At 43.8% G+C, this 267,215-nt stretch overlaps 3 protein-coding genes and 1 long non-coding RNA gene across 7 annotated transcripts; 2 read left to right on the plus strand and 2 right to left on the minus strand.

Moving 5' to 3' along the window:
* The first annotated feature begins 17,529 nt into the window (after positions 1-17,529).
* LOC311529375 (opsin-5-like) lies at positions 17,530-63,907 on the plus strand. 2 transcript variants are annotated; one of them, XM_084645333.1, is made up of 7 exons: positions 17,530-17,614; positions 23,476-23,642; positions 38,511-38,598; positions 43,228-43,390; positions 45,504-45,631; positions 55,088-55,416; positions 58,739-63,907. In XM_084645333.1, exons 3-7 carry the CDS (start codon positions 38,511-38,513, stop codon positions 59,315-59,317), a joined length of 1,287 nt encoding a protein of 428 aa, XP_084501459.1. In that variant the 5' UTR covers positions 17,530-17,614; positions 23,476-23,642; the 3' UTR covers positions 59,318-63,907. The 2 variants fall into 2 exon arrangements, with proteins under 2 accessions (XP_084501459.1, XP_084501460.1); XM_084645334.1 differs by lacking the exons at positions 17,530-17,614; positions 23,476-23,642; positions 38,511-38,598 and adding an exon at positions 40,377-40,443.
* A 28,531-nt stretch (positions 63,908-92,438) lies between these two features.
* SLC9A8 (solute carrier family 9 member A8) lies at positions 92,439-137,735 on the minus strand. The gene is made up of 16 exons (XM_084645545.1): positions 137,564-137,735; positions 136,138-136,316; positions 132,801-132,881; positions 119,805-119,863; positions 112,763-112,846; positions 110,498-110,599; positions 109,749-109,783; positions 107,556-107,699; positions 105,964-106,102; positions 103,190-103,295; positions 101,079-101,195; positions 99,615-99,697; positions 97,232-97,343; positions 96,533-96,753; positions 94,610-94,756; positions 92,439-93,242 (listed from the first exon to the last, which is right to left on the minus strand). Exons 1-16 carry the CDS (start codon positions 137,575-137,577, stop codon positions 93,135-93,137), a joined length of 1,731 nt encoding a protein of 576 aa, XP_084501671.1. The 5' UTR covers positions 137,578-137,735; the 3' UTR covers positions 92,439-93,134.
* Positions 137,736-141,769: 4,034 nt separating this feature from the next.
* LOC311529547 lies at positions 141,770-158,252 on the minus strand. Its single transcript, XR_014713837.1, has 3 exons — positions 158,105-158,252; positions 146,554-146,692; positions 141,770-141,837 (listed from the first exon to the last, which is right to left on the minus strand). It is a non-coding gene; the product is annotated as an uncharacterized lncRNA (long non-coding RNA).
* Positions 158,253-170,688: 12,436 nt separating this feature from the next.
* On the plus strand, positions 170,689-236,004 carry B4GALT5 (beta-1,4-galactosyltransferase 5). 3 transcript variants are annotated; one of them, XM_084645547.1, is made up of 10 exons: positions 191,609-191,829; positions 192,010-192,093; positions 214,791-214,925; positions 223,726-223,839; positions 225,098-225,222; positions 226,214-226,330; positions 226,917-227,104; positions 227,518-227,640; positions 228,553-228,654; positions 232,879-236,004. In XM_084645547.1, exons 2-10 carry the CDS (start codon positions 192,087-192,089, stop codon positions 233,024-233,026), a joined length of 1,059 nt encoding a protein of 352 aa, XP_084501673.1. In that variant the 5' UTR covers positions 191,609-191,829; positions 192,010-192,086; the 3' UTR covers positions 233,027-236,004. The 3 variants fall into 3 exon arrangements, with proteins under 3 accessions (XP_084501672.1, XP_084501673.1, XP_084501674.1); XM_084645548.1 differs by having other exon boundaries at positions 192,013-192,093; XM_084645546.1 differs by lacking the exons at positions 191,609-191,829; positions 192,010-192,093 and adding an exon at positions 170,689-170,991.
* The last annotated feature ends 31,211 nt before the right edge of the window (positions 236,005-267,215 follow it).

Below are 267,215 nucleotides of genomic sequence, written 5' to 3' on the forward strand. Positions count from 1 at the left end.
GATGGGTAGTTTTGCCCACCTGGCCGATCCTCTGCAGACTTCTGTGCTTGGAAAACTAAGAAGCTGTTTGCTGTTCTTGGAGGCAGCTTGTTTTAATGAAGTAGTGTTGTCTAGAAGTTAGAGAAGGCGACTGAGAGCCAGGAATTGTTGTGAACTAAACTCACCTCTGCCACTGTTTCACAGTATGACTTTGGGTAAATCATTAACCCATCTGCCAGCCAGATTTTCAGTGTGTGTGCATACAACTGCATGTTTAATGTGTACAGGCATTTTTTGCACACACTATCCCATTAAACAGCCAGTTGGATATGTAAGTGACTATTTGCATGTGCAGTTGCAATAGTTATGCATGAAAATGTATGGACATTTTTGCATATGTAAAACATTGGCAAAGTGTGTGTGCATCTCTTTCTAATGACTAGTCCACTATAAGTTAACAGGTTACTACTACCACCCCCCAAAGGCTTTAATGCATTAGCTCATATAATAGAGATTTATGCTGCAATACTGAAGCCTAAATTCAAGCTGTGCTGATGACCCACATAGGCAATACTGAAAGTCCTTATAATGGTGAAAATAGCCCTTAGCTACCTACGTTACAGTGGGGTTCCATTTATTAATGCCTTTATGGTGTGGTGACATGCTATATATGTGCTAAGTGTCGTTACTACTGGCCCTGCAAGTAGGTGCGATTATCTTTTATCACTACTGGGCCTGAACCCCCCCACAACATTATATTATCCCAACAGGTAGTCTAAACATAGGCTTTCTCCAGTACCCCAGCATCTGCCTGCAGGGAAGAGATAGTCGGCTGCATGTGGTACCCAGCCTTTTGCTGCCTAGAGATATTGTCAGTATCAGGGACAGCTGTTTGGCCCACACTCCACATCATTAATCCTGGTTACCCTGGAAATAGTTCCCTCCTGATTGTCTCTGTGCTTCCTTGTATGCCGAATACACCACTGGCTAATTTTTCATTTGCCTGCAGGACAACCCTCCTTTCAGCTCAGACAATACAGACTCAGTCGTGTAGCTCTGGGCACGCAGCGCTGCTGCCGCCTTGTATTGCTCATGACTCCCCCCTTCCCGCACAGCTGTCTGTCTGAGCCTGTCAGGATGCAGTGCTATTTCTAGTCACTTGCACATTCATGACACAACCTTCCCGTTTGTGTAACAGGTCTTGAGTTTCCATCTCCTGCCAAAGGCCCCCCTGGATCTTGTGTTCCCACAAGCATTTGCACCACCTCACCCCACTTCCCAGAGCCTCTAGCATCACAGGAACTGTGGGGACTGAGGCCTTGTCTACACTACTGGGAGCTCTAATTCCTCCTCTCCCGCCTCCTCCACACCTGTCGGGAAGCTGCAGGGGGAAATCATATCTCACACATTGTGAAGGGCAAGACCTACCCCCCCACCCAGAGTCTCCATCTTCTCCCACTGACACAGACAGATGACTCAGACCCATCTTTAGAGCGAATAGCTTTGCTCTCATGTTCTTTTCAATAAAAAATCCCCAGAGCTCTTTCACTAGAGGAGTCTCGGGTCCCTGTACTTTGTCACATTGTTTTGCTGCTCTCATCTTGATTATTGATGAGAACAGTTTGTAGTACATGATGCTTTATTCAGCAGGAATAAGCTAGGTTTACATGACAGCGTGAGCGGGGAGTAAGCGTCCCTGTCCCCTTAGCATGGGATTCGCAGTATGCTCCCCCTGCTTCGTCCACGCAGCCTGGCACCGATTCATGGTTCTGCAGACAATTCTCTCATTTGCATATAAACAAATTTTGTTCTTTCAGGCTTCACTACCTCATAGGCTTGCAATTTGCTTTTACGCTTATGCCATGGAACATGTTCCCACTCTGTGGCTGTCAATTACTCTCTGTGTAAGCTAAACCTTGTTTCTCCTGCAGGGTCCCCTAATGACCCGTTTTAAACCTCTATCGCTGAGTGAGTTGTGTGCTCTGATAAATAAACTGATGATGATAATAGCTTTCTATCCGGGGTCTTAAAACACATTGCAAGCAATGCATTAAGCCTCCAACACCCACTGTGATGCAGGTTGTCATCAACCCATTTTACTGATGAGGAAATCAAGAGTCTGAGAAAATCATAACTAGAGATGGCAAATCCTAGCCCGTCTCCTGCTGCTGCAGAGTTATTTTCTGCAGGACATTTAGCTGTGCTTTGGGCAGTTGAGTTTTGAGTGGCTATGCCATCTCTTTACAATCCTTGTTATTTCCTTTTTGTCCCATGCCGGGGGCTGCTCTAAGTTACTGCAACCTGTCTGGGCTGCTTATGGACCATGTTGCGGCTCAGAATCTGTTGCATCAAGCATTATGAATATTCCCTTTCCCATCCCTGGCTCTGCATCAGCCTCAGGAATGCTCCTTACAGTGGGGCTTGCGAGAGGGAGCAATGTAAAGAGACATTATTGGCCCTATGCTGCTCCTCCTCCAGGGAAGTTCTTCACCCACCTCTTGTGACTCATTTGTTATCCCCCATAAGCCACTAGAGCAGGAGCCAGCATCAGCCCCTTAGTCCCTTTAATCTTTCTTCATAACTTCGCTCCTCCAGACCCATAAGCATGTTCGGCTTACCTTGCTCAATGTCACTTGCCCAATGGAATCAGAAGCAAAGACAGGACTAGAACCCAGGAGTTCAGGCTCCCAGACTAACCATTAAATATCACTTCCTCTAAACATAAAATTACAGCACGCTTGCTTAAAAAAAATCACCCCTCACATTAGTCCTTGTTATATTTTACAGCCAGTTTTATGTATGTACATAAAAAGACAATGAGTGATTTACTGATCCTTCAATATTTGAACAGGGTATTGTTGTAAATTACTACAAGTTTATCCCAATTATACATTTTATATGAGAGAGCATTCTCACAATCTTTGCAGCAAAGCCAAGTTCTTGTAGCCACAGGAGAGATTTTTATTTGTGGATAAGTTCATAATGAGACCAAAAATGTGCCCTGTCTTTGTAAGACATCAAACTGGGATTTTTTTTCTATTGTTTTCACTGGAGTTAAGATTCTTGATCAGCATTCCTGGTCTAGAAGTGTTCTGTGCTGTATGGGGCTAGTACTTGAAGGGAATTATTGTGTAGACTTTTTCCTCTACTCAGGCTTTATAGTATACTGTACCTTCCCTTCCTCACTATTTTCACAGGCAAACGGTTCCCCTTTTCCACTTCTCATTCTCTGGTGTCTGAGAAGTGAGATGGGAAAGAACCCTCAGCACATTTGATTGAAGCTCAATGATTTAAGGGGTAGCCATATTTCCAAATGTGGGAAATTTAAGTTGCAGCTACAAAATGTGCACACCCCTTCAGCAAAAGCACATGTGACTCTGGAGATGCATATTTGTTTTAAAGACTCTTCTGAAAAATTATCCATAAGAGATGTTAAAGTACTAATTTGTGCAATCACAGTCATTGTGGGTACAAATGATGCACATGTGCAGTTACAAAATCTGGACCTCAGTATTCAGGGTATTTAAAAGATGAAGCCTTTGTTTAGAGGTTAAGGGTAGAATGAAGAATTTTCAGCCCTGAGTTTTATTCTGGGGTTAAGTATTTTACCAGTGGCCATGAGTCAGTGGTATAGACAGGATTAGAACTCAGCAGTACCTAGTTCCCAGCTCTCTATTTAAGCTGCTGCTTTCCTTGGAGAACTAAGGTGTTCCTTAATGTTTCCTTCTGAGCATTTTACTGATTAGACGTTTGAAGACCGTGTCCTAATCTTTCACTTGTCCATTAGTCTAGAAGGCACCAGGAATGGCAAGAGTTAATTTCAAGCCCTCCCACTCAAAAAATGTGCTGGTATTTTGACAGTTTTCTAATGGAAATAAATGAGTTTCCTTTTTTAAAGTCAAACATCTGATCAGCTGAGTCTCTAGTCATGTGAAGTACTAAGCTGTGTAGACTCAAATTTATTCTTCATGTGGAGGGTTGTACAAGTATCCCTGACTCTCTGAAAAAATCCAGCTGTACTTGCAGAATGTAAGACTGAGGGGTGGGTGGTTTTTTTGATTTTTTTTTTTTTCCACAAGGAAATCATGTCAGACACACATGGTTTTACTTAAGTTGCAAGTTTGGGGCCTAGAACATGCCTTTCATTCATCCACAGAGTACTGAGAAAATGTATTGTGCTGTATAATAATTGTCTGAAAGGACTATTGTCTTGGAACAAGACAGGGTTTGATATTCTCGAGCTAATTTTTGCTTTGGGTATTGAGAATTTCAATTGACATTCAAAGATCACAAAGTATGTATACACCTGTGCAAAGTATGTCCATGATTCTAAACCCAGGCCAAGGAAAGCTATTGTCTAATGTTTAGGGCAGGAAATTGCAATTCAAGGCCCTGTTCTGTTCTCTATTCTTCACTGACCTTTTGTTCATTAATTTCGCCATCTGTAGAATGGTAATACTAACTTACTGAGAAAGCTGAAAATTAGTTAATGCTTGTACAGCTCTGTGTAAGCACTCGGTAATACTCATCTTTAAATATATTAGTGGTATAAGTAGGTCAAGCACCCCTATAACATACTTCAGCTACTCTCATATGTAGTATCCTCAGGATGTAGACAGGGAAATGGAGCTTGAGCAAGATTAACTTGCTCAAGGTCACAGATTCAGAATTCAGGAGTTTCTGGCTCTGAGTTTTGTGATAAGGCCACTATGCCACATGACCCTTTATCTGGGGAGAATGTCACAGACAGCTATACATTAAGGCAACAAAAGACCTTATGTCCTGCACACATTTGTCCATTACTGCATGAAAAAGCCCATTCAGATAAATAAATGCACAGGCCTATTTACAGAATAAAGTAATAGGAGGCTGCAGTTTTTCCACATTGTTTCCCTAAGGTTAACAAAAAAGAAGCTACCATAAAACTTAAAACTGGTAAAATTTAGGAGAAAAACTGTTCTTGAAGGAGACTGAAGACTCAAGACTTTTCATGAACAAAGATGCACTCTGCATTTTCACACTGCAACCAAATACATTCCCACCAGCCAAAAGTACATAAAACTACAGAGACGTGATTACAATGTGTATCCATCCTAGTAGGCCGGGTGCAGGCTACAATAATTCTGCAGGCTATTTGTGTTATGCTGGGAAAGACCAGTTACACTCAAAATTAAAGCCCGGTAGGGGTGAACAAGCCTGTAGCAACCAAAGAGATCATTAGTGATTAATCAAATACTGTTACTCATCACTAATAAACCATTACGTAAATTCCCCACAGACATGGGAAATCTATAGATATCAAGCTAATCTCAGCCAACCTGATCAGCCACAATGTACAACCTTTTCTGACTTGTAGTGAATCAATGCTTTTAACAGTGACTAAAGTGCTTGCAAAGGAGTACCAGATAGCCTCATCTAATTTAAAAATAAAACATGTGTACAACCAAACCCCTGAAATCCAATAAATTCACAAATTACCTCCCAGCCATAACACTATAAAACCCCTTAATGCAATTCTGGGATCCTCACCTCCTCCTGTCTTACACTAAAAATAAAATAAAAAGAACAAATCCAATAATAAACTGGGAAGAGGGGTCAGTAACACATGGAAGTCGAATAGCATTTTTATACAGCTAAAATGGCTTGCAGATGTGTGCAATCCATGCACAGATCTCTCAGTTCAGGAGCTAGAAGCAGGGAACTCTGCCTTGCTCATTTAAGCAGCCCAGGTGGATTGAAGTGACTAATTAATTCACTCTCTGAATGACAAAACCCATAAAGGTATGAGTTAGGGCTACAGTTTATTATAAAATCCTCTGCCAGAAGGCTGCTAACGTGATTTTATAATGAAACTTAGTTTGAGAGAAAGGATCAGCTCCAGAAATGGACTCTGCCCATAAGGATTTTTTTCATCTAGGGGACTGGATGGGTCCAAGGAATTGGTAACAGCCAGTGGAGTATCTGATCTTAAGACCACCAAGACACCTGTAGCCCAGGTCAGTATGGCACCAAAGTGTTACCATCTGGCAACTGTTTGGTGACCTTTATCCACACATCACCAAAAATACCATCATAAGTGATAGTAGGTGGCAGTTTCCAGTTGCAGCAGACAGGCTGAAAATTAAAGTTATAGACAGTTAGCTACCTTCTCCCTAGGAAACCCAGACAGGGAACCTTGCACATCTGCTGTACCTGTTCTGGGAAATGACTAGAGGCCTTTAATCTCTAGGGCTGCATAGTACTCTATTCACTGCCAACCCGAACCCGCACCACTTGCAGCAAAGCAGAGCATAATATAGCCTGAGCTCCCCCTACAGCTGTTCTGGCCCTGCAGTCATTTGCACCTTCTCATCACTCAACTCTCTAGCCAGCTTACCCTGGAAAGCTAGGATTAAAAGTAACAAAGTCCATCAAACAGTACTCCCATCGCCTCAAGCCAAGTCTTTTGCCCAGGTCTGGACTCAGTAGTCCTTTTACCTCTGCTCTCTGGAGTCCTCACTGGAAAAGGTGGTGTGACCGGTGGGGGAACCCCTTCTCCCTCTCTTCTACATTGCATCCCAGAAAGCCTCTATTAAGCTGGTAAGGTCTGTCTATTCAGCCCCCCTGTATCCTTCTGGAGCTTTTTCCTACCTCAGCCATCTATAGGTCTCCCAAACAGCTCCTTTCTGGGCTCACCACATAGCAACATTCCTCACCCCCCACCCCAAGGAGTCAAGCTTCACCCTTCCTTCAGGGCTGTAGTTTGCAGAATTCCCCCTGAAGTGCGCCAAAGAATCCAGAACTAAAGATATAGACTTAAACCACTTCTGCCCTCACTGGATTTGAGCTTTAATACTTCCTGGATTCCCAATAGGACCCTGCTTCTGAACTGAACACCAGCTCCCCAGGGCTGCCTCCCTGGAGTCATACTCCTCTTTCAACACCCCTGCCCCAGAACTAACTAACTAACTCCCTCCCTTTCCATCCCATCACTCTTCTTAATTATCCTCTTTCCTGATTTCTACTATTCAGAGTAGCTAGGGGAGAAAGGCCAATAACAGCTTCTCCTCTATCTCCTTTCTCTTGTATCTTTTCACTAACTGAACTTTCTCATGCCTTTAAGGAAAACCTGACACCTTGCCAGGTGGATCTACTTACCACCACTCCTGATGCCCTCAGGTGGGTATTATGAGGCTCCTGTTAACCCTTTCAGTATCAGTGGGGGGTTTGCAGCCCAGCATGGGCTGTCAAAACAGCTTTTTTCAAAGGTGGCTGATTTTGATCTCCAGCACCTTTCTCCAGTATTAAATTCCCTGGGCCAAAGTCAGACCAGGCTTAAGGTGCAACTTCACTTTTGTAATCAAAGAAGATACACCCTCTTATCTCAGGTCTCAATTTGGCCCTAGGAATTTACTGGAAGACTGTAGAGAATTATTTATGGAAATGAATTAATCAAGTAACCAACCTCAACCAGAACACAGGGTGACCAGATCCTCAGCAGGTGTAAATCAGTGTAGCTCCATTGTATTCAGTGGAGTGGTGCCAATTTACACCAGCTAAGGATCTGACCCAGGGTGTCCATGTTCTGACAAGAGAGGAGTGTGACTGGTAAGAATCAGTCTCCCACTTTACCATTGTTATTGCTGGATGCTGAGGGTAAAGCATTTGAACCTTTGTTTGATGCTGGACACAAGCTCCCCACACAGGAACTTTCACTCACTGCTTCACTAAAGTATCCAGCAGGGCACCTCTCCCCAACACATTTAGTGGGCACTGCAGTGCACTACACTGCAAATTTCTTGTTTTGCATTCTGTTCAGTGGAAATGTTCCATAACTCTAGTTACAGCTGATCTAGATGCAGATCAGATGTTCACACCTGTGACAATTTGACTGCAAAATTGTGAGGAACCAGTTCTACAGCTGTGTCCTAAAGAAAACAACATGAGGTCATATTCTGATTTCCTTATTCATGTTGGGTCACACACTACTCTAGTGATTCCACTGACTTCAAGGGGAGAATTTGTGAAATAAGATTAGAATCTGACCTGTAGGAGCAAGGAAGACAACTGTTCATATCCTTCTCTTAGAGATCATTGCACAAATAGGAGTGTATGGGGATCGCTGAGGACAGAGTTTATCCTTCATGTTATTTCTTACTAAGGAATTCTAACTATTTACATTTTTTTAAAACAAAACAAGCTTAGATTCATTCATAGATTCATAGGCCAGAAGGGACCATTGTGGTCATCTAGTTTGATTTCTTGTATAACACAAGCCAGAGAACTTCCCCAAAATAATTCCTAGAGTAGATCTTTTAGAAATATATTCAATCTGGATTTTAAAATGGTCAGTGATGGAGACTCACCATGACCCTTGGTCAATTGTTCCAATGGTTAAGCACTGTTAAAAATGTATGCCTTATTTCCAGGCTGAACTCATCTAGCTTCAACTTCCAGCCATTGGATTATGGTATACCTTTCTCTGATAGATTGAAGAGCCCATTATTTAATATTTGTCCCCCATTTAGGTTCTTGTATACAGTAATCGAATCACCCCTTGACCTTTTCTTTTTTAAGTTAAATAGATTGAGCTCCTGGAATCTATCACTATAAGGCATGTTTTCCAATCCTTTAATCAGTCTCATGGCTTTTCAATGAACTCTCTCCAATTTATCAACTTCCTTCTTGAAATGTGGGCACCATAACTGGACACAGTATTCCAGCAGTGGTCACACCAGTGCCAAATACAGAGGTAAAATAACCTCTCTAAACCTACTGGAGCTTCCCTTGTTTATTTATGCCAGGATTGCATTAGCTGTTTTGGCAACAGCATCACATTGGGAACTCATGTTTAGCTGATTACCCACCCTGATTCCAAAATCTTTTCCCAGGATAGAGTCCCCTAACTTGTGAGCATGGCTGACATTCTTTGTTCCCAGATATATATATTTACATTTTACCATATTAAACCAGATATTGTTCGCTTGTGCCCAGTTTACCAAGCACTCTACATCACTCTGAATCTGTCTTCATTATTTGCCACTCCTGCAATTTGTGTGTCATCTGTAAACTTTATCAGTGATGATTTTATGTTTTCTACCAGTTCATTGATAAAAATGTTAAAATGTGTAGTACCAAGATCTGATCCGTGTGGGACCCTACTGAAGCAGACCTGCTAGATGATGATTCCCTGTTACAGTTACATTTTGAGACCTATCAGTTAGCCAGTTTGTAATCCATTTAATGTGTGACATGTTAATTTTATATTATTCTAGTTTTTTAATCAAAACATCATGCAGTACAAGTGAAATGCCTTTCAGAAGTCTAAGTATGCTGCATTAACACTATTACCTTTATTGACCAAACTTGCAATTGCATCAAAAAAAGAACCTCTGTTCCTGTTTCAGTATTTCTATTACTGTGAATGATCTCTTGCTGTCTCAGTGGACCCTGCCTCTGGAAACTTCCCAGAAGATGATCCAGTGTGATAATGCAGAATAGGACTCCAAGTTTGTAGCTGACATTTAAATACCTGGGGCAGGCAAGGAATTTTCAACATTATTGGAAAGTTAATTCTATTTTTAAAACAAACAAGTCCATATGCATTTTTGCTTAAAGGGACACTGTTAATTTAAAAACCATGGTCCAGATCTTCAGCTAGTGTAAATCAGCGTATCTCCAATTAACTTAGTGGAGTGATGCCAATTTATACCAGGGTTTGGTCTCATGTGTTGTACACAAACATATTTCTTGATATATTACTAATAACACTTTACATTGTTTAAACATTCAAGAAGTTTAAAAGTCCAGGGTACCAGTTGCTAACCTGTGCTCTTTGTTTTGTTTTTACATCTCCCTCAGCTTGGACAATGAAAAGCAAAAAAGTCACTTTCACTTTTTTTGTAATCAATTTAACCTTCAGGTCTCAGTGCTGCAGTGTTTGGGTCTCAATTCTCTATGGGCAAGCTTATTCTTAAAAAACCCTGATTTCACTGGAAATTTTTAAAAATGTGAAAATGTTCCTTTTGGTTTTCAGTTTAATAAAATATCATTTTAATTCAAATTTTAATTTTGGATTGAAATTAAGTTGGCACTGTCCCTTTAAATTAATGTTTACCAAATTAATAGGACTTTACAGCAACTTTGAAAGCCCCTCTTTATACACACACACACACACAAATAGTCTCTCCTTTGTTGTACACAGCATCACTAATCTATGAAGGTGGATGGTAGCTCTCAGTATGATTGTCAATCATGTGTTTACATTATATTTGACACAATTATTTTCATTGTGATTTACTCATCTTCATAATTAGACGTAAGGATTAGAAGATCTTGTATATTGCATTGGAGTCTTCTTTTAATGAGTCTTTGCAGTTGAATTGTCTCTCAGACACCTGCTTCGCAGTAGGGCTAAAAACTGAATTAACTCTCCGTCACACCAATCAGGTATTTGCTTCTGTCATTTCCACCTGAATCCTCTTAGGCTCCTGCCATTGGGGAGCTCTCTGTGTTTGACAGAGGGCATCCTTCAACTAATCAACGTTCAACAGTCTCTTAACTGTCAGCCCTATGTAGTTACTTCTTTAAGAATCCATGAGACTCAGCAGCAGCCTGCTTCCCACCTCTCAGTGAGTGGGCAGCTGTAGATAGACACCTCCAAGCATCTCAGTGACCATTCCATGTCCTTATAATAACCTGAGCTGTGGTGATCTAATAAATAACACTTCACACTGGCAGGATTTTCTAATGGTTAGAAAAGGGGACTAGGAATACAGAGAACTGGGTTTATTTATGACTCTGCTGCTAACTCACTGAGCGACCTTGGGCAAGTCACGTCACTACGCCGTGCCTCAGTTTGCCTATTTCTAGAACAGGGATAATGATACTGGGACTGGGTGTATAAACCCCATACTGAAAGAGAAGGGGCTTGGGAGGCTCTGTGTGCTAAAGTATCCATGCCCCTCTGGCCCTGCCTATCATGCATGGTAGGGAGGAGGCTCTAAAAGGAGTAAGCTGCAGAACACATTGGGGGAAGCCCTGAAAAGAGAATGGCTAGAGTAGAACTCCCGGAACATCAACCCTCATGCCAGAAACCTTCCAACTCTGCAAGGTGTCCAGCAAACCCAAGGGTAAGCCTGGCTCAGCTACCCACCCACCTGAAGTAAGGTGGTGCCTCAGACATTTTTGTTATTGGCCCCAGGAGGGGCTTTGTTTGTGTTGACCTGAATTTTTGCTTCCCCCCACCCCACACATCTAGAAGTAAAGTAAGCTAGCTCATGAGAGTGGGGCCAGTACCAGCACTAAGAGACCTGGAGGATTCTGGGATGTCTGTAGAACTCAGCCCTGGCAGCCTCCCCAGTAGCTCTCTGCTAGCATAGCTCCATCAGAACTGTGCTGCCAGGGTCACCTGATGGCCATAGCTTCCCCTAGAATCCTGGGGGTAGGAAAGGATAGTTGGAATAATACATTCTTGGGCTGTATTAATTTTTTTCAAATATCTTCCATTGTGATGGAGTCGGGGAGACTATGTGCATTCTCCCAATCCTGCCTTCAGCCAGCTCCCTTCTGCCCCTTCCCACCCTAGCTCCTCTGCCTTTCCCCATGTGGACAATGGACCACATGGAAATCCCTCTGTAGGGTCTGAGGAGAGGGCAGTGAATGGTGCCTAAGGGGCACCTGAACCACCCTGTCATGTGGAAGGGTTGACATCTCCATGTGGAGGAGCCTTCCACACATGAATATTAGGGGATGATGTGGTCCTAGATCACATGCCTTCCTCATATTAAAGCACGTGCTACTAAGCCCATAGTTCTAAACCTTTTTTTGCCTGCCACATCAAAATGCAATTAATGGGACCCAGGAAGCAAACCTAATTCTCCCATGTAGACCCCTTGCTACAAGTTTACTGGGCCAGCCCTTGATTGGTGTCCTTTAAGGGTCTTCTATAAGTCCAAGGTATTGTCCTCTTATCTGGGATGTTCAGAGCCCATTTGTTCAGGAACTGACTTCCCCACTGCCCTGCCATTCTATTAAAAGGTTAAGCAAAAAGCTGTTATTTCAGCTGGGAGATTTACAAGGTGAGAATAAACAATACACAGTTGTTCTGGGGCTGTGAAAGGTGACAGCATTCAGAATTCTCCTTTTTCTAACCGAACACTTGAAAGAAACATCTGGTAGATGTAAAGATAAGGACAAGGTGAGACAATCTCTCTCCATGCCACTTCTCTTTGTCAGTGTTCTATAGGCCTACAGCCAAGTGTCCCCTTGCCATAATGCCAAGATGGGGCACTGAGATATTATTATCCCATGTGGCATTGGCTCTCAGAAGTGAGAGGAGGGTGACAGGAAGAAGTCATCTTCATCAATGACATCTTTGTGCTGGGGGAAACTGGTTTCTTTGCTATCATGGACAAGATGGTTTCTGGGACCAACTATTTTTTCTGGATCAAGTACACAGACATCTGAGCCCAGAGCAAGAGGAATTCTGACTCTGCAGTCATGATGGGTGAGTCTGCAAAGATTTCGTGTATGGGCTCAATTTGAGTAAACAACCTAAAGTTGCTCTGCCCACTGGGGCTCCCCAACGACCCTGTAAATCTCTCTTCCACCATAAATCTTTTCTGTATCTAGGGATGCTGACATGGCCCTCTTTACCATGTAATGACCTCAGTGATGAATGGATTTTATCTTCACAACACCCATGAGGTAGGGATGTATTAGCCCTATGAGGAAGTGAGGCACAGGTGTGTGGCAAACCAAGCTGGCACAGGGAAGCAATGAGAGCCAGGAATTGATATCTGATCTCCCAAGTATCAGGCCACTTTCCTACCTGTCCATGCATAAGCGCTGGCTCCACGGGACTTGCTTTTTCTGGTTAAACCTGTTTCCAAATGAGTAGTGTTGGCATTAGCTCCCGGGGTTGGTAGTTGTAGTGAAAGAAATGGAGAGTCCTGCCCAGAAATGTCTCCCAACATCTACATAAGTGCCAAGAGGCTGATTAATTCCTGTCAGCCTCATCTTTTTCATTCAGTAACCTCCACCACCCTACCCTGGATTTTGCTGGCCAGAGGCAATCAGCTGTAGCGAAAACTTGTGTTATTTCATAGAAAGTGCCTTTTTTACAATCAGCTTTTGTACTCAATTCAAGCTAAATCAGTTTAGTACACTTCAACCACAGGAGACTTGGAAAACATATAGATAGGCCCAGTATTGTCTGTTGTTGCCACTTGCTGCCTCTGTGAGTGTGACTTACTTGATAATAGCTTCATTATCAAATTTGCCACCCACAGTATCAACCCTGTACAGGCATGAACAGCTATTAATGTTGACAAGGCTGATATCTGTGCAGCTCCTTTCTCTGTGGCTTGCCCAAGTTCCAGCTCTCCAGATTCCAGCACACGCATCTCATACTTCTTATACATGTGACCACAGCATCCCCCTCATGAAACAGTTCTGTTGGCTCACCATTCATTTCAGGATCCAGTTCAAAATTGTCCCCCCCTCCCCATATTTTTGTTTTCAAACTGAGACACAGACTAGTTCATGTCTCAGAGAAATTCAGCAGAAGAATCAAGAATGGATTCCAGGAATCCTCACTTCCAGGCTCTGCTCGAACCTTTTAACTACTTTTTAAAAACATGTAACTAGTCAAGAGCAAAAATACCCTCTCATAAGTAGCTGCTGGACAACTAATTTAGAGCCTGATTTTAAAGCAATATGGAGGCACAAAATGTATGTGCAAAGCCACTTAGCCCATAGTAAAATTGAGCATCTGGCCAAAGTGGGGTATAAAACCATTGGCTTTGCCTGCAAGTGTCTGTAGCATATGAGGAGATATAAAACTTCAGCTACAGAAAGACAGTGAGGAAACAAGCCTAACCTTTTCTCAAAGATCTGAAATCTGATCCCACCTCATATATGTGTTGCCGTTGACTTGAAAGGGAGCAACTTACAACTTTGTCACTAAGTGGCTTAACAATAAGGTTAATGTCTGGATTTGATATGGGAGTAGAGTTCTCCAAATTGTATGTTCCCAGTCTCAAACTGTAACCTGCTTGGTGAGTGCTTTCTTGTTTACACTGTCCCAGTTGGCACCCAAAGATGCTCATACTGGGACAGTTTGCACTGTGGATGTGTGACATGCTGCTGCATCTTAGAATAAATATGGCCTCATCTAGTGTTAGCTTTGTAACATTTCCAACATCCCAGGATACTTTTCCATCAATGGAGGATTGTTCCTCCTGGGACTTGTAGTTAATTGCTCAGCTCATCTTTTGTTTACTTAGAAGCTTAAAAAAGCCTTTGGCACACAAGCCAACAAAGGCTATAGCTGTGTCTCTGATGTACACAGTACTGTATTAATGAGGATGGCTCAAGTCTATTTGGGAGGGTTTGCCTACTTAGGAACTACACAGTTAGTACAATCGCATTTGCTCCAATCCCTCAGACAGAGACAAACACCTACAAGATCTCTATCAAGCATTCTTTAAACTACAATACCCAGCTGCTGAAGTGAAAAAAACAGATTGACAGAGCCAGAAGAGTACCCAGAAGTCACCTACTACAGGACAGGCCCAACAAAGAAAATAACAGAACGCCACTAGCTGTCACCTTCAGCCCCCAACTAAAACCTCTCCAGCACATCATCAAAGATCTACAACCTATTCTGAAAAATGGTTCCTCACTCTCACAGATCTTGGGAAACAGACCAATCCTCACTTACAGACAGCCCCCCAACCTGAAGCAAATACTCTCCAGCAACCACATACCACACAACAAAAACACTAACCCAGGAACCTATCCTTGCAACAAAGCCTGATGCCAACTCTGTCCTCATATTTATTCAAGTGACACATCAGAAGAACTAATCACATTACCCACGCCGTCAGGGGCTCATTCACCTGCACATCTACCGATGTGATATATGCCATCATGTGCCAGCAATGCCCCTCTGCCATGTACATTGGCCAAACCAGACAGTCTCTATGCAAAAGAATAAATGGACACAAATCTGACATCAGGAATCATAACATTCAAAAACCGGTAGGAGAAAACTTCAACCTCTCTGGCCACTCAGTAAAAGACTTAAGGGTGGCAATTTTGCAACAGAAAAGCTTCAAAAACAGACTCCAAAGAGAAACTGCTGAGCTTGAATTAATATGCAAACTAGATACCATTAACTTGGGTTTGAATAGAGACTGGGAATGGCTGGGTCATTACACATATTGAATCTATTTCCCCATGTTAAGTATCCTCACACCTTCTTGTCAACTGTCTAAATGGACCATCTTGATTATCACTGCAAAAGTGTTTTTTCTCCTGCTGATAATAGCTCATCTTAATTAATTAGCCTCTTACAGTTTTTATAGAAACTTCCACTTCTCTGTATATATCTATCTATCGTCTTACTATATGTTCCATTCTATGCATCTGATGAAGTGGGCTGTAGCCCATGAAAGCTTATGCTCAAATAAATTTGTTAGTCTCTAAGGTGCCACAAGTACTCCTGTTTTTTTTTTCCAGTTAGCTGAATTCCTTAAAAAAAAGGTCCTAATTAAAAGTTCAGTTATTTGCTTTTATGTGGTGGGAAACAGAATGTAAAAAGAATGTAATAGTCTATAATTTAAACACAAAAAGCTAGAAAATACTCAGATAAAGTTGCCTATAACTATTGGCCTAAATCTTCAGGAAAAAATATACATGCAATTACCCACGGGCACACACACAGAGACACACACACAAAGATACCTTAGCAGGTTGTTAACAGATAATTTCTGTAATTCAGACTCCGCATTTTAAGATAGTCTTGTGGGTCAGGCATTGGACTGGGACTCAGATGATCTGTATTCAGTTTCCAGCTCTGCCACAGATTTCCTGAGTGACCTTGGGCAAGTCACTTTATCACTCTGTGCCTCAGTTCCCCATCTGTAAAATAGGGATAATATTTCCTTTCTCACACCTTTTGTCACATTAAATCATAGGCTCTTTGGGTATACAATGGGTATGAAGAAATGCCTAGCACAATGGGGTCCCAAACTTGGCCATGGCCTGTAAGGGTATCATCGCGCTGCAATAAAATACCTGCGGTTGGCCTGGGTCAGCTGACTTAGGCTGGGCTACAGGGCTATAAAATTGCATCATAGACATTCGGACTCCCGGGCCCTCCCACATGGTGGGGTCTCAGAGCCTGGGCTGCAGCCTGGCTGAAGGTATAAACTGCTATTTTATAGCTTTAACCCCACAAGCCAAAGTCTGGTGACCCTGGCCAGCTGCAGATGTTTTACCTAGGGAGGTGGTGGAATCTCCTTCCTTAGATATTTTTAAGGTCAGGCTTGACAAAGCCCTGGCTGGGATGATTTAGTTGGGGATTGGTCCTGCTTTGAGCAGGGGGTTGGACTAGATGACCTCCTGAGGTCCCTTCCAACCCTGATATTCTATGATTCTATGATACTGCATTGTGTTTCTGGAGTACAACTAATAAAATCTATGAGATTATAATAGCCTGTGTTTCTATTTATCATGTTGTTTAGGGCATAAAAATATCTTCTCATAAGAGGACTGTTTCTGAGCTATGTCTAGCATGCTGTGCAGTTAACTGGATTTTGAGTACCTTTGGAAGTGCGTTTAAGAACCCAAATCTCACTTAGCTGGCAACACTGACATTGTCTGGAGCTTTGAAAATGAACAGCAGGATTTTTGAAATGGCTCCCATATCTGATTGGCAAGCAAAGAAAAGATCTTCATGTAGAGAGGAGGCCCAGTAGCTGCGGGTAAGTGATAGTCGTGCCTAGGGATGTGCCAAGCAGGGATGGGCCAACTGCTTTGAACGAAAACCAGAAACTGGCCCTAATCTCAGCCCGCAGCAGCGAGGGACACTTCATTCACCCTGTTGAAGAGTTTCCCCATTAGGATTCTTTGAAAGTCCCGTGGGAGGCAGAACGGTGGGTTGGAGCGCCCGAGGGCGGGGGGATCCAGTTCCCAATTTGCATCCTTGACTAATGCAGAATCCCAAATAACCTGGAGGGCAGGGGGCTGGCATGGTTAGAGCGGGGGAGGGGGGGGGCTGGGCGTCAAGACTCCAGGGGTCTATTGCCAGCTCTGCCAAGGCTCACGTCAGCGCTCCGTGCCTCAGTTTCCCCCTCTCCAATAGCACGTTTGCGGTGGGGGCGGGGGGTGGTAAAGTGCTGCGGGAGCCTGGGCGGGAAGGTGCTAGCCGAGGCACCACCCCTTCTTCCTGGCTCCGTGCCTGGGGTGCTCAGGCAGAGAGCTGCCTTTCCCGGCGAGAGGAGGGGCCACCCACAAAGCCCCGCTGCCTGCAGAGGGACAGAGTCCAGCCCCTCAGCCCCACGCTGCCCAGCTCCGGGGCCGCTCCGCGCTGCGCCCCCTTCCCCAGCCCCTGCCTGCGGCTCCCCGGGCGGGCGGCGGAGCTCGCACACCGGCGGCGGCTGCGGGCGCTGTCCGCGGGCTGCGGGTGCTGATGGCCCTGGCCGCGGGGAAGGGGCTCAGCGGGGCCCCGTGAGCCCGCGCGGACCCCGCGCCCCAATTCAGCCGCTGCCATGGGCGCCGCCGGAGCGGGCAAAAGTTTGGCGCTGGGGAGGACGGGGCTGCCCGGCGGAGGGGCAGGGCGAGGCGCGGAGTAGCCCACGCGGGAAAGGTAAAGGGGGGCCCCAGGCTGGCGCGGCGGCTGTGGGATACACCTTCCCCCCAGCCGGGCTGCGGGGGGGGGGGCGCGTCTGAGACTCCCCCAAGTCGGGGCTGTGCGCATGAGATTCCCCTCCCCCAGCTGGGGCTGTGTGTGTGTGTGAGGGAGAGACCCCCCAACTGGGGCTGGGCGGTGTGTGTGTGTGTCAGAGGAAACCCCCGCCAAGGAGAGACTGTGTGTGTGTGTCATAGACCCCCCCCTCCCCCGACTGGGGCTGTGCGAGAGACCCCTTTCCCCCCTGATGGGGCTGTGTGTGTGAGAGAGAGAGACCCCCCAACTGGGGCTGGGTGGTGTGTGTGTGTGTCACAGGAAACCCCCGCCAAGGAGAGACTGTGTGTGTGTGTCATAGACCCCCCCTCCCCCGACTGGGGCTGTGCGAGAGACCCCTTTCCCCCGTATGGGGCTGTGTGTGAGAGAGAGAGAGAGAGAGACCCCCAACTGGGGCTGGGCGGTGTGAGTGTGTCAGAGGAAACCCCCGCCAAGGAGAGACTGTGTGTGTGTGTCATAGACCCCCCCCTCCCCCGACTGGGGCTGTGCGAGAGACCCCTTTCCCCCGGATGGGGCTGTGTGTGTGTGTGTGAGAGAGAGACCCCCCAACTGGGGCTGGGCGGTGTGAGTGTGTCACAGGAAACCCCCGCCAAGGAGAGACTGTGTGTGTGTGTCATAGACCCCCCCTCCCCCGACTGGGGCTGTGCGAGAGACCCCTTTCCCCCGTATGGGGCTGTGTGTGAGAGAGAGAGAGAGAGACCCCCAACTGGGGCTGGGTGTGGTGTGTCAGAGACCCCCCCCCCCGTAGAGGCTCTGTGCGTGTGTCATAGATTCCCCCGTCTGGGACTGTGCGTAAGACCCCTTTCCCCCAGCTGCGGCTGGGTGTGTTTGGGTGTGTCAGGGACACCTCCCCACCCCAAACTGGGGCTGCGTGTGTGAGAGAAAGAAAGCGAGCACCCAACCCCCCCTTCCCGCCAACCTGGGGCTTCCCCTGTGGCCTCATGTTCCCCAGAGCATCTTTTGTTGTGGGAGTGAGCGCGAGCGGGTGCCCGAGCAGGGACATGGGTGGGTGCGTCCCCCCGAGGGCAGGAGCTGCAGGGGTCTTAGAGCTCTGACTGCACCAGATGGAGACAAGACTTGACTTATCCCTAGGGGGTGGGGAAGAGGGGTAACCCCACTTTAGGAGATGTTAAGCTATGTAACAATTGATTTGTTGGTGGGGGTGTGTGTGAAATCCCTTCTCTCCACCACCCCGGTTCCCTGCTCTAAATGTCCAATAACCTTCCAGCCAGGGGGCTATTTTTCCCCATCTGGGTGCAGTTCTGTGGTTTGTTAAGCATGTCGGCGGACTTCCTAGCTGTACAGCCCGGTGCTGTGGCTTGGCTTCCCCCGTTTACTAGGAACCTCGCAAATCAATCCTTCCTATTCACTACTGAAAGATAAACTGGAGCTCAGTAGGGTCTCACCTGCAGCAGGTCCCCTTACCCCTGCAGGAAAGACTCTGGACTTGTGGCAGATTGGAAGGGCGGGGGAAAGCAGCTGTGAAAGGCTAAGACTAGTGAGGAAGAGATCAGACCCTACAGTATACAACGAAACATAGGGTCTTTCGAAACAGACCAAGGGGTGCAGCAGATCAGCTGTGAATTCCAACTCACGGTCTGTTTCCTACCGGACACCCTGACGCTGGATCTGGGCACGGGGTGCTGCCCTCTCTCTTTTATCCCATGTGCCAGCATTTTGTTCCCTCTGTGAGCGCAAGAAAAGGGTCTGGAGCGCGGAACCTCTGGGCTTCCTACAAATGCACCTGCAGCAAGGGCTGCTTGGAAAACTCTATCTCTGAAATCTGATTAACTTGAGGGAAAGGAGCTTTCACAGACCTTCTCTTCCCAGAACTGGGCTGAGCAATGGAGCGTAAATCGAATTCAACAGCTGCTTTGCAAGTCCAAAGAGTAGGTGGCTAAGCAGTTTTATTCTAAAAGGAGCAGTTCTGTGGTCAGGTAGGAAGGGGTAAGGGACTCTACTCCCCACTCCCCAAAGGAGGTAAAGAATATTTAGGGTTACTCAACTATAGTTCTGTTCTGTTCAATATCTTCATTAATGATTTGGATAATGGCATAGACTTTGCAGATGATACCAAACTGGGAGGGGGTTGCAAGTGCTTTGGAGGATAGGATTAAAAATTTAAAATGATCTGGACAAACTGGAGAAATGGTCTGAAGTAAACAGGATCAAATTCAATAAGGACAAATGCAGAGTATGCCACTTAGGAAGGAACAATCAGTTGCACGCATACAAAACAGGAAATGGCTGCCTAGGAAGGAGTACTGCTGAAAGGAATCTGGGCGGGGGGGGGGTCCTAGTGGATCACAAGCTAAATATGAGTCAACAGTGTGAAACTATTGCAAAAAAATCAAACATCATTCTGGGATGTATTAGCAGGAGTGTTGTAAGCAAGACACAAGAAATAATTTTTCTGCTCTACTCTGCACTGATTAGGCCTCAGCTGGAGTATTGTGTCCAGTTCTGGGCACCACATTTCAGGAAAGATGTGGAGAAATTAGAGAAAGTCCAGAGAAGAGCAACAAAAATGATTAAAGGTCTAGAAAACATTACCTATGTGGAAAGATTGGAAAAAATTGGGTTTGTTTAGTCTGGAGAAAAGAAGACTGAGGGGGGACATGATCACAGTTTTCAAGTACATAAAAGGTTGTTACAAGGAGGAGGGAGAAAAATTGTTCTCTTTAACATCTGAGGATAGGACAAGAAGCAATGGGCTTAAATTGCAGCAAGGGTGGTTTAGGTGGACATTAGGGAAAAATTCCTGTCAGAATAGTTAAACACTGGAATAAATTGCCTAGAGAGGTTGTGGGATCTCTATCCTTGGAGATTTTTAAGAGCAGGTTAGACAAATACCTGTCAGGGATGGTCTAAATAGTCCTGCAGCCTGGCTCGAGTGCATGGGACTGGACTAGAAGACCTCTCTAGATCCCTTCCAATCCTGTGATTCTATGAAATGATTTGCCTAGCACTAAATAAAAAGATGTTTCCAATTATATTAACGAAGCTACAGAAGGGCTGCATTCTGTGAGCCAGATTCACTGGAGCTGGCTCAGGGAAGTATAAATGCACCTCCCTATTCCAGTGAAGGTTCTTGCTCTTACTCTAAGGGAGGCCAGGTGATGTTTCCTACTGTGGGAAGGAGCTTTACATTCCCCTGAGAGCTGCATAGGAGTGCTGCCTGTTGACCCCTTGAATCAGTGCACTCCCTGAATATCCTACCCACTCCCCTTTCTACACCGATGCATACCTTCATCCCCATCATAGAAGAAGGGAGAGTGCAGGCATCTGGCACATCTGCAACCTCCTCCCCTACTGGATTCTCTTTCACCTACATCAGATTTCACTGAGGGTGAATTTGGCCCATGTTCCCACAGCATGACCCATGGCTGCACCATTCTGCAGTCTCCTAAGGCAGTGCCTTGGAAATACATTAACAGCACCCCAGTTCTTCTCATGGAACTTCACCGTTAGTCCCCTTATAGCACAATACCAGTCCAATTTGCTTTCCTATAGCAATACACAGCCCAGATCTTATTATTTCCATGGGATTCACCACCAGAAGTTCTTCAAGCAGTTTGGCCTCTCTGCTAGCTGCTGTAAGGTCCATAAAGTTGCTAGGTCCTCAAAGGCTGCTTTTGGCAGGAAGTAACTAGATTGAGCTGTGCTAGTTGAAGGCCACAGACAGGCCCAAATGTTCAGAACTGTGCATGCTTAATTGCACAAACAAAACTGAATGTATATTTGCATACACAAGGGCTGTAACTTAACAAGCAGCCAATTAGACATCTAACTTTCCCATTGTGTGTGCATTTACTTCAGTGCATACACAGGCAAGTCACATATGCAAATACATACATCTAAATATATGACTTTGGGAGGTTCCTTGCATTTTCTATCTGTTATGCTTTTGAGAAAATAGAAGAGTCACTTTCTAATGAAATTCCAAAGAGGAATTTAAAGTTGATTAATAAAACATAGTAGGGGGGAAAATAAACCATTACCTTACGTTTCCAGCATTAGCACAGTCAGACTGTGGATCTTATAACTTGGGGGTCTAATAAGTTTAGCCTTAGCATCAATTAAAATGCTTAGATGCAAAAGGAAGTGAGGGGTGAACTCCTAAGGACATTCATCATACAAAGTACAGTGAGATTGGGTTGTCATTAGCTGTGAAATTAAATACTGTGAAGTAGCTTTTTCATTCTGACAATTCTGAAAACACCTTAAAAAGCAGTGTTTTCATTTCAGTTCTCATGCTCCTTTCTGTGCATTCAAGTCAGAAGGAGAGCCCAGCTGGGTGCCATTGTGCTGTAAGAGAGCTCCTGCAATTTGGAAATTCATTAAAGGTGATGTGAAGAGGTGGGAAAACTTAGCCTTATGCCCTTCTCTGCTTCTTTGTGATAGAAAAAGTTAATCCCAGAGGTTTTTCCATTTTTTTTTCTGCTTGCTTTTTACATTAAAAAGCACCTGTCTAGGCTGACAGACTATAATGACTCAAGCACTAGTGAACTGGTGACATCACAAGATCCAAGAGAGTAATAGCTGTACTATTAAGTGTCTTTTGAAGAGGCTGCTTAAAGCGGTTTTTTTTAATAACATTTTTAATACTACTTATCATTAATTGATAATTAACATTTTTGGCTAAAGGAAGCCTTTGTTTAAGATCCAGAATCCTCACCCCTTCAATTAAGGTACTAGAGCAATAAACCACTGAGATCTCCCAGTGGTTCTCCAGCAAAACGAAGGAACACCAGACCTGCTAATTTTTTTAAAGGCAAGAAAACAAATAGTATTTTAAAAGCCTCTCTTTCTCCGTCATAAAGAAATACAAACCCAATTTGTTTCAGTTTTTTGCAGTCATGGCACAGGAGGGAAGGGATTTGAGGGCAGCATATGAAGGCTGCATGGGGCAGATGGAAGAGGCTTGGGAAACATTTCCCTTCCTCATTGGAGAGGATTTTGTGTGTTCATTGCCACAATTCCATTGCAACAAGACTGGCTTCTTCAGTGGAAATTCAGATAAATGAGCCAACTGCACACACTCAATAAAAGGATAAAATTCAGGTGGAGTTGAATCTCTGAGTGAAGAAAACTTGGTGCAAAAACAATTGCTGCATTCGCAGGTAGCTCAGATCTCAAAGTCAATACCTTGTCTATGTCAAAAATGAAATTTCATTTTTAAAAGAGACCCAGAAACCCTGGTTAAATACAATGAGCCAGATTCTCTCCTGTTATGCTGGTGCAGCCCCAATCACCTCCCTGGGGGTTTCATTGGCATAACTCAGATTATTTGTCTCTGTCATCCAACAAGCTTCATTTACTAACACATTTACACGCTCCAGCAAAAGGGGTGGGGGGAAAGCTATGAAGGTTTTTTTGTTTACTCTCCTTAAACAAAACAAAAAACAGACACAGCAAGCCAGGTCCTTGAACGCACTAGGATGTAACTGGCCAAAAGAGCAGCAACTACACAGGAGGGTTGTGGCCAGGAAAGGGGTGTGGCTGAGGTTTATGTGGGACCCTTGGGGCAATTGGCAGCCAGAAAAAAAAATCCTACAGCAGTTTTCAGGCTGCTTTTTAGTTATGCGGGAAGCCTGGTACAGCACAGAACAACCCAGGATTGTGGGTGCATAAATGTGATTTAAAGCCACCTTTGCACTCAATTTCTTGATCTATCCTGGGTGCTCCTTGGCTGGAACTCATGCTGTGGACGTGGATTAAATAGCCCCATCTATTCAAATCTCACTATCACTCACAATTTACAGGAGGAAAAAAGTCTCTCAAGCTGTAAATCTGCAGATCACACCCATCTGACCTGGAAATTAACAAGAGGAAGCTTGCTGGATTTCTAGTTTCCATCAGTCTTACAGAGGACACAGCGAGGGGACTGTCATTCTCACTATAAATCAATGCAGAAAAACCTGTGAGAAAGGTAAGGGGCACTTAGCATGATATACATGTGGAAGGAGTGAGGAGTGGATTGATTCTCTTGGTTATTTAGCACATGCTAAGAACAAGTAGGCAGTTTCATGGAGTTAACATTGGTTGCGTTAATTTCCTGTGCAGATCTCATTTGTCTTTTAATCCGAAAACACAGCACATAGTGACTTTTTGCATTCTGTTTCTTAGGATGTACTCAGTGTATATAGGTAATTATGCTAAGTGAACAATTACCTAAGGAGGGTCAGGGAGTTTCCACTCTGCCCAGAACAACTCTGAAACCTGGTTGGAGGCCTCACAGACTTATAATAACCCTCTCCTGGATGTATTCTGCTGTTGAGGAAACACCTGTGACAGATACATTTCCCACTGCATTACAAGTAGTTAGGAAAGCTTCAGAAGAACAGGGAGGGGGAACAGAATAAATCTAACACTTGCGAATTACAAATGCTTTAAAAACCAACAGTCATGCAAATGAGTATATTCAAACAAAGATGCACTGGATTATCAGTAGGAACTATTATATTCCCAAAATAATAACTGCAGAACAAACAGTAACACTCATTAAACACGACAATACAAGAGAAGCAGGATGATATTAGCTATTAGTCCATGTAAGGGTAAAGCACATACTAATAAGGCAGTATTTTTCTTTAAGTAGAACTTATGGTATTTGGCGTTGCTTCTTTGACACTAGCTCTATGTTCTTCACAACAGAAGACCTCCAGGATGCAAATTTTAATTGATTTTCTTCTTTCATATTTTTACTACCAGTTTATTAACACAGAATGAAATTTTAAGCCTCAGTGTCAAAAGTGCACTCTTCTAAGTGCACATCAGAAACCCTTTGTGGTTGCATACCTAATTTGTACATGCAATTGTCCTCACAAATTGGGGTATTTTTTTATGTGCAGAGAGGCAATTATGTGCATGACTGAGCAAATTAACATGACTATACATGCACATGTCTTTTTCCACGCATAACTGTAGTATACATGCACGTGTAAAAGAGAGACTCACCAGCCAGCACACCACCTTGTTGCTGGGCATGGTGTAACATGTTCTCCTTTGGCACACCCCTCTGATAGCCACTCCAGCCCTGCAGTAGTTGGACTTTTCCCCTGACTCAGCCCTCCAAGCAGGTCACTTATAATCCCCCCATTCTGGGATAACACTGTCCAAACTAAAAGGAACAAATAAATTCTTCCATGCTTTCTTTGCCCCATCCTTGGCAAACTCTCCACCATCATCAGGCTCTACAGTTCCCCCTCCTCCTTCAGGATGTTGCCTCCCTAGGCTGTCTCCCTGGAGGCCTGGCACTTCCTGAGCTGCTGGCCATAAGGACTTCTTCCCTGGAGACTCTTCCCCTAATCGGGATCAACTCCAGTTTGCAGCCCAAAGCATCTGCTTGTAGGTTAGCCTTCTCTCTGTCTTACTTCAGGCATCTCCTACAACTCTCTCCCAAACCCCAGGAGGATTAGCTTTGTCAATCTTTTGTGCAAATACTCTCACCTTCTCAGCAGGGTCCAACATTACCCAAGGCTACCTGATCAGGATCAGCTGGGAGAATAGTTGATCTTCACAGGTAAGGCTGAACCTGACTCCCCTTAAAAGATCAGTCTGCCTGTGACAATATGGTTTTGAAAATCAACAGCTAAAGTGTAGAAGCTGCATTGGAGGATTTTAGCAGAGGCTTAAATTTTCCCTGTGAAATGCAGAAGATCTTACTATAATTCAGATGACCTGGCCTGGCCTCTTAATTTTTCACACTTTCTTCTGTAAACACAGTTGATTTCACCTACAGAAGTGAGCATGAACCTCTTCTGTGCACACAGGAAGCCATGTGTGACTTCAAACTGGCCAACCAGCTAAGAGTTTTACTTGATTCACAAACTAATTATTATTTTTATTAGTAGTAGTACAGTAGTGTCTAGGAGCCCCAGTCATGGACCAGAACCTCATTGTGCTAGGTGCCGGATAAACACAGAACAAAAAGATGTAGGGTTTGGGTGCATGAAATCAGAACCCAGCTTGACGCTGGACAAAAATTTGTTCCAATGCGTGACCAGAATGTGTGCACTAGCCACAACATCTCTTTGACTCTTAAGTTAGCCATCATCATTGTACTTAATAGATTTGCTATTCTGTAGGGAGGTGGCTCAGTCCAGCAGATACAGCACAGAGCTGGGAAGCAGAAGGCTAGTGTCTATATTGGGGTCTAGCCTTTTCTTTCCATTACTGCATAAAAACAGCCCCAATCACCTGTAAATATTTCTTTTTCTTTCACAACGAAAGCCTTGTTTCACAGAAGTTTGACATCATTGTCTGAGATGATCAGCTGTAGCTGGAGTTTGGCTGGAATAGAACAATTTGACTGGATAGCTTTTTTGTAGTGCAAAACCTGAACAAATATGCTCAGGTCATCATCCTGCTGTTCACACATGCCCTCACTGTGTCTCATAATTGGACACATTATACTGTACAACCTCATTCATGAGGCTGGGACATTTCTAAATAGGATGTTCAGTTCTTATTTCTCATTATCAAACAAAGAGCAGGGAAGAAGACTAAAGGTGAATGAATGTGACAGGTTTTAAGAGGCTCTTCAGACTCAATAGGATGACTAGCAGGGGGTTGTGCTTAATTTAAGATCATATTCACACTTGTGCGGCCTAACCACTAATCAGGACTAAAGGGCTCCTGAGGATCTGAGAGTTTGCCAGCAGCACAACAGTTTGGCTATGGCTGTTGTCAAAGGAGCTAATAACTGGCTTGTTGTTCCCTGTGATGAAGATGCCATGTGTTTGTCCTGCAGAACAAGGTGTTATACATAACAAGTGCAGTGGCCAAGTTTGCATGTCTCAGCTGCTGTATTGGTCTCTCTCCTGCTTTGTTCATTAACAGTCATTAGAACCTAAAGCAGTATTCTGTGCAGATACAGCAGCTCAGTAGGGAATTTCAGTGGGAAATGCTTTTACTGAAATATGTGTTAACATTTTTTTTGCTTCTTTTATTGAGCTTTACAGTAGAGACCCAAATATCTATATTCAGCAGAGCTGTGCTCAGCACCTGACCTGGTGTGGGGTAGAAAGGCAGCTCCCCTATTCCAGCCTGGTGGGGATGAGGTGAGGGGGAAGGGGACCGGTTGCAGCCTAACTTACAGCAAAATAAAATCGTGCCCTTGTTGTGCCTCTGGGTCACACAGATCCTCTGAACTTGGGGCAGGGAAACAACTGGAAGGAGCTGGTTTTATTAATGTCACCCAGGGGTTCCTGCTGCATCCCTTATCTTTCTAGTTAGGGGAGCTCTTTGTTCCCTTGGCACTGTTGAAGGTGTTTCCAAGGGACAAATCCTGCCCCTTCCTCTCCCTGGATGCAGAGGTTCTCCCAGACACAGTGGAGCTGGTGTGGATCTGCTGCATGAAAGGGAGGAGGATGGAACCTGGAGTGCCCACATAGGGGCAAGGTGGGCTGGAGGAAGGCTAGAGGATTTGTCAGCTCCGTGTGCTCTGGTCTTCCACAGGGGCCCAGGAGCTGCTATCCTGAAGCGTGGGTCAATGATTGCTTCCTTGGCATCGGAAAAGGGTTTGACCTGAAGCAAGGAGTAGATAAACACCCATTGCAATGGAGCAGTTTTCAGGTGGAAAGAAAGGTACCTTTCCCTATCCTGGCCCTGAGAGCCCTGCTTTCAGTGGGCACTGGGCAGACCTCCCTGTGTTATGGGATATTAGGCAAGCAACCATCCTTTCCCCAAATATATCCCAATGGCACACTCCTCCTTCCACATCTCCTTTTGCCAAATCCTAGCCATCCTTTGGGAGTCAAAGATCCTTCCCAAGATCTCCCCTGCACCTGCTTGCCTTTAATGTTCTTTTCTCGATTTATGTCTGCTAAAGCTTTAATCCAGGGATTAAACATCTGCATCAGCCCCAGGGTGCTGAGAGCTCCCAGGCAGACACAGACTATGCAGGTTTATTTGCATTTCCCAATAACGGACAAAGGCACCTTTCTCCATTGCTGACTGAACTGGGGCCCCTATTCCTTAGGTGTCTGTGTGTGTCTTGCCAGACAGCGAGATTCCAGTCTCCTGTGGCAATCTTAGCAGCATTCAAAACAATCTGATGAATATTTAGTGAAAAAAAACACAAAGAAAAGGAGATGAAACCTCCCTTTACCCAGATTTGCTGGTGACCTACCCTCATGTGAAATTTAATCTGTGTTCAAATCCAAATTGTCATCTGGATTGGCTACATTTAATCCTGCCTGAGAGTGGGGGAAGGAGGAGAGGACCTCTTGAAGTCCTTTCCTGTTCTATATTTGTATGGTTCTTTCTCAGTGCAAAATCAGCAAACTGCGGCCACTAGGAGCTGTGAGCAGCCGGAGCTATAGATGCTCAGGTAAACAAAGTGTCTTGCGGCCTGCCAGGGCTTTACCCTGAACAAGCCACTAACCAAGTTTGAGAACCCCATGTATACAGAGACCTCAGCCTGCTTAGCACCATGGCAGATACACCATTAAAACTCCTTTTAACCTTTTATTAAAGATACAGAAAAGAAGGAAAAATAGTCAAAGCATTTGAAATGTAAAATATTAAATAAAGTTTTCATTCTAACAACGTTCCTTGTTCCCTTTCCTTCAGTGGGAGAGAGTCCTTAGAAGGGAAACCCCGCTGTGTTTAATAGTCTCTTAGACAGTATCCACGATGGTAATAACTATCCTTCTGGGGAAAAGAGAAGAAGTTAGTTGAGGTGGGCTGGAGATGTTACTGCTGTTGTCATTAAAGCCCAATCTTAGAAGGAAAAGCCCCCTTGTGTGACAGTCTCTTAGATGGTATCAGAGATAGCAATAACTGTCATCCCACATGGTGTTTGGGATTCAGCGGTAGCTGGTAGGGATGGTGATGTCATTTGGGTCTCGCTATCTCTGGCCCATTCTGGTCAGAACACCTCTCAGGATCAGGATGAAGACAACCCGTGGTGCTAGGAAATGGTGCGGGTGGCAGCCATGGTTGGTGAAGCCTGCTCCAGTTGCCTCCAGCTCTTCTTCTTTTTGTCCTTTCCCTACAAAACCTCTTTCTTTTTTGGAACCAAAAAGGGAGCGATGGGTGGAATAGCCCATCCCTTCATTATTTTGTTCACCAATTAGGCCTAATATCCAAGACACCAATTTTGGTTGATTAACTTCTGGCTCCACAGCTCCTGTTTTTAACGAGCATAATGTCAATATAGTCCTTGAATCAAGTCAGCTTGGCCTTTTTGTTTAGACTAATTCAATTATTCTGTCTTCTTTTCATACCTTTTCCCATCACCATTTGTTTTTCTCAGATTGAGACTCATGAGCCACAAGTGTCTCTTTAATATGTCTCCTGCAGCTCTTTCCAAAACATGATATTAAAACACTCTGTGTGATTTAATTATTAACCAATCTAAGTTATTAACCAATCTGGATGCTTTTACTATGTTAACCAATTGTAGTTGATAAAATAATACTTGGTCAGTCATTTTGCTGTGAGCATATATACACATATACACTAAATATTTCCTGTCATACTGATTAAATATGACTATATCATACTATAGTAAATGAAACAATGACTTCACACGACTGTGGCTCTTTTGAATAATGTTGATCACTAATTTGGCCCCTGAACCACTGAGGTCTGGTTATTGCTATTCTAGGTTATTGTAATGTTATAAACTTTTACATAATTTTGACAGTTGAGCTTACAATTTGGGTAAATTCGTAGGCCCAGTTGTCACAGCATAACTCACCCTAACTAACGTGGCCAGCATTCGATCTAATTTCTCCAGGCAGCTTCCCCATTTTCATAGTACTTGAACATTAATCCAATGGGAGTAATTTGATCATGAAAGCATTTTTATTGGCTGGCTAAAGCATAACCTCCACCCTAATCTCCAGTCCAACCTAAAAAGCCTTTGAAATGTTCCCAGTTGACTCCCCTTTGTGATGACTGGTGGAGAAAGCTACCCGAATTATAAAAACCCTGTGACTTGTGTGCAAAACCAACCCAATGTCTTGAGAAAGTCATGAACAAGGCCAAACTGATTACAGTCCACAGTGAAGTGGTGTACAGGGACCAGTAAATCAGGGAATGACGATCTATTGGCAGGATCTATTGGCAGCTTAACACCAAATTAGTGCCTTAAAATAGATTTACACTCAAAGCCAATTTAGTTGCTACTTGAAGTAGTTAGGTTCATCTGTCTGAGTGCAGTTTTGGATGGGAGTCTGGCTTTTTTACCCATGTATAAATAACAATTTGTGGTTGCTCCATTTGTGCGATCTAATGTCATCAGTAATCCATGAAAAGAAATACTGTACCCCACAGAGCTATTAGCCCAACAGTTATCCTCTAGGTAGTCTTGTGTCTTAAATGAAATGCTGCAGATAAAAGCCTGTTAGCAATTTCATGGCATCCCAGTTAGCAGTGTAGTCTAGTGGACTAAGCACAGGACTGGCAGTCAGGAATTTGTAACCGTGAATTCCAGTCTGATATTGACTGCTTTTGTAGTCTTGGGCAAGTCACGCCACTGCTCTGTGCCTCAGTTTCCCCATCTGTAAAATGGAGGTAATACTACTTATCTTGCTTGCAGAATCGCAGAAGTTGAAGGCGGAATAGATCCAACCCATATCCCTGAGAGCAATGCATGATTGTTCCCTACAGTACATTTATATTTCTTTGTCTAGTCCAGCTTTAAAATTCTAAGCACTGGGGTTTCCACTCCTTCCCCTTGGAGACAATACCATGCTTGACACAACTCACTGTCAAGAAGTTTTTCCTGATATTCAGTTCACATTTCTCCTTTCTCAGTTCCAGCCCATTAGTCCAGGTTATACCCCCATGGGGCCTCCTAAATAATTCAAGATCCAAAAAGAGACAGGGAGCCAAATTTTTATCATTTTCACACCTGCTGTCACCTTACTGAGACATTTAAATCCTGCACGTGGAAACTCAGTTCAGCATTTAAATGTCCTTTCAACCAGAGCATTCAAACCCAGTGTCTGGATATTCTATTGCATCCCACATCTCTGAAAATAGGGCCCAGCTAATCAATGCAATGAAGAGACACAGAAAAGCTGTTGCCAGGTTGAATGAGCTGCAAGGATGAAGCTCTCCAGCACACTCTCACTTTCTCTCTCTTTGGAGATAGCTATTACTGTGTATTCAATATTCTCTCACATCACTGGGGGATGGACTAGTCATGCATCTAGGATAGCACTATCTGTCAAATGGATCTCATAAGTGATTCCTCAGTACACTGCTTAGGACCCGCTCTTCTGAGCTGCTCTGCCGGGGGGGGGGGGACGGGGACACAACAACAACAGAGGGGGGGGGGTGTACATACACACACTGCTGGCTGTCCAGTTACCTCCAGTATGCACTAGTTCTGGGACAGCCTTTATAGGAGAACTCACCTAACACACCTTCAGCACATATCACCTCTGGCTTCATACTTCATCGCAGGGTGGGAGCTCCTCATTCCACCGACAGTTTGTGCTGGTGTCATTTGGCCTGCCCAGCACATGGGGAGCCCTCTCTTCACGTTGTCTTCAGCTGAATTCCTTTTAGAACACCTGTGGTTCTATTATTCATTGGCATGGCTCCTATTTATTAGGGGCTCATATGGTACACATGTGGAGGGCAGAGAGCAAGGAACAGAAATAATGCAGGTATTAAATATCCCAGAAGCAGGCTAGCAGCCATTAAAACATAATTATCTCATTATTTTCTCCCCTTCCTCCCCTGTTTTTTTTTAAATGAGTAAAATATTTTTCCATTTATTTGTTATCAGCAGAGGGAGTGAATATTCTGAAAAGCATCAAACGTTCCACTTTACTACCCTCTATTAACTTTCTAAGCACCTTGGAACCTTTGGTTCAGCTGCATGAAATAACATAATAATTAAATAAATAATTAGACCAATAAAACATGATGACTTAGGCATCCTAAGAAAGTGAACATAACTTTTTTTTAAAAATACACCCATATCAGCAAGCTTACTGTCTATCCTGCCAGGATTTTAAATGAGGAAGTACTTGGAATAAACAAACAAACAAACAAACAAATTACCAACCAGAAACAGCCATGAAATGTGGGGACAGAAGGTGATTCAACAGTTCCTCAAAAACAGATGTGTCTGCCTCATCTTCTTTCTAGTGCCATTTCAGATATCACATGGCAATGGAAAATTAGAAAAGGTCCCGCTGGTGTGTGAATGGTTTTGGAAGTTTCACACCACATCATCAAATGAAGAACTGCGGCCAGATCCTCAGCAGGTATAAAATTGGTGTCACTCTATTGACTTCAGTAGCGCAATGCTGATTTACACCTGCTAAGGATCAGGCCCCTGGTGTATAGTGCAAGAAACAAGAAGACTTTTTTTAAAAAAAGTGTGGGCTCCAAGGATATAAAATAGACAATTCCTTTAATTTAACCCCTTTTGACTGTAAAATCAAAGTCCTGTTATGGAGCAGGAATCTCCATGAAGCAGTTTGTGCAATCATTTGGGTACAGAAATGGTTTAAAATAAACCCCACAACTAGTATTTGGGTTGTCAGGAGCAAATCCTGTAGCCTTTCATGGCCTGGGAATTTGCTGTTACCCACAGGATAGCAGTTAGTTGAATTGCATGAGAAAGAATAATCATTAAAAAACACCTTAAGCCTGATGTATCAATACTGGCACTTGGTGCACCTTCAAGATGCAGCCATACATCCTTGGCTGCAGAAGATTTTTTAAATGTATGAAGCATCATCTCTTTCCAAAAAGCATTTATTGGAATCCAGCCTCTTTGCACTTGAGGTGCTGCAACTCATGGAAGGGGTAGCAAATGGCAGAGTGTCCACATACGGTGACCCAACCCTCGGTGGACTGTAAGATAGGAGGCCATATGGAAAATGCCTTTAGCAGCTAGAATCAAGCAGCATGGCTGTGTGTGCGATTATCCTGATGAGGACATATTTTACTGAATGCTCACTGGTTACTTCTTTACAAATCATTACAGGATCTCAGGATTTGAAGGCGTATCACTGTAGTGGGGGTGAGGTGGAGTCGCACCAGCAGAGGGTGGGCACTAAAAAGCACAACACCCCATAAAACTTCTTTGTGAGCATTAGGAATGCACCTACAAGCTACATCTCTTTGTGGTATGCTCAATTATGCCCTCTCCCTCATGCCAGTCATACTTTATGGTCTGGTAAGATGGAGGAAGATGGGACCATGGCCCCTTTGAGGCACCACAGGGTGCTCTCCATGGGAGCAGGGAGGGAGCAGTCCCTGAGCTCCTCAAAGCAACAGAACTTCAATTGTGCCTACTTCTGAGATGCACTCTGTAAGGTGGGACAGACTCCTTGTATCCTTCTCCTGCACCACTGTGCATCTGTGTGAAGGGACAAGCACAATTTAGCCCTGTATATATTAGATATATAGTCTCAGATTTTCTACACTGATGCATGCATGTGTGCTGACGTTTGCAGGTGTAAATCGGGGTACACAAGTATATGCTCCACATATTGTGTGCCTGAAAATCTGGCCCACAGTGATGAGAGCTTCTTGGTGTCTGGGTTTCAGAGGTGATGAGCAATCTCTGCTCCTATTGAAATCCACTGGAACTGTTGGTGCAAAACACTTGTGAAAATCAGGCCCTGATGCTGTTTTCCCAGCTCTGTCATTCCCTCTCTGGGTGGCCTCAGCCAAGTAGGTCTCTTTTTTTCAAAGGTAAAGACTGGAGTGAATCATTTCAGAATAAAATGGCATCATTTGTTTGTTACTGCAGCATGTAATCTGGTGATAGAGATGGGTGAAAGCAAGACAGGTCAGTGCTGGAGGGTACCTTCACCAAGTGAACCTTTAAGAGGGACTTGAAGGAGGCAGCGAGGTTGCAGGCTACGTGGGGTCATGGCAGATGCTGCAGGCACAGGCCAGAAGCGAATAAAGATGGGGACGTATTGTGTTCTTTATTGGCATCCCATTGTCCTAAATGAAAAATAAAAATTAAGGCCCATTTGTTGCAAGAGAAGAATTATGATAATTTGTTTCCTGTGGGAAAAGTCTTGCTTTTCTAAAACTTGTGGCCACACCCTCAACTGGGTAAATTGGCCTAGCTGTGGATAGCTGTAGAGCTAGACTGATTCACGTCACATTGAGATCTGGCCTTGGATTTCTAGGTAAACTGAGTTAATGAACAAACAGCAGCTTTGATGGGGCAGAACATTCTGTTCTACTTTGTACAGGTTCTTGTACTACACCCATCACAAAAGTGCTTGAAGAGAGTTGTCAAGGTTCCTTCCCCACTCTGAACTCTAGGGTGGAGATGTGGGGACCTGCATGAAAACCCCATAAGCTTATTTTTACCAGCTTAGGTTAAAAACTTCCCCAAGGTACAAACTATTTTCCTTTTTCCCTTGGACTTTATTGCTGCCACCACCAAGCGTCTAACAGATATATAACCAGGAAAGAGCCTGCTTGGAAACGTCTTTCCCCCCAAAATCCTCCCCAAACCCTACACCCCCTTTCCTGGGGAAGGCTTGATAAAAATCCTCACCAATTTGCATAGGTGAACACAGACCCAAACCCTTGGATCTTAAGAACAATGAAAAAGCAATCAGGTTCTTAAAAGAAGAATTTTAATTGAAGAAAAAAAAAGTAAAAGAATCACCTCTGTAAAATCAGGATGGTAAATACCTTACAGGGTAATCAGATTCAAAACAGAGAATCCCTCTAGGCAAAACCTTAAGTTACAAAAAGACACAAAAACAGGAATATCCATTCCATTCAGCACAGCTATTTTATCAGCCATTTAAACAAAACAGAATCTAACGCATATCTAGCTAGATTACTTACTAAGTTCTAAGACTCCATTCCTGTTCTGTTCCCGGCAAAAGCATCACACACACAGAGAGAGCCTTTGTTTCTCCCCCCTCCAGCTCTGAAAATATCTTGTCTCCTCATTGGTCATTTTGGTCAGGTGCCAGCGAGGTTATCCTAGCTTCTTACAGGTGAAAGGGTTTTTCCTTTGGCCAGGAGGGATTTTAAAGGTGTTTACCCTTCCCTTTATATTTATGACAAGAGTAATCAAGCAACATCAACAAAATAAGTTTTATACAATGCTTATGGAGACTTAACCAGAGACCACATTATTAAATTGCCTTCAGCGCTTTAGCTGTTTGCCTTTCAATCCAGGACACACTCTTTAACTGAATACAAAGTTGATTGTTTGGCTGGAGGGAGGACGTGGGTGAAACCGGAGGACAAACGTTGTGTAATCCTTGTTGTTCGGGGGAAGTATCTACAGACCCACATAGTCCATGAGGCTAACAACCTTTAATATGCCATCAGCTTAATAGAAACAAACCCCAAACCCCACAGTAAGACAACTGCTCACAGGTAAGGGCCTGATCCAAAGCCCAGTGCAATCAATGGAACGACTCCTACTGGTTTCAGTGGGGTTTGGATCAAACCTTAAACCTACCTCTTCCTCTGGGTCTTCCTGAGCATCTTGGGTGAAATCTTGACTCCTTTGACTTAAATGGAGCAGGAGTTAACCCCTTCTTTTATGCTTAGAGTGTAAACTGCTGAAGGCAGGGCCTGTCTTTGGTTTTGTCCTGCACAGGGCTGAGTACATTATCAGTCCTTAGCAAATAACGTTTACCCAGGGGAGCTCAGACCAGATCAGCAGCTGGCCTTCAACAAGGACCTTCCTCATGCTAACTCCAAGGGTGGCCCACCATCTTTGACAGAACTGGCTAGTATGTACTAGCTGTAAGTGAATCTGAAAAAGGTTTGGTGGTTCAGCTCAGAGGAGCATCCAATAGTCCTGAATGTCTTTGCAGTGGGAATCTCCCAGGAACAGGCTTTCTTGCATGTTTCACAGTGCACCTGGGTTTGTCTGGGTTGTATATAATGAAAACTGTATTTCTGCTCGGTTCTTGGATGAAACCAGGAAGCTCAGGAACAGGAAAGTTTAAAAGAAGGGAATTGGATGATTCTGGGCCTAGGCAATGGGTTGGGGAGCCTTTCGAAACAGAGGAATCAGTTTGAGTCCAGCTCAAGTCAATAGTGACAGAAAGTGGTTACTGCCAGATTAGAACGTTAGAATGGCCATACTGGGTCGGACCAATGATCCACCTAGCCCAGCATCCCGTCTTCCAACAGTAGCCAATGCCAGGTGCTTCAGAAAGCATGAACAAAACCGGGCAATTATCACGTTATCCATCCCTTGTCGTCCACTCCCAGCTTCTGGCAATTAGAGGCTCAGGGACACCCAGAGCATGGGATTGTGTCCCTGACCATCTTGGCTAATAGCCATTGATGGATCTATCCTCCACGAACTTACCTAATTCTTTTTTTGAACCTGTTAAAGTCTTGGCCTTCACAACGTCTCCTGGCAACAAGTTCCACAGGTTGACTGTGTGTTGTGTGAAGTAGTACTTCCTTTTGTTTGTTTTAAACCAGCAGCCTATTAATTTCATTGGATGAACCCTGGTTCTTGTGTTATGTGAAGGGGGTAAATAACACTTCCTTATTAACTTTCTCTACACCATTCATAGTTTTATAGACCTTTATCATATCCCCCCTTAGTGGTTTCTTTTCTGAGCTGAAAAGTCCCAGTCTTATTAAGCACTCCTCATATGGAAGCAGTTCCATACCCCTAATTATTTTGTTTCCCTTCTGTGTACTTTTTCCAATTCTAATATATCTTTTTTGAGATGGGGCAACCAGATCTGCACACAGTATTCAAGGTGTGGCTGTATCCATGGATTTATATAGTGGCATTATATTTTCTGTCTTATTATCTATCCCTTTCCTAATGGTTCCTAACGTTTGTTAGCTGTTTTGACTGCCACTGCAAAGTGAGCCTATGTTTTCAGACAACTAACAATGTTGCTCAGTGGCATGTGTGGTTGCAGTCCAGTCTCCAGCGTTGTCCACACGACAAATACCACAACATTGCAGTGGGCACTGATTACCCTGGTATCCCCTAAGTCCCCTGGGAGGCAGCAATCTGGTATGAAGTGGAGTAGGAGGCAGGATAGGGTGATGTGACCAGGGGGTCATACATTCCTACATTTCCATAGGGGCCTTCATACCAAAATACCCCACATTTTATAGAAACAGCTCCAGTGAAATGCAGCCACTTATAGGCCAGGTTATCACAGTGCACAACCGTGAGGGCAGGAAAATTTTGGACAAGGATACGAGAGCAAACCTTTGTTGGTAAGTGTAATAGAATCTGGGGAGTACAGTTCCAGCTGGCTGGCCTCACTTTTGCAGATACGATTTGTGCCAGCAAAAAGTATGGGCTCAAAATTTGCACCCACAATGTTTGAGTCTGCTATTTTGCACCAGCAATTCATAAGTATTGGTGTGTGGGTAACTAATTACCTGCTCCATGCCCACAAGAGCTAATATTTGCACTTGCACCTAACTGTAGATGCACAATTACATTTGCGTGGGCGCAAATATGCCTCCTGGAATTACACTCCCACCCTTTTTTGCAGGTGGTTGTTGTATTCACAGATAAGGCAGGTAGCTCTTAGCCCTTTAGTGGCCATGCACAATAGACAGAACCTTGGGCTTGACATTCTCCCTGAAAGAGTTGTGTATAATAAATTTATTGGCTTCTCATTTCATAGAGATAAGATGGGTGAGGTAATATCTTTTATTGGACCAACTTCTGCTGGTGCAAGAGACAAGCTTTAGAGTTTACACAAAGCTCCTTTTCAGGTCTGGCATCTCAGTTTATCTCAGATGGACGAACCGCTGAAAAGTGGTACTGAAAACTGCACAATGGGCCCCCAATATTATAACTCCTCTGCTTATGGAATTTCAGGAAATAAACAGGGAAGGGAGAGTGAGAAGCAGAAGGTGCCAAAGGAAACAGCAGTTTTCTCTTTCCCAGGGTTTAGGTGCTATATTTCTCCAACTGTGGCAGATAAATCTATCCATCAGAAAGACATTGATTTGTATTTTATGTATACCATAACCAACCTCTTGCCTGTGTGGGCAGAAAGTCATAACCAGCCACTCAGGGCCATGTTTTCAGCACAACCACTTTTGTATGAGCAACTGATTGGCCTAACAAAAGTGATTCTGGGGGTGTTTTGCATGTGCAAATGGCTATCAGTGTGCAGAGACCAGGCAGATAGGTGGAAATTAGGGTTTTGCACATGCAAAGAAGTGGCCATGCATATTTGGAGGCTGCCTTGGGCTTGGCTGAAAACCTAGCCCTTCAATTTTATTTCTACTCGTCACCTTGCATGTATAGTCTATTGCGATCTTCATGAGTTTAACACATGCAACAAATGGATGTCAGGCCCTATCCCACTGGCAGATGAGAAAGATGCTTGATATAAAACCACTTCGCTAAAATAGGGCAAAACTCCCATTGACTTAAATGGGGCCAGGTTTCACCCAGGGGGAGGAACATGGCAACTGAATCAGCGAGTGGCCTTTTTGTCATGTGAAATATCCAAGTCAGATGCTTTTAAAAAGTATTAACTTGCAGCTAGTCAGTGTAATTTGTAATTAACTATACCATGCTCTGAGTGAGATGACCAGCAGCTATGCAGTCCAGCCTGATCTTATCATCCGCCCACTGCACAGCCAGTTAGCTGAGCACCACACTCTGTATTAACTGCACCACTCCCTTTATTCACAGCATCCATGCAATGTGCATGCAGTTTCCAGCCACTGACTTTTGTCTATCCACAGCCTGAGGAAGACCTCATGCCAAAAATGTGTCTTTCCAACAGCCATGCTCCCCTAGGAAGAGGGAAAACTGAACATTCCTTAATTAACCAAAATTCACCTCCCCTTACATTTGCATTCTGTTTTGCAGATGGGAAATGCCTCTGATTCCTCAGCGTTCACGTCCACCTTATCAGAGAGAGAAGACCTGATTTTCGGCACACTCTATTTGCTCTTTGGTAAGGAAAGACTTCTTCTTATGCAGGTGATCTCACACCCATCTCCATCAAGGATGGCATGGCACAAGCTACTGACATGTCTGTCACAGGGAGATTCAGGCACCTTGCATTCACGTCCACTAATAGTTTATTACTTCCAGAAAAGTGTTCCATATCCCTTGGGTCCATCTGCGCTCACTCCACTCACACTCTCCTCCATCACAGACGAGTGGCATGAGCACAGGACTTTCTGGGTTCTACTCCTGAAACCAATTTCCTCTGGGTCCTTGGGCAAACCACATCAGTGCTCCGGGCCTCAGTTTCTCCACGTGCAAAATGTGGCTAATAATACATATCTCCTTCACAAAGGCTTGTGAGGATGTATTCAAGTTTTAAAATGCTTTGAAGTTGAAGAGTGATATATAACGCCCTGATACAACTCTTACTGCAGCCAGCCATTGGGAATAGGATCAGGCCTCAGATACTTAGCATTATTATTAGCTTCAAGCATGCAAAATGCATTAAGCTCAAGGAGTGTGCACACCTCTGAGCTGCTCTTCACTATCAGCAGGAGGCACTGGTGACATCTGAAAGCCAATAAGCGAAACTGAGGTGTAAAGACATGCTTTGACAAGGCCTAATCTTGGCTAAAGTGAGCAATGCCATAGATTCCCATGGGGCTGCTGCTGCTCACATGAGTAAGACAAGCAGTGTTTTGTCTGTAAAAATAACAGTGAGGAAAGTAAGGAGAAAAGCTGGCCAGCAAAATTCCAGTAAAACAATGTTTTGGCAGAATTTGTCAATTCCGCAAAATCAAAATGTTCTGTGGAGATGGTTCGATTTGGCCAAAGTGCCAATGGGATTCAGCTGGGGTTTCTGTAAGAAGCCTGCCTGGTTCCCTGCCAGCTTGTCCTCCTGGTTGTTGGGCAGCTATGTGGTGCACCATTGGAGAGCCTGAATTTCCAGGGCGTGTGGCTCTGGGGCAGGCCGCCCCTGCAGACTGCCTTGGGGATGGGAACTCCAGGGCTTGCAGGGTCTGTGACTGCAGGGCAGCTCACCAGGTGGACCACCCTGAGGCTGGGGCTCCACTCGCTTTTGAAGAGAATGTTGGAATTTTTTATTTAGTTCCTCACTGAAACAAAACCAGATGTCAAAATACTGAAATCCTCTGGGAAAGAAATTAGCTCTCTTCGCCCAGCTCTAGGAATGAGTGTGAGCTGTGAGTGAAGCCCTGTGGTACACACTGTGGTGTGGGGAGAGGTGAATAAATCCTGAAAGAAAATGAAGGATAATCTGCAAACGAATGCTGGGCTTCCCCAGCACTCATAGAGCCAGATCCTGTTCTCAGGGAGGGATAGTTCACTGGTTTGAGCATTGGTCTGCTAAACCCAGGGTTGTGAGTTCAATCCTTGAGGGGACCATTTGGGATCTGGGGCAAAAATTGGGGATTGGTCCTACTTTGAGCAGGGGGTTGGACTTGATGACCTCCTGAGGTCCCTGCCAACCCTGATATTCTATGAAAAAGTGGAATAACTCCATTGCAGCCAGTAGAATTACCAGTTTAACTGAAAGCAGGATTTGACACACTGTCCCACACAGCTGCCTTCTCAATGACTTGACCATTTCAGGTTTCAATAGCTAGCAAGGTAAATTAATCAGCGTGTCTTCTGTCTATGGCTAGGAGATGCTTAATGATGCACCGAACAAAGGATCTCTGCTGTCAGGGAGAGAAGGATTAATGGCTTGGATGCCTCTGGAAAAAAGAGTTTGTGACATAAAGTGATCACCCAGGGTGTCCGATCGGGCACGGGCTCCCGACCTAGACATGGATCACCCAGGCCCTACATCTCAAAGACCACTTGCTAGGTCAGAATTTTGTCCCCTGACCAACAAGCCTGCCTTGTGCCATTCCTCTGTACCCTTCCCACAGCTTAAACCCAGGCTGGTCAAGTCCTTGTATTTTCATTCTTGTGTGTTTAGATGGCAGTTTATTCTAAAGCCAAAAGATTCCCAACAGCAGCGTTGCCAGCGCTCAAGATTTAATCACAAGTCTTGTGACATCTGGTGTTTCTCACAGAGCCCAGCCATGTGCAGTCATGTGATTACATGCAAATCGCCCCTTTCAACAAAGTCTCTGGCTCTTGTGGTGGACGAAAAGCTTGAAAATGTGTCCCAACTGCCCCCGGAAGGCTCAACAGCCATAAGGCAAAAGAAAAACAACCTAGCTTGTTCGGGTTGTTTAAACCTCCTGATTTTTAGGGGCCCAACTCATGAGCGTTGAATGCTTGAGGTTAGCAACACTGCAGTAGCTGATTCCCAGTCAAAGCGAGGGAGGGAAGGACCAGTCTGCCCACACCCCTGCCTGGGATGCTGCATTTCACATCCTAATTTTCCTCCATCCCACTCCACCCAAATGTGGTGATCTTCCACTTTTACTATCAGAGAAAATTCACTTCAGAAACCAGGAACCAATCGCAAAGTAAAGTCATAGGAAATCTTACCTGAACGTATGCTGAAGAAATGGATCCCATGTCATTTTAAACAGCCTGAGCTCATACATTCATGGGGGCCTTTGGCCCACTCTGTGTCCCATGTGTCGACCTCTGTAAGATGAGAGGTGTGCAAGCAATGCACAGTAATGCACCCAAAAGAGTGCACGTACAACACACAGGTACACATGCAACCGCACCAGGAGTACACAGAAACACAAACACACGACTACAAAAATGACCATACACACACACAAGGAGACGTGTGCACCCCAGAGCACTCAAACACACACACACGCATATGGAAACAGACACACAAACAAACACACCCGCTTACATAATGAAGTGGCAGACATGGAAAAAACCAGCCTGCTTCATGTCATTCTGAGCTAGCTGGAGGAGGTAAGACTGAGAAAGTTAGCAGCTCTTGCATGCAGCTAAGAAAGATCCTAGAAGATAATAAAGCTAGTAGAATACAGCTAATGAAGAGGCGAGGGAAGGAGTCAAAATAGCTTTGTGGAGGAGTCCTTTAGCAGTGCTGGAAACAAGGATATGCATTTGCAAACTATTTCCCCTTAAGTGACCCATAAAAAGCATTCAAAAACTATGTATCTGAGAGCAAGTCTCCCCTGCAGGAGTCCTACTTATTGAGGAGAACATGTTTATATTAGCCATTATACAGCTTTGGCATGTAATTGTAAGCATAATATTTAATTTACAAGCTAATCCACTGGGAATTAATTCCAGTCCCACATAACCTGCTCCTTGAGTAGCTAGGTTCCCCTTTGCACATACACAGGAAAATTATTTTAGTGTTACTTAACAGACGAAGAAAACCCTGGCTATGAACATTTATTTACCACTGTTGTTTTAAATACATCCCAAGAAAACAAATGGCTTTTTCCTGTTGGTTAGGCTGGATTTACCCTAATCTTCATAATGTCCTTCTTGTTTATGTTGCAAACACAATATTGTACAGCACAGACTCACTAGAGATATTGCCAGGAAGAAATTAAAAGCGGAACATACTCAGCTTCTTGGCATCACCATCATAACAACACTGTCACAAAGCTCACACTCTATCCAACTAGAAGGGGTTGGAGGCACCCTGTCTTCAGCCACAGGAATTCAGCTCTGCCTGGACTCTGTTCCCAGAGTCTGTTTCACTGACATTCTGCCTGCTGCCCCATCCCCAAAAGCATCTAACAATTACAGTCCCATTTAAAGTTGCTCTAAAAGTGCTCAGGCAGCCTCCTGCCTTTGGGTGTCTAATGGTTGTTATTCACTGTGCCAGCTGAAGACACTCTTTTTGCCAAGTACAGCAAGTCCTGGAAGCAGATCATATACCAGGAGGTGACCAGCTTTGAAAAGCCTGAAGACACTTCCGCCTTTTGTATAGAGGGACAATGATATTTCCAGGAGAGCTTGGAGAGTTGCCTGGCTCTTGCCCTATATCTGGTTACCTAGAGCTCCTTAAAGCAAACTGAAAGGGCAGTTACCAAGTTATTAGAATGGCCATGACTATGCAGAGGAGACAAGGTAATGTTAGTGTGGAAGGAGCATGCCCAGTGTGAACTATATCATTCCAAGAGCCAGAACAAACAGATTGGACCGAGTGCTTGAGCAGTCCATATAAAACCCTGCTTCTTGTCTCCAGCCAGCCTACCTGCCAAACGCTTACTACCATTGCACAAGGTGCTGATGTAGCAGAGGTACAAAGCCAGGTACTTTATTGATCATGTCTGTCCTGGCTGAGTATTCCCCACATACTCACTACACTCCATATTCCTGCACCAGCACGCAGTGGACTCTGGGTAAAAGCTGAGAAGCAGTTTTCTCCTTGGATGTTTCAAAGTCCTGGTTGGCAATTAAGAAGGGATGTGACCCACAGCATTATAGGGCCCCACAGATTCTAAAGTGGGAAATGTGTGTGAGAGATCCTTGTCTGTTCTTCCCTTTACACATTCATACATGCAGTGAGTGGCATCTCTGCACATACACGACTGCCAAATAAACACAACCCATCAGTGTTTGAGGATAGTAGGTGACTAGCAAGTGAGACCTGCACACGTGCCCTCCTTGTCCCTATGTCATGCACTGCACTGCTGCTAGTGAGCTTGGGTATCCTATACTGGGTATGTCTCTCTCTGCCTTTTCTCAGGCATAGTCTCTCTCTGTGGAAATTCCCTGCTCTTGCTGGTGGCCTATCGGAAGAGATCCATGTTGAAACCTGCTGAATTCTTCATTGTGAACCTGGCTATCAGTGACCTGGGCATGACGGTGACCCTCTTCCCTTTGGCCACGCCATCCTTCTTTGCACACAGGTAGCTCATTTGCATAGCATTGCATTTAACGGGCACTTCTGCGGGTGTCAGTTTGCAAATCCTGCCTTGACCTGGAGAAGGAATGAAGACTAGGGGCCAAAGTCTGAGCTCAATCACACCGATGTAAATTTGAAATAACCCCATTGAAAGCAAGGGACTTACACCAGTGTAATTGGGAGCAGAGTTGGGCCCCAGATCTCTCCTAATAGAAATTCATACCCTGCACTGGGAACAGGGATCATTCCCAAGGGAGTGAGCCAAATATAATCAGATATGAGCCACCTCAGCAGGAAGAGCCATCCCTCGCCTCCCCTCAGCAACTCCTCCCCACCCAAGACATAGGCTAGTGCTGCTGGCCCTTCTATGGCTACTACATATGCTCCTCTCAGAGATAGTGGCTCCAATTAGTCCCCTGCACTGGCTCATGCTGCTCCCTTGTTCAGCCTCCTCTGGTTTGCCGTACAGTGCACCTCCCTTCCCCACAGCTCAGCAAGAGGTACGAGCCCAGCCATGAATCTGACCAATGCCTGGTGTTGCAGGTTGGAGTCTATCTGAATCCATGTGGTGTTGTGGGAATGTATCCCCATGGGGCAGTAGGGAGAGTCACAAACGTGGTCCAAAGAAACCACATGTGGCTCATCAGCTGTAGGTCCCCTGCTCTAGAGCCTTGCAACCCTGCAGGACCTGACCATAAGTGTCAGGTTCGGTTGAGGTATGAAAACAACCTGACCCTCTCAGCCTCGGGTTGGGTCATCTCTGCTCACCGTTCTGCTGGCCGGGGGGTAGGCGAGGTGGCTGCATGCCCCACTCCTGCTGGGTGTCACCACCTCGCTGCTCTCTGTGTGTGCTGCAGAGCGAGCATGCTGACAAGTGGCAGCCCATCTCTCTGCGGCGCACACAGCACAATGTGGTACCAGCAGCACACACAGCCGCCAGCCCGACCCCACAGCCAGCAGGCAGCCAGAGACAGATCGTGGCCATGGGGCGTAGAGCGCAGGGAGCCCCCACCTGGCCCAGGCCACCCCTCAAGGACCAGGTGGCGGATGCCAACACAGGTTCAGGGCAAAGTGTTGGATTCAGGCGGAATCATTTCCAGAACTGACCTGACATCCTCCCGTTGGGTTGGGGTCGGCTGTGCTCAGGTCAGATTTGGGGCCAGGTCGGGATTTAAAATTAGCCCCCAGCAGACCTCTACTCTGGCTCCACCCCTTGGCCGGGGGCTGGTGGGACTTGTACAGTATGTACCAGCAGGTGCTGCAGCATATTAAAAATGAGCTTTGCTAAGATGAAAGCTTTTAGCCACGTGCAGCGTCCTTTCAAAACTGACTTATCACCTTTCTGTTCTGAGGGAGGTAGCATGGACCAGTGGTTAGGACATGGGACTGGGAGTCAAGAGACCTGAGACTATTCCCAGCTCTGCCACTGACCTGCTGTGTGAACTGGGGCAAGTCACTTTGCCTCTCTGGGCATCAATTTCCCCAATCTGTAAAATGGGGCTATTGATATTAACCATCCTCTGTAAAGATCTTTGAGGTCTGTGGCTGAAAAGTGCTATGTCAGTGCTAAACATTATTACTACTTCCTTAAAACTGACACTCAGGCAGTAATGTGCAAAGAGTGAAACTGTTTCAGTTAAATATACAGAAGGCTCTGGAGCCAGATTTTTAAAAAAGCAATACATGCAGCTTGTGTGTCAACTGCATGCGGGACTAGCTAATCATGGTTATTTGCATTCCCAATGACTCAATTTGTGCTCACAGCCACGGTAATTACGTGTACCGTAGGGGCACACCCACATGCACAACTCCTTTGACAATCAGGCCCTAGGTATTTATTTCCCCATTCCGTTGCATCCACCAGCACAGCCTCCTAGAGCCCAGCTCTACCGCTTAGGTAGTTTTGCTTTCTGTGTCAAACCATGAGCTGGAGTGGTACCAAACTTCTGTAAGAGGGCGTCTGGTTTGACTGGTGTCTGGTCATACCCATGTGACTTCATGAACTGCATAAAGCAACTCAGACAAGTTCCCTCTCAACAGAATCACAAACCTTGTGAGCTCCGCACTTGGTGTAAACGTGAAGGTTTCAATTTTACCTGATGACTTTTCCCTTCCAGATGGCTGTTTAACCATGCGATGTGCACATTCTATGCATTCTCTGGCATGTTCTTTGGCCTGTGCAGTCTTACCAGCCTGACAGTGCTAAGCACGGTTTGCTGCCTGAAGGTCTGTTATCCAGCATATGGTAGGTGCTGGGATGTGTAACCCATGTTACTCTCTCCACTTCTGCCCTCCTGGCTATTACTTCCAGTAACCCCACTCCATCTTCCCCATTCTTTCACAACTTAGGTTAGTCATAAATCTCTTGGCAACAGCCCCTGATAAGCTCTCCATTACGGAACATATTCATAAACATTTTAAATTACTCTCATTAACCCAAACAATAATACCATAACTACTTGTTTTTCCTCTTCTAATTTGCATATGTAAATTAATCACCATCCCATTTACTGTTTGGCGCCATACAATCAATACAGCAGGTCCTTGGAAGTGTGGGTGGGCGCAAGTTAAATGTATTATTTCACAGCCCCTAATCAAATAGGGTGATGTATTAAAGCTCCAGTGTCCTTGCCATGTACCAACTGTACCCACGACGGGGTGTCAGTTGAGTGATCACTGCTTCCAGAGATCTATGGACCAGCAGTTACTTTCCAAAAGCCATTTCCTAGGGGTGCCAGTGTGGTTGTTGCCCCTTTACCCATACTGTTCTGTGTGGCTTTTGGTTTTAAGGATTTCATGGATCGTCTCAGGGGCTGGCAATTTCACACCAGTCTGAGTGCTGGGCTGCAGATAAAGACAGTTATGCTGCACGTGTGAGCTCCTACCTCAGTGTTAAATACATTTGGCATGACGGACTCTGTTCTTGCACAGTGGAAATGCTGCACATCTGATTTAGGAAGTTCCCTGTTTTATGGCTCTTGGTCTAAGGGTTATTCAGATATAATCACCATCTTTTAGTTGAATGTTAGCCATATGGCTGGTGTTGTGCAAGACAGAAATAAAAAGAAAACCATAGTCCGGCCCCCATAATTGTTCGCAGTCAAGGCAGGGTTTATCCAAACTGATCCTAATGACTAGGGCCCTACCAAATTGACGGCCATGAAAAATGCGTCATGGACCATGAAACCTGGTCTTTTATGTGCTTTTACCCTGTACTCTACAGATGTCACAGGGGAGACCAGCATTTCTGAAACTGGGGGTCCTGACCCAAAAGGGGGTTGCAAGGTTATTTTAGGGGGGTCGTGGTATTGCCACCCCTACTTCTGAGCTGCCTTCAGAGCTGGGTGACCGGAGAGCAGAGGCTTTTGGCCGGGCACTTAGCTTTGAAGGCAGCGCCCTGCCAGCAGCAGTGCAGAAGTAAGGGTGGCGATACCGTACCATGGCACCTTTACTTCTGCGCTGCTGCTTCGGAGCTGGATGGTCAGAGAGCGACGGCCCAGCAGCCGCCGCTCTCCAGCCACCCAGCTCTGAAGGCAGCACCGCTGCCAGCAGCAGCACAGAAGGAAAGGTGGCAGTACTGAACCCCTCCCCCCCCCGCCCACAACACTCCTTTTTGGGTCAGGACTCCTACAATTACAACACCCTGACATTTCAGATTTAAATAGCTGAAATCATGACATTTAAGATTTTAAAAGTCCTGTGGCCGTGAAATTGACCAAAATGGACCATGAATTTGGTAGGGCCCTACTTCCGACAGATTACACTGCAGAGATAGCAAAACAAAAATGTATTCTAGGCCCAGATTTTTAGGACTGTACCTGCACAAGTTTGCATGCATTTGCACACCTAATCTGTGCACACAATTATTGTGACTGGACATGTAAATGCTTATTGCCATTTTGGAGGATGATTATTAGCTGTGGACCCAAATTAGGTGCCCAGATGAGCACTCATAATTCTGAACGTCTGGGCCTTCCTTTCTCCCTCCCCGCCCCAATAGAGTGAACTCATAGACCTTTTGTCTCATGTATTCCAATGTGAAACATGGAGGTTAGCTTTCTTGGGCCTTTCCTACTTTGGAGAGTGCCTCCACTTAAAAAAGAGGGAGTTAGCAACAGAACATTTTCCATGAAGGGCCCTCAGTCTGAAACGGCTCGGGTCAATTGACCTTCAGGGCACAATACAGGGCATATGCATTTATCGAGAGCCCAGTTCCAATGCGTTATTTACATGGAGTAGTACCTGACTCCAAGTGGTCTCTCAGAAATCAGTGGAAGCACATGCAGTGTCAGAGACTAGCCCATGTGAGTAAGGCTGGCAGAATCAGGCCTCAAAACATGTTAGAAGATAGGGACTTGTTAGGGGCTAAGATGGGTGAGAGGGTGGGAAGTTTGGGGGGCTGCTGGGATCATTAACTGTTCATTTGCAGTTGATTGTTAGGCTATTTTCCACAGAGGGAAAGACTCATGCTACAGCATCTGCCCAGGAACCAGCACTGCTCCTACATACAGCCAGGGCAACGAGCCCTGGGGCACCAATAAAAAGACAGCCGAATGCTGCAAAACTACTTGAATCTTTTCTGGCAAAGTGGTGTGCTTTAGCTAATGCCAAGGAAACAGCTTCCATGTCAGGGCCAGGAAACACTAGGGAGTCAGAGCTGTTTTCATAATCACATGAGTGAGAAGCCTGGGAGACTTCCCACCCACAAATTAAGGTTGGATGGGAGATGGAGTCATTGTGGGTAACATCCACCCTCCGCACTACTTAAACCCCACAGTGGGGTCACTTATGGGGGCCTCAGGAAGACCAGCTGCCTATGGGAGCCTTTGAATCCTCTGTGTGCTATGGAGAGGGGCTCCCTGCCTGCTCCAGACAGGCCAGTGCAGTGGGCAGTTGAGGAAGGCTGAAGGATGAGCCACTGGATCCACAACTGCACAAATGCAGGGGCCAGGAACATCCCACCCCCAACGGGAGGGTTTGAGACGGGCTCTAGAATAGCCAACGAGAGTTAGCGGCTGCACAGAGGCTGCAGGTTGGGCTGACTTCCATTCAGCCTTTGGGCAGGGACGGGTGAGTTTCACAGTGTAGGACAATAACCTGCCCAGGCTTCATCCCAGTGGGAACATTACTCCCCGAGGGTTGTATTTTAAGTACATTGCATCATGAAGCATAATCTGAGAAAACTAGAGCCTATATCTTTATACATAGGCATACAGTAGTGAGCGTATGCCAGACTCATGCAGGTGTGGCATGTAACTCTGTCTCTAATCGGTTCTGGAGACAATTAAGACAGGCTGATTAGAACACCTGCAGCCAATCAAGAAGCTGCTAGAATCAATTGAGGCAGGCTAATCAGGGCACCTGGGTTTAAAAAGGACCTCACTTCAGTTTGTGGTGCATGTGAGGAGCTAGGAGCTGAGAGTGAGAATGTGTAGTGTTGGAGGACTGAGGAGTACAAGCATTATCAGACACCAGGAGGAAGGTCCTGTGGTGAGGATAAAGAAGGTGTTGGGAGGAGGCCAGGGGGAAGTAGCCCTGGGAGCTGTAGCTGTCGCACAGCTGTTCCAGGAGGCACTCTAGACAGCTGCATTCCACAGGGCCCTGGGCTGGAACCCGGAGCCGAGGGCGGGCCCGGGTTCCCCCCAAACCTCCCAACTCCTGGTCAGACACAGGAGGAGTTGACCTGGACTGTGGGTTCACAAAAACGGCCAAACTGAGGGCTGCCATGAAGCTCCGAGGCGAGCAAATCCACCAATAAGTGCAAGACCCACCAAGGTAGAGGAGGAACTTTATCACAATATATAACACTGGGAAATAATTAACACTGTGGGGCCAAATTTGCCATGGGGCAACTCCCTTTTGCAGCACAATTTTCACCTGCATTATTTTTGCCTGGACATTAGTTGTAGATGCTAATCTGAGTGCTTGCAACACACCAAATTTGGGTGTGAATCAGGCAGTTAAAGAGACATGTACTTAGACTTGCACCTGCTGTTCATTGTCTGGGTACAAACTGCACCCACAAAAGAAGAGCTGAGGGCCAGACACCTCTCTGTAAATGTACCCCATGTTTTTATATTGTCCTGGAGGGATTACTTGCATTTTCTCATTTAGACTGCTGAACTTGCCAACCAACGTATCTTCAAAGAATTTGGATTACAAACAAATATAATAGAAACCAACAACATTAACTTGATTTGCAGACAAATTCTCCAAGACAAGTTCTCCAATAAATTCCCCCTGCAGCAGCCCAGGATGGATACTGAGTGGGAAGGACCCAAGTAGCTGGATTTCAGTCACTCGTTGCAGTGGCATCCATCTTCTGGCTGAGTTTGGTAGATTGGTGATTTATACACACACTAACGTTTTTCTGAAGTGGTGTGCCTGGGGAAGGGAAGTCCAGGTCAGCCTACAACGCAGCATCTCAAAGCAGGCCATGATGCTGGGTAATTAGGGCCTGTTCTTGCACCATTGTAGTCAATGGGAGTTCTGACATTGACTCCAGTAAGCAGGCTAGAGCCCTTTGGGGAGCTGTATGCTTAGCAGAACGTGCCATGTACCTTGTAGGAATCCAGATACAGCTAAGTGACTAAACTGACGTCCTGCTTGGTAACAACTAAGTACCTGAAGAACAGACGGGGGTAGTAAGCTTCTGCAGCCCCTGAGCCTTAAACCACCAGTGGCAGCTGCCTTTGCCCCACTCGGGAGCACATACCTCCAGACAGGTTGGAAATGTGCCTTCTGTTCTAGCAGACATGTTTGGCATTTCACCTCTCAATCTTTTTCTTTTCTACACTCGCTCATCCCAGCCACACAGTGGGAGGAAGCAGCACCAAAAGAAGAGAAGCAAATTTTAAATTCTGCAGGAAAAAAACAAAACAAACAAAAAACCCACAAAACCTCCTATAGAACTTTGCTTGGCAAATGCCACTAGCGGCCACATTCTCTGACTTGAGCGGCACAAGGCACCTGCCAAATTCACACTTTTGCAGACCCCAGTGGTGTGATTGCACATACACAAATACTGACAGGAGGAGTTACCCAATTTCCATGTGCAAAATGCCCATTCACATGCAAGGAAGGTACATCTCATGTTTCTGAAGTCTCACCTTCTGCGATCTCTTTGGAGAACCTAGCCCTTAGTGGTAAGGAAAGTGGTAGCTAGAGCAGGGACGCCTGGGTTCTAGTCCCATTTCTGCCAATGACTCCCTGTGTTACAATGGCAGAAGTTGTTAGAGCTTCTGCCAGCTGTATAATGCAGATAATAAATAGTGACCTACCATTTAGGGATTTGCAATAATTAATTGCTTGTATGTAAAGTACTTTGAAAGAAATGAAGGACACAAGAGAAATGCCACTGTTACTTAGCATATTACTAGATGAAAGTCAGAGCCAAGCTTTCAGCTGATTTCTCATTAATACTTCTGTCAAATTTGTGGTGCCTCCATTCTTCACAATGCAAACTCCTGCTTTGCCGCAGCTGTGCGGGGACACATTGACTTGCTTGCACGCTTTTGCAGATGCATGACTGGCAGCCACAAAGCAGATTGTCCCTACAGGCTAACAGTCCAATTCATAGAGATAGCATTGGAAGGAAGTCACATCAGTTAAAGCAGCCAACTCAAAGCTTATGGGATCACTTTGTATAACTGCAGAAATTATCACAAAAAGTGAGGAAAAAAGATAAAGATTAAATTTGGGCATTAAAAGGCAGCCAGGTACCAGCATCTTTTCCCTCTGTAATTTCTGTTTCTGCACTTGGTTGTGTGGCTTCTCAAGCTTATCTTCCTGTAATGCACTTGTGCATTTTCCCCTAGGAAATGTCTAATCTCAGCATATTTTTAATTGCTTAGTTTCAAAGAAAAGTTATTCTAACATATGTCTGAAGATTTAGCTTTTTAAATTAAGCCCTTAGAAGATAAGAGAGTTTAGGATTTAAGGGAGGGGGAGGAAACTCAGAGAAAAACCCAACTCATGTTTCATCAACTGGCTTTTCTGAAGTAAACTCTGATAACACTGATTTAAACTTAAAATAAAAGCTCTGATCTTTCTTCATTTCCAGATGCAAATCCCACCAGGCGCTTCCCCCGAGCTCTTATTTTCATCAAGGTTTAGGACATCTGTAGCTTACTTAGCATTTCACCTCCAGAATTTTAGGGAATCATAGAAACTGGAGCTGAAAAATTTCCATCAAAGCCATCTTCCCTGGAACTAGTACAGGACAGAACTTGCAGGACTGCCCCTCAGCTTATTCTTCAGCACTCTGGCCCCTATTACTAGCCTTTATATTGTAGGGCACTTGTCATACAGAGATATAGATATATCTAGTGGGCACTATACAGATGGTTAGGTAGTCACAGTTCCTGCGCTAAAGAGCGTACACACTCAATATGCAGTGAACTTACTACACTTTCAAAGCGTAGCATAGAGTATGCTTTAACTGCAGAGCTACTACACTTGAAGGGTTTGTGTGGTGTGTATGCAGGTCATTTCAATTAACTCAACCCCAAATTAGTGCATAGTAAACCCCACTTCCTTCCCCTGTGTAGACAATCCTTAGAAGGCAAGGAGTGAGGGAAAGGGAATATTACAAAGTAGAATTGCCTGGTCCAGTTTTAGCTATCCAAATGCTGATGCTCCCTGTATCTTGCATGTGAGACTATTGCCAGTGAAGTAGATCTCACTCTTGCATATTTCTCCTGTTATTCAGGTGAAACAGGCTTTACCTCAATTTCCCCTGGTTACGTGAATCATTTCACCATGAATTCCATGAGCACCTGCATGGAAGAGGAGGGCCAGGATTTCTAGCTATTACAGTCAGTCAGGGTTTTACCACTCACTGGGGCAAGTCATTCCACCTCCTTCTGGGCCTCGTTTTCCCTGCCTGTCTGATGGGGATAAGAGTACATGTACACTGCTGTGCTTAATTTGTGCCAGGGGTGAGCCATGGCACCTCTGGGCTTGGCTCATCACTTATGAAAGTAAAAAAAAAAAAATTGTTTGAGCCCCAGCACCTTTTCCATTACAAAGTAAGCCCTGGTGTACTGCCCTGCCCAGTGGCTTGGTGAGGCTTCATTAGTTACTGTTTGTTAAGTTCTCCAAGGTCCTCAGCTCCATGCAGATTGTTGTTCTCCATTCCAGTGTTTCTCTGCTAAGCCAAGGCTGATTGCTTCAGCTCAGGGTTGCCATTCTGTGCAGTGTTCACAGTGACATCCTCCTGGTTGGACACAGGTCAGACTGGTGAATGGCAGGCTGCATGCCCAGAGTTTGCTACACTGGCAGAGCTCCCTGTAAAAATCATCTCCTCTCACTGAAAGGAACTACAGTGAAGTGGAAAAGGTTCGTTTCCCAGCAACCAACTAATTGACAGCTTATTGTTCTATCGGATATGGAGTTACACCAGGGGTTTCTTTAACCCACTGGATATAGGATAATGTGCCTTCATACTGAGAGGACGTCAAGCCTACATTTCCAAAAAGCCACCTGATTTGTACCAGAAGTTGATAGGACTGCTCTGGGATAGCTCTTGTCCTACCTTACAGGATATTCAGAGAGAATGGTGATAGGCAAATCCTCCTCTCCTTCAGACCAAGGACCTGTGGAGTCCCATAAAGCTCAGTCCTCCTTCTCCAACTCTTTCGAGACTTATGGGGAACTATGAAATGCCATGGCCTCAAATGCCAACAGCACAGAGGACAGCATCTATATATCATCACAAATAGCCTCATCTCCCTCTGCCTGGCTGAAGAAGAAACCAAGCACAACACAGTTGATGCTGGGAGAAGACGGAAACACTTTGGAGACCTACCAATTATCACCTTGCCCTGCATCAAAGGTCTCTGCTGAAGATGGTGACATCAGGCCTCCTGGACTCCTTGCTGCTGATGAGCACATGCCACACTGTGACCACAGACATTGTTCTCTTTCGTTTGCGACGAGCCAGAAAATGGCACCTCAGCTTAGCAAAGAGGCTTGCCTGCAGAGATCAAGGCCCTCTTACCCTCCCGGCTGGGCTCCTGCCACTCACTGGATCTAGATATGAAGATTCCAACATCAGGAAAGCATCAGTAACTCCAGAATGCGGCAACCTTCTCCTCAGCAACTCCAACCACCAGGAGCACTTCATTCTCCCCAACTCCTGATGCGCTGCTCACTACCCTGGCTCCCTGTGGAACACGGCATCAAATTCGAGGTCTCAGAGTTAAGCTTTTCAAGGCCTTTGAGGGGATTGTCCTGAGACGTCATAGGGAGAGGCACCCTCTGAATAACACCTCCCTCACAGCTGCTTTTCCTCAGGAAGAAAGAAGCTGCCAGCCTCCAGTGGAGCTTGTGGAAGCAGGGCTTTCCCGGCAACAGGGCCAGGGCTCTGGCACGCCTTACTGGGGAAGACCGTAGGTCTCATGCTTTGAGCCCAGAGAGACAGAATGATGCAATTGTGCATGCAGTGACCATAACTGGGCGCATGTTCATGGTAACTTTATGCCTGTTGAGGCATGTGATTACGGAAAATGCAGGCCTAAGCAACATGAGCCCCAAAGCTCCATATTTTTAGTGTCTACCTTTAACAACTAACTCCGATAGCTAGGACACCCGTCACCTGAGACTCAGACCCAAATTAAAGTCAAGTCAAATGTTAAATACTGTCCTGCGTGCAGTACTGTATGAAAATACCTGATCCATCCTGTTCTAGGTGTATAGACACATGCAAAATCAGCCTTCAGTGCACATGTGTATTGGATTCCCATTCTGATCATTGCCCATGGCAGATACAAGGAAAACACTGCCTTTTGGATTACAGCCAACATTGCTAGACTATTACTTTGGAAGGTGGGGGACATCATCTGCTGCTGATGCATCCATACAGTGACTACTATCAAAACAAATGGAAGTGACTGGTATATACCAAAAGAAGTATATACCCCTTGAAACTGGAGCTGTCCATCAGCACTGACATTAAGGGACACATTCAATTGGCTTCTGAAAGTATTTGCAGGTGCAGCCATGCATGTGTGTAAATACAAAGTTTCATGCGCAGAGATGCAGACTATTTACTGTCCATCAAATAGTGCATTTCCAGAAGCCCTTTGAAAATGCAGTCCTGAGCCCATGTAATGTAAATTGTAAAGCTTTGTCAAAAACCTTGAAGGAGCTGCCAACACTTTCTTACACAATTCCTCTGAAAGTAAAAACTGAGGACAATAGTTATTCAAGTAACACTACTAACTGAAGCTGAGAAGAGTAGTGGGGTGGGGGAGGGGGAAGATCTCTGCTAAGGGCAGTTGGGTTTGTAAAAAAATCTCATCAGTCCAAAAGAGCATTTGCTACCTGCAGGGAAAGCAGCATGCATCAGGGGACAAGCCCAGAGCTGGGGAGCAGGAGACATGTTCTCTTCTTAGCTCTGCTTCTTGTCTGTGACCTTGGGCAGGTCACTTAGCCTGTCTGTGGTGCCTCAGTTTCACTATCTTTAAATTGGGGGATGAGAACACTGATCTGCCTTTCTAAGTTTGCTCTGCAAAACCAGAACTAAGGAGCGGGGTTTATATGTGGGTCCTATTTCATCTCAATGCCCTACATTTGGGGTTGGCTCAGATAAATAGCTCCAGATTATGGCCCTTTTCTGAAAGTCAACCCCTCAGAACTGAGGGAACTCAGCCCTTTTCTTTGGAAACCTACCAACAGCTGTCATTTCTCTCTTTTGCAGGCAATAAGTTCTCTCCCACACACGCTGGTGTCCTGTTACTGTGTGTCTGGGCATATGCCCTTGTCTTTGCCGTAGCTCCTCTAGCCAACTGGGGCAGTTACGGACCAGAGCCCTACGGGACAGCCTGCTGCCTTAAGTGGAAAGCTTCAACCAGGGAGGCAATGATCTATATTGTGGCCCTCTTCATCTTCTGTTACCTCTTCCCCTGCCTTCTGATCCTCATCTCCTACTCGCTCATCCTTTGGACAGTAAAAGTGTCCCGAAGAGCCGTGAAGCAGCACATGTCACTACAGAGCAAAGCCAACAGCGTACACAGCTTGATTGTAAAGGTAGGGCAATGGGGCTTGTGTGCAGCAATGAAAGCAAAGGGGCTTTGCTGGGAGATCTCCCACCACACACGGGGAAAGTCTTACTAAGAGGATACAGCATGGACTGGAATGCAGGACCCCTGGGCTCTGCTCCCAGCTCAGCCAGAGATTTCCTCCGTGACCTCAGGCAGGCCAACTCCCCTCTCTGTGCCTCAATTTCCCTGTCTGTAAAATGGGCATAATGATACTCATCCACCTTTGTGGAGCTCCTTAAGATCCTTGCATGCAAAGTGCTAAGTATGATCAATTATTGAAAACAAAAAATAACTGGAAAAAATAATCTGATTTGAGCCCACTAAGCTATTAGGAAAGTTCAGGCTCTGAGCCAGTTTGCTGCAGAATTCAGTAGCTTGAGCCTAGCTTCTAAGACAAGCTAAAACATCATACACTTTGTTTGTATCTCTTCTCAATTCTCCACTTACCAGGGTAGTGCCTGATACATGTCTTGTGGTAGCTGGATGATCTTGCAGGGGAAAGGACTCAATGATCTCTCACTCTTATAGTCTTCTAGTGCAGCTGGAACTCCTGCCCAGCTCATTGGCTGAAGACAGTGTGGCATTACACAGGATTTTCTTTACTGCATCAGGTCACTAGTACTTCAAGTCCAGCATTCTGCCTCTGCCAGTGGCCAATACCTCATGCTTTAGAGCCGTGGTTCTCAACCTGGCTTATGGCACACAGCTGCAACCCATGTGACATTCACAGGGCCACACAGGTAGTATGCATATTGTGTGGAAGTGGCTCACAATGGTAAATAGGTTGAGCACCACTGCCCTCCTCTCCTCCATGCTGCTGGCCAATTGATCACATGTGCCTTTCTTTCCTAACACCAGCAGGGATCAGCTGATGCCAGAAGTATGAGGGTTCATTACCCTTTCCTGAGGAATTAATTGCTCTGTCAGCTGAGATGCCCTGAACACTGCCGAGGATTTGAAGGCCAGATTCTCAAACAAGCTAGGCATGCACATATATGCCTAATATGCCTGCACATGGCTAATTAGTTACATTAGGTCCACAGTTATCCAGTTTGATTGCACAGCTACAGTAAATGCCCACACATTTGAGGCTTGCAGTTGCTGAGTCACTGGAAGATCTGGCCCAAGCATATCTAGGCAAACTCAGTAGAAGACTAAGACTTCTGAAGCTACTTGCTCCTCCCTAGAAATAGGCCCAAACCAAAAGCCAGATGCTATGTCCTCAAATTTTGGGTAAAATTTGGATCTGAACCCTGGCTCCAAATTTTGAAGCTGTGTCCTATTTCTATTCCTCTCCAAAAGGAAAAAAATATGTACACTATTATCCAAATACCCCTTAACACTTTGGCAGTCAAGACACATAATGGAGGGGTGGGAAAGCGTAGCTAATAAACAACTAACTGAGAACATGAAAATAGGAAGGGACAAGATGGCTGTTGCCATTTCCCTGAATAGTGACACATGAAAGAAACACACAGGATCATGACTGAAGAAAAAATTCTTATCAGATCAGCAACAAATAATCTTGTCTGAAACTATTCCATCCCTCCCCCACATTCCCCAGGCACAAACCATTAAAACAAAGGGAAGTGCAGGCTGAAAATATGACCCCGCCTCCCTTCCGTATCTCAAAATCTGAGCGTCTCCTGACTATCTAGCAGCAGAATGGACTGTTCCCAGAGCTGCCTTGATTTGTTGGCAAACACATTCTCCTTTTATTACAGAGGAGCTTGGAGCCAGGATGGCAAAGCAACCTTCACCAGTGACAGATGAAGGCAGCTTCCTGGAGGCAATATACAAACATGTTAGGGTCTTGCTCACTCAATTCAACACTGGTTTGTTTGGAATTCTGAGTCAAGCATTTGAGCGAGTCCACATGAGTCCATATTTCTTTGCACCTAAAATAATGAGACTCCTTGAAGGCTTCTGAAAAGTAGAAGTATTTACCAAGCCAGATTAATTCTCCAGGTGTTTATATTTGTGCTGCTAGCAATACACCCCTCCTCCACCTCCTTATTTAAAGCCATCAGATGGATTTGGTTTCATATTAAATTACATTGAAAATAATAAAAAATGCTGCCTTCATGACTCACTGTCCCCCCAGCCTACAAGCTAATGCTGTAATTTACCAGGGGGGGGGGGGGAGAAGTCTGTCAAAAGAATTGATGCCTTTTTTTAAAAGGAAGCAAATTTGATTCTCTAACAGACTCAGATGTGCATGTGGTATTGGAGGAAGCATGGACTTGTGGTAAAACCAGCACACTCAGCTCCTAGCCCTGCCGCTAACTTTTGTTTCTTTATGCCCCTTGTTTCTCATCTGTAAAATGCAGGAAATAATGCCCCTTCCTCCTCCTCAGTGGTTTGCGGTCTCTCGATAATACATTCTTTGGGATAGGGACCGTCTCTCTGCACAACAGGGCCCTGTCCCAGTTAAGGCTTTTTGATGCGACTGCAATACAATAATGCTTCTCGACCCCAAAGAGCTTATGATGTTCAGCCTACTTGTGCTTTTTGCTTTCACATCTCGTCATGATAAGGAAAGCCTCAGGATTCTTAGCCTTCCCCCACCAAGCATCCTATGCAATGATCAGAATGATATGGTTGAAGCAACTAACGTATCTGAGCTGTAACATGCTGACTTGCAATTTAATCGTTTACATATGAACCTTCCTGCACGCCCAACCATATCACAGCGTTTTAGATCATGGCTATTTAAATAAACAGAGGAGTAGGGCTCTCAAACTGTGTCCAAAATACCACTCCAACTGACATCCATCCCAACATACAGCTAGGGTTAAGACTTCACAGCAGGAGAAGGCAGACAGGGGATCTCTCACACACACCACCTGGTTTCTTTTCAGCACCACAGTCTCTCTCAGGAGCTATTTCCTGCAGTTAGGTCTCCTGACCACACAAACATATCTAGTGCAGATGGTCTGTTGGCAACTGGGAGGGAATATTGAAAAACAGAGACCCATCTAACTATTGTGCCAGGGGTCCGTGGCATCACTTCTCCCCTGAGACATATTGCTGCAGATGGGATAGCAGCCAAAATGCTCACTGCAAAGCTAGGAGCTGTCTTTATTACTATTCTTCGTACACATGTGTATGCTACAGAGGAGCTGTTGAGGAAAAGTTTAATCTGGAAGGATTGAGCCAGATGGCTGACTCTGGCCATTAGGAGCCATGGCTGAATGGTTTGGGGTTAGGTTGCCTTGGGATTTTGGCATAGGCCTGTGTGCACTTCAGGAGGGTTGTGGGGGGGGGCACTATGCTTCATACCATAGTCATTTCCTTTTCTCTTCCAGCTAAGCATTGCTGTGTGCATTGGATTTCTAGCTGCCTGGACCCCCTATGCAATTGTTGCCATGTGGGCAGCCTTTGGAGATGCCAACCAGGTGCCAGTTCTGGCCTTTGCACTCTCTGCTGTTTTTGCCAAATCCTCGACGACCTACAACCCTCTGGTCTATCTGCTCTTCAAACCAAACTTCCAGAAGTTCCTCTCCAAAGACCTGTCCCTGCTGCAGGCTATCTGTGCTGTCATCTGCTGCAGCCACCAAAGTGTTGTCACACTCCAGTCTTTCCAGACCAGAGAGGGCAGAACCTCTGCGAGGCTCTCCACAGCCTTCCCTGAGTCCCCTGGGGCTTGCAGGAACTGCAATGACACTTTTGAGTGTTTCAGTAACTATCCCAGGTGCTATAAGCTCACCCAGCAGCCTGACCCTACAGCCAGGCCCAATCCACTGGCAGACAGGCCTGCTTGCCAGCCGGCTCTAAAAAGGACCGTGCAGGTCATGGTGCTTGTTACAAGGAAGAAGTCGGGAATGGGGACTACAAGTGTGGCAGGAAACGTTCTGCCTTCAGATCTTGTGAAAGATCTTATCTGAGCATCCAGAGAGGCCAGGAGCTCCTGAGCAGGGCTAGGTCTCCCCCATCCTAGACAGCAGGGAATATTTTAGCCTCATATTAAAAAAAAATCTGTTTATATGTCTGGTGGGTCCTAACCTGCAAGACACCCTTTATGCGATACAGAACACTGTACACGAGCCTTCCATTTTTGCTGTTGCAATTTTGGGCCCACAATTTGTCCCTGCAAAAATGGACACTGGTGTCTGAAAATCTGACTATATATTACAGTTATGGATGTTTCCCCTGAAACATGCGCCTCAGGGCCCTTTATCTTTGGTTTTCCATATTCTGGTGCTTCGATGGCCAAGCATGAACTTTATTCTCTTGAGAAGTATTGTCTAGCATGCAGGGCTGGGAGCTAGAAAATCCTGTGTTCTGATCCCAGCTCGGATACAGATTCCTGTAGCCTTTTACAACCAAGTCACTTAATCATGTCAGTATTCCCACTGATCTACCCCACATGGGGGATTGTGAAGATTAAGTAGTTAATGTTTGCAAAGTGCTTTGACTCTAAAGAGACCTCTATAAGCACTAAGTATTATATTAAATCTTGAGACATCACTCTGTGCTTATGTCATATTACCCAATTCTCTCACATTAATGCAAACCACCACCATTAATATAAAATAAAGTCCTGTCCTACAGATAAGGATTTGGGTTGACGATGACCCTATTCAACTAATACAGATTTCGTATGCTGCTCCCCACAATGTGAACAGCGAGACTGCAACTGCATGACATCCGTTTAGGTGGATTTGCAGTGACGCAAGACTGGGCTTTATTGTCCATTTAGCTTTTTAAACAACATGTAGGCAAAACATTCCTAGGGGAGGGGACTGGGGTAGAGGAGAGCAGAGTAGTTATCCAATGGTCTGATCCAAAGCCCATTGAAGTTGATGGAAAAAAATCATGATTACGTGCTGAACTCTGTCACAGGGTAGCTTACAAGGCAGAAAACGATGGAAGCGAGAAGCCCGTGCACCAATCTGGTCAGCTCGCATCATTTCCAGAGCTCCACCCTCTAATGGCAAAACAGAGAGTGGGCACAAATATGACACATTTATATATGAACTCCTGCATAAGCACTGCAAGGAATGCAGTTTACTAGAACATTTGGATAAATAAGGGAATCCCAAAACAAGAATATCCTTCTGTGATAGAAAAAAAGACTGCTATGTCCTGGATATATACAAAAGGATCGAACGCCAGAAATGCCATGTCCAAGAGAACCCAGACTGGAGAAAGAGTGGATACATGGAAGACACAAAGAGATGCCCAATATCTTTACTATAGAGTTGGCTATTGGAATTACATATCCCAAACCATAAAACAAACTGGGGAAATGAAAGAAATACAACACCCTCAGGAAAAACATCTTCAGCACATGGAACACTAGCTACCATGTTGTACAATATGCAAAATATATTTCTAAGATCCTGTAGAAACTCTGTGGGTTACCAGGAACACTAATCAAATGAGGAGTGACAGAAAACACACACTGGAAATGGAGCAGACAGCCAGGTAACTCATACACATTCTGGATGCACTGAAACCAATGCATCTTAGAAGAAGTTACTGGCTAAGAAAAATGTCCACCCTAAATACAGGGGGGGGGGGGAGAATGCCTGCCCACAGTTGCTCCAGCCTTGCAGTGGTCTGAGTCATCTTGTGACTCAGCCCTCCAGCCAGACCACTTTTCATCCTGCCCCTTCGAGGATAACAAAATCCAACAAAAAATAATTTCATGGCCTCAAGATGAGTCTTTGACCCAAGTCTGGACTCATTAGTATTACCATCACCCCCAGTCTCTGGGGCCTTCAACCAGTTTTTCCAGTGGCTGATAGGGAAACCCAGGCTTTCCTTCTCTTCTAGGTTCCAAGCCAGGGACCTTGTATTAAGCAGGCAAGGTCTGTCTACTCAGGCCCTCTGCTTCTTTCTACCTCAGCTATCTGCAGGCCCCCCTAATAGCCCCTTCTTAGGCTCATCATGTAGCAACATTGCTCACACCCTACCCCAAGGGCTCAGGCTTCACCTGTCCTTCAGGGCTGTGGTTTGCAGGATTCCCCTTAGAGTTCTCTAAAGGATCCCAAGCCAACCATATAAACTTAAACCACCTCTGCCCCCACTGGACTTGAGCTTCAGTCCTTTAGAAATCCTCCCTGATACTCTGCTCTTCAGCTGAACACCAGCTCCTCAGGGCTGCCTCCCTGGAGTCATATCCCCCTTTTGAAATCCACCATGGGTGCTAACTCCCTCCTATTCCTTCTCCCTTATTTTCTACCAGAGCAATCTCAGAGAGCAAGAGCACACAGGATCCTCTGTGACTGAGCTTTCTATGTCCTTTTAAGGAACACCTGACTCTTCTTCAGGTGGATCTGCTAATTGATCTACTTACCACCCCTACAGGTGCCAGCAGACAGGCTAATTGAGTTCACAGGCTCCTGTTAACCCTCTCAGGACCAGTGTGGGATTTACACTCCATCACAAGGGAAGGTGGGGGAGGGGGAAGATAATACACGTTTTTTAGCAGCAAAGGATCAGATTTTGATGACCCGTAACCCACACTCACATTGAATTGTACCTTACTAACACAATTGGCTATATTGATTTCAGTGGGGCTACATGCAGGGTAAGGATCTACTGAGTGTGAGTATGGGTGGCAAAATTTGGCCCTAAATAAACAGATTCTCCCAGCCACTGGAAAGACAGAGCAGCTCAGACACTAAGAAAATGGCTCACAGTATCTGCACTAATATTCAGCTGGCCAGATGCCGAAAGAACACCCCACTCCCACCCCCAGCCAAAAAAAGTACAGAAACTGCTTCTAGACTAAATTTAACAAACACAATTAAAACAAGACTGCAAAATTCTCCCCCCTCGTTTGACTCTTATTACTTTAATATAGCATTCAGGGCTGGGAGGCATCATTCACAGCATCTATTCCCAAGGTTGCCATTCAGTTCTTGCATCACCTTAGGTAACTCACATCACCGCTCAATGCCTCAGTTTCCCCATTTGTAAGATAGTTTAGCCTCTGTGAAAGCCTGATTATCGCTAAGGTTTCTAAAGTGATTTTAGATCCTCAGATGAAAGGGGCTATTGAAATGCAAAAACATTGTTGATAGGATTCTTATTTTCCAGGATCTTTAAGTATCTACTTCTGTTTCATATTAAGAAATGTAGGATTGTCATAGATCAGAGTAACTCTCAGAGCCAGTAACTGGGTAACAGCTGCTCCAGTCAATTTCACATGGAGGTAGATGGGACACTAACTACTAATAAGAAAATGCAGGAGCAGAATTGCCAGTGCTAACTGTTCAAAAATCCTGAGTCAGGTCCCAGAAATCCAGGAGATTGGCTTAAACATTCTGAGATTTAAATAAAATTTGGGGTACTTTATACTTCCCTCCATGAGGTTTTCAAGCTTTTCTCTGTAACCATAAGTATGAAATAAATAAATAAAATGAAAAGTGAAATGCTGATCTAATCACATGAATCTAGGAGCTGGAGCTTTAAGGAAAACACCAAATATTGTGAAATTGTTGGAAACACTGTGAAGAGTCACCTGGCAGAACAAGGAAAACATTTTGAAAACCCTGAACACCCATTAGACCGCATCATGACAATTGGCCCATGGACAGAACAGAATTCAAAATGGAAAGAGGTTGTTTTCACAATCTACTTTGAAACCCTCAAGTGAAGGGCATGGTCTCTCTGGGTCTAAGCTGCATTAAGGCCTCTTCACACCTCTCTGGTAGTGCAAATGGGGTTGGAAAGCAACCAGATCTTCTTAGCTGGGGACTCTGCTGGGAGAATCTCTAGCTGGCATAGAACAGATACAGCCAGCTTATACCACCCCATGCCGCCTCCCAGTGTAGGGAGTATGATGGAGGCAGATGGGGGTCTGCTCAGAATGCACTGGGCTCCAGTAATCCCTAGCAGACAGATATGGGCTCCTGGAACCCAGAATAATTTTGAGCAGCTCTGAAATAGTTTGAGGCCAGCATGGAACCGGCCCAAGGTCAGGGAGCTGTGCTGCTCAGAATCCAGCCCTCTATGTTCTCACATAGTTTTGTTTATCACTGAAATCATGATGCTCCTCACATAGCTCCTTTCACCACAGGAGCTCACATTACTTTGCAGTCAGCAAGAAATTTAGCCTTCCCACAGTCCTGTGACGTAGGTAAGAATTGTTATGCCTATCTGCAGAAGGGTCAGCCAAGAAGTAGAGATGTCAAGAGACACTGTTAAGGTCATAAAGAGTCAGTAGCGGAGGTGGGAACAAACCCAAGTTCCCTCATGTAGTGATTAGAGCAAGCTGCCTTCCTGGTCACATTTATGAGCTCATCCTAACGGTGATTTTCTACATCAATTTTTCACTAACATTAGTTAATTAACAAAACTACCCTGCTCCACAATCCATTCAGCAGCACTTCAGGGGAGTGGCATTAGACCATTGATGCATTTAACTGGAATGGTAAATTATTTTCTCTCTAGTGAACTATTGGCAAATACCACCTCACATATACAGTGCTACTGTGATAACATGTTGCTCTGTATTCTTTCCACAGCACACAATAAATTACTTGTCTTCTATACTCTGTAATCTGATTCTTACCTTTTTCTCATGGATTATTCTCTGCAGATACAGATATTGCTATTCTCTCTGAGCAGTGGAATATTGCTCTCTTTTCTTAGCACTAGGTGGACTTCTCAGTAATGCTAATACTTTATGCTTGTGTAGCCGCATCTGTTATTCAGAGAGCACAAACCACTTTACAAAATATTAATTAATTTGAGCATCTTACAAAAGAGAAAAGTATTATCCCCATTTTACATATAGGGAAATTGAGGCATGGGAAGGTTAAGAGACTTGCCCAAGGTCACCCAGTCAATCAATGGCAGAGCAGGGAATACAAGTCAGGCATGTGGTCCAAGTACTGTGCCTTCACCAGGACTATAATTCTGGTGCATACTTCTCCTCCCCCAGTTCACAGAGTTTATCCAATAGTGCCTAAAACATCTAGGGCTGAGAATAGCCATAGGATAGAAGAGGAAAGCAAAGCTCAAAATTCCCGGGGAGAGGGAGTTACACTCTGTGCAGGAAACAGGAAGGAGGAAAATCATCCATCAGCTGATAAGATGACACACAGTCCAAAAGGTTCTTCTGTAATTTGATATTGGCTATGGATTGGGGCTTCATGTGATATAAATTTGTGAGTGTATCATTTCCACTGAGGAAGCTCATCTGCCTCAAGAAAGTGTCTCTCTCCACTGGGCCGATACTGTCCGAACACATGACTTATGAGGAGAGGCTGAGGGAACTGGGATTATTTAGTCTGCAGAAGAGAAGAATGAGGGGGGATTTGATAGCTGCTTTCAACTACCTGAAAGGGGGTTCCAAAGAGGATGGATCTAGACTGTTCTCAATGGTAGCAGATGACGGAACAAGGAGTAATGGTCTCAGGTTGCAGTGGGGGAGATTTAGGTTGGATATTAGGAAAAACTTTTTCACTAGGAGGGTGGTGAAGTACTGGAATGCGTTCACTAGGAGGGTGGTGGAATCTCCTTCCTTTGAGGTTTTTAAGGTCAGGCTTGACAAAACCCTGGCTGGGATGATTTAGTTGGGGATTGGTCCTGCTTTGAGCAGGGGGTCAGACTAGATGACCTCCTGAGGTCCCTTCCAACCCTGATATTCTATGATTCTATGATCAAATTCCAAATTTGGATCATTATATTCTTCCTACTTACATTTTTCCAGCAGTTTCTATTGCACATAGTATCCTCCATGTCCTGTCCTTAGACTATTGTGTAGTGTTGCTATGGATTGTTGAACGGTTGCTGCACTTTAACCCAGAAGTGGCTTCACCCCTATGGTGGAGAAAGTGATTGCTGTACATTGACAGTAAATCAGTCAGCAAGGCTTGTAACGGTACTCTGGGATCCTGCTAAATGAAAGGTGCTTTCTACATGTATGATTATTATCAGCTTCTGCTACATAAATGTAACTAGCATGTGACAGCATGCCAGTCATGTGAATGGTGGCATATGCCTTTGTCCTTCAGTGGTCTCTGCTTAGCCTCTTCTAACTAGTGATTCCCAATGATGTGAGTGGGTTTGTGAACAAGAATGGGTCTCAGCTTTTCAGAACTTAGTGCACATATACTCCTCCCCCTGGTACTGTGATTTCATGTACATGTGCAAGTGACTGGTTAGACATTAAACTGGCTTTGTACAAATGGAACAGGTCAAGTTCTGAAAATCTGGGCTTTGGTTTCTATTCATGCTCTGCAAAACTTACAATATTTGCAAAAGTTGGGAAAAAAATCAAGGCAGCAAACAAAGACAACAGCCAAAGGGAAACCAAGTTTCAAATGTTTGCTGCTATCTGTGTGTCACAGCCACCTTGGCCAGTCCAGACAGCGAATCCCACCTGAGCCAGGTCAAGATCAGTCAGTAGTTGCTACCAATGTTCCCTCTAATTTTTGACAGGCCGTGTGCGCAAAAAATTTCTTCTGTGCAAATTTGTGTGCGCACAGTGTTCTGCCATGTGCGCGGGGTTTAGGATCTGTGTGCGCGCACGCACAGCTTACAGGGAATAGTGGTTGCTACAGAAATATGTAGGGCTACTGCTGGGAATGCCTCCCCCACAGTGACACCCCTGCCCATGAGGAAATACCTAACGCTCTCTTTCTCTGTTTAATATTCATTGTCTTGCAAAAATTGTATGTTTTTAAAATAAATTTACTCCTGCAAAACTTGTATTGAAGTCAGTTCAGTTAGCCTGGTATTCACTCTCCTGTATAAAAGACAGCTCTCAACCTTCTGCTGAACTAATGTAACTGCTAATGCAAGTCCTCCCGGGCATGAGAATACGGAAATCTCATGGATTACGAGCACTATCTCAAGAAGATGGTTGGGATGGCTCATTCGTTAGTAGTGCTAGCACTGCTGGGAGAGAAATTCTTCTCCGAAATTTCAGCCCTTATCGAAGGGACATATCCTCAGCCAGTTAATTAGCCATTCACCCTGCGCTATTCCCCATAGACACTGAGCCCAGTTCTGACTCACTCACATCCATGTAACTGCAGTGAGACAGTGGGGTGACATCAGAAGAGAATCAAGCCAATTAACATACCATTGAGTATCAAAGGCTCAGACGCTCCAGACAAGGGATCGACGCAATCGGGTCCAAACCACTGGGCAGATCAGTTCAGGATTGTTCCTTCCCATTTATTCTTCTGAGCTTTGTCTAATGCAGTATATGTAATTCCTCAAAAAAGCTGGGAGGCCACCACTTCCCTTGGGAGACCACTCCACAGTCCACTTGATCTCCCCATAAGGAAATATTTCCTCAGGTTCAGGCTAAAATAGTAACATGGAAAGCAAGTCTGGGCCCCTTTCTGGCTGGATGTGAGGAGCTAGCTTGCCTGCGCTAAACGGCCTCACTTAGGCTGCAGCACTATCAGCAAGAGAAGGCCTCTAAAATTGGAGGGGAAGGGCCAATAGGTGGGCAGCACACAATATTATTTATAATTTTTATGAGCTCAGGGCCCCATTGTGTTAGGAGCTGTGCATACACATAGCGAGAGGCAGTCCCTGCCCCCCAGAGTTTACAGTCTAAATGGCAAGACACACAAGAGGTAGGAGGGGAAACAGAGGCACAAAGTGGTGAAGTCCAAGGTTACAGAGCCAGTTAGTGCAGAGCCGGGAACAGAATCCTGCCCTCCCAACTCCCAGTCCAGTGTCCCATGTGCCAGCCTGTGCCACTGGGCTTTAGCATGGTTACATTTTACTGCCAGGTACAGAGCTCCTTTCTCCAGCCTGTCTCTGTTTTAATCAGCTCTCCTAGCAGCCACAAGTCTGGCTCTACAGGACCTTCTGGAGCTGTCAGTGCAATTGCCCTTGCTCAGTGATGCGTGGCCAGTGAAGGGCACCCACTTGGATTTCAGGCAGGGGAACAAACTCCTGAGCTGACAACTTGTTTTTGCTTTTGGGCAAGGCACAAGCATTTCCTGCCGTCTCCAGAACCAACGAGCAGAACAGGCCATCTGGCCTGACAGACCACAACAGGGGATCAGCTGCTCCTGCCAACCCCAGGCCCGCTGCGGTGCCTGGTCAGCTGTGGTTTGCGAGTACTCCCGTGGGCGCCCTGAATCAGGGAACGTTCTGGTTCCCAAACTTTTGGGAGAGAGGAGCACGAATCAGCCGCTACTCCTGCACCTCTGGGCTGTGGGCCCAACCCTGCCAGCCTTACTCACAAAAGCAGTCCCAGTCATGCAATGCCATTCACATACCCACTCAAGCACCTGCCAACATTACCCTCTCAGAAAGGTCACCCGGGGTTATCTAAAAACCAGAGGCTCCTGAAAGCAGCCCCAGAAGGAAGATCTCACTAGGTACCTCTCAGAAGATGCTCTGGCAAACCACACTGAGGAGGGAGAAGGGAGCTGGATTCCTGAGCCTGCATGGACCTTAACAGCTTTGAGTTCCCACAGGCAGGTTCTGATTTACTGTTACCTCTTCTCTTTGAGCAGAAAATTAACTAAACTCTCCATTTGACCTCAAGGTGCAGCTGCTGCCGAGGGCCTGTGACCTGGCCTCAGCTTGCTGCTCTTTCCCTAGGGGATGGTGATGAAAGCTACCTGCGAAGACCAAGCTCTGGGAATTGACCTTGAATTGCGTGTCCTGAACAGACTCCCTTTTCCTTCCGAGCACCATGCTGCAGCCTGGGCCCTGGCGTGAGGTCCTCTGCTCCGTGTCCCTCCCAGCTGTGAACTTCACTCTTGCCCCATGCTTAATTTGTAATGAAAGAGGTGCTGGGACTCAACCAATGAGGTGCTAGGGGTCAAGCAACTTTTTTTACTTTCATAGCTGACGGTTCATAGCCCTGGCACAAAGTAAGCACTGCCCTTGCCCCTATTTTCTCAGTCATTCTTCCCAGTGCTAGTTGAATTCAGAGCTCTGTAGCCCCTCCCTCATCTGGTGGGGCAGGCCTTTTGTTCTGGTGAGCTTAGGTTTTATAGGCCCTGGTTCCCAGGGAACGAGGGGTTAACCTCAGCTGAGCTTCCCCCATCTTAGTGCAGAAACACTGTACATATGGTTGCCCAGGCAGGCTGTCCTTGGAGTGGGGTGGGCATTTTGTCCGGCGTTGTAGGACTGGGCTGAAATTCTGGCTGGAATTGCTCTTGGGCTCCTCTGTTTGTTTCTGCACCCTTATTTTCACATTATTCGTTGAGGAACAGACTTTGCTGCCTCTCTCTGAATTCCACCCTGCAGCACTGCCCACTAACTCATTCCATCAGCCTTCGCAAGCCAAGCTTCCTTGGAGCTGTCGGCAATGCTATTTCAGACACCCCCACTTGTTTCTGCAGCACCCCCAGCCCAGGGGGTGAGAGCTGGCTTCAGCACAGGCTCATGGCTGCAGAAGGCTCTGAATGAAGCACCTCAAGGAGAGGGCTCTGAAATGGGGCATGCATGCGATCATGGCCCGCTGCCCCTTGCTGGGTGCAAAGCATCAGCTCACTTGCTTAGCCCTTCCCTTTATCATTATTAGCGTGTGGCAAGATGCAGAATATTCCTCTCTCTGTGACATGGTCCCTGCTCCGAGGCGTTTACAGTCTGTGCCGACATGGGCCGTGTTCCCCCACGTGCTGGGGTCTGCGTGGTCAGAGTGTGCTCCCAGCTCATTACAGTGGTAAGATTCCCTTACAAGAATGCTACACAGGTCCAGGGTGTTCTTTCTCTTCTGGTGCTTTCCCCCTGCTGCCTGATTCCCATCCTGTGCAATCTCCGCTGGCCAGACGGCACACAGCTGCCCTGTCCGTTTGCACTGCATTCATCTACAGAGCAAGCTTTGCACTCCAAAGGAAACAACTGGTCCCAGCTGTCTCGGACCCACACAGACTAGAAGATGGGAAGTCCTATTTTCCAGCCTGGGGATAGAAAGGGAATAAACAGCCTGAATACGCTAAAGAGACTCATTTTGTGGCAGACAAGGCAATCAGTTAGAACTCCTCAGCAGTGCAGCAGCACGTTCACCCTTCAAGTCAGAAGCACATGAGGGACCATCCGCATCTCATCTCAGGTTTATAGGTCTAGGTTTAGCTCTCCTTTGAAAAGAGACGTGGCCTTGAGTTACTTCTGAAGAACTGGTTTCAGAGTAACAGCCGTGTTAGTCTGTATTCGCAAAAAGAAAAGGAGTACTTGTGGCACCTTAGAGACTAACCAATTTATTAGCTCACGAAAGCTTATGCTCTAATAAATTGGTTAGTCTCTAAGGTGCCACAAGTACTCCTTTTCTTTTTCTGAAGAACTGCTACTTCTGTTTGTGTGAATAGGACTTTGTCTCACTGGATAGCTATTAGCTGCCCATCGCTGACCTGCAGGGAGGTACCTCAGAGCTTAGCATGTCCAGGGCAGACCAACAGGGGTTTTGTAATAACCCCAAAGAACAAGGCTGTTGAAATAACTGATCAACACAGGCACTGGCTTGTTGTTAGATCCAGCAGGCTGCAACCCTCCCAAACCTGGAGACATAAGTAGCCGCACATGTTGTTTCTCAATAAAAATTATTAAACTTTTCCTCTCAGCCCAGTGAGCCTCCCCATGAAACCTGCTCAGCCTAGAAATAGAGTCACCGCGATGGTGTTTTTCTGAATTACAACTGCACTCATTCATTGCTCGTTGGGCTTGGGGCCCATTGCAGCTGGTTATGTTTTCTTGCCATGGCTACTACCAGACAGTGTTGCAAAAATCAAGGCAAAATATCTCTGCAGAGGGAGGTCTGAATCCTCTATTGACACCCCCCACAAACATTCCTGCCCCCTATCTTCTGCCATGCTGAAGGATCCCAAAGCACACACAGTGACAAGCCGATCTGCCAGACCCTCATTTCCTCCTCTAGGTGAGATTAGCTCTTGGTTATTTGCTTAGTGCATTTAACCCAGCTGCTGTGCATGCCCAATGTAGGAACGACACTCAGCGCACGCAGCTATGTTCAACTTCTCAACGATATTGACAATCTTAATCCATCTGCTGCTGTCTCAGGGGACACGGTGTCATTTATCTTCTGCCACTCAGTGCTAAAAACAGACTGCGATTTCAGAAGGTTGGAATCCCAGAGTGTAGCAGGAGAGAAATCTCATCTTGAAACAAAACTATCCCTTCAACAGTGGCCCATATTTGTCTTTACTGTCTCATATCAACAGTTGCATAAAGGCACAAGAGTGACCTTTATGTCCCAAGAACATTCATTGGGCACATGGACACAGTTACAGAAGAGCACTGGAAGGGGAGGGATTGGCACCACATGGCCATTTGAGGGGCGTGACAGGGTGTTCACCCCCCACACAAGGCAAAGTAGTTTAATTTAGATAAATTAACTTTATATGCTGCACCTGCAGGAGGCCAGCACTCAATAAAGCCTAATGGAAGATGAAGTTCAGCTGGGAAGGAGAAGGCTGGGCCTGTATAAAGAGAGGAAGCTGTGACCAGAAGGGGGTTGCTGGGGAAATAGCCTGTTGTCATTTCCTGAGAGAAGAGAGGTTTGTTTAGGGCTATAGAACCTAGAGAGATGCAAAAGAGAAGAAATAATTTGTAGTTATTGTCTGGGAGGAGGAAGTTTGGGCTGAGAACCCTAAAGGAGATGGGGGGGGGGGTGGGTAGAAGGGAAGGAAGAGAGAGTCCAGGGTCTGAGAGCAAGCAAACTGTAGTAGTTAAATGTAGAGCCCCTGTCTGGAATTGAGTAGTGGGTAGGCCTGGGTTCCCCTACCAGCTGCTGGACCTGTGGCCCAGGACCTGGCCTTGGAGCGGAAGACTTTGTCTGGAATGGTATGTGGACAGCTGATCTAGTGGGACTCTGATACTCAGGAAGGAGAGGTGACTTGGTTGGAGAGCTGAATCATGGAAAAAGGAGCATTGTGAGTCCTGGAGAGTGAGAAGAGACACCTTGTGGGCAGCCATTGCAAGGAGGGCATCAGACCTGAATGGCACTAATCCCCAGGTGCAGCCACAAGGAAGCACTCCAACAGTGAATGAACCCTGTTAAGGGGGATCCACAGACTTTACTGCTGTTTCTGATTCCAGATGCTAATTTTACATTAGTGTTGTAACCTGAAAGGTTACGGATCTAGCCTTGGAGCATTCTCAGCTTTGGGGATTCCCATCCCTCGCTAATCTAAATCTCTGGGTGAAGGATTAGACTCTGGATCAATGTTCAGTGACTCATTTATAATGTGACATTTACATTCCCTTGTCTGGCTGAAAAGATTCAATGTGATGCATTTACTGGCATATGCTAGATCTGTCAGCAGCTGATCAAGCTATGGTACTGTGTGTACACGTGTGATGATGAGTCACAGAAACTGGAGACTAGTCCATCCACCTGTCAGTGTAGCTCTGTTTCCCTAGAGCACATCTTGCAGGGTTCTGTCCTATTCAATTAAAACGTCCCATGTGATGGCACTTCTGCTGGAAGAGACCATTCATTTAGCTGGCAGATGTTGCTGTCAGGAAGGTTTTCCTTTGCTTATTTTCATCCCCCCCTTAGCCCCAAGTTATTGCTCCTTCCTCTGCTGCATGTAATTCCTCTTCCTTATTGTTTCCAGCCTTCACATATTTATTATGTGTCCTGCTAGTCTTGCCTTAGACTAGCCTGGCTAAGCTCTTGGGAGCGGGACTGTCTCACTATGTTTGTACAGCACCTAGCACAATTGGGTCTCTATCCTGACTGGGATCTCTAAGTGCTACCGTAAACTAACATAACTGCCCATGTGCTGCCTGCCTAGGGCTCAGCACTGCTGTGGTGCTGATTAACACTGGCTTCTGCACATCTTCCCAAAAATCTGCAGGGTGGAAAAGTCCGAGGGAGACTCAGTTCACCGGTTCCCTATTTTACAGCTTCTACCTGCTTATTAAATATCTGCTGACGAGAACAGAAATCCCTTTTGGCTGACAGACTGGCTTTCCTTCTCTTTGCACTGCAAGTAAGCTGCAGCCACCAGCCTGGTCCTCCGATCTGCCTTGCAGATGACGACCCTGGGTCCAGCTCACACACTCACTGACGGGGGAGGGGGAATGTTGCAGCTAATGATTCCTGATCTGGCTTGAAAGGTGTTTAGGGTGATCTGAGATGAGACTTGACACACAGCCGCAGGAGATGCTTCTGCAGCCAGGCATGGGTGTGGATTACAGGCTCTGTGGTATCTCCTGACTGGGACTCTAGTAACAATGCTAATGCAGGAGACCTGGGGTGGGTAAGCGGTGCCCTTGGAAAGCTGGGCCAGTTGGGCTGCAGGCAATGGAGTCTCGCCCACTTACTTCCCTGGCATTGTGCCAGGAAGGAACTTGACGACCCCCTCCCCCCGTGTGTTGGGCCACAATCCCCACATTAATACATTTTTAAAGAGCTGTAGCCTTAAATAAATGACAGTGAAGGTCAAGGGGGATGTTTCCAGCAGGAGCTGGGGGGAGTGAGAGATGGAGACTTTTTAACCCTGTGGAGCAGACAAGGGGGAGAGAGATGATCCGGCCAACCAGAAGATGCTGCAGCTTCACGTCGAAGCCTGTCTGCAGCCATGTGCAAGACAGCAGGGGGACAGGAAAATGACCATCAGAGACGAGCATCACAACCCAGTGGGCTCCCTTTGACATGGGCTTCAGAGCCAACATCCTCGCTGTGCCCAGCTCACTCCCTGCATGCCACTTCCTGGGGCAGCAGGAATGGACACGCCCAGGTATTACCAGGTATGGGCAGGCAGGCTCAGCCCAGCAGAATCCAAGTATGGAGGGGCTTAGTGTGGGGGGGGATCCAGGTATGGGTTGAGAGTTCTGTGTGGAGCAATCTGGGTGCAGGTTGCTGGGGGGGGGGGGATCAGCGTGTAGGGAGGAGTATGGATGCCCGGGGCTTCTTGGGGGTTATGGGTGCAGTGGTAATGGGACTTCAGGGGTGGGTGGCTCATTGGGGTGGTCCAGGTGCAGGGGGGGTTCTGGGTGTGGGCGGGTGAGGCTCAGTGGGAGGGTCTGGGTATGAGGGGGTCTGGATGCACAGGGGTTGGGCAGATGGGGGAACAGCTTCCTGTTAGTGTTGCCTTCCCCGGCAGCTGAGGAGCAATGGGCGCAGTAAGCGGCAGGGGCAGTGGGGGAGAAGAGACTGTGCAGAGCTTCCTGCAACCTGGGGAGAAATCTGAGGGTGTATCTGACCAGACCCCAGTTGTCATGCATGGGAAGAGGAAGTCCCATCCTTCCTAGCCCAGACATAACTAGCAGCTGAGCCCGGTACAGGGTAGGAGTCTCCAGTCCTGTCCTCTGCCCCACAGTGATTTACCTGTCTGACAGCTGCCCTGGACACCCAAAACATACTGCTGGGGAGGGTTGCATGATTGCTCTTGTGGTTTCCCTTTGCTTCCCTGTAAGAAAGTCATTTTTGTGCGGGAAAGCAAAGAAATCTATGGGGAACATGAATTCTGCACACGTGCAGTGATGCAGAATTCCCCCAGGCATAATAGGCAATGGGTGGTGCTTTGAATCTGAGAGGTCCTCATTTTGCTTGTGACCTGCCCAACCCAACCACCCACAAGGATCAAGCTGGAACAGCCTCAGGCCCTGCAGGGACTGAAAGAGGAGAAACAATAGGGTCTTTTCAAGCCCCTTTCACTGTACTTTCCTCTGATTTTCCAGCAGAAGCAATTAGGGACCTATTGTTACTGCCCTGCAGTTAGTTTAATTATTTTCTTATCACAATTCTTTGATCTACCCTGCATCTTAATTTAAACCTTAATTTTATGTTGTGCAGCAAAATGATCATTATTAATTTTTACTTCCCTGTGCTGAAGTGCTCACTGATTGTGTCAAACCACTGATTTGGACTTCATACATAATAATTGAGGGAGGGGCATTGCTCAGGCCCCAAAGCTGTTTCCAGCTGCATCACTTCTGGATTTTACTGCAATAAAGATGTGAACAATGCAGGCTCTAAACATTCCCCAGCCTTGGTGTGCTCTGCTCTGGTCAAGGCAGAAGACAGGAGGGAATCTGGCCCTACCCATATTAGCCTGGTTGCATTAGCACAGTGCCTACCTGCCACATCCTGGCTGTGCAGTACCAGTGACAGCCCAGGCCTCAGCATGTATACTGTGCTTTCCACCTTCAAAGCAACATGTTCTCCACGCTTCTTCCTAGAGCTCAAAGGTTAATTAGCTCAGTCCACTTACAAGCTAAAGACTAGATGAGCTCTGTGTTACCAGGTTCTGCTAGCTAATAAAAGATCTTTTTTTCATGTTCTAGCCTTCACGTGCTTCCTTTGAAGATAGCTTGCAGAAGAGCAGGTAAAGTTCAGATTGCTCGCTCTTCAGAGGCTTTACTGTACAATGCAGGTTATGCCTTGTTTTTAAGGAAACAATGGGGGCTTTGTATTCCTCAGAATAAAACAGCTTCAGCTCAACTTTTGCCTGAAGAAAGGTGGCAATGGCTGCCTTCTTGTGGGATACTCTATTGGACCAGTGACTGGGTCTATTAAATTGTGCAGACTATGAACTGGGGCATTCTGAAAGGAGAAACTCCCAGAGCCAAGTTTACTCAGAAGCCCATTTACACTAAGCTAAACTGCTTCCCATGCGGTGGAACAGTTATCTCTTAGAGGTCACATCTTGTCCTAGAAGCCATTTTACAGCTACTCCTGGACCAAGAGGCTCAGAATAAAAGACCCAGTTTAGGATGTCAGTTTTATTCCTCTTGAATTCTGTGAAAACTGCTCTGTGCTGCTGCAAGGAATTCTGTGAGCACAAGCCAGTGATACTGTTTCCATCAAGTGCTGTTAACTGGTACAATTAACACCCCACTTTAAAAGTTTAGCATTGCATGGAACGCTATCCGTGGCTTTTAATTTGTTTAAAATTGTTTAAAAAGCCACCTCCTGAAAATATGCCACTGCAGCAGAGCTGCTGGAATGTTAATTTCTTTGGACTGCCGGAGAACTTCCATCCATGCTGAGATTAAACATCAAAATATTTATTAACCTGCCTCCCCATTTCTATGCTATTTCAGGTTCTTGTGCTGTGCCCATCACCATGGTACACGGACTTGCCTTCTGATAACTTAATGTGCCAGCTCTTGCCAGACTGGCTCACTCTGAGTGACAAGTAACAGTCATCCCAAAAAGGTGTCAAGCCTTTCAGAGAGCTGGAGATCTACTAATTCAATTACATTAGATCCTCTGGATTCCAACATTGCCCACCAGCGTTTAGGGAATAAGCAGCTGGCTATCGTCCCATGAAATGGTCATTTCCTGGAGCATCGCTCTGTCTCAAAGCCCCTCACACACTGAGAGTCTAAATGTGCTGCTTTGATGTGGAGCTACTACAGATCTGCAAATGGTTCTTGGCCCTGGTCTACACTAGGACTTTAGGTCTAATTTAGCAGCGTTAAATCGATGTAAACCTGCACCCGTCCACACAATGAAGCCCTTTATTTCGACTTAAAGGGCTCTTAAAATCAATTTCCTTACTCCACCCCTGACAAGTGGATTAGTGCTTAAATCGACCTTGCCGGCTCAAATTTGGGGTACTGTAGACACAATTCGATGGTATTGGCCTCCGGGAGCTATCCCAGAGTGCTCCATTGTGACCGCTCTGGACAGCACTCTCAACTCAGATGCACTGGCCAGGTAGACAGGAAAAGAACCGCGAACTTTTAAATCTCATTTCCTGTTTGGCCAGCGTGGCAAGCTGCAGGTGACCATGATGGAGTCCCAGAATCGCAAAAGAGCTCCAGCATGGACCGAACGGGAGGTATGGGATCTGATCGCTGTTTGGAGAGAGGAATTCGTGCTATCAGAACTCCGTTCCAGTTTTCGAAATGCCAAAACCTTTGTCAAAATCTCCCAGGGCATGAAGGACAGAGGCCATAACAGGGACCCGAAGCAGTGCCGCGTGAAACTGAAGGAGCTGAGGCAAGCCTACCAGAAAACCAGAGAGGCGAACGGCCGCTCCGGGTCAGAGCCCCAAACTTGCCGCTTCTATGATGAGCTGCATGCCATTTTAGGGGGTTCAGCCACCACTACCCCAGCCGTGTTGTTTGACTCCTTCAATGGAGATGGAGGCAATACGGAAGCTGGTTTTGGGGACGAAGAAGATAGCTCACAGCAAGCAAGCGGAGAAACCGGTTTTCCCGACAGCAAGGAACTGTTTCTCACCCTGGACCTGGAGCCAGTACCCCCCGAACCCACCCAAGGCTGCCTCCTGGACCCAGCAGGCGGAGAAGGGACCTCTGGTGAGTGTACCTTTTAAAAATACTATACATGGTTTAAAAGCAAGCATGTGAAAGGATTACTTTGCCCTGGCATTCGCGGTTCTCCTAGATGTACTCCTAAAGCCTTTGCAAAAGGTTTCTGGGGAGGGCAGCCTTATTGCGTCCTTCATGGTAGGACACTTTACCACTCCAGGCCAGTAACACGTACTCGGGAATCATTGTAGAACAAAGCATTGCAGTGTATGTTTGCTGGCATTCAAACAACATCCGTTCTTTATCTCTCTGTGTTATCCTCAGGAGAGTGAGATATAATTCATGGTCACCTGGTTGAAATAGAGTGCTTTTCTTCAGGGGACACTCAAAGGAGCCCATTCCTGCTGGGCTGTTTGCCTGTGGCTAAACAGAAATGTTCCCCGCTGTTAGCCACAGGGAGGGGGGAAGGTTGAGGGGGTAGCACGCAGTGGGGGGAGGCAAAATGTGACCTTGTAACGAAAGCATATATGCTATGTATGTAATGTTAACAGCAAGGATTACCCTGAAAGAGTGTAGCCACTGTTTTTTATAAAATGTCTTTTTAAATACCGCTGTCCCTTTTTTTTTTTTTTTTTTTCTCCACCAGCTGCATGTGTTTCAATGATCACAGGATCTTCTCCTTCCCAGAGGCTAGTGAAGCTTAGAAAGAAAAAAAAAAAACCGCACTCACGATGAAATGTTCTCCGAGCTCATGCTGTCCTCCCACACTGACAGAGCACAGACGAATGCGTGGAGGCAAATAATGTCAGAGTGCAGGAAAGCACAAAATGACCAGAAGGAGTAGGTGGCGGGCTGAAGAGAGTAAGTGGCGGGCTGAAGACAGGGCTGAAGCTGAAAGGTGGCGGCAGCGTGATGAGAGGAGGCAGGATTCAATGCTGAGGCTGCTGGAGGACCAAACCAGTATGGTCCAGTGTATGGTTGAGCTGCAGCAAAGACAGCTGGAGCACAGACTGCCACTGCAGCCCCTCTGTAACCAACCGACCTCCTCCCCAAGTTCCATAGCCTCCACACCCAGACGCCCAAGAACGCGGTGAGGGGGCCTCCGGCCAACCAGCCACTCCACCACAGAGGATTGCCCCAAAAAAAGAAGGCTGGCATTCAATAAATTTTAAAGTTGTAAACTTTTAAAGTGCTGTGCTTAAAGTGCTGTGTGGCATTTTCCTTCCCTCCTCCACTACCCCTCCTGGGCTACCTTGGTAGTCATTCCCCTATTTGTGTGATGAATGCATGAATGTGAAGCAACAATGACTTTATTGCCTCTGCAAGCGGTGATTGAAGGGAGGAGGGGCGGGTGGTTAGCTTACAGGGAAGTAGAGTGAACCAAGGGGCGGGGGGTTTCATCAAGGAGAAACAAACAGAACTTTCACACCGTAGCCTGCCAGTCATGAAACTGGTTTTCAAAGCTTCTCTGATGCGTACTGCGTCCTCCTGTGCTCTTCTAACCGCCCTGGTGTCTGGCTGCGCGTAACCAGCAGCCAGGCGATTTGCCTCAACCTCCCACCCCGCCATAAACGTCTTCCCCCTTACTCTCACAGATATTGTGGAGCACACAGCAAGCAGTAATAACAGTGGGAATATTGGTTTCGCTGACGTCTAAGCGAGTCAGTAAACTGCGCCAGCGCACCTTTAAACGTCCAAATGCACATTCTACCACCATTCTGCACTTGCTCAGCCTGTAGTTGAACAGCTCCTGACTACTGTCCAGGCTGCCTGTGTACGGCTTCATGAGCCATGGCATTAAGGGGTAGGCTGGGTCCCCAAGGATACATATAGGCATTTCAACATCCCCAACAGTTATTTTCTGGTCTGGGAATAAAGTCCCTTCCTGCAGCTTTTGAAACAGACCAGAGTTCCTGAAGATGTGAGCGTCATGTACCTTTCCCAGCCATCCCACGTTGATGTTGGTGAAACATCCCTTGTGATCCACCAGAGCTTGCAGCACTATTGAAAAGTACCCCTTGCGGTTTATGTACTCGGCGGCTTGGTGCTGCGGTGTCAAGATAGGGATATGGGTTCCATCTATGGCCCCACCACAGTTAGGGAATCCCATTGCAGCAAAGCCATCCGCTATGACCTGCACATTTCCCAGGGTCACTACCCTTGATATCAGCAGATCTTTGATTGCGTGGGCTACTTGCATCACAGCAGCCCCCACAGTAGATTTGCCCACTCCAAATTGATTCCCACCTGACCGGTAGCTGTCTGGCGTTGCAAGCTTCCACAGGGCTATAGCCACTCGCTTCTCAACTGTGAGAGCTGCTCTCATCTTGGTATTCATGCGCCTCAGGGCAGGGGAAAGCAAGTCACAAAGTTCCATGAAAGTGCCCTTACGCATGCGAAAGTTTCGCAGCCACTGGGAATTGTCCCAGACCTGCAATACTATGTGGTCCCACAAGTCTGTGCTTGTTTCTCGAGCCCAGAATCGGCGTTCCACAGCATGAACCTGCCCCATTAGCACCATGATGCATGCATTGGCAGGGCCCATGCTTTCAGAGAAATCTGTGTCCATGTCCTGATCACTCACGTGACCGCGCTGACGTCGCCTCCTCGCCCGGTATCGCTTTGCCAGGTTCCGGTGCTGCATATACTGCTGGATAATGCGTGTGGTGTTTAATGTGCCCCTAATTGCCAAAGTGAGCTGAGTGGCCTCCATGTTTGCCTTGGTATGGCGTCCGCACAGAAAAAAGGCATGGAACGATTGTCTGCCATTGCTCTGACGGAGGGAGGGGCGACTGACGACACGGCTTACAGGGATGGCTTCAGAGAGCTAAAATCAACAAAGGGGGTGTCTTTACATCAAGGAGTATTTCAGGCAGGACTTCACGGAGGGTTCCAATAAGAAATGTTGCACCTAAGTTATCGTTCTTATTGGAACAAGAAGGTTAGCCTGGCCGCTGATTGATATATGGCTAGATTTACCTCGCTGCACCTTCTCTGTGAGTGACTGCAGTGTGACCTAGAAGAATGAGTCCCCTAGATGGGGGTGGGGGGGGAAGCAAATGAATACAGAACAAATCTGGTCTATTTCTTGTTTTGATCCACTCCATCTATCTTTTACATCTTTGGCTGGCAACAGACGGTGCAGAAGGACTGCATGCCATCCACATGTCATGGCTGCTCGGCAGAAGACGGTACAGTACGACTGCTAGCCATCCTCATCTCTTGCCTGCCCGGCAGAAGATGGTACAGTACAACTGCTAGCAATCCGTATCGCCTGCCTGCTCACCATAAGACGGTTCAATAGGACTGACTGCAGGACTAAAGAGAATGACCTGGTCAAGTCACTCTAAATTAAGTCCCTGCGCCCATGTCTGTCCAGGCGCTCCCAGCCGACGTGGCCAGGAGCACCTCGGACATGACGATGACGGCTACCAGTCGTATTGCACCCTCTGCTGCCACAAGGCAAGGGGTTGCTGCTACTGTGTAGCAAAGCCGTACCCCGTCTGCCAGCACCCAGGAGACATAGGGTGACGGTTACCTGAGCGGGCTCCATGCTTGCCGTGGTATGGCGTCTGCACAGGTAACTCAGGAAAAAAGGCATGAAACGATTGTCTGCCCTTGCTTTCATGGAGGGAACGGGGGCCTGACGATATGTACCCAGAACCACCCGCGACAATGTTTTAGCCCCATCAGGCATTGGGATCTCAACCCAGAATTCCAATGGGCAGCGGAGACTGTGGGAACTGTGGGATAGCTACCCACAGTGCAACGCTCCGGAAGTCGACTCTAGCCTCGGTACTGTGGAAGCACTCTGCCGAGTTAATGCACTTAATGCACTTAGAGCATTTTCTGTGGGGACACACACACTCGAATATATAAAACCAATTTCTAAAAGACCGACTTCTATAAATTCGACCTTCTTCCGTAGTGCAGACATACCCTTGGTCATGTCCCTGCTCTAACATCTGTTCTCTTTCCATGCACCAGTACAGCCTGACAGAATTGGAACCATGAAGAAAGTCTAAAGATAACCGCTGTGCAGCTGCAGGAGAATTCAGTGACACAACAACTTCATGTGCCTCAAATTAGGTGTCCTTTCTTCTGTTGTAATAGTGTGGAAAACAATGCCAAAGAGGGCCAACAGGGATGCATGTAAAGATGTTGCTGGTTGTTTTCTCATCTTCGCTGAAGAACCACTTGCTTCCTTTGCTTGGGCAGTTTTGCTAAATCCTGCTGCAAACCCAAGATAAAACTTTCTACAAATGCGCTTTGCCACTGAGGGGGGGATTTTGCATGTGGGATTCCCCTACTGTGTTGTCACTGACCTGAGCCACATGCTCAGTGGCACAGCTGACAGCTGCCAGGAAAACCAGCAGACCTTTGCTATGGCTAAAACACTTTACAAATCCTGAATTTTCTATCTGGGTATTCAGCAACAATGTTATTACTGTGGTGGCCTCTGGACAGGGGCCTGTACAGACTATGCACATAGTGCAGCTGTACAAACACATAGTAAGAGATGGGCCCTGCCTGATGTGCTGGCAATCTAAAAAGGAAGGATGATCTCCACTGTCCAGATCGGGGACAGAGGCAAAAGTCAGAGGTGTGTGGCACAGGTAGGAATTGAATTGTGAGGAATTCTTCCAGTGACCTAGCTCCTGCCTCTTGGAGGGGTGGATTAACTACAGCATTGGAAAAAACCCCTTCCATCACTGTAGCAAGTGTCTACAGTGCTATGGGGCAGCTGCCCCATAATTGTGCCGCTATTACATCTGTCATGTAGACAAGCCCCATCTTCTGTACTCAGAGCTCTCTGTTACAGAGTACTAACTCCCAGGCTGCCTTCCTTGGAGTCCCTCTTGTAGTTTACCTCTCACTGAAATATAAATATAAGTAAAATATAAACCTGCTTTTTGCCCCTATTCCTAGGCCCTACGTGGTTCTTCTTTGCCCTTTAACTGAGCACTGTCTCCTACAGCTTTCTGACCTGAATCTCTTTCCTAGCAGGTTCCCACTGCCTCCTCTCCCAGGGGACTCAGCAGCTTCTTGCATCCCCTACTTCATGGCCTCCCACAGGGGCCCAACCTGCTTCCTGTATTTCCTTACTTCCTGAGTTCTCTCTGGCCTTTTATGAGGCCTGTGTGTAACCCCATTCGTCCCATCCTCTCAGGCTGGGAGGCAGCAAATTATGAGAACAAGTGGAGCTGGCTCCATTTCTCCTTTAAAGGGGCCAGTCACCCTGTGACAGTATGGGATGAAGAAATCTGAAAGAGGCTGGCACTGTTCCATCACCTACCTTTAACAGCTTTCAGTTTGAAAAGAAGTCAAGGAGACTGTTACAAGTCAAGTGTAATAGGATCTCCACTGTAGCAGCTCACCAGTAATACTAAGGCAATTGATGGGTTTTTTTTTCTGCTTTGAAAAAATTCAGACACCATTACAGACAGCTGTGATCAATTGGACAGAGACCTGGGAACAGATCCTCCACTGGTATAAATTTGTTAGAGCACTATCATGACAGGGGAATCCACTGAGACAGCTCTGAGGGCAACCTGCAGCAGCTGAGGATCCGGCCGTTGGCGTCTTTTTTTGACATTGCAATTGTTAGCGTGTGGCTTGTATTACTTGATGATAGGAACAGTCAGGTCATTAAGCATCTACATTCTATTGATGGGAGGAGCAGAACTGGAGTCTTTAGAAATTTGGCTAACAGTGTTTTTTGTTTACAAACAATGTGTTGCCTGATATAGTGATTGTATATGCAGTGGCGTAGCCCTGTCGGTCCCAGGATATTAGTTAGACAAGATGGGTGAGGTCATATCTTTTATTGGACTAACTTCTATTGGTAAGACAGACAAGCTTTCAAGCTTCCACAGACCTGTTCTTCAGATCTAGGAAAGGAACGTACCTGTGACACTGAACACCTTTCCTACACCTGAAGTACATGTCTGTGGAAGCTCAAAAGCTTGTCTCTCACCTACAGAAGTTGGTCCGATATTACCTCATCCACCTTGTCTTTCATTTGATTACTTATATTTATGGACTGATTGATTAGAAATACAACTTACACTCTAGTTTTGCAGGGGTCTGCCTTGTGACCAGACCCTGAAGTTTTAGAATTATTACACGGGCTCTGCTGGGCATGAGAGGCAATTATGTTTAGGAAATGTGTTCTGCCCTTGTAATATTCTTGTTAGCACAGTTAACAAAAGCACAAACACTCCAATCCAGCAAAGTAGACAGAGATAATACAGAATGGTCAAGCATCTGAGCATCCGTATACTTACCCACCACTTGCAGAAAAACCTGAAGTGTTGGTTATTATCCTGATCATCCTCACCACCATCGTCATCAGTCTGGTCATTGTCCTGGTGTCTCCCAAGTCACGCAGGCTGGGATACAGCTTCTGAAATGTTATGCTGACTCCCACTATGCCTAATGCATATTCAGTAGCAATTTCCGTCCCTTTTCCTTATTTTGTATTTCCTCTCCTAACAATGTTGGTGCCCTTTTCCTTTAGGTGACAAGGCCTTTTACCTCCATGCTTATACATCAATTACCCTGGCATCTGGTCATCGAATGTCTGCTGATTCCCCCCCCAGCCCCCAACTTAAAGTACCTAAAGATGATATAAGCTGGCATCATGTCCCTGTTTGTTAGAGCATTCTGACTAAACTGCTGACAAGTATAATTGGTGCTCTATGATTATTCCTGGTTAGCTGCTTATGCTAAAGCTTCTTGGGCTTTATGACTTGATTAGATAAGCTTATTGCCTTGCCAGCCTTGACGCTTGTAGGCTCATTGTGTTACTGCCTGATGCCTTTCCTAGCAAGCACCTAGATCCATAGGCCACAAATGGAATGTAAATATGAATAACTGCTGTCCTCTAGTGGTGATGGTTTGTCTTCTAAACCCATGTTTAAACTATACAAAGGCTGTCACTGGTGCAGCCTTGGTTTTGAAAGGGGCTTGGTAGACAGGGAGGCAGAACACCTAGAGGGTTGAATTTTAGGTCAGGGCAACTCGGAAGAAGGTTAATGGGGCTATGATCTTGCCTTGACATACGAAAGCTGGCTTTTTAAAAATGTGGTACAAGATATATCCGTGGAAAACCCCTGCTTCCACCGCAGTGTTTTTTTGAAGTAGTAGCAGATCAACAGGCCCTGCACTCACTAGTTCAGCATGTTTTGCAATGGGTGCTATGGGGTCCTGGGCCATGACTGAGGGTCCTAGGTGCCACTGCAGAATAAATAAATAATTGCACTATATCCTGGCTGCCTTAAAAGGCCACATCACCAGCTACCTTCTCCTGTGACTGGGCTCAGTAAAAAGGACTCTGGCCCTAAACCAGTACAGAAAATAGGGAAAGCCCCCTCCTTGTTACAGGAAAAGCTGCAAATGACTTTTCTCCTGGATGCTCAAGTTGTTTTCAGAAATGACTTGGGCCTTTGTCAAAGTTTAAATCAATCAGTGTGCCTTACATCAATGGTACTTAAGCCAGTTCCTTACCAACTTAAGTTAAATTAATATAAGGTACTCTTAAATCAGTTTGTGTCCACACAATGGGGTCGCATTGTGTGTGTGTGTGTGTTTAAACTAAACCAATTTTGAGTTAGACTGATGCGACTTGTGTGTATTGACTTAGTCGCTAGCTAAGAGGGCCAAATGCCAGTTCTGGAACTATTTAGCTTTGGAATAGAGAGCAGTAATGCAAGTTTCCTCACCCAGAGACCTCTAGGCTCTAGAGCAAGGGCTGTCAATAAGCAAACCGTGGGCCAAATCTGGACCACCAGATGCTTTTGAATGGACCCCAAAATCTTTTTACTTTTATTATTATTTTATTAAATCATTGTATTTATTTATTTTTAATTATTTTCTCTGGACTCTCGACCTTGACTATACCTTGACCAAGAAATTTGGAACTTGACAAAAAATGAGAGTCTACCCTCTAGAGCAGGGGTAGTCACAGTGCTAATTCAGTCACGGTCTACTGCTGGAAAGGGTGTGTATCAGCCCACTAAGAATTGTCTGGAGGTCACCAGCTCATGTCACATGAAATATCAAACCACTGTGAGATGAGGAGTCTAAAAGACAAAAAGCTTTATTTCTAACTAAGCCCCCACCTGGGCCACCTCAGTTTTTCTATATCTTTTCCCAACAACACTTATTCTCAACTTGATGTACAGTTCCAGGACTTAACTAATACAACAAGACTGGATTTCAAGATATTTTAAAGTAGACAAGGAAGGAAGGGAGAATTGTAGAATACATGATACTGACACGCACCCCCGCCAACCCCAGGTAAAACTAGACACAACTTTTGGGCTCAGAGCTAGCAGGGCCATACACCACAGCAGCCCAAATCCAATACACCACATATTTCAAATCTGCCTGGGGAGATGGGCTGCACATGGGGTGAGGACCACCATGCACGTCTGGAAAGCATTGATAGAACAATCCGGCCTGGCAGAGAGATGGACTATTTGGTCTTTTCTATCTCTGATTTCTACCAGCACGGCACAAACTGCAGCTATGCCACACTACTTCAGTTGTATTTAGCACTCGGACACTAGAAGAGTGAACCCTACAGAAGCAGTAATCAATCAAAATAAATCATGAATATTATGAAGCAGAATTACATCACAGTACACATCCTACAGTATTTGAATAAGATACATTACTGCAGTTTTCTGGTTATAACTTTTATTTCAAAATAAATAAATGTCCTATTCAGTTTACAACTCCATGTAGTTTGTATTGCTCAGGCAAACATGTCTGTCTGGATTCTGTACACCCCTTACAAATAACACACATTTACTAAAAAATTCATTGCAATAAGAACCATTTCTCAAAGGCAGGAATCTGATAAAGACTGAAACAGAGACCCCAGTTACAATCATAAGGCAATTTTCAAAAGATATCTGTGCCCAGATTCTCAGAATTGTGGGTTTAATTTGCACATAAGTAGTCCATGATTATGCATGCAAATAAAGTAATTTAAAATCACTTTGGTACAAACTTCTATACAGTGTTAACAAGTCCCTGACTGTCAGCTTCCTTCACCATTTCTGCATTTCTCCACTATCAACTTGAGCAGAAATTGAAATGTATGTTTTCATACATGTCATTTGAGTAAAAGGCCTGAATAATTTGCTGGGAATACAATTGTCACGGCTGGATTTTAAAACTGTGTTTTAGCTATGGAATGTATTTACTGTGACATTAACTGAAATTCAGGATTTGGAGACAATGACCATTGATATAACTTTTGCTTGGATGCAACACCGATGACTTAAAGCTGCGTTAAAAAGTGCTGGAGAAACTTGTTTGCACAGCCCAGATTCCATTTATCCTTCGACGTATATACAACATTGGAGGTGTTCACATTTCACTGCAAAGTCCGGGGCGGGAGAGAACTTGGCAGAAAAACTCGTGACATTTTATAGAGTGTTGCTCAAGAGCTGAAAGATCAATTTTTACATGTTGCACAGCAGAGCTGGCTATTGTTGCAAAAATATGATCAAAAGCAAAGCTTCTGGGTCATGCAACAAAATTACATGAGGGGAAGGGGTAGTTATTTCCTCTGTTGCATTAGTGTCAAAGTTTAAATACAATAATTAGGGTGTGAACCTTGCTCCATCTCAACTCCTCTGGATCTCTCAAGAGAGTTATAGAGCCAAATAATTAAAATCTGTGTATTTAGATTTGTGTAGATCCTCAGTCACATGGACATGGGTTTAAACACGAGTTCCCATTTATTCTAAAGGGCTTCAAAACTTCTTGTCAGGGAGGTTAAGCACTGGAATAAATTACATAGGGAGGTTGTGGAATCTCTGTCATACAAGATTTTAAAGAGCAGGTTAGACAAACACTTGTCAGGGATGGTCCAGATAATAATTGGTCCTGCATTGAGTACAGGGCACTGGACTAGAAGACCTCTTGAGGTCCCTTCCAGTCCTGTGATTCTATGTGGACTCCAATAGAAGAATGTATCTCTCAATTTCCATTAAACTACGAAGTAAATTCTTAAATGTGATAAGCTACTCATTTCAAAGTCAGGGCTGTATAGTTATAGCCTCATTCATGTGGTTACACACTGCAGCATGAACCCTGATACAGCACTGCTATTCCACATATACTATCTTAAATCATGGTAGCCTTTCAAGATCAATTTTTTTTAAAACAGCGTGGATATGTTTTGTGGGCTATTTAATACCCAGGTGTGCACAAGTGTATGGAAACATGGTGTAGTGGAACCCCTAGAATCTGTACAGGACATCTCTAGAAACAGTTTCAAATGATACATAACAGAACGAAACCTAATGCCACCTTGGATTTATTGGTAATACATTACAAAATGGGTGAAAAGACTGTAGGACAATGCTTCAGTTTTGAGCATCTCTTGGTGAGCATATAACTATACATTTTTCATATACACTAGCTGCTAAGCATAGATAAAACAGGCAGCCTCTGATTCCAACCCAGTAAAAGTTATTTATCTGTAGACTTCATTCAGCTCAATCTAGTATATTGCTTTATCAAGCACTACAGAGGCTAGGGTTGGCAGGGACTGCAAAATAATTTGTAAGACCAGATTTCCTTCTGTGCTTATACTTTACAGCAAAACTCTGACTCTACGAAATCTCATAGTAGTGCAAATAACCTTCCTTTGCCATCTCCCTCCCCACTCTCATTTGAGTTTCAAGACAAAACCCACTGTTTCCTCAGTTGTCCCAACCACCCTGTCCATCAGTGATCTCTGTGAAAAATATTAACCCTTGAAAACTTAAGTAGAGCTTAACTTCTACTAAAAGTTGCTAAACACAAGCAACAAGGGCAACTTCACCTCCAAGAAAGCTGACTAGCAGTGTGCTTTGCTCACCTGCAAAGAAACCCTATGGCTAAAATAGTGCAACTCACGCTAGCCATTTCCTTTAGCAGTTCGAGTGGAAGCTCTGAGCAATGGGAAATGTTTGACACTGAAATACAGTCAAGCCAAAATGTTCATCATGCCTCTTTAAATAAAATGCATGGCAGTGATACAAAGTAAATTCTTGTTCACTCGAGTTGGAACTGTGACAATCCGTTCATCTCCAAGGTAACTGAGACTCCAAATCTATCCAGAAATTTTATATTAATTCACAAGCTTTTGCACTGATATTTCCCATTCTGCACAGCCACCCTAGTCCTTTCCAACTATAATTCAAGATGTTGCTATTGATCTTCCCAGCCTGATTGGTCCTGTCTCCTTCAGACACTGACCTACTACGATGACAGGAGCTGTAGAATTGCTGAGAGATATTATAAAAGTTGATACCTTCTGGTGGTCTCTTGCTAATGCTGCCTGGATCAGAACGTCTAGGGCCTGGTGGCAGGGTGCTGCCAGTGGACAGTTGTTTTGCTCTGGAATCTGCTTTCTACAGTGGTCAAATTCAATGGAGTTATGCCACTGTAATTGACAGGAAAATCTGGCCATAGGATGACGTGGGATTTTGCAGGGGGAGGTGGACAGGTGATATCACTGTCAACACTTTAGGATTTTTGGTAAAAGCTGTAAGTTTTTGTGTCTTCAGTATGGTGGAGAGGGGGCTTTTTACAGCAGTGGCAGTCTCAATGTCTTCATGTTGCTAGAACGTAATTTCTGGTGATACATGGAGGAGCAGCAAATCCTAGCTTTTGGCTCAAACTTTTCTGCTCGTACTACAGAATCCTTTATCTACGGATCACGAAACAGGCTTTTCAGAGACACATGCCCAGTTGTAAAGAAGAGCTGTCAGCTGAAAATTGTTAGCCTGCTTGTGTCAAGTTGACAAGAAAGATACTCCCTACATTCAGACACCTGCCCTCATGTACCACCCTTTTAGCAAACACGTTTATAACCCTGACATTATTCCAAGACCTATTGCTCATATTTGTGATAGGAGGACTCAGACTAAATTGGATTGAGCACTAGAAGTAGTCAGGAATACGGTCAGCAAGTGGCACAAGAACTGACTAGACAACTCACATGTGGATGCTTGGAGAAAGTGAGCGAACAATGGATTTGAGGCAGATCTTAACAGTGCTCTCAAAAGGCAAGAGGACATTCTCTTCATCATTGCACCTTGACAGTCTCCATTTAAACATGATTTCCGCTCCCTTTTCAAATGAAAGATACTCAAAGTTGAGATCCCAGCAGAAGGATGGGGTTGCAGTTGTGGTATCAGACTGGGACTTGGATTCAATTCACTACTCTACTACAGCCACTGTACGGCACTCTGTGCAAGCCACTGATTTCTCTGTATTTTGGTTCCCCTCTGTGAAAAGGGAGCAATAATACAGGCCTTCCTCACATAAGTGTTGTAAAGATAAATCCATTCATGTTTGAGCTGCCCATAGTCGAGTGATCAATGCCACAGAAAAGCCAACACATTTATAAATGAACTTACAAATCAATCATCACCATACAATATCAGAACTGAGTGGTTCTTTCCCTGAATACAAGACAAGACAGGGAAAACCCGGTTACTGCAAAAAGCAAGACTAATGCGTAATGTTCTGAATGGTGCACACAAAGCCTGCTTCAGTGTCTCTGAAGCTCTCAAATATTACCTGAAGTGGCACCTCAGTTCTAGTCCTGCAAAAGTACAAAGAGCTGGGTAGTGGTAGGTCATGGCTGACAAACAGGTCTCTGAAACCATTACAATCCTAAAGGCACAAATGAAGAAAAACCAGAATAAGCTAATGAAACTGAGGCACACAAAGGCTAACTGGCTTGCCTGAGAGTCACACAGTGAGTCTGCAGCAAAGCTAGACTAGAACCCAGGAGTCCTGACTCCCAGTGATGTGCCTTAACCACAAACCCATCCTTTCCTCTCATAGGCAAAAAGAAAAGGAGTACTTGTGACACTTTAGAGACTAACAAATTTATTTGAGTGTGAGCTACAGCTCACTTCATCGGATGCATCCAATGAAGTGAGCTGTAGCTCAAGAAAGCTTATGCGCAAATAAATTTGTTAGTGTCTAAGGTGCCACAAATACTCCTTTTCTTTTTGAAGATACAGACTAACACGGCTGCTACTCTGAAACCTCTCATAGGCAAGTCTTTGATAAATCCATTAAATAAGATCTCATTGTTAAAGCTTTTGCACAGTTGCTTTTTACATTTAAATAAAGTAAATATGCCTTGAAATTAGGAGTTTCAGGCTGCTTTCATTAATTCAGAAATGATCAATTAATTGCATCCATTTAATGTGTATTAAATTATTCTCAGCAAATGTTTCCTAACTTAGATCTAACTGTATTTTCAAAAATTACCAGTAGGGGGCAGGAAACGATCAATTTATCATGATGAAATCTTAACTTCCACAGAAGACTGATATATTAGCATAGAACCTTCATTCAATTTATAGATTGCCTCATCTTTCAGTGAAATAACTAGCTAACTGAGAACAGTGGCTCTAATCTTCAGCTGTTTTATGTTGCATCCGCATTACAAAGTGGCTCTAAACCCATCCTAATGGCCATAGGGCTTTCAGGGGACTCTCCAGTGGTGCAAGAGGCAACATAGCAGCTCATGTGCCACCCCTTCTCTCCACAGCTAACCTGTGGAGTGTCTACAGAACAAGAAGTATGGCCAAGACTTCCCTGCACCTTGGCAGTCCCTGGGTGCCATAACAGTCCCTTCGGGCTCTTGGCAGGCAGCGCATCTTACAGCTGCCTTCAGTGTGCTCTGAGCTATGTCTGGCATAAAGGGAGCACAGAGTGACTTAAAACTACCTTTGCAGCTCTCCTGCCCCATCTGGAGATGCACAGTGCACTACCCAGCTGTAGCCAAGGATTGGTACCATTGTGTTCTCCACCACACAATTCTTAGGAACAGGTACATCAGGACAATAGCTGCTATTTATTACTAGAAAGCGGAAATGATTGACATCTCAATGACACAAAAATATCTCCAAGAACTGACAATTCACCTCAATTACTTAGTTACCATAGTGCATCAAAACAACAGAAACTGCTGTCTACTGCGCAGCAGCACATTGTTTGAATGTGGAAACCTGTCTTTTTTTTTTTTTTAAACACAACTTCTACCATTCTCCTGTAAACCAAGAGCATATGAATCTGGCAAAGCGATCCTCATAAACTCAGAACCTCAAAAGGTTCCTAGCCCGTACAGCTTAAACTACTCTTTGTGGGCAAGTGTGACCTCCCGCAAAAAAATATACAAACGGGTGCTCACTCTGGATGGGCACCCGAGGAAATAGCTGTATATAAAGTGGAACTGACATTTTTCTCGCTCTCTTTCACACACACCTACCTAACAGTACTGCAGCTAGGGTTTTCACATCCTAAAAAATGTTTTCAAGCATATACCCCTAACTTTGGACTAGTAACAAAACACCTAATATTAGAGTTTCCTTCAGCCTGGTTAGTATGATTCTTTACAAATCTGTTCTCCTCCGAAACAACAAGCAAGACAACAAGCATGATTCTGCAGTACTCAACACTGGAAACAATCTGAGTTCATTCCCCTTCATGCTCACATTACGCAGCATGTTCCAGTTCTATAAAGTATGAAGCCAAATTCTGTTCACATACAAGGGTAGGAAATAAAGTGCATTTCATGGTTGATTAGCAGAGACAGGTTCCTTGAGTTGTTACCCCCCAAAAAGTGTTCTTCCCTAGTGAGATTAATTAGTTTGCAAGTGAAAATGCAGAAGTGAGCCTGAAATTAAAATGAGGCGGGCTGGACTATACAAACAACCTTTTAATGGCAGCATCATGCAGATCACACATTGTGCTCTCACCAATGAGGGAGACATTCTCTAACAGTTCTGCTTCTGCATGGGGCATAGCTTGAGGAGGCCCACATATTTAGTAATCCTCTGCTTCAAAGCTAAATTAATCAGATATCAATGCCTAACCTTAGCATGTCTCATCTACTGTTGTTGGAAAGCTGCCAGCATCGAGTGCCACCACTAGACTTGTTTCAAAGTTGATATGTAGAAAAGGGAACCAAAACAGTCCACTTCCCTATTTGCCTTAATCTGTATTGATTTAAGGGCTGCAGTTATCACTAACAGTGCTCCAAAGTACAGAATGTTCACCAGAGAGATTAGCCAGAAGCTGCTGCACTTTTTTTCCTTAAACATCAGGACTAGCTTCCAACACACACACACACGAAAAACTAGTAAGTCAATCCATATTTAGGACTGTGAGCATTTATGCTTTTTGAATACATTCCTGAAGTGTCCTTTATTTGTCCAGAAAAAATACAATAGATCCATGATTGAAAACGCTCAGTAAAGGTGTTTTTTTTAAAAAAAGCACATGCAAATGACCAACGAGGCACGAAAAATTTGTATTTACTGTAGCTGAAACACAGTACGTGTGCACCATGAAAAGGTGCACACTTACGTGTGTGCAGTTCTGAACAAATGGTCCATTGCATGTGGAAAAGCAAAACAGTGCTGATCATTTTTACTATGACCATGAAAAAATTAAAGTAGCAGGACAACTTAATGGAATGCTAAGTGTCTGGCATTCCCCAACAGAGGATGCTGCAGCAATGCATAATATTAAAGTCTTCCACTGCTGGGTTAGGTTTTTTGGGGACTTTTTTTGTGTTTCCAAAAAAATTTAAAAACCTCCCTACATTCCTCATGAACCCTCAGGCATGTTAGGGACATTTCAGCAATTTAGGCAAAGCAAAAACGGCTGCTTCCTGAGAATCAAAGTCTGTAGTGCCAGCTAGGAGCAACCTTTATTATAATTTTTGTTAAAAAAGTGTAACCATTTATAAGTTACAGGAGTGTGTGGGAGTGGGGGGGGGTGGGAGGGAGGGAGTGGAATAAATAATAAAAAAAAATCTATGGATTTCAAATCCAGTTCTATGCTTTCTCATTTAAAAACACACTTTAGGGAATGGCAAGTACTGTGGATTAAGACATTTCAACATTAAAAAAAAAACAACAACAATGGCAGACACACTGAGTATTTAAAAGGTTCTGGTGCTTCTGTCCATGCACAACATCTGCTTCTTGTCTGGGGGCTCACTATGCATTCTGGATCCATAATATGCCAATTACAGTTTTCTTCCAGACAAAGAGTCAATTATTCTTATTGGCACAAATTCACAGTATAAACCATCATGACTCCCCAAGATATGAATGAATATTAAAGTATACAATAAAGTGCAACTCATTCTGTTTTGTGGAGCCGTATTATGGAACCTGTACTGTAACATGCATTTACAGCTTACATCAGAATGTAAGGTTATTTCAATGCAGTTTTGAATGGACTGAGTGCAACTTACAAGTTGCTGTGATATTCACAATTAAAAGGTACAGTTCTAGCCTCAACCCACATACTGCTTTTGTATGATTATAAGGGGTGTCCAGCAGCAACTGGTCTTATGAAGTACAGTGTATCTGGTTCTGTGAAACCTAAGTACAACAGCACATGGTGGGACCTGCAGCGGGAAGTCTTAATTCTTAAAACCGTGGGCTTTTGTACAGTCAGAATCTTTTGTTACTTAAATCTAGTTTTTGGTGCTCTATGATAAACTCCTTATAGTCCTCCTCCTCTAGCCTGCTATAGCAGCTCTTGTTCATCGTCTTCAGACCCTGAGGGTCCTTGTCGCACCTCTTCATACCATTTGTTGGTGAGGCTTTTCATCTGTATGCGTCCATGATGTAGGTCCTAAGGCAAAAGGAAATCACAATTGCTGTTTAGATACAGCACTGTGTGAGTGAGAGCGACAATTTACTGTATTTTCATTGAATACCCTTCATTCCCGTCACTGCTGTCCCTAAGTGTACACACAGTTATGCTCTCAGTGGAAAATACACATCAATGTACAATCCGTCAGTGGTTATTTTCAGCAATGATTATTTCTGATGACAGATTTTTCCCCCCTGTGTTCTCCAGAGGCCCACAGAGCTGAGCTGTCAGCAGTTATGTTTTCTGGGTGGCCTGGCTCCGAATCTCCTTTCTTTGTATGTGCGTCAGGTTGAAGCAGGAAGCTTTTAATCAGCTTCAGTGGCTCATCCTATCTTCCTAGGCCTTGGATGCTGCTCTGTTCCCCCAGCAGCCTATATTCTGGCTCCCTGGCACAAGGTGGACTGTAGCTGTGGTTTCCCAACCCTCCCCAGCTGCCTGGTTCTATGGAACAGTTCAGGGAGCACGCACTGGAATCTAATTAATTTTCTCTTGCAGGGAAAGGCGCAGAGCAAGAATTAGCTTGAAAGCAGGTTTTACCAGGGCCCAGCGACAAAACAAAACATGTCTGGTGCAGCAAAATGGTGAATTCTGCAACAAAAAATGCTGAATTCCACAGCATATTGGGGAAAATGCCCAATCTGTGGCCACAGAATCCCAGAGCCTACGGGGCTCTGAGTGAGAAGAGTAGAGCAGTTCACACCACTCAGTCATAATTTGTAGAGAGCCTGAAGCAGAGGCATCAGGTTGCTTTCGAGTCACAGTTTCAAAGTTCTCTTCACAAGGAGAAGGTGTAGGAACTTTTTAAGTGAGAGCTGCAATTCCAGTGCACAATTCTGTAACAAGGGGTGAATTCTACAGCAAATTCCACAGCTGCAATATACATGAGGCCCTGTGTATAACCAGTACTGCACTTGCTTGTGCCACAGGGTTTTTAAAAAGCCTGCATGTGTGTGGGCAACATTTTACACTAACATTTTAGCTTTGCCAGGTCTGATGCTTCCATTTTTAGGCATAAATGTCTACTAAGCCTAGGTTTAGTAACCAAACTGTTGATATAAGTATCTTAGTCTGTAAAATTAAAGAAGAGTTTAATAAAAGCTCACACTTCTGTAAATTTATTACAAACTTTGGAAGCCATTAAAAGTGTTAACTTAAATCAAATGATCATTTTACAAGGTAGTCTTAGATTATGACAACTCTCTATAAACAAGTAAGACTGGTCACCTCACTATGCCCAGCTCAAAAGTTGCAAGCCTTTATCACAAACCCTTGATTGCCTTTGAGTGGAATTCCACAAAATGCTATGCCAACATGTACCACAGAACAACAAAACAAGCAGAACCCACCTCCTGTGTGAGCCGCCTTGTGAAGAACGGATTCAAATACCTGGCATCAAGCCACATAAAGCCTTTGAGATCCTGGCGCTTTATGTAGTGGGCTTCATACTCTTCCTCTGTGAGTTCTGATAAATGTTCAGATTCAATGGTATTACCCTAAAAAGATCAGACATATTGGAATAACCGTATAAATCTCATCACTGCACCTTTTGCTTTTGTTTTGAACTTGTTCTTTTAAACAACTTTCACCTGCCTCTCATGATTGAGGTGCCAGTGACTCATGATGTACTAGCTATTATCAATTTGTACATGACTTAGTCCATCCTGAATCTTGCCTGTGTTTCCATGGGGGTTACTTTATTTTATGCTGATCTATTTGTAATTAGATTGGGTTATAGCCATTACTTTAGATCCCTACATTGTCAATAGAGTTACTCACATAAATGTTGGTTTACTAATGCTTTTACAATATTTTAAAATGACAAGGTGTTATCCCTTAGTATATTTTCAGAAGAACGGCCACGCTGGGTCAGACCAATGGTCCATCGAGCTCAGTATCCTGTCTTCTAACAGCGGCAAGTGCTAGACACTTCACAGGGAATGACCAGAAGAGGGCAATCGTTGAGTGATTCATCCCCTGTTGTCCAGTCCCAGCTTCTGGCAGTCTGAGGTTTAGGGACACAGAGTACAGGGTTGCATCCCTTGCCATCTTGGCTAATAGCCATTGATGGACCAATCCTCCATGAACTTATCTAATTCTTTTTTTAATCCAATTATATTTTGGCCTTCACAACATCCCCTGACAACAAGTTTCACAGGTTTACTGTGCATTGTGTGAAGAAGTTCATCCTTAAGTTTTGGTTTTTTTTAAACCGTCTGCCTATTAATGTAATTGGGTGATCCCTGCCTCCTGTGTTATGTGAAGGGGTAAATAACACTTCCTTATTTACTTTCTCCACACCACTCATGATCTTATAGACCTCGATTGTATCTTCCCTTAGTAGTCTCTTTTCCAAGTTAAATAGTCCCAGACTTTTTAATCTCTCCTCATACAGAAGGAGTTTCATATCCCTAAGCATTTTTATTGCCCCTCTGCGTACCTTTCCCAATTCTAATATATCTTTTTTGAGATGGCTGACCAGAACTGCACGCAGTATTCAAAGTGTTCATGGATTTATATAGTGACATTATATTTTCTATCTTATATATCCCTTTCCTAATGTTCTGTTAGCTTTTTTGACTGCCACTACATATTGAGCAGATGTTTTCAGAGACCTATCCACAATGACTCCAAGATCTCTTTCTTGAGTAGTAACAGCTAATGTAGACACCATTATTTGGTGTTTACAGTTGGGATTATGTTTTCCGATGTGCACTGTTTTGCTCTTACCAACATGGAATTTCATCTGGACCAACTTCTGTTGGTGAGAGAGACAAGCTTTCGAGCCACACAGAGCTTTTCCTCAGATTTTTTTTATATATATATATAGTGGCATTATGGTCACTATAATAGTGACCTAAAGAGCTCTGTGTGGCTCGAAAGCTTGTCTCTCTCACCAACAGATGTTGGTCCAATAAAAGATATTATCTCACCCGCCTGCTCTCTAATATATTGGGACTGACACGGCTAGAATTACTAGAAACCTTCGTAGCTTTTCACAGTCAGCTTTGGACTTAACTATCTTGACCACAAGTTGAAAACCAATGATAAAGAGAATCCCCTAAACAAATCCTCCCCTAAAGGTTGTCTCTGTCTGAACTGTGTGCTCCTCTGCACTGTCTTAGCCCTTAATTTAAAATCTCTTTTCTTTGCTTTCATCTCATTTTCCAACAGAGAGTACCACTGTATATTTACTATGCATTGATCTTTTATGAAAATTAAAGTATCAATGATCATTCATTTAAAAAAAAAACAGAATAAAAGGAACAAACCATCTTTTCAGTCTTGCTGAGGTTTATATTCTTCTTGTTCCTTCTTCGCGCTTTAGAATCCTCAATATCAATCAGTCTGATAAGGGGCATGGTTCCTCCACCCAAAAATAAAATTGTGAACAACACAATAATGATAGTTGTGGTCCCAATGAGCTGCCGCTTTTCTATTGGCTCCAAGCCCAAATGGAGGCTCAGGGCATATGGAATTGCCCCACGTAAACCTGATCAGAGAGGAATATAAACCAAGAATAAGTAAGTACATCAACAGCAAGATTTGCCCTCTGCATCCTTATAAATGAACATGGTGTTCAGCCTATTGGAATTCTCTTCTTCTAAACCTATTTTATGTTTTAAAGCTATCTAGGTTCTTATGCTGTAGCCATCACACTAGCATTTGATTGCCTCTCTGAATTTCTAAACAAATCAGAGCTCTACAGCTTTCGAATGCAAATCTGTCAAGCTGTTAGGTCCCTAAAACCAGGCTATTTTAAAGGCAGTCTTTGTACACTTTCCCAGGCTGGGCTCTTTACTGCCTGGCTCGCCAGCATAGGGAAAACATAACATAGCCGCTGCATGTGGATTTGAGAAGGACACAAGTGCCCATTTAGCGTTTGCTCCATAGACAGAGGCGCGATATCATGCAGAGCAGGACCTACCATGTATGATACGCTACTCGGTATACCCCGAGCTTAGACTTACCACTAAACCACATGATGAACATCATTTTGGGGGTGATTTTATGATCACGAAAGAAGTTGAGCAGATAAGAGAGTGGAAAAATATTCACTGCTCTGCCAAACAGAACAAGCACCTGTTAACAGCAACAAATTAGATAATGAGTTAAAGGCTATTTAATGCATTACATCCATTCCTTATAGAGCAGTATAAATTGTAACCGGTTTGTGAATAGTCAAGGGAATGTGTTACTCTCAACACACATGCCTCATAACTAGCTATATTGATAATCCAACTTAAAGCAATTGCTCAGCATAGGTCAATGTGGAGCTCACATTTTCAAACAACGAGTCACTGGAACTAAAACTCGTTACAGAGAGACTATAGAAATAATTGAAAAAGTTACCAGATGCTGTTTTACAAATGACAAGTGAATTCAAAGCCAAGAAGGTATTCCAAAAAACCCAGAGATTCATTTGAGTGCAGGCTGAGCGCCTCTGATAGCTGCCCAAAAGCAGTCCAGCTCCTTTAATAATTTGTGGAGCAGCTGAAAGGCAAGCAGAAATTTCTGCTGCCTCCCCGTAGGCCAGTGCCTCAGGGAAAAGGGCGGAAAGCCAAACAGCTGGTATAATTCAGTCCCTCAGCACTTCCCCAGGTGTCATTGTAAAAGAACATACCCAATACATGCAAATAGCAAAAATGGGAACTGAGGATCATTTTCTTCTACACAATGAATGTCAACAAACATAAAGGAAAATTCTGCTTAATAAGGTGGAGTTCCCTGTAATGCTGGTCATGAAAGAACACCACAGTAAACAGGCCTTCACAAAAGTCAACAGTGTGCCCTTGTTGCCAAGAAGGCCAATGGCATTTTGGGATGCATAAGTAGGGGCATTGCCAGCAGATCGAGGGACATGATCGTTCCCCTCTATTCGACATTGGTGAGGCCTCATCTGGAGTACTGTGTCCAGTTTTGGGCCCCATACTACAAGAAGGATGTGGAAAAATTGGAAAGAGTCCAGCGGAGGGCAACAAAAATGATTAGGGGACTGGAACACATGACTTATGAGAGGCGGAGGGAACTGGGATTGTTTAGTCTGCAGAAGAGAAGAATGAGGGGGGATTTGATCGCTGCTTTCAACTACCTGAAAGGAGGTTCCAAAGAGGATGCCTCTAGACTGTTCTCAGTGGTAGCAGATGACAGAACAAGGAGTAATGGTCTCAAGTTGCAGTGGGGGAGATTTAGGTTGGATATTAGGAAAAACTTTTTCACTAGGAGAGTGGTGAAACACTGGAATGCGTTACCTAGGGAGGTGGTGGAATCTCCTTCCCTAGAAGTTTTTAAGGTCAGGCTTGACAAAGCCCTGGCTGGGATGATTTAATCGGGGATCGGTCCTGCTTTGAGCAGAGGGTTGGACTAGATTACCTCCTGAGGTCCCTTCTAACCCTGATATTCTATGATTCTATGATTCAATGATAAGATAAATATCCTAGAGCTAGAACATGTGGGAGTTCCTAGGGCTGTGCCCTTTTTCTGTACGGTAATCAGCCAAAATTACTGCCTTTACCTTTGGGCTGTGAAGGCAGTCTCCAACAAGAATGAAATGCCACTCTGCTTGTGAGAATAGGTAGTTAAATGTAATGCATTGAGAGCAGCCTCTCAGCTCCCACAGAGGAGACCAACACCTCAATGTCTCTCATGGCAGAACAAGGGTGCTTCTGAAGTATATACTCAAATGTGGCAGCATCTGGTGCTATCCTCTAGGCCAGCCTCACTGGGGATTAATATTTTGTTCTTTTCCCTCTGTGAAAGGGGAGCATGTTATGCATTTGTAAACTGATATTATGATAATGGTAATAGGCATGTTAGCCTCGTGTGAGGCATAATCTAAAGTATAATTTATACCAAATCCTTCTTTTACCTTGTAATTAAAATCTGTAAAAAATTCAGGAACTTAAAATGTTATGTAGAGAAGAAGTGCTCCCCTCATAATCTTTACATCCTTTGGGACTTCTGAAAAGGAGCTATTTTAATAAATCTGATTGAAAGTCAGACTCAAGCAGGGATTCTCCCAGTCTTTTCAAATAATCTCATGCACAAAAGCTGCACTAGCTACACTAGAATTCCTTAAAATATGCTCTTAGATATCCATACCAATGTCGTGTAGGCAATCAGAAGAAATAGTTAATTTTATTTCACTGCTGCGGATTTGGGATGAATGATGTACAATATATAAAGAGCCTGAGAATATTTTATGAAAAGATAAACATAGGAGGTTTCTTAAAAACATAACTCTTGAGTCCTATAGACCATGAAAAATACTGTAATGTGTTTTTTTGTTTGGTTGTTTTTTTTACAAATACTGTAAAAGGTTTTAAAAACTTTCAGAGGAAAGTAAATACTTACTATGCACCAGATGACAAAGGACATTTCAAACTTGTGAGGAAAACTAAAAATTGACAGACCAAGGAATGCAAAAACACAGGTTTCTGAAAAAGAGAGATCAAACTTAGTTATTCAAATAAAACTATGCTGGTCAGTAAAAGATGGTATCTAAGACCTTTCCTACTCCTGTAATAGGCTATTACATACATTATATATATGCACACACACACTCCCTGCTTCTTTGACTCAGGCCAGATTCAAAATAGACATATCTAACATAATGCAGGGGCCAGATTCTGCCACCCTTACTCTCACTGAGCAGCACCTTACTCCATGAGTAGTCTGATTTCAGGAGTAAATATTAATCAGCATGAAGAAGGCTAGCAGAATTTTACCCTAAATTACTGAAAAATGTCTTCACTGGTATGCTTACCTGTTTCAAAGCCCTTTGAAGTTAATGAAAAGACGCCCACTGACCCTAGTAGACTTTTTTAGATCAGGCCCTATATAAAAATGAATATCTCACAGAACTTTCAAACATTCTGAGTCAAACATTTTATTATAAAGTTACATGCATAAATATTTAAATCTTACTAAATTACTGCACTTCATAAGGCTTTGCACAATAAATTAAACTTCTGCATTGTACAAGCAAATATATTGTTCTAACAACACCTGGACGTTATCTTTACAAATGTCTCCGATAGTGCCATTAACAATTACTAAGGCATTTTCATAATGCCACTTTATTTCTGAAGCACAAAGTCAATATGCTATTGAGAACATTCAATGTGTTTTAACATTATTAGACTTTGCATGTATATGATTACTGCATTTTCAGCTGATCTAGTCCTAGCAAAGTGGGCTCTTTGTTAGGAAGAGAGACAGAGACACTAAGTGCTATTCCTCTTGCACAAGGTATGGCATCATGCAGGAGCCCTTAAACATAAGGTTATATTTGTGATGCAGAATCCTCTCCCTTTCTTCCTTACAAGTTTGGCCTACAGGAAGAAAAGGAAAGGCTACCAATTGCGTTGCTCCGGGTGGTTTGAATGGAGATACCTAAAAATCTTTGCCAATGTCTGGAACACTATTATTTTTTCAAATAGTTTCTTTATTTCCAAAACTATTTAAAAATAGGGACATGTTCAAGTCTCCTTCAACTGAAACTAGGCCAGAGGAGGAAAGGAGGCAAGAAGATCTATTTGATTCTCAATTCTGTGTCAAGTCGTAGCTAGAGCTTGGACTGAAGGATGTGGAAGGGAGAAGATTTACTGTATAGCTTACCCAGTATGTCAGTAAAGGTGATTTTAGACTACCTTGCAACCTTCATAGTAGTAAGTGTTAGTAGAGACATGTAGTACTGACATACCACTGGCTAGAGGATCACTCAGCCTTCCCTCCTCACCCTAACAGAATCTTCCTTTCATACAAAACAAATATTAATCTAATGGATATTAGGCTCAAGCTAAAGGCAGTACCTACCACACATGAAAGCAACGGCTCTCAATGTCTGTTGCATTAGGATCTGTGTAACTGGAGAAAGGTTATGGTGTGTGTAGTGAGACATCACAATGCCAGAGAACAGGATTGCCATGATACCTGTGGATACAGTGCAACTGTCAAACAGCAGAATAATACTTAGCATTTATATGGAACTTTACAAACATTGCCTACTTAATTCTCACAATACCATCACAAGGTAGGATTATCCCATTTTACAGTTGGGAAAGCTGAGGAAGAGTTAAGGGGGTGTCTACTCTAGGGGAAATTTTCCCATAATTGCTAACACTGGTTCAGCTCCATAGTCATAGGAACATTGGGAGCTCTAGTGTAGATGGATTGCTGGCTGCTGTTGGAATGTAATCCACCAAATCAAGCTTGCACAGGTGTATTCAAGGGCAGGATCTGGAACTCCATGTCTAGTTTAAAGAATAAAGCCTTGTTCTTTCAGGTGTTCCTACTAGGATGCATCATTTAATTCTCCAAGCAAAGTATGTCTCCCCACTCTACACACTGCTCACTATCAATCTGAGACTGCGGGGAATTTTATCATTGGTAGGGAGAGATGCACCATCCTTAAGGCCCATGATGGAGTCAGGGCAAAGCTGCTGTGCAAGGTGGGCCTATGCACTCCCAGCATGATGCAGAGGGGGCCCCTAAGCCAGCCATTTTAGGTTAGCATGGAAGGTAGCAGTGGCAGAGAGCTAAGGGAGGGGGCATTGGGCTTACAAATATAAAGATCCAGTGGCCCTTACACCATATGCAAGTGGCAGGGTGAGCCAGCAGTTGATATTCCACCCCATGGGCTGGAGCAGCAGCCTTAGAAAGTGAGGTAGTATGCTGCAATCCTGCACCCTTGCTTTAAGTTGAGGGAGGATTATTTTACTCCATTTTCCATCCAGTTCTTGGGCTATATGTGAATGGTGTGAACTTCACCCTATATGTTTTACTTTCTCTGAGCACTCAAGAAGCAATAAGAAAGCATTATGTGCAGTGTTCAGTTGTTCATGGAGAGCTGAACATTTTAAAAAAGGCTTTAAAAGTTTCAAACGCAACCCCAGGGTCTTGTTCCTGTGAAAGAGTGAATCCAAGATGGTGGGTGTGATTTTTGCAGTTCTGGAAACATATTACATTACTCACTTGTGAAGTTACTATGCTGTCACCTGTAAGGAATGTGTGGAATAAGTAAGCACAAGGCCACAGCATGTCCCACAAGAGGAAATCAACTGTAGTGAAGATTATGGAAAGGACTAAATAACATTTGGAGACAATGATAAATTTAATTGAGGGTTATAACACAATGCCCTGTTTAGTCAAAAACAAAGAAACTTTGAAAAGCTAACAATATTTGACTACAGCTACATTCCCAAACAGGAGTGGCCCTGATGAACTGGAAAGGAAGGAAAAGAAGTATCTGACGTGTACTCAAAAGAATCCTTTGTTTGGAATGCAGAGATGACTTTTGTAGTTACAGAATGTGACCAAGGTTATTCAGAGTTTATACTCTTCTGATAAATCATTTTTGAAGGAGTTTGAACAAATTAGGGAGTTTGTTGTAACATGTTACGTAATTAAAAAAGAAGTACGGTACTTTTTAATGTCAGCAATTAAGAAGTCATACTTGTAAACATTCTCTGCCATATACAATAATTAATGACTAATTTACAGTATTTTACTATGATTTTTATATACTGTGCAATACATACCAGGAATAAAAAGGTTTCATGTTTTGAAATGTTTATGTAATATGCTCAGTATTTTAGCATAGCTTGTTTACAGGGCAAAACCTATTTTCACAGCAACACCAAATACTTTAACACATTAAACCACTAGGTCAGGTTTCAAACATTTTACATTTCCATTTGCATGGCTACATAACATGACAGTATGCACAGAGTAATTGTGCATGCAAATATGCAGAATGTGTCATTTGAAACTACAGTATTAATATTAGTGTCAAATGGGTATCTCACACACATCGGAACATTGGGGGAAGAGAACAGAGTACCAGCAACTGAAAATCCTGTACATTCAGATTGCTAACTTTTTACAATTCAATAACTAATTTTGCACCTATTCATTTTGGTGCCTACCTGAGAGCGAGATACCTTCTGCAAGTCCGTAAGGAAGATAAGCAAAGATAATCATCATCCCAAACTCCAGGGAGGGTGTTTTCCTTAAATCAATGTGCTTTAGTACGTACATATCGAACCATTAAGGAAAAAGTAAGAAAAGAAATCCACAGAAAAATTCTAATCTATACCATACAGGTTTACCACTCACCACATGTCATACATTTGTTTAGTGAATAGCTAGTATTAAGCCTGTAAAACATCCTGTGGATTGATTAATCATTTCTGGGATGGAGGGTTTGAAGTGAAATTAAAGTTGGTGAAAGAGGCAGCCCTAGAGACTGAAGGCCACTGGTTTTTGACAGAGTACATAAAATATGGACAGCAGCATACTAACATGTCTAAACCTGAATCTGGAAGCACCACTTTTGTATGCGCCTTCACTTGTTGACCCCTCCACTCAGACTACCAGACATTTCCAATCATGATGTGTATTCCTGTTCCTTCAGAACTGAACAGAGACCACCAAATTTATTGCAGAGAAGTCACAGAACCGTCTTCAAACAATAATGGCTATTAATATGGGATGGGTTAGAAGCTGGGACTCAGAACTGAAATGGTCCACACATTTTCTGTCATTTCTACTTCTGACAGAAATAAAATCCTCTTTTGCCCTTGCTTAGACGTTTATGAAAACGTGAGCTAACCTCTGATTGCATCTATATTTGTTCTAGAAAGATTTACCAGGAGTGAAATCCTGGCTCCATTCAAATCAATGACATAGCTTCCACTGACTTCAGTGAAAGCAGGATTTCACCCTGGCCTAGATCGTCCGTCTTCCCCCCCATCCCCCCGCTCTCCTGCTGGTAATAGCTCACCTTAAGTGTTCACTCCGGTTACAGTGTGTATGGTAACACCCATTGTTTCATGTTTTCTATGTATATAAATCTCCCCACTGTATTTTCCACTGAATGCATCCGATGAAGTGAGCTGTAGCTCATGAAAGCTTATGCTCAAATAAATTGGTTAGTCTCTAAGGTGCCACAAGTACTCCTTTTCTTTTTGCGAATACAGACTAACACGGCTGCTACTCTGAAACCTGTAATACAGTTATTTCCCATTTAGCATCAAAGATTGGAAAAAGTGTTGGAAAAAATTAAAAGCAAAATAATTCTTTACTGTGAAAGTGCAAAGAGTTTAATTTAGTTAGAACCAAACCTGGACCCCCACCCCCACATCCCAGCTGGCCAGGCTGTGAGCTTGGCTTCTCTCAGGAAGAAGGAAGCAGAGCAGAATCAGAGCTGTTCCATAGCTGGTGTTACAGCCTCAGGGCTGCAGCAGCACCCAAAGAAAGTGCATTCCCCACTCAGGAGGAGATTTAACCAGTGGCTCAGCATACACTACCTGTGAATCAGTGTAATCTACCAGTTCAGATTCACTGTAGCAGACCTCTACTATCTGTAGGAGTCCTTCCCCCTCTCTATTTCATGCAGTGGAAATGCAACATGGTTGCAGAGGAGGGGAGCAAGATTTCACCTTATATGTTTAGTAGGGCAAACATGCTCTACATGTCATCAGTTGTATATTCAGCTAGACTTTGAGTTAGTTCCAAATGGATATGACTGATCAGCGATAACATCTACATCAACATGTTCATGCACTTGACGAATCATGCTCTTGTCTCACTTTCAAAATATTCCACATTCATCTTTGTTAAAATTCAGAAGACATCTATGACATGGAAGTTCAGGTTCCTCCAGCCTAATGAACAGGCAAGTTTCAATCATATCTATCTGTCGGCGACTATTATAAATTGTCTTTGCTTCACAGAAATATTTTGCTCTAGCTAATATTTTCAGGCTCAAACAACAATAAAATATCAGAGCAGTTAAACTGCTTTTCTGTTTTGCCTTTTTCAGTTAGATATTATTGAATGAAAAATAGCTGCATCAGGAGAATGTCAGTCTCTCTCTTTTGCTGAGATGTTTTGAATGAATCAAAAGTGTATGGAACAATTCTAATGAACAAAGATAGTAAATGTGCCCATGTTTAAGCAAACACTCTGGTCCTCTCATTTACAAAACAAAGTGCTTGACAATATGGCCAGGTTAAACAAATAACTGTAGCATAAGGCTAGCACAAAAAATATGAAACAGATTTCTATATTAAACATTGAAGCAAGCTTCCAAAAGCAACAAAGGTGTCTGGTTTAAACAAACATCCTTCCTTCTCTTAGGGGAGAAGCTCTCGGGTTGTTTAGCAACCAATTCAAGTTGGTGCAGAAAGCCACAGATATAATTCAACATATAAACCCAAAATGAGCTTGGTCCATATTCAGTTAGCTGAATATGACATGTAAGGCTGGAAGATTTCACAGTCTGACTTTAAAATTTCTTGGGGAAAAATATTTTTCATATTTTTTAAAAATGTGAAAACTAGGACGTATGCTATTAAAATGGATCAGTGTTGAAAACAGAATTAATACCGTGAATTTAGAAAACAGCCAGCAAATTTATAACTCTATTTGCATATAATCTAAAATAGTATACAATAATTTAGAACTTAATTACATTCATCTAAACATACAAAGCTTTTATGTAAGTTTTAATAATAGGCCCATTAGCACTAATATTACAAACAAAATAAGCAAGAGAAAATATCATGCCCACAAAAAGACCTTATATAAAAATTATCCCTCTAAGGAACATTACAGAATGACTGGATGAAAATCATTGTTAGAATGGTAGACTTCACCAATTTATGCATATGCATCACATTACCCCAAAAAAGGATATTAATGCAGAAATAAGGCCCGTAAGAGTGCCAAGTGCTGCAGAGCCAAAGAACATCTTAAGAAAGTAACCCAGTGCCTGGAGAAAGGTTTGCCATTCACTTACTTCTGACATATTTTCTCTTGTCAAACCCTCAGCTGTGCTGGGAATGATTTTAAAAAAGAAAAAAAAATTAGCAACAAACAGTTATGACATCTTGATCTGAAAAAGCCAAATGTCTTTAGAAAAAAATTCAAGCAACCTACATTTCTCTGTTGCTACTGCTTTTAAAAGGCTTTTACTGTGATATAAACAAGAGCAATGTCAGAAGATATTAAATCAAGTGTTAGTATAATCCCTAAAGGGAAACCTAATGCCACTAAAAATCTGGAAATCTAACATTGCTTTTGTGAAATCTTCTCACAACAGCATAAATAGGCTACAATGATGCCCAGCACAGCAACACAGGTTCCATACTTTTAGCAGGGAAAAGAAAATGCATTTTTCAATGGTAAAAACTCAAGGCTGGAGGAGGAATAAAAAGACAAATCACATGATCCTTATGTGGGAGAGTAAACAAACAAACAAAAAGAAAGCCCCATCCCCAGGTGGATGAGAGAGGCTGCAGGGTCACCGAAGAAGGGCAAAAGAAGTGATTTAGGGGAGAGGTTGGGAGGAAAGAGGAGAGAGGATCTTTGGATCCTATGGAATATGAAGCTGCTACAGCATGAGGCAATATGGGAAAAAAGAGCCCAACTGTGTTAGAGCTCAAAGAGAATACTTAGGCTCCATGGCCTTACTGAAAAGTACCTATGATAGATAGTGCTTAAAGTGCATGTCTTCCCTGAAAATGGCTATGTAAATATAGCACCTTTTTACTCAGGAGATCTGCTGCCCCTATGTATTCTTAGTTACATCTACTGACTTCAATGAAAACAGTAAAATTGGGGAACATTTTATTCCTGTCAGCCCCGCAGAACCAACCCAGCTGAAAGAGAGTGAACTGGATCCTCTCCTGGCTCATGTACTGTCAATAGAATTCTTAACTTAATTCCCTTTGCAGGACCACCAGTGCAACCCCACTGGCTTGCAGTCAGGATTCCATAAGCCAATGACCAGGGAGTCAAAGAGGAGCAATGACAGAAGGATTTGGCTAGCAAAATTTTTCTAAATAAGCCAGAAAGAACAAAGCTTGGTTTTCAGATTCCAGGACTGGGGTGAGGGGGAAAAAAATTTTAACATGTAAACTGAGCAAATCTGATCTGGAATCAATGAGATACAACTGAAATGGAGCTCAACAAAGTCATCTTATAAGGTAATTTTTCAGAGCAGAATTGCACTTTAAGGATAAGAGATAGACAAGCTAACGTGATTGCTATTATAATATTAGAATAGAAGCAGAATGACAAGACTTAGTTCCCCTGTTATAACTTCTGGATACATAGGCAAGCAATACAACAATATGAGATGAAAAACATGTATTTTCTGCCTATACGGTTTTTGTTAAGAATCAGGAGTTTTGTAAGTCTAAAAGGAAATCTGTAACAAAATTCATTAGAATGAATGGCCATCTACAAGGGAGTGCTACAGTACAGTACAAATTCAAATGCACTTACTTTGTCAGGACAATAGAGACTGCATCATTGAGAATACTTTCTCCAAAAACCAACATATTAAGCACAGGATCTACGTTAAGGGCATTGAAGATGGCAATAGTAGCCACTGGGTCCACAGCAGATATTAAGGAGCCAAACGCAAAACTGTGAGAATAAATAAAATCCAAAAAAGAAAACATGCCAGTACAAATGTACAGCATATTTGATAATACTGACCAGTGAAAAAGCATGGAAAATACCAGTGGATTTTCTAGGGAACAATATAGGTATATTTTGAAGACAGTTGTATTTTCCTGTTGACTGGAAATATTTAAAACAAAAAGTAAGAGAATTTTTTTGTCTCTTTTTGGAAAAAAGGATCATCTATTAAATACAGCAAAACTTGTTAATAGACCATGAATTCATGGGGATCTTGTGTACTCTGAGTTTTCCACCAACCCTGATAACTCAGGCTGACTTATGGATGTCCAAGTTGCGAAGAAGTAGGAGCAATATGCCTCCCCAGACTTTCAGAAATACATAAAAATGTCCCACTAAAAGCAAGAAAGGGAAACTGTATACCTTTGTGGAAACAGATTTTCAGTATGTGTCAATCCAAACCACCAAATCAGATATGTACAATGATACAGAGTAAACAAACTGTATAGAATCCCATTAACAATGTAAAACCTGCCCTAGACAGTTACTTGAAAAATTAAGTGTAGTCACACTTGTATCTACTGTCATGCCATTAAAGTTATTGAAATTGAAAGAGGCTTTATCACTGAGGTGATGCCTAATCTTCTTTCACAGTTAGAATATTTTACATTTCAGATTTCACGTACACTGTTAAACTTTTTTTTACTGTAGGTTCCTTACATCAGTATGTTGGGTTTTAGCTGTGCATACATAGTGGGGAAATTAATAATTTTGTCAGAAAATATAAAAACCCTGACATAGGAACTGTCTCTTAAATATTTATTCGTAGACTAGGCAACTAATAGAAAAGACTGAGTCAGACCAAAACAAGGAGCTGGTTTAGCCATGCTATCAGTTGCTACTTACAATACTCCTGCTTTGTAGCACAAAAGGGCAACATTTAAAAAAAGATGCTAAAGCTTCCTTAGATCTTAAACCAAAAGGTAGAGACCACAAAATCAAAAGCTCTCAGCTGTGCAAAACCAGATGCTGGAGCCAGTAAGGAAGACATTTCCAGTTCATGCATACTTTCTCTTTTCACGTTTTCTGGTTCTGACCAAGGGTATGTCTTCACTACTCGCCGGTTTGGCGGGCAGCGATCGATCCAGTGGGGATCGATTTATCGCGTCTAGTCTAGACGAGATAAATCGACCCCTGAGCGCTCTCCCGTAGACTCCTGTACTCCAGCACCACGAAAGGTGCAGGCAGAGTCGACGGGGGAGTGGCAGCAGTCGACTCACCATGGTGAAGACACCCTGGTAAGTCGATCTAAGTACATCGAATAACTTAGCTGAAGCTACATAACTTAGATCGATCCGCCCCACTAGTGTAGACCAGGGCCAAGCCAACAGATTTGTGGACTTTAATACAAATCTTCTGTGCTTGTGTACACGGTAAAAGACAAACCAAAACCAAAAACCAAAAAAGTAAATGCAAGTTCTTCACTCAGTTACACTGGGTTTATACTAGTGTAACAAAGAGCAGAAATCTGACCTCTTGTGCAGTTTGGGGAGTTTCTAGAAAACTATGTTGAGCCTTTGCCAGCCACGTACTATGAAAAGTCTGTGGCATTAATTCTCACAAGTTCACTCCTTTTTTAAGGAGAAGCTCTGGGCAAGGAAGCCATACCTGCATAATATATTTTAATTATTTCAGGTTATCAAACGCACATCACAATTTACACATTTTAATTTTGAAGTCTGGAAAAAAAGAATTTGCAAGGAAAAATACTGTGAAAATACTTTTGTGCCAAGCTGTTCATGATTGTGTTTCCGCTGCTCCAGTCACTTTGATCAGATAATGCTATCTATTAGTAAGTCTTAATATACTTCATTACAAAAAAGGCATTACAAGAATTAAAAATGTTAATTCTGATTAATGATTTTACAAGTGATATTAAATCTAAGTGATCCAGACACAATCAGAACATCTGGGCAAGTACTGTTTGTCACATCTATTACAGTATTTTGGAGAATGCCTCTTGGAACATATTAGGCAATTTTACCAAGAACTTACCTGTCTGTCATGTTCAGTTTATAAATTACCTCGGCCTAAAAGGACAGGCAAAAAAAAAGTTACAATCAGCAGTGTAAAGATTTCATTTTATTATTTTTACTATGTATACATTTAGTATAATTTCATAAGAAGGTTTGTTTCAAACTTCACTTTAATCCTGATGTACATGTGTACATCATACACCAAAATTATGATGAAAAATGTCATAATAAATTAATAATTAATATCTAAGAAGTGTTTTACAGACTGTAAATTCTAACTAGAACTCACAGGACATCAGTGAGGTAGGAAATTATTGTTAGCCCCATTGTGGAGATGAGGAAATAAGAGATAGGAGAAAGATTAAATGAATTTGCCCAAGCTATACAGTGAGTCAGTGACAGAGCTAAGATTAGAACTCAGAGGTGCCTTACTCCTGGTCCTATGATCACTTCTTTAGTTTAGCCCACACTGCATTTCTGAAAAAGCAATTAATTCTGATTCTACTGTTTAATGCACTTTTCCACCTTGATTCACCTTTTGCACACCTCAGTTGCCTGACTTCAGGAGCTAACTGGGAAATTACATAAACTGACAGATGTTCCCCCGCTTTTTGTAATGTAATGTGTGGGATACATGGTAATGTAAAGCTTATAAACAGTTTCTGTTTTATATAATCTTTTCCATTGACTATTGACCCTTCTTTGAAAGAATGGGCTTTCGAAGGACCATCCCATTACATGCAGGAGTTTCAAAAAGATTTTTCTTACCTGACCCAGAAAATAAATTCCTCCACCTACAATGAAAGCTGAAATTGCTGTGCCAAACACAGAAAACAGAATGATGGAACCTATGTTCTGAAAGAAGTTACCCTGAAAACACAAAAGCAAGACACAATGAGGTACTGAAAATGAACTGTAAAACTAAAAAACCCCAAAACAACCTAATAAGGTAAAAGTATATATTTGTCTTCCAATTGCTGGGTTATCTGTGCTCAGCATTTGGTTGGACTGGGCTCAATGTACCAATATTCCAGGAGTTCTCAAACTGGGGGTTGGGACCCCTCCAGGGGTTGCGAGGTTATTACATGCAGGGTCGCGAGCTGCCAGCCTCCACCCCAAACCCCATTTCGCCTACAGTATTTATAATGGTGTTAAATATATAAAGAAGTGTTTTTAATTTATAAGGGGGGTTGCACTCAGAGACTTGCTATGTGAAAGGGGTCACCAGTGCACAAGTTTGAGAACCACTGCCACATTCCCATATCTATACTAAGCAGGCAGAGGAAAGACGTTTACAAGACTTGCTTTGACAGTGTGCATACACTTTCAAAGCACAGCTGGGAGGCCTAAGTTTATTTCTATCAGTCTTGACCTTTACGAACAGTGTTTCACCCTTAACTCAGAATCTCCTTGCTTGTTTTGTTATTTTGTTCTGCATCCTTCAAATTAAATACATATTCTCCTACTATAAATCTGGAAATCCTTTATGTGCAATACTTTTTTAAACTAATACATTTTGATGTTTGTACTTTACAAGTATGATTACAGTGAAATTCTATTTCATTGCAAATATGTACTTTACTCCTAATAATTAAAATAGATTACACTAATCTCTTTCCTGGTCTTCTTTACGCAGGATCTAATTCTCATTTAGCTCAGTATGGTTATTAAGATTCTCCACACAGTGATACTAGAAGCCCTGGCTGATATTAATCATGGGATTAAAAGTTCACTCCAATTTAAGCTGTTATTAAAGAGCTGAGCAGCGAAAAGTACCTTCCAATATGCTGTAACAAGAAAACCCATCTGTTTTTTTAATAACACGAAGAATATATTTTAATACATTTACTTCCTATTTGGGGCCAACAGCTTTGATTTTAAACTCTTTGGGGCAAGGAATGTGTCTTCCAGCTTGTCCCTAAAATACAGCAGGGCATCCTTGACTTCAGCCAAGTCCAAAGCAAAGGCTTAAAGCGTGGACACTACAGCCAAGCTCTAAAAGGGAAGAGAAAACTGTCTAAGGCTATGTCTACACTGCACAGCTTTTAGCCACACAGCTGTGTCACTACAGCCATGCGGCTAAAAGTCGTGCAGTGTAGCTGCTGCTTGCTGGCTCTCCTGCTGACAATGCGCTGTTCACACTGGCACTTGTCGCAGCAAAACTTTTGTCTTTCAGAGGGTGCAGGGGGATTAACACCTCTGAAAGACAAAAGTTTTGTCGTTCAATTGCCAGTGTAGACATAGCCTAAGTTTCTTCTTAGATCCTTCTTCCTTGATTTGTCTGCATCAGATAAGAAACTTTTTGGAGACTGGAACATGACTCCTTATGTTTTATAGTACTTAGTACATTGCCAATTCTCATTTAATATTAACAGAAACTACATGCCATAGATTCTGGGTCCAAGAGGCCAAGTTCCACTCTCAATTCCATGAGTTTCAGAGTAGCAGCCGTGTTAGTCTGTATTCGCAAAAAGAAAAGGAGTACTTGTGGCACCTTAGAGACTAACCAATTTATCTGAGCATAAGCTTTCGTGAGCTACAGCTCACTTCATCGGATGCATACTGTGGAAAGTATAGAAGATCTTTTTATACACACAAAGCATGAAAAAATGGGTGTTTACAATGCGTATGATAATCAAGTTGGGCCATTTCCAACTTGATTATCATACATATTGTAAGGAGAGTGATCACTTTAGATAAGCTATTACCAGCAGGAGAGTGGGGCGGGGGGAGAGAAAACCTTTTATAGTGGTAAACACCCATTTTTTCATGCTTTGTGTGTATAAAAAGATCTTCTATACTTTCCACAGTATGCATCCAATGAAGTGAGTTGTAGCTCATGAAAGCTTATACTCAAATAAATTGGTTAGTCTCTAAGGTGCCACAAGTACTCCTTTTCTTTTTGCGAATTCCATGAGTGTAAGTATGGTGGAATTCGGTGCAATTATTCCTGAGTTGCATCACAGTAACTGAGGCAGAATTTGGTCCAAAGGAGAGATCAAGTTGTAAAATGATTATCTGGCAGTATCTCACCTTGTGTAATGAATATCCAGATTCAAATATAATAGGAGGAAGCAAGAGAAGAAAAAACATATTTGGACGAAACATTTCTTCCTCCTAAAAACAAAAAATGTAAAGGGATTTCAAGGACTGCACAATAACTGAAATAATACCATATATAAAAAGCAAATCTAGTCCCTTCAAGTTTCTACATAAATGGGAACATTTTTAAGAAGTAAAAATACTTGGAAATACAAATTATATTTAACCTGTCTCATTTCCCACCACTAAATAAAAGAGGATTACAGGATGGTAAACAACTTTAGGATTACCTTTTAAATTACTTTTTTACCTGATGATTGAGACAGGATGTGTTATTTACCATGAACCACTGTTCCCAAATATGCTGTATGAAAAACAGACTGCTTGCAAAAAAGAAAAATGTTTCTATATTACAAAAGTATTACCATTTTTATTGCAGTCTTTCAAAGCCTGAAAGAAAATTGGTGGAAAATACTAAAAGGATACACTTTTCACCTTTAGGTCACTGATCTGAATCTAGTCCAGGACAATAATTGCCAAATACTGTTGCCATTAGATAGCTGATCAGGGGACCATGTGAAATCAGTTCATTGTCTCAGTACAGTTCCTGGTGGCAGATGTGCATTTAATAATACTTTGCATTACTAAACTGAAGACCTCATAGTGCTTTACGCAAGGTGGGTAAACTTTATTATCCCTTTCTTTACAGACAGACAAAGAGGTCAAGGTCACATAGGACCTGATCCAAGTCCACTGCAGTCAATGAAAAGACTCATTTTATTTCCATGAGCTTTAAATCAGGCTCACAGGATGCCAATGAAAAAAATTAAAGGGCTCGATTCTCATTTGCAAATGTAATTTATGTCCAGGTTAATGCCCTTTTACACTGTCACAGTGATGTAAATGAGCCTTAGGCTATTTCTACACTGCATGCTAGGGGTGTGATTCCCCTGCTCATGTATACATGCTATCATTGCGCTAAACAGCAGTGTATCCACAGTAGCATTGGTAGCAGTAGCTAGCATAGGCGTGGCTGAGACACGCCAAGTACATATTCATCACAGGTAAGTACGTAGCACAGCTCAACAATGCCTCCACTGCCGCTACCAGTGCAACTGCAGCGCCACAGCTATTCACACTCACACTAGCTTGATGAGCACTAACACGAGTACGTGTACACGAGCAAGACAATCAGATCCCTAGCTTGCTGTGCAGACATAGCTTTAACGTAAATGAGAATCAGGCTCTTAAGTCTCCTGACTCCTTTTCCTCTACTCTAAGCACTTGGGCCTCACTGCGTTGCAAAAAGCCACCCTCAGAAATGGCTCTCTTTTTTTGCTGGCACTCTGAGCAAAGAAGCTGAATCACTCATGCACAATCTTTGGCCCAGTGTGGTTCTCTTTACATCCCCTGGTTCCCTCAAGATTTCAGGGGCACTGACTAAGAAGCCTGCTGCCTTGGTAAACAGCAACAAGGATTCTTTAAACTCAGGTTGAAAAATATTAAGTCCTGACACTGTAACTCCTACGCTGTATCCATGCAAGGAAAGACTGCAACTTTGTTCATAGTATCACTTATCTATTCAAAACCTAATTCACATTTGAACATGTAATGAATTTACCTTCTTAACACAGAGGATTTATGTGGACTCATCAGCATACGGAACTCATCTCTTACACTGAAGTTTATTTCATGGAAATATCACTTATTAGATTTTTCCTTTATATGCAATTCAATTTAGTAATATGTCTAATAATACCTGGTTTTCACTGTGATTCAATAACTGTACACTAGGCTACCCACTAAACACATTCTTTCTTTAGTGTTACAATTTTTTAAAGCTAGGTAAAAGTGAGACCATAGGAAAAGAAGATGAAGAATTTAAGCACAGGACAGGCAAGTGATTATGGTGTCTGTTTTAGCCACCAAGAATCATATGGAAGTACATATAAGCTTCGCTGATCTCTAACTCAGACTTGGCTGCAAAAAATCTAAGTTGTAAAATTCTTAGGGCAAGAACATGCCTCCTTATGTCTGTACTGAACGCAGTCCAAGCTCAATAAATAATAAAAGTTGCCAGATTCAGTGCTGTCCAAAACCTTGTTTGCTTCCTAGCCAGCGTCACCTTGACCTGCACCTCAACATGCTGCTGTTCCACACCGGAAATATTACTTTTAATGGACTGTTACAACCTTTGAAACAAGTTAAGAACATAAGAATGGCTATAGTGGGTCTGAAGTCCATCTAGCACAGTGTCCTGTCTTCCAACTGTGGCCAATGCCAGATGCTTCAGAGGGCAATCAACGAGTGAGTCATCTTGACCTGACCATCTTGGCTAATAACCATTTTTGGACGTAACGTCCATGAACTTATCTAATTCTTTTTTGCACCCATTATATTTTTGGCCTTCACAACATCCCCTGGTTCCACAGGTTGACTGTGCTTTGTGTGTAGAACTACTTCCCTTTGTTTGTTTTAAACACAGTGCCTATTAATGTCATTGGGTGACCCCTGGTTCTTGTGTGAAGTAGTAACATTTCTTTATTCACTTTTCTCCACACCATTCATGATTTTATAGACCTTTATCGTATCTCCCCGTAGTCATCTCTTTTGCAAACTGAATAGTCCCTGTATTTTAATCTCTCTTCATATGGAAACTGTTCCATACCCCTAATAATTTTTGTTGACCTTTTCTGTACTTTTTTCCATTTCTAATATATCTTTTTTAAGGTGGGGCAACCAGAACTGTATGCAGTATTCAAGGTGTGGGCATAGAACTATGACATTATGATATTTTCTGTCTTATTATCTATCCCTTTCCTAATGGTTCCTAATATTGTTAGCTTTTTTGATGCAGCTGCACACTGAACAGATATTTTCAGGGACCTATACACAATGACTCCAAGATCTCTTTCTTAAGTGGTAACAGCTAATTTAGACTCCATCATTTTGTATGTATTGTTGGGATGATGTTTGCCAATGTGCATTACTTTGCATTTACCTGTCATTTTGTTGCCCAGTAACCCAGTTTTGTGAGACTTTGTAACTCTTCGCAGTCTGCTTTGGACTTAACTATCTTGAGTAATTTTGCATTATCTGTAAACTTTGACACCTCAGTTTACCCCTTTTTTCCAGATCACTTATGAATATGTGGATCCCTGGGGGACACCATTATTTATCTCTCTCCATTCTGAAAACTGACCAATTATTCCTATCCTTTGTTTCCTGCCTTTTAACCAGTTACTGATCCATGAGAGGACCTTCCTTCTTATCCCATGATTGCTTAAGAGTCTTTGGTGAGGCACCTTGTCAAAGGCTTTCTGAAAGTCCACATACACTATAACCACTGGATCACCCTTGTTCATGTTTGTTGACACCCCCAAAGAATTCTAATAGAGTGGTGAGGCATGATTTCCATTTACAAAAGGAGTGTTGACTCTTCCACAACAAATTGTGTTCATCTGTGTGTCTGATAATTCTGTTCTTCACCACAGTTTCAACCAATTGGCCCAGTGCTGAGGTAAGGCTTACCAACCGGTAATTGCCCAGGTCACCTCTGGAGACTTTTTGAAAAATTGGAGTCACATTAACTATCCTCTAGTCATCTGGTATGGAAGCTGTTTTAAGTGATAGGTTATATATCAGTTAGTAGTTCTGAAATTTCATATTTGAGTTCCTTCAGAACTCTTGGGTGAATACCATCTGGTCCTGGTGCCTTATTACTGTTTAATTTATCAATTTGTTCCAAAACCTGCTCTATTGACACCTCAGTCTGAGACAGTTCCTTAGATTTACCACCTAAAAGAATGGCTCAGGGTTGTGGGAATTTCCCTTACATCCTCTGCAGTGAAGACTGATCCACAGAATTTCTTTAGCTTCTCCACAATGGCCTTGTCTTCCTTGAGTGCTCCTTTAGCACTTCAATTGTCCAGTGGTCCCACTGATTGTTTGGCAGGCTTCCTCCTTCTGATGTATTTAAAAAACATTGCTGTTTGTTTTTGTGTCTTTTAATTTTGCATTTCAAATTCTTTTTTGGTCTGCATAATTATACTTTTGCACTTGACTTCCCAAAGTTTATGCTCCCTGGTATTTTCCTCAGTAGGATTTGAATTTCCATTTTTAAAGGATGCCTTTTTGCCTCTAACCACCTCTTTTATTCTGTTTTGTCATGGTGGAATTTTTTGGTCCTCTTATTATTTTTTTAAATTGGAGGTATACATTTAATTTGAGCCTTTATTATGGTGTTTTTTAAAAGTTTCCATGCCGTTTGCAGACATTTCACCCTTGCGACTGTTCCTTCTAGTTTCCATTTACCTAGCTTCCTCATTTGTGTGTAGTTCCCATTTTTGACGTTAAATGCTACTGGAGTGGGCTTCTCTGGTATTTTCCTCCTTACAAGGATGTTTAATTTAATTGCATTACGGTTACCATTACCGAGTGATTCAGCTACAGTCATCTCTTGGACCAGATCCTGTACTCCACGTAGGACCAAATCAAGAATTGCCACTCCCCTTGTGGGTTCCAGGACTAGCTGCTCCAAGAAGCACTCTAGAAATTTTATCTCTGCATCCTGTGCTGAGATTACATGACCCAGTCAATACAGGGATAGTTAAGATTCCCTGTTATTACTGAGTTTGCAATTTTTATAGCCTTTCTGATCTCCCTGAGTACTTCACATTCACCATCACCATCCTGGTCAGGTGGTCAGTAGCATATTTCTTCTGCTATACTCTTATAATTCAAGCCTGGAACTTCTATCCATAGAGATTCTATGGTACAGTTTGAGTCCTTTAAGATTTTGACTATATTTGACTCCATGCTTTCTTTCAACATATAGTGCCGTTCCCCCAATAGCATGATCTACTCTGTCATTTCCTATGTATTTTGTACCCCGATGTTACCATGCCCCATTGATTATCATCATTCTACCAAGTTTCTCTGATGCCTATTATATCAATATCCTTCTTTAATACCAGGCACTTGAGTTCATGATATCTTATTATTGAGACTTCAAGCATCTGTAAGCAAGCACTTATAAAATTTGTCAATATTTACTTGTCTGCCTTCATGTGATGTAACTGAATGGGATTCTTGCGCATCTGACTGTTTCTATTCAGTTCCTACCTGTACTTTATCAACTTCTATCCTCTCCTACTTACTAGGATATAGAGGTAACAGATCTTCCCCTAAGGGATGTCTCTGTCTGAACCAGGTGCTCTTCTGTACCTGACAGCTTTCCCAAGCCCTTAGTTTAAAACTCCACTATGACCTTTTTAATTTTACATGCCAACAATCTGGTTCTGTTTTGGTTTAGGTGTAGCCCATCCTTCCTACATAGGCTCCTCCTTTTCCAAAAAGTTCCCCAGTTCCTAATAAATCTAAACCCCTTCTCCCTACACCTCCAGCTCATCCATGCATTGAGACCCTGCAATTCAGCCTGTCCAACAGGCCCTGCATGTGGAACTGGAAGTATTTCAGAGAATGATACCATGGAACTCCTGGACTTTAATCCCTTACCTAGCAGCCTAAATTTGGCCTCTAGGACCTCTCTCCTACCTTTGTTTATGTAACTCCTACCTACATGTACCATGACCACCAGCTCTTCCCCACACTGCACATAAAGTCTGTCTAGATGTCTTAAGAGATCTGCAGGAGATTTGCACCCAGGCAGGCAATTCACCGTGCAGTTCTCCCAGTGATCATAAACTCAACCATCTATATTTCTAATGACCAAATCCCCCATTACTATTACCTGTCTCTTCCTAATAACTAGAGTTTCCTCTCCTGGAGGAGCATCCTCAGTGTGAGAGGCTACCATGATGTCACCTGGAATGAGGGTCCTAACTCTGGGATCGTTTCCCTCCGCTCCAGTTTGATGTTCTCCCACCCCAACACTTTCATCCTCCTCAACAGCACAGAGGCTGTTAAGGAGGACAAACATTTAAAGATTAAATTATCTTACAATAAACCAGCAGTAAAACATCAAATAATCAAGAGCGAAATGCTTTCTTGATGCAGGTTAGCCTGCGGGGGATAAAATCCTCCTATAACTGTAGGATTCACCTCATGAAGTCACTGCTCTACCATTCTCCCCTCATGGGGAGGGCTTTACAGTTATGCAGAGGCACAGACTAGAAACCTTATGGAGGCTGTGGGTCCTGGGACATCTGCACAGAGCCAGCCCCTCTGCACAGCTACTTCACCTCTGTCAAGACTCATGTGCATGCCCTGCTTTGCCCTGTGACCTTTCCAACGTGCCTCCCAGAGTATGGAAAATGCTGCTGCTCCAAGCACCTATGGCTTTTGTAGCATTTATCAGCAAACAATTCTAGGGGTTCCCAAGAAACATGCAGTGCAAAATGCAAGTGTTTTAAGGAAGGGTTTTATTTGTTACTCATTGGTGGTAAACACAGTCAATTGCTAAATTTTCAAAACATAAAGCCCATTTTAAACATATAAAATCAGTAAATGCAGCTTCTTTTGATTTGTAGCAAAATAGTTTTGATGAAGGGCTTCTGCTCTTCTCTGCCAAGGCTGGCTCAACAGTCACAGGCAAAACATTTGCATTTGTATGAGTGTAGGAATGGTATTTTATAAGAAGAGCCCCTACGCTCCTGACCAATCACAGTGACAGTACCAAGCACATTGATTCAACCAAGAGGGGAGTTAACAAAAAACAAAGGAACTTTGTTCCTTACTTAAATTGTTCCAATCCTGCAAGATACTGAGCACCTTCTATTACCATTTAATTCAATGGGAATAGAAGAGGCAAGACACCATGGAGAAGGTACCTACTATCCAGCAGGATCAGGCCCTTAACAGAGAAACACAAGTATCTGGTCGTGGTTATTCAAAAACAACTATGGTATGCAGCAAAAAAACCTGATCACCACCCAAAAACACACACACACAAAACAAAAAAACCCATCCTTTGGAACTAAGCCTAAAATAATTAATATTGCAAACAATAATCAACACTTAAAAAATTCCAGAGAATGGGACTACAATTAAAAATGAATTGCTTCAAATATACCTTCCAGTTAGCCAGTTTTTGAGACTCTATAATTTTTATAAATGCTCCCATGAGGATACCTGGAGGGGGAGAGAGAGAGAGAGATACAACATTCTTAATTCACTAATCATGAAACACATAACTCTTCAGGTTACTGTCATTGACTCTCCATCGAGAGGATCTTAAATTGTTATTTGCAACTCCATTGACCTATTTTCTGCATACCAAACAACATTATTAAAAGCAAAAGCCAAGGCAAGATATAAATAAAGCAACACATTTTTCCATTCCTAGAACAGCATATTAGAGAACTGTTTTTGTCTTACTAATGTTTCTGTAATACATTTCAAAATAAAACATGCTCCTACTGCATACAAAATTACCAGATAGGATATTTAAATGCTGTACACAGGTTTTTAGGGAGTTCTGTTCACAACTAATAAGGAAAATAGATTTTGGAGAACACTTTTGTAACTTTGAAATTTTTTTGTTTGTTTGTTTTTCATTTCTTTCATCATTAACTGTGAACAGCAGGTTTACTTACTCAAAAAGGCTCTTCAACCTGTATGCAAATGAGAAACCCTACTTCTCTTCCTACTGAGTCAATTATTCAAATAGGGACTGATGGTGAAATCCAACCTTGTGTCAGCACTAGGTCTGCACAACACTTAAGGCCATTTAAACCATCAGAGTGGAAAATGAGAGTGCACGGACCCTCTGCACAGAGATGAATTTCACCCTGATGCGAGCAAGAAGCTATAAGCTGCCAACTGACAGAACCACTCCTCAAAAGGGTGGACATACTGTAAAAGTCACCAACAGGTATTAAATATATTGCCCATTTCAGCATGAGGTCATTTTATAGAATAATTACTAACCTAACCAAATATGTTAAAGGCTGAATTGCTAAAGCTTATGATGCTCTCCCACCTAATGCATCTCCAGAGAGATCTGAATGAAGACTTCAGACTAGAAGGACAATTTTTAGTGTGAATCGGAGGCATAATTTGCAGCATGCCCCAAATGGACTACAGAAAGGGATGAGGCGTCTTCTTGTTACTCAGACTCTGTTTTTGTGTTTTTCTGTTTGTTTACAGAGTGTGGGTGTAATATTAAATGATAGCAGTTGGGAAAGGTGAAATACACTGCATGAAAAGTACAAGATGACTAAATAACTAAGAAGTTTTAAAGTATGTTTTCAAGGAAACTGATGTAATTTTTACTCTGTCACACTGTAGTTATCAAAAGAATTTCACAATAGCATCACATGGACCACTCCTGATAGATGCATCATATACATGATGTTCCATGAGGACTAAGCCTTCTTTCATACAAATATATTTCAAGGGGCTTGTCCAAGCAGATACAAATAATTGCTCAGTGAGATGGTTTGAAAGGAGACCAAGAACCAAATGTTAATACAGGAACATCAAAGATCTGCTGTTCTTTGATGCAGGATGGAATCAGACACGGTAATTCACAGAATCATAGAATATCAGGGTTGGAAGGGACCTCAGGAGGTCATCTAGTCCAACCCCCTGCTCAAAGCAGGACCGATCCCCAATTAAATCATCCCAGCCAGGGCTTTGTCAAGCCTGACCTTAAAAACTTCTAAGGAAGAAGATTCCACCACCTCCCTAGGTAACGCATTCCATTGTTTCACCACCTTCCTAGTGAAAAAGTTTTTCCTCATATCCAACCTAAATCTCCCCCACTGCAACTTGAGACCATTACTCCTTGTTCCGTCATCTGCTACCACTGAGAACAGTCTAGAGCCATCCTCTTTGGAACCCCCTTTCAGGTAGTTGAAAGCAGCTATCAAATCCCGTCTCATTCTTCTCTTCTGTAGACTAAACATCCCCAGTTCCCTCAGCCTCTCCTCATAAGTTATGTGTTCCAGTCCCCTAATCATTTTTGTTGCCCTCCACTGGACTCTTTTCCAATTTTTCCACATCCTTCTTGTAGTGTGGGACCCAAAACTGGACACAGTACTTCAGATGAGGCCTCACCAGTGTCGAATAGAGGGGAACGATCACGTCCCTCGATCTGCTGGCAATGCCCTGACTTATACAGCCCAAAATGCCATTGGCCTTCTTGGCAACAAGGGCACATTGTTGACTCATATCCAGCTTCTCGTCCACTGTAACCCCTAGGTCCTTTTCTGCAGAACTGCTGCCTAGCCATTCGGTCCCTAGTCTGTAGTGGTGCATGGGATTCTTCTATCCTAAGTGCAGGACTCTGCACTTGTCCTTTTTGAACCTCATCAGATTTCTTTTGGCCCAAACCTCCAATTTGTCTAGGTCCCGCTGTATCCTATCCCTATCCTCCAGCGTATCTACCTCTCCCCCCATTTAGTGTCATCTGCAAACTTGCTGAGAGTGCAATCCACGCCATCCTCCAGATCATTTATGAAGATATTGAACAAAACCGGCCCCAGGACCAACCCTAGGGGCACTCCACTTGATACCGGCTGCCAACTAGACATGGAGCCATTGATCCCTACCTGTTGAGTCCGACAATCTAGCTAGCTTTCTATCCACCTTATAGTCCATTCATCCAGCCCATACTTCTTTAACTTGCTGGCAAGAATACTGTGGGAGACAGTGCCAAAAGCTTTGCTAAAGTCAAGGAACAACACGTCCACTGCTTTCCCTTCATCCACAGAGCCAGTTATCTCGTCATAGAAGGCAGTTAGATTAGTCAGGCATGACTTGCCCTTGGTGAATCCATGCTGACTGTTCCTGATCACTTTCCTCTCCTCTAAGTGCTTCAGAACTGATTCCTTGAGGACCTGCTCCATGATTTTTCCAGGGACTGAGGTGAGGCTGACTGGCCTGTAGTTCCCAGGATCCTCCTTCTTCCCTTTTTTAAAGATGGGCACTACATTAGCCGTTTTCCAGTCGTCCCATTACCAATATGTAATTACCATTCATAAGTCCCATTACCAATATGTAGCCCTGCCACTCTGGGATGGGAGCTACGTTGGAAGCCAATGACTGGGACATTGATTATTATTTGCTGAGCACCAACAGTAGACTTGACTCTGTTAGAAACAGTATTGGTGACAGAATTTACAATCCAAATGAGAAAAACAGTATAATCCACATATATGAAGCAAAAATCAGCAGCTGAGACTTCAAGAAGTGTATTTTTCAAACACACTTTCTATGTTTGATAGATTTTCATTGAGGGGCCCTCCCGCCGCCCCCAGAATAAGTGTTTTAAGGGGGGTACTTCACTGACAAAAAGGAAGTGATTTAGTGAACAATTATTGGGAGGAAATTACAGGTGTGGAGCAGAAGCAATCACAAAAGCATGAAGAGACGAATGGAAGGTGGATACAAATGAGACACTCAAGAGGGACAAGCAGTGGAAACTTGAAGAGGAAGAGGAAATGATTGTATAGATATGGCTAGGGGAAGGACTCTTTCTCCCTCTGCTGCTCTGTAACTACTTTAGATATTGTAACATATAATTTTGTAGTAACATTATTAATACCGGGAAGTGGATAACATTTATCATCAAACACTGAGGGCAAATATATGACTACATGGCACCTTCAAATTGCTCCAGACAAGAGAGTTGAGCTATAGCCTGGGTTTACACCCTAATCTGTCATTGACTGAGGTGTGGCTAACAATCTAGGTCAATTCAATCTGCTCTCCACCACACCACCACTACACAGTTAGGTACACATGAGTAATGGACCAAAGGAGCACTGCAGAAGGGGAACAGGCAACCCAACATATGTCCAAACCTTCAAGGTGCTTGCTGGGCATCCTTTATTCTTACTGATGTCAAGAGGGGTTGAGGGTGCTCAGCAGCCAACAGAAGTTGTTCAGAACCTCATATGAATTGAGGCCCTCTATCGATTTTAGCTTTATACATCCACAGGTATTGAGTTGTGTGTTCAGGATGCATGAATAGGTTTGCCCCATCTGGGAGAACTTCTTTTTCTGGGAAGGTGGAAGAGGTAAATCACAAGCTGCACCACACAATAGTTGCATGGACACTGGAAGGCCTTTCACCAGGCCTTTTGTTCCCTCTTAAAAAAATATTATGGTCCCTGTTCTGATCAGGACACCAGAAAAATCACTGTCTGTTGTACCAGTTCCTGAAATTTGTTCAGAGAACTTTCCACTTTAGCTTTGTTTGACTATGGGAAACGGTAGCAACTTAGCTTATTACTTGAAACCTCTGCAGTCAACATTTCTCCTGCATCTATTTTAATGACTGCCTTCATTCCCTGTTTATTTCTTACTCCTGACACTTCTGGGTAGCGATTTGTCAAAGAATGCAATCTGTTACATTCTAATCTAACACTTCAACTACCTCTCAAAGCTGTAGTCACACTAGCAATCATGATATAACATCTGCATGTTTGCTAATAATCTTTTTATAATGCTTGCGTAGATTTCTTTGGTGGCTTATTCTCAAAGAATAGATACATCATCTCTAGCTTTAGAACATAAGGACAGCCATACTGTGTCAGACCAAAAGTCCATCTAGCCCGGTATCCTGTCTTCTGACAGTGGCCAATGCCAGGTGCTTCAGAGGGAATGAACAGAACAGGTAATCATCAAGTGATCTATTCCCTGTTGCCCATTCCCAGCATCTGGCAAACAGAGGCTAGGGACACCATCCCTGCCCATCCTGGCTAATAGCCATTGATGAACCTGTCCTCCATGAATTTATCTAGCTCCTTTCCGAACCCTGTTATAGTCTTGGCCTTCACAACATCCTCTGGCAAACAGTTCCACAGCTTGACTGTGTGTTGTGTGAAGAAATACTTCCTTTTATTTGTTTTATAAGTAACCACATTAAAATGGTGGATTCTTTATCAACATAATAAACTACAGTCTTTAGTCTTCTGCAGTGTTGCAAAGTTCATTTATTACATGACTTTATTACTAACTGCTTTTAGGAATTCATCAAGTAGTTAAGACAATGTGATAAAAACAGTTGTATAAGTGTACAGTGAATGGAGAATGCACTATCTGTATTTTGATCAGAAGTGCTTGCCTCTAAATCAGTTTTGCAAAACTGTCATGAAAATTTACCAGTTTATGCACAAATTATTTATTATTAATCACATTTACTATAGTAATGCCTAAAGATGAAGGTTCTGAGGCCCCATTGTGCCATGCACTGCACAAACATGGAGTAACAGACAGTCCCTACTTGGAGAGCTACAATCTAAATAAATCAAAATCTGTCCATATATCTTTTCCATGATGATAAAAATATATATATTTTACCTTGCCTGGGAAAAAATAATCTCTTGCCCTGGGAAAGCAGAAGTTTGCAACTCTGCTTTAATTCTAACACTGAAGTTTGCATTTGTTTTTTTTAAACAGATATTGCAGGTAACAGATATGATCAAATGGACTTGAATTACAACAGACATCAGGATTTCTAGATTTAATTACTTCGAGGGGACGTTGTGACAGACATGGCAATTTCCTGCAAAATCATTGGGAGATCTTACTGTATTAAGTTTATGTATCACTATATATAATTCCATAGGGAAGCATGATCATACCTCCTCCAAGATTTAAAAACAGTGTAGGGTGATCAGGCAAATGCACTCAGACTGCAATGTCTCCAAAGATGTATCACCATATGGAGAGGCTCACATATACTACTAGCTCAAACTGGATTCTCCGGAGACCAGCAGGCAGAGAAAGGACTTTTGGATAAATGGCCTGAGTTTATAAACTGACTCAGGGACTGCTTTCTGACCAAGCAAACATACAAGTTGGTCTGTCCAAGGAGGGCCCCAATCCTTTCTAGGAAGGGTTGGAAGGACTTTGGCTTACTGAGGCCACACAAGACTGATGGGTGATCTCTGGTAAGCTTTTAGCATGTGTATAGGAATTTTTATTGGTTCTTATATGTTTTCTCTGTAATGCTTTCACCTTAAGAATAAATGTGCTTGCTTATAAAGAACTGTGTGGTAACTTGTAAGTATGGGCAACAACAATTATTCACAGCCTCTGAGGAGAAAGCAAATTGCAGATGCTGGTCTCTCTAGGCAATCTGGCTTGCTGCAAATAACACAGTGTAGGCAGGGAACTGTGCAGCCTGGAAAAACCCAGTCAGGAGGGAGAGAGATGCAGGTCTCTGGCAAGGAGAAGCGATGGCTGAGGAGCTTAGAGTGGGTGTCCTTGCTGGACCACAGAGTGGGAGACACAGGGTGCAATTGCCCTGAACTGTGAGAGAGGACAGAACCAGCAGTTTGTCTCAGCTATTATAGGAGGTACCCAAAATGTGTGCAGTGTATCTTGGAGAAACTCACTTCAAGCAGAGTACCAGCACAGGGCTTATGCGCGCCACCCATGGGAGGCAGCACAAGCTATACCAAGCCCAAGCCACTTCCCGCAGCCCCCATTGGCCGAGAACGGCAAACCGCGGCCGTCTCAGTGGGAGTGGGAGCCGCCAGGGGGAGCTGCGATCGGCTGAACCTGCGGATGCGGCAGGTAAACAAACCAGCCCGGCCCGCCAGGTGCTTCCCCTGAAAAAGCGGCACCCCTTGTTTGGGAACCATTGTTTTAATGGGTACAAGCTAGTTCTAGCTACATAACATGCAAGACCCCACTATGATTACTATAAAAAAGAAGGGACAGCTGTCCATATTGAATTCATCAGTATATTAGTTTGGAGGAATGCAGAATAAAAAAAACCTCCTGTGTTGGTTTTGGATAATGGAGGTAATCCACCTTGTTTTGTAGCAGACACAAAACTGCTCTTCCTAGAGGTTAGTTTAATGGCTGCACTTTTATCAGAGCAGATTTCTTACTATGTTATTGCTCAACGCTTTTGTCAAAGTGCAAACTGGAAAGTTAATGTCTCAAAGGCCAAATGTCATTCCTCTGATAACTTTATATCCAGCCCCTTGTTGAAAATAACCTTTATTGCCTCAGAAAATGAGTTACTGTTCAATGATAAACAAAGGGCCTGACTCTGATTTCCCAAGGCTGTTGCACCAGTGTAACTCCATTAACTTCTTTGGAGTTACTTGGGACTTACATCTGAGTAAGGGAGATCAGAATCTGGTCCAGTGACTACACTCATCCCCTCCCTTCATAAGAAAAGCGTGGCTAGAAATTGCTAAAAGCAAAAGGAACTAACAATTAAAAAGATGATCATTGGCAGAAAAGTGATTATAAAAACAATTGTTCTGCCGTGCTATTAATTCTCCCTCAGTGACGGCTACAGCACATTTGCTTATATCTAACTTCTGGCACACAGGCAGAACTGGATACTTGAAAATGTAGCTGTGCTCTTTCAGCTGCATATATCATCACCCAGTAATAAGGATTCTTTATTATGGCAATTAGCTGACAATTTTGTGAATGAAGCAGAAGCTGTACCCCCTCTACAGAGCTGACAAGAGCAAAAATGTGATTCTGTCGGTAACTAAACAGATATGACTCAAAAGATCAAGGCCAAACGCAGCCCTGATGTAAGTGGCCACAACCCCTATTTACTTCAGTGCAACTGAACCTGCTTACACCAGGTCTAGATTTGGAAAGGCAGCAGCTATGTAATAGTTTACATTCAAAACAGCATTGAATGTATTATCCTTGTGACAAAGTGGGAAATATTCTTAATGGTTTGTATGAATACTGTGTGTGTGTGTCTGTTTCCCTGATGTACTGCATATTTAATGAGGTGATGAGAGAGGGTGTTTTTTTGTTGCAGAGGATCTGCTGTGACCTCGTCTAGCAGCCAGGACCCTGGACAACAGCCTGGAGATTGGGTACCCTAGCAACTGGTGACTGGGATGCACACCCCATCTTGGAAGTCAGCCAGTTCTGGCCACGGGGAGGACAAAGGGCTGAGGAGAGAGGACCCCGGTGACCTGATTTCAGTCAGTAGGGGGAACAAAGGATGGAAGAAAGAGGCCCAGGTGACCTGTTTGCCTGGGACCACAGACAAAGAAGGGGCTGTTGGGGAAGGTGATATAGGATGATCAGCTTGAAGGAGGAGGCTTCTGGACTGGGGACATAGAGCAGCCTGAGCCCATTGGAAATGAGACAGAGCCAGCTGGACTATACTGAGACTTGCCAGGCTCGAGGGTCCTGAGAACTTCCTGTGCTGGGTTCAGACATTAAATAAACCCTTCTGTTTTATGCTGGCTGAGAGTCACTGCAGTCTATAGATTGGGGTTGCATTGTTTCCTCTGGGTGTGGAGGCCCATAGGTCCAGAGAGTGGACTTCCTGAGGGGGCCCACGGTGAGAGACAGGGATGCTGAAGGCTCAGAGAGGTGCAGTTCTGGAAGATGGTGGAGCCCAGGGCTTAACCCCCGAGAGTGAGTGTGACCCCTAAGAAGGCTGTCACACTCATGGGGGTTCCTCCCAGGGATCATAGGGACCCGAGAGAGCATGAGGCCTGCAAGCCCATGACAATCTTATGCACTATCCAATCTGGAAACATCTTTAGATGCCTTTGCTGCGACCACCACTACCTATTACAAATCCTGAGCTGCAGTAGCAGCCTTACTTAGTTAGAGATCTTAGAAAGTTTCACTGCCGTCTCTATTCGGGTTGTGCTATGAGCAGGAGTATGGACCACAGTGGCCTAGCCACAATCCTCCACTGCTGCTGGGAATGCTCTGCAGAAGGGAGAGAGAGAGCCTCTGCTGTTCCTCCGCAGAGTTCCCCAGAAGGAGTAGTAAAACAAGGCTGACTTAGTTTCTCGTATAGTAAACTCTGCTGTTTGCGAAGCCCTTGGGGCAGAATCTTCAAATGATCCAAGAGTCAGAGTCGAAAACCAAACCGGAAGGAGCAACCAGTGAATAGCTACATTTCAGGATGGAGATTGTATCTGAGTTTACCTAAAAGAAATGCATACCCTTTCATCGGAAGTTGTGTGTGCGGTGCAGGAAAGAGGGATGGTGATATCCCCTTCTGTCCCTCCAACAGACTAACACTACACTGAAGCGCTGATATGGAAAGCACAAAGGAGATATTTTGGCAGTGTCCCTTTCTAACAATGACTTCTATTCATATATTTGCCTTAATGATAGTCACTCAGTTTCTGAGGGAGCATTGCACATGCTGGGCCAAATTCTACTGTCAGTAATTCCGCTACTTCAATGGACTGGAGTAAAGTAAATGAAAGCAGAATTTGGCCCTATATATATGTGCCTCTTCAAATAACACGGATACTGTAAAATATTCAGGAAATAGAGATTAGGCAAATGTACTTATTAACAAGCACTGAATATCAACAATTTAATCTCATTCCATAATGAAGCATTAATAAGACTCATGTTGATGCAAAAGGAAAATTGCCCTAAGAGGTCACAGTCAATGTTTGATGTATCCCTGTTTCCTGTCAGCTGCTTTTCTAACCCTATCATATATCATATTTTCTTTTGGTTTTACTGAAGTTGAAGCAAAATACCACATTCACACTAAAGTGTGTGTACATTATTGCTCTAAACTACTTCACCAAGTACTGCACTGGAAAAAGAAATAGATTTTCTAAAATATGTAAGGCATTTTACAGAACATGAAAAGATACTACCCTACCCTAAAGATCTTACAGTCTAAATTAGATAAACACAGATAATCTGCCTCTTGCTGGAATAAATCTAGATATAGCAGGAAATGTCGGGTCTTCTAGAACAGTGTCTTTCAATCTTTTTGATACCAGGGACCGGCTTGCTGCCTTCCTAAACTGTGTCAGGGAGATCTCAGAGACCGGCACCAGCCCACTGACCGGTCACAGAGAAACCCTGCCCTAGGACAGGGGTTCTCAACCTTTTTCTTTCTGAGCCCCCCTCCCCAACATGCTATAAAAATTCCACAGTCCACCTGTGCTACAACTGTTTTTCTGCATACCCAGTAAATTAAAAGCCAGGGCCAGCATTAAGGGTCAGCAAGTAGGGCAATTATCCAGGGCCCAGCACCACAGGGGGCCCTGCGAAGCGAAGTTGCTCGGGCTTCAGCTTTTAGCCGTGGGCGGCAGTACTTGGGCTTTGGCCTTCTGCCCTGGGACCCAGCGAGTCTAATGCAGCCCTGCTCTTGGGTTTATCTTGGTGGACCCCCTGAAACCTGCTTGCACGCCCCCAAGGGGCCGTGGACCCCTCGTTGAGAACCGCTGTTCCAGAAATGTATCTAGGTCAGACTCGATGATCACAGTGGTCCCTTCTGGCCTCAGAGTCTATGAACTGTTTGCTTTTCAATTTGAAACTAATCTGTGCCCAAATATGATTTTTCAGCCCACCTGATGATCACTTTAGATAAGCTATTACCAGCAGGACAGTGGGGTGGGAGGAGGTATTGTTTCATATTCTCTGTGTATATATAAAGTCTGCTGCAGTTTCCACGGTATGCATCCGATGAAGTGAGCTGTAGCTCACGAAAGCTTATGCTCAAATAAATTGGTTAGTCTCTAAGGTGCCACAAGTACTCCTTTTCTTTTTTCAGGTAAGTGTCCCTTTAAGCTAAAGAATTTCCTAATATAGATCTTGCTGTGGGCAATGTAATGTGCCATGAATCAAGTACTGTGAACTAAAAAGCAACTGCAATAAGTCTTATGCTTGGGGAGGAGAGAATCTGATTTCCTTTCCACTTAGAAACAACTTTGAATTCAGGATCCTTTTGGCACAACACCCAGAAGGTTGCAACATTCTTATTTCTGTGAAAGCCCTAACGTTTTGCAAGCACAGGAGGGCTTTGTTTTCTCCAGCACAGTAATCTGATGGGGAGAGCTTTGAGAATTTGTACGAAAACACAGTTAACCTACCAGAAAATGAAGCAGGCAGAAGTCCAGAGAAAGATGAGAACTACTTGCTCAGTATGTATGACACTACTACAGTCCTAGTTTAGTATTATAGCTAAGCATCGTTTCCTTTGTGGTGTATTTTTAGACTGACAGCGTGAGTGCCACTAGTGACTGAAGTAAAAATATCACCACAGCACACAAATTACGGTAAGCAGGTACAGAGACAGCTGAAAAGCTGCTGCCTGAGGTTACTTACACCAGTAAAAGACTCTATTTCAGTGATAGGGACCTCTAGACAATATAATATCTACTTGAGTCCTGATTCTCTTCTCATTTACAGATTTGTAAATCAGGAGTAACTGCACAGAAATCAATAGTTATACCAATGTACAACCACTGAGAGAGCAGAATCAGGCTCGTGAACTTTTCAGACTTACTAAGAAGTGGCTAAGAGCTTGATGTGAATTAAGGGTGGCATTCTCTTGCCTCAAGTCATAGAAAGAGCCCATGTATACAATAGGGACAGTTCAGTATCAAGTAATTCAGGCAAGTTTTCAGGCTACTAGTTAAATTTATATTCTCAGAGTAGGTTAAATCACATGTATCACACATAAAGTTCTTCTGCAATTAAAATAAACTGACCTCCTAAATGGAGATGATAAGATTCGTCGTAGCAGGTGCCACCATTGTATCTTACCCCAGGCTAATGAGGATGCATGAGTGAGAGGAAGTTGGTAAAGTATTCCCCTCCTCCTAGATGCATCCCAGTTTTGCATAGAATTACACCTCACTCAGGTCTACCTTTGAAGTCAATGGGACTTAAGCACATCCTTAAGTGCTCTCCTGAATCAGGGTCTCAAAATCTAGAGGCAGTACGATAAAGCACTCTGTAAGGAAATATGGCATACTAGCAACATCCTGCCATTTCACCTTACTGGCCAGTTTATCTTTTTAATCTTGGCTTGTTCACTGAGCCTTGAGATGTCCTCCCCTCTTCCGATTTTAACTTCTGAAAGGCAGAGTAGCAATCTTCATGTTTCCAATCCGCTGACTCTGATAAGTCAGCTAGGAATAATAAAAAAGGAAAACGGAACCATCACCCAGCACTAGTGTTAAAATTACAGAATCCCAGGGCCACATTTCAGAAGCACTCATTGTCCAGCAGTTCCGTTTGAGCTCTGAGGGCAGGGCTCAGCACTTCTGAAAATCTGACCTTAAGATTCTATAATGTTAGCACTAGCACTGGGTAATGATTCCTTTTTCTTTTTGATTACTGGCTGATTTATCACACTCATCAGCTGATGAAGAACGATGGGAGCTGCTGGGTGCTGAGCACTTTTGAAAATCAAGTCATTTCATTTAGATGCCTAAATGGAAACAGGGGTCTTTTGAAAATCTGGCCCTTAGATGTTAGAAATGACAAAGCACTATTAGAGAGACAAGGTGGGTGAGCTAATATTTTTAATTGGACCAACTTCTGTTGGTGAAAGAGACAAGTTTTGAGCTACACAGAGCTCCTCTTCAGGATGAGCTCACCCATCTGGTATCGCTAATATCCTGGGTCCAACACAGCTACAACACTGCAAAGCACTATTAGGTCATTCTGTCCATCCCCCAACTGGCATAGGATTGTTCCCTGAAGTAACACATTTTGCTTTGTCCAGTCTAGTTTTCAAATCATTCCAAAGATGGGGCTTCCACTTCCTCCTACAGGAAACTATTCCAAAGTAATGGATCTCACTATCAGAAAGATTCTCATGATATTTAGCACTCCAGTTTCCTTTTATTAGTTTAATGCTAGTTATACCCTCTTTACCATGTGAGATATTTCATCTCCCAACTTAGTGCTTGCACCTTTCAGATATTTAGAGTGTTATCATGGTTTCCCACTAAACACATCAAGCAAGTGCCCCAGTCCTGCAAAGTGGTCCATGTAAACGTGCTCTCATGAAGTCCAATTGATTTCAGTAGGATTCCACACAGCCATAAGGGTCTGCCCACATGTATCACTTTGCAGGGTCACAACACATATTTAGCTCTTTAACGCTTTCATAAATTAGTCCCTCAGTCCCTAGAATTCCTGTTGCTCTTCTCTGAACTATGTCCAGTGTGCCTACATCTTTCTAGTAACAGTCAGAAGTGAACACAGTATTTCAGGCATTGTCACAGAAGCTAAAGAGGGCACCAGAGTCTGTAAATCCTATCTTTATCTAAAAATATTATAACATAAATCAAGTTTTCTTCAAAAATATTAAAAGTGTGGTCACAGAAATACTCACCTAATGAAACAACAGCCACACTCTCTGGCAAGAAATGTAGTCTGTATTTTATCAGTAAATGCACCAATATGATGCAGATAGCTGTGGGGAAGAAATAAAACAGTATTAAAATATGTATCTGGTAGGACAGAAAAAGACATTCTTCTAAACAATGTTCCATGAATACAAACTGTGAAATTTTTCTAGTAATTTAAAATAAATCTGAAATAATCAGATTATAGACTGTTGTTCAAATATTTCAATGATTCCTAGAAATGGGTTAAAATAATTAAAAGATGAATTAGTCTGAGGGGAAGGGGAATGTACACACTCACAAATTAACAGGGGATGGACCAATTTATGGACCTGTCAATCCCAAGAGTGTGTCTTTAAACTCTGTTTGATATTTGATAAAGCTAATTGTGATAAAGCAGAAAAGTAATGACTAAGGCTATCTTCATTCCCTTACCTCACTGTGCCAAATAATCATTTGGGGGTCTTTTGCTAATTCGCTTTCCAGCCTCCACAAGGCTCCTGCAGCTAGACTGCAACAAAACCTCTTTCTGACTCAAGAACGAAAAAGCTTCTCTGAACTGCTCTTACTAATGGTAAGCTTTAGCAGCTCCCCCTACTACCATGGAAAAGTCTTTGTTCAAGGAGTCAATCTGATGTGCTTCTGACCAAAAGCTGATTGTGGCTTTCAATCAGATAGTTTATTTTATATATACTATTCCTTTGGAATATGGCCTCACTGAAAATAATGATTTTCAAGTACAAACAGCATGAGTGAACTTGTCACTTATTGTCCTTTCTCCCACTGAAAAGGACTTTCCCTATTGACTGTTCAGAAATGGAAGTCATGCCACTGTGTTCAGAATTCTGCACATTGTTATACTCATATTGCTAGGCATCTCACATACAGCATGCTTTGCATTTAGTAAATTTACAAGTGACAGGCCCCGTGGACTAGAGAACTGCGCAAAAACTCCTGATATATACAGTAATACTAGCGGTACTGCTGACAAGTGTTGGCCCTGGGCAAATCACTTACCTTCTGCCTCTCGGTTTTCATATCTATAAAATGGGGATAATATCCACCTTATGAGGGAATCGTAGCACATACGTATAAATCGTTCATATAGCACTTTGTAAATGTGAAGCTCTTACTACTGCTTTATTAATAATACAATTTCTGTTTAGCAGATCCAAATGCCAGCACCTTCCTACTTCTATTCTATCTCTTTGAACAATAAAGAAATCCTGTGGTGCAACTGTAGACTCCTACCAGTACAGATATTACAATGAGTGGCAGGTTGGTTGCCCATCTAATTCCATAGCTATTTGGTACCTATTCTCTTGGCAACTGTCTGTCCAGTTGATAATTGACACTATTTAATCCGCTCTGGCCACACCCTCTTCTATGGGTATGACAAGAAGCAGTCAAGAGATTGACAAGAAAATGCTTCAACTGTTTTTGTGGAAGGTTTGAGCATCACACAAGGAAGGCAAAACAGATTAAGGGCCCATAACACAGGTCAGGGGAGCTTGCAGGCCAAGTTTATCTACTAGGAAGCTGTATAAAGTGGAGAAAAGTGTTACAAAGATAGGCCCTTTTGGCCAAACAAGGTACTGAAGTTAAACTGGGCTCTGTCTTAATAGATAAGCAGGCTGCAGAAAACTGGGGCCAGAAACTAAGCAGTGTCACTTCTGGGCCTGCCAAATTTTGGGCTTAGATGGGGACCTACCCAGACCTAGAGTAAGTAAAGCAGCTACTTGGGCTACTCTAATTTAGGGCAGCTTCCCATAGCTACCTAGGACCACTTTACAGTCCAAAAGAGTCAAAGCCCAGAGCACTCTGGCCACACCCTCCTTCATTCCCACCACATTCTATGTCAGATGCTATGAATGGGGCAGCACAGAGCTCTTGTACTGGCTATCCACTGCTCTGGAAACACTCCTTTGCTGGGGGGAGAAGGGGGAGGAAAGGGAAATGCAGCTGCTTCCAAGATCCATTATGCTACTGGAGTGGTGTAACGGGGCTGGAATGTAGCCAAGAATTGTGGCCCTACTCTTTAGCCCTAGGAAAAGATGCAGAAACTTTACCATGAATAAACCTTTTAAATTCCATTTGACACACACAAACATTCAGAATTTTTCTTTTAAACTTCATGTTTTTTCTGATCTATTGCATTTTGTTTTGATTTGTCTTTAATACCTACTCAAATATCACTTTGATATTGGTCACAGGGAGAGCATCAGAGGGAGATGTGCATATATCTAAAGGACTGGGTTTTCTTTTTGTTGCATTTAATAAAAAATACTTCAAAGAGGGTGACACAGGTAGGATTTTATCCAAGTGGACTTATAAAATATGCGGTTATGACAAACATACACATGCTTTCCTACTTAGTTTGCCAGATTGTGACACAAGCCACATATCAACACTGCAAACAGTGACCATCTAGAAGATATTGAAGAACCAAGCAAGTAATATTACATACTTCTTCAGAAAGGATCTCTTATTGCGGTTTGTTTATAGGTCCCCACTTTGCTTGTATTTCATATAGCAAGAGGTAGGACAAAACCCTTAAACATGCTACTGAAATTGTGCTGTTACAGCTTTGACTACCGTATAGTTTACACTAGATAGATATCAATTAACACTGTTTATCAAAAAGTTTTATAATGTAAACAGACAAACTTACTGATGGCTCAGATTTTCAGAAAAGTTGGATGTGCAACTGGTTGTGCAAAATATCTGTGCAATTATCACAAATTAGCGTTCAAGTTGGGTAAGTGTACATGCCTATGGATAACTGTGGCAATTTGCACTACAGTTACCTGATTTATGTATAATTATGGTAACTGTGCATGAAATTCTATACAGGTTCTTACACCGCACTCTTCACCATAGTTGAGCGCCTTCCCGCAGTGCTTTAAGTGACGTGACTAATGTCTCTCATGTGTTCTCTCATCCTTTCCTCAAGGAAAAAACTGTGCATTTGTTATGGTAGGACACACACACTGCTGTGTGTTTATACTAAAGACAAGGTCAAAGAAACATGCCTTGCACTTGGTGCAGAAGGTGATGAGGTCTGTGAAGGTCCTTAGTTCCTTTAGGAGTTTATTACACAGTCACTCAGTTCCACAAGCTCACCTTTTTGAACGTATAATTGCATATCCAACTTTTCTAAAAATCTGGGTCTATATGACAAACTTTCATGGCTTCATGGTTTGCAGGAGAAATACAGCACCATACTAAAAAAGTTTTATATCCCCAGGGCTCATCTTACAAATGTTTCAGACATAACACAAACTCAACAGCGAACAATAAGAGATTTTTCAGTTCAGCATTCACCTAATACAAGGAGACTAAAGAATATAGTCATGCCACTAGATTGCTCCTCTTGCTGAGCTTGGACTCCAGTCTGCACTGGAAGGATAGGTTTGGCAGGTGTAGGAGCCACCAGTTTAGTAGTAACGGACAGCGTGGTGTGAAGGGTGACATTGAGGACTTCATGGGTGGCATTTGAGAACCTGTCAGGGCAATACAGAACATGATTAGACTTAGCAAAAGCTCGACATTGTGGGGGAGGTCAGTCAAGGGAAAGCACAAAACTACTGAAAGATTAAAAACCAACAAGTTACCTTGGAAACAAAATTAATGATAATAACGTGCAGCTGTCTTAAATAAGTGGTCCCTAATAATGGGCCCATGTGCAAGTATTAGAATTTCAGGCTCATGGAATAATTTATTGTTGAATTCTTTCACTCACTGCGTGCAAAGAATACTTTGCATTGGAGCTGGGATTTAGCACACAGATGAATGGAAGGTGTGCAGTGTTGACAGGGACATATTTTGTTTAGTTTGTCCAGTGGTACAAATCTACTGTAATACAATAAGACATCTCCATGGAGGTGCCATGGCTTTGCATTTGCACGCTACTGTACCAGGCAAAGTGGCAATATTTTGATGGAACCTCCCCCTATACTTTAAATACTGCGTCAGGACATTTGATGACCATTCTTTGCCTTGTTACTGTGTTAAAATTGGGATGCTCCTTAAATGCCCACAACCCACACCAGTACTGGTATCTTATGATTCCCTTAATGGCACTTAAGCCTTCCCACCTTTAAAAATAAACCCCTCTGCTACACCCCAATGCACCAGTACTGCCTGGCCATCATTTGACCATGCATGTCCTATCCACGGGGCTTGCACCGGGCAAACCTCAACTGTAAGACAAACACACACCTGCCGGGGCGGTCTGGCTCACTCACAACCCACGGGAAGGGAAGGGGCAGGCCCCAGCCCGTTCAGATGAGCCTCGCAGAGTTGCCCCTGGGTTAATTTGTGCATCAGTGCATGTGTGCTGGGCAGGGGCCCGTTGGGCCTGTACAAACGTGGCAGCGGGACCAGACAGCCCCGTTCCACGGGGGGCCCGCAGTGGCTGCGCTGGGCAGACCCATTTCACGGGGAGAGGGCCTTGCGATTCCTGCACCGGGTGGCCCCGTTTCACAAGGGGCCCAGCAGGGCCCATGGGGGGCGGGGCGGCACAGCCAGCTATGCACTCACTGGATAAGCCAGGGCATGAAGCTGGGGGGAGGGGTGGCTACCCCTGTCCTTGCCCCTCCCTCACAGCGAGAGCCCCCGGCCTGAAATGAGGGGCTCGGCCTCCCGCCCCCTCTAGAGGGTGGCCCCGCTGGGGAGAGGACCAGGTCCCCCACCCCCGCCCTGCAAACTCTCCCTTCGTCCCGCAGCGCCCTAAAGAGAATCAACTCACTCCACTTCCGCCATCGTGCCGCTCGCCCCGCCCCGCCCCGCCCCGGCCCTTCCTCCGGAGGCCTCCACAGCGCTCAGGGCCGGGAGCGGCTGCGCAGGCCGCCTCCTGCTTCCGGGTTCTGCCGGCGGCGGCGCTCTAGGCAACCCCGTGGTGAGAGAGAGGGCGGGGCGAGGGGACATGCGTAGGCGATGAGGTGAGCTTTAACGGAGGCGGAAAAGGTACAGGAACAGCTCACGTCACCCGGGGGTGGTGTCACGTGACGAGTGGGAACTGGCCGTCCCAGCGCGGTGTGTCCTCACGCGGTTGCCATGGCATCGCGCTGTGTCATCCCGTCGCTAGTGTCACCCCCCTCCCGCCCGGGAATCCCGAGCTTTCACAACAGCCCCTGCGGTGACTGTTATTGCCCCCCAGTGCGTGGCGCGCGCCGCGGTTTCGAGCCATGCTCCACAGCCGCCGAGGGGGGGAGGGGGACGGACCTGACTGTTGCCGGCACTCAGTGCCAGAGGCGAGCAGCAGCAGGGGTTTGTTACTGGGTGTGCGTTACTTAATAATTACAACGGGGTGGAGAAGCAGAAAAGTTTGATTGCTGCTGCAAACAAGGTACAGGGAGAATAGAATTTTAAATTTTGCACACTAGGGCAGGTCATTATGTACATTTTTATATTTTTTAATGCTACTGCACTATATATTAGCTAATTAAAACTTTATATAAATACTTTGGTTTTTTTATATGGGTTATAATAATATTTATTTTTTGCAATTTTTAACAAGCATTTTTAGCAACTTAAACAACTAGCACATTTTGTTTGGTCTTGTAGCTGTTTTTTTTTGTTATTTTTAACTTGGCGTTAGCAAACTTTATACTATAAGGCATTATTTATAACTGCAACATTGTTTTAAGAGCGAAAGAGCTTACTCAAACCAGCCAGGCCTGAATTCTATTAAGGGGGGTTGAGAAGAAGCCCTTAGGCCTTCAGCAGGGAGACCTCCTCGACCCTTATGGCCTTCCATCCCCTCAACTTAACTAGTGGCCATTCCCTGGGGTCTCCAACGTCACCCTTCTACATGGGAGTCGAGCTCGTGGTGTAACCGCACAGCTGGGGCTGTAAGACCGCATTCAGTCTCTTCAGCCTCACCCTACAATTGCAAGTGCTGGCAAGCAGCGCCGCGTCAGCTGACGGTGTGATGGTGCAGCCGGGCCAGCGTGCTGTGCCCTCACACCGCATCTACAGGTAGTGCTGCTGCCTAAAAAGACATTTCTGCCTTGGCAGGTCTTCTTATGCTGTGACCCGATTCAACGATTCCGAAACGCCATGTGGCTAGAAGCGTGGCCATGTCTCATTTTTGACTGATCATGGTGACATTTTGATGTAGTGATTGGTTCGGAAGCACCACTGAAATTATCTCGATGTTATCTGGGCTTGACAAAGCCCTGGCTGGGATGATTTAGTTGGGGTTGCCCCTGCTTTGAGCAGGGGGTTGGACTAGATGACCTCCTGAGGTCTCTTCCAACCCTCATCTTCTATGATTCGGTCACTGACGTGTGATAATCCATTGTTTCAAAATGTCTTCATGTTGTGTCAGAATGGTTCTTTCATCCTGATGCTAAACCAAAATGCAATTGTCTCCAAATAGAATCATAGAATCATAGAATATCAGGGTTGGAAGGGACCCCAGAAGGTCATCTAGTCCAACCCCCTGCTTGAAGCAGGACCAATTCCCAGTTAAATCATCCCAGCCAGGGCTTTGTCAAGCCTGACCTTAAAAACCTCTAAGGAAGGAGATTCTACCACCAAATAGTATTGTATAAAACTACCCTCAAGCTGAATCAGAATGCTGTGTCTCAAAATCAGTGTCAAAACATACTTGGATGAAAATGTCTTTAACTCATAAAAATATCACCAAATTGTGCCCCAAGAAAGGGAAAGGACAACTGAATGGGAAGGGCATAAGCCTGGGACTTGGGAAATGCAGTTTCAGTTCTCTGCTCTCCCACACACTTCCTGTGTGACCTGGGTCATTTAGCTTCTCTGTGCCACAGTTCTACATCTGTAAAACAGAGATGATAGTGCTTTGGTGTTGTGAGGATAAATACATTAAAGATTGTAAGGAGGTGAGATACTACAGTGTAAGTACTAAAATAGATAGCCATGTTATTCCATTGTAAGGCTTTTTTTCAGCCCCTGCAAGGAATCTAGGAACCTGTCACTTTCCAATATGAGTGCCTCAAGAAAATTAGTGGATTTGTGCATACAGGCATATGTGCCTGCATATTTTGGGTGCATTTTTGGAGGCCCTTTTGAACTTGTAACACAAGTTTAATAATTGGGATTATTATTCATTATGCACATAGTAATGTGTTAGGGTTTTTGCAGACCTTACATACTCACTTTGTATATGTGTTTGTGAATGTTATGCTAACTTGCATCAAAATGTAGGTGTGTTTAAAAAAAAACGTTAAAACTGGAGGAGCTGCTATTCCTCCCTCCCCCATATTAGGACCATGCTTGCAATTTATAGAAGGGTCATGTTTGTGATATGTCAAGCTTCCTGTCTTTTTCTGGTCAGATAAACAGCCACAACTCTTCCTGTAGATTCAACTTTGGGTGGCTATGTGGTAATATACTTCTCTAAAGCTGACGGATATGATTAGTGGAAGAGTTAGAGACACCATAAGGGTTCATATGCTACCCACCCCAGAACCTTGTGCAGTAAGCATACCCAGAGAAAAGGGGACATGGGTAGGGCTGTTGTGTGCCCTGGTGATGTGCCTTAGCTGCTGGAATGGTCCTTGGGAGCCATGGGCAGCTGGCCCAGCATAAAGCATCTTTCAGTCATCCAGTGGCCCTAGGATTGGTGTGGAACAAAGGTATCTTATAGCCACTTGTGCCCCTTCCCCCTCCCTGCCACCTGAGCTGTGCCTGGCACAAAAGGACAGAGTCTTGGGCCTAACCATGGTAGTCTGAAGATTTAGCTGGAATTTACTTTTTTATGATGCTTTTTTTAGGGTTGTTATATTTCCTGACTGGTGTGATCTAGTCCAGTAGCTCTGAACCTTTCCAGACTACTATACCCCTTTCAGGAGTCTGATTTGTCTTGCATACCCCAAAGTTTTACCTCACTTAAAAACTACTTGCTTAAAATATCAGACATAAAAATACAAATGTGTCATAGCCACTATTACCGAAAAATTGCTTACTTTCTCATTTTTACCATATCATTATAAAATACATAAATTGGAATATAAATATTGTACTTACATTTCAGTCTATAGTATATAGAGCAGTATAAACAAGTCATTGTCGGTATGAAATGTTAGTTTGTACTGACATCGCTAGTGTTTTTTTATATAGCCTGTTGTAAAACTAGGCAAATATCTAGATGAGTTGATGTACCCCCGCCCACTCGTAAGACCTCTGCATACTCCCAGGAGATACATGTACCCCTGGTTGAGAACCACTGATCTAGAAGCTCCACATTTATTTGTTGGCTTTGCTGAAGAGATGAGCCTTTAATAAAAAGGGGATTGTAATGTGTCTAAAGTTCAAAGCCAGTAATAGAATGGTTTATAATATAGAAGGTCAGTTTAACTCTAGCTGCTTGACTCAGCTGGGGCAGAAGTGGGGAACGGATTGTGGGGCAGGGAACCAGAGGAAATGTATTGGTTCAAGAATTTGGGAAGGGGAATAAAGGGGAGGGAAGTTGGGGGACCTGGACTGAGAATAGAGAATCGGAGACACATAGAAGGGTGGCATGGAGCCATGCTCCCAGCCTTGGTATGGGTGGACTCTGAAGGAGGTGATGCATTGGAGGAGGGCAGGGTGTTGATGTGGAATGAAAAGAGGGTTACAATGTGGGCAGGGGACCCCAGGAGCATAGGAAAGAAGGGCAAGGAATGTGGACAAGGGAGATGGACCTGGAAGGGGGTACAAAGAACCAGGGGAGGCATATAGGTGTTTGTGTATGGGAACTGAGGAGACATAGATGGAGATAGGGAAATACAGAGAGTTTATAGTTTCCAGGGCAGAACTTGAGCAGCGTAAATTATTATAGCTCCGTTGAAATCAAGTCTCAGCCTTCAAATCTATAGCCTGCTAGCATAGTTATCTCAGGTGATTTCATTGGTACATCTCTCAGACAGCCAGGACCCAAACCATATAGGGTTACAAACTATATAATGCTCCATGACGATGGTGGGAACAATCCTCATTTCCTGTCCTTGATTCATAGACGGAACATACCACAGTGCTTGACATTTTGACCTAGAGACATCACTGAAGGAAACAAAAAACAAACTTACTGTCAGTGACACTCAGTAACTGAACCAAATACTAGGCTGGCATAATTGCACAGATGGGCTCTTCATGGTCTGAGAGCACTAGCACAACACAAACTGATCATTTTTTGCAGGAAGACTTTCTGCAGACTTTTCATTTGTGGTTTTTTGATGTGTGTCTAATGAGCATCTGCTGGCAAATGTGTGTTGAAATGTTTCTTTTAAAAGATCCCAGGAATTTCATAATTGTTTAAAATTCATCCAAAATGTTGTGGCTGTAGGTATCATTGTATATAATCTTATTTCTTAAATAATACAGAGTAGCCTAAATAAATAATTATGATTATAATTAAGAGCAGACACACATGAGTAACTGACTATATGTTACCCATGTATGGGAAACTTGGGAGAAATAATTAATCTTTAGGTCTAGAGCAAATTCTCTTCTCAGTTATACAAGTGTAAATGTGTAGGTAACTAGCTGCAGTCAGTAGTTACTTTAGATTTACTCTTGAAGAAAGAAAGGATGGTCCAGTGGTTAGGGTAGCAGCCTTGGGCTTAGAAAACCTGGGGTCAAGTTCCTGCTGTGCCACAAACTTCCTAGGTCACCTTGGCCAAATCACTTGGTCTTTCATGGCTCAATTCTCCATCTGTAGAATGGAGAAAATAGTACTTCTCTACCTCACAGGGTGTTGTGTAGATAAATACATTAAAGATTGTGGTAATTGGGGGCTATAGAAGAACCTGAGATACACTTACATCAGTGAAACTAATAACTGAAGTTGGGCCTTTTTATCTAATATGTTTATAAGATGTTCTTTACCATGGTATCTTGGCTCTGCAATGGGAAAAAATAAGTGAAAGGAATTACTTTCTTTGAGTGAAGATAAGACAGGGATCAAATTTTTAGCTGACCTCAAGTCAGCTTCTGATTTTGGGTGCCCACTTTTGCACATGCAGGACAATGGCTGGCTGTTGGAGCTGCATGTGAAAAATGGGATGCAGGCCCACTTCGCAGGCAAAATCAGTTGTGTGTTCTAAAGAGGATAAGTAATATCAGAACCTAAATGCACCTAAGATGGTCCACGTCCCTTGCTTGCATGTTTGTGAGTTTATAGAAGGATTATACCAGCAGTGCTCTAGCATCCGTCCTGTTGATATAACGCCTTCATCTCAGAGGTGCTCAGTGCCCCAAGATGTGTTCAACATTTCTCAGGATCAGGCTCACAGCAGCTCCTCAAATGCTGTCAGATCCATGCCAGACATAGTGGATGCCAATAAACTGTTGTGAAATTACCTATTTGTCAGAAGATCATCTGCTTGCGGTCCCTTATTTTATTTCCCCTCTACACTTCAGAATGGAGTTGAGGAGAGAGAACTCATTGTACACTGAGTGGACTGATGATGAATGACCTTTGCTGTCAAACTCAGGATATGTATTAATTATAGAGAGGAAGGCTAAGCATGCCCCTGAAAGGGAGAGGAAGAGACAGCCATGTAAAATACTTGCTTTAGGGCAGATGGGGAGGATTCTCTCAGGCTGACTGATAAAATACTGAAAATTATTTCAACCCCTTCACATAACAGATTTGTTTTAGATCTTCTTAATATGTCTTAATCTTAATAAAATATATTTGGAAAGATCTGAGTGTGAGCCATCAGCAGATAGCACCTCTCCTGCCCCCTTTTTATTAGTTACTTGGAAATTTTTAGGTACCTTGGAATCCAGTGGTGTATTTGCTTTTCATTTAATATTTGTATATTTTAAAGTGATAAATCCTGAGTTTATACAGGACAGTTGTAGATGTAAATAAATCACACCTTATGGGTTGTGGGCAGTGCTGGGCAGAGTCAACACTTTGACTGTTATCAGTCATAAAAAAATAAAGAAACTGACACAGACCCAGCCCAAAAGGGAGGGGACATTGTTCAGGGATACTGTCATATCACTCCCTTGCTGGCAGGCTCAGCAGAATGACTAAGGACAGTGGGCCATGCAGCGTGAACTTCCCTCTGACCATGGTCAGGGTTGAGGCACGTTAATTAAAAAGGGGATAGTATAGGGAAGAGTTTATTGGTAGTTGGCTGATGGAATGCTGCATAATCCATGTCTTCAGCAGCCTTTTCCCATCTTCAGTTGGAGTGCAGGTCTGATTGACCCACTGAGGGATTTCACAGGCTCATTTCCTCAGTCTCCATTGTAAATACCAACTATTAATAATAATAAAGTATATACTTATAATGCAGTAGAACCTAGGAGCCCCACTCAATGGTGAAAGCTCCATTGTGCCAGATACTCTACAGCCAGTGTATAGAACCCAGGTTTTCTGCCTCCCAGGCCAGTGCCGCATCCACTGGACCACACTGCCTCTGCTAGTTGAGCATTGTTACTAATGGATAAAATGGGGTTAGGTCACTTATGTCACGGTGACACAGCAAGTCAGTGGCAGAGCTAGGAATAAGAACCTCAGTGTGTTGACTCTTGCTCTAACTACTAAACCACACACTCTCTCCCAATTCCTTTTTTATTAGAGGACTTTTTTCCCCAAGGGCACATCTCTGAAGCTTTCACCAGTAGAATGTCCTGCTTCTTAGGCATACAAATCACTTCTAATACGCTACACACAGGTCCTATTTTACATTTAGAGACATCACTTCCCAACACTGTGTGGCCTTTCTTGCCCTAAATAAAGGTCTAGAATAGGGTTCTTGCTTTCTGGAGCTGAGATAGAGGGAAACATGCAGATTTAAGGGACACACAGATTGAAATCCAGAGTGATAAAGGCTTAGCACTAGCAATAGGCAGAGGCCATTCATGACAATCTGCCATCCTAGGCAAAATTTCAGTATGCTACCCCCTCCAGCTCTCTAGAACAGAGATTTGCAGAGGTTGGACTTACCAGGGGCTCGGGATGGGGAGGAGGGGTGCAGTGAGCCTTCTGATGGTTCAGTGCTTGTGGTAGGGATGCAAGGGGGGAGGGAGGGTCAAGTTGCAGCACCACTTACTCAGGGTTGGTCAAGCTCCCCCTCTGTCATGACAGTGGGCAACCAGGCAAAAATTGAGTGAGTGGCATTCTGACCTGGCAAATGGGGTTGCAGCACCACTCAGGTTTGGCCCAGCTGCCCTAGTCACCCTATGCAGAATCTGCCACCCTAGCTAGCTGCATAGTTTGCCTATAGGTAGAGCAGCCCTGATCATAGGTCACAGTTGATTTAATGAAACAAATAAACATGATGAATTAAAATGAATAGAAACTATGTAGCTAGGCATTCCAAAGCTGAGATATTGTGTAGAGGGGATACATTCATGGGGGACTTTTAAGAAAGAGGAAGGGTTGAGGTTATCCAGTTATAGGACTATTTCCTTGGCCAGATGAGGGGATCCTCCTTGAATTCCTTTCTTCTGAGGGAGAAGTGGTGTCAACTAGTCTCATTTGTTTTCACCTCTGTAGTGTAAAAAATGAGCCCTCAGTTGGGATCTTCCAGCAACCACTCCTTTTTTTTTTGCCAAAGCCTGAGTTCCTGCCTCAGGGCCTGATTCTGATCTCACCCCTCATCTCTGAAGTAACTAGTTAGGAGTCAATGGAATTCTGTCTATGGGAAGCTAGTGTAAGTGACTGCAGAATCAGGCCCTGGGTCTTTACTGAGGCAGCCTTCCATTGACTTCAATGGGAGTTTGTCAGAGAAAGGACTGAGCAAAATCCGAGTCAGTCTCAGGATTTGGCTTGGTGTTAGAAGTTTCATTCCCCTCTGCTTCACAGGATTACTATTAGTTTTAAGTTACTGCAAACCTAAGAAATCTGCAGTGTCACCAAGACATAGACTTAAATGTGTTTGGTCAGCTTAAAATGTCCTTGTAAACTTGATAGTTTAAGCACAGATCATGTACTATAAAAGTAACATTCAGAGTTTATTCCTGTAATTGCACATTGGAAAGGAAAATCTAGTTTGCATTGTAACAAGGCACTGTATTTAGTGAACTCTAGCCTTTAGCAACATTCAGCAGCTGTGAAGAACAAATTAATTATACTTAAGACTATAAAAATCCATGCACCTTGGTATGCAAGCTGTGGTGCTAATGCTCTTCCTTTTGAATTGTTACTGAACCAATGGCTCACCATGACCTTTGGAGGTGACCACTTATAGATTCATAGATGTTAAGACCAGAAGGGACCATTATATTAGGGTTATCATATTTCAGCAAGGGACACTGCTGGAGGGAAGAGAAGCTGGAGAGGAGGTACATTTGGGCAGTGATGGAGGGGTGTGTGTACTGGGAGAGGGCATTTAGGGGATGCTGGAGGGATGTGTGTTAAGAGGAGGTATTTGGGGGGTACTGGAGGGGTGTGTGTGTGTACTGGTAGGCGGTATTTGGGGGGTGCTGGAGGGGTGTGTGTGTACTGGTAGGCGGTATTTGGGGGGTGCTGGAGGGGTGAGTGTACTGAAAGGGGGTATTTAGGCGGTGCTGGAGGGGATACCTGTGGCATCACACTTGAGGTGGGGGACAGTGTCTCAGACCCTGTCACGGTGGTAGGGCAGCTGGCGCAGGCCCAGGACACAGCGCCAACCCACTAGTTAATGCCTCCCTGTGGGCTTCTCCCCCTCCCCAGGGTGGGGAGCCAGGGCCTGGCTTTGTCGCCCCTCCAGGCCAGACTCTGAGGCCCCGCAGTGGGGCAGACAGCCTGGCCAAGAGGCATTTGGCAGCTCCGCTTACCTGGTGGGCTGGGCGGGGTTGGCACGGGTGCAATCCGGCAGCTGTGGATGCAGGATCAATCAGGGCATGAAGATGGCTCTTTCTGAGCTGCAATGTCTGGAGCAGAAAAATTCCAAACATTTCCATTCTTTTCAAATACCTGCTCAGATGGAGGGAGGAGGAGGACGAAAAAAAATAAAATAAAATCATGTTTGGCAAAACCCAGATGTTTGATAACTACATTATATCATCTAGTCTGACCTCTGGTATGTCATGTTAACTTTCATCCAGTTATCTTTTTATTGAGCTTAATACCTTGGATCCAGGGGTGAAAGTAACTTAAGGGACTTATCGGTCCACAGGGTGGCTGGGGTCCTGAGCAAGGTGGAGGGCTCAACCAGAAGGGGCAGGCAGAAGGGGCGAGGCTTTGGCCAGACTCCCCCAGCCAGCCCTTCACCATGGCCCGGCAGCGATTTAAAGGTCCCAGGGCTCCTTGCCACCAACCCAGCAGTATGCTGGGGCTCTGGCAGCGATTTACAGGGCTGGAGCCCTGGGCCCTTTAAATCACCTCCGGAGCCCCATGGTAACAGTAGGGGCAGCCAGGAGCCCTGGGGCTCTGGCGGCGATTTAAAGAGCCGGGGCTCCGGCTGCTGCCGGGAGCCGCAGGCCCTTTTAAATTGTCAGGCCCCGGGGAACCTGCCCCTTTTGGCCCCCCCTCATCAGTGGCCCTGCCGGTACATACTGGCTTACTTTCACTTCCGCTTGGATCGGACTAAAATATAATTTGTGATTGGTTAAAGCATATCTTCCAAAAAGGCATTCTGTCTTAATCTGAAAACGTCAAGAGATGTAGAATCCACCACTTCCCTTGGTAGTTTGTGCCAGTGGTTAATCATCATCACTGTTAACAATGTGTGCATAAATTTAATTTGAATTTGTCTGGCTTCAGCTTCCAGCTGTTGGTTCTTGCTGTGCCTTGTGTCCATTCAAGATCACATGGCACTTGTGATAACTGTCAGAATGTTAGGTATGGTGTCTTGACCAAATTCCAATATGGATGATCACACTCTGCCTCTCTAAAACTCCCAATGAGTTTTTAATTGGCAAATGATATTCCACATATCCTGTCCCATCTTTTGTACTATTGCTGTGTGTTCTTCTGAGTACAGGGTGTCAAATACAATGGTGACAAGAGCAACATAATGGATAAGATGGGTAGGTGGATAGATAGGCTAAACATCCACAACCCCTATTGACTTCATTTGGAATTGAGGGTACTTAGCCTCTCACAGGAAGTGCTTTACATCTTGCAAGTTCCTGAAGAGCTGACTGTATTTCAGTAACAAATCAGTTTTAAGGTGCCTTGAGCTCCTTGCACAGGAAGATGTTATATAAATGTAAGATCATTATCATACCAGATTAGACCACATGGTAGGTTCATGTGGTCCAGACTCCTGTCTCTATCAATACCTGATGCTTCTAAGCATTAGGTTTTCTGTTTTTGTAAAACTTAGCAATTTGGCAGGGAGATTCTTAGTGTTTCAATAAAAAGTATTAGGCCAGAATACAGTGGCCGGTGCTGTATAAATATCCAAGACAACTGGAAAGATATGCTGGCCTTGGGCCAGTGATGAGCTGCCAAAAGCTAAAGAACGGGTTCCTTCACTCGCTCTGGGTCTTCGGCAGCACGTCCTTCACTTGCTCTGGGTCTTCAGCGGCACTGAAGGACCTGCCGCCGAAGACCCGGAACGAGTGAAGGACACACCGCTGAAGCGCTGCCAGGTGAGTAAAAATTGCCTAAAGTTAACCAGTTAACCATGTGCTTAAGTGTTTTCTTGTTACAGCATTCAAAAGCTTTCTAGTTGCCTCACAGCACACTGTCTGGTTCCTTGTATTCTTTAACAACCGGTTCTAAACCGGCTTCAAAATTTAACAATCGGTTCGTGCGAACCGGCTCCAGTTCACCACTGCCTTGGGCCACATATAAAAGTTCTATTAAAGGAAAAGGGAGTTGTTTGCATGGATCAGACAACACAGAACTAAAAATCTCCTTGTAGTAAAATCTGCATACTAATAAACATGGGGAGTATATTCAACAATAAACATCAAGAAAGATGGGATCTATGTAGTAGCTTGATTGTAAAGTATTGCAATGAACTGGAATGTGAGAGTGTATATGCTCTCTCTCTCTCTCTCTGCTGGAAAGAATCAGAACTGATTAGCTGTGTGTCACAGGTCCTATATTGATATACTAACTAATAAAGTTTCTCGGACTCAAGTGCGTGAATCCTATGTTTTTGAAATAAGAGAACCTGGGTTCTATTTCCATTGCTATAAAATTCAGAATGGTGGTTATGAAGCCCTAAGTCGCTAATGGTTTGTTACAATATCATATATATTGTTTATGGCTTGGTAGTCTGAGTAAGTATTTTATTTGTTACATGTAACCCTACATCCAAACTGAATGGGTCTGGTTTTAGTTATGTTTCATGCTGGGAAATTTCTGGTGGTTAATTTTTCTGATGGATATGTGAAGCTGACTAATCCATTAGAACAATCTTAGTCTGCCTGAGCATGCAGCCTTGGATGGAGTTACACATTTTATGTTCTAGAAAATGTATGCAAATAGCTTTTTGAAAACATTCTCATCACCACCACATTAAAAGCAATTAACTTCCCTCATAGTGACACTTCCATGCAAAAAATATTACACAGTATGTCAGCAAAACCGAGTGCAGCCAAGTAAATCATTAGCGACAATAACTCTGGGTTTTGAACCGTAGTTCTCCAGATGAGGTAAAAATCATTTCAAATACAAGCAACCGTAGCAGCTGTGTTCAGAGCAGGACAAAGACCTCTCTAGCTTAACATCACCTTTTCCACTCTGTTATGCTTTCTCCTGCAAAGATTTTGGAATTTGATATTTATAGAACAGCAAAAAAAAAACAAAAAAAACCCTCCTCCGCCCCTGCTAATATGAACAATACTGAGCAAAGGAGGAAAATAAGCAGGATTCACTTGTAATAAACTAAATATAGAAAGAGGAGGTAAAATCTCCCTTTTGGAAAAAAGTAAAAATGCAAATGGTACTTAATGCTGGGAATAGATAGGAATTAAAGGTAGAAGAGAGAACCAAAAAATTACCCTTAGGGCTTTTCTACACCAGAAATGCTGTCGGGCAGGGGTGGCCAACCTGTGTCTCCGGAGCCACATGCGGCTCTTCAGAAGTTAATATGCGGCTCCTTGTCTAGGCACCGACTCCGGGGCTGGAGCTACAGGCCCCACTTTTCAATGCACCGAGGGATGCTCACTGCTCTGCCCCAGGCCCTGCCCCCACTCCACCCCTTCCTGTGCCCTCCCCTGAGGCTGCCAAGCCCTTACTCCTCCTTCTCCCCACCCCACCCCCCAGAGCCTCCTTCATGCCCGGAAACAGCTGATTGGGAGGTGTGGGGAGGGCTGCTGGTGGGTGGGAGGCACTGGGAGCAGGGTTGGGGGAGCTGATGGGGGTGCTGCTGACATATTACTGTGGCTCTTTGGCTATGCACATTGGTAAATTCTGGCTCCTTCTCAGCACTGCAGCTGTGCCCCAGTGGTACTTCAGTGTAGATACTACCTACATCGATGGGAGGGGTTCTCCCATCAGCATAGGTAATACACCTTCCTGAGACACAGTGGCTAGGTTGACGGAATTCTTCCACTGACTTAGTGCTGTCTACAGCAGGAGTTAGGTCGGCTTCAGTATGTCATTCAGGGGTATGGATTTTTCACCTAGATTTTAGTGTAGACCAGACTTTAGGTTTGCAGTAGTCCACATTGGGGATAATCAGCACTCTTAATTGCTAATTCATCAAAGCAAAGCATTTAAATCCCACTAAAGTCAATGGGTATGTTTACACAGCCCACAGCAGCGATGCTTGGCTTGTGTCAGCATCAGATTATAGCTGTGTGTAGACAGTGCTATGCTTCCACTAAAGCCCCAATTCAACAAAGCTCTTAAACCCATGTTTAGGACCCATTGTGTATATCTTCACAGTCCATGGCAGTGAGCCTCCTAGCCCAGGTCAAAAGACTCTGGCTTGTGGGGCTCACGCTAATGCTCTAAAAATAGCTGTGTAGACAACACTTTGAAGTTGTGTCCCCAGGCTGGAGCTTCAATTCTCAACTTAAGAGCATAAGAACGGCCATACTGGGTCAGTCCAATGTTCCATCTAGCCCAGTATCCTGTCTTTTAACAGTGGCTGGTGCCAGATGCTTCAGAAGTAACGAACAGGCCAAGACAATCATTGAGTGATCCATCCCCTGTTGTCCAGTCCAAGCATCTGGCAGTCAGAGGATTAGAATGCCCAGAACATGGGGTTGCATCCCTGACCATCTTAGCTAATAGCCACTGATGAAACTATTCTCCATGAACTTATCTAAATTATTTTTTGAACGCAATTATACTTTTGGTCTTTACAACATCCTCTGGCAATGAGTTAAACGGGATGACTGTGCATTGTGTGAAGACATACTTCCTTTTGTTTCAGAGTAGCAGCCGTGTTAGTCTGTATTCGCAAAAAGAAAAGGAGTACTTGTGGCACCTTAGAGACTAACAAATTTATTTGAGCATAAGCTTTCGTGAGCTACAGCTCACTTCATCGGATTTGTTAGTCTCTAAGGTGCCACAAGTACTCCTTTTCCTTTTGTTTGTTTTCAACCTGCTGTCTTTTAATTTCATTGGTGAGCCCTGGTTTGTGTGTCATGTGAAGGGGTAAATAACACTTCCTTATTCACTTTCTCTCCACCATTCATGATTTTATAGACATCTATCATATCCCCCTTAGTCATATATTTTCCAAGCAGAACAGTCCTAGTTTTTTTAATCTCTCCTCATACAGAATTAGTTCTATACCCCTAATCATTTTGTTGCTCTTCTGTGTACCTTTTCCAATTCTAATATCTTTTTTGAGACAGGGCAACCGGAACTGCACAAAGTATTGAAGGTTTGGGCATACCATGGCTTTAAATAGTTGCATTATGATATTTACTGTCGTATTATCTGTCCCTTTCCTTTTGGTTCTAACATTCATAGAATATCAGGGTTGGAACGGACCTCAGGAGGTCATCTAGTCCAACCCCCTGCTCAAAAGCAGGACCAATCCCCAACTAAATCATCCCAGCCAGGGCTTTGTCAAGCTGGGCCTTAAAAACTTCTAAGGAAGGAGATTCCACCACCTCCCTAGGCAACGCATTCCAGTGTTTCACCACCCTCCTAGTGAAAAAGTTTTTCCTAATATCCACCTAAACCTCCCCCACTGCAACTTGAGACCGTTGCTCCTTGTTCTATCATCTGCTACCACTGAGAACAGTCTAGATCCATCCTCTTTGGAACCCCCTTTCAGGTAGTTGAAAGCAGCAATCAAATCCCCCCTCATTCTTCTCTTCTGCAGACTAAACAATCCCAGTTCCCTCAGCCTCTTCTCATAAGTCATGTGTTCCAGACCCCTAATCATTTTTGTTGCCCTCCGTTGGACGTTTTCCAATTTTTCCACATCCTTCTTGTAATGTGGGACCCAAAACTGGACACAGTACTCCAGATGAGGCCTCACCAATGGCGAATAGAGGGGAACGATCACGTCCTTCGATCTGCTGGCAATGCTCCTACTTATACAGCCAAAAATGCCGTTGGCCTTCTTGGCAACAAGGCCACACTGTTGACTCATATCCAGCTTCTCATCCACCGTAACTCCTAGGTCCTTTTCTGCAGAACTGCTACCTAGCCATTCGGTCCCTAGTCTGCAGCAGTGCATGGGATTCTTCCCTCCTAATGAAGGACATAAATCCACACCGTGTAGAGGTCAAGAACAGGAGTTTATTACTTACAGCGCTGATGGTGTGTCACCTCGCTTATTAGGCTCAGAGACACTGTCAATCAATTGATTACAATGGAATACATGGATTTTCCATGGGCAGGGGAAAGTGAAGGGGTAGGCAGTCCCACATCCCTGGATTGGTTTAGCTGCAACGCATGATAGCACAGTAGCCAATGGTCAAAAGGTTACGTAATGTCTCCGCCCATGATCTCAAGTTAACAAATTAACATTTAGCATTTAATTAGTACTTTAATAAAATGTATTCGTATAAAATATGTTGAATTCTGATTTGGGCTCCATAGGAATGATGTAGCTCCTTTGATTGTCCAACAGATAGTCACCCAGTTTTGTGTTCTTATGAGAGGTTCTGGTGACCTTAGTGAGAGAGTGTAAGAGACCCTGTCAGCTATAGACTATCGTTCCTTTCTTTTGCATGTTAGCACCATCTCCTTCCCCGTGCTTAAAGATGCAGGAACTCACCTACAGTCCAGTGTGGGAGGAAGGCAGCTGCCAAATGTGGGAGACTTACCAGCAGAGATGGGCTCAGGCTCAAACCAAACTCCAGATCATACTCCAAAACTTTAATGGTTCCCTATATTGCACCAGTTTTCCACAGGTGTAACTACATTGACTTCAGGGTTAACTGAGCATCCCAAATCCAAACCCACCAGATTAGAGTTTTGCAGCTAAATCCATCTCTGTAGGTCAACATCAGAATGCCTGGAAAATGAAATATCTAATGCATATTTATTAACCCCCCAAGTATAAAAAAAAGTGGGGGTTCATCTGAATAATTTGAAATCTTCTCTGCCCAAAGTGCTTTTGAAAGTCTTAGTTACTTAATTGAACTACTTAATTAAATTAATTGTGATCTGTTAAGAGCTGATATTGTGCTTCTTGTACAAGACATGTTAAGAAAATATCCCAGGACAGTGTTACACCCAAATATGCAAATGTATTTGTATATCTAACTTGTAAACACAAATGACCAACTAGCAATGACCAACTTCTTGTATGAAGTGTTCATTAGAAATAATTAATTTGGCAGATTTAGACCTTCTTAATGGTTTGTTTGTTATTTAATTAATAGAATTTAGGAACCATGTTTGAGCCTGTTGGCTTTTTGCTAACTATTCATACTGAGTATTCAGAGTTTACTGTTCGAGCTAGGTGACTGGCCTGCAAAGTTACATGATATGGTTTCTGCCTTCTGACTGGGTGACCCCAGGTGAACAGAGAATACTCTTGATTATTAACAGCTACCTGTATTCACACAAATAACACCCCCCCCCCATAAGTGTTTATGCAGACACAACACAGCTGCGTAAGGTTAGTAGAACAGCAGACAAAAAATGGTCTGATTGTAGCTGGATCAAACTGATCTCTGGATTTAGTGAGCATACTAATAAATATTTCTGCCTATTGTTCTCAAACTCTGGTTCTGTGTAGAACACAGTCCTCTGTGCTAATATGGTTAATGCTGTAAGCAACAGCTTATCAGATGCAGTTAAGCTCTTTATTTTTTGTACTTGATTCTTGAAATCTATTATGCACATTCTTCTGCTTAAAGCCTGACAAGGTGGTTGCTGTATAAATGACACCTATATATTTGGAAGACTTCAGATTTCTTATGACAAATTCATTTAATCCTTTTAATATTCTGGCCCATTTGGGGAGTTAATTAACAGGATGAATGTAAAAAGAAAAGGAGTACTTGTGGCACCTTAGAAACTAACCAATTTATTTGAGCATGAGCTTTCGTGAGCTACAGCTCACTTCATCGGATGAACGTGGACTCAATTTTTCTATTTCATGTGTATCCAAACAGGAACTTTCTTTTATTATAAGAGTGCCCACTAGCACTGCTGTATTTTAAGGTTTTTTTTGTTTTGTTTTGTTTTTTACCAGTTCTGTGATAGAAACCTCATATTTCAGCATTTGTTGCTAGCCCATAAAAAACACTCAAGTTTTAAAACTTGATGTGAAAAAATAATAATAATCCAAGTCTTTGTTTTCAAGTCACAGGAGAGCAAAAGCAATGAGTTGCCGAGTTCAGGTGTTTCTTTTATGCCACTATTACTCAAAAATGATTTTGTCATTTAAGCTGATATGGCAGAGTCCTGTCATTTATAATGCACGAGTCCCTGGGGCTATTTTTTGCAGGAGGGGAAAGTGGCAGAGTTTATTTTGTCTAGAAGGGTGGGTCATTACCTGGCCCAAATCCTGCTTGATTTATTTGCATAAATAAATGTGTGCTATTGGGCCTAATCCTGCTCTGTTTGAAACCCATAGGGTTGGGTTATAATTGTGTACTACAATTCATAGCAAATGCAGTACTAGCCCATACAGAGATAGCATGGCCTGTTGGAGTGAGCCCAGCACTGAGAACAAGAAACACCTGCTCTCTAATCCCAGTGCTGACAGTGACCCCCTCTGTGGCTACGGGCAAGTCACTTAACATCTCTGTGCCTCATGAAGAAAAGGAGTACCTGTGGCACCTTAGAGACTAGCCACAAATATTTCCCCCACTAGCCTGTATTTAACGCCTTGCTTCAGAGGTGAATGATCTCACAGGGACAAGACATGAGTGTCCACAGAGTCTAGTTATTTGCCTTTCCAATTAAATAAAACCACTTTCCTATAATCATAGCCAAGGAAGGAAATGTCTATACTTTGCTCCTGAGAAGTAGGAGTATATTAATAGAATAAATCAGAGTTCAACTGTGGACGGGAGTGAAAAACTTATTGAAATATAGGAATTACCATATCAGATCAGAGCAGTGGTACATTTAGTCTAAACCTCTCTCTATCACTAGCCAAAACCAGGTGCTTCAGAGAAAGATGTTAAGAGCCTCTTAATAGACAGCTATAGAAGTTAGTGTGTAATCTGTGCCATGAAGGATTTATATCCCATATTTTTTTAAAAAAATCTTATCTAATGCAACAGTGAATATTCTCATTATCCATACAAATGTCTAATCTTCTTTTAAATCCTACGAAGCTCTTTGAAACTAAGAGCTCCACAAATTAACTTATTCCCCCGGAATAGCCTCTTGGTCATATATTATGAGAAGGTAAATAGGAGTGCCTGATTTATTAGGTCTATTCAATTCATTATATTGTTTACCTCTATCGTGTCCCCTCTTATTCATCTCCTCTTTAAACTAAAGAGTTCCAATCTTTTCATGTCTCTGACAGTTTCTATTGCCTATCTTTGGACCATTTCTATTTTTTGCTATATATGTGCATATATATTTAGCTAGGTTGACAGGAATGGAGCATTCTAGGTAAGGGCATATAATTGATTTATATAATGGCATTTTAATATTGACACGATTATTTTTCAATCACATTTTTTATACACTCCAACACTTTGCTAGTTTTGACTTCCACTGCTTACCAAGCAGAGGTTTCCATTAAGCTAGTCATACTTACAGGGTATGGTGAAATCCTGAAATTACCAGTAAATGGGAGTTTTGCCATTGAGTTCAATGGCGCCAGAATTTCACCTCTGGTCTTATTCCAAGTTGTTAATTTAAAATCCAGCAGCAATCTGAGTTGTCCAAATTTTTTCCTTCCAGTGTACATTGACTTACATGATTCAACACTGAGGGATTGTCTACACTTACCTCCGGAGCGATCGATCCAGCGGGGGGTCAATTTATCACGTCTAGTGAAGATGTGATAAATCAACTGCCGAGTGCTCACCTGTCAACTCTGGTATGCCACTGGAGCGAGAGGCACAGGCAGAGTCGCTGGAGGAGCATCAGCTGTCGACCTACTGCAGTAAGTGGATCTAAGTATGTGGACTTCAGCTATGTTATTCATGGAGCTGAAGTTGCATAACTTAAGTCGATCCCCCCCACCCTCACCAGTGTAGACTAGGCCTGAGTGTTATCTACCACTGTGTTGCCTATTCACCTAGCTGTGTGAGGTCCCTCTGAAGTTCCTCACAATCTTTCATAGGCTTCACTATCCTAAGGAATTTTGTGTCACTTGTAGTTTTTGCCACCTTACTGTTCACCCCCTGTAAAGGTTCAGATTTACCCAGCAGCACCTCCTGCTGGTAGTCATTGGGAATTAACTTGCCCAGCCACTGGAGCGCCCTCTGCAGGCCGGTGATCCACCTGACCGCCAGCCCCCATGTCCCTCTCAGGACCCAGAGCTCCTTTCCCTGGGGTGCCACCCCCCCCAGCAGTACCCCCAAACTCTCAGGTTCTGGGTCTCCCCACCCAGGGGAGACCCCACCCTCTAACCCCACCTCACCTCAGTCTGGGCTACTGCCAGTCCCCACTTAGCCCCTTATATCAGGGGCTGACTGCAGTGTATACGCCACTCATCACAGACAAGGGGGTTTTGGACCTGCTGCCTCTGCATACCCATGGGCTGTCCCCCTGCACCTATTCAGCCTACAGCCTGAGGCTTTCCAGGCTGGAGCTCTCAGCTCCTCTGGCCCTTCCCCAGCCCTGCTCCAATCTAGGTGTCCTGCTCAGTACCTTACAGCCAGGCCCTTCTCCCTCACAGCCTCTTATATGGGCTAGCTGGGCCTGACTGAACTGGCCACAGCTGCAGCTGCTCCCTTAATCAGCCTGGACTTTTCCCCACAGCCCCAGCTCTCTCCCAGGGCTGGAGTGGGTAATCACCCCGCTACACCCCCTTTCAGAGATCATTAATAAATATATTAAACAATACTACTCCTAGTACAGAACCATCTAGCACTCCACTGTTAAGCTTTTGCCATGTTGAAAATTGACCATTTTTCCTAATCTTTCTTTTTCTATTAGCCAATTTCAAATCCATGACAGTACATTACTTCTCATGCCATGACCACTTCGTTATTTAATAGCTTCTTGTGAGGGACTTTGTCAAATGCTTTTTGAAAATCCAAATAAACTATAACCACTGGATTTCCTTTATCCACTATCTAGGAGAGCCTGGAGTGTTTTCCCTTGGAAAATGTTTGAAAATACCTGCCATCTGATACAATCTGATGCAGTCCACAGACAAGAGATTTTGCTCCTCTGAGGCGTTTTTATGAGCTTCAGGGTAAGTCATCTCTTGTAGGGATAAATTAGCAGTATCCAGAGAGGGGCTAACACCATCAGAGACAGGCAGTACTGATATGTTTTCACAGCAAAAAAAACCCCTGCCTCAGTGAGTCTTAGAGTCCAGGTCTGCAGATGCCAAAAAATAGCCATGTAGACATTCGAGCTCAGGCTCTGAAGCCCAAGAAGGTAGGTGGATTTCAGAGCCCAAGCTCCAGCCCAAGCCTGAATGTCTACACAGCTCTTTTAGTGCCATAGTTTGAGCGCAAGTCTGTAGACTCGCTGCCACAGGTTTTTTGTTTTTGTTTTTATTTTGTTTTTTGCTGTGTAGACATAATCAGAGAAAGCACCTCAACCTTTTGAAAAGGTCAGCAACAAACTCTTAATATTTTGACCTATCATTCCACAGCTAATTACTACAAGGTGAAAATGTGTCTCTTTCAAAACATTTTGACTAGTATTGTCGTCTGGGGGGGGGGAGGGAGTGGAATGTGACACCCGTGGCAACTCAGAAAAAGCCAGCTCTCCGACACTCCTTGGGAAGTACATGGTATAAGAGTCATCAATTAACCAATGCCCATTTCTGCCAGACCTGAAGAAGAGTTCTGCATAGCTTGAAAGCTTGTCTCTTTCACCTACACAAGTTGGTACAGTAAAAGATATTACCTCACCCACCTTGTCTCTCTTCTGTTGATGTCAGTCCTGATCTTTCAAAGGCACCTTAAATTTATACATGTGACTAATCCCATTGACTTCAGTGGGATGGCTCACATTCCTGAAATTAAGCACGTGCATAAATTCCATCAGGATCAGGGCCTTAATAGTCTCGGTAGAAAGCTTAGCAGGTGAAGTAGTCAGAAAACAGGTCTGAACCAGTTCCTCCTGCAAAGAGAACATTTCAACTCTGATGTTCTTGCTGTTGAATTATTAAAACATCTTAATAAATACTTACGTGCTTCCAGTGTCTTAACTATTACTCCAGACACAACAACATTAAATAAATTAGCAGTACACCTAAGTGCTAGTCCATACCCAGCCTTTAGTCTCATGCTACCTAGGTGTGATCTTAGTATGAAATTAAGCACACACCCTGTTGTGTCTTTTATAAAACTTGTAAAGTTAGATTCATGGCTGCATCAATAATTATTTTTCAATGGTCCTGCATGAAGAGCCATATGCTATATATTTATGCTGTGCACTGTGTGTATATGTGGCTGTGTTGGTTTAAAATGTATACATTGCTACCACACACATATCCTTATGGGCCAATCCTGCTGCTTCTGAAGCCAATTATAATACTTCCACTGACTTTAAATGGAGCATGATCAGACCTATATGTTGCAAAACTGAGTATTTGAAAAATGGGAAAAAATCATTAAGTTTTTTTGACTAAGGTTGCAAAATAAAGTGATCAGCTGTAACTCTCAGTCACTCCCTGCATGGCACAGCTATTATCACCTACCATATCTCTTAAATACAATATTTGAGAGCGAACATAGGACGAACTGCAGGGAAAATGAAAGTGCAAACTAACTAGTACTGAATAACAAAGGGTCTGATGCTGAGAGATACTGACCAACACCAGCCTTACAGGGGAAGTAAGCTCTCTACACGCACAGGATTGGACCACTAGTTAGTCTCCTCTTTGACACCTGAATTGAAAGTGCCAGGCTCTACAAAGATACTGGTAAAACTCATAAAATGATAGATGGACTTTTAATGTCCTGGCACCATTCTGTAATTTGTAGAAGCTGGCAGAACAAATATCATCCCCCTAATCTGGGTACCAGTTCCATGCTAGGGGTCTGTAGAAACAGTCAGAGGCAGACTTTGATAAATTTCCAGCTGATCAGAGATTGGACTGTCATTTAATGAGTACTTCCAAAAAGTGCTGTTTATTTTTTTACAGGGGCGAAGGAGTGCTCTGAGAATTCTACCTTTTTTCTTCTATTTCTTTATGGCCACACTATACTATCCTTACTCATGTTTGGTAGCATCTTACTTTGCAAATAGTCCCAACTGACTTTTATAAAACTTCACATGGTGTCAGATTCTCCTCAATGTCCTTGTCTTTATTAGGAAAAAAAGGTGTGTTCTTAACTTAATGTTGCTTACTTGAGGTAACTTACTTGAGGTCAAATTCTAGTGAAGCTAAAGCAGTTTGTAGTTTTCACATGAGTTAGCAGAGTTACTGTATCGCAATTTGGCTTTCAAATTTTTAGCCCCAAATTCTAAGAATTACCCATGAAAAAATATGCTTGCACAATTGCATGACTAATCTGCATTGGCAGTTGTTGCAGTTGTGTGCATATAGTGATGGTTACTGTGCAGGTAAACATCCAGTGAGAAATCTAAACTGTCATTTGCCTGCATTTAGCACAACAGAGTAAAAAACTGCAGAAGTCCCATGTTTGGTCACGCTCACACTTTTTCATGAGCAATTGTGTAGGTGCAGTTCTGAAAATTGTGCCCCTAACTCTTGTCTATGTTGTCTACAAACTTTATTTTTGTTCCTTATCTTTTCTATCCCTGTACATGCAGTCTACAGCCTCAATTATACACCCTTCAGATCTGGACTGTAACAAGTCAATATATTTGTATGCAGTTTGTGGAACTGACTGACAAAGTCAAAAGGCAAATTTGTTATCCCTTTCATTGCATTGTCTTTTATTCATAAATGATTGCACTTTCTTACACATTTTACGGGAGGCAACATGTGGGAATATTGTGCCGAGTTCACCTCTGTATAGTTCTATGCTGCTAGCTGCTTCCTCATGCTCCAAAATGTCAATCAGTTCTGGATTTGCACTCTACATTCACCAGTTTATCATTAAACCTGTGTGTTTACTGACACAATAGAGTACATTAAGGGCTGTTTGTTCAGGGCTGTTACCACCAAACTAGCTGGTACCCCATCCACTGTGGGCTAGGTGCACACAATCAGACAAGTTTCAGAGTGGTAGCCGTGTTAGTCTGTATCAGCAAAAACAACGAAAAGTCCTTGTGGCATGTTGTTTTTACAATCAAACAAGGCCATTAAGCAGGGATGCTATTTATTTTGATAAGGACAGACAGCATCTGTTTTGGCAGGCAGCGATCCAATTGAAAAAAGACATCAGGACTTCCTGCAGAAGATGAGGCTACCCAGGGCTACCTGCAGAATCTGCACCTACCTGGCAGACATAAGATTGCTAAGCTGGCCTGGAACAGACACAGGTGCAAGATGAGAGACAAGCGTAGCAGCTCCCCGTAAAGTAGGGTTTCTCAAACTTCATTGCACCATGACTTCCTTCGGACAGCAAAAATTACTATATGACCCCAGAAGGGGGACCGAAGCTTGAGCCCACCTGAGCCCCACTGCCCTGGGTGGGTGGGGCGGAAGCTGAAGCCCTCGTGATTCGGATTCAGCCCAGGCGGTGGGGCTCGGGCTTCATGCCCGGGCCCCATCAAGTCTAAGCCAGCCTTGACAACCCCATTAAAATGGGGTCACAACCCACTTTGGGGTCCCAACCCACAGTTGGAGAACCACTGCAGAGGTATCTGAGGAAGAGAAAAGAAACAAAGGGCCCTTCTCCTTGGACCCTGAAGTCCTAGCCTTTCCCCATTTCCTCCAGCATTCACCACCTCTGAGATGTCAGCTCTTTCTAGCTGACAATTCTCCAAGCTCTGCTAAATAGCAGGAAATGTCCTACTATTGCCCCAAAAGATGCAGAGCTGAAGAAGGGGAAATCACAGTGCAAGAGGAATTGAGTGGGAGCAGCAGAGCGTAGGAGAGGGAGGCAGGGCTGCCAGCAGGATGTCTTGCTCACTGGACATTAAAATTCGTATCCTCTCTGCTTCACCTAGGTGAAACTCCCTCATCTCTCTGCCTTCCTCCTTCTCCATTCCTCCAAACCCCTTTTCTGTCCCCCTCTCTGCACTTGCTCTTCACCTTTCCTTCTCATTTCCGTATCACCAGAACACTCCTGCTTTCTGCCTTCCCCTTTCCATCCATCAAGCAACAAAATTAAAGGAACAGATTAAGGGCACTGTGTACCTTGTAGTGTGCTTCTCCCCCTCTTCATGGAGTGCTGCCCCCTCTCCTTAGAGTATTTTGAGTGTGCTGCTGGTGGCTGTCCTTCATAAGCACTTGCTGAACAGCCTTGCACCACTGCTCCTCCTATTATGTGCAGTGTAAGAGCAGAGAAAGACAGAGCAAAGTGGAGGAACAGCAGCACTGCAGGACAGGCCTATATCACTGATGGGGTCTTAGCAGCACTGAGTCATAAACATTGAGAGGGGCAAGAGACATAATTACAATCAGTAAATACTTTCAATTTATATTATACCTTCCAACCAAGTTTCTCAAAGGAATGGTAAAGATTATTATTGTCAATTTACAGATTAGTTTGTGACTCATAGGGTTATTCTTAGTGTGGAAGTCTCCAGACTAAATATAATTATTTTTATTTATTTTTTATTTATTTGTATTCCTGTCACCCCAGGAACTCCACCTGAGATCAGGACTGAATAAAGGCTTGCCTACACTTAAACGTTTTGCTATTCTTACAATACCGATATAGTTAAAGTGCCAGATTCCACCCCCTCATGTGGATGCAGTTATGTGGTATGAAAGTGCTTATACTAGTATAGTTTACTCTGGCTCAGGAAGTCCATCTCTGCACTAGAAACAAATGACCGGTATAGGAATACCAGGGTACTATATTGACAAAGCATTCCTGCCTACAGCTGCAAAACTGCATGTAGTAAATCTACCCCTCATGAGCAAAACAAGCTATACCAGGCATAAAAGCACAGCTTTGCTGATGTAACTACATCTACATTAGGGGCTTCTGCCAGCACAGCTATGTCAGTCAGAGATCACACCTCTTCATACCCCAGAACAACACTGCTATGCCAGCAGAAGTCTGTAGTGTAGGCATAGCCTAAATGAGAAAAGCTATACCAATATAAGGCACTTTTATACTGGTATAAATATATTTACACTAGGGCTTTTACCAGCATCGCTATCCTGGCAAAAAAATTACACCCTTACCCAATGTAGTGGTTCTGGTAAAACTTTTTAAGTGTAGACAAGCCCTGAGAGATTGTCACTGCCCCAAAGAGGTTACAGTCTAATTAGACAGTGTGTAACATACAAGCCGGGTAATCAGGGTGACAGTTTGCAAACATCATGTTTGTGTCATCATGTTTTTGTTGGTTGGCTTCATTCTTTTTCGAATTATTTGGATGGAGTTTTGTTGGGGGGAGGTAGGACTAGCTAACCACACAGGCAAAGGGCAGGAGAAGGGACATTGAAGAAGGCCTAAAGAAATGGAGGGCAGGGTTGACTGAATAGACTGGGAAGTGAATAGACTGGAAAGGCTAGGGCAAGAGGGAGCTCAAGGAAATAGCCAATCAGCAAAAAGGAAAGAATGTCCAGAGTGAAATCTGTAATAAGCAGCTGGGCTTTGGTGACAATATCAGTGTCTGACCAACCCTACTACAGCTGTTGTTTCTTCTCCTACTGGCTGTTTCTTTCCCAATTAAACATATATGCAGGCTAGAAAATTGGTGGCAACAGTGTATCACTTTTGACCTTTCCCCAGGCTCATCTGGACCTGGCAAGAAAGTAAGGAAATACAGTAACAGGAAAGAGGTCCCAGATTTGTTCTCAGGCTGTGGCACATGATTCACCTGGTTGGCAGGGCTCACTCTGTTCTGCTCCAGGAATTAGACAAAGGATGTCTTGAAAGTGCTGACTAGATGAGAGTTTATATAGTTTTTTTTCTAAGCTCAGCTGGAGTGAATTGTCTAATACCTTGCTGTTTCAGACTTTTAAGTTGGGGTGGGATTTGGGCTTCTGGGTTGATATTTTTTTTTAGGGAATTTAGTGCTTGATTGATAGCCCTGGTGACTAAAGGCCCCTGTTGATCCTCACAACAAGTGTAGCATGGGCAGTAGTAATGCCAGCTTCCTTACACTGACTTACCCATGACTTAGTTCTGTTTTGATTAGAAACTTCCATTTTTCTATGAAATTATTTTTACCTTATCCTCCCACACTCCCTTGCCTGTTTGTCTTTTTCATCCACCTATCACATCCTGTCTGACACCTAGATTGTTAGCATTCTGGGACAGGGACTGTTTTCTCTGGTATTTGTCTGTACAGCACCTAGCATAAGGGGACCCTGATCCTTGAGTGGGCTTCCTAGGAGCTGCTGTCATACAAACTAAATAAATAATAACTTTATTACCGTGCCTGCTCAAGACAACAATGGCATGCAATCTGCTGTGACCACTGCCTCCGTTCTTGGTTTAGCTCCTGTGCAGCTCCACTATGGCTGTAATACAGGCACTATGGGCTAGATAACGCATTAATAAGAGCACCAATGCTTCATGTACTATGGAACTCCTTCCATTGCTACCAGTAGAGAACCTCCATTGGTGCTACTACAGTGAAAGGAGAACCTTAATAAACAGCCTAACAGACACCACCTGATGAATGCATCCAGCACATTTTTCAAGAAGACTCACATCAACTGCCTGTCTATTTTATGTTTGTTATGGGTACCCTAATCTGTTCCCTTTTTCAGATGTGCTGTTGGCCTGTTAACCCAGCCTTGCAGAAAAACAGCTCCACACAAACTAAAGATATGACTTGTCCCTTCCATTCACTCTCTGAGCTGAGAATACTGCTCCCCTCATCCCCATTTTTCTCAATGAAGTATGAATTGCACAGAGCACACACACGTAAACTAATCAAGGAATCCATTTGCAACCTGAACAGTTTTATGATTTAGGTCCAATCCACTCTGCAACTTAGTGTATATCTGTGTTGTAACCTAGTCCCCTAGCCCAGCTTTATGTAGTGTAGAAGGGGTCTTTTCTCTTTTTCTCATGTAGTGCCCTTTCCCCCCACCCCCAAATCTGGATGCTCCCTGGATGCCATGAAGTGCTTGTTTACATGGGGATTTATAATAGTTATTCCTGATTAGTGTGGATGCTTTTATATGGTGACATGCCACCAAGCACCCTTGCTTTCAGACCCTGCACACTATTGTAATAATATTTGACAGAATATGCCTTGTGAGGTATCATTTGAAAACTAACTCACTGATAATTAATGTTCTTTTGTGATGTATATACATTATGTGTATTAAGAATTATGAATATATGCTGGAATTTTGACTAAAGTATGGTATGTCAGTGGACAAGGGGTATCAGAGGGTTAGCCATGTTAGTCTGTATCCACAAAAACAATGAGGAGTCTGGTGGCACCTCAAAGACTAACAGATTTATTTGGGCATAAGCTTTCGTGGGTAAAAACCACTTCTTCAGATGCATGGAGTGAAAATTACAAATACAAGCATAAATATACTGGCACATGAAGAGAAGGAAGTTACCTTACAAGTGGAGAACCAGTGATGACAAGCCCAATTCAATCAGGGTGGATGTGATCCACTCCCAATAATTGATGAGGAGGTGTCAATACCAAGGGAAGAATTCCACCTGGATTTCAACAATTTCTACCCCACCATCAACCTCAGCCTGGACCAGTCCACACAAGAGATCCACTTCCTGGACACTACAGTGCAAATAAGTGATGGTCACATAAACACCACCCTATACCGGAAACCTACGGACTGCTATTCTTACCTACATGCCTCCAGCTTCCATCCAGGACACATCACACAATCTATCGTCTACAGCCAAGTTCTAAGATACAACCATATTTGCTCCAATCCCTCAGACAGAGACAAACACCTACAAGATCTTTATCAACCATTCTTAAAACCTGGAGAAGTGAGGAAACAGGTAGACAGAGCAAGACAGGTACCTAGAAGTCACCTACTACAGGACAGACCCAACAAGGAAAATAACAGAACACCACTGGCCATCAGGTATAACCCCCAGCTAAAATCTCTCCAGTACATCATCAACGATCTACAACCTATCCTGGAAAATGATCCCTCATTCTCACAGACCTTGGGAGACAGGCCAGTCCTCGCTTGCAGACAGCCCTCCAACCTGAAGCAAATACTCAGCACTGTAGGGGCAGAATTTTAGAATTACACTATCGGAATTGATGTATAATTTGATTTCATCCTGCTAGTCACCCCATTTGAATAGCAGAAAGGAATGACCCTCTGGGACTATGAGATTCTGTTTTCCCATATGCATTACAAATTGGCCCCTCTTTAGTTCTTTGTTTTAAGGTTTAGTTAGTAAGAGACAGGATTCTGTATTGTGTCTATGTTAAGTAGATTAGAGGAACACTGAAGGCCTGGGTCTCAATGTAAATTGTCTTGGTTATTGATTGTAAAACTTAGCAAGGTTTAATTTGCAATGCCTTTTTGCGTGATATAAAATACTACTGTTTGTATTCTCAAAGTCTCTGTAAAAGACTGTTTGGTCTCTGTAAGAGACTGCTTGTGTGAATGAGGAATGCATGCATCAGGAAAAGATAAGGTGTGAAGGCCATCGTTAACCAGATGGTCAAGAAAGGAGGAGCGAAGACAGTTATCGAGATTTGTTGACGCCAAAGAACCATCAACACGTATCCATGATTGAGGAAGGGCAAATTGACAACCCTGAGGTGAAAGCTGGCACCTCTAAAGACAATTAATTCAATTGAAACCAGGACAGGATGACCCTCTCAGAGGTGTTTTGGAATGCTAACACCAATCAAGGAGTAACCGGTCAGAAACTGACACAGCAAAATCTAGAGACTTCAACAGAGAAAAAGGACTATAAGAACAAGATGCTTTGGCATGGGACTTTGGGTTCATCTTGCCATACTCCAGGAGCATCGGATCGCGACTGACAAAGCCCTGCTCCCCTCTGCAACCGATCTGGCTGGCCACTAGATTGATCCAGACTCTGGACTGGTAACTATAAACATCAACTGGCAGGACCCTGTGTGTGTGTGTGTGAGATTGAAAAGCATATGCTAACTGCTGTATTCTCAATAAATGCGGCGTGCTACCTTCTTCCCTATAAAGATCCCGTGTGCTTCTTATAAGTATAAGATTTTTGGTGGAAAATTGCCAAAGGGGGAAGAGTATATGTGCTGTAATTATTGACAATACTGCTAAGTGATTGATCATTCAGGTGTGCACACCCCTGGTCATAGAGATACCGGGCAGTGAAAAGGGAACCAGGTGTGGTTAATATTGTATTCACTGTTGGTATTTTATGAACTGAGAATTTGTATGATTAAGAGGTATACACACCCTCGGTCATAGAAGGGCTGAGAGACAGGAGAGAGGTTTAGCATCCCTCCCTCCACCCCGACTGCTGGGGGGAAATAATTGGAGGTGGGTATACCCCTGGTCGTAGAAGTGTCGGGCAATAGGGGGAGGATTAGAGTCCTTGCTCCGGCCCATCTGTCCGGGAAAACTATAAAAACCATAGGTGCATACACCCTCGGCCATAGCAAGACTGAGCATAAGAGGAGAACTTAGGGTTTCTTGCTCTGCCCCTGGGAGGGATTTTTATATTTGGTGTATGAACTCTCGGTGGTAGAAGGCCAAGCAATACAGAGGGGGACTTAGCGTTTCTCCCTCTGGCCCAGAGTGGGTTAAGATAATAAGCCCCGGCACTGGCACGGGCTACAGGGTGAAGAAAGGAATTTGTAAGCCCCGGCACTGGCACAGGCAAACATAAGATCTTAATTAAGGTAATTAGAAATAACAACCAAACACCTTAGATCCAAAATGTTCAGATGAAAAGAGTCCCGTAAGGAGAATACTCAGGCAGAACTAAAAAAGCTGCCGGGTGTGCAAGAGATCATTCCTTTTAAACAAATCTTGCAGAAATTTGGCCACAGCCCATGGACAGAACAAGCAATAGCCAATTTCCACACAATAGCCGACTTAGAAGATAAACTGGCAAATATTTGTTGATTTATAAACCTTTAAATCCAGCAAAATTAAAAACCCTTTTTTATATACTTAACACCATTATAAATGCTGGAGGCAAAGCGGGGTTTGGGGTGGAGGCTGACAGCTCACGACCCCCCATGTAATAACCTCACAACCCCCTGAGGGGTCCCGACCCCCAGTTTGAGAACCCCTGTACTAATGTGATATATGCCATCATATGCCAGCAATGCCCCTCTGCTAAGTACATTGGCCAAACCGGACAGTCTCTATGTAAAAGAAAAAATAGACACAAATCAGACATCAGGAATGGTAACATATGAAAGCCAGTAGGAGAATACTTCAATCTCTCTGGATATTCAATAACAGATTTAAAAGTAGCCATCCTGCAACAAAAAAACCCTTCAAAAACAGACTTCAAAGAGAAACTGCAGAAATGCAATTCATTTGCAAACTTAACACCATTAATTTGGACTTGAATAGGGACTGGGAGTGGCTGGCTCACTACAAAAGCTATTTTCCCTCCCTTGGTATTGACATCTCCTCATCAATTATTGGGAGTGGACTACATCCACCCTGATTGAATTGGCCTTGTCATCATTGATTCTCCACTTGTAAGGTAACTCCCTTCTCTTCATGTGCCAGTATATTTATGCTTGTATCTGTAATTTTCACTTCATGCATCTGAAGAAGTGGTTTTTTACCCATGAAAGCTTATGCCCAAATAAATCTGGTCGTCTTTAAGGTGCCACCATACTCCTTGTTGTTTATGTCAGGGGAATTGTTAAACAGGTCTATCAAAGGAATGTGTATTTGATTTTCTGACAAGCCCAATATTCAGACGAAGATAATGAAGGTCCATTTTAACACATAAGCAGTAGACAGACCATCAAGACAGCAGGGGGAGAAGATGGCAGGAAACAGAACAATTTGCATTTCAGCAAACACAAGGAGGGGAAAAAAGAGCATGGAACTTCCTTCACCGCCAGACTCCATGTTGTCTTCCTCACTGCTTGAATAAACTTTACTTTGAGGGGTAACTCTCAGAAGAATCCATTTCAAAGGTTCACTGGTCTAAAAAGATATGGGATCTGAATCTCAAGTGATAAGCAACTGAATCAACTGATTGTATACAATGTTATCGTATTATAAGAGTGAGGTCTCTTCTGAAAGCTAATGACACGTTGGTGATTAATATAATTGTGAAATGTATGTAATAACACTATGTAAGGAATTATGTATAGCAATGGATATTAGGCTGTACAATCTGCCCAGACAGGTGGGAATGTCAAAGCTATCTACCTGTCTCTTATGTAAATTAAGCATGGTGGAATGAGAAACAATGGAAGCCCCATTTACACAGAAATCATACAGCAGGATGGGAAGCTCACAGAAAGGGAAGAACAGCATGAGTTCATCCTGCCACTTGAAAGAACTGAACTTTGGAAGATATAAGCCAGGAGAGAAGCCATCTTGGGCATCCATCACTAGACAGACAGAAGAGGCCAGAGCTCTTGCAAGCTGAGAAAGATGGATCCTTCAAAGAAGGGGGAAGGAGAGAAGCTGAACTCTCTAGAACTGAATATAGGTGAGAAATTGGCTTAGGGAAAGATCTTTCGTCTGCAAAGACCAGGGAAACCAAACCCATTTGCTTTGTGGAAGGTCCTGACTGACGGAAAGTCAGCCATGGCTGAGAAGAAGAATGACTAGTGAGAGAAACCATCTTGAACAAAGCCTTTATCTTGCTAGATTAAGTATTAGACTTTTAGATGTGTGTTTTCATTTTTATCTGCTTGTAACTATTTCTAACTTTAATCCTTTTATGTAACATCACTGTCTCCACCTATGTCTTATTGTTAATAAATTTGATTTATTTTACTATAATCCAACTCAGTGCTGTGTTTAAAGGGAAGGGTGTATTTACCCATTTAAGTTAATAAGCTGAGATGTGATTTTATCTCTTTACAGGAGAAATGAATCTTATTATTTCTTTCAGCTGTTCAGGAGACGGCTGGATACTTCAGAACACATGGTTTGGGGGAAATTTGGGACTCAGAGTGTGTTGGGGCCATCTTGCTAGTTGTTACCAAGGCTGGTAGAAGGCAGAATGAGGCTGTGGGGCTGTAGACAGGCTGCTGAAGTCAGAGTTACTGGACCAGGCTGTTGAGCCCACAGAAACTCAGGGTGTGACCTGCATTCTTGTAGACTGATTGTGAGTGGCTGAGGCTGGGAGCTCCACTTCAGCAGCAAAGCACTGTTAGGCATGCAGGGTTGCAGGACAAGTGGTGACACAGAATCACAGAATATCAGGGTTGGAAGGGACCTCAGGAGATCATCTAGTCCACCCCCCTGCTCAAAGCAGGACCAATCCCCATTTTCTGTTCCAGATCAACTGCACAGCCCCCTCAAGGATTGAACTCACAACCCTGGCACAACCCCTCACTGCTCTGGATTGCATCCTGGACCCTGACCGGACAGTGAAAGGAGGTAATCGGGAATAGCTAATAGTTAATCTGCTTTAAATTCACATCCTAATTTATTCTGGATTAATTTTCATGTTTACACAAACCAATGTAATACGAAGGCAAAGAGCGCACTTCTATAGTGTGAGTAGAATTGAAGTGTAATTTGAAGATGCTGCAGTGCGAGAGGGTAATTTTCAGCCACTGTAGTGTGAGTGGGAGAGAAGGGTAGTTTGTATATGTTTGTAGACATACCATGGGCGTAACAGTGTAAAAGCCAAGAGGAGCGGACACGTGCATGCAGAAATGTGAGGGGAAGAAGAGAAGGATACTTTTCAGAGGCTCCCTGGGTGCTGTATTGTGAGTGGGAACAGAAGAGAAATGACAGAGGGTACCTCGGTACTGCAGTAGGACTGGGAGGGGTGGGTAAATTGCAGGTAATTCCTGAGTGCTGTAGTGTGAGCATAGGATAATGTGTAGACTCTCTCTAGGAGCTGCAGCACAAGTGGGGGGAACTGTATAGGGGCTCGCTGGATGCTGGAGTGAGAGTGGAGGACACTTAGCAGATGCCTCTGTAGCTCAGTGATAAGTGCTGCAAAGTGATTCCTCCCCCCCCCCCCCCCGTTTTCAAACTATAGTACTCCCAGAGTGCTACAGAGTGAGTAGAAGGGTGTTTTCAGGGAGTCCCTGAGTTCTGCAGTGTAAACTGAGACTAGTTTGTGGACACCAGCTGGGTGTTTCAGTATGAAACAAGGGGTGTTTGCAAGTGGTTCCCAGTACTGCAGTGAAGTTAGAAAGGACTTTGCAGATGGTCCCTCTTCCTTCTGCAGAGTGGGTGGAAGGGCGCTTGCGGCGGGTCCCTGTTCTGCAGTGTCGCGTGAGCGGAGTTTGCAGACGGCCCCTGCTCCGCCTCCTCCCCTCGGGCCCCGCCCGCCCGCCCCGCGCGCTGGCCGTTCCGCGGGGGGAGCGCAGCCGGCTCCTCATTCATGCGGCGGGGCTGGGAGCTGGCCGCGGCGGATCGCCCGTAGAGCGCGGAGCCCCCCCCTCCCCGCCTGTGAGCGGCCCCGGCGGCGCTGGCCTCGGGCGGGCGGAGCGGATCGGATCGGGGGCCATGCGGTGGCTCCGGGGGGCCCGCGGGGCCTGGCGGCTGCTGCCGCGGCGCTCGCTGGTGGCCCTGCTCTTCCTCTTCTCGCTCTCCTCCTCCTTCCTCTACTTCGTCTATGTGGCGCCCGGCATCGGTGAGAGGCCGCGGGGAGCTCCGGGGGATGCGCCGGCTCCCTCAGCCGCGGGGCGGGCGCGGCCCCTCGACGCGCCGGGCCGGGCCGGGCCGGGCCGGGCTGGGTGGGGGTTCGCGTATGGCCCTGCCCCTCCCCCGCTCTGGGGGGCGGGAGCGGCGGGCGGAACCGGTGCCAGGCCCGCGGGATCCGCGCCAGCCAGAAACTTCCAGAGAGCCCGGCCCGTGCCGCTGGCCAGCGAGGCTCGTTCCCCCTCGGAGGCCGTGAACCCTCCTCCTCCTCCGGCCAGGTTCCGAGGCCGCCCGGCGCTGGGCTGGCCGGCACCTGGCGCCGCCGGGGGTGGGGGCGCGTAGGGGACACGGCTAAACAGGCGGCTTCAGGCGCGGGGGTTGCCCCTGTAGTCTCCAGACGTCGTAGGGAAAGACCGCAGAAGCGGGTGGTTTCTGCTCGTACAGTTTTAGCCAGGGTTAGCTAATGGGGTGACAACGCCGGGAGAGCAGGAAATGCTCCGTAATACGCCCGAGAGCTTGGGGTGGGGGTGTGTGTGTGTGTTTTTTCCCCCAAAAATAGAAAAATGACACAATCTCTATGTCCGGTGTAGTCCCTCGTGCCAGGGGGCAGGGGAGAGCATTGGAAGAGGAAGCAAGTTTGTAAAGCTGATGAGCAATGACACCATTTTCCCTTTCAAACTGCGGTCAACCAAATAGCTATTCGCTTTAGAGGCACCTAGGCTATGCAGTTAGACTATTACTAATTCAGTCTGGTGACTGAGGGTCTTACTGCTAACTACTGAGTTATGAAAATGGTAACTGTTTTTAAAAAATCAAGAATGCTGTATTATCAAATGTTCTCTAGTTGATTAGTTGGACAAGTTTAGTTTCTAATCCAGTACATGGTATACTAGGTATATTTTATGGAAGAGTTAACTTGTTTTTTCAGAGACTGCACCACATCCTGATAAGCCTTTTCTGAGAAAAGGAATCCAGGCAGTTTTCTTGGGTTAGAGCAGGGGACCCCTCAGGCAAGATTATTGTATGGGGGATCGTGAGCTGTCAGCCTCCACCCCAAACTCTGCTTTGTCTCCAGCATTTATAATGGTGTTAAATATATAAAAAACTGTTTTTAATTTATTGGGGGTGGGGGGTCCACACTCAGAGGCTTGCTTTGTGAAAGGGGTCAGCCGTACAAAAGTTTGTGAACCACTGGGTTAGAGTTATCCTGTTTGTGCATAAGCTAGTTCCACTGTCTAGTGCAAACTGTTGATCTGAAACTGAAAATTCATGGTGTGGGTTGCACCTTCTAATGTGAACAGCTTGAAATCATGTTAGAAATGAAATGCAACCAGTGTGCTTAACTAGCAGTTCTGAGAGTGTCCTGGGTTGATGGTCAAGCTTGCTATAGAGATTAGTTATATATTGTTAGTATTTTCATCACCTTCAGCATACTTTAGAACACCCACTATTTCTAACACGCAGAACTGATCCGTTTAGGTTCTGTTGGTATAATATGAAAACTGGAAGGAGGGAGATATGTTCCCTATGTGTATTACATTTAGTAGCTGTAAATTAAGTCTTGGAGACTTCAGGTGCCTAATACAGCATAGATTCACATGAACATAAATTTGTATAATTCATTATTTTCTTTTTTGGTTAAAATGCAGTTTGGTTTCAGCGATTAAAAATATTTCTTGAATTGGTTTATGAGTAGATCATTAACTTTTTGGTAACAGAATATGGAAATCAAAAAAAGCCCATGTGTATATATAAAAACCTGTAATGCGAAGTATGTGTCATGCATTATTCCAGCCTTGCAAAATTCTACTTTTTCCTCTGATCTAGGACAAATATTTCTGAATTCAGAAAATGTTCAGAAAAAATTTAGAATATGTTCACTTACCATCAATCCACCTTACTAAAGGATGGGCTGGTAAATACACAATTTTCCAAGACTGCATTACTTCTGTTCTAGTTTCTGAACTCTAGTTGAGTCTGGGCCCTCATTTATGGCCTGCTATGTATTCAATTCTGAAGCCACTAATTTCCTGATTATTGGAGAGTTCATTGTAAATGAGTTAAGGTTTATCAAAAAAGTGTTAATGATTTAAACTCCTTCCAACAGAAACCTTCTCCTCATTCTTAGAATGTCTCAGTGTGAAGTTTCAGAGCTACAGCTCACGAAAGCTTATGCTCAAATAAATTTGTTAGTCTCTAAGACTAACACAAGTACTCCTTTTCTTTCAGTGTGAAGTGTATACTGTCCTTTAAGGAGCTAAAACTTCCCTCCCTCATAGTGCACCACATGCATGCATGGTGGAATGGGCAGCCACACGCCAAAATGCAATGGCGAGTAAAGTACACCCAGAATGTTGTCTGAGTTCTGTCAGAATCCTTTAATCTCCTGCCTTTTTCTACAACCTTATTCTTACCCAGGGCTTGGGTAGTAATGGTGGCCTATCTCTGTATTGTATCCACTGTAGACATCTGCAGTGCTATCTGAAAGTTTGGTATGCACATTTACCAGCATGACTTTATTGACTTGGCAGCTAGAGCTAATGCTCTGAGGGAGGGGAGTTCTGCAATCCTTGACAAATTATAACATTCCAAAATGACAATGTGGAAGCAATAGAGAAGTACTGTCTAGCTCTTATTTGGGGAGAGTCTGAAGTGATGAGGAAGGGCTTGGGGAAAGTTAAGATTGGTGTGTCTCTAGTTCTTAAGTAACTGTGCTGTAGTTCTTAATGGCTCTGCTGAATGGGGAGTGAGGTGGAACTGTAGTAAACATTTTTATTCTGAATGCATCCGATGAAGTGAGCTGTAGCTCACGAAAGCTTATGCTCAAATAAATGTGTTAGTCTCTAAGGTGCCACAAGTCCTCCTTTTCTTTTTGTGAATACAGACTAACACGGCTGCTACTCTGAAACCTGTCATTTTTATTCTGTAACTCTAGCAATGTTTGAACTATCTGAGGCTTTCTTTAGCAAAGCAATGAGCTCGGTCTGTTTTTTCTTACTCTGTGAAGAACCTGTCTCTGTCCTAGTTCTAGCCCCTGTTGGATGCCTCAGTCAGGAGAGGTTGAAAGAGATCTTTCAGCCAGTCAGCTATAGAATATAAAAGGTGGGGCTGATCTGCTGAACGTTTAATCCAATACACCTTTGTATCATTTTGTATTGTTGTAGTCTGTATTTGAATAAAAATATAGGAGTAGAGTAACCTGCAGTCTTGACCACAAATTCTAGATGGCTGGTGAATGCAGATCCTTTTAGGGAAGGAAGCGTTCTGTTTCTCTTGTTCTTGCTGTCTTTTCTGAAATGAATCAATGTTTTCTGCAGATGTTTCCAGGTTGTTTATTATGAGTGTTCAGGCTTGGATTCCCAGTTTTCAGCTAGGGAAAAAGAGAGCAACCCTGCTCTTTGGACAGAACTCCAGGTTCATTTTTATTATCTTTTCTTCAGAGGAAGTGGAGAAACTCCCACTTCTAGGGGGTGACTTCTGGGTTCTACTCAGTGTGTACATTCACTATCTGCATCTATAAACAGGATTTTAAGCGTACAATGTTGCACATACAGTACTTGTGCTTTCTAAACTCCTTTGTTTGAAGTGCCAGCCATCTGTTTACATTGGACCATAGTTTTCTTCTAATGAGACCTATTATTGCAACATAGCCTTAAAACCCCAAATCTTCAGCCCAATCCAACTTCCCTTGCAATTCTGAAGACTCTGTCCTTAGAGTTGCTTTGATTTGTGGAGGGAAGCATATTCAGTGGTTCCAGTCTAAACACTGCAAGAAATGTTCAGATCTAACATCCACTATAGCTATCTCCCAACTGGCAATTTGTAATTCAACAATACTAACTATATGCTAGTGGTTGTAGACAGAACTTGAGCTTCTTTACCTGCTCAGAGTGACAGTAGTAAAAATACCAGCATCCAGTCTACACTGGTGCTTTCACTGTTAAACACCAAAGGAAATTTTTTGAAAGTTGTGAGGTGTACAAGGCCTTACAGGATTAGGTCCAAATAGCCCACTTCTCTGCTGCTGAGAACCGGTAATTCCCCTTGACCTCAAAGAGTCATGGGTTCTTAACTCCTCACAAACTAAGTCGTCTTGTCTGTGCAGATTTAGTACTGATCTATTTCAGTTGGGCAGGGTGTGATTTTTGTAACTGAAATAATTAAATCTGTACAATTCTGTGTGTCGATAAATTTATACCTGTGCAGTTATCTTATGCTACTTTAGCTTATTTCCCTAAATTTACAGGAATAAGCTACATCAGTATAAGGGTACTTATAACTGCATCTTTCCTGGGGAAAGGGATGTGGTTGTGTGTTTACTCTGGTTTTAAGCCAGTATAGGTAAACAGTACAAAAACTATGTAAACTCATGATCTGATCCTGCATCATCGTTGTTGACTGGACCTGCTGGCCTCAACTGATCAAAACTGCAAACCTCTTACACTTCTTGAACCTGAGAGTTAAGTTTTAAAAACAAGAATTAACTGTACAGGAACTGCTCACTTAAAGTCATCCCAGTTAACGTTGTTTCATTTTTACTTTGCTGATCAATTAGGGAACATGCTCATTTAAAGTTGTGCAGTGCTCCCTTCTAATATCGTTTGGCAGCCGCCTGCTTTGTCCACTGCTTGCAGGAAGAGCAGCCCGTTGCAGCTAGCTGGTGGGTGGTTGGAACCAGGGTGGACCAGCAGCCCCCCCATCAGCTCCCCGCTCCCCTAAGTTCCCAAGGGGGTCACTAAAGGCAATTGAGGGTGTCACAAGGCATTAAAAATTGTATTGTAATCTAAAGCAAAGAAAATTTTATTTCCCCTCTCCCTCATGCACTGACCCTTCAAGATCAAGTATTTCTGTCAACCTTTTGAAACATGCACACAGATTAATTGTACAGGCTTATTTATACATTTTTGACTTGTACAGTAAATGTGAGGGGTCCACACAAATATTGGACTTTGTATAAAGGGCTGCCAACCTAGAAAGTGTGAAAAACACTGTTCTAGATTAATTCCAAAATCTTGAGACAAAAAGAATAATTCATTGGCACTAATGAGGCTAATAACCGACAAGCATCCTCAGCTACTGGACCAAGTTTTGTAGAAAACAACAAAATTCTGCAATTTGCCTACATTAAAGCAACACTTAACAGTTGATCACATTTTAAAACCACGGGTAAGGATATGCCTAATTCTATAGGAGATGTAAGCCCATGTGAGGGGAGGGGGGCAGTATTGTCAATGCCAGGGTCAAAAACCAGAAAGCAGTCTTTTGGGTAGGAGAGGTTTTTTGCCCATAAGCTGAGTGCTCCCCCCCCCTATATTTTAAGATTTTATTCTGTCACCTATCACCATAGTATCTAATAACATTCAAGGTAATATCAGCAGAAATAGTGAAGTTCCTGAGGTGTCTTCTCTTCCCCTTTCTCCCTTTTTGGAGTGACAATGGGGGAGTCCACTTATTTGTCGTCATCAACATCATATGTGTGCAGGGAAGAGTTTTGAGACTTTCTTCTCCAGTTAGTCTGGGTGGGGAGTCCTGCCTGGCAGCAAGATAAAACTGTTAATGTAGTCTCTTGCTGTTTTGCTGTAGCATGAGCTGAGGAGCCCACCTCTGACAATGTGTTGACCTCCCTCCCCCACCCCCGAAACATCTCAGTATTTGTGGGATCACCCTCATGCATCTGGGATACTAGGTGAATGGGTGCTTTAGAAATAAAGGTAAACCCATTCTGTCTCCCTTGCAACTAAATAGTCACTGTCTGAGATGCAAGAATTACTTGAGAGAATTTGGTAGGATTTGAACCCTTCTCACCCTCAGTGCAAGGAGACACGATCCAGGAGGTGCACTTCTCTGCTTTCTCCAACCCTTCATCTCTTCCATCCCCAACCATATTCTTTTCTTGCATGTTACTTGGCTTCCTATAACTTGCTCTCCTGGTTGTCCCCTGGGATCCCTCTGGGTGTTGCTGCCCTCAGTGCCCATTCTTCAGGCCTCCGCCTTTTCCAATTGCCAGAGAATCTTAAGATCTCAGTGTTGTAACCCCCATCTGTTAAACAGGTATCAACCAACATTCTGTTTATGCTATGGCTAGCAGGAGGGCAGGATTAAACTGTAAATCCTCCAGCTAGCACCAGTATACATGCAAATTAGGTGCACAGCTGTGCATATGTTAAATGCAGGAAAGTTGTTGAAAATTTCACCATTTAGCCTTAACTGCTCTAAAGAATTCTAATGAAAAATGTCCACTATTGTCGCTAGTACAGCTGCACTGGTGTGAGCCACACTGTGGGACTTGGTGTAGATGGGCTGCTAGTACAATGTCAGTTAGATTTGCTCTGATTAGATTTAACTGAGACAATGGTGAAAAAACTAGGGCTGTCCAACTATTAAAAAAGATAATCACAATTAATCATGAGATTAAAAAAATAGTTGCTATTAATCACAGTTTTAATCACATAGTTAATAATAGAATACCAATTTAAATTTATTATAAATGTTTTTGAATATTTTTGAAACTTTCAAATATTGATTTCAATTACAACAGAATACAAAGTGTACAGTGTTCACTTCATATTTTTATTACAAATATTTGCACTGTAAAAAAAGTGCAAGCTATAAGTCAAAGCATGAAGGGGCATACGAATGTTTAACATATCTGGCATGTAAATACCTTGCAACTGTGCTGCGTGAACATCTGTTCTCCCTTTCAAGTGACATTGTAAATAAGAAGGGACAGGAGTGTCTCCTGTAAATGTAAACAAACTTGTTTCTCTGAGTGATAGGCTGAAGAAGAAGTAGGACTGAGTGGACTTGTAGGCTGTAAAGTTTTACATTGTTTTGTTTTTGAGTGCAGTTATGTAACAAAAATTCTACATTTGTAAGTTGCACTTTCACAATAAAGAGATTTCACTACAGTACTTGTATGAGGTGAATTTAAAAACACTAATTTTGTTTTTTAAAGTGCAAATATTTGTAATAAAAAGAATATTAAGGAAGCACTGTACACTTTGTATTCTGTGTTGTAATTGAAATCAAAATACTTGAAAATGTAGAAAATATATATAATTTAAATTGGTATTCTATATTGTTTAACAGTGCAATTAAAACTGTGATTAACTAGATTTTAAAAAGTCACGATTAATTTGTTTTGTATTAATTGCTTGAGTTAACTGCAGTTAATTGACAGCCCTAGAATAAACTATTGCTTGTAAAATTTCCCTGGGCCTAGAGCAGACAAGGCTTCAGTTGGCATGTTCATTGACATTCTCCTGAATTGATAGGACAAGTCACACTTCTTTGGTGCTATTTAAGCTTGTTGGTGTGTTTGCACATTGACAGTTTCCATCACAACCAGAAGAGCTAGATAACTGTTTTTAGCATTGTCCTTTCCTTAAGCTATTTTGGAAATATCTCACTGGTACTGCTCAACCAATGGGAGTAACTGTGGGAGTGAATTTCAAGTGACTGCCACCATTTTAGGCAGTGTCTAACCCCTCTCTGAACAGATCTACACAACCATGGTTGTCTATAGTGATAGACTCAAGGAACTCAATCTATTTAGCTTAACAAAGAGAAGGTTAAAGGGTGACTTGATTACAGCCTGATGACATGGGGGAACAAATATTTGATACTGGGCTCTTCAGTCTAGCACAGGGGCAGGCAAACTTTTTGCCCTGAGGGCCACATCTGGTTTCTGAAATTGAATGGAGAGCTGGTTAGGGGTGGCTGTGCCTCCCCAAACAGCTAGGCATGACCCAGCCACTGCCCCGTATCCGACCCCCCACCCACTTCTTGCCCCCGATGGCCCGCCCGGGGACCCCTGCCCCATCCACACACACCCCTGCTCTTGGTCTCCTGACTGCCCCCGGACTCCCCACCCCTAACTACCTCCCGTTGCCCCATCCAACCCCCACTCCTTCCTGACTGCCCTGGACCCCTCGCCCCTAACTGCGTCCTGCCCCTAACTGCCCTCCCCCCAGGGCGACTGCCCCCCCCATCCATGCCCCTGACCGCCCTAACCCCTATCCATGCCCCTGACCACCCCCCAAACTCCCCTGCCCTCTATCCAACTCCCCTTGCCACGTTACCGTGCTGCCTGGAGCACCGGTGGCTGGCAGCGCGGCTGCACCAGGACATGCAGCCGCGCAGCACAGAGCCTGGCCTGACCCGGTGCTCTGCAGCCCCGCCGCCAAGCGCTGTGGGGAAGAGGGGTCAGGAGCGCAGGGACTGGGCAGGACAGTCCTACGGGCTGTAGTTTGCCCACCTCTGGTCTAGCAGATAAATGTATAATGTGATCCAGTGGCAAGAAGTTGAAGCCAGGCAAATTAAGACTGGAAGTAAGGTGTAAATTTGTAACAGCAAGTGTAATTAACCATTGCAGCAATTGATGAAGGGTCGTGGTGGATTTCTCTATCAGTGAATTTTTTAAATCAGGGTTGGATGTTTTTCTAAAAGGGATGATCTAGAAATTATTTTGGGGAAGATCTATGACCTGTGTTATACAGGAGGTCATACTAGATTATCACAATGGTCCTTTCTGGCCTTGGAATCTATGAATGTGATTTAAATGCTGACAGCTTGGCTAGCACGTACAGTTTTGCTGTAATAGTGGGAAATCCTTAAAAGAACTTCAAGCTGATATTGTAGGCAAAGCCTAGGGAAATTAAAGGTCAAATCCTGTAGGAAACAGCCAAACTTGTCAGGTATCCATGGGGAACCTGAAGTTCTTGGGATTTGGGTTTGACCCCATTTTTCTTCTCTGAACCATAGGTAGCCCCACCCTTTCCTGTTTTTGACAAAACATCCTTGCTCGTGAAACTATCTACTCTCCTTAGCATCCTGCAAGCTAGAGCCTGCACAGAGTGAAAGAATGAATGTAAACACACCCAACCTCTAATTCTCCTTGGTACTTGAACAAAATACTCCTCTGTGCGTGAGCACACGTGTTGAAATAAAATCTGCCTTCCCGGCCCACGTAAGAACTATTTACTTCTGCTGATTGCATAAATGCAGTGGGTTTCCCTCCGACCCCAACAAGCCTGTGAATTTTTATGTTGTTCAATGCTTCCTGATTTCACTGTCTTGTTTCTGGTTTGGAAAGGGTTATTAGAGAGAATATCACACAACCATTAATTGCCGTTGTGCATTATGCCTCATGGTAAACTGAGTGGCACTCTTAACATGGATTGGTTGTTAAAGACAGAGTTTCAAAGGCCCAAAGAGCTGCCATTTCATATCTGGGCTCCTTACTGAAACAGCAGTCTGTTTTTATTGACTTATGGTAAAACTACTCAGGACAACAAATAGGTTAAAGCAGTGGTCCCCAACCTTTCTGTTGTGATAGCATATTCATGTTCCCAGAAGAGTGTGGCAGGCACTGGACGACCAGCCTCCGAAATGCCCCCGAGAAGCAGCATCATCAAGAAGCGCCGCCGCCGAGAAGCAGCGGCATTTCAGTGGCAACACTTCTTGGTGGCGTTTTGGCGGCGGGTTGTCCGGTGACCATGCTCCCTTGTCAGTAGGCAGGCGCACATAAATGCCCCAGTGGGCGTCCTGGCACCCGCGGGCACCGCGTTGGGGACCACTGGGTTAAAGGGATGCTATTGAGAATCATAGGACGTTTTTGGTTACTTTCTTAGAACATGTCTTATTTCAGTGTCCTGCTGATAACTTCAGTAAGGGCCATAAAGCAAACGTGGTTTAAATCACAAAATGCAACTGCACTGGCTTTAACTGTGCAATAAACAAAAGAACCACTCATCCATGTCCTTCAGTCTGTTCCCAAAGTTCTGAAAATAGGGTTTTCCAGCTTTGTTTCCAAGTCTATGCTTGCGTCCTCCAATTAAGAATAGTGTACAGTTTCACAAGGACACATGCCCAGAAGTGAATTTGCATAAATTGCATACATACACAGAAGCCAACACTGAAGCAGGGAGTTGTAAATCTACACAGAAACAACTCAGAAGCACATAGCTTTAGTTTGAGCTAAACAGTTTCATTTTAAGTTTTAATCTATACTGCCCTGGGCGTTCCTTAACTATCACATTTTTGGTAGCTTGTTGAGCCATTGCTGTAGAAATCTGTGTGGTTTTTATGCTATAGTCATAGTGGCTAGTTTAGCTCTCCTAAAAATGTAGTCCTCTCTTGCAAATGCAATTTTGAAACAGGAATTAGGGAGTAACATCCAACTTTTTATCTCAGTTCAAAATAACAGCTGTGCTTTCGCAAATTGATTGTGGAGTCAGTTACTGTTCATTTTGACCATTTTCACTTAGGAATCTCCAGCAACTTGTTTTTGGTTCTCTTTCAGGATTGTTGCTACATTGACTTTAATACTTAGGAAATGGAGGCCTTCACACCGGAATTGTGGAGTGCCTTCTGTGTTCCAGAAGTGTTTTTCTTCAGATTTTACCTTTGACAGGAGGTTTTTTCTTTAAACCTGGGTTTGCATTGGGAGTCTCATTTGGCTGAACCTGGAAATGCAGAGAAGCTAAATCATTGGGTAAAAAAAGCCCTTCTGTCTAGTAGAGTTGTAATTCACTTTGGTTTTACTTCCCCAAATTATTAGTGGATAATGGATGCCTGTTCCCAACTCATCATTGGGGACTCTGGTTATGGTAAAATAACAAGAAACTTGGTTTTGGCATGGTAGCAAAATTCTTGAATGCATCTTCTCTTCTCTCCCCAGTGCTTAGACATTTTCTCTCAATAAACAGCAGTGCAATAAAAGGGAATCTAAAATGACACAACTGCTACTAATGTGTCATTCTACATATTGCTCTTAACCTGTTGTCCTTCCCTGTAAAATGTCTCACTTATTGTTGTCAAATGTGATTGATACAGTTTAATTGTATAATGTATCATTTTGACAAATCTCAAATGCTTAGCAGTTAGTGGTGGAAATGTTACCATAAGGTGGTGAGGGAAGCTGGGCATAGCTGAGAAGACTTGGAGGGTTGTGATGGTAAGCATTGACATTGGAAACAGCTCAAGAGCTATTAGCAGTGGGCAGTGTGGAAAAGGTGGATTGTAATTTGAGCTCTGTTTCACAATGGAAGACAGTAAGGTGGGCGGAGTCCTACAGAGAGGTGGTCAGGTTCAGCCCCTTCAGAGATAAGTGAAGGTGTGAAAGAAGAATACCAGAATTACTGCAGCAGAGAGAGGGATTGCAGAGGGAAGGGCCTCAGACATCAGTGATTTTTTTCCCTCCAAGTGAGAAACAATCTCCAGGAAATATATAAGAGGCAAAATAAGTAATGAAGACACAAGCAACTCTTGAGCATCCTTTGCCCCATGGGCATCTGCCACTCAGTCAGTAATTTTGTGTTAGTTTATTCTTCTGATTTGCCATGGTCACAAATGTAGATCCTGATTAGCTGACTCCCAGCAGGTATCTTTGATCACTACCTGCCTCTCTGAAAAGAGTTAAAATAAATAAGACCCCGAGCAAATCAAACAAAAAGCAGTGTACCCCAAACAGTTTTTATAACCTGATAAAGGAACAGAGCTAGATTTCCATGAACTCCACTGGGGATCTTACTATTGCCAGATGTTACTGTAATGGGCAACAGTATAAAACTCTTAGAATGCTTGAGTAGTTTTAAATGTTTGGTTTACCTAAGCGCGCTGCTCAGTGGTAGAATTAGATCTACTGTGTTAAGCATGGCATAAGACTGATAATAAACATGATGAATAATCCTGTTAGCTTTTTGTCTCAGAGATTAATTTTAGGACTAAAGATTCTCTGCTCTTAAAGGAACATGCAACTAAGAAGACCCACTTCAGCCATCTCTTACTGTGTGGTCCGAGAATTGTCTACACTACAGCCATATTTACACACAGTTATTACAAGCATTACTTTTGCAGTCAGTGTCTAATACCCAAGTGACAGAGGATGTCAGGGCTACAGCTCGCTCGCTCTCTTTCTTAACATGCATTAGTTGAGAGCATTCTTTTTGGAAGGCTAAAGACTTGCATGTTTGGATACCATTCTCAGTAAAAATGTAAGTTACTGTTTTTTTTATATGCCTGTTAGGTATCAGTTATGTTGAACAGTTATCTGACTGGGATTGCTGGTTTTAGTTATTTCTGTTGGGTGCTCAGTATTGTAGGTTTAAACAGTTTAAAAATAGATATTCATTATAGACAACTAAATATTGACAGATTTTATAAGTGCTTGTATACAAATGCTAGAAGTCTAAATACTAAGGTGGGTGAACTTGAGAGCGTGGTATTAAATGAAGATATTGCTATAATAGGCATCACAGAAACTGGATGGAATGATGATAATCAGTGAACAGTATGATACCAATGTACAGAATATATGGGAATGACAGAGTAGGTCACGCTGGTATGGGAGTGACACAATATGTGTAGGAAAGAAGAGTCAAATATAATAAAAATCTAAATGAATCAAACTGTACCATAGAATCTCTATGGATAGAAATCCCATTCTTGAATAATAAGTGTATAGCAGTAAGAATATAGTACCGATGACTTGATCAGGATGGTAACTGATTGTGAAATGCTCAGGGAGATTAGAGGGGCTACAAAAACAGAAAACCCTATAATAATGGGGTCTAAATTAGCTATTATCACTCAGGAAAGAGATCTTGGAGTCATTGTGGATAGTTCATTTCAATGTGCAGTGACAGTCAAAAAAAACTAACAGTGTTATGAACCATTAGGAAAGGGATAGATGATAAAGCAGAAAATATAATGCCACTATATAATTCCATGGTACACCCATGCCTTGAATACTGTGTGTAGTTCTGATTGCCCCATCTCAAAAAATAAATAAATAAATTAGAAAAGGTACACAGAAGGGCAAAAAAATGATTAGGGGTATGGAACTGCTTCCATATGAGGAGAGATTAGAAATGCAGGGACAGTTCATTTTGGAAAAGAGATACAAAAGGGGGATATGATAAAGGACTATACAACCATGAATGGTGGAGAGAAAATGAGTAAGGAAGTGTTATTTACCCCATACACAAAACACAAGAGCCATAGGTCCCCCAATGAAGACAGTAGAATTAAAACAAACATAAGGAAGTACTATTTCACACAATGCACAGTCACACTCTGGAACTCATTGCCAGGGATTGTTGTGAAGGCCAAAAGTATATCTGGGTTCAAAACAGAATTAGGTAAGTTCATAGAGGATAGATCCATCATTGACTTTTAACCTAGATGGTCAGAGGTGCAGCCACATACTCTGGGTGTTCCTAAACCTCTGACTTGAAGAAGCTGGGACTGGAGGACAGAGGATGGATAATTCGATAAATTGCTCTGTTCTGTTCATTCCCTCTGAAGCATCTGGCACTGGCCACTGTTGGAAGATGGAATACTGGGCTAGATGAACCATTGCTCTGACCCAGTATGGCCATTCTTATGTTGTTCTTTGCTGTATTCTCTCTATGAGGTGGAATTTGTGCAGGCTAATAGAGAAAGCCACAATAACTTCCTGTTTGGTGGTTTTTCTTGTAAATCAGTTAAGTGGATCAAAGCCTTATCACAACAATATGCAGTGGGCAAAGCCTTATATGACACAAACATTGCTACGATCCAACCAGTTGTAGGGTTGTGCTTGGCTCTCTGGTAGTTGCAAAATGAATGAATAATCCAGTAGAAAATGTCATGATGTCAAAACAGTGGTTGAATCCACCATACCACCCAGGGATACATGCCGAAATCAAATTAGCAACATGCCAAATCACTCTCCAACCAAACTAAACAAACATGGATTACCTTTCTTCTTGAATGCTGCCAGTTTTTGTCTCTAGTGGATTGAGAAATCAACTTTCTGTATCCTCCATGAACAGCCTACCACAAGTAGTTCAACTCTGGAGATTGATCATAGGCACTAACTCCATGGGTGCTACGGGGCTTGAGCTCCCATGGGGAAAAAAAATAGTGGGTGCTCAGCACCCACCAGCCACAGCTGATTGGAGGTGTTGCTAAACAGCTGATTGGAGGGTCCCAGACAACTCAGGTGGCTACAGTTGTGGAGACAAAGGGTCTGGCAGCTGCTGACTTGTTTCCTGAGCCCGTTGTCTGTCTTTTTCAGGTGGACTAATTATTATTAACTCAGACAACATCTGAAGCAAACACTGCCTAGAGACTAGGTCAGAAGGGAAAGGGAGATGAAAATATATAGGGATCTGTATGTGTGTTGCAACTTTTCCCATATCAGTGCTGTAATGTAGGCAAAGTTTAACTTCCAAACACAGCATGAATCTTTAAGAGCTAAGCAGTCTGAAATTGCTGAGGGTGTCAGTTGCTGAATATGGAAGTGAGTGGGTGCGATTTTTGAGGTGGGAAGGCCACACATGCCCACATGTCAATAGTAACACATTTACATGCATTTTGATCCAGCGGATGTTTTATGGAATCTCTTATGGATTATTCCTCCAAGCACAGTGCTTACACAGGTATTCTGATAGAGGAATAGGGTTGCTAAGGGCAAGATAAAAATAATTGTCACTGAACAATTTTACTCATAAAAGGCCACTGTGTGTAGAACTAACTTCCTGATTAGACTGAGCTCCTTGGAAATAGAGATGTTTCTGTACCAGGTTTTCCATCTGGCTAGTATATTTTGAACAGTGAAACATTTGTGTGGTGATAATACTTGAACATCTTCCATATAAAGAGCTCAAAGTATTTTATGAATGGTAAATTTCAGAGTAACAGCCGTGTTAGTCTGTATTCGCAAAAAGAAAAGGAGGACTTGTGGCACCTTAGAGACTAACCAATTTATTTGAGCATAAGCTTTCGTGAGCTACAGGTCACTTCATCGGATGCATGAATGGTAAAGTAATTCCTTCCTTAGAGACATCCTGAAACTTATCTTTATTTTTACAGTAGGCTATTGAAACACAAAAAGATAAATTGAGTTTACCAAGAGCACATATGGTAGAGTGGAGAATAAACTCCACAAGTTCTGACTGGGGTCAAGATGGTGATGTTGTCTATATGGTTCCTTTTTTGGACCTGTTGAACTAGCACACTTTACATGAAAGCTATAGTTCCAAGAAATTACAGGATTCCTGGATCTTTCTCGAATTGTTTTATTTTGTAGGTAAAAACAGTCTGCCCCTGCTAGCTTTTGGGTCTGTCTTTTTGGTCTGTTTTCTAGTGCCTAGCATAATGGGATTCTGGTTATTTACATGGGCTCTTAGACACTATGATGATGCAAGTAATCATTTAAGTGTGATGTAACTTCCCAACCAAGGTATCCCTGGAGATACACATATGCATCATAATCTGTTACTGGAGTAGTCCCAGAAGCAATGAAAGGATTGTACATGTAATCAGTCCCCATAGGAAATGCCTCTGGAGTGTGTAGTTACTGCATAGCATTCAAAAGGCAGAGAGACTGTGGCCTAACTTCAGTTGTAGTGGAGAATTTCCAGTTTTTTCTTTTTGTGGTCATTTAAATTTAAGCTGAAAACACATGTTCCAATCCCCTGGTGGGATGTGTCTTAGAGGTCTAAGTCTGTCTAAAAACACCTACAATCTGTGTGAAATAAGAGTCAAATCTTGCCATGATTATCTTTAGTGTTTCATCTTTCTGAGGTAGATAAGCTGCCTGGAACTGATGTGCCCTTTTTCCAATGGCACTTTAAGCTGAGGATGTGTGGATGTTAAAGATCTGTCCTCAGCTGCAGCCTGTCAGGATTATGTTATTTCCTTGAGTTAATTTGTGTAGTGTTGGATCTCTGAGCATTGTGGAAGTGGTAATCAGGTTCATGAGGGTCTTGCTGCGCTTTAAAACTTTCCATTAGGCAGCCTACAGTTGTGGAAGTTTAACATGATCCTTTCAAAGCTGAGAGAGCCACCTTTAGAATCACTCTGGAATGCTGTTCTCTAGATTTTTGCTTCATGGCAGCAGCTTCAGTATGCATGGTGCACATACTTTAGGTTTCAGGGTTTGGGTGATGCTGCAGTACACATCATAAGCCTAAGGTGTTACTATGGACTCCTGCAGGCCTTCCAAAGGTGGTGTCAGAATTCCACCTTAATAAATCATCCTGCTAAGCTTTTGCTGCACCTGCATGCCCATCCACAAACACAGCTTCTAAAAAACCTTAACTTTTTTTCATCTGGAGAGGATTAAAGATCTGAGAACATCCATCCAGCTCTTGAGTAATTTGATAATAGTGCAGTAGGTCAAGCAATCTCCAAGAAAACCATGTTTAAATAGCTATCTGCTTGCATCTTCTTGGTAGGTCTACAACTCCAAGCTCATGTTAAAGCTTATTGAGTCAGAGGAATGTCAGCTTCCCCAGCTAGCCTTTTGGAAGGGAACAAGTTGGAGGCCAGCAGGGCATCTGCGTAACTTTCAAAACACTATATTGCTTGGACTGACCAAATCTACATTTTGCTCATCGCAATCTGTGTCAAGTTACAAGTTCCCCAACATTCCCAGGTCTGTGAAATCAGTGGGTTCCAATTGTGGTGATGGGGAGTTTGAGATATTTTGTATGTTGTGCTAAACTGTTCTCACTTTTCACCCCTTTTTTGACTTGCTTATTGAAGTTTGTGGAGGTCACTTTGTGCAAGCAAGTAGGGAACAAAAGTGGTTTTCTCTGGATTTTTGTTAGCTACTAGCTGTGTAAATCTGTTAATTTCTGAGCTGAAAACAGTACTGGGGAATGATTAAATTGATCTATTTTGATTGAAATTTTAAAAAATACAAATTATAGGAATTTGTAAACATCCTCTCAAAACAAAGGCCTAAATTACCAAACAATACAATGGAATGAAAGCTACGGGACAATTTTAGGATGACTGAAAATTTTATACTGAATTCCTCTCTGGAGATTGTGATTCCAAACTACATAATAAATGCCTCTTCTGGGAGGACTGTTCTTCCTTCTTCAGGTGCAGATTGTGTAGTACAAAGGTCTTGAAGTGTGGCTCTTTCTTTATGTGGGTGGGGAACTTCCTGGCAAGTGGTTGAGCAGTTGTGATTTGGATTACGGAGCCCCTAGTATACAACTATAATTTATCATGTGCTACCGAAACAGATTTTTGGGGGATACTGGTGTTGCATTACACCCCCATCTGTTTGCTGTTGCCAGTGTCATGGCTTTGTAGCTTAGGATATGTCTACACTACAAATAAAAAACTGGCTGGCCCATGCCAACTGAGTTTGGGGACTCTGTGTGGGGGGAGGATTAAGAGAGCCTGAGCCCAAACGTCAACACCACGATTAAACAGCTCTTTACTCCAAACCCCATGAGCCCGAGTCAGCTGGCACAGACCATCCGCAAGTGTCTAATTACAGTATAGCCATCCGCACAGTATGTTCTTGGCCCTTCTGTTGAATGTTTAAATCTGTCAATAGGCAGCTGAATTTCTTTCCTTACAAGAAGAGATTTTTGGGCCCCTATGAAAATTAGGAAGACTCAGTGGCTTACATAGACATTGCAATGACAACTTTGTATCCGCATTGAATTAGTTGTCTTCATTGCTTCTTGTGCTAACCTGCTGTAGTGTTGCTGTGTGTCAGTACCTGTCATGCTAAATGTCTAGGTGTAGGGTGAAGCAAGAAAAGTGTGTGTGTTAACACACAGCACTTAGGAAAAAGGTACAAGACCTACAGAAGAACAAAAACAAAAAAAACCCTAACTGCAGTCACTGGGTAGTCAAGTGGTTACTGTGTCCTGCTTGTGCACCCTGTGTGTGAGGGGAGCACCTGTATGTATTTCAGCACCTGCTATTTCATTAGGGCCTTTTGGCTGAGATTATCATCCTCTTGCATGTGAATAATGTACAGATGATGTATTTTGCTCATCTCTTTGGTAATGTTGATAATCTGCCATCTATTGTGATGACATGCCTGTGGATTTTTAGGATCTAGAGAGAACTGAAAGCAAAATCAAGATTGGTGGTTTTTTGTTTGTTTGATATTTTTTCTTCCACAGCTGAGGGTATTGAACTGGCCAATAACAAACCAACTTTCTGGTATTTTTGTCTAATATTTTATTGCCAATTCTAAACTTGGGGCTGACCTGCATTATTTCTTCCACAAGTTCCTGTAGTTTTCAGTGGCAGTCTTGCATATGTTGCATAGCATCCGGTGAAGTGAGCTGTAGCTCACAAAAGCTTATGCTCAAATAAATTGGTTAGTCTCTAAGGTGCCACAAGTCCTCCGTTTCTTTTTACGGATACAGACTAAACAGCTGCTACTCTGAAATGTGTGACCTTGAAGAAGAAAATGTGATTTTCTTCTATAAACTGTCTACTACTCCGTATATAAAACTAGTCAGTGTTCAAAACAGAGCTGTCTGCAGTGTGGCTAAAGCAGTGCTTCAAGCTCATGACATAATGGGCTTCTTGGGCAGGATTGGGACGGAGAGCTGGGGGTCATGAGCCTGGAATGGGATTTAGTAGTGGAATAGAAGGCAAATTAAGGAAAATAACTGTATGGTGCCCCAGGCTGACACATAATGCAGTTAAAAATAGTCAAAACAGACATATCAAAATGGGAAAAGCCCAAATCAAAGCAGCATGACTCCATATGTAAGGAGTGGGCCATACCCAGTGCCAACTCCTGTGTTTTCAGTTTCGAGGCTGAGCTAGATAATCTAGGGGAAATAAAGTACTACGGTGCCTCGCAGCAAAGGTGCAGTCACCTGCTGATCAGAGGCACTGTGACAGATACTCTAAAAGCTGGGTGATATAAGTATGTGTCCCTTTCCCCTGGGGGTGTGACTCCAGACTGAAGTATCTAATATATAGCCACATTCCGAATGGGAAATATAAACAGGATGGTGTGAAATGCTTAAATGGATGTAGCTTTGTCATCTTGTTCTGCAGTCATATGTTTTCTTCAGTGTTTTTCCAACTCATGCCTTGCTGCCAGAGTCAGTATTAATAATGCATGACTTTTTTTTTTTTTTTTGGTGCTTCCTTCCCAGCGTCCCTTTCAGCTACTGAGTCAGAGAAGTCTGTTATAGCAGCAGTCTCCAAAGCAGTGAAATCCCTCTGCAGTGCTGAAGTGCAGTCATTTATCATGCAGGGTTAGTCTGCAGGAAGCCCTTCCCTAGATACTCCAGCTGGAGATACAAATGCCGAAGGTACATTGCTGTCTCTCCAGCGGATGGTTAGAGAGCCCTGCATACTGTGTAGGCGAGTGTATTCAAGAAGAACCGCTATGGTGTATCTGATTAAAAGATACAAGTTGTCTCCTTCTTTGTTTTAAAATTGTCCTTTGAAGTTTTTCTTTACGCCTATCTGTAGGATTGTTCGTCAGTTTCTGGGCTCTTCAAGGTCATTGAGATAACAAAACCCACATAATATACTAAGTTTGTTAAATAAATTTTAAATCCTTTCAGTAGCTGTCAGTGTCTGGCTGACAGCATTAACCAGCATCAGTACTGATAATGCTGCATAGAAGCTTGGATTTATTTCCATTTCCCAGCTCACATGATTAGACTCAGGTTAACTGGGTGTGGTTACTGCAACGTGGGAGCAGTATTTATGTAGCTGCAATATTTACACTTGGAAAACTGTTTGAGAAGCAGGGAGGAGTATGACTCTTCAGGACCTCAGATTTCAAAGTATCTCAGACTTTAAAGTGTGTCTTCCATTCAAAACACTTCACTGCAAAAATACCTAGCATGCAGTTACATTCCTGAGGGCAAGTCTACACTACAAAATTAAGTCGACCTAAGTAACTTTGACTTACAGCTACCACAGTAATTAAACTTGCTTTGCATGTCCACGCTACGCTCCATGTGTCAACTGTTCATGTCCTCACCAGGAGTGCTTGCATCTATTTAACTATCAGTTTGGGGCATTGTGGGATGGCTTCTGAAAGGCAACAACAGTCAATGTAAGCAATGCAGTATCTACACTGACATTGCGTTGACCTAACTACGTTGACTTAAGCACTATGCCTCTCGTGGAGGGGAGTTAAGTAAGTGTAGTGGGTGAGTTACATCGATGAGAGCTGCATTTTAGTGTAGACACTTAGGGTATGTCTATACTACCCACCCACCGGATCGGCAGGCAGCAATTGACCCCCGAGTGCTCTCCCATCGACTCTGGCTCTCCATCTCGGTGAGAGGCGCAGGCGGAGTTGACAGGGGAGCGGCAGCAGTCGACTTGCTGCGGTGAAGACACCATGGTGAGTAAATCTAAGTACATTGACTTCAGCTACGTTATTCATGTAGCTGAAGTTACGTATCTTAGATCGATTTGTCGTGTCCCCGTCCCTCCCTCCCCCAGTGTTGACCAGGCCTTAGAGTTAGGTTGACATAAGGCAGCTTGCAAACTCTGTAGTGGAGACTGAAGGCTGAGAACAGATGCCTTATATACAACATTTTGGTGCAAAAGCGATTTCCTTTTAAATAGGCCTATTCTGAGAATAGAGCCTTCTTTTGCATGGGAAACTTACACTTCATTTATCTGAGGCCTCAAAAAATATACTGTGCTTATTTTGAAAGTATTTAATTCTCTATGTGCCTGTTTAGCTACTTTCAGACTTTAATTTATAAACAAATTTGTACCTTTGTCAACAGATCTGTTAGGTACTGATGCATGCATCAATACATTATCTGCTGACTTAGTGCAACATTGTTGTGAGTCATCTTTTTATTATTTCTGCTAGTTCTTCTGAGCCAACACAACTGTCAGTGAACTGGATTTTGCCCCTTCTTCTGCATGATCAATAGAGTTGGTTGTTAATTTCCACTCAATTATAGCTTGTGCAGCCCCAATGAAGATATTAGCTTTACGGGACAGATAGAGAGGACATAATTTGGCCTGCAGAACCTTTGCTGGTGAAGAGTGAGAAGAAAAGACCCCAGCTTGGTTCTTGAAGGTAAACTGAGTTCATTGTTGCAGAAATTACTGAAGCATGGAGCTCTGTTCAGAATAGAATTGTACTGTAAGGGCAGAGATGCTAAAAACATGTTAAGTGACCTGCAGGGGGGAAAAAGAGGGGTTGTGCCTTATTTCTTTAGAAGCTTAAAAAGAGAGAATTTGTGATTATTTTTACCAGTAGAAACCCATCTTGTCCAGTTTGGAAGACCCTAACTGGTGCACTGTTGAAAGGATGACCTCACAAGAGCCAAAGAAATGAAGGGTAAGCAACTGAGAGGGCGAGGGATTTTAGTCAGATTGCTTAAAACAGACTTTTATGAGTTTGTGTTTTATCATTTATTTAATGTCCGTGACTGACACTGGAATCCCCAGAGTGGACTGTCTCCCTGCTCCTCAGCCTATATGCACCTCACAACATGGAAGAGGAGCTAAGAGTCAGCTAACTCTGCTTGCACACCAGCATCCCTGGGGTTTCTGGTAAATGCGGTAGAAGAGAAAGACTTAGGCATTGTCCACACTAGAAAGCTGAACTGCTTTAACTGTACCAAGACAGCCGTACGCTTCTCCTAGTGTGAACACAGTCCTTGGGATGAAGGTGTTTTACACATCATAGCTATTTATGTACAGGAAGGGGAATGTTGCACTGGTATAAAGCATCTTTATACTGGTTCAACTGTGTCCATACCAGGGCTTTTAGTGATATGACCATTTTGATTAAAAAAAATCATGCCCCTAACCAACATAGTTTTTACCAGTACAGCTTTTACGTGGAGAACAGGCCTTACTGATGATTATCTTAAAAATGCATAATTTTTGCTTTCAGTTTTCCCCTCTATTAAATACCAGCTGCTTTCTGTATTGATTAGTTTATACTTGGAAAGAGAACAGTATCAGGCTGAAAGTTACATGCCCATAAAAATCCCATTCTTTATCAATAAAATTGTGGTCCCCCTTTGCCCCTCATTGTATTCAGTGAATCGGTTGGAAATCCTAACTAAGAGGTAAACAGTGGAATCCCTAATGTTGACCAAGCTAAGAGACACCAAAGAGCCATTGAGACCCCAGTCACTGAAGGAAGTAGTCTATAGGCAATCTATGTTGCCTGTGCTGAGATGAATCTGAATCTTTTCATTGACTGCTGTCTCTTGCAGACATAGATCACATTTTGTAGGATTATAAAAGAAATCCACAATCTAAACCTCCTTGGAGCAGATGCACTGAATTGTGGTGTTTAGTAAACGTTGAAACTTCTGCTCAGAATTGTTTGCTCAGCACTTCCTCCTTTGCAGTAATATGCAGGTGACTTTCTCAGGTGTAGTTTCAAGTAGTAAGATGGCTTCCGTGCTTTCCTGGCAGCAAAATAAAACACCACCTATGACTAGCAAGACGATTGACTTGCTTCTCAGCTAACAAGATTTTGGTGGATTATGCTATGTATTTAATCAAGGGATAAGCTCATTGCCTTATTTGAAATGGATCAAATCCCTGAAAATGCCAGCTCTGAGACTAGCTATCAAGCTAAAGTATTTGACTGCATTTTAGCAAAGGGAGTAACTGGGGACAGCCTTCCTTTATTTTTAAGTATAGTACTAGAGCATCAAGGTTGCATCTTTCTCCTGTTATAGCAGTTGCAGCAGTTTTGTTAGAGTTGCAGTCTTTAATAATGTCAGACAATAAGAATTCCTCTGAAATCTTATGCAGCATCTGGGTACTTTGTATGATTTTTGTAACTGCATTGGGACACAATCATTTGATTTTAAATCTAGAAGTAACTTAGTCTGTTAACCTCAATACATTGTTAAATGCGTTTTTTGTTTTGAAGCCAAACTTTTTTTTTAAACTTTCCATAAGTATAGTGGACCTTGCTTACAGGAAAATCTGCTGTAGTGAAGTAGACCAGAAGTCTGAAATTGTTTTGGGTCATAGGTTTACTCTGCAGTTTTAGTTCTGATGTTCTGTGGGGAATGTCTTCCCAACAGGAAGTTTCTATTAGATTGTGAAAAATAAGTGACCCATTTTTTTGACAAGGGGCACCAAGATGTTGGCACAATCATCCATGTGATTAAAAAATAAAATAAATCCTTCAAAAAATTAGAAGTGGTGTGAATCCAACAGTGAAACTTTTTAACAAATTTCAAGCTGGAGGACTGAAAAGGTTTAGAAAAAAAATGCATATTGAAATGTCACTTTTATTTTTCACCGTGACAGGTTTCAGAGTAGCAGCCGTGTTAGTCTGTATCCGTAAAAAGAAAAGGAGTACTTGTTGCACCTTAGAGACTAACAAATTTATTAGAGCATAAGCTTTCGTGAGCTACAGCTCACTTTACTGCATCTAATAAAGTGAGCTGTAGCTCACCAAAGCTTATGCTCTAATAAATTTGTTAGTCTCTGAGGTACCACAAGTACTCCTTTTCATTTTTCACCATGTTTCACAATGACTAAAGTAAATAAGGGGAGGATGAGTCATTAGGTGCAGTTAAGATAAACAAAGTTAAAGTCCCATTACCATAAAGGAGCCTTGAAGCTATACTAAGGTTTACTAGGTTAATTGCCTCTGCCTTGAAATCAGAATCTTATATGAAATTTTGAGCTCCATGCCACAGTTGGGTCTCAACTCTTTAGCCCCAGTATGAGGGTTTGACACTTTGGAAGGAGATTTTTTTGTTTAGATTTTTATATTGCTTTTAGGGAATAAACATGTTTCTGTGAAATAGGAATAGTGTTGTTACTGCATATGAACCACAACATAAGAATATAAGAACAGCCATACTGGGTCAGACCAGAGGTCCATCTAGCCAAGTATCCTGTCTTCTGACAGTGGCCAATGCCAGGTGCCCCAGAGGGAATGAACAGAAGGGGTAATCAAGTGATTCATCCCCTGTTGCCCTTTCCCAGCTTCTGGCAAATAGAGGCTAGGGACACCATCCCTGCCCATCCTGGCTAATAGCCATTGATGGACCTATTCTCCATGAATTTATCTAGTTCATTGTTGAACCGTTATAGTCGTGGACTTCACAACATCCTCTGGCAAGGAGTTCCACAGGTGGACTGCGTGTTGTGTGTTTAAAAAATACTTCCTTTTTTTGTTTTAAACCTGCTGCCTATTTATTTTGTTTGGTGGCCTCTAGTTCTTGTGTTATGAGAGAGTAAATAACACTTCCTTATTTACTTTCTCCACACCAGTCATGATTTTATAGACCTCTATCATATCCCCCCTTATTCTCTAAGATGCCACAAGTACTCCTGTTCTTTTTGCAGATACACACTAACACGGCTGCTACTCTGAAACGTTAGTCATCTGTTTTACAAGCAGAAAAGTCCCAGTCTTATTTATCTCTCCTCATACAGCAGCTGTTCCATACTCCTAAGCATTTTTGTTGCCCTTTTCTGAACCTTTTCCAAATCCAATATACCATTTTTAAGATGGAGCAACCACATCTGCGCACAGTTTTCAAGATGTGGGCGTACCATGGATTTATATACGGGCAATATGCTATTTTCTGTCGTCTTATCTATCCTTTTCTTAATGATTTCCAACCTTCTGTTCGCTTTTTTGACTGCTGCTGCACTTTGAGTGGATGTTGAAGTTAGAGGCTGAATCTCAAATTTTCCTCAATTTTGCCACACTGAAGGCAAACAGTGCAACCCTCCAAGCTGTGTGCACTGTCTCACAATCCCTTTTGGCTTTGGCACAGAATTTTTCAACCCAAGTTTTGGAGATGGAAAGAATATTCAAATATTTTTACGGCCTGGTTCTACTCTTAAAAATGTCATTGTGAGGTTCCATTTGTGTTTCAGTGACTGTAGAGCAAATATGTTCAATTTCCATGTTTTTTTTTAAAAAAATAACGGCAAGACTTGCACTTGAACTGGAGAATTTAGGGTGTGTGCTTTCCTTTTGCATTATTAACTTTAACATTCTTGCATGAGACTTGAATGTTAATCAGTTAAGTCTATACTTTTCTCATTAGGTAAAGGAACTTAATCAGAATTTGAATTAAACGTAGACCCCTGATAGGGGCAAGACACCTATTATCTAACTACAGACCAGAAACACAAATATTTGGCCTCCATAAGAATAGTTCAGTTGCAGCCACAGCTCCTACTTTGTTGTGCTAACATCTTAGATTCATTTAATCTTCACCAGTAGTGAATTGAAACTGCACTGCTGAGAAGTATATCAAGTATCTTACTCCTGTCTGAGAAATGTGGAATGTCCCAAATTAGTGCATGCCATACACTGTTTAATTCTTATGGTTGGGGTGCTAAAACTTGGTTAGAAAGCTAGGATTGGATTGTATGGTAGGGCTTTATTTAATCCACCAAACCAGATAAACCCATTAGTCTGCTAAAATCTTCCAGGCTAAAAATAATTTGTAATCTCTCCTGGGCATAGATAATCTTTTTCTAATTTAAAGGACTAACAAGTCCAAATGCTATTTTTCTTTAAATTGAATGTGATATAGATAGTGGCTTAATTTTTTTTAAAAATGATTTCTGTTGTCTATTCTTCCCTGAATGTAGCAGCCTGCTCCAGAGTGTCTGAATTTTGGGCCTGCAAAGGTCAACACAGCTAGAAACACCATGTGAATAAATGTAGTGGTTTTATTTTGAAGAAGTGCAGAAAATAGCTCAAATTTAGCTTCCCCTCCTGTATGATTTTCTTGGTATCTGGAACTTGAAGGTGAAACTGAAAGACTGTCTAAAAACATGGTGCTTGCTTGTTTGGGGGAGGGGAATGAATGATGTTCTACATACACCCTCCCCTGGTCCAGGAGTTCAGGAGACCCCTTCTTAGATCTATTGAGGCTGACTGGATTGACCTGAGCATTCCTTTAGTGGCATTTGGTGCTCTCTTAAAAGGTTTTTGCCTCAGTGGCACTCTTGCCACCACCTGGCCTGAGGAATGGGGTGGTAGTTGGAACTAACTAGATGGACCTCTTGCATTTAATGGAGAACATGGATCCCTCCTTTTCTCCCCAGAACTTGTTTACTGTGATTGTTTGGCTCACAGAAACCCCCTTGGGACTGCCACCTGGTGTGCCAAGACTACTTCTGCCCTTGCTTTCCCTACCAGCTTAGGACTCCAGCACCCTGTCTTGCTGAGCCAGACATGCCAGTCTGCTCCAACACTGACCCAGGGTCTGAACCACGTGCCCCAAAAGCTGCAGACTTAGCTGAAAGCAAGTTAAGAAGTGTTCCTGTCTTTAACACTCAGAAGCCCAACTCCCAATGGGGTCCAAACCCTAAATATATCCGTTTTACCCTGTATAAAGCTTATACGGGGTAAACTCCTAAATTGTTCGCCCTCTATAACACTGATAGAGATGCACAGCTGTTCTCTCCTCCTCCCTGCCCCCCCCCCCCGGTATTAATACATACTCTGGGTTAGTGAATAACTAAAAAGTGATTTTATTAATTACAGAAAGTAGGGTTTAAGTGTTTCCAGGTAGTAACAGACCGAACAAAGTGAATTACTAAGCAAAATAAAATAAAACACACAAGTCTGTCTAATACAGTAATAAAACTAAATACAGGTAAAAACTCACCCTTAGAGATGTTTCAATAAGTTTCTTTCACAGACTGGACACCTTCCTAGTCTGGGCACAATCCTTTCCCCTGGTACAGCCCTTATTCCAGCTCAGATGGTAGCTAGGGGATTCCTCATGATGTCCGCCCTCTTTTTCTGATCTACCCACTTATATATCTTTTGCATAAGGCGGGATTCCTTTGTCCCTCTGGGTTCCAACCCTCCTTCTCAATGGAAAAGCACTAGGTTAAAGATGGATTCCAGTTCAGGTGCCATGATCACATGTCACTGTAAGACTTCCATTACCCACTTGCCAGCACACATGTATACAGGAAGACTTACAAGTAAAACAGAAAAGAAGTACTTGTGGCACCTTAGACTAACAAATTTATTAGAGCATAAGCTTTCGTGAGCTACAGCTCACTTCATTGGATGCCATCTACAGTCAGTAATCCTGGTTAATGGGAGCCATCAAGATTCCAAACCACCATTAATGGCCCACACTTTGCATAACTACAGTAGGCCCTCAGAGTTATATTTCATATTTCTAGTTTCAGGTACAAGAATGATACAGTCATACAAATAGGATGGGTTTCAGAGTGACAGCCATGTTAGTCTGTATTCGCAAAAAGAAAAGGAGTACTTGTGGCACCTTAGAGACTAACCAATTTATTTGAGCATAAACTTTCGTAAGCTACAGCTCACTTCATCGGATGGATACTGTAGTGAGCTGTAGCTCACGAAAGCTTATGCTCAAATAAATTGGTTAGTCTCTAAGGTGCCACAAGTTCTCCTTTTCTTTTTACAAATAGGATGACCACACTCAGTAGATTATAAGCTTTGTAATGATACCTTACAAGAGACCTTTTGCATGAAGCACATTCCAGTTACATTATATTCACACTCATTAGCATATTTTTATAAAATCACATAGACTGCAACATCACAGGAACTAACTAGCTGGATCTCTTGCATTTAATGAAGAGCATGGATCCCTCCTTTTCTCCCCAGAAACTTGTTTATTGAAAGCAGATGGTTCTGTAAATTAAGTAAAGATCCCACTTTGCCTAAGGATAGTGAGGAATCAGTGCTCAGTGAATGACCGGGATTTATAAAGGTCTTAAAAAGTAAAAGCAGTTCTGAGGTGGTGGTTGGGACTCTGACATGGCTCTTGCTGTTGTTTCCTGCATGCTGAACTGTAAGCATTTGCTAGGGTTCAGGTTCTCAACAAGTCTGTAGGTGGTGCTCCGTTAAGAAGAGATAAGGTGTTGGTTACTGATATTGGTACTCGGCTCATTGAAGAGAAAGTCTGTAGCATTATAGACTTAACTGTGTAATGCCCATAAGTCCTAATCCGCAGCTAATGTATTCCTTCCTCTTAGAGACAGTGTTACTGGCCCTGGGGAAAGAGAATCCCTAGCAAGAAGTTAGTCTGGTTTCTTAACTCTCTCCTTGATTGATTACAGTAAATGGAGACAATGACATCTGCATAGTTGTGAAGCGGGAGGGAAGGAATGTAAACAAGAGACAGGCTAATGTGGAATTGCATCTCTTCATGAGCTCTAATTACTTTAAAATAAGAGGATCAGAATCTTGCTAGGAAGGGTAATCATTAATTTAGGCAAATGTTTGATGTGCTCCATATTATTTTTCTCCCAGGCGTGTCACTTTTTGTGAGAAAAGGTTTAGTAATTATAGCAGGAGACTGGGAATCAGGACTGGATTTTATTTCTGACTGGCTTGGTAGTGACAGTAGACAAGTTGTTTAAATTATGTGCCTGTTCGTCATTCAGAAAATGACAGTATTCACTTTGCTACTAATATGTTAAACACAGCAACCTTACACCTTCATAGCACTGTATGATCATACTAATTTATGGCAAGGAGTTGTTATTCCTTCATCTTGTAGATGGAAGATCCAGGACATAGTTTACCCTTGGGGGGATTACTTACCTGGGGTCACACATCAAGTATGTACCAGAGCTAGGATTAGAATTCTGGCTCCCAGTTTATATGTTTAATCATAAAACAACTCAGCTACATCAGAGAGGTTGAGATTTAGTGTATGCAACTTTGAGGTCCATGGATGAAAGGTACACTCAAATGAACAGTATGTATTTTAGAAGCTAGTTCTCTTGAAGTTAAATCATCCCGGTTAACCACTGGAATAATTTACTGTGGGTTGTAGTACATTCTTCATCGCCTGAAGATTGTAAACCAAGAATGGAAATCTTTGGTTTAAAAACAAAAACAAAAGGCTGTAACTCAACCAGAAGGTATAGGCTGGATGCAGGAATTCCTGTGTGACATTCTATGGTCTCAGGTTTCAGAGTGGCAGTCCTGTTAGTTTGAATCTGCAAAAACAACAAGGAGTCCTTGTGGCACCTTAGAGACTAATTTGTTAGTCTCTAAGGTGCCACAAGGATGCCTAGTTGTTTTTATTCTATGGCCTGTGTTTTGCAGGACATCAGTCTACATGATCATAATGGTCCCTTCTAGTCTTAAAATCTACAAATCCTCCTCTTTTGAAGCCTCAAAATAATTTCACATTTCTGAGATAGTATATAGAGAGAAACACTCAATACTCAATTTCTGGTTAAGTGATACTTTATAATGTCTAATCTTTCTCCAGTCAATCCAGGCATGTGCAGTTGGAAAACTTGCCAGTTCTGGGTAAATGTTTTGTAATTGTGTGTGGTGCCTCTGCACTGTTAATTTTTAGCCTAGCTAGTGCTACAAATAGTTCAGCAAGGAATAACTTATTAATAAATGGTAGGTAAAGGGCTAATACCAATGTTACCACATTTAAGAATAAGCATTTGTTCTCGAATATAAATTCAAGACCCATAAAACTGCATGTTTTTGCAGTCTGCATAGTTGGGGAATACTTTTTTCTTACCTAAATTAGGTAGAGGGCCAGTAGAATTGCTGGTGTATCTTTGCATGTACAATATGGGGAGGGAAAATGTAAAAAAAAAAAAAAAAAAAAAAATCCAGCCTCCTAATTGCTCAGTGCCCACTTTGTGCTCTTGGTAGCCTAACAGTCATAGGAATTTCAGAGTTATTTAAGGCTTTGTTTGTGCTGAGCTTTGGTAAAAGCTCTCACCACAGCAACCCCCAGTGGAGCTGCACTGGGGGTAGAATGTTGCTGGAAGAGTTTAACAAAAGATTCGCTGTAGAGAAGGCTCTGGTTATTACATCCGTTTGTCTCTCTTAAGCCACATTGCAAGGTCTTTGCAGCAGGGAACATGTCTATCTGTACTAGTCAGTGTACAAAAACAACGGTGTCCTGATCATGATTGGAGCTTCTATGCTACTGTAATACACATTAGTATTAATAAAACTAATTATTTAAGAGCTTTGTTTTTCACATTCTTTAGCATATTGCATGTGTACTGCTGAGTGCAATATTTGCTGTAATATTTTCAGCTATACATTATTTCCAAAAGCCGTGTTCAATCTTTGTACTGCGGTAGTGCCAAGGAGCCACAGTGACGGATCAGGGTCCTGTTGTGCTAGAAGCTTAACAAACATGTAAGAAAAAGATGGCCCTTGCCCTGAAGAGCGTATACTCTTAGGGTCAATAATTTCTGGAGCTTGCTCTCAGACTTGTCCCTAGATGACAGTTGGGATTGGTCACCAATTACATTCTGGAAGGCAGGTGAATAGCATTCCATAAACCCTGGTTTTCCTGAAAAAGTTAACATAGCTTGATTAGAATATTTTTTGTTAATTCAGAAGTGGTCCATATGCATAAACAAGGCTTTCAGGCCTACTTACAAATCAGAAAGAATGTCATATACTGTAGAAACAGAGGTTTGTATGAGAGCCCCTAAACCATACTGCATGCTTTTATGTTGGTGGTGGTTTGGGGTTTTTTTAATAATAGTCTAGGAAGATTGTCTTATCAGGAAACATCGGGCCCCAGTGTTCCAAGCTGATAACTGTTTCTGTAGTGTGTGAACCTACCTCTTTGATTCTCTCAGGTTGCTGTCTGTTAACTTGAATTCCCCAGCCCCTCCTAGCTGTTGTCTAGCAGTTCCTGCTGTATCTTTATCTTCATACCATCTGCTGCTGAGTGCATTAATAAAACAGACTAGCTGTTCTTGCTGTTTCCTCCAACAATGATACACTAAAGGAAGCATTTCTTTCATCTTCCTATTTCAGGAACATGCTAACAGACAGTGACTGTCACTGGACTCTTATCCCTTCTTGCATAGACTGGTTAGCAGGAATAGTTGTTCAGGACCTCTTCCTAATAAGCCTCTGAACTGGAAAGTTACCTGCTGTTGGCATATCATTACAGTGAAGTTAAATTCATTTCCCATGAGAAGTTATTCTATTTCTTTGTTAGAAGGGCTACTAAAATGACAACTGAAAAGTTATTAAAGGCAGCCTGCAGCATTGACTATGTAATTGGGTTTTGACTCACAGTTAAAGCTGTTCCTATCCATCTTTAGTTTCGTAGCAAAAACTTGTGTCTGTAGTTCTGAGGCCATAGCCATTCTTTCCTTTTGTTATAAGCTTTTAAGGCTGTCTCTCTCTGAGGTCTACCATACTGTCACATCTCAAGAGTGGTTTCAGAGTAGCAGCCGTGTTAGTCTGTATTCGCAAAAAGAAAAGGAGTACTGGTGGCATCTTAGAGACTAACCAATTTATTGGAGCATAAGCTTTCGTGAGCTACAGCTCACTTCATCGGAGTGGGAATTTCTAACTGCAGTTGGATACCTTAAATGGTGCCAAGACTAAAGTTTGATAAATCTGGATCCATATTTATAAATCCCAGACAAGTTGGCCCTTCAGCCTAGTAACTTGGTAAACTGAGATCCATGGACAGCAAAAGATCCCCTAGCAATAGTTATAAAAGTGGGGGCTGCTGACCTTAGCTAGCATCTCTCTCCCTCCATTGTCATGCAACATGTTGTATGTCAGTTGTTTGCCACCTTTGGTATAAGTATAGCTTGTAAATTACTTAGTGCTGCTATGAGATGAAAAGCACTCTGCAAACATAATTTAATAGTAATAATCCTGCATAATCCATTAGATCAGGGATAGTCAGTAATTTTTTGTCAAGGTCTAAATTTCTAGGACGGGTATAGTCAATGTCCAGACTTGAGAAAATAATAAAACAACCACAATGATAATAAGTGTAAAAGATTTCAGAGTCCATTCAGAAGCATCTAGTGATCTCGATTTGGCCCATGGGGGTCTGCCTATTTTAGACTACCGCTGCATTAGATCAACAAGATCTCGTTCCAAGAAGAATTACTGCACAGCTGAAGCATAGTTCAACCTGAACAAGCGCACTGCAACTGCATGTGTACATACGTGCATTCTTTTGTAGACAAAACAGCAACAGGATATTTGGTATCTTGAGTTCTTCTGCTGATCATAGCTGTGACAGTTTTGCATGGAGAGAAACAGTCTAAGTAGAAAAGTCCCAAATTACTCAGCATTTTATAGGTCAAAACCAATAACTTTGAAACTCTGCTTGGAAGCTAATAACTTCTATTGGGGGAAGTTTGAGTGCAGTTCAAGAATTCCTTATTGAAGACTTAAACATGGCTACCTTTGGGCTTGCTCACGACATGCAGAGCAACCATGACTCCCATTGAAGTTGTTTAAGAGCTTTATATGTATAAAGACTGCAGTGCTTAATATGGCTTCCTGTAATCTGACTCCATGATTAGCTGAACAGATCGCATGTCCCGGTTTTGGATAATTTTAAGGTCCCTAATAATGGCAGCATTTTGAATGGTGATGAGTCATTTCCAGTATTGGCATTCAGATGCTGAAAAGTAGGCTGTCTTCCCATAAGATCAGGTGGTGGTAACCATTGTGGCTTCTCTTTGCATTTAGCATGTTGGCATTACAGCCTGTTCTCTGGACAGGTATCTCGCTAATCATTTTACCAAAGGGGTTAATATCTGAAATGACAATCAGCCATCTCAGATTTAAACAAACTTGTTTTTCTTACTTCAGTTTTCCATGAGGTGGTAGCTGCTGGGACAGTCTTAAAGATTCTTGCTGCAATCTCATGAAAGTCAACAGTGTCTTATCTTGCAGCTTCTACTAGGTTATGCATCATCTAATCCAGGGGTCAGCAACATTTCAGAAGTGGTGGGCCGAGTCTTCATTTATTCACTTTAAGGTTTCGCGTGCCAGTAATACATTTTAACGTTTTTTAGAAGGTCTCTCTATAAGTCTATATATTATATAACTAAACTATTGTTGTACATAAAGTAAACAAGGTTTTCAAAATGTTTAAGAAGCTTCATTTAAAATTAAATTAAAATGCTGATTTTATGCCGCCGGCCCGCTCAGCTCAGTGCCAGCCTGAGGTGCCATTCACCTAGGCTGGCAGCAAGCTGAGCAGGGCCTGCAGCCAGTGCCCTGGCTGACAAGGAGCTGGCAGCCAGAACCCCAGACCGGCAGCGGGCTGGGCGGGCCGGGCGGCAGCGGGCCGGGCCGCATAGAGTGGGTACCTACCTTCTCCCTGGTTCTAGCCCATTCTCTTCCTCTCTCTCTGCACTGAGCTGAGGGTGGGAGTGCACTGAGCACAGGGCTGGAGATGAAGGATCAGGCTGGGGGCTGGGGTGTAGGAGGTTTGGGTGTGGAGTGCTTACCAGGGCAGCTCCCATTTGGTGTGAGGAGTGTGGGGGGGAGGGGGGCAGGAGCTCCCATTTGGTGCGAGGGGTGGGGGGTGGGAATGTGGGGGGTGCAAGAGTCAGGGCATGGGGTGTGAGGGGCCTGGGTATGTGTGGGGGGTGCAGGTGTCTGGGAAGGGGGCTGCGGATGTATGAGGGTGCAGGAGTTAGGGCATGGGGGGCTGGGTATGTGGGGGGAGTGCAGGAGTCAGGGCTGGGGGTGTGTGAGGCGGGTGCAGGGGTCAGGGCAGAGGGCTGGGGGGGTGGGCTAAGGTCATGGGGGTGCTCCCAGCGCCGTGCCCAGAGCGACTTACGGCAGGGGGCTGGAGGGGATATGCCCTGATTCCACACACACACACCCCCGTCCCCACAGCCCCGTCCCCACCTCTTCTCTGCTTCCTCCCCAAAGCAGCGAGTGGGTTGCAGCTCTGCTCCTCCCCCTCCCCCGCAAGGGCCATCAGCTGATGGGTGGCAGGGAGGGAGAGGAGGTGGGGCAGGAACCCCGCATGCTGGGGGAAGAGGCGAGGGAGGGTGAGCTCTCCTGCCCTGCAATAGCAGCTGGCAGGACCAAGCTTCTTCACCCTGCCCCCGCAGGAAGGGCGGGGGTGCGGAGAAGAGCAGGCTGGGGTGGGCAGGATTTTTAATGGCATGCTGCTGCCTGCCGGGGTCCCGGCCTGGGTTCGGCAGCTGGCTGGGACCCGGCAGGCAGCAGCGTGTCATTAAAAATCGGCTCGTGTGCTGTCTTTGGCACGCGTGCCATAGGTTGCCGACCCCTCATCTAACCTATTAAATGGAACAGGGAAAAAACAGAATACTCAGTAAACTGGACAAGCCTCTGTGTTTTAAGCAGGAAGTAGACATTGGGTCCTATGCTTATTTGTTCTTACTACTCACAAAACCTGATGGAACTATTTCCAGTGAGTATGGCATACTGAAATAAAGGCTCTCTTAATCATTTGTTCAGAATCAGCAAATAGCATGGTGCTGTACAAGTCACAGAACTGTTCCTATCTCCTAATGCTTCTAAACTAAAAACTGCACAAAAAGAGGTATATCTAAAACCCACCTTCTACGACTTTGAGCATGATGTGGATAAGTATCTTAAACGGAGTAAAAAGAAAAAGAGTACTTGTGGCACCTTAGAGACTAATTGGTTAGTCTCTAAGGTGCCACAAGTACTCCTTTTCTTTTTGCGAATACAGACTAACACGGCTGTTACTCTGAAACTGAGTAGTTAGCATGCTGCCTGTTGTGTGCTTCCTATGAAAGGGAAGAGAAGGAACCACAGTACTACAGTTCCCTAATGTTCAGTCTGCTTTGATGTTTTGCACCTGAAAGTGGAACTGTCACTAATGTCCACCACCTACCATTTTGCCACCAAAATCACTGAGTTGAAGGGTTGCAGCTTTACCGTACTGAACAGAGCCCCCAGGTCACAGATCTGTAAAGGGAAATCAGTTACACATCCTTTTGTATGATGCACCTCTAAGGCCTGGGAAACTCTTTTAGTCTCTTGTCAGTGATTTTCAATGCACAACAAATTTTCCCTAACAAAAGGAATTAGAAGCACCTACAAATCCCTGAATACCAGAGGCATTCGGACCTATGACTCAAAAAGTATGTGGGCCAGATGGTAGGGGGAGTGAGTATGATCTGATTTTAAAGATGCTCTGGAGTTGGCACATCGGCCTTCTAATCCCAGCTCTGCTTTGCTGTGTGACTTTGGAGAAATTACTTATTCTCTGTGTATGTCATCTTCACCCTGTATAAATCAGAGATAATGTCATCTCCCAGTGCTCAGCAAATGTTTTTAAATGTATCCTTTGACAGGTGGGCAAAGTATTATTACAAATGCTTCCTTAAAAACAGTAAGCCCCAAATATCCTTAATTTTAACAATACATTAGAATGTAAATAGCTAAATTTTAAAGTTTCACAATTGCAGACTAATGTTCAGGGAAATCAGTTCTGCTTGACTCTTTTTTAATACAAATTGTATTGCAACCAAATGTAGACCTAGTCTTCCTATATTTAATTTTTCTTGCATGTTAAGACCAAGCCTATGGAAGCCATTCTTTAGTTGTTGTAGTACTACCTATCCTTCCTTATAGCCTCAATGATAGTCCTGTTGCACTGCTTGCTCCTCTTGTTCACCAGACTTGTGAGCTGTAGCTCATGAAAGCTTATGCTCAAATAAATTTGTTCGTCTCTAAGGTGCCACAAGTACTCCTTTTCTTTTTGTGGATACAGACTAACACGGCTGCTACTCTGAAACCAGACTTTTAAGGCTTACCGTACCTGTATAACAAAGCTTTTTATGGACTCTAGAATCTTTTTGTAGCAAGAGAGAATAAAATCTTAGTTAAGAGCTATTGAAATCATACTGAATAGTTATGATAGGTCCATCAATGGTTATTAGCCAGGTTGGACAGGGATGCAAATCGTGCTCTGAAGTGTCCCTAGCCTCTGTTTGCCAGAAGCTGGGAATGTGCGACAGGGAATGGATGACTTGATGATTACCTGTTCTGTTCATTCTCCCTGGGGCACCTGGCATTAGCCACTATATTGGCTGCAGGATTGGCGCCCTGGCCCCAGCAGGGTGGCTGAGGAGGCAGTCCCAGAATCTGCATGCAGCATAATAAAGCAAAATCTTTGTTGCCAAACCCTGCAACCAGGGGTCCGGCGGCAGCGCTGGGGAGGCAGATTCTCTCCTGGCCTATTATACCTGCTGCCCATGGTTTTAGTCATGCGTATTTTTAATAAGTCATGGACAGGTCACAGGCAGTAAACAAAAATTCACAGCCTCTGACCTGTCCATGATTTGTACTAATTACCCCTGACTAAATCTTGGGGGGGGGGGAGCAGCCTGGGGGGCACCGCAGGTGCTCGTGGGGTGTGTGTGTCGTGGTCTGGGGACGGACGGACACCAACCTCCCCGGTAGCGGTGACATCCCTCTCTCTCAGCTCCTTGGCAGAGGTGTGGCTGGGCAGCATTGGCTCCACAGCTCCCCTTGGCCAGGAACTGCGGCCAATAGGAGCTGCGGGAGTGGTGGCTGCAGGCGGAGGCAGTGTTCAGAGCTGCCTGGCCATGCCTCCGCCTAGGAGCTGAGGAGTGGGATGTCACTGCTTCTGAGGAGCCCCCCCAAGGTAAGCGCCACCCAGAGCCCTCACCCCCTCCTGTGCCCCAGCCCTGAGCCCCCTCCCACACCCAAACTCCTGCTGCTGGAGGCAGGGGGGGCAGGGCACAGTGGCCTGAGACTTTGTGGCCAATGCGACTGGCTCGGTCTGCTTGAGCTACTCAGGCAGCCCCCACGCCAGGCACACCGGCTGCTGCAGAAGTCATGGAAAGTCAGGGAATCCATGATCTCCGTGACAAACTCAGCCTTACCGACATGACCGTTATTAGGTCGACCTAACCCCCACTGTAGACGCAGCTAGGTTGATGGAAGAATTGTGCCATCAACTAACTACCATCTCTTGAGGGGTACAGTGGTGTAGTTTCAGTGCTGTAGCTGGGCCATTGTAGTGCTTGCAGTGTAGATATATCCTCAATTTAGATCTTTGTATTGGGGAATGTGGGTGCAGTTCCCTAGTGCCTGGAAGTACACTGAGGTCTTCTGGGGGTATGTCAACTCCTCTAGATGTTTACCTGTTTTTATGGCAGGCTACATAAAAAGCACTAGTGACGTCCGTACAAACTAAAATGTTATACAATGACTTGTTAATGCTGCTCTGAATTGTATGTACAGTATTTATATGCCAATCAATGTATTTTATAATTATATGGTAAAATTGAAAAAGTAAGCATTTTTTCCATAATAACTGAACGCTGTGACACTTTTGTATTTTTGTATGATTTTGTAAGCTAGTAGTTTAAGTGAGGTGAAACTTGGGGGTATGCAGGACAAATCAGACTCAGAAAGGGGCACAGTCGAACCACTGCCCTAGAGTAACCTTTCTAACCTGAGCTCTCAGTGACTGAGTGCGTGCATAATAAGCTTTGGAGCTTCCTGGTATGAGCCAACCTTTGTTTTCCAAGTTAAGCCTTTGTGCTGTATGTTGCTATTAGAAAGCCAGTTGCTTGTTACAAAAATGTATGGTCTTCAATCCTTGTCCTTTGGTTCAGAGGTATTTTGTTGGTTTACTGCTCACCCTTGTGCTGAGGGCCTCCTTTTTAATGAATGATGCTATGACACTGCACCTGTCAAAGTTTGACTCAGACTCAGAATTTATCAGACCACTCTGTTTTATTAGCAAAGCTGCTCTGCTAATACATTTAGAAGTGAGCCCCCCGAGTGGGGCTTGTCTTTTAATTTATACAGTTTTTTGGAGAACAAGTTACAGAGAAGTTACAGACAAAAGAAGAAAAAGATTTTAGTCACCACCCTTCGAGATCCCTGAGACCAGTCACGTATCTTCAATTACCTGCCACCCTTAACAATTTCCTTTAACAGCTTCCAGTTAACTTAACTAATTGCCCTTCACATCTTCCATTCTGATGCCTGCTTCTTAGACGTGCTGGCTCTATCTTAATTCCTTCTCCATTCAAAAGCTAACTGTCCCTACATGTGCTCCCTCAGATACTTTGTAACATGTTTTGGCATGCCCTCTCATATACAATGTATCCAGCATGTCCCCTTATACGACGTTATACTTATACAATGTTATACTTCCACACACCCCATAAGGCTTTATGGAAATATGCTTATGAATGTATATATGACATAACTGGAATATGTTTTATGCTACATATGCCATGTGACACATCTCTGTAAAGGTTATGATCTACTGAATCTATTAATCCCATTTGTATGCATGTATCATTTTTGTATTCGAAGTTATGAATATTGGCTGTGTACTGGCTTGATTTTTAAATAGCCTTTGTAAAGCATTTGGTCAGCTTCTTGAGAAAGGAATGTGCAAATTAAGTGCCCAGTCAAGAAACACTTAACGAACAATGGATCTTGGAATGCTCAAATCCACATAGGAAGTCTACTTGTGGATGTTCAAGGTAGCATGTGACCCATGGCTGCTACCTGTAAGTTCTGAGTCATGCATGGACATGTGACTGGCCCGTGTGACTCCAAAACTCCATATTGTAGCTGGGATCTATACAGGGGGAGTGAGGGGTGTCCACCCACCAGAGAAAGTCTATTTAAACCCTGAGGAGACCCCTCCATTTTGTTTTCAGCTGGCTAAAGAGAGAGCCTCTCCACCTCCAAAGATACCTGAAAGAAACTGGAACAAAGGACAGTAACTACAGGGGGTGTGAGTGACTGCTGGACCCAGACTAGAAGGAGACTAGTCTGTAAAAGGAAGTTTACTAGAATTCCTCTAAGGATGAAGTTTTTAATCTGTATTCAGTTTCTTACCACATTAGACATAGACTTGCGAATTCTATTTTATTTTACTTGATAATTCACTTTGTTCTGTCTGTTACTACTTGGAACCCCTTAAATTCTAGTTTCTGTATTTAATAAAATCACTTTTTACTTTTTACTAATTAACCCAGAGTATGTATTAATACCTGAGCGGGGTGGTGGGGAGGGAACAACTGTGCATACCTCTCTATTAGTGTTATAGAGGGCAAACAATTTATGAGTTTACCCTGTATAAGCTTTGTACAGGGTAAAACGGATTTATTTGGGGTTTGGACCCCATCGGGAGTTGGGCATCTGAGTGATAAAGACAGGAATGCTTAGGTTGCTTTCAGTTAAGTCAGCAGCTTTGGGGCATGTGGTTCAGACTTTGGGTCAGTGTTGGAGCAGACTGGCATGTCTGGCTCAGCGAGATAAGGTGCTGGAGTCCCAAGCTGGCAGAGAAAGCAAGGGCAGAAGTAGTCTTGGCACATCAGTTGCCAGCCCCAAGTGGGTTTCTGTGATCCAACCCATCACAGATGCCATCTTTGCTTAACTTGTTAGTATTTTCATCTGTCTTTATAGCTTTTCCATTTCACTGCCTCAGGGAGCCTTGTATCACTTTTAAATACTCTTGTTTAAATCATTTACCTGTGTTGGGTCAATTTGACCTGCATTTTTCCTCTACTTTCAAACAGTCTAAGTTTTTTCCCCTCTATTCAAGCTCCAAAAATGAATACAAACATTTTAAATCTCATTAGAATTGTGATGCAAACTGGCAAAAGGGAACTGAAGATCTGACAATGAAAAGACTAATGAAAATGAATTTTTCTTGTAGCCCGCAAGAAACCTGATTAAAGGGTTGGGGGATATAATGACAAATACATAGTATTTGCATAATGCTTCACCCTCAAAATACTATACAACATCTTACCTGAGGTGAAAAGGGGTGATTGTCCTCTGGGGCAGAGGTAAAGTAGAGTAATGATCTTAGATGTCAGGAACATTCCAGTCACAGAGGAAGACACTTATCACTCAGGGCTCCTAGGCTATAAGGAAAACAGCCTCTTGAAATAAGGGTGTGAGCATCCTCAGAAGTGCTGAGAAATAGAATTCTGCTCAAGGCAAAGCTTGGGACTGCATGGTTTATAGCAGTGATACTCAGGGTTTGTCTACACTGGCAATTTACAGCACTGCAACTTTCTCACTCGGGGGTGTGAAAAACACCCCCCTGAGCGTAGAAAGTTTCAGCGCTGTAAAGCACCAGTGTAAACAGTGCACCAACGCTGGGAGCTACGCCCCTCCCAGCACTCAAGCTCTCCCAGCACTCTGCCATGACGCCATAAGACATGTTGAAGTGCTGCCACTGCAGAGGTGCTTGTGTAGACTAGCCCTCAGACATCAGTGGTTCAGGAGCTAAATTAATGATCAACATTACCCAAAAGAGCCACAGTAGTGCGAATTCATTGTTTCATTTATCCGTAGTGTTACGGATTTTTATATTATATTCTCACAGCAAATAAGTTAATAACTTATTGCAAGTTGATAACTTAATTGGTTAATATAATAAAAGATTAGTTAATATTTAAATTAGTGTTTTAATTAGGGCTGTCAAGCAATTTAAAAAACTAATTGTGATTAAACAATAATATACCATTTATTTAAATATTTTTGGATGTTTTCTGCATTTTCAAATATATTGTTCCAATTACAACACAGAATACCAAGTGAACAGTGCTCACTTTATATTTATTTTTGATTACAAGTATTTGCACTGTAAAAAACAGAAGTATTTTTCAATTCACCTAATACAAGTACTGTAGTTCAATCTCTTTATCATGAAAGTTGAACTTACAAATGTAGAATTATGTACAAAAAACCTGCATTCAAAAATAAAAGTGTAAAATTTTAGAGCCTGCAAGACCACTCAGTTCTATTTGTTGTTCAGCCAGTCACTCAGACAAACAAGTTTGTTTACATTTGCAGGAGATAATGCAGCCCAGTTCTTCGTTACAATGTCACCTGAAAGTGAGAACAGGTGTTCTCATGGCACTGTTGTAGCTGACGTCGCAAGGTAACTACGTGCCAGATGCGCTAAAGGTTCATATGTGCCTTCATGCTTCAACCACAATTCCAGGGGACGTGCGTCCATGCTAATGATGGGTTCTGCTCGATAGCAATCCAAAGCAGTGCGGACTCATGGATGCTCATTTTCATTATCTGAGTCAGATGCCACCAGCAGAAGACTGATTTTCTTTTTTGGTGGTTTGGGTTCTGTAGTTTTCGCATCGGAGTGTTGCTCTTTTAAGACTTCTGAAAGCATGCTCCACGCTTTGTCCCTCTTAGATTTTGGAAGGCACTTCAGATGCTTAAACTTTGGGTCGAGTGCTGTAGCTGTCTTTAGAAATCTCACATTTGTTCCTTCTTTGCGTTTTGTCCAGTCTCGAGTGAAAGTGTTCTTAAAATGAACATCATGTGCTGGGTCATCATCTGAGACTGCTAGAACAGGAAATATAGGGCAGAGGGCGGGTAAAACAGAGCAGGGGACATACAATTTTCCCCCAAGGAGATCAGTCCCAAATTTAATTCACGCACTATTTTTTTTTAACAAACGTCATCAACATGGAAGCATGTCCTCTGGAATGGTGGCTGAAGCAAGAAGGGGTGCACAAATGTTTGGCATATCTGGCATGTAAATAGTTTTCAATGCTGGCAACAAAAGTGCCATGCCAAATGCCTGTTCTCACTTCGTTGACATCGTAAATAAGAAGAGGGCAGCGTTATCTCCTGTAAATGTAAACAACCATGTTTGTCTTAACGATTTGGCTGAACAAGAAGTAGGGCTAAGTGGATTTGTAGCCTCTGAAATTTTACATTGTTTTGTTTTTAAGTGCAGTTATGTAACCAAAAAAAAATCTACATTTGTAAGTTGCGCTTTCATGACAGAGTTTGCACTACAGTACTTGTATACCTTTTCTACAGTGAAAATATTTGTAATAAAAATATACACTTCAATTTCAATTACAACACAATACAATATGTATGAAAATGTAGAAAAACATCCAAAATATTTAATAAATTTCAGTTGGTATTCTGTTTAACAGTGCAATTAAAACTGCGATTAACTCAAAAAAATTAATCACGTGAGTTAACTGCAATTAATCGACAGCCCTAGTTTTAATGCATGCTGCAAAGAGCCATAGGAGGCATGTTAAAGAGCCACTTGCGGCTCGTGAGCCTAGTCTGAGTACCACTGGTTTAGAGACTCTTCCCCCAACCTCTCTACTCTCATGTACACTGAGGAAAGCTTTTATGTGCCAAGGCTGACACTTGAGTCATTGTACCCTCTTCTCTGAGTTGTCCAAAAGAGTTTTTACAACGTGCAGAAAGTAAAAAGGCGTCTCCCTCCATAAACTGTCATTATCCAAATGGCAGAAACCCCTGCTTCTCCTAGGACAGGGGAAGGCAACCTATGACACACATGCCAAAGGGGGCACGTGAGCTGATTTTTCAGTGGCACTCACACTGCCCAGGTCCTGGCCACCAGTCTGGGGGGCTCTGCATTTTAATTTTAAATGAAGCTGCTTAAACATTTTTAAAACCTTATTTACTTTACATACAATAGTTTAGTTATATATTAGACGTCTAGAAAGAGACTTTCTAAAAACATTAAAATGTATTACTGGCATGTGAAACCTTAAATTAGAGTGAATAAATGCACACCACTTCTGAAAGGTTGCCGACCCCCATCCTAGAAACTTGCCTCATCAGCTGAGCCATCAGAAGGTATTCTTTAATACATTACCTTTTGCAGAATTGTATGTCAGAATATTAAATCACATCACATTTGCCTGAGCCAACCCACAGTCTTTTGTGGAATTATTCATTGTAGCATATTAAAATGTAAATGAAAGATAAAACCAGAAGGCGCATGTATGTAGACTTTTTACAGAACCTATGTAAATTTGTCAGTGAGCCTTATTTATCTTTTAATTTTGGACCAGGTATAAAATTTCCTCTTTCTACACAATTCTTTTAGCAATTTTCTTTAAAAATAGTTAGAAATCCCCTTACAGAATATTACATTCCTATCCTTTATTCCATTTTCCCTTATTCCATTCCACATGACTAACCCCCTCCTTGTGGTACGGATTTCTGCCATCAGGCTAGTGGCAGTCTATGGGGTGAGATGCTCTGCTCTTTTCTGTGTTTTTAAAAAACTCTCTTGGACAACTTTGAAAGGTGGCCGTAGAACAACTCGGCCATATACAATGTAACTCGCTTCTAGGATACATCTTCTTTATCGTTAATAATCTGTGGCCTTGGTGCAGTTCAGATAGACTTTTTATAATTATAAATTGACGAAGGCTATGTATACACTAGCGCTTTTGTTGGTATAACTTCTGTTGCTCCGGGGTTTGAAAAAACACCGTGCTGAGAGACCTAAGTTACACTGACAGAAGCACCAACGTGGACAGCGTTATGTCTGCATGAGAGCCTCTCCTGCCAACATACCTACCACTGCTTGTTGGGGATGGTTTAATTTTGTCAATGGGAGAGCTCTCCCATTGGGATAGAGTGGCTAGATGGGAGATCTTACAGCCGCGCAGCTGCATCAGTACTGCTGTGCCGCTGTAAGCTCTCCCTGTATGTTCCTCTTAAAACCAGGAAAGGCATGCCGTCTATGTTTATTAGTAATGCTACCAGTAAGGGTAAATATATTTTTAAAAGATCCTTTTTTGTCCAAAATCGCTGGTGGCACAAAAATGCGTATGTCCAAACATGAAACATAGGGGCTTTGGAAAAGGCATAAGGGGACCAGACAAAAGGCAACAGGGACTTAGCAACATGTAAAAAGATACAAGATGAGTAAAGGTAGAGTTATTATTACTTACTAGTCTAGTTCTAAGCACCCCAACAGACAGGCTTTCTTAATATACTGACTAAAGGTGAGCTTCAAGGCTAATGAAAATGGAATAAATTCCATATTTATGTGCCGATTTCTGTTACAAAGCAGGCTGTAGTGCACCATCAGCACCAAAACCCTTAATTCACTCTTATTAAAGTCCCCCACTTACAAAATCCTGTATTTCCTGGTTTACTAAAAACATGTCTCAGTGGTATCAGGGTTTAGTAGGAATGTAGCCTCTAAGTATAAAATACAGTCCTGGATTTTAGGACTAAATAGTTTAAATTCCTTTTATTGTTCCAGATATATTTTGAAATATGCCTTAGATGTAGTCTTGCGAAATTGTATGATCTTTCCATCCCACATCAGGTAACTTGGGCCTGTGTCCCCCAAAGAGCTTCCTGACACAAGGAAACTGAGGTGAAGCAGAATGGTTCCAAAAAGGGTTAAGTGTATTTGAGTTTCTCCTACCTATAAAATTTGCTGCTAATTTAATCTCTCTGGTTATTTCTTGCAGTGAACACCTACCTCTTCATGATGCAAGCCCAAGGCATCATGATTCGTGAGAACATGAGAACAATAGGAGCTCAGGTTTATGAGCAGGTGGTCCGCAGTGCCTATGCCAAGAGGAACAGCAGCATGAATGACTCAGGTATATTTTTAGTAATTAACTCAATTTGATTAGAATTCCTGTTACCACTGGAAAGTGACTCAGTCTAAACAGTTATTCTTGAAGAGAATAAATGCATGGGTAGACACAGGAGAGAAGTGTTTGCTTTTAGATCACCCTCTATAATACAATATAGAGCAGGGGTCGGTAACCTTTCAGAAGTGGGGTGCCAAGTCTTCATTTATTCACTGCAATTTAAGGTTTTGCGTGCCAGTAATACATTTTAACGTTTTTACAAGGTCTCTTTCTATAAGTCTATAATATATAACTAAACTATTGTTGTATGTAAAGTAAATAAGGTTTTTAAAATATTTAAGAAGTTTCATTCAAAATTAAATTAAAATGCAGAGCCCCCCCCGGACCGGTGGCTAGGACCTGGGCAGTGTGAGTGCCACTGAAAATCAGCTCTTGTGCCGCAGGTCGCCTACCCTGATATAGAGGGTGATCTAAATATAATAGAGTCTGTATGGCCCTCTCCTCAGATGCCTCTACTAACTTTGAGGTATTTACAAAACAAGACAAGAATGGGTTCAGGGCTGCATCCTTTTGCTTCATCTGCTTTCTAGAGATGCAGTGAGTGACATCTGTGAAATCACATTTTGTTTTCTTGAAGGGGTAACACATTAACACGCATCCTTATGAGCCTCACTCTTCACATGCAAGAAAGGACCTGAAGTTTCCCTAAATTGTCTGTCTGTTTCAGAAGTGGGAGTAGATACAGGGGTTCCGACTACAGGCCCCAGAACTACTTTTTTTTTTTTAAACTGCTTACGCTGTATTCCCTCGAATGTAATACTGATTTGACAGCTTTGGACATACCACCTTTGAGTATTAGTGATCCATCTGAACCAAATTGCTCTTCACACATGCCCATCTTCCGCCTCCAAAAGTGGTCTACCATGTAAATCTCCCACAAGAAATTTCCCTGCCACTTCTCTTAATCTGGTCTTCATCTTCTTATCTTTTTTTCTTTAGACAAGTAGTGCAATTTTATGTCATGCTCCTAGGACACGCACAACAAAACTTGCAGCCCAGAAGAGGGAATTTAGGTGCCTGTCACTTCTTGCACCATCCCAGTTGTGTTTTAATTTAGGTAGTCCAAGCTAAACTGATAACAGTGCCATTTAAAATTGCTGTAGTTGTGTCTGCTGTGCAGAAGTGGATTAAGATTTATTGGGGCCCTGGGCACAAGAACATTTGCGTCCCTACAACTCTCCCGCACGTCCCCTACCGCCCCCCCCCCCCAAGGCCCTGTCCCTGGCCAGGTCAGAAGCCGGAGCCAGGCCGTGCTAGGAGCTGCCCAGGGATCCTGTGCCATTTTGAGGAGCCCCAGACCCTCCACCTGCTCTGGGCGGTGCACCCCAGGGGGCAGGGACCTGGGCTGGGGTTGCTCTTGGGCACCCGGCACCCTGAACAGGGCAGGTGGAGGATCTGGAGCTCACCATAGCTGCCCGGGCTCTCTGGGAAGCTCTTACCACAGCCGAGGGTGATCATATGGCCCATTTTGGCTGGGACAGTCCCCTTTTTAAGCCCTGCCCCAGATATGCCAACTTTTTTTGGCAAAACTGGGCATTTGTTCTGTTTGCTCTTGCCAACTGATGATCAGTTGGCAAGAGCAAATGGGACATATGCCCAGTTTTGCTAAAAAGGGGCTCGGGGGGATGAGCAACAGAGCTATGGAAGTTGAGAGGGGCTCGGTCCAGCTCCACATGGTGTGGGAGGAAAGGAAGGTTTGGGCAAGCCCCACATGGTGTTCGATTTTCCTTTTAGGAAGTGTGCTCATCCTACCACAGTGACTACAGACACAAAGAAAGGGGGTGCAATCGAATAAGTTTGAGAACCACTGTTCTAGGTCAGTGGTTCTCAATCAGGGGTACACAGTGGTGTTCCACGGGGTACATCAACTCATCTAGATATTTGCCTAGCTTTACAACAGTCTACATAAAAAGCACTAGCAAAGTCAGTACAAACTAAAATTTCATACAGACAGACTTGTTTATACTGTTCTGTATACATACACTGAAATGTAAATACCATATTTATATTCCAATTGATTTATTTTGTAATTATATGGTAAAAATGAGAAAGTAAGCAATTTGTCAGTAATCGTGTACTGTGACACTTTTGTATTTTTGTCTGATTTTTGTAAACAAGTAGTTTGTAAGTGAGGAGAAACTTGGGGTATGCAAGATAAATCAGACTCCTGAAAGGAGCACAGTAGCCTGGAAAGATTGAGAGCCACTGGTCTAGGTAATACATAGTGTGTCTTTCTCTTCTAGCTACATAAATAATTCAAACTTAGGACTTTTACGAGCATAGCTAATTTGGAGACAGACAGACACCATGCTTAACCAACCTAGTTGTGCCAGCAAAATCCCTACTAGAAATACAGTTATACCGGCAAGCCCCCCCTCCCCCCGTTGTTTCTATAGCTTATTTTGTTTGAGGGAAATGGTATAAGCTATACCAGCAAACCCTTTCTAAACGTAAGTGGTTACTTACAGTGTTCTCACAGAACAAGCGAGTCACTGTTGCAAAAGTCTCAACCTACCTTCATGCAGTATCAGGCTGGAATGATGTCAGTGAGTTTCAGACAAGCACGACACCTAGTGAGGGCGAATCCCTGCTGTGTCATTAGGTTTCAATAGAGAGAACAAATGGGAGAGGAGTGTTACAAGATAACTGTTACTTTTATGAATAAAATCCAGGATCCTCACCTTTGTAAATATGGAATGGGAGTTGCTGTGGTGTTTGATAGGTCACACCCTTTCTTAAGCTTTTCTACCATAAAGTTAGATTGTTGACCATTTGGTATTAATGCATTCTCAAATTACCCAAGCAACGGGTAGCTCACCACATACTTAGTCTTCACTACCTGATTAAAAAACTAGAATTTCCACTGGATTTGGCAACTCAGTTCAGTCTATTTTAATATGTGAAAATAGATTAAAACAGATTTTTTCCAAACTTCTGAAAGCTAAGCCCACACATTAAGGAAAAAGAAACCAATTGAATCCCTGCCTTCCTCTACTGCTCCATGTGGTGGTAAAGTCTTACACATCTTTTATACATCCGTTGTGCCCCTCCCCAGCTAGTTCTTTGGGCCCCTCCTGGTTTGTGAGATCTGCAGTTTGTGAAGGTCTGGTTTGCCACCCACTGAAATGAATGGGATTGTTCACACCTCAGAGCTCTAGTGTCAGGGCTAGTCTACACTGGCAACGCTAAAGTGATGCAACGTGGCTTATGTGGTCGCGGCGCAGCCCTGGGAGAGAGCTCTCCCAGAGCTCTTAAAAAAAAAAACCATCCACAAGGGGCGTAACTACCAGCGCTGGGAGCACTGTCTACACTGGTGCTTTACAGCACTGAAACTTGCTGCGCTCAGAGGGGGTGTTTTTTCACATCCCTGAGTCCAAAAGTTGCAGCACTGTAAATGGCCAGTGTAGACAAGCCCTCAGGCTCTCTGCAAACTCAGGTAGATCTCTCTCTGTGACACTTGTTTCATGCTTTGAAGGTTTTCTTCACAACCATAACAATGAGAAACTATTTTTAAATGAATGTGGAGATTCTGGAGAACAATGGAGCTCCATCTGTACCCCTCACCTAATTCTTTGCACTCCCCAGAATGGGGCATGCCTACCACCTTTTGTTCCAAGGCACATCTCTTTTTGATCTTGCCTTTGGTAGTGTAAACATACATCATTAATGTACATATAATGAAAAGAAGAAAAATGTGATTGTCCCCTGAGAAGAGGAAGGGAGAAAGAGGGCCGTATATGACAGATGCTAGTCTCATCCATACACATCTGGAAGGCAAGTGAATACTATGGTGATGAACGCTGTGTGTAGGAACTTGAATAGCATAGGGAGTAGGATCCTAACAATTCTGTAGAACATAGCTTCATTTTTTAGAATATTAAAGAAAATGGATCTCTCTAGGATAGACTTCAAACCAGACATCTGTTTTTTTTTGAGTTGCTACAAATCCACTATATTAACAGTCTGTCTTTGCTAACATAATTGTTTGCATTGTTTTGTAGACATCTTGGTCCCAGGATGTTAGAGAGACAAGGAAAGGGTGGTAATATCTTTTATTGGACTATCTTCTGTTGGTGAAAGGCAAGCTTTTGCACTACACAACAGAAGTTGGTCAAATCAATTCAGCGCCTTGTTTCCCTAACACAACACTTTTAGTGGTGCAATTGTAGAACAAAGTTGTTATGAAACAACCTGGCATGGTAACAGGTTCCTGTATAACAGTGGTCTCCAACCTTTTTACTCACAAGATCACTTTTTGAATTTAAGTGCAACCCAGGATCTACTCCACCCTGCTCACTACTCCCTCCCTCCCTCCCTCCTTTGCTTGCTCTCCCCCACCTTCACTCACTTTAACCAGGCTGGGGCAGGGAGTAGGGGTTCGGGATGGGGTGTGGGCTCAGGGCTTGGGCTGTAGGAGGAGGTATGGGGTGCCTGCTCCAGGAGGGAGCTCAGGGTTGGGGTGTGGGCTCCCATCGAGTGGCACTTACCTCAGGCTGCTCCCGGTCAGCGGTGCACCTGGGCTAAGGCAGTCTCCTTGCCTGCCCCAGCCCCATGCCACTCCCAGAATGGGCCAATGTGGCCCCTTGAGGGGCAGGGGGGCATGTGGCGCTGCACGCTGCCCCCTCTGCAGGCACCACCCCTGCAGCTCCCACTGGCCACAGTTCCCCTTTCCCAGCCAATGGGGGCAGTGCTTGTAGGCAGGAGCAGCGCGCAGAGACCCCTGGCGCCCCCCTCCTCCTCCCAGGCCGCAGGGAGTGCTGGCCGCTTCTGGGAGCAGCGTGGGGCCAGGGCAGGCAGGGAGCCTGCCTTAGTGGCAATGCCGCTGGACTTTTAGTGGCTGGAGATCGCGATCTACTGGAAGAGTCTCCAAGATTGACCAGTCAATCATGATCTACGGGTTAGTGACCACTACTGTAGAATGCAAACAGTTTTTAGCTATTAAACAGGAGACCTTGGTTGGCTTTGTGTTCAGTGGCGTATACCAGTGGTTTTCAGTCTCTGGTCCGCAGACCCCTGGAGGTCTGCAGACTATGTCTAAGGAGTGTGCGAAAGGTGTCTGTGAAAATAAAATTTCAGATCCCCGAAAAAGATTTCTGTTTTTCTGATCAATCAAAAGTATTTAAATATCCCCCCCCCCAGATCAAAACCCAGAAGTGTTGTCACCATAGAAGCCCACCATTTAGCGCCTTTTTTCAAAATGCGTCAAATGCCATGCTGAGTACGTGCAGCAGGATTTATAGTTGAATTCTGTTCAGTCATATTTCAGTCTAAGGCTCCTATAATAGGGGTCCACAGACCACAGGTTGAATTTCTAAAGGGGTCCACACCTCTATTCAAAATTTTTTAGGGGTCCACAAATTAAAAAAGGTTGAAAACCATTGGCATATACTGGATATCATTACTCTTGAGAGCATTCTGCACAAAAATAAATATATATTTATTTTCTGCGCATAATATTTTAAAATTAAGCAAATTTTATTTGTCAAATAAATGTGGAGGCTCTAGCATGGCATTGGGGAGCACAGGCCACTGGCTGCACAGAAGTGGGAGATCACTATTCAGCTCCCCCCCAGGACATGGACTCAGCAGTGAGGCTGCATCCAACCCTGACACAAAGCAAGGACAGGGCCTGCCCCAGAAACACCCCAGGGCCTTGCCCCTCTGTGCAGGCAGGCAGGCTGACTCAACAAGGCAGGATCCAAGTGTGGGGGGATCCAGGTGTGGGTTGAGAGGATTCTGTGTGGGGCAATCTGGGTGCAGGAGGCTCAGTGGGGGTTCTGGGTGCACAAGAGCTTGTTGAGGGGTTCTGGGTACAATAGTAATGGGACTCTGCAAGGGGGTCCAGGTGAAAGTGGTTGAGGCTCAGCATGGGAGGTCTGGATATGTGGGGGACAGAGCTCGGTAGGGGGGTCTGGGTGTGAAGAGCTCAGGGTGGGGTTCAGATGCTGGGAGAGTGGGGCTCAGTGGGGTGGGGATCCAGGTGAGGTGAGGATCCGAGTGGCTCGTTGGAGTGGTCCAGGTTCAGGGGGAGTGGGGCTCATTCGGGTGGGGGGTTCTGAGTGTGGGGTGGGATGAGGCTCGGTGAGAGGTTCTGGGTATGAGGGGCTCTGGATCCACGGGGGGAGGGAGGTGGGGGTGGGTCCATGGGGGAGCAGCTACCTGTACAGGGATCCCTCCCCCTGCAATTGAGGAGTGGGGAGTAGAGGGAGTTTGCAGAGCTTCCTCCAGCTGGGGGAGAAATCTGGGAGTGATCTGGCCCTGGATGCTGTGCAGGGGAAGAGGAAGTCCCGTCCTCCCCAGCCCAGCTGGGACTAGCAGCTGAACCCGGTGCAGGGGCGGAGCCACCAGCCAGGTCTTCCCCATTCCCACCTCCTGCCCCACAGTGATTTACTTCTCTGCCAGCTGCCTTAGTCACCCAAAACATACTGCTAAAGAGGGTAGTATGGCCGCTCTTGTGGTTTCCCTTTGCTTTCCCATTAGAAAATCATTTTTCTGTGGGGAAGCAAAGAAATGTGCGGGGGAGATAAATTCTGCATATGTGCAATGGCGCAGAATTCCTCCAGGAGTAATTCATTCTCACTGCCTTTTGGAATGGGCTGGCATATTTTGCCCTTCATTCAGCTATGTACCTTTATTGACACTGCTTAAGCAAGCTACAATTTGAGTAACTGTTGGTAATAAACAATCTTTAACAAGTGCCTATTTAATGAACTTGAACTTTTAAGATGTTTCCCTCTTGCATTTTGGCAAACACCAAAGGCAATACCTACGCATTCCAGGTATAAAGAAAAGGAGTTGAGTCTCTTCATGCATCAGTACAAGATACTGTCTATAGAGACCTGATCAAAAGGTTGCAAGATATAGAGCAGGGGTTGCCAAGCTTAGCGGGCCCTTAGTGGCCCAGTTGGTTTTTCAACTTTAAATGAAATAGTCCAAATGAAGAAAATAGTCTCTCTACACCTGCTAGCTTGACTGAACCAAATGTAATTAAGGCAAAAGCTTTTTACACAACAAACTGAAAGCACTTGCTTTGGAAAAATGTAAATACCAGCATTTGCTCCATTATAATGACTGAAAAGAATATAGGTACTTAATATAGTGCATGGCACTGAGATGTTATTTAAGGCTTGAGTTGACATAAAAAAATGGTTTCCCCTTGATTGTTGTATATAATATTTTTTTAAAAGCCGCTCTCTTTAATTAAAATTTGAGGGTTCATTGACTCAGCATGATGATCATTTATTTAAATTATTTTAATAGATTATAATTTAGGTATTAACACCGGTTAATTTCAAATGGGATTTATTTTAAAAAACAAGTTAAATTAAAAAATGACTGATTTAGTGTCCAGCAAGAATATCAGTTCTGGCCACGAGATGTTAATAAGTCATACAATGTACTTGTATGTGCAATGTATTTGTATGGCCTCCGTTTAAACTGTAAACTCTTTGGGAGCAGGAACTGTCTTTTTGTTCTGTTTGCACTTAACACAATTTGGGAACTGTTGCCTCCCGAGTTAGGCAAAGAGTTGTTAAATGACTTGTCCATAACTCTTAAGTGGGGAAAGGAGGCATAAAACCAGTCCCCTTGCTTTTTCCCTTTTGTAAAGTGAGATGACATTTGACTCAAAAGTAGGACCAGACAGCAAATGTGAAAAATCGGGATGGGATCGGGTAATAGGAGCCTATATAAGAAAAAGACCTTAAAATTGGGACATCTGGTCACCCCACTCAAAAGGCAGATTCTGCAGAGAATGTCTTGACCCTCAGATCCTTAACTAATGAGAGGTACAGTATCGTGATTTAGGTTTCTTGTTTGATACAGATAATTTAGAAGTTTCTCCTAATGTTTGAAAGCAATTGTAACTTCCCCTTTGATCTCAGGAGTTGCCTAAAGTGGCTATTTGTGATACTTACTTTGGAAAAGAATGCATTGTCCGTAGAAAACAGAAATACACTTCTTGGAGGCCCAGAACCTTTTAAAAATAAATGTATTTACGCTTAATTGAGAAATAAGTGTAAACGTTCTCTTCAGATACTGTCATGGCCTGCTGAAGTGTCAGCCTCACTTGTCTTTTATTTTTAGTTTAACTGAATAAAAGGCTGCACCTAAAGCTGGATTTTTATTTTCTTTTATTTGTGGTACATTAAGAGAATGAAAAGTAGAATTATGCAAGATATGCAATCTTTTATTCATGAGAGAAGTTGCCAGGCTTGGAGGATAGGTCTGGAGATGGAGTTGGCATGTGTGCCCTTAGGAAAGGAGTGACCCAAGCAGTGCTTGCTTCTCTTCACCCAACCTATTGCTTTAGTCTGATTTTTTTCTAATAAGAGAAGTTGCAACTCAAATAATTCATAGGTTGCAAAACCGGAAGGCATCGTTATGATAGTCTAATCTAACCTTCTGCATAACTTGGCCCATATGCTTGTCTTGTGGTCCTTTCAGCCTCAGCTGTTCTGTCTAGCAGAAATGTTGGGAAGGTTTTTAAATGTCCACCTGTTGCCATGTACACACTGTCTGTTGAAATGGCCAGGCCAAGATACTCTAGACTGATGATCATGACATATCAAGGAATAAAGCTGTGTGGAAATGCCTGCAGTTCAGGATGCATCAGTACATTGTAGTTAAAGTTCCATCAATACACTGTAGTTGTGAAATAAGTCCGCTAAATGGCTTTGTTAGTAATAGAATATTGGAGAATGGAAAAACCTGTAGCTCAAGTAGTTTTTTCTTTTCCCCTCCCTAGATTATCCTCTTGATTTGAACCACAGTGAAACCTTTCTGCAAACCACAACTTTTCTTCCTGAAGATTTTACCTACTTTCCAAACCATACCTGTCCCGAGAGACTCCCTTCTATGAGTGAGTAGTGCTGTGACTCGTTATCTTCCTCTCCTCTCCCTATGCTCCATCTCCATGCTGCCTCCTCCTTCCAGATTACAACCTATAAAACCTATTTCCTGTGGGAATGGGAGGAGGTAGGAAGAGCTTACTGTTTTATTAGAGGTTCTGCACCATCCCAGTGTTGTGTACACTGCAGTCTTTGGGAGATCAGCAGCTATGCTGGTAACCGCTAGAATATCCTCAAACCCTCACATGTGGGTTTCTGGGAGATCTTCACCGTTTTACCTAACTGCTCCAGAGTCCTTGTCTGTTCCTGCATGTTTTTGGATGGTGTGTTCTAGTACCATTTGTCTACCTCCTGACTTATGTACTGCACCTCCTTTTATTTAGCCATGTTACGTGGGTGGGGAATGAATAGAAATGCTGTTCTGCAAGCACAAATGCTGTAAATCATTGTTTACCAGACTCCCAGAACTAATCAATCTCTTTGTTTGAGACTCCTCTTTTTTTTTTTTTAGGGAATGATAGAAGTGCTTGCTCCTTACCTCTTCACGGGGCTTACTGCAATATTTGCCAACCTGGACTAGTTCTAGAAACAGAGCAATGGAATACAATGAATTGGACCACCAAACTATCCTCTAAAAAATCCTATTTTGAATTTCACTGGGCAAGTCTCTCTTCCTTGACCTATGGTCAGAAAATAGTGACTAAGCGGTGTGTTGGGAAGCCAAATGCTAGTGAGGAAAGAAGACACTAAAAAAATTTTGTGAACTGTTTTAAATTGAAAATTGGTTTTTGACAAAACAAAACTTTTCTGCTGAAGATTGATTTTTTTCATTGAATCTCATTATTTTGATTTGGAAATGCTGCCACAGTGCCTTATCCTCCCATTCGCTTCTAAAGGCTGGGCTCCCTGGGCAGACAACAACTCCTATTATGCATCACAACCAGAGTCTCCCATGATGCACTGCCTCTCTTCAAGAGGGAAGACCATGATGCGTCATGGGAGATGTAGTCTGACCAGGGAGCCCAAGCTATAAAGGAGAATGAGATCATGAGGTACTGTGGCAGCATTGTCTAATCAGTTTTTTGATACTTGACAGGAAAAGACCCATTTTGCAATCAGCCCTAATAATAAGTGTATGAAAAGTGAAGTGGGCAGAAGCATGCACACTGATGAGGTAGGACCATGAGACTGAAGTGTGTGAGGAGCCTGAGATGCACCTTCTCTTGCTGGGACTGGAATATTGACCTCTTCTTTCCATTGTGTACACAGAGGGCCCAATTGATGTAAATATGAGTGAAATCAGAATGGAGGATATCCATCAATTATTCTCTAAAGACCTGTCTATCAACCTAGGAGGCCATTGGAAACCTGATGACTGCCTGCCTCGCTGGAAGGTAAACTGTAGCCTCAAAACAGCCACAAGCTACATTAAAATGTGATGCCATTGTTCAGTACAAAGGAGTGCAAACAATGGCATTGGCAAGAACTGGGCTATGGTTACATTTCGCCATTCTAAAGAAAAATATCTTGTGTTACATCACAGATAATGTAGGGATTCCTGTAACATAGGTGTTTCTTGTCTGGCTTTATACCTGTAGCTTCAGGAGCCTCTTACCTAGTGACAGATGGGTCAGCACTTCATTTCTTTTATAAGAAAGTTTTGGAGAGGGGGGTGTGTTGCTAATGGGATGTGGAGCCTGTCAGCTCAGTAACCGTTCAAATCCAGCTCAGCTGATAGTGTCTGAAATGTGTTGCATGCAGATGGCCGTTTACAGGTTTGTGTAATGAATTAGTTCCTGGCTGACAGGTATCCAGATCACCAAAATTACCTCTCTTTTTGAGCAAGAATTAGCCCAGAAAGACCAAGGGTAACATGGACCTTGGAGACAATGACTTTATCTTTGCTACAGAGGTTCCCTGCTTGTAAGGGTGGAGACACATTAACAGCATGGTGTAGGAGAATCCTGCTCTACCTTTTCAGTTGGTAGAAGATTTAAGTCTCCAGCGCAGTCTCTCTCCCCTGACCGAGCATGAAATTGTTAATGTTTGAAAGAAACGTCGTCTCTCCCAAGTAGTAGTATATTTTAAAAAGCTAGAGTACCGAAATGCACAAAATAAAGGAGGCATGAGAGTGAATGGCCAACACACGATTGTGTGCTCCATGTTATATGTTGCATGAAGGAAAAAATCCATCATGGCAGCCCCAGGAAATGGGTTAGATCTGTTAGTCCTTTTCCATCAACATTGTCTATGGTCCTGTGATTGTAAACACATACACATGGCTTCAGGCATACCCGATGCTCTGAGCTGAAGGTTTGTGGGCTGCCAAAGTGAAAGCTGGTTTCCAAATATAGTAATAACTACCTGATGTCTTCCATCTCTTAGGTGGCAATCCTGATACCATTCCGCAATCGTTATGAGCATCTTCCAGTTCTCTTTAGGCACCTTATTCCAATGCTGCAGCGCCAACGTTTACAGTTCGCATTTTATGTCATTGAGCAAGTGAGTCACTTTCCATGTATATGCAATGTATTTTTCTGAGCTAATCCATCACCAGTGGGAGTAACCACTGGACCATGAAACTTGCTATTGTGTGACTGATTGCTGCCCGATGCATCCCACATATGAAAGGCTATTTACTGCCTTCTGCCCCCCATTATTGCACAATAATGGCAAATCTCCAAGTGTGTCCTGTGTGTTTTTATCAGCCAGAGTACATATCATAGGCTTTCAAAGGTTACTGCTTAGCGTTGATGTGTGTACAATACCTAGCTTCTCATAATATGCCATTCACCTGAATGTTATGTTGGACCCAGGCACTTTCTGAAAGCTTCTGGGAAATTAAGTCTCTTAGAATAAATTAGGTTTGTTTAGCACATATATCTATTGTTAAACCAGGGCAAGAGGGTTACAAAAACAGGAATTTAAGGATTTTTTTTCCCCCTTGAGTTTGTGTAGGAGGCCATGAGAAGAGTGACTGACTTCCAAACTTGTACTTGGTGTACATAGAGTTTGTGTGTGTGTGTGTGTATGTATATAATATGAATTGTATATTGAGCTTCTTCTGAGAAATAGCTCTACTTCCTAGGCTGGTAACCAACCATTTAACCGTGCCATGCTCTTCAATATTGGCTTTCGGGAAGCAATGAAGGACTTGGACTGGGATTGTCTGATCTTTCATGATGTGGACCATATACCAGAAAATGACCATAACTATTATGGATGTGGACAGATGCCAAGACACTTTGCAGCCAAGCTGGATAAATATATGTATCTGTAAGCACCTATATTCCCCCTTCATGGATAAAAAGTCAATAGCTAGATTTTAAAAAGATTAATTTCAGTTTGGTTTCCAGATTTTGTGCAAGTAAACATAGCAGAAATAGAAGCAAACCTCCCAATAGCTCAAGGCTTAATTCAGCTGCATCCAGGAGAATGGCTGCTCTGACGGGGGAGGGATAGCTCAGTGGTTTGAGCATTGGCCTGCTCAACCCAGGGTTGTGAGTTCAATCCTTGAGGGGGCCATTTGGGGATTGGTCCTGCTTTGAGCAGGGGCTTGGACTAGATGACCTCCTGAGGTTCCTTCCATCCCTGATATTCTGTGACAGGCTGTGAACAGGCAATTGCATCAGCCCTGACCTGCGACACTGTTCACAACAGGTGTGACTAATGCGCTCTTTTTTATTTAGGCTTCCTTATAATGAGTTCTTTGGTGGAGTGAGTGGCTTAACAGTGGAACAGTTTCGGAAGATCAATGGCTTTCCTAATGCGTTCTGGGGCTGGGGCGGAGAGGATGATGATCTTTGGAACAGGTACTGATGTGTGTCTTGACTTGAGTCTACTTCCCAAAGATAGGGGGATGGACAGGCTTCCATGCAGACTTTCCTATGGTGTGACTCTTCTGCTCATTGATGAGTTCTTGTAACAGCATCTAACTCGTGACACCTGATGTATGTTGTACAAACTGTCATCATTGATGATACAGTAGTGGCTGGCCTGGTAAAAGAATGTGCTGCCACAGGGGTTGGGGATATATTTCCTCAGGCATACAGTGCACGCACCCAACTTCTTGGCAGTGTACGCTCCTCAGGGCTCTGAGTGAAATAAAGCCTGGGTATTTTACCTGCTGCTGTGAACTGGTTCTAAGCCTGCCCCCTGAAAGCCTTAATTTGGTTGAGCAGCTTTCAGACATCTCCATCCTTGCCATTGCATGGAAAGGGGCTTTATACAACATGTGGAGGGAAGCTGCCCCTCCCCACCCAGGCAGTGTGGATTGGCTCTGGAGCTATTCCATGCCCTCTTCACATGGGTGGAGGAGTGGGGAGACTATCATGCCCTTTAGGGTATCCTGATAAATGGAAAGATTGGGCTTTGATTCCGTTCTACTAAAGCAAATTGGATTGGAAGCTCATAACTAACAGAGAATGAGGAAATATAGTTCTTGCCATAGGAAACTTTATGAAATTGTTGGCCTTGGGCATTATTTCTCATGTTGATGTTCATCTGAGGATCAGTTTGACTACTCAATTAAAACATAATGTACTGAAAGCAGCTTAGTTTGCCCAAAGCCTGAACTGGTTGAAATCTTCTCACTTCATTTAGCTAGCTAATGGAAACTTGTACTTACTACAGACGACAAGTCTGTTGTGGCTTATGATTGTTCAGCCTTGGCAAGTATTGAATTGGGAGCAAATGCAACAGTCAGCCCTATCTTTGTAATACAGGGTTCAGTATGCAGGCTACTCAGTGACTCGGCCACGAGGAGTCACCGGGAAATACAAGTCAATTCCACACCATCATCGAGGTGAAGTGCAGTTCCTGGGAAGGCAAGTGAGATTTTTATTATTGAAGATTTATGTTTCATTCTGAAGGATTCCAAAATCATCATGCCACTATATAAATCCATGATGCGCCCACACTTTGAATACTGAGTCCGGTTCTGGTTACCACATCTCAAAAAGGGTATAGTGAAACTGGTAGAATTTCAGAAAAAGGTGGCAAAATTGATCAAGGGTATGGAACAGCTTCCATACGAGACGAGAGTAAGACAACTGGGGCTGCTCATCTTAAAAAAGAGATGACTAAGGGGGGATATTACAGAGATCTATAACAGTGGTTCTCAAACTTTTGTACTGGTGACTCCTTTCACATAACAAGCCTCTGAGTGCTCCCCCCCCCATAAATTAAAAACACTTTTTAATATATTTAACACCATTATAAATGCTGGAGGCAAAGTAGGGTTTGGGGTCGAGGCTGACAGCTTGCGACCCCCCATGTAATAACCTCGCGACCCTCTGAGGGGCCCTAACCCCCAGTTTGAGAACCCCGATCTATAAAATCATAACTGATGTGAAGAAAGTGAATTGAGAGGTGTTATTTACCTTTTCACACAATAGAAAAATCAGGGGTCACCCGATTAAATTAATAAGTTGCAGGTTTAATACAAACAAGAGGAAGTACTTTTTCACACAATGCACAACTAACCTGTGGAACTCATTGCCGTGGGATGTTGTGAGGGCCAAAAGTATAACTGGGTTCAAAAAAGAACTGGGTAGTAAGTTTATGGAGGATAGATCCATCAATAATTGTTAGCCAAGATGGTCCGGGACACAACCATATGCTTGGGGTGACCCTAAACATCTACCAGAAGCTGGGAGTAGTAGACAGGGGTACTTCACTCCAAAATTTCCCTGTTCAGTACACTCCCTGTGAAGCTTTGGTATGGGCCACTGTCAGAGACAGGATACTGGGCAAGATGGACCATGGTCTGACCCCTTGTGGCAGCTTGTATGTTCTAACGTTATGTACTAAAGCACTTCACAAATTAGCATTCATACTGTATAAGAGGGTAATTACCCCTGAGGGTAATATGTGGCAGCAGTCAAGCAATGCACAGAGTTTCTTCACAACAGTGTTAGGACAGGAAGGGAATAATCAGAAGTGCAGGGAGACAAGATGTAATAACCCAAACTGGCGTGGTTAATACCCTGGACCCTTTATTCTAAGGTCCTGTTTAGTGGTTGTTGCTTTTCCAAAAGAGTGGATTTTAGCAGCATAGAACCTTTTGGCAACAAGCTGCGGCCCTGGCTCTGTACTCTGAAGAAAGTGAGCCTCTCGTGGAGTAGTCAGCACCACATACTGAAGCAACGTTTGTTTCCTTGAAGGTTCTCATCTGAACATTGAACCAGGCTAGCCCTGCTTAACCTGTAAGAGGGATTGTAGCAGGATCCACAGCCTTGGGTGTTATAGTTTCTAGAACAGCCTCTGTCCCTGTTTTTATTAGACCTTGTTTATGAGGGAGTTCAAACTCTCCTGTATTTGCATCGTGCAGGTAGCTTCAATTGCAAAAGTAATATGTCAGTCATGTGCTTCATAGCAATTTTGCTCCATTTTTGTTTGAGGTGAAATAACACCTCAATCGGCTTCCTTTTCATTTTTTCTAGTGTAAAACACAGCTGCAATAGGAGAAAATATATTTTGCCATAATTTTAAAGTGAGCAAGATTGTGCATTCAGCCAACTCTGACTTTTATTTTTATTTTGCAATAGTGCCTTGGAATGCCAACCAAAGATCAGGGCTCCATTATGCTAAGAATAGTGCCTTGCTCCACAAAGCTTATAGTCTAGGTGAAACAGTATGCTGAGTCACCAGGAAAAGCTCCACATCATTAGGTTTTGTTCCTGTTTGAGAGAATGTAAAGAGTTAGATTGTGTATCAGGATTGGCATTCCAACAGGACCCAGAGAGCTGTTTCCGGAAGCATAAATGCACACATGCTGTCCCCTATTTTCCAGGGGGAACCCCAGGAAGAGTATGAGTGAGCAGTATGCAATGGTGCGAAAGAGCTTGTTTAACAGAACCAGTGGGAATGATTTATTTGTGAACAATTACATGACTTAGCACCTCACAAGCTACAACTGTTTGTTTAGAATGGCAATTAGATGTAAATTGTATTATCCACTACTAATACCAGAACAGGAACTGCTAGGAGAGCTCTAGAAGAGAAACTCACAAAGCTCACCCTGCTAATACTTTTTGAATTAACTGCAAATTCAAGCAGGGAATGAACCTGTAGTTCATTAAGCTCTGGGCCTCTTTCTGGCATCAACTTTCCTGTTCTCCGAGCTTCTGTTTGATAGAGATAAAAATATTTTTCCTGTCTATATCTGGATTTCATTTTGCTACCAAACAGATTATGGTGAGGAAAAGAAGTTTCTACCATTTCAATTCTCTGTAGCTGAACCAAGGAAGTCAATTTCAGGGGAAAAATGTCACACTTGTTCCGTTTCTCTGAAGTATCAAAGGGCTACAATGCAGTGGAAATGAGAGCTTTAGATTTGCCTCCTTTATTTCATCAGTTCTGGAATTTTGTAGGCTGATGGTCAGGGTGCATCCAGTGAACTGCTGTCACTTATTTGGCAAGAGTCACTTGAGGTGCGTTGCTACCTGAAGGTATGTTTCAGAGGGTTCTGAAGCGGTCTGTTTATCTTTTAAGCCATTCAGCTTGCTAGCTGGAGGTATTACAAATCAGAGCATAACATCGTAGCCCGCCACTGACTGTAAAGCTTGCAGTGACTAAGGACTACCTGACTTAGTTCAAAGCCTTTGAACTAACGCTTTCTTTATTACCCTTTTTTCTGTAACTAGGGCTTTGTCTAGTATGGGGTCTGGTTAGAGCCACCAGTGTATTTACTCAAGAGTGCTCCCTAGTGTAGATGGGCCAAAGCTGGTATTTGCTCCTGTGCATCTTAGCCCTGCTTTATGTTGATGTCATTGGTGTAAACAGCTTTGCCTGACTGCTCCTGTAATGTCAGAGCCCTGTGCTGATGAACCTCCAGCCTCCTCACATCTCCTCCTGGATCCCACTGTTTCTCACTTTAATTGATCAAATGGAACTTCACTTCCCTGTATACTATCCTTACTGACACACTCATAGTCTGTTCACTCAAACCTTGAGCTGATTGTCAATTTCCCCACACCCAATCTCTTGCCAGATCTGCGCTGCTACTTCTCCCTCTGCTGTGTCCTTTCCACCCCACTGCTAAAACTGTATCATATGCCACTGTTTTTCTCTTGCTTGGGCTACTGTAATCTCCTCCATTCTGGACTCACTCCTTCCCCCTCTTCAATCTATCCAGCACGCTGCAGATAAATCTTTTCCTGCTGCTCCTGTAACATTAACTACTTCACCTCTGTGTTCCTTTACTGATTTAATATTTCACTGGACCGAGTGCAAAGGCTTCATGCTCTACTTTAACACCCCCTCTGGAAAAGTACTAAAGATTGTGAAACATGTAGATACTACAGTATTGAGGGCTGTGCAAGTACCAAAGAACCTTACCCTGCCTGTATGTATCCACCTGTTCCCTCTCACACCTTGTGCTGTCTCTTGTACCTCTGTGACTCTTTTCCATGGGCCCCCAACCCTGAAATGAGGTGCCAAGAATCTTTGCTCTCCCGCTCCTCAAAGTCAGTTCTTCTGGTTTCTGTTCACCCCCAGCCTCTAGTCCAATACCATTTGCTCCTGCTCTTTTGAGTGATTTTATTTTGTCATCCATCCTTCCCCTCATTTACTCTGTCTCACTTAGATGGTAAATTCTGTGGGATGGAGGCCATGTCTTATTTTTGTATGGGGTACACAGAAAACGCCTGGAGTCATTCAGCTGCTTTGTGTCAGCATGATCTACATTTTTGGGGAAGGAAGTTATCAATTCTTATTTCTGTGCATATTGACAGTTTGACAAAACTGTGCCAGCTGGACACACAGAAAACATACTAGTCTAAAAAATAACACTGATCTGATTCTGGTCTGTGTTATGCAACGTTCCAGAGAGTGGATCAAAATTTTATTTCTGCAAAGTATTAAATATTTGTGTCTAAATTCTGGAGTTGTCTCTTATACATACATCTTAAGGGGTCTGTGTTCAGGAGGATTTTCTCATGTTAGCTTTTTCTTGTTGGGACTGTGTGTAGTAGCTCTCAGCCTAAATTTCTGCAGCCTTGAGCAGTGTTGGGAGTGGATACATCCATCTTTTGTTCTCTTTTAAACAGGTATGCGTTGCTGAGGAAGTCAAAAGAGAGGCAAGTCCTGGACGGCCTCAGTAACTTGAACTACTTTCCAAACATTACGTATGACGCCTTGTATAAAAACATAACTGTTAACCTGACACCAGAGCTGGCTCTGGTAAATGAATACTGAGAGGAGAAAATAAGTTTGCTTTGCCCTTCACCAAGAAAGCAACACGTTAGACATACTTTTATAGGGTTACCAAGGACAAGAAACACATTGTCTAATGAAGGATCACAGTATTTCGAAGAATAAAATTGAAAATGCACGCACAAATCGTCTGGCCCAATCCGATTGTTTGTGCAACAAGCTCGGGGAATTCACTCGCTTTCTGGTTTTATGAACAATGGTGTGACCTGCTGCTCTCATCTCTGCATTCCGTCTCCTCCAACAATCTCAGATATCACAACAGTGATCTGACGTGCTTTCTTCTCACGGAACCAGTTTGGCTGAATGACTCTGTTGGCTTCTTGAGTTTGGATGCCAGAAGCAATCCAGTAGGCAACTGCCGTAATAGGAGATCAAATGAAACTTAAGATGATACCATTCTTCTACATTTATGTGTTGTTTTTTTAATGACCTGCTTAAACTATATACAACAGAATCGCTTCTTAAAGAAGTGTAAGTGTAAATAAGCTGTGTAAAATGCCTTTATTTTCTTTTACAATTAAAACTCAAGCGAAAGGTTTACATATTAAGGTCACTCATTTAGACCCTATCCTGCAAACATGTACATAATGTTACTCCTAAGCAAGTCCCTCTACTCATGTGAGTAGTCCCAGTGATGTAAAGTTAAGCTTAAGTGTTTACAGGATAGGGGCCTTAATTGGTAGGATGCTGGGGTTCAGAAATATGGAGCCACATCATTGCTTATTACGGAAGTGGCGTGGGCTTTTTGGGAGAAGGGAGGGAGAAGGGAAACTTCATGAAAGAACAAATATCCAGCTCATATCATTGTGCAGTAGATAATGTGTAAATTATAGTTCATATGGAGTTTTTCCATTTTATTTCTCTTGGGTTTTCATTGTCCATTACCCTCTATTCCACAGTGGTGGCAAGTGCAAGCTTAGATTCTAGACTTATTCAAACACATCCCTCCTCTTCTTCTCTCTCTCGCCCCCTTACAAAATTCACCAGTAGGCCTGTGTGGTTTCCATGCACAAATCCCAAAAATCTTACCTTCCCTCCTCAGTCACTGTCTTTAGGTTTGGGCAGTCAGCTGCAGTTTATTAAATCTGCCTCTAAATTAACAACGTTCTACAGTGATTCCTCTAATGTAACATTTTTGTTTCATAAATGGTATTTTGATATATTTATTGTGTAAATTGAACAGAACACTGAACTAATTACATTCTAACTGTAGGTAGAATCCTTGGTTATGATCCTTAGCCAAGGAATGCATTCCACAAGTTCAAATAGTGAGCTAGATTTATCCACCAATGTAAAATCATAATGAGAAAAAATGAAGGGCATTCTAATTAGTTCAGGAAAACATAAGTATCCAAACTGAAGTGCTTGGTTGATATCCCCATACAGTTTTACAGGTTTAGGTTTTTTTTCTGAACTGTTCTCCTTGGGTTGTGCCTGTTTTGGGATTGTTTTTTTCTGGTTTAAAACCAATCCATCACTTACACAGTATGTACAAACTCACTTTTACTCGACTTCTCTATGGTAAAAGTGCTTTGGGTTGCTTTTTTATATATCTATATATAGAGATTGTGAGTATTTAAGCTCAGAAGTACTTTAACTTTCTTTTATTGCATTGTTTGCCTTCTGTTTCCTTAACTCTTATGGTTTACATTGTTTTCTCGGTTCCATGGACATATGATCCCCATACACATCTGCTGTGGGTGTGATTGACCAGGGCTCTTTTTGGTCTCTCGAGAATAACTTAGGTTTAGAAAATATGGAGTTCTTGTTGTGTAGACCTTATCAGCCTGCATGAAAGGACAGTGCATCTGGCCTTGAAAGTGCTGGTAAGTTTGTAATTTAGGTTTAAAGTCTTGGAATACGTGTGCTTTAAAATTGTTTCTTGAAGGTTATTTATAGTTTGGTTTTTATGGCACATATAGCAATAAAGACTCTCTTGCTTCTGATCCTTGATCCCTGTAATTCTTGTGGACCCTTTTCAAATGCTGAACCTTTACTCTCCCCCTCATTTCTTTAATCTTGAAATGTTGCTAGCAACTGATGTCTTTAATGGTGCTTCAAACAAGGAATGTATTTCAAATGGTCTAAATTCACCACTATGTGAATTGTGCATGCATGTGTGAGTAGATGTTAGGCTGTATTTTAGTTTGAATCCTCAGTCTTTAATGTATATTTTACCATCTCTTACACCCTATGTTTTGAACAAAAAAGGCATTCCCTCTACTCAGAAATGTACTCATTTAAGGTTGGCCTGAAAGTGCCCGTTTCACACCTAATCAGTGTCACTCTTTGCAATTTTTTTGTCAATCAGGTTGAGTTTTTCCCTCTCTCTAAAATGTGGAATATCTTAAAATGTGCACTGTTAATCTTATCGGCTAAGTCAAATATTGTGTAGGAATGTAACTGTTAAAACATTTTGTCAAGCGCATGTGCTGTTATGGTGTAAAAATTCTCATAGTAAAAAGAACTGTACATATTCTGGCAGCTGAAATTCAACAAGGCCACTTGTGCACCCCTTGTATGTCAACATTGTCTACTAACCTTGCTGGGAGTCAGGGCGTGTTCAGTGCTGATTTTTTTTAACAAGCCATGTGGGGTTTTATTTGCTAAAATATTTATTTAAAGTTCATTATTTTTTTAAAGATCCTCTTCTATAAGGAATTTACCAAGTGAGCAAGAGTCACACACTTCTAGTCACCCACTGTCTGAGGTGGAGTTAAACCATAGGTCGTATCCGTCCATCATCATGGCTTTTGAACTTACTCTTACATTTTTAAGAGGTGCCAGGGTACATGTTTGCACTGAAATGTAGTGTTTTAAGAGAGAGACACACACACACACACTTTTTTCAGCAGAGCAATCCTTTGTATCATTACATTTATTTACCCATGTGTTTGTACATTTTTGTATTTAATTTATGAATGATTTTTCAGTAAAATACATATTCAAGAACCAAGAAATTGCAGTGGAGTCTCTTATGTTGTGTGTTGTTTTGGGGAGGAAGGGGAGGCTTGTGGCTTGTATCTGTTGAGGAAGGGAAGAGGAGGTCTCTGTACCTTAAATGGTAAGTCTTTAGAACAGAGCAAAATGTCAACGAACAGAAAAGAAAAGAGTGCTTGAGGGTCCACCCAGTCTTCTGCTCTTGGGTATGGAGTCGAACATTGTTTTTATTGCAGCAGCATGGAGAGACATCATTCTGAGATCAGGGTCCAATTGTGCTAGGCACTGTGCAAACACAATCAAGATGGTCATTGCCCTGGAGATCTTAAATATAAGTGACGGATCAGACAGCAGGTGGATGCAACAAACATGGGGGAAGCACAGGTAGCAGTGAAATAACTAATAGTCCAGCACATCAGCTGCTTAGCATTCCCACAGGCATTCACTCCTTTGCTAAGCCGCTATAGACCTTCTCTTGAGCAACTGTGCAAAGGGAAGGGAAAACTACGCTGCTCAGGCTCCAAAGAAGAATAGGAGATTCTTTGCCTTTTTGCTATTCAAATGCAGCAATTGCATGTGGGAAAGACTCGTGCATGCCAGGTTGCCAGTCAGCAGGTTAGCAGTCTGGATTAGATTTGGTCGATGTTGCCACCACCAATTTCATGGTTGGCTGATGACCTAGTGAAATGAGTATTTAGTGATTTGTGGGCAGGTGGCTACGTCAACTGCCTACCACCACCCAAATTGCACTGGCACAAGGCAACTGTCTGAAGTCCCCGCCTCCTTCGGAGAGGTAGCTGTGATAGAATAGGACTGACTTGGTGGGGGACACTATGGGGCAGCTTCTCATGTAGTCTATGTATGGAAGAGATCCTTCAAAACTCTCATGAGCATCCAGTTTTCTCTAATATTAAAGAGGAAGCTCCTCAAGATGGATTTTGCCCACCCCATGTTGGAGCTGGATTCACCAAGATCTTTATTTACTGCTGCAAAATGTCCCAGAGACTGCCCATCTAAACCTTTTTGTCTACTCACCCCCATAGTGGTCAGCTGTCTGTAATCTCTAGGAAAAGAGCAGAGTATGTTTGACAGAGATGGCATCTCTATAATGTATCTTCCCGAGAAAGCTTATATTAAACGCTAATTATGCATCTCATGCACTCTTGGAAGGAACTTTGAAGGCAGAGTTGAAGTGACATGGCAAAAGCTACAGATGAACTGTCCCAGAGCTGGGGGTCATACTTGCAGTTCCTATCTCTGTCCTGTGCTTTCTTTATGCTCTGGCTCTGATACAGAGTGTGCACAGATGGTCTGGACAGGTCCTTGGGTGTGTAATACATAAGGAGTTTGCCTAATCAGATTATCTAGTCATAAGAGGTGTTATAAAGATTGTGGGTGTTATGAAGATCGGAACTGTATGTGGTTTGATTGCCTTTCTCATGACATGCTGTTGTCCATCTGCTCCGGGGGATGTGGCCTACAGCATTTGGGGGGAGGGATAGCTCAGTGGTTTGAGCATTGGCCTGCTAAACCCAGGGTTGTGAGTTCAATTCTTGAGGGGGCCATTTAGGGATCTGGGGCAAAAATTGGGGATTGGTCCTGCTTTGAGCAGGGGGTTGGACTAGATGACCTCCTGAGGTCCCTTCCAACCCTGATATTCTATGACTCATTAGCAGAGTTAATTTAAACATTATCCTTTGACATGCACACGTGAGTTCTTTAAGACTGAATCTCTTGGGCTGAAACTGAAGTTGACCTCTGACTGCTTTGGATGAGAACTGCTTTGCTCTGGATGGGTTCTTGCCATAGTGTCCTAATTTTTCTGTTGGATTTTAGTGCACCAGTGCTCTCACCATTCCTTATACTGGCTTCAGTCATCTGTTTTCAGAGGGAAAGGAGAGATCAGTTTTGATTAGCAAACCAGGACAAATTTACCTACTGCGGCTTTAACTCTTCTTTCAGGCCTCAAGTGCCAACACACTAGAATAAACAGCTGACATCCTAGTTTCAAGCCAGAATCCTGCCTTCTCCTTTAAACAATTTTGTGTGCGTGCATTCTGCTAGAGGTGTACGTGTGTCCAATGCACTAGATAGCTTCCTGGCATAGTTGAGACTATCCTCCTATGGAATCTCTGCATATGTCACAATGTTTCCTCAGAGGCCTTCCGCTTTCCAGGAGTGAGGAACACACTAGTGGGTTCTCTCAGCAGGGTTGTCACTCTCCTTCAGATTTTCCACTGCTGGGGGTGTCCAGCAATACACTGTTCACAACCAACCTGAACAATGAGTGCATGAGATTTTGCTTCAGGGTGGGCTGCAGCTTGGGTTCCACCACATTCTCCCTTGGTCCAGTCATCATCTTATTTGCATTCCAAGGGGTCTCAGGAAATGGAAAAGAGATAAAACAACATTAATCCTTACTGAACTGGTGTGGTCTAAACAGTATTGGTTCACAGACCTACATCAATTCTCCTATCTGGTCACCAATATCTTTACCACTAGTCAAGGATCTCCTGTGTCAAAACCAAGGCAAGCCTCAACATCCCAACTCCCAGTATCTCCACCTCACAGCCTAGGCAGTCTCTTGTGCTCCCAAGAGGTTCAGAAATGAAATCCACTAGAGCCACATACACAGCAAAGTGAAGAGATTTTCAATTTGGGAAGAATGTTTATCACCCCATCACACTGAGGTTACAGATGTGCTAGACTATCTGTTGCACCTGAAATCCCCAGGCCATTTGATTAGTTCAGTGAGAGTCCACCTGGCTTCCATTTTTCCACTATATCCACAAGTGGATGGGTTTTTCCATTTTCTCTCACCCTCTTTTGTTGAGTAGCCTTTTTAAGAATCCTAAAACATTTACTCTTGTGTGTCTGTACCTGTATGGGATCTCAAATCTAGTCATCTCCAAACTCATAAGACCCCTCTTTGAACCCATGGCTAAGTCATTACCTTTGTCTAATGAAGATGGCATTTCTGGTTGCAAGGAGGATTTCAGAAGTTCAGGTTCTCCTGGCTGACCCTCCTTTCATGGTCTTCCAAGACGACAAGGTGTCACTTAAGCCAGTTGTTCTCAACCAGGTGTACGCATATCCCATGGGGGTACGCAGCGGTCTTCCAAGGGGTACATCAAATCATCTAGATATTTGCCTAGTTTTACAACAGGCTGCATAAAAAGCACTAGCAAAGTCAGTACAAACTAAAATTTCATACAGGCAGTGACTTGTTTATTCTGCTCTATCTACTATACACTAAAATGTAATTATAATATTTATATTCCAATTGTTTTGTTTTAGAATTCTATGGTCAAAAGGAAGTAGGCAAATTTTCAGAAATACTGGCTGTGACACTTGTATTTTTGTCTGATTTTGTAAGCAAGTCGTTTTTAAGTGAGGTGAAACTTGGGGTATGCAAGACAAATCAGACCCTGGAAAGGTTGAGAGTCACTGCCTTAGGCCTCCTTCTAAATTTATGCTTAAGGCAGTGTCAGCTTTCTACCTGAACCAAATTATTCATTTGCTAGTGGGGGGGGTTTCCTGAAACCCATTCGCCTAAAGCTGAAGAAACACTTCATATCTTGGGTTAGTCGTAGAGGTTTGGCATTCTACCTGGATTGCACAGGGACTTCTCCAAGGCTTTTGGTAGCCTATGCTGAGAGAGTAGACCGGGGTGGGCAAACTACGGCCTGCGGCCCCGCCCCCTGTGGTGCCCCAGGCCCCGCCCCCTGTGGTGCCCCAGGCCCCGCCCCCTGTGGTGCCCCAGGCCCCGCCCCCTGTGGTGCCCCAGGCCCCGCCCCCTGTGGTGCCCCAGGCCCCGCCCCCTGTGGTGCCCCAGGCCCCGCCCCCTGTGGTGCCCCAGGCCCCGCGCTGCTCTCAGAAGCGGCCGGCACCACATCCCTGGGTCCCGGAGATGGGGTGGGAGGGGGGCCAGAAGGCTCTGTGCGTTGCCCCTGCCTCTGGGCACTGCCTCCCGCAGCTCCCATTGGCCAGGAACGGGGAACCGCGGCCAACGGGAGCTTCAGGAGAGGTACCTGGAGGTGCGGCAAGGGCAGTGCGCGGAGCCCTGTGCCCCCCCTCACGCAGGGGACACGCAGGGAAGTGGTGCTGGCCACTTCCCGGAGCGGCGCGGTGTGGGGCCGGGGCAGGCAGGCAGGGAGCCTGCTCTGGCTCAGGTGCGCGCTGCTGCTACCCCGGAGCTGCTTTAGGTAAGTGACACCAGGCCGGAGCCCGAACCCCTCCTGCACCCTGCCCCAAGCCCCCTGCCTGCACCTCGCACCTCTCTTGCACCCCAGCCCCCTGCCCTGAGCCCCCTGCTGCACCCCATGCATCCAACCCCCTGCCCTGAGCTCCCTCCCGCAGTCCACAGCCCTCCTGCACCCCAACCCCCTGCCCAAGTCCCCTGCCTCACCCCGTACCCCAGCCCCCTGCCCTGAGCCCCCTGCTGCACCCCGTGCATCCAACCCCCTGCCCTGAGCTCCCTCCCGCAGTCCACAGCCCTCCTGCACCCCAACCCCCTTCCTGAGCCACCTCATATACCCCGCACCCCTCCTCTGCCCAGATCCCTTGCCCTGAGCCCGTTCCTGCACACTGCACCTCTCCTCCCCCCGCACTCCTTCCCGCACCCCAACCCCTTGCCCGGCCCTACATGCAATTTCCCCACCCAGATGTGGCCCTCGGCCCAAAAAGTTTGCCCACCCCTGGAGTAGACTGTCAACCAGTGTCAGTTTGGGAAATCTCGCACTGGATGATGGCCGGATTAAGCTCTGCTGAAGTCTTGGTCAAGTCTCTCTTCCATCAAGAATAACAGATCAGTTCATTTCATCAACCTTTCCGAGTCGTGTTCCGGAAGCTGGTATCTGCAAGGCAGCTGTGTATTTTTTCCACTCGTGCCATCGCTCGAGCCTTGTGCTGATGCCAACTTTTACAAGCTGGTGTTACAATCTCTGTTCAGATGATCCTAAATCCCTCCATCTGTAAGGGCCCTGCTGATGAGCCTCCTGCCATGGAATGTGTATGTGGCCAATCACTCAAAGGAGGACAAAACTGTTCTTTTACCCACACAAGAACTGTTGTTGGAGGTGCTGTGGAATGAATATGTGCACAATCCTCCCACCTTCTCTGCTGCTTCAGATGTTAGTCAGTGGTGGATTACTGCATGGGCCGATCAGGCCTATGCCCTGGAGCCCTGGCCAATTTGGGGGCCCCCACAGAAGCACCAGCCCCAACCCCTGCTGCTCCTCCCCCCACCTCAGCTCTGCTCCTCTTCTTCCCCCTGAGGCCCCAGCCAGGCCAGAAGACGGAGCCTGTGTAGAGTGAGTATATTCCCCCGCACACTCCCCCACATGGAATTGGCTGAGCCCCCTCTCCCTTTATCCCTCCGCCCCCCACATGGAGCTGCCTCGAGCCACCTTTCCCTTCCACCCCCAGCTCCCCTGCACAGAGCTGGCCCAAGACCCCTCCGTGGGTGTGGGACCAGGGTGCCCAAGAGCAGCCCCCAACCTGTGTCCCGGCCCCAGGATGCTGCCACCCAGGGCAGATGAGGGGGTCCAGAGTTCCCCTCACCCGGGTTCCCTGGGCAGCTCTTATGATGGCCCCAGCTTTGGGGGTGGGGCCCTGGGGGAAGGGGAGGTGCAGAGGACAGGGTTCCATGGTTGGAAGCAATGTGGGGAGCCCAAATGTTTTGTGCACAGGGCCCCAGTAAATCTTAACCCACCTCTGGTTACAGTGATGAGAAGTTAGAGGGGGAGGAAGCAAACATGCCCCACTTACCTTCACCTGAGAGCAAAAGGGGAGCAGGGCTCATGCGCCACCTAGAGGTACTGCTGGCAAAAGTCTCCGACTCAAGTGCACTGGGCACATACACCTAGGGGAAGGTTTTTGTGCACAACACCTCCTGAAGAACAGTTACTGGACAGATAATTACCTGGGGGGTTTTGCTTTCACTCCCTTTCCTTCACTGCAGGTTCCTCCCACTCGTTGTGCATGTAACTCTTGGCTATGGGGTAATGTGCTGCTTCAAGCTTACGGTAACTTTAATGCTGTTCTCGAAAGTGATGCTTTTAACGTTACTGAGTCAGATTAGGAGTATGTTTTGTTATCCACCCACATCATGTTTTTGCTGGCCTGCTCCACGGAACCCGTCTCTCAAGGGTTTTATTCAGTTTTAATGATCTGATTAAGGGTAGTTTTGAAACTACATTCTCTGTTCTCCACTGAGCTTCTGACAGTGATCCCATGGGACTGGTGTAGTAATGGAAATGTTCTCCCTCTGTGCCTTAATCTCTCGGTATCTTGGTATCCGTTTCTACTTATTTCAAGTGGAATTGAGCAGATGAGGTAATTGATCATTCCTAGGCATTGACTAGTCTGGTTGTGGTGAAAGCTTTTTATCGGCATAACATCAGAGAAGGGAGAAAGTTAGTTGGAAGAGACAGACTAGTGATGCAAGGATGCAGTCTATCACCCTCCATCACCTCTTCCAACTAGGGCCTAAGTCAGGAAGGTGCCAGCTGGCTGAGCATGTGGGTCTCAGTCCAGTTCTCAGTGAACAAGTGTCCATATCCCAAAAACTATACCAACAGGTGTCACTCCTCAGCCTCTTGGTTGGCAGTCTCAGGGAAACCAAGGCTTGGATGGGCCATGGAGATGGAGAGCAGGGTGGAAGAAGAGCATATACGAGGAAGCTGCTGCTGCCCGGGGTGTATATGGTCTGTTGCTAAAGAGGGTCCAGGGTTGCCCATCCAGCACCTTTCATGTGCACAACATACAACTTCAAACCTGTGGGAGGATACACAACAGAGAGGCCATTCTGGCCTCTCTCAGAGCAGGGCCTGTCCTACTGATTCATCACTGAGTCACGAATAACAATTTGTTCACTGGCCTAGCAAAGTGAACCTCCTTTTGCTCCACCAAAGGAAACGTGATCTCCTGGGAAAACTCAAGAGGTTTCATTGATCCTACAGAAGACTAACCAGCTTAGTAGTGAAGCCTTGGGCCCACATCCTGCCTACCTCTTTGGCGTCAATAGCCAGAATATTAGAAGAAAGGTACAGTGCCCAGGTACTTGAGGCTGGTTATGCCACTCAGTGAGGCATTTGTACCTGGCAGTATCTTTCTCCTCCTTGTCATCAGGATTGGACATGAGGAAATCCAAGAAGGTGTGAGGTAGATTGAAATGTGATTTGGTGCCTGCTCAACTCAGCTGGCAAAGTTCTACAAGAGCGGTTGCTTCTGGCTGATTATATCTTTCTTTCTTCATCAGATCACATGGGAAGTCATGGGGCAGCGCTCTCTGTGTATGTGCTTCTCTGTCTGCCCCTCGCAAAGTCCAGGAAGCATTCCATTCAGAAGCTGCTGACAGCGCAACCAGATAATCTGGACTAAATAACTGCCTTTCTGTTAGGGCCAGGGTTATTGCCTCTGATTATCTGCACTGTGATTCTTCCATTTACATCTTCAAAGGGTTTTGCATGAAAGGGGGGAAAAAGTATCTTGGTGCTGATTAATTGTAGAGCAGGACAAGCATATGAATAGCTCTCTTCTGGACAGAGGGACCCAAGCAGTGAATTTCAGTCCTGATTCCCCTGTACTCCTGCCACTCCCAAAGCAAAGTTTCATCTGTGAGGCTGTCTTATGTCTATCTCTGAAACGAGAGATGCAGAATCTCTCAAGTGAGCTTCCTGTTAGTAACACCAGGCTCGTTTGGGTGAGATTTTTGCATCCTGACATGTCTTCCATAAATGTTGGGTTATTTTTCCTTCTACAAAATGTCTAAAATTGTCCAGCTTTCCCCTGAATGGCCCTAAATAAAATGCCCTTGAAGACCGCAGCATCTCTGAGTTCCTGTCGTATTTCATCAAATTTGGGGTACCTTGCTTTTTCTATGCAGCACAGTAAACCATACTCTAATGGCCTTGTCTTGCTATGCCTGATTCCTTACATGTGCAGACTAGCCCTGGGAGCAGTTTTCTGAGATGAGCCTTGATTAGCTGTGTAGAGATACTTAGAAAATAGTCACAAATGGGGGACTTGTAATGAAAATATTGTAAAGAAAATGCAGAAATTGGTGTATATTTTCATGGTGTATCTGCTTTTGCAGGAGGGGGAAATCTCTGCTGTGTTTTAAAGTCTTATCAAAGAATTGTTAGGCTGGGTTTTATCACAAACACAAACGAAGACACAGGAATGGTGCAGAGCAGGACGACGTCTTCTCTGTACGGTCAGAAGAGCTGTACTAATCAAGTGGCGGTAATGCTTAGTGAATAATCTCTGGCTCCTGTCCTTTGCAATGTGTAGGCTAGAAATTAGACTCCCCTAACAACTAGTATCTCACAAAACTGTAATGGCTTTCTTCTCTAAGACAGCTGGAGCTTAACAACTTCCTGCCATGGGTGGCTCACCATGGATTTCTGATTCAGCTGGTGAATGCTCCATTTGTAACCCAGGAAAAATTGGGACATTTCTGTGCCTTAAAGAACATAGGGAAACTGAAAAGAAACATGCAGCTCCTACCAGTAAAGGAGAAGAGATTAGAAATACCCCAGGCTCTGTAATCCAGAAGGTAGAGAGAGATGGCATGTGAATTCTCCCCTAGCTCTCACATCCGACAGCTGACGGTGTTTCTTGTATTGCTGCCTCGAGTAGCACCTTCAACAGTACAGAAGTGATGCTTCCCAAAGGAGGTACCATCCCAAATCACTGGAGTTAGACAAGGGCTTTGCACCTACTAGTCCTCATTCCCACCCAGCAGCGGCAGAGCTACAACTGTAACCCAGTCTTGTGCTCTAACCTCTAGGCCATACTCGCTTTTAAGGAAGCCAGATCTTGTGCTATTTACTAATTGTCTGCAAGTTCCAATACAGTTTCCTAGATCTTGATTTACACAATGGCCACGTTATAAAGCCACCATTGCAATTGGCGTCCATCTTGGAAGGCTCAATGGAGAGTTGTCTGTCTTGATTGTGAGCTCTGCAAGGTAGGGGCTGTCTTTTCCTGGGGGTGGGAGGGGTGTGCTCAGTGCCTAGTGGGGGGCTGCTGCGAAGCGCCTAACACAATGGAGCTGGGAGCTCTGTTGGAAGGGAATCTCTAAGTACTGTCACCATACAAACTGATGTGACAAATGTGTATAGTGTCTTTCAGTCCAAAGATCCCAAAGCACTTCACAAGCTGTATGGGCCAGATTTTCAAAGACTGCAGGTGTTCTGCTACCATGCCTGGATGTGCCAGGGCTCAGTTCTCATCACTGGCACACAATTACCTGATTTGTACGTCCAAGCACTGTAACTATGCATGCCAAAAACTGTAAAGCCTACAATCTATGAATATCTGAATATGAAAGAGTCCATTCGTCCCTCCACCACTGAAATGCAACCAAGTTGGGGGTGAATTATAGCAGCTATTTCACCGCAGGGCTAGGGAATAGTTTAGGACAGAAAGCTGAGGATGGGACCACATCCTTGGCAGCAGCTCAAAGGGCATAGAGAGCAGCCCACATGCAGCAGCTGGGGTTTCCTGTTGCATTGGGAGAACCCTGGGTGATGTAAAGCTTGTACAGACGGCTCTATACTACCTGCTCCTGGCCCTCCAATATAGCTGTGAGTGCCAGGGTGGGGCTGGAGTGTATTGTGCTCTAGCAATTCTGGCCTTTTAGGAAAGCCCCTAAGGAACTGTTCAAGATGGTGCCAGTGAGAGCAGCCTTGAGGCTGCTCTAATTTGAGCTGAGGACAAACTGCCCCCAGGATAGGGAAGGAATAGGAAAGTAATGGAAAGTCTCCTTTGATTCAAGCTTTCCTCAGGTGGCCCTCCTCCCCAGCACAGGTTAGGTGCACCTGAGAATCTGACTCAGAGACTGATAACATTTATCTGGCCTTTAAAGCTATACTATTTTAGAAGCAATAACTGGGCTCACAGAAACTGCAGACATCCTTGTTCACAAGCTTTCAGACAATAGCAGAAGGTTTGCACTTAATTGCTTTTGGCTTAGGGGAAAAAAAAGAAAAGGAGCAAAACCAATAACCCTCCCCAGCTCAGCTTGGTGAACTGAGAACAAATGATACCTAGCAGCTCATGGAGAACAGAGCTATTCATTTACTAGTATCGACATGCCATGTGCAATTTCCTCAAATCTACAAAGCCACATCAATTTCATTATACTTGAAATTTAGGAAAACTATGAATCCTTGATCTGTGGGCGGATGTGTGTGTGCAGAGACAGCTATGGCAAACACACATATCCGGTCTGCCTCTGATTACTGAAGGACGCATTGAAATATGGCTGGGAAATAAACCCTTCAAAATCCCTCCCAAGTTATTAAAGGAATATGGGTGTAGCTTCAAAGGAGATGAATTTCAAAGGTTGGACATGTAACTACACACCCCAAGATGCATGTCCATTTAGTGTAGCTGCATGCCCAAAAGTGACAATTTGCCTGTAAAAATGAGACTGCAAAACTGCTCCTCTGTGCATGGAAATGCAAATCTCATTGTGGTAACTGCACAGCTATGCCAGTTGTGTGTGTGATTGCACACACCCTCAGATGGTAAAGTGATACAGAGCAATATAAAACCATTAGAAGATAGACTTGTGGTGTTTTATGCACTGTTGCCCTCTGATGGTTTTAGTAATACCATATAGGCCACATCCTGGCTCCCAGTATGGTGTATTCTGGAATACTGGCTTAAATAGCTTGCTAAAGTCAAACTGCTTCAAATGGATAGTTCCCAGTATAGGGGATGTGCTTGAGGGCTAGGAGTGGGGGCATAGCCAGCTGTCCCTGTGCTCTGATGATTCTCAGCTGATGTAACAGCCCCTTGGGGGCTAGTTACCAGCCAATGCAAATTAGAACAGCCTCGAAGCTGGTCACAGTATGGGGGGGTGGGTGTATAAAGGGTGTATAAAGCCATGTCTACTTGCCCTTTGGGGCTTGTGCTGAGCAGAACTCAGCTCCCCCAAGCAGTGGGCCCTCAAACCAGACGTCTTCAGATTGTCCCTGATGTCTGAGCAGCCCTGAGTAGGCACTGGTTCTTTGCCTATATTACTTCTTTTTAAATGGTTTCATGTGAAAGTACAGAGGAGAAAGTGCACATAAATCATCAGGGGCACATGATACGCAGCAGAAAAGGTCACATGTGGTGTGAATTGAATTGATTGATTGGCCATATCCGCATCAAGTAATCCGCAGCCACTCTTTCCGGTAACAGCCCTGACCTGCAGATGACAGGCCCCAAGGGAGGCATGAAAATAACCCTAACATGTAGCCAGCTTCCTTTGTTTTGCACTAGAAGTCATTGCTGATGCTGAGTGGCTGAGTGTGCTGGATGCATGTGTAACCCACACACTTCCTGGGGGTGGTGTTCTGTCCCATCTAGTGGCACCAAAACCACTTGGAGAGAGAGAGAGAAAATGAGTCTGCTCTACAGCCTTAGCATGCAGTAGCAGCTCATGCACTAAGCTCCAGAGGTCCCCGGTTCAATCCTGCCTGCTGACGACCAGGGTCTGTCGCATTACGCATGCTTTGCCTTTATTGTAATCCAGTGCTCTTCCCTCACTCTGATTGAATTAAGCAGCTAATCTTGTTAGCTGTGTGATCACCAGGGGACCAGTCCCAGAGGGCATGCACATGGGAGGGCTCTGTTGTCAATAACAGTGTCTCAGTTCTAACTGAGTCCTAATCCTCTGCTATTAGCTGAGATTCATTGCATCCTTCTTTTCTCTCTGTCATTCACAACTTGGAACTTCCTCATTAGTTAGATGGCCACTTTCTATAGCAGTGATTGAAGGATCCAATAATGCCTGTGTCCAAAGCAATCAGTGCAAAGAAAGGCGGGTGATGGAGGCTATGTTTAATAGAAAGCATTTCTGTTCCGAAGGTTTTGATCAGATTTAAAAGGATGGGCAGACTAACCGGTGATTGAATTCATGGAAGCCTCGCTAATCCAAAAGAAGCGCTGAACCATCAGTAACTCCTCTGTTCACTTGCCATGACCGGAGTGCAAGAGCCTGTGTCTCTTCTGCTGCAGTTTGGAAGGAGTGTTCAGATAAGTGGGAGCTAAATCCAAACCAGCTTTGCTTTTGCAAAAACTGATTCCCCCTCCTAAAATCCTCCCTTTGCTTTAGAGCCCGAGCATGTTGTTCCAATGAAATCAGGAGCAACGTCCCTCCTCCTCCCTCTTACTTCAGTGGATGCAGGATTGGGCCTTTAACTATTATGCCAGTGAGGGATCAGGGAGTCCTGCACATATAGTGCTTGCAGGTTTAGGCTTAAGCCAATGCTGGAGAGATGTTGTTCTTGCCAGGTCAGCTCAGTTCATCTGCAAATGTACAGTTTTTCAGGTGCAAGAGGGCTGTGCCCCCACAACCATGTGACTCCCCAGAGCACCTATGTTTAAACATGTGGCCCTGCAGCTCTTTGTGCAAATCCATACTATACTTTGCTCTTATACAGCAGCACCTGCCATGGGAGGAGGATTTACAAAGTGATTTACAAAGGGAGGCGAGCTTGTTCTCTCCATTTTACACTCTGGGGAGCTGAGGCAGGAAGACTTTAAGGGGCAGGGTCACACAGCGAGTCGGTGGTCTCAGTCCCCTTTGCTAACCATTCCCCCCTGTCACATTCCATTTGAAATCAAACCCAGTTCCCAGTGTTTATTACAGACTGCTCCGTGCTGGTTTGGAGACAGGCGAGAGCTCATGCACAGCTGTACCGTGTGCTGGGGAAAGAACCACTGAGAGATGGGTTCCCTCCAAATACACCACCTGGGTCATTTGTATTCCCCGTGGCTCAGTGGCAGCCTCACTTATAGGGAGCTTCTGCGTATTGTCAGGAAGCTTTAGTTAAACAGCAAGAGCTTTAACACTCAAGGAGGGCTCTGAAGAGATGCCTTTTGAAGCTCTTGGGGCATGCAACAGGGGGAAAAGCTTAGTGCCTGATGAGGGACTTGAACCCTGGACCCTCAGATTAAAAGTCTGATGCTTTACTGACGACTTCTTCAACGCTTAGCCAGACAGTCAGCCTGTACAACCTCAAAGGCTTGATGGCCTGAGAGTTCAATATCAGAACAGACTTGATGAACCCATGTAATAGGGGTTCTGTCTCTGGGGTGCCTCCACCCCTCAGTCGGTGGAATTTTATCCCAGATGTTAAAAGCCACCAGGAGAATGGCATTTGCTGGAACGTCTTTTGGCTTCCTTGCATCATGTCCAAAAAGCATAAGACGCCACCTGCGGACAATGGACCCAGTAGTCTGTAGACCCGAGCGACCATAAACATCTGCATTACAGATGAAGTCATTCCACTTTATGCCCAATATACGACTTTGACATTTTGTGTGGAAAGCCTCTAGCTTTGTCCAGTCTGTGTGGCGTAGTGTCCATGTTTTGCAGCTGTACAACACTATGGGAAGGATAGAGCACAAATAAATCCTGAACCTGGTTGTCCTACTAAGATGATGTTGATTCCATATCTGTTGTAAATGGCCCATGGCAGATGCTGTGATGCCAATCTGATGGAGAACCTCCGTGTGAGAATGTGGGGAGCAGGTAAGTATAGAACCCAGATAGCAAAACCTGGAAACTGATTTGACGGTTTCTTTATACAAAGGGATTGGAGTTGCAGGTGGACCTGGTTCTAGATATTGCAGTTTTGTCTTTGATCATGAAAGTTGGAGACCAATCTTAGCTGACTCCTCCATATGCAGGAGTGCCTCACAAAACCTGTTGGGGCTCTGTACTAAAAGAACAACGTCATCAGTGTGGTCAAGGTCTGTGAGCTAGAGATCACCGATCTCAATGCATATGGACCTGATGGAATGCTGCATTATGAAATCCATGGCCCAACAAAGGAGTGCAGGGGCCAGAGCCCAGCCCTGCCTAAGACCAGACACTGATTTAAAAGGCATTGACATCCCCAGATAAACACGGGCAGTGGTTCCATTATGCAGCTCTCTAATCAAGTCCAGCAGAGTAGTAGGGACACCTACGCCCTTTAAGGCCTTGCATAATGTGACAAGATCTACTGAGTTAAATGCAGCCTTAAGATCAACATATGCTACGTGCAGGGGCTTCCTGACCTCGCGATGCATCTCCAACAACAAGCGAAGGGCCAAAATGGCATCTAATGTGGACCTGTTCCTCATAAAGCCTGCCTGTTGGGGACGACGTTTCTGGTGTAGCAAAGGCTCCAGGCATGCCAGCAAAACATGAGCAAACACCTTGCCTGGAACAGAGAGCTACCTTTAGCACTGATGGAAAAATAGGCCTGCCTAGTCTAAACAAAACCAGTCTCCCCAGCTGCCTTCTCCCAGGATCCTACTAGCCAGATCCCGGCTAATCTCTGATCTCCTACCTGGCACTGCTTTTAGCTCCTGCCTTAGCTAGTGAGAAGCCCTGCCCAGTATCACATCTGCAGCCTATGGGGATGTGTACACTGTAGCTGGGAGCAGGCCTCCCAGCCCACATAGACAGACCCATGCTAGCTCTGCTGCTGGAGCTAGCGTGCTACAGCAGTGTAGACATTGCAACATGGGGGTGTCTCCGGGCAAGTCCAAGGCTGCCTGGCTGGCCAGGTCCCTGTTCAGGTGGCTAGCCTCTGCAGCCACAGCCACCCCTTTAGCACATTAGCTCAAGCTGAGCTAGCGAGCATCTGTCTCCAGGCTGGGAGGCCCACTCTCAGTTGCAGTATTGACATCTCCTAAACCTTTCTACCTGCCTGTGTGTGAAATGGGAACTCACTGCTGGTGCTAATCACTGGCTTACAGACCAGACCATGGACAATGAGCCCTTCCAATAGCCAGCTGCAAGTGGGCAACATCCAAGGCCTTTGTCAAATGGCCACTGGGACCTACAAGTTGTTTGATCCTCTCAGCCAAAGAAATGGCTAGAACCCTCCACAATAAGGATTTGTAGGGTTTGTACCCGCTTTTAATTGCTACAGTAGTTTCTCACCCACACATTCCTCCTATGCAACTAGCTGTGGTCCCCTATCTGCGTAAAAGTGGAAATTAGAGATAATAAAAGTTACGCTCTGGGGAGTGCCTAATACAATAAAATCTCCACAGAGCCTCTTTCTTGAAAAGAAAAGGAATACTTGTGGCACCTTAGAGACTAACCAGTTTTTTTTTGCGAATACATAATAACACGGCTGCTACTCTGAAACCTGTCATTATGCAAGGCACTGCATTTAGCCGTATGGAGTGGAAATCCATCAACTGCATGTTTTATTTTTTAAATTGGTTAGCCTCTAAGGTGCTACAAGTACTCCTTTTCTTTTTGCAAATACAGACTAACACGGCTGCTACTCTGAAACCTTTCTTGAAAAGGTTGTTTCCGGCCCCTCCCCCCGGACTATGGCACAAGAAAGAGATTAGGCTATCAAACATAAGAATACCTAGCTCTAATACAGTGCTTTTCAGCACTTCAGTCTTTAATGTGTTTATCTTCACAACCCACATCGTATCCCTACAGTAAGGAGGAGGTGCTGGTGAGTATGTAGAGCTGGAGACTGGCAGGCAAGACTTCTGGGTTCTATTCCTGCCTCCAGCACCAACCCACTTTCTGACCCCGCACAATTCACATCACCTGACTGTCTGTCAGTTTCCCTAGCCATTAAAGGGGGTTAATGATGCTTCCCTATTGTGCAGGGTGTTGCCAGGTGTAATTATTTATTTACAGCTGGCAAGGCCTTTTAAACCCTCAAAGGGAAGTATTAGCCCTATAGAAAAGGATCAGTGGGGGTTTCCTGTTCTTGAGGTACCTTATGCTGTTATCAGATGCCATTATTGAGCACTGTTGGGGTACATAGGTGGCCTGCTCCTGTGAGAGTCAAGTGTCCCCATTGGAGTTAGGGGGGATTGAGAATGGCCAAGGCTGTGATGTCTTTGGGGCAGCCCTGCTAAGGTTTGGCCTGCTAGAGTGGCACAAAGGGATCTGAAACCAGCTCTAAGAGGCCGCCGAGGCTTCCTGCTGTTCTGCAGAATCTCTACCTTGCATAAAGCTGCTTTTGTCACCTACTTCCCCACCTGTCATAGGGGGCATGTAGAGTGCAGGGAGCAGCTGGGTAGGTACATTGCAGTTTGTAGAGCAAGTCAGGAAGGGGAGCACAATGTATTCCAGTCATTCCTTAGATGACAGTGTGTGTCCTATGGGACCACTCTCACCAATGTAATTTAGAGCAGCCCTTAGGCCGCTTCAAATTATGCAGGGGCTTTTTATGCACCATGAAACTGTCCTCCACAGCAGTTGGGCTCCATAACCAGAAATCAGCCTGACAGCTAAGCTTGCAAAGGGATGTGCCGTCTGACAATGTGAGTATATTGGGAACAGAAAATAAATTCTGATGGAATTCCCTAAGCACAAGTGACTCATGTTCTCAGGTACTGAAAAGCATCTAGTATTTCACTGAGAAATCTACAGGTAACCACACTGAGCTGTCCTGTTCTGAAATAATCCCCACATCTTGGGCAGAACATTAATTCAAAGGGTCCTGTTTTTCAAACGAGTCAGGTGTGCAACTGTGTGAGCCCAATTTGTGTCTAATTAATGCACATGGTTATCAGGATGAGTGCACAGCCAATTCAGGCAACTGCTTGTATGAGGGGTTCATTGGGCAGATTTACACAACTATCTGCCTTGCACTCACAAACACACAATATACATGTGTGCATTTAACTGTTTTGAAAATCTGGTCCAAAGTCTATAGTCAAACTAGGCATTGATAAAGGAAAAGAGATTTTGGTGGGGACAGAGGAGGGGAGCAGAGATTTGAAGTATGCCTAATGTAGATAGCTATATACAGATTCCCACGTTAAAAAGCGAGAGGATCCTGATGAGAACCCTGAGGCCAGATACCCACACATGGGGGCATATTCCCAATCTTGTTGCACAGAGAGGTTGCAAGTACCGAGATAAGACTGTCTCCTTCATAATTAACAAAACATTGAGTCCAAATAACAGGTATTCGAATTCAGTGATGCATCGCAATTTAAAACGTTGCCTCTTACCCATGTCTCTTAGACCGTAAGCTCATTGGGGCAGGGGAGTCCTATCTCTGCAGAGCTGCTCACTGGGACTACTAAATGATTGTGTCTTTTCAGCTGTGATTCTAAGAGCAGTAAATGAATTGGAATGCCATTCAAGATTTCTAATATCAGTCTTCAGAGGAGACTGACCGGTTCCTGTCCGTCCAAACCATTTAAAAAATGAGCAGTTCAGCATCTACTAGAACAACCATTGCAGCCACTAAAGTGCAGGGGACAGTGCTGTGCACAAATGGAGGGCAGCCTGGGCGTGGGGACAGGAGCAGAGGGACATGAGGTCTCTGCGGAATGAGCCCCTGGAAGGCCTTGAAAACAGAGTCATTTGGAAGTGGATCCCCAAGTGAGCAGAGAGGGAGCAGAAGTGTTTGCTGAGAGTGAGGGGACCATGCTGCTTTGTTCAGGTGCAGGTGCCAGCTGGTATCTGAGTTATGTGAAATCTGGTCAGGAGCTGGATCAGGTGGGAGACTGGGCTGTCAGGACAGGGACGGACTATCGATTAGATGTGCCCATAGTGCATAAAGGCACTATGCAAAGGCCCGATGTTCTGTTCAGCACAGGAATGGAGAAGGGCTGGGCAAAGATGCCTAAGCCACCTCTGTGCCTCCTCTCATTCCTTGGGGGCCATCTGGGAGCCACTTTGGCCACTGGTGCTTCTTAGAGCAGCGTCCAGGCTGCTCTTTGTTGAGCCAGCTACGCACAGCTTCCCAGGGGGCTCTCATGTAGGCAGAGAATAGCTGGAGGGCACCATGCTTTGCCCACACACTCTTCCTCAGCATGTCCCTTACGCTAGGAACAAAGGTGGCAGGGGGCAGAGAGCCATTCCCAGAGCTCTGTGCTGCCCAGGGAACCCTCTTAGTCTGAGATTATTCCCTGGAGGCCAGTTCCTCTAGCAATATGGCTGCTGAATGCTGCCAGAGTGGCTAAAGGCACCGCAGTGAAGCATAGACTCTTGCCCAGAGTGCTCAGCTGTTTCCTGTTCGGAGCCTTGAGGAGGTAAAGGGGTAAGTTGGCAGGAAGGGCTCAGTTTCCTCGTTTGCACCATGAGGGGAATAGAAGCAACCAGCACAGAGTCTGGCACAAAGGAGGGAAGTAACTGGAGATTTTCACTTTTGCCAGATTAATGGGAATGAGTTGGCCTTTGCAAACAGTGGAGTTGCCTGACTCGCCTCCCACAATGAGTGGGCCAGGGATAATTTCTAGGAGAGTGGTGGGGATGGCGCGAGTCAGTTAAAGAGGGCAGAAGATCAGAGGCGAGGCTCTGTGCTGCATGTATCCCACTGGGCGTGATTCCATGAAGTTATGCTGACGTGTGCCAGCTGAGGATGTGGCCCTGAATATCTTTACAGCACTGGCAGCCTGTCAGCTTGATCCATGCCCTCCAGAAGAATGTAGAGTAAGCCCTCCCAGATGGCTTTCTCGGTGAGTAATGGATGATTCAACACCACCAAAATGCCTGGCTGACTTGCTCACTGATCACCAAGGAATTTCCCCCCATGGCCCATTGGCAGTGACCCTGGGAGGTTTTCACCATCCTCTGCCGCGTGTGGGTGTGGGTCACTTGCCAGGATTAGGTGGGTGTATCACATCTAATCATTTCCCGGCCATTCCTGGGGCACAAAACAGTCTAGTCTCCTTTGGGCTGTATTGCTTTGGTCTCCTTTGGGTTGCTGGGTTTAGTAGGAGGATCTGTGCAGTGTTGGTGGCCTTTGTATACAGCAAGTCAGACTAGATGATCTGGTGATCCCATCTGGCGTCAATCTATGAAAATCAGCCTGCAGGTGGGTTTGAATTCAGAGAGCTGGGTGGTTTCACACTTGTCAGGCTGCTATAAAGCAAGCAGCAGCAGGGGAGGTGGGAGGCTGAGCAGGGTGGTGTTGGCAGAGGATAAGGAGCAGTGGATTTGCAGCAGGTTCCCTGCCATTCTGAGCATCTTGAGAGTAGCAAGAGGCAAATCAGGGATGGTTGCAGTCGGACAAACAACCACAAGTTAGGGGCCTGATTCTCCTCTTTCATGAGGGGTCCAGCCCCGGGGTCACTCACCATATGCAGGGAAGTGCACTATCGGATGTCTACCCCAGCACAGTTATGAGAGGACTGGATTTACCACACACAATGGTCTGGTTTGAGTGCCCATCACATAGCAAATGAGCTGCCTAATTGCTTATGGGAAATGATCCATGTGGGCAGCCTAGGCCTATGGCAAGAGCAGTGCATGGCTAGTTTTCACTGGTTTCTAACTGTGGGCTGTGTGGCCATGAACTGTGTTCAAAGCTAAACAAGCCCCACCCAGGAGAGCTAGCAAAGCTGGAATCTTTATCTTTCATCATGCAGCACAAGCTTCATAAAAACAGTTCGGAAGCACCACCTGCTGGCAAAGAAGTGCTATGGCAGCCTAGTAAAAACTGCATTAGAGAAGAAACAAAAACCTGCAAATATTATGCCTTGTACAAAGGAGGCTTGTTTTACTAGCTACTTGTAGGGTTACCACATGTCCGTATTTTCCTGGACACATGCAGCTTTTTGGTTCTTAAATTGCTGTCCGGGAGGAATTTTTAAATATCTAAAAACGTCCAGAATTTTGCCATTATTATTTTTCCCCAGAGTTGATCATTCAAGAAAGAGAGTGAATGTTGATCACTCCAAGAAAGTGAATGTTGATCACTCGAGAGAATGCCCGGTTTCCCCCCCTAGCTCCCAGTGCTTGCGCCGACAGCTGGGAGGGAGGGGGAAAGCGGCGCACTTAGGGGAGGAGGCGGAGCCAGGGCAGGGATTTGGGGAAGGGGTCCAATGGGGCACGGAGGGGGCGGAGTTGGGGCGGGGGCACGTGAGCAAATAACCCCCCCCACCGTGTGGAGTGTCCTCTTTTTTCAATGTTCAAATACGGTAACCCTAGCTACCTGGGGATTCCCCCAGCATGTGGGAATCCCTGGAGAATGTAGAACTAGAAAGACCTGCTTCGGGTTCCCTCAAGATCATAAGAATGGACATCCTGAGTCAGAACAATGGTCCATCTTGCCCAGTACCCTGTCTTCGGACAATGGTTGGTGCCAGATGCTTCAGAGGGAATGAACAGAAGAGGGAAATCATCATGTGATCTGTCTCCTGTCATCCACTCCCATTTTCTGGCACTCAGAGGTTCAGGGATACCCAGAGCATGGAGTTGCATCCCTGACCATCTTGGCTAACAGCCACTGATGGATCTATTCTCCATGAATTTAGCTAATTCTTTTTTTAACCCGCTTACACTTTTGGCCTGTTATGTGAAGGGATAAATAACACTTCCCTATTCACTTTTTCTACACCCGTCATGATTTTATACACCTCTATCAGATCCCCCCTTAGTTGTTTCTTTGTTTAAGCTGAACACTGCCAATCTTTTTAATCTCTGTTTGTATGGAAGCTGTTCATCCCCCCTATCATTCTCGTTGCCCTTCTCTGTATCTTTTCCCATTCTAATATCTTTTTTGGAGATGGGGAGACCAGAACTGCATACAGAGCTACACCCACCTTTCTTGCCCTTTGTGTGAGGGGTGTGACCAGGAGAAATGTGGTCAGAGCACCAGTACACTTTAGTGATCACTGGTTCATGAGTCAGTTGCATAGGGGCGATAGCCAGCCTGCATAGTTTAGTGCAGCCCAAAGGCTGTTCTAAAGCTATTCCAGGAACCAGTGCATACTAGATGCAGCTAAGACTCTGGGCGAGAAACTTTACGGAAAGAATCCAAACGCTTGCGTGGTGTAGCTCTGCGGTATTTGGGAACCTCATGGTGTTGCCCATCATTGCCAACACTCATGATTTTACTGAAAGTCTTACAATAGCCAGGATGAATAGTGCCTTAGTCACTTATTCTCCAGGTCTCCAAAAGCCAATGGGACTTAAGGTCCTAAATCACTTTTGACAATGTTCTTCGACTCTGAAATCACCGAGGTGCTTTTGAAAATGTTACCTGGGGTGGTTTTCTTCAAGCCCCAGTTTTGTGATGACAAGACCACTTTCATTTTTTTAAAAGTAAGTTTCTAGCCCTCCTGACTGTGGAGAAAAGAAACTGAAAACGATGCCATGTTCCATAGGGCAGACCAAGAAATGGTCCGATTACAAGCAGCTGGTGCTATTGAGCCTGCCCAGTTCTCAGACTAGGCTGCTCCTATTGTTCTATTGTTGAAATCAGACAGTGGAGTAAGCATAGGCAGGGACTACAAGGTCAGGGTCAACAGTGTAGCATACTGATCTTCTGTCTGCTCCCAGGATAAAAGACCTGTATATACGCTACCATATGTGGGGGAAAACTTTCACAAACATTGATTTAAGTAGAGCATTATTCTGAGTTTCAGACCCAATGGCAGTAATTCCATGTTAACTGTACATCTAATTGTGTATGTTTTTTCTGAAAACGTAGCTCCTATCCCTAATATTTAGAGACCTGGATTTTCAGAATTGCACAGTCAAAAAGGTTCACAATGAATTTGTAAGCACAGATACTTCAATTACATCTACCAAAGTATCTGTATGTGCAACGGCTAGCTATCCATTTTACCATAATTGATGCTAGTTTGAAATATGGCCCATAATTATGCTGTTTGTAGTACACAATGCCTGAGTTTTCAGAAAGGTATACCCACAGTTACCAGAACTCCACATCCACATTGTATATCAGTGCTGGCCATTCTGACTAACTGGTCAATTGCATGCACAGTTACCAGTTTGCAAGTGTAATCCTGGAATTGGTAGGTGAGCAATTGCACACACATTTAGGTCATAATAAAAACGATATCCATCAATCAAAGATGACCAAAACATTTTGGTCTACATTTATGCCTTAAGAATATTGCAATAATCTACATTGCCACTCAACCTTTCATTCCTTTTAGTAGACCAAACAGGTTTTTGGGGGGTTAGAAAGTACTCTTGAAAAGCATTTGGAGCTTATAAATTCCAAGCTGTTATTGAATAAACCCAACAGAAGATGGAGACATTAGATAGCCCTGGAGCTGGGAGAAATAATTAGCAGCTGTAAAGTACAGCCTCTTGGTTCTGTTTCTCCATCCAGCTTCTCTTATAAAATCCTGCCCATCTTTTACAAAGGGGGGAAGAATAAGAAGCTAGAAATCAATGGGAATTAGGTGCCTAAATACCTCTCAGTAGCTGGGCCTTCCTCACACATTGCCAATGACTTGCACATACTATTGTGCAGGTTAAACTATGCAGCTCTAATTGGTTTGTCCTGTTGGCCTAGATTGATTTGCTATACACAGAAAGTTGGGAATTAGCGCATTCTGTGAAAATGTTGCTGCCATATGAGCATCAACCAAACTGCCTGTGGAGTAGCAAAGGAAAACTCTAATCATTCCCTGGGGGAGGGATTCCAGGGGAGCCTGGAGGAAATACAAAATACTGAGGAATATTGGTTTGAATTTGTAAATGAATTCCCTTCTCTTGAGTTCAGGCTCCTTTGGGGTTTGATCTTGACAAACATCTTGAGATTGATGGGTCCCAGATTTCACCAGCAGTGAGTGCAATTGCTGGCAGGAATGTTTTGCAGAAACAGTGAAATTAAAGTGACTCTGGCAGAATCTGTGGAGAAAGTGACCGATGAATTTGTAATCATGAGGATTCACTCTGGGAACCTAGTTCTAAGAGTTATGGCTCATCCCATCAGGGAGTAGAAACAAAACCATTGAGTTGTGTCCAATCAAAATGGCTGTTTTGGAGTAATGACAATAATCCACTTGTGAATGAGCAACAGGCCACAAATCATTCACCAATAAATCTGAGAAAATCACAGTCTGTCCCTAGACAATCAGCAATCAGAGAATGACATGACCATCACTGGGGATGTGACTTGTTCAGAGTGATTTGCCAACCTCTTCTCAGGGGATTGCACAGAAGGCAGGTCACCACCTACACATATGTGCACATATGGTGTTGCAGGTAAGATGCTGGACCAAGGCTCAGAAGATCTGAGGTCAGTTTCCAGCTCTGACCCAGATGTACTGTGTGACAATGGGTAGGTCACTTAATCTCTCTGTGCCTCAGTTCGCCAGCTGTACAATGGGATTAACGATACTTTCTTTTCCTCACCCTTTGTCTCTCTGATCTCTTTCGACTGTAAATGCTACGGGTGGGAATGTCTTTTGCTATGTGTGTGTGTGTTCGGCACCTAGCACAATTGAGTCCTGATCTCAGTTAGAGTCTCTAGGTGTTATTGCAATACAAATCAATAATAATAAAGGACTTCCTCCCTTATCCTCATCCAGCCACCCGGAGCTACGCTCTAACCATGTTGTGATAAGCACTAACCGGGTCAGATCCTGCCTCTGCTGGAGTCAATAGCCAAACTCCCCGTCCCCCCATGGGGAGTGGGATTGGTCCTCATGTACCATGAATCACGTTTTTAATGGGCTGGGAATTTCACATATGTTTCTAAGTCTGGCCACTTCCTCCCCCCCCCCCCCCCAACAAAGGATCTGTTTGTGAATAGGGAGTCCCTTTTCTCTCAGCACAATGAGAAAGTCTCCAGAGATCATGAGCTGGGTCCAAGACTCTCCTAAGGAAGAGGATGCCCAAAAGCTGCAGTCTCCTTTCTCCACTGAGGTGGGGTTAGAGCAGATGCTGTAGTACGAAGTTGGGACAGTGCATGAATTGCTTTACGGAATTTGGAGTGGGAAGACAGGGCTGGTGATTGCTTCGTGCTAGAGACTCGCCTGTGTGGACACACTGGAGCTTTGAAGAAGTTTGCCTCTCTCCCAGGGTTTGAAGCTGGACATTATCCACGCTGAACCAAAACCCATTTGTAAGTTGAAGACTGTGTTTGCAACTTGAGGCTTGGCCCTGTCTCTGATTCCATGTCTCCAAAGTGAGACCTTGGGTGTGTCTACACTGCAGTCCTGGGAGGTGATTTGCAGCATGTGTAGATGCACACAAGCAAGTTTTAAAGTGGCCATGGATAACAGTGATGCTGCATCAGCATCAGCGCAGGACCGGCTCGCTGCCTGAGTAAGGCGTACACAAGCTGTGCTGAGACCCGTGTAGCTGCAGCTTCACTACTCTTGTTGCCCAAGCCAGGTAGTTTACAGCTAGCTGGGGTGTGACAGTCATGTACCACCATTGCAGTGGAGATGTACCGGAAGATTTCCGTCAGAAAAATAATGTGAACTCAAGTAACAATGCACAGCACAGAGGTACTGAGCAGAGTAATGAGCCTGATCATCGGGAATTCCAGTCTGAAGGCTTCATTTCCATGAAGTTTTTATCCTGGGTATGATTCGACGCCGATGCCAAAAGTCTCCAGTGGCAGGAGAATTCTAGGGCTTTGCAGAATGGCCAGGACTGGACATGGCAACAGAGCAATGGTTTTAAAACATTCCTCACGTAAAGTCAGGAGGTCCGAGCCTGACTGCTGCAACTGGTGGTCCCCATATAGAAATGGGCTTGAACCAAACTTCAGCCTCCTGGGCTTTGGGGAATTCAGAATCTGACCCTGGATCCAGAGCTGAGCTTGACAGCTGGCTCCTAGCTCTAGAACGGGCCAAACCATTATCTGGATCCAGATACCTCCAAAGTGGGGCTTGAAAACTGGATCTGAATTTAGCAGCTGGGCCCCATCACTAGCTTAAAGGCAAAATGTACAGGGGGAAAAATATGCAGCCAGGCTGACCCTGATCCTGGCACAAAAAATGCACCTGCTAATGAAATATAGATGCTAATTTTAATATCTGGATATCTAATGACCTGAACTGAGCCCATTATCAGACAGTTAGATACCAAGGGCCTGACTGACACATGGGGTGAGACCCACAACTATTAGCAAGGTCAGTGGGAACTGGAAGTGCTCAGCAGCTCTGATAACCGGACCTCTAACTGCCAAAGCTTGTGCCAGCAGGAGGGAAGTTGAACCATGGAAAATCTGTCCCAAAGAGAGGAAGTGACTCCAAGGGAAGAAGAGGGAGGGTGTTCCAGACACAAATGCAGAGGTGTGAGGTGCTGGGAAGTGGAGAAAGGCCAGGGCTAGAAGAATACCACGAGTGGGCGGAGAGGCGGTCATGGGGAAAGTAGATTTGAAAACCAGGCCACAATGAGGGTGGAGAGGAAGCCAGTGACGGTGCCAGGGGAAGTGAGTGATTCGCTTCATCTTCAGCTTTGAACAGTGAAAGCTGAGACTGGCCAAGGGATTTTGAACTCCCTGGCAGTTACAGACTAGGAGATGCTGAAAGGAGGAGATGGGAAGTGATTGAAACATGAATAAGGAGTTCTGCAGAGGTTTGTTCAGGATTAGCTGTGGCAAGTGCCCAGAGACACAGAGAGAGGCCCAGCTTTTCAAAGATAGATATATAGGTGCCTACAGTGATTTTCAAAAGAGTCTAAGCAAGCCAGACACCGAACTCCCATCGAAATCAATAAGAATTAGGGGCCCATCTGCATCTTTAGGTGCCTAAATATCTTTTAAAATCTGGCCCAAGGACCCCAGTCAGACTTGCTGGGCCAGGAGGAAGAGGTAGGAGAACAAGAGACATTGCTGCGGTGTTTTCCCAGGATGATGCTGTCCTCTTTCCCCCTACCAATTTTTTTCTGGTTTCATACACAGACTTGGTGCTTGTGAGAGGGAGAGTATTGCCTAGGAAGGATGCCCAGGGAGGGTATGTCATGATCTCAGAAATTTGGAGGCCAGGGGCTTGAGTAGCTGGCGTTTTAGTTTTTAGAGAGCTACTTGAACAGGCCCCTTATAGCAGCCATGAACCCTCTTGCAGAAAGGTTACAACAGTAAGGTGTTCTTATCCCACAAAACGGGGTGGAGTCCCCAAGAAGATCAAGGCGATTTAGGAGAAGAGTTGGGCAAATCTGGCCAGTTTCTGCCTAGTAGTCCTGCATATTGCCCCAGAACCTGAGTGCCGAGCTGGGATCAGGTGCAATCCTCTTCGGGAATAGTCTATATTTAGAAATTAGTTACAAATTCTGAACAGAATCCAGCTGCCTCCCCAGAGCAATGGTGGTTCTGTAAAGCTAGCATGAGAGGAAAATGATAAAAGTGTCTTTGTCAGGAAAATAAGATGATTTGACCCTAAGGAGACAGGGAGAAGATCTGCTAACTGGGAGGTGCCATGTTTACAGTTTCTTTTCTGTCCAAACAGAAGAGCAATAATTCTGCTCTCAATGAAATGTGCGTATGACCCATTGTCTTTATCCGAGTTACTCTGGCTTAAGCTTCCAAAATAACTAGTGATTTTTGGTTTCCTCGATTTCTGATTGCTCAGCTTGAGACACTCTAACGAGGCCTGTTTTTTTGGAAAAATCCGAGCCTCCTCCCTCATGAAATCCAGGTCCCTCTATGGTGTCTTAAGTTGGCACCCAAAATGTGAGGCACCCAAAACCACTAGTTACTTTTGAAAACATAGGTCTCTGTATTTGTACCACTGCATCATTATGTCGTGGGCTTGGGCAGGAGACCACATGCTGCGAACGACGGTCCCAACATTTTTCCTCATAAGTTATTTTCATTGTGGCTTTAGAAGCCCATGGAATCGAGACAGGAAAGCATATAGGCTGCGTTCAGATGGTGCCATGAAACTCACTGCCTGAGTTCTGAAAAGCATCAAAAGCTGTGGGAAAGAAGCAGGAGACTGAGCCTAATGAGTTGGTAGCTAATGAGCTTTGTTTATTTGCCTGGTGATGTGGTCTTGCTCGTGAGCCATTTCCTGAACTACTTTGGCTTCTTGAACATTTTGTTGGCCAGCTTGTTTCTGCTCTTGAGGACTTTGCTGGGTACCAAGAACGAACAGTGAGAGGGTTGGTTTATTTGTTTGCTTTAAAAAAAAACCACACACAATGTATTTGCTTTCCTATGAATGGTGTTCTGTAATGGAAAGCTCCATTTGGGCAGAATTCCTCTTCCATTCTGACATGGCCATGAAAGGTGCTGAATGCCTACGATTCTCAAGAATACAATGAGCTCCCACATCTCTCAAGATCAGAGTCCTAGTCAAGCCCGTATCCTCAATCTCTGGTGTATTCCCGTGCTGACTGCAGGACTGTTTATGTCTATGTAATAGAAACCTGGTCATGAAGGGGCGTGTAAAGGGGCTAGCCGGGGCTCGACCCTCTCCAGGGCAGCGGGGAGCTACACTGGCTCACTACACAGCTGAGGATTGGGGAATTAGTTTGGCCGTGGAAGTCTTCCCTGGCGACACTTGTGGAGGCAGAAAATAAGTACAGTTATGCCAGAGCCCAAGGTCAGGGCAGGGCAGTAATGACTCAGGCTCTCAGGCAGGGCTGAGCAGTAACAGTACAAACAGTCGTGAGCCCAGGCCCTAGGTCAGGGCAGGGCAGTAATGAGTAAGGAGCTCAGGCCCTCAGGCAGGGCTGAGCAGTAACGGTACAAACAGTAGGCCCAAGCCTCCACACGGTTTGGGAGCGGGGGAGACGGCCACCCGCGAGGTGGGTGGCAGGGGGGCCGCAGGCCCTCCCACTCCACTGCGTCCCAGCCTGGGGCCCTAGCAGCAGTAGAAGACCCGCTGCTGTGTCAGTGGGGATCCTGGCCGCAACACACTGACACGGGCTCTGGAAGTGCTACAGCCAGACTAGGTCGGCTGTCCCCGGGCTACTTCCTGACTCCCCCCGGTGGTACCTGAGTCCCGGTGGAGTCCTCCGGGGGGTCCAGCACCATGGGTTCCTTGGGGTACCGGGCAAGCGGCAAGCCCTGCAACTCCTCCGGGTAGCGGGTACAGGGCAAGTCAGGCCAGTCCTGGCGTGCACCTTGGGCCACAGGGGCTTCCCAGTCATGGACTAAGCTGGAGGCGGCTAGCCCTCTAGTGAGCTCTGAGGGCGAGGCTTTATACTTCCGGGTCACTGCCTGACCCTCTGAGGGGCGGGCTCAGAGCTCCCTAGCTCCGCCCACCCTGGCCTCCGGATGAGCCACGCCCCTCACAATGGAAATGATCCACCATTAGGAATTCACATGACCGCTCTCAGTGTTGGTTTTGTGGTATCCCGTACCCCTAAATACCTGTGATCTTTCAGTGCTACATATGCTTTTTTAAAACTTCCTGAATAGATAATCTTGCGCATATCAGAGAGCGTACCATTTGAATGGCCATAGTATGGAAATTCCAGGTCACATTCCCAGCAGGTTTAAATGGATCCATTGACTTCAGCATCAGCTTACTCCAGTTAAGGATCTGATTCTGTCATTCCTTCTTCAAGATGGTGCCAAATGGTCCGTTACAAATTCCCTGCAGATAACATCCTGCATCTGATTTCATCCCATACTTTTCTGTGCTGGGTCTGTCTCCTCAACTGAAGTTTTGTAAAATGCTCGTTTTTCAAGAGATGGCGTTTCAGAAATTCTCGTTTGAGAAACCTGAGCAATAAGCATTTCAACAGACTTTAAAATGGTGTTTTATTGGCTTAAAATGATATTTTATGGTCTTAAAAAGTAATTCACTTCAAATATCTAAAGCATGGTACTTTGAAATCTGAAACTTTGTTGCTAATCCATAGCAGATGTAGTTATTTAAGAGCACGGAACCTTTTCTGATCTCGTTCGGCAAAGAGACAAGCCCATTTCCTCCAGCGCTGTATAGTTTTTAATAATGACACTTGGCATGTTTCATCTGAGGATTTCCAGACACTTTGGAAACTTGAAATCAGCTCTCTCAATACTTCACTGAGGTAGGTATTATGATGTCCACTTTTTACAGCTGGATAACCTGGGGCACAGAACAGTGAAGTTACTTTCCCACCTGTTAGAGCTGGGATTAGAACCTAGGAATATGTCTACGCTGCAGTAAAAGATCCGCAGCTGGCCTGAGTCAGCTGACCTGGGCTCAGGCTGTAAGGCTATAAAGTTGCCATAGATTTGTTTGGGCTCCGGTTGCAGCCTGGGCTCTGAGACCCTGGCCCCAAATTGCTATTTTTAGCCCTGCACCTGAGCCCTGCTAGCCTGAGTCAGCTGACCCAGACTCGGTGCCGTGAGTTTTTTGTTGCAATGTATACATACCCTAGTAGTCCTGATTCCTGGTCCTAGTCTAGGTGCCATCCCTCCATGCACTGATTTCTTTGCCATCTAAGCTTCCTTCTCCATAGCTAGTTCAAGCCAGACCTTTGGCATTGAACAACAGTGTCTCCACTGAACAGAACCTTTGGCTGATGGCATTGTCTGTACAACTGAAATAAATGAGCAAACAAACCCAAAGTGTACGGTGAGCACGGATCTAGCAAGGAGATGCACCATATTTATCGTTCGGCAAACTATGGTGGCTTTTTTCCCTTCCTCCACTTAAGTCTAATGAGACAGAAAGGAAAAATACTCATAGTGGGAGGAATAGAGCCTGCCTGCTACACAGAATATACCCAATGTTGTTTGTTACTGATGCCCACATAAAAGACCGAAATCTTTCTTTGAGTTTTGTAGCATGCTGTGATCCACAAGATGCATTCGCATTGTCTGTTTAACTGATAACTGGAGTCTGTGCAAGTCACATTGAATGACATCTACTGAAATGCAAAAAGAAAAGGAGAATTAGAAGTGAGCTCTAGCTCACGAAAGCTTACGCTCAAATAAATTGGTTAGTCTCTAAGGTGCCACTAGTACTCCTTTTCTTTTTGCGAATACCGACTAACACGGCTGCTACTCTGAAATCTACTGAAATGTTGCCCTAAAAGGATCAATGTGAAATAGATACATAGATTTAATGAGTAGGGACTTCTTAGGACTGGTGCCTTTTCTTTCTCTTTTTTTAAAATCATTGTAGGTTTCAGTGTCCACTCTAGGATGCTCGAAAGATTGCTCATAACCATCGTGATGATCTGGATTGGCTAATGCTTGTTTTGTGATGTTTACATTGGCTTCTGTACATGTATAGGCATGAATATGTCTATCCATCTGTGCAGGGTCATTGCATTACATCTGGCTGCTGTGTATCATACTTACTCCACCTAAAGCATGCCGTGCCTCTTATGCTGGATGAGATTTTCGTAGCAATACAGAGTGGTTTCCATATTTGTGGTGTTAATAGCACCCCTGTTTGGCTGGGGCAAGCCCCCTTTATTCCTTGGAGGCAATGCTTGTGTTGTACATAGGCTGCAGAAACCCTTATTTGAACATTGAAAACATCTGCATAAATCACATTTCTATACTGTTCCTGAGCTAAGTTATTGTCATTTTGTGTGCTTTCTCAGATCTGTCTACCAATGTGATAGGACAGTTTTTCCCTTAAATAAACTGGCTTGTCCTGGGAGTTCCTGTAGTGGGTTCAGTTGGGGGCATTCTTTCTTTCTGTATGCAAGTAAATTGTACCAGCCAGTTTGAATTTGATAAGGCATGTTAGGGCCTGGGCTAAACTAGGCCTCATCAAGGGAATCAAGGCTTTTTCTTTAAACTTCCCTGCAATTGCTAGTGGCAAGTTAAGTTGTTAATGGTGTCTTTGATGTTCATTGCAACCCCTTCAATGATGATAAACTATTGGACTCAGTAGTGATACAAGCAGCAAGCACATTGCCATGTTATATCTATGAATGTACATGCACGTCAATTAAACAGCCTATCCCTTCCTTAGCTTTCTGATGGAAACTTTCGCAGGGTAAAGTGGAAGCAGATATACTCTGACCCGTATCAAGTTGGCCTTAACTTGCCATCATATTGAATCACGTTGAATAGCACACTTAAGCAGCTGAAGCAATGACATAAACAATTCTTTAGGTAACTGCAGAGTGGGAGACATGATGTAATGCTGGTTATAATGAGAAATGGGTCAGAAAAAAGATCAGAAGTTCAGGAACAGAAAGAACACGCTGATCTGGAGAAGTTCTTTAATAAACTGCTTTCTTCAAGGAGTTAGGGAGTTCCTGTGAGTCAGTGTCATATTCTGTGCTCTTTTATATTAAGTGGTAGATTGTTTTCATGTCACATCACCAGATTATAGATATTTGGGTATGACATTGCTCACTAATGTTGTTTATATTAGGTCATTGTTGGTCATTAATGTTTCTGGTGCTGCCAAAAGATTAATAGTGCAATACAATAGAAAATGTTGTGTTTTTATTCAAATGAAAGAAAAAATGTGAAATGGCCATTTCTGTGTTTATAAAGATTGAAAGAGAAAATATAACTCCAAAAAAGACTTAGATGGGGGAGTGTAGTCTCTTTTTCATTGATGTGTGAAATAAAGTAGAGTTTGCTGCCTAAATTAAAATAATTTGCAATATTTA

This window comes from Lepidochelys olivacea, assembly GCF_965140295.1.
Source record: "Lepidochelys olivacea isolate rLepOli2 genome assembly, chromosome: 13".
Lineage (NCBI taxonomy): Eukaryota > Metazoa > Chordata > Testudines > Cheloniidae > Lepidochelys > Lepidochelys olivacea.

Excerpts from the sequence above, each read along its gene's own strand:
- LOC311529375 (XM_084645333.1), top strand. The coding sequence starts at position 38,511 with ATGGGAAATGCCTCTGATTCCTCAGCGTTCACGTCCACCTTATCAGAG. Across the intron at positions 38,599-43,227 it reads CACACTCTATTTGCTCTTTG|GCATAGTCTCTCTCTGTGGA; the intron begins GTAAGGAAAGAC and ends GCCTTTTCTCAG. Across the intron at positions 43,391-45,503 it reads CCATCCTTCTTTGCACACAG|ATGGCTGTTTAACCATGCGA; the intron begins GTAGCTCATTTG and ends TTTCCCTTCCAG.
- SLC9A8 (XM_084645545.1), bottom strand. Across the intron at positions 132,882-136,137 it reads CTTTAGTCTCCTTGTATTAG|CTATCTGCATCATATTGGTG; the intron begins GTGAATGCTGAA and ends TCTTCCCCACAG. Across the intron at positions 107,700-109,748 it reads AAACTGAACATGACAGACAG|TTTTGCGTTTGGCTCCTTAA; the intron begins GTAAGTTCTTGG and ends TTATTCTCACAG.
- B4GALT5 (XM_084645546.1), top strand. The coding sequence starts at position 170,865 with ATGCGGTGGCTCCGGGGGGCCCGCGGGGCCTGGCGGCTGCTGCCGCGG. Across the intron at positions 226,331-226,916 it reads CATTTTATGTCATTGAGCAA|GCTGGTAACCAACCATTTAA; the intron begins GTGAGTCACTTT and ends TCTACTTCCTAG. Across the intron at positions 228,655-232,878 it reads GAAGTGCAGTTCCTGGGAAG|GTATGCGTTGCTGAGGAAGT; the intron begins GCAAGTGAGATT and ends TCTTTTAAACAG.